At 39.6% G+C, this 288,358-nt stretch overlaps 1 protein-coding gene across 1 annotated transcript; it reads left to right on the top strand.

Annotated features, from left to right (window-relative positions):
* Positions 1 to 46,074: 46,074 nt before the first annotated feature.
* On the top strand, positions 46,075 to 286,004 carry tenm4 (teneurin transmembrane protein 4). The gene is made up of 31 exons (XM_036563237.1): positions 46,075 to 46,733; positions 105,859 to 106,141; positions 111,059 to 111,331; positions 139,539 to 139,760; positions 152,938 to 153,184; positions 157,980 to 158,054; positions 158,311 to 158,409; positions 159,892 to 160,127; positions 170,423 to 170,587; positions 174,539 to 174,753; positions 178,150 to 178,366; positions 189,049 to 189,150; positions 189,585 to 189,779; positions 193,309 to 193,509; positions 199,516 to 199,701; positions 210,336 to 210,482; positions 213,142 to 213,358; positions 221,438 to 221,557; positions 229,428 to 229,689; positions 233,440 to 233,707; positions 234,373 to 234,516; positions 236,553 to 236,802; positions 243,930 to 244,162; positions 246,979 to 247,133; positions 253,008 to 253,885; positions 258,846 to 259,018; positions 263,819 to 264,054; positions 271,887 to 272,183; positions 273,059 to 274,673; positions 276,344 to 276,486; positions 285,116 to 286,004. The coding sequence occupies exons 2-31, from the start codon at positions 105,919 to 105,921 to the stop codon at positions 285,872 to 285,874; spliced, it is 8,553 nt and encodes a 2,850-aa protein (XP_036419130.1). The 5' UTR covers positions 46,075 to 46,733; positions 105,859 to 105,918; the 3' UTR covers positions 285,875 to 286,004.
* The last annotated feature ends 2,354 nt before the right edge of the window (positions 286,005 to 288,358 follow it).

Below are 288,358 nucleotides of genomic sequence, written 5' to 3'. Positions count from 1 at the left end.
TATTAAGCTCTTTATTTCAAAACAGTGAATAATATTAGAATGATATCAGGTGGTTAGTTTGCGTCTCATTTAGGGTCTCGTTTGCATACTTGTAATGTAATGTAAGACACTGTCATGAATTGTCTGACAGTGTAAGACTGTTGAAAGTATGTGATTCGTTGGCTAGGATTTAGACCATGCAATTAGGCTAATTGCAGTAATGTGGCTATTTCCCTATTGAAATCCAATTGCAGTGAGAAGGAAAACTGGCAGGGGTCCCTTTTGTGTCCGTACAATATAATCTCATACACTGCCATAAATTAGTGTGACAGTTTGATGTGGACACTATGACGCTGCCTGTACATTTACATACATATGTTGTGGAGAATGCTTTATTTTTTTTCTTACTCTAAATGTATAAAGCTGACACTGCACAAAAGAGAGGTCATAAATGGATAATAGGATTCTCGTAGCTCTTTGTGGCATGAAAGACTCCACTTGAATAAGGCAGGGGACTTGAAATTCAGCGCACGTCATGCACAATGGCTCTACCTTAATACGAATGTCTGCATGTGAGTTGCACTGGGAGTGGAAGTGAAGAATGGTGAGGTGGAACCTGCTGCAGTAGCAGTGCCTAGTGGCAGGCAAGAAAGACCTATTTAGATAAGTCTTTATCAAGTGTCAGAATGATCGGTGCTTGTCTGCATGGTAAGATGCAAACTCATCTCAATTTCCATAAATGTGAAAATGCTTGCAGGAATGGAGGGGTAATAAAAACCAAAATGGAAGCCAGAGTGATGAAGTTACTGCAGGAAGACACTGTAAGTGGTGCATTGAGTTCTTTGGGGTCCTTGAGTACTTAAAATGGCAATCATCTATACAAAGATCTGTATGCTGCTCAAGATATTCTGTATTTTACATGCGTTCTGTATAGAGTAAGCATGACACGTTTGCCACATCAGTCTCTTAATCCCTTAACATTCCAGGCTTATTAGATACTAGAGCTTATTATTCATTAACTACAGGGATTTCAATGCAAACTAATGGAGCTGTTCTTAGAAGTAGAAGTCTAATAAAACTTAGGAGGTTAACTATAAAGGTGCCAAATGGGTCCTTTAGAGGAACTTTTGGTTCTCTAAAGAGCCTTTTGTGAGATAAGCATGTGTGAGGAAACTTTTTAACGTTTAATGCCTTAAACTGCAAGGACATAGTTATATAACCTTGGACATAGTGAGTCTTTGAAAAGCAAAACAACTGATGTTAATGGAAAACACATTCTCATTTTCTTCAATACAGGTGGTAATAATCATAACATAGCGTGGATATTTCTTGTATGTGCCCACTCCCAATAATGCATATTATGAAAAAAACATTTTCAAAAATGCTCTGTAGTGTGTTTTGCAACTAAACACTTCTGTTACTTCATAGTAATTTTACTTTAGTTGATTTCTAAAGTACTTCTAAAGTATTCAACTTTATTTAATTGTAGCTTTCTATAGCCATTGTAGAGTACAAAAAAAAAAAATCTCTGCTTTTCACGACTCAACTCACAGCCTGATGAAGCAAGCTAATCGTGGCTAAATAGATACTACGTATTTTTTAAACTATTGTCATTGCTTTTAGCACAGCGGCTCTTTATCAATCGTAAAGCTGTTGCTTATATGTTTTATTATGTTCTATTGTTTAACAGTGACCATTAGATACTAGTCAGTGTAAGTTAACGTTGAAGGTAAGCTAGAGGCAGCAAACGGTAGCAAACAAACCCAGTGGAATCTCAATCATTGTAACTTCATTCTGTAAGGTGAATATAAACTTAATGTTAACTTGTCTAAGTAAATTCTACCTACAGTAGCAAAATTCTTACTTGACTAGGAATTTTCAGTACTCTTTCCACCTCTGTGGGCTCACATACCAGCAGTTACTGAATAATAAGTCCTAAGATTAATAAATTCAGATGAATAGATTTCAGGGTTTAAGAATATCCAAATAATGTAAAAGCTCTACACCAATTAAAGATTTGGTCCCATTTTACATTAAGTGTCTCTAATAATAGTGTAATTACACATTAACAACATTACAATACACAAGCATTTCTTGATAGATGTAACAGCATGTTTTATCTTATGGGTAATAGGGTGAGGGTAATCACATTTTCCAATGCTCTTTTTCCAACGGTTTTTTCTGCTTATGGAAGGAAGTAAAAATACAATCAACCTACAGTTCTGAAGATGCCCTTGTGTAATTACATAATTCAAGACTGCAGTTTATACACATAAACTGTACCACTGTAATCCATCTGAAACAGCTAATGCATCACCAGTAATTACATTGTTGTAACATGTGTTGTCAATGTGTAACTACACAAATACACTTAATAAAAAGTAGGAAAAAGATATTTCAGATAACCATACATCCAAGCCAAAAACATTTAGGAAATTTTTACAAGTGTTACTTTCAGAGCATCTCTCAGTCATTCCTCTAAAACATTTTACTGTGCCTCAAGTGGGTGTCTAAATACAGCAATCAGTCTCCATTTCTGCTGTTCTCATAACTGCATATATGAAAGAAAAGACCTTTACAAGGCCTAGAAGAATGTCAACATCATTTCCATCTCTGTATTGGTTTTGGAGACTCTCCACCAGGTCCACTTTCAAGCCTTCTGGGAAGGCACTCCAAACACTCGCAACCTGACTCCAGAGATCTCTGGAATGGCAGAGAGAGAAAATAAACAAGGCTTCAAAGTATAAAAGTCATACATTGACAGGTTTGGCAAAATCAGTAGGTGGTCTCAAGGACCGTGCAACCTATCCCAAAGACAACTGGACCAATACAGGCTAATAGTTGTTTTCTTCTTACTGCATTGTGAGAGCACTGACATTTTTTTACTTGACTAAGCTAAACTCTCCCCCAAAAAAGCATTTGTAGGCTTCGTCTCTTGTGGTGTATGCATAGTAGCTCCCCACTGTCTGTGAATCTGATCGTGTGCTTTACACAAATATGAAGGAAGTTCTATCCTAGGGATTTCAAATATTCATATGCATGAATTTACAATGATTTCAGCACATGGCTGTTAATGATTGATGTATGTAAAGAATATGACTCACTCACAGCATTGCTGACATTCTAGGCATCATATGATGCCCATAGTTGTCTCTCATTCACATCCCTTATACATGTTTCATGTGGAGAAGTGTAGGCATCATAGATGAATAGTGTCTTCAGGCTCCTTTAGTCACAGTCAGAGGCAATTGTAGAATTTTTTTTTTAGGTGAGGCCATAATGGAACCATAATAGTTTCTATTTAGGAGACCAAATAAATGCCTACAAGTTTAAAGATCTCCATAATTATTTAATAATATCTCTAAATGCATTTCTAATAAAAAGAGCATTTCATTAAGGAACCACACAGTTATTAAGCAACCGTACTACCAATACAGCTAATTCCATATATTATTAAGTGTGTTTTACATTCACTATAGCAGCCAAGGTAAAAAGCCAATAATTTCAAAAATACTGTATTCAGATAAGCAAACCTGTGAACAGTGAAAAAGGTGACAAGTTTATAAACCAAACCCCTGTAAGGGGGATTAGAGGCTTGGTCCTAGAGGAGAAATTTTTAATGATTTTAACCTAAAATTAATCACTATGGTGCATTCTGGGAATAAAATACAGGGAAAGAAGTAATTTCTACAGAATGATTCAGTTCATTGAGTTTAGCAATAATGAAAATACAAGTCGTGTTATAAATTGTATTGCTTGGCCAGACATCTGCATTTGCCTTCTTCTCCATTTAAAAAACTCTGCCAATCATTTGTGTTCTATCTGCTAACAGGCCTGTACTGACTCTATAAAGCACATCACACTTGGATCCCAACAGATACTAACAGGTGAGCACAAGACACTATTTGGTGAGTGCCTGGGACTACTTGGTGAGCACCAGCTACTATCAGGTGAGCATCAGATACTGTTCGGTGAGCACCAGATACTCTTTGGAGTACACCAGGTATGTGCCTATTTTTTGGGTATGCACAGGTATTTTTGGTGTGTGCCAGGTACTAGTTGGTGTGCGACACGTACTATATGGTGAGCACCAAATACTATTTGGTGTGCACCCTTGGTGCTCCCTTGACAGTATCTGGTGCTCAACAAATAATGTCTGGTGCTCACCAAATAGTGTCTGGTGCTCACCTGATAGTATCTGGTGCTCACCTGATGGCATCTGGTGCTTACAAGATTTTTACCAAAAACACTTGAGGCACTGTAAAGAGGTTAAAAAAGCTAAAAAAGAAACCATGTATGTGAAAATTAAACCAAATTTGCCACTCTTGGAACTTTTTAACATGCATTGTGTCTAAACTACTATATCAGTATATAGATGACTATGATCTGCTGTTGGGGACGTGGAATTCCTCTTCAGGATTTCCTTTGTTGAAAGCAGGGACCAAATTTACAAACTCTTCCAATCAACACAAATCGCATGAATGGCATTAAAATGCTGAATTTTCAGAGTTTGCATATCAATCAATGAAGTGCTTATAGGTGGTGAGTGACAGGAAAGGGGCATATAAGGGGCCAGATTTTTACTGTGCCCATGTGGCCCCACCCCTAGATCCTCCCCTGGTCACGGTTATCACCAATGATAACAAAATCAAAAATGTAATTTGATTTTAATCATTGCTCAAAAAGCACAATCTAAAAATTCATCCTTTACATATTTTTGTCATCAAAAACTGGAATAAATCAGAAGTGCATGCTCAAAGTCAATACAGAATGTAAATCAAATGTAAATGTAATTCATTGCATAGTTCACAGTGTAATTAAACAGGTAATTACATAGTTACATTTTAATACTATAGCAAAATGAAAGTATAGCATTGAATTAGATATAATATTAGATCTTCTAAAGATTATAGCAGTTCTTTCCCTAACAATGCTAATATCACTGATCATGAATAAAGCCTAGTAAGGGCCTATTAGCATTGCTGAAGTGAATCATGTGAAATGGTCTGCACCCATATTCATTCATTCATTGCTCTGGTTTGACTTTGGGGTGCAATGCATTTAGATTCAAATCATTAGGATCGCTCATCAGACCTGCTAACTTTGGATTTTGGGGTGCATTTCATTTAGATTCAAATCATTAGGATCTCTCATTAGAACTGCTCACTTCACTGAACCTCATTTACACATTGTCTCTCATCCCACCCCCACTCCCCCCAACCAAATGCCAAAAAAAAGAGGGAAAAGCGAAAAAGCCGTTCTGTTTGCTTCCCTCCCAATTACACCTCAAATTGAACTCCGGGGGCAGCGCTGTCTTGTTTTCTCCGAGTCTGGATATGTGCTATTTTCCTTCCACAGATGTGCACATTGCCCCTCTTTCCCGAGCACAGACAGACCCCTATTATCCCAGCTGTTGTGTTGGGCAGTCCCGGACAAGCTGTCTCCAGGGTCATGTTTTTTCAGCTGCACTCCTCTCCTCCTTCTCCCCCACCTCCTCATCTCCCCAGCATCCATCTCTCCATCCCCCTAAAACAGATGATAGCCAGCAGGCTAGTCTGCTCCATCTGACCCCCGGTGCTGGCTCTCGCCTTCTGGGGCTCCTGTGTTTTTAGGAATCATGTTAAATGAGCCTAACGAGGGTTTTGCTTTTTATTTTTCTTGTCTTTTTTTCTCTCAGGTCTAACAGTCCTGTGTGTTAATAATGGCATTCAGATCTTGTTTGCTATGTTAAACAAGTTCCTCCACAATTGACCCACTTCAACTCTAAGCTTTGCCTTTGGCACAAAGGTTTTTTTTTCATGTAGTTCCAGTCTAAGCTGCTCAAGTAGCTGCTCTAGGACAGCTGAATTAGTCATGACGAGAAAAGTGATAATGTCTTCCCCAGCAGGCGATCGACACAGATCTTCTCATCATGACACTGTTTGCCAAACCTGCTATTAAGAAAATAAATGCCTGGTGTTGTCCTCTGCTTTGACAAGAAACTGCATCAATTAACCTGTTTCAAAACAAGTTATGGCAGCACCATCAGTTGGAGTTCATATTTGCTTGCATGCTTTTGCTAGACATAGAACAAACAAACTATTTTATAGCCATGAAATTCAGTTATCCAGAGAAATATGAAAATGCACCTTATAAGTGCAGTAGTTTATTTGCTCCATGATTAAATCTTACAGAACATGGTGCCTCATTCAGATATTACCCACAGCGCATTTGCAAATGATTCAATATTCTGCAGATTTTCACCTCAAGCACAGAAATAGCAAGAATAGAGTGCTTGCTGCTGGAAAAGTGTGAGAATGCTAGCAGACCTGACACTGAGAATAGGATGATTGTAAACACTTGCAGGCAATTATTCACACCGATTACAACCAGGGCTAAACTGACTACTGATGGCAGGGAATTGACCTTGCCCTGCTCTGCCCACAAATGCATTCTTTTGTGGTAACTGTTACAAGGTTAGGCAAGGTTTTGCAAAAATCCCATGATAAATAACATGAGAAATTATAGCACACAATAACATTTTGTTGAAGTTAGTTAAAGCAGTAGCAGGACACTGTAGTTGTTGATAACTTAATTGGGTTCATATAGTAATTCCAGGTAGTTGCTAGGTTGGTGCTTGGGGGTTGTTAGAAATACTTTTATTTCCAGATCATAAAAGCAGAGTATTTCAGTTGAATGGTGTCTTTGCTCATGTTCTGCACAGCCTATCCAACCTGGAATGCAATTTGTGGGTGGAAGAACACATTTGTTTTTCTGCTCTCAATTCCACGCTATTCTGTTCTCAAAACCCAGAGACTTGTTCTGACTCCTGGGCAAGACTTAATCTATGTACAGAAAATCTGCTTTTTGAAATATGAATCAGGATTCTGTAATTCCTTTTTGTTGTGTGACAACGTTATGGTACATTGCCTATTATTAAATTCCCATTCTGATCACTGAAAATTTGTCTTCAATTTTGTGTATGAACACTAGTGTTATTTTATGGTTCTACCATTCTAAAAAGTGCTCTGCGCCCATTTCAGCCACTCGGGAATAGCAGCTACATTCTTCAATAGCAAGCCATTTCACTGCCCACTGGCCCCCTGCCTTTGATTTCTCTTCTCCAAAGCAATGATAATACAAACTTCATCCCATTATCAAATCAAACTTGCCTTTTGTGAAACACACATACAAACTCATGCAACCTCACACATACATAGTAAAATAAACCCTCTATGAGACATAATAGAAAGGTAGAAACCCACAAACTCATAACCTTCATTATATCCATTTGAGCCAAGAAAAAAAATTTCAAAGACAGTATTTTCAGGTTTCAAGTGAGCATCAGATACTGTCAGCTGACAGTCTCAGGTTACCCAAGACACTAGGTTCAGGTTTCATCTTAACTAATTAGTTCCAAGGTATTACTACACAACAGATAGGCTTCAAATTATTGTACACTGACTGGGAAATGATTCTCAAATGCTACAAAAATCTGCTTCAGGCTTCTTCATACAGTCAACAGTGACTTAACATGTTAATTAGGGCTGTCAACAGTCAATTAATTATGTTAGTAATCAGCATTTAGGATGATATGGTACAAAGTAGTGTTATTTTTTATGTAACAAAGTAGCATAACAACTGTATTAATTACATATGATGCATTTATACTGCAAGTTTCCTTTATATAGATCATCCATACCTTGTTGTGCACTTGATTTGCATCTGCAAACTGCAACAGCTGATGGCACAACTTTGATTGCGAATGTTTCCAGAGAAGTCCAAGTTTGGGAAGCACATTGAACAAGCAATCTGTCAAAGCATCTAGTTATTTTATTATTTATTAAACTGATGGACAAAAAAAGTCAGAGCTTCGACCTCACCTAAACAAAGCAGACTGGATTTTCATTCAGAAATAGCTCTGTAAGCTAAAGATTGCATTTTCAGGCAGTTTTTGAACTGTTTCTACTGTCTAGTTTCTTAGTTTTCAAACAACACTGGCTGCTCATAATTTTAATCAAGCAAAGCTGGTTGTGTTATGTTCAAAGGCAGGGATGATAACATGCCTCTTAAATGAGATTCACTGTGATTGACTATGTCTTTCTAAATAAAGGACTCTTGACATCTTGTTTTAAATATTGTTTCTGTGATAACGTTAACATATATCCGCCTAGCAGTTTAGCCCTGCCCATTCATGTTGAAGGTATAATGAGCATTTTAGCTGGACTGCTTTTTGAATGAGGCAAAATACAGGTCTGCCAATCAGAGCAGAGCTTATTACATATATCAGACTTAAAGGCACAGTAACAAAAAACAACCTGTTTGATTCTACAGGATAAAGAGAGCAGGGAAAATAGTCATGACTGTTTTTGGTTCAATCTTTGCCTTTCAAAGATTTCAAAATACTTTACTACTAAAAAGATAAACTAAGAAGCATTTACCCTTTATAAATTGCATAAAAACACTTATGGATTAAGCCTGGCTTTGGACTAAACTGAAGTGTCAAAGATGATTAACCATTGGAAATTTTTCTTAGTCTAGACTTAAACTTAATCTAGGTCTGGGAATCTGGCCTCATGTGGCAAAAATTAATGTGAATGAGTGTGTCCATCAGACTTTGTTTCTTACAGTTAGATAGAGCAGTAGGAGAATTCAAAACATACATTATGAAGGCTCCCAAGTGGCACAACTATATAGGCTTCGGGGCTATCGCCAGGAGAGGAAGGAGAGTTCCTGGTGATGCCATATACATCTGTGGCTGGGAGTCCATGAGAGCATTGACCTCGCTGTGTCTGGATGGGGAAGTTATCCATCTCTCGCCCCCTCATTATCTGCACCAGATGCTAGCCAACGTTATTGCCTGTTAAGTCCTCTTCCAAGCTGAGCTGTCCAATGACAAGATGGAAGCTCATCCTAGCTTTCATGTTAACAGCTTCGTAGCATTGTATGATGTGAGAGATCTAATAGGAATTATGACACTTTGTGTTAATTTAGAGCCAAAGTTGCTGCAAGTTCTGGTTGCACACTCCCCACAAACCAGTTCAGTTTCTCAGCTATGTCTCAGCTTCCTCAAGTTAATTAAATATCCATCAATTAATAAACCCTTTAGAACACTGCTTCTGGCTAGAATCTTCATGAAGAAGACATGCAGTTTCAGTATGCATTGCTCAAAGAACACTCAAAGGGGATCTTATTTGTGTCTCAAGTTTAAATTTATACTTCATTGAAGACACACCAGACATATCGTATTGCTGTGTTATTTTGAGCTTGTTTATATGAGGAAAGAGCCGTAATATTTTGAGCTTGTCTCCTCGGATGATGCATTATGATGCAATATGTGTGATCTGGAGGGGGATGTGCAAGTGCTGTGGCAGCTAAAAGGGACTGTTGCTTCAGTCAGCATCCTCGTCAGGGTTTTGGGCGGCTGGCTGTTCACTCCGCTTTTTCCTCATCACTCTCCACTCACTGGAAGACCGATAGCGCACCATGACCTTGAGGGTCATTTGAAGGAATAGAGACATCAATCTAAGAATCAATCATTTAAGCACTGAGTCCTGTCTCTCTATCTCAATGCTAAATCACTTCATCCTTTTAGCCTCAGAATGGACAAAGAGGGTGTGTGTGTGTGTGTGTGTGTGTGTGTGTGTGTGTGAGTGGGTGTGGTTGGGTGTGGTTGGGTCTGTGTGAGAAATTGTGGGGAATGTACATAAAATTGATGTCAAGTAAACATTTTGAAGGATCAAGAACAGAAAAAACAGAGGTCAACATTTATTACACTGAAGATGATGAAACATGATGTAGAGGAATGTGTCATGCTATTCTCATTGACCTCTCTCTCTCTCTCTCTCTCTCTCTCTCTGTCAATATATAGATAGATAGATAGATAGATAGATAGATAGATAGATAGATAGATAGATAGATAGATAGATAGATAGATAGATAGATAATATGTATATGTATATCTTCTCCTCACTTTGTCTGTCAGTCTCTCTTTCCACATCCCTCTCTCTCTCTCCCTTTCTTCCTTTCTCTCCATCTTTAGCTATATTTTCTCCTTCTTTCTCCTTTCATCTCTCTATCTATCTATCTATCTATCTATCTATCTATCTATCTATCTATCTATTTAGAAGGAACAAGAAAGATTAACATTTAGAACAGAGTATAACTCGGAACTCTTCATTTCATTTGATAAAAAAATAATTATGACAAGAATCACATAGAAGAACAGTTAAAATAGCAGTTTGGAATTGAGGTGTAAAGAGAATTAAGAGGGAAAAAGAGATAAATAAATAAATAAATAAATAATAATAAAAGAAATTAAATTATTTTTTCTTTCTTTATCTCTCTTTTTCTCACTCCTTTCTCTATTTTCTTATCTCTCTCTACCCTCTTTCCCTTTATTTCTCTCTCTTACTTCTTCCTCTTTTTAAATATTTTTTCTCTAATTCCCTTTGTCTCTCTGTCTTTCACTCTCTCCTGCTTTAAACATTTCTTTCTCTTTGTCACTCTCTCCCGCTCTCTTTCTTTATCTCTCTCTCCATCTGCCATCTTCTCCCTTTTCTCTTTCCCTTTCTGTCCCTCAATCTCTCTTTTCCTCTCTCTCTTCCTTGCTCTCTCTCTCTCTCTCCCTCCCCTTCTTACTACCTCTCCATCTTTAGCCATATTACCTCTCTCCTTCTTTCTCTTCTTCCCTTTTCTCTCTACCTCTCTCTCCTTCTATCTATCTATCTGTCTACACATCTCTCTTTCTGTCTTTCTTCCCCTTTCTCCTTCTTTACCTTTTTTCTTGCTACTTCTTTCTCCATATTCTTGTCTCTTTTTCACTTCTTTCTCTTTCTATATTTTTATAACTCTCCTTATCTCTCTTCTTTGTTTCACTCTCTCTCTGCCTCTCTTTCTATCTTTCTCCCCATCTCCCATCTTCTCCCTTTCTCTCTCCCTTTCTCTGTCCCTTGATCTTTCTCTCTCTCTCTCTCTCTCTCTCTCTCTCTCTCTCTCTCTCTCTCTCTCTCTCCCCCCTCTCTCTTCACACACTCTGTCGTTCTTCACTTTCAGTCCACATAAAGGCCTGTGGTGAGCACACTGTATCTTTTGGAGTATGTCAGCCCACATGGCTGAGAAGATTTGCTGCAGATGCCACTCTCAGGTTGTTTTCTAGATGGAGGATTTTTTCTGATCTCACTGACAACAGCCACTGAAATGGAAGGGTTTGAGTTGCATCATGAGCCTTTCCTGTCTGCTGAAGAATACAGCAACCCGCAGGCCTCTATTCTAGAACTTCTTACTGCAGAAAATGACTCAGTGAGTCAAGGAGAGAGTAGCTGGATTAAAGATGGTGACAACGGTGGGTGAATCAATTTTATATTCTTATTAGTGCCACTGTACTTGTGCCCTTGTGTCAGTTACCGATGCTGAATAATGTAATAATGTAGATGTTTCAATCACTTTGTGTTTGTGCTTTCCGACTTTGGCATCTCTCTTCAGTGGCACTGATCAGGAATCTGTCTGCAGAAGTTGTTTCTCCTGAATGACAAAATCCAATGGCCATGAATTAAAAATGACTGTTTTTCCCCTCTGTCTGCCATCAGGAAGCGTGTGTCAGCAAAAACCAATTTCTCGAGTTGTGAACGCCCGCTGTATGCCTAATGTCTGCTTCACAACCTATAATGTGATCCTCTGACTGCAGAGGGTGGTTTGGGTAAATACATGTACGCTGTATTACAGTGTGCATGCTGTTAGTAATGATCTTGAGCTGTTAGATCTCCTTTAAATCGAAGACAGACAGCCAGGGATACTGACTGGTAGAGAGATAGACATACGGAGACAGACAGACAAATCTGCATTTATAAAACAAACACTCATTGTAAAACTCAGACACCACCATTCCTTTATTTAATTTCCAGTCAATATAGCCATCATGATATTTCTCATATCCTCTTTAGACATAAGACAATTCAATGGCATAAGAAAGGAGAAAGTCTAAGGAAAATAAGTTATCTTAAAAGATTATTAAAACAACCATACAAGGCCTGGTAGACCACCAAAACTGTCACTATCAGATGAACAGTGTTTAAAGCTTTCATCTTTGAGAGAGAGGAAAAAAACTAGCTCCACTCTCATTTCAGATCTGAAAAAATCCACAGGTGTTTTTCTCCATCCTTCCACTGTGATTAAACAATTGAAAGATGGTGGTGGTGCATTAGTGTGTGCTGCACTGGTATGAGTGGATCAGATGCAGCAGTGCTGCTGGAGTTTTTAAACACTGTGTTCACTCACTGTTCACTCTATTAGACACTCCTACCTCGTTGATCCACCTTGTAGATGTAAAGTCAGAGACAGTAGACAGTAGTAGAGACAGTGCTGCACAGTTTGTGTTGGTCATCCTCTAGTCCTTCATCAGTGGTTGCCCACAGGACACTGTTGACTGGATAATTTTGGTTAGTGTACAATTCTCGGTCCAGCAATGACACTGAGGTGTATAAAAATTCCAGCAGCACCGCTGTATCTGATCCACTCATACCAACGCAACTCACACTAACACAACACCACCACGTCAGTCACCTAAATAATACTTGCTCTGTGGTGGTCCTGAGGGGGTCCTGACCACAGAAAAAAGGGTGAAAGTGGACTAATAAAGTATGCAGAGAAACAGATGGACTACAGTCTGTAACTGTAGAACTAAGAAGTGCTCCTATATGATGAACAAAGCTGATTTAACGGACAAAGAGTGTAGAACAAGGAGGTGTTCGGTGTGTGTATATGTTACATGGCAACCATAGCTGTTAACAAACTACATTTCTTGGCAGAAGAATTGATCATTGTGATTAATAATAATACATTCATTTTACTATTATATTATTTGAATTATTTTCATTAAAATTTGTTGTTGTTTTATTCACTTTGCAACATCATGCAACACCCCTTAACCACAGTATAGTCATTATAATACATGCATGTAAGCATGTTTTGTGTCGTGACTCTACTTTTTTTTTATACATAAAATCAAGACAGCACAAAGCAACACTACAATAGATCTTGCTCTAAACCCACGTAAGGGCAGAACACACCCTTAACCTCATCACCTCATGCTCTTCACGCTATAGTTTTGACTCCATTTGCTTGCCAGGCACATAGCAGACAGCCCTAAACTCCTCTACGTAGCAGAGTAACAATGATGCTAAGTGATAGTGACTTATCTGAGAGCAGCTGTATGATGCACTCTCCATGTTTAAAGTCCTGCCTGGGTTATCCACTGCTCATAGGCAGAAGTGTGATTTACCCACTAAATGGCATAACACCGCTAGCAGCTTTTTCCAGGAATGTTTACACATAGATGTATTAGTGTGTGTGTGTATGTGTGTGTCTTTCTGTGTGTGTGTATGACAATGTGGTTTATGAGAAGACCATAAACAGATATGTGCTTGTCAGTATTGTTGTCCCACATCTTTATTCTCCAGCGAGGTCACTCCTGTGCCATCTCATATACATATGTACACACACACATATATGTACACACATACGTTAATATTATGTTATCGCCAAGATATTTTAAGCTTATAATAATCATTCTAAAAAATAACATCTTAATTTGTATGTTGCTGTTTTACTTCTTCAGTAAAGACCCCCCGGCATACAACAGCCAAGACCATTGTCGACAAAAACCCATTACTGCTCCTGTTCACAGTCAGTGATGTATGTAGGTCTTTTAGAAGGCCTGGAGTAATGATTTTCATGAAATTGGTCCCATCCACTGGAAATCAATACGTGATTGGTTGATAACACTCTCACTTCTCGAGTTTGTTGGTGGTTAGCCAGACATGTAAAGCCTTCTGGTCTAACCAACCTACTTACACCACAGGGAAAAAGCACTGATTGCATTGTTTTCTCTTTTTAGCATCTCAAGATGCTCGCACTTTTGTTTCCACCTAAAACTTAACAATGAAATATGACTGTTAGCACAATAGCTGCAGAAATTAAACACAAGTATGATGATTGTATGTAGGTTTTAGTTACCAGCTATTAGGCCCTATGTGTTATAGGACCAATACAGGACTGTGAGCTGAAGTCCAGTGCTGGTATATAAAATATTTGAAATAAGATAATAATACTAATATGCCAACTTAAGCACTCTAGAAGCTGCTTAAGCAGCAGCAGATGAAATATTTACTGTCCCCAAATTCCTATAGATAGCTTAGGTTGGCACATCATAGCCCAAATGTACATCAGTGTGCATCAGTGTTACATGACGGGTGCCAAACTTAGTGACAATAACACCACAGCACACAGCTGTGTCTAGCAAAATGCAAGTTTGCATAAGACTGCTATTGTTGAAAGAGCTCTGGGTTCAGTGAACTACAGAAGGTCATTCACTCCAGAATTATTGCTGTAAGACTTGTAAAACTACAGACATTGTAGGGTCTTACTAATTCAAATCACACTAATCCAGTTTGAATAGGGCCTTAACACTTAGTTTTGATTTATACACAGGGACCACAGGAAGCAGTTTGAAACAGAAAGATACAAGATAGAAGTTGTACATGTCATCGTATAATGGGTAGAATAATGTTAAATAAGAACATGCTGCATAGTCTGGCTACATTTGTCAAAACTTTTAAGTTATATTCATTCAGATTTCCACATGTTAGAGGTCTGTGTGGGCATTAAAATTGAAGCCTGAACCTGTCCCATACTCGTGATTTGGAGACCCAGCCCAACCAGGACAGACTGATACTGCCAAATTTGAAACTCACCCACATGCACAATGAGACTTTTGTCTTATTTTGTCCATGGTAAACAGTTAGCAAGGCCATTAGCTGGGCTTTGCTGAAGGAGAGAGAGCATTCAAGAGAGAAAATGCATGAAAATGTCCAAAATGCATGTAGGAACATTCCTACAAATAAATACAAATCTTCTACATAAAAAAATCACTCATTGGAAAACATACCCAAGCCCAACACAAGCCTGATGTCATATGGGAAAAATTGACCTAAATTCGGCCCAAAACATGATATTACTAAAATTTATAACTGTTTTTGTTACTATTGTTTTTGTTTAATAAAATATGGGTGAATGTTGTTTGGTGTATATTCAGTTGACACTAGGTGGAGATTAATAAATAAGTTTTAAAGAAGAAGGGACAGAGAATAAACACCATCATTTGCTTCCTAAAGTTGCAAAGTTGGTTTAAGACTATAATATAATAGTAATTAATAATATGTTTAGGCTGTATGTTATTTAATATTTTGTTTTGTGAATGATGATGTGAATGATCATGAATAAACAATTAATTACCAAAAAAAATCCCCCCCTTTCTTTTTAATTTATTATTTAAAAAACATCTGTGTGGTCTTGGTCTTGGTATCGACTCAGTGTGTCAGACTTGCCTGTAATGGTCTTGACTGTAACATTATTCTGCACAAGTTGAAAAGCACAATGTGTAGTTCAAACAGAATATTTCTTTTTCTGTTCCAAAAAAAAACATAACATATAAAATACAGTAGGCCTAGTTTCACTGTAGCATGCTTCTTGTACGATGTTCTTGTATTTCTGAGCTGTTCTGCCAAAGCTAATTAGCCATTTACAGCTGCCTTAACGTCACTTACATACAAATTCATGTCGGCACACACATATTTTGGTTGTCTGTAGTAATGGTCTGATGTAATAACGCTGGGTGGCAAGTCAAGATTTAATATAAATTGGTCTGTGGTCCTTTCTTGGGCTGTTATGTTAATAATGGCAGAAAAATCTAGAAGAGATGGAAGGTGGCATAGTCCAATTTGTGTGTGTAAATGAGTTGCCAGTCTAAATTAGCATGCTTGGCACGACGGCAGAAAACAGGGAGAATTTCCCGACTTATGAAGGCTAGCAGCAGCTCATATTGATTGCTCCTGGTAGATAACAAATTACATAAGGTTATCAGACTTAAGGATGCCGCAAGCATTTGGGTGTTCAAGGTCATCATTCTTCCTCAGCTTTTTACCTCTTATAAAGATGATCCTTATGTAATAATTGCATTTTTACAATGATCTGACTGTGATGCATTTAGAGTAGAATTAGGGTGAAAGCATGCAGCAGTGGCACAATATTGTCCTCATCAGGTGGGCAAAGGGCTTTTTTCATTAATTCACACTGTCTCTAACAGCCTATAATCTACACTATACATCCACAGGTATTCAGACACAGGTGTTTAATTGCACACACACAATTTGTATAATCACCACAGAAAGGCAATGCCAACAGGATGAGATGCTCCACATGTGTTTATCTGTTGCAACTTATATGTCATTTTCTGTAAATGTATTTTCTGGCACTGAAAAATGAAAAACCTGTACTTAAAGGCCATTTTGATTGGAAGTTAAATCGTCTCTGACTTTTGCACAGGGCTATACTAGTGAATCACTACTCTATGAAGTAGCTAGCTTGAATAATAAGTAAGCAAGTGTGTTCACCTTAAAAGCTGCTTCATTAAAAATCATTAGAATCTCTTTCTTTTTACTCAAAGCCTTTAGAGACTGATTCTATTGTTCAACTGGGACCTGAGCTTGATTCCCAGAGATGTCACTACCACCCACAGTTGAGATTTGGCTCTGCTCTCCATTGGAATGGATAGCATATTGCTATGTCCCTCTCAGTACAATATGCTAATCTGCCATGGGTATGTACTGTGTCAACAGACCTCGGCAGTTAGCGCTCTCCTCCAGCACACTGACTAACTCCATGACATTACATGGATAGCAGCTTGAAAGGGTCTATATAGGACATTTAGTAAAGTCATAATCTCTCCATGGCATGGCTCTACTTCTCATACTGTATGTAATTACAAGGTTCATTCTGCATGACAAACATTGATGTGTAGTGACATGATATCTGAGGTGAGACATCAGCCCAGTTAACTATCTCACTAGTGAGTAATCATACAGACATAAACACATAATGGATTACAAATGCATCTGTGCAAACAGGAATTAACTTCTATCTGACATGAAATCTGATGTGATTACAGTTGGCTATTCATCCTGAATTCACATCCTGAACTGTGAAATTTTTTGCACACAAAATGTGTGTATTTATTTATTTGTGACATGAAATTCTATTAAGAATAATTTAGAATTTTGCTCAGAAACATATGCTGACAAATGCAGGTGTGACTGGGCCTTAGAAGTGGTTTGAACAGCTAAGTTTTGAGGAATGATGAATGCTGACATTATAACAAGGGGATAAAATGTGACAGTTCTGTCATTATTCCAAAATTAGTACTGTCACAAATATTGTTACAATGTGTTTCATAACAAAAACTCTATCTCTGATTCTTAATTGTATTGTATACATAATAATACACAGAAATTGTGTTCTGAATGTACTTGATTCAAATGTGCAATCTTTGATGATGTAATGTAATTTATTCTTGTGCAACCACATCAAGTAAATGGAGTTATGAGGTTTTGAAATGACAGTAATGAAATAGTTATTCTTGTGATATTGTTTTTCTTACTAAACTAAATTATTGCATAGCAACATAGAAACATAAAAGACATAGGTGTCTGCAAACTTTTAATGGGCAGTCTATGTGTCTATGTCTTGTTTTCAGCTTAATGCCATGTTTGAGTAGTTCCTTATGTAAGGTGTGAACAACAGTGTGGAAGCAGAGGATTTGCTGCTCATCAACCCAGCTCGAGAAGTACTGTGGACTGATCTAACCTCTTTGCCACAAATGAAACACCTCCTGCTCCCCTCTGTCCTCTTGCAGCTGTGGAGTGCTGCATCTTTCACAATATTAACTTGATGAAAAGACAGAAGTTGGCCCCGAAGCAAGCTAATATGCTCATTAGAATTGTGGAGGGTGCCTGCCTGTAGTTCATGTGCATTAATGAAGTAAAGAGTGGAGCAAAACAGTCACAGTGAAGCTAGTGTTGGAATCCGCTGAGAGGCCTCCCTAATGACCTGCTACACTAAACCCAGGTTAAAATCAGTGGCTTCGCCCCAGAATGATACCACAGTACATCTGATGCATGTTGATACAAAATGTTCAAAAACCACATGGCAATAAAACTAGAATCCATTTACTGAATGTGACAATGAACCAAGGGCAATGAACCAAGGCCAAAAATGCTAATAATATAGAAAGAACTTTGTGTTTGACCTGTATTGATTTGAAAATGAAACACAATATTTGTTCTACCTTACGAACATCACTGTTTTTTGTAAATATATGCCCATTCCAAATTTGATGCCTTCCAAAGGAGTTGGGACAGCACCTGCATTCATGCTATTGTAGCACATGCAGATTGTGGCTTGGTGTTGTCTCTGAAAAAGACGGCATCTATAAGGCAGCGTTTGTTGCTCCAATATGTATTCAGTGTTAATGGTGCTTTCACAGATGGGCAAGTTACCCAGTAATACCCCACCAATCATGACAGACCCTGGCTTTTGAACTGTATGCTGGTAACAATCTGGATGGTCCTTTTCTTGTTTGGCCCAAAGAACACGACGTCTATTATTTCCAATCTGAAAGGTCCGCAATACATGTTTCCACTGTGTATTAGTCCATTTCAGATGAGCTGCAGCCCAGAGTAGTCAACAGTGCACTGTGCATAGTACAGTCTTAACTCGCATTTGAAGGTGCAGCGATCGTTGGTGTTTATCCACAACAGTTTGTCAATGTATTCTCATGCCCATGCAATGATATTCTTCACAGAAGCAGGTTAGTTCTTGATGCAGAGCCATATGAAGGGTCAAAGATCATGGATATTCATTTGTGTGTTTTTGGCCTTTTCTCTTAAGAATGAAACAGGAGAACAGGTGAATCACCTGTTTAAGATATTTTCTGACATGCCACAGTGTTCCTAGTCTCATTTAACCCCTGTCCCAGCTTTGTTGGAATATGTTGCAGGCGTAAATTTCAGAATGAACATGTATTTACAAAAAAACAATGAAGTTAATAAGACAAAATGGTAGCACTTCATATTATAGATTGGAAATAAGTGAGTAATACAGTAATTTTATGGAATCAAGCTGGTTTAACCTAAAAAATACATACCAAATCAATGTTTTAATCATTCACTTAAACAATAAGTATGTAATCATAGTAGTAACAATATGCTAATTGTTTAATTGTTAATAAACAATAGGTTATTGTGGTGGTGACTAGTTGGTCATAAAATGGTAAATTATTGTTAACAAATTATAACTAGCCATAAATAAAATGTTAATTTTCCAGTTGATACAAAATAGTTTATTTAATAGGTATAACAGTAAAAGTGAGTAACACCAAACAATTAGAGGATCATTGTCACTTTTTTGCATTTATATTAATAAGATATTGTCCAATATCTGCTTAAGCGACATACCAATCAAATTATTTGAAATTATTATAGGGTTTTGTAATATTAGGTTTATTACCATAAAAAACAAGACTGTAGTTTTCCTAAAATCACACTGTATCAGAGCTGTAAAATATTATTTCACTTGTTTCTACTTAGTTACAGACTGTATTTGCAGTAAAAACTAAATAGTATTGAGGTAAAACACAAACTCACTCCTTTCCATCTTGTTTCTGAGTTACTGTAGGTCACAACAGCTATAAAAATCAGTTCCTCAAAATAGTGTGGAAACTGCACTGATATTATAACTAAATTACTATATTATAATCATTCATGGTTGTTCTATTACTTTTATATATAGACCCACCTAGTCAAGTGTTGTTTCCCAGAAAAGGATGAGGTAAATTGCTGAGATTACACAGAATCAGGGCTGGAAAATACAAACCACATCTTCCTTTTGAGTTACTTGTAAACAAATTACTGTTAAAGCACAGATACAGCAAAAGGCTCTAAAATGAGTTCAGTGATTGAAAAGGTTCACATCACACCACATTTATCTTCACTCAACATGTTTATCTTTATCATTGTTATTATTATTTGTATTATAATTATTATTATTGACAACCAGAAAATGTCATTTTTAGGTTAGTACAACTAGATGTCATTATTTTTATCATTTTATTACCAACTTGTTCCCACTACAATTATTAGCTTATTATTTAGTAACAACTTGAAAATTAGCATGTAATTTTACAATTGTTACCATTTTATTTCCCATCTGCGAAGTGCTACTGATAAAACATCACATTTCTTGTTTGTGTTTTTTTCATTGAAATACAGGTGAAGACTTAATTCTCTGCTTTCTGTTTTTATTTGCATTTTGCCCACCAGAAAGAGAATCAAATTTCTCTACATAATCAGATACATCTCCCAAGAAACAAGTTTCATTTCATACTCGTGAAATGCTCCTCCTGCTGACTGAAATGACAGACTGAAGCAAACAGGTATTTTTTCTTCACTTTGTTTCCTCAAGTTTGTGTGTGTGTGTGTGTGTGTGTGAGTGTGTGTGTGTGTAAGCACCTGTGTAATAATTCTTTTTTTAAACCTAACCATAAACTTAACCTCAGCAACTAAAATGAATTGTTTTGGCTCAGTTTCAAAAATAAACCAAAGATTTGTTTTTTTTAAAAAAGCATGTTACACAGTGAGGACTATTTTATCTGTCCTGATATTGGTGATATTGTATGTTACCTCTGTATTTCTCTGGCTCCCCTACGTAGCATTTAACACTTGGAAAACAGGAGGGACTCTAAGCATGCAGGAACATCACAGCAACCAGAAAACTGTGCTGTTTTCCACATGCCCATATTGTACATGCTGATTCTTTCACTTACGCAAGCAGCGTGGCCAGATTTGCAGTTTTCCCTCCAAATTGGGCTAATTTCAAAGTATAGTCATGGGTAGAAATTATAAAGACATCGTCTTTTGAGCATATATTGATTCTTGTGTTGAATAGCTGGCAACCTGAAGACACACAAGTACGTACAGTAAGAGAAGAGGCAGAGAGTGTGTCATATTTGGTGGCACATTGCTGATACCCAGTGGCCATTCTAAACTTGAATGAGGACACCTGTGCGTGTAATGTCTCTGCAGATCAACACTGAAACGTTTAATTAAAAGACTGCTTTAACAAAGACAATAACAGTATGTATGAGTAATATCAGTTAAAATAAGGTTTGACAGATGTAGAGAGATTATTATAAAAGATATTTAGTGGGTGTTTTACATCATGTTTATTGTTTGGACACATGTATTGGGTTAGTTTCAGCTTCTAGTGGGTTTTAGGTTGTCTGTTTGGCAGTAGCCTGGCATGTTGCTCTTCTATGGTCTTTATTGCTTTTTATAATTAAAATTTTATTTAAATTTGATAATGACACCATCATTTATATCATCATATTATCTGCACACAGTCAAACCAGAACTGATGCATGGATATTCCTATTACATATAGGTACTTACATATGTGTAATTCATATAGAATATATTAGTATTACATACAGGTACACAGTAACTGAAGAGGAGAAGGCAAAAATGATCTTACATTTTAATGGAAGTTAATGTAAGGAGATTTTATTCTACAACATTTCTTGGTCCATTCACCATGACATTTTTGCACAATGTAAAGGAGAGCTGCTCCAATCACATAGAAAAAAAATTAAAAGATGATGTTTCAAACAGCAATGATATGTATACACATACTACATATGGAGCATATCATTATAAATATGTACTTAAATATCTGTATTGTATATAGGACATATATAATTCCACATCCTGAAATTGTATAAAAACATCTGTGTGTATATGAGCATAACAAGACTGAATGAAAGTCATCCAGGAGGAATACCACTATATGAAAAGCAAGGACAAGGCTAGCTGTTTCACACTGTTTCAAATTTACCCTGTTGTGTCAAAAACAAATGTGTTCTGCTTGGCTGTTTCTACTTATTTGGGCCTGATTGGATTTGCTTGAGGAGCAAGTGCTAATTGCATCAGTAAACAGATAGATCAGGGTGGGAGCTGGAAGACCGCACATGACCATACATACACAAACACACACACACACTGCAGTCCAGCTCTACGCTCTTTAGCTGATTACTGAAGCCCTCCCACTGGACCGCTGCTGTGGGAACCACTTGCTGTGTGTGCATGATGGAATGGCTCCTGCAGCACATGTGTGTAATGAAGAGAAGTGACCCACTCACAACTCCGCACTCACCCACACTGACATCTAAGGGACCAGCCGTGCTAAAATGTCACCCCACAGTCGGCCCCCATGTGCTCAGCCGCTGCTCTTCTTGTGCTGCAGCACCATGGCTATATGCTGGCGTGAGGGCTTTGATAATGCTGCCCTTTCCCTACCCTCCAGGGAGCACATACACAATGTAGAGGAGCACCGCCAAATGTCAATGGTCAATCACAACGAATAATCCACTCTGAATGGTAAGCGTAACAAACCCCAGGCATAAGGTGTTGATGAAGAGCTTCCATAGACTGCATTCATGCAAACACAAACACATACAGACATAAACATTTTTTATACCTTGTCACACATATATATAGTACATACATACAGATATGAACATGTGCCAGTTTATTAGGAATACCGTTCTAATACTTGGTAAGACCCCCTTTTCGCTCTCATAGACTGAATTCTTTGTGCTAGAAATATTCCTTGGAGATTCCGGTCCATGTTGCCCTGACTGCATCACATATTTCCTGCAGATTTGTCAGCTGCATGTTCCTCTACCATTCTAGCACATCCCTAAGGTGCTCCATTGGATTCAGATCTGATGATGGGCAATGCCACTGAAGTGCACTGAATTTATTGTCACATTAATGAAACCAGTTTGATATCACTTGTGCTTTGTGACAAGGTGCATTATCATGTTGGGCGTAGCCATTAGAAGTTGGGTAACTTTTAGCCATAAGGGATCCACATGGTCAGCAACCATGCTCAGATTGGCTGTGGTATTCAGAATTCTGTTCTTGGCTGACAGACCCCAATATGGCTTTCTGCTGTTGTAGCCCATTCACCTTGATGTTTTGTGCATTCAGGGCTGCTTAATCAGAGTGCTAGACTGGCCTGCCTGTAGTCCAGACCTGTCTCCCATCAGAAAATGTTTGATTGCTTATCCAAAATATGACAATAGTTGAAGACATGAAAAAGCATGAATGGCCAAAAATTGTGATCAAACTGGATCAGTTGGAGTCTTCAGTCCCCAATTACGTGTTCCAAACATAAAAAAAAACAGAACAATGAAGTTCCTAAAGTAAAACATCAAATATTGTGTTTTTCTACTGTTTTCAATTTAATACAAGTCAAACAGAATTTACCAGTTGCTGCTTTCTGTTTTCATTAGCATTTCACATGCTGTCCCAAGTTTTTGGAACTGAGGTTTATATACACACATTACAAAGTCAGTCCCATTTTGCTTTACATGACATTGTGGATTAGCCCTGTTTTTCTCTATTTTTCTTACAAGGTCAGAACATTTTTTGTTCTTGAAAATATATGAAAACAAACACACACACACACACATGTAAACTCAAAGGCAATAAATTCTAGGCTTAGTAACTTTGGACACTGCAGTCTTTAAAAGTTTAGGCATTTAAAGTTTGCCCTTGGTACAGGACTTTTTAATGGTACAACCAGTTCACAGAGATTCTGTAAAGAAGCAAGAGGCCTTAATCCATTCTGTAAAGCAAACTTCCCTTGTCATCTTTACATCACAAACCTGCAGGAATTAGAAATTAGAAAATGAAGTATATTGTTATATGTTGTTAGTGTAATTCAAAATATGAACAAAATATATTGTAATATATTTTCAATACATTACCTATTTTGTGAGGAATTCCAAATGTCATATAACACACATGATCCAGCTAATCAAGATCTTTAATAATAGCCAGCCAAGTGTGTTAAATTAGGTACAGTCTTAAAAGTGGGGAGTTCTTCCTAGATTCTTTAGCAAAGCTAATGGATATAGATGTATAACCATGACTAACCCGAATTCAAAGAAGCATTGAAAATATTTAAAAGGGTCTTTGTAAGGGTTAAATGGTTCTTCTTCATAATTGTGAGGACCTACCATTCTTGAAAAAACATTTTTGAAAATGGCATGATGGTATAAATATAGCACCAAAAAGGGTTCTGCTGTTGGCACAAGCCATATAACCCTTTTTCAGACCTTTTTCAAGAGTCATTTTTGCTAAGAGTGCAGATCTGCAGGAATATGGTTCACCACTCACTTTAAGTTGGAAGTTGGGACAAGGTAAATAAACAGGATGCTGGGTACACAGCAAATATCTTTTCCAGTGTACTAATTGAATGGCTCAGATGTTGTTTTTCTTTAACTTTGGTTTGACTTTTTTATCCCTTAAAACAAGCAGGAATCAATTAGTTTAGTTCGATGACTTCTGTTTGTCTGGAACAAGCCAGTCAGGCATGTATTCAATAGTAGACAGATGAAACAACCAACAGACAGAAACAACACTGGGTAACCAAGCAGAATATACAGGTGGAAGAAGCTGAAACTACTGCTGACCCCTATACTGAGCAGTAACTAAAGCAGGTAGGGGTCCTCGGCGAGATGAATTCACACTGCCAAGAGTGCCCACCATACTGACCTTAACAGGCTGCTCATCAATGCAGAGCCATTTATCAAAGAGCAAGAGGAAGAGAGCAAGAAGAAGGGGAGTAGGAAAGGGAAAGAGAGCAAAACCTGCCTGGAAAACCAAGGCTCTCATAGAAATCACATGATGCGCTGGGTCACTCTACTGAGGTTGTCATAGAGACTGAGCTGCAAGCATGGTTTGGAATGGTTCTAACATGAACTGTATTGATTGACACTGGCTCTGTTCATTCGGTCTATGTACAAAATCTGTTTTATTGTCAAGGTTGTAGTACTTTATTTTACAGTACAGTCAGTGCCTAGTATTCAATAGGTCACATGAATTTACAAGTTATGTTTGATATTTACTTTATATTTTGTATTTTTTAAAGTAAATAGGAATTTGTGTAAAAACTCTCAGGTATATACAGCAGTAATTAGTGCCACAATGCAATAATGACTCTGAGAATTTAATAAATAATTATGTGGTAATATTTGTAAGCATGATCAAATTGTAAATTGAATATGGAATTACATAGTAACTTATGTGAGAAATACCAGGTCATTCTGAGTAATTACTCTATTGTACCATGAGTACTGCTGTACATTCTTGGTAGTTTTCATACTCAAGTCAAGTAATATCAGACATTAAATATTTACTTATTAACCCCTTAACAATCCAGGTTCATTTCATACAAAGGCTTATTATTAATTTACTACAAGGACCTCAATGCAAACTAATGGATCTAATCTTGTTTCTTTGTTTTTGTTTGTTTTTTGTTTTGGTTTCAAGGCAATAGTGGCACGTTCAGTCCATGCCCCTTTCGTGTACTTACCTGCTGTTTTGCTTTGATATAGAAACAACTGAAAACAAATGAACTAAAGGAAACTACTTAGAATGATCTTTAAATGCGTGTTTGGATATTTACCAGGTCAGTGTGGTTTCACTTGGTATTCCTCACTTTAGGAACAATGTACTTACATGTTTAACTTACAAAGTATGCACCAGGTGTTGCTTGTAAGTACTCTATAATTATGGTTTAAGTTCTGAGTAATTATTGCATTTTAGCACCAAGCAGCTGCACATTATTCTTAGTTTTCACCTAAGCCTCTGCGGGCTTTCATATCCAGTATGTGAAGTTTATACCACTCTTTACTTGTAATTACTGTATATTTACATATTAAATACTATGTACTTTTTTGTCAGCACCAGCTTTACATAATGAGCAACATAAGGGGCTGCTTAGGGCCCTGCGGCCACCAGGGAGCCCCTAACAACTTCTGGGTTATTTCTGTACCATTATGTTGTCTAAGATGCTGGAGTGAGGGGAAAAGAACAACTGGTTAATAATCTGGAGCCAAAAAAGGGAAAAGAAAAAGAGAAGATGAGGAGACTTAAATATAAAGGTATCTTTCTTTGTTTGTCCCCTGTTTACAGGCTTTAACTTCTGTTAGGCACTGCTGCCATGGTAATGCTGATCAATAGCATACGTACGTATGGAAAAAAAGCACACGAATTCCAATCTGAGTGTTCTTATTAGGGTCTTGTGGCCACCAATTGGATACATATCCAATCTAGGACAACATTTGAAAGTGGCTCAGGATGGATTTGAAAAGGTCAGATTTTTGTGTCCACACAGCCCTGAAAACATCAAATTTGAGTCACATTAGGGCAAAAAATTGTATGCGACACTTCAACCTGCTAATGTCGGCGCTTCTGACTTTCAGCTTCACAAAACCTAATAAACACAGATGCTGTTAACTCGTTTTACAACAGCAGTTAACAACTTTCTCTGTCCATCCAGGTTTACATGCTCAGGCTGTGAGATTAAGAATGCTGAGAGAGTTATCTGTAATATAAACTGTAACTTACTAGAACTCCAAGCGAGCATCCAATCGACAGCAACGCACAAATAAGCCAGTAATGTATTTGTATAATTTAGATTTAACTTGCGGTAGACATTGTTATTAGTTAGCCTCTACATTCTTAAATAAGAAGGTTCTTTAAGGGTTCTTTAGTAAAGTAAATGGTTCTATACACAATTATAAACACTCAAAGAACCATTTGCATGATTGAATGGCTCTTTGTGAAGTAGTTCTTCATGTTGACTGAGAATGTGTTTTATGTGGTTCTATATAGAACCTTTTTGTAAAGGGTTCTATACAGCACCAAAAGGGTTCTTTGGCTGTTACAAGCTTGACATCATAACAATAGAACCATAGAACCATAGAACCATATACAACATACAGAGAGTCAATCTGAAGAACTATTTCATCATGTAAATGGTTTTTGAGTGTTCATGGTTCTATATAGAAGCACTGTCTTTGCTAAAAACCCTTGAAGAAACATCTTTTTAAAAGTGTAATTTTACAGTAAATCAGCTAGCAAGATGGAAGGTCCTCAAAAAAAAATCCTGTTTAGGCTCCACTAAAAGCTAGAGCCACCCCTACATACCGTACTGTGAAATAAATTACTGCCGTCAAGTCTATAGACTAGTTTGTAATTTTCCGCTGGTGTTATGGCAAGAGCGCTCTAATTACTACATGTAAATATGGACTAATTTGTCTGTCGTAAGTCTGTGCCATCTTATAACTAGATCTTATTTAATTTAGAACCACATTACTTTACTTCCACTGTATACAAGCTGGCACCTTGTGCCAATAAAACAAAACTCTAAATATGTATGTGTTCTATCAAATACAAAAAAAAAAAATTAAGCACTTAAGCCATGTATTCACACAGAGTGAAATGGTCAGATTGAAGAGTATGTCTTGTTACACATGGCATACGTGTATAAACAGGTTAATCTATATAATATTCCTAATGCTGTAGCAACATGTGTATTGTGTGACATCAGCACTTACTCTTTTCATTCTCTATGTAATTAACTGATTGATTGTTGCTATGTAATAAGCAATAAGACATTTTGCTACTCCACTGGAATCCCACAGGAGCATAAATGGATTATGTGTTGTAATTCAAGCTTTACACAATCATTTGTATGTGACCAAGATGTGGATTTAATATTTATGGGTGTGCTTGCCCTACTTGTTGCCCTTGTCAAAATCTTAAGCTCTCCAGCACATCAGTGACTCCTCTAGCCCTCAAGGGAGAGTCTCGTTTGGCATCATCTTTGGAGATTTTGACAAGTTTACATGTATTGCTGGCAGGCTCTTGTGGTCTTGTTACAGAAATCAGCTGCGCCCATGACTAAATACACTCTGACTAGCTTCTAATGCTTCAATCACTTGATGCAAATATTTTTTCTTGCTTTAATGCTAAATGAAGAGATAAAAAACCTGAAAATATTTTAAAAGAATTCAAAAATAGCAATGTATACTATTTTACCTTCAGCTGAGACATAGGTAGAAGCATAACATGTCAGAATATGTATGCTCTGCCAGACCCAGCTAGCCTACCCAACATGCAGTATGCATATTGTCAACCAGTTAGCTAAGGTGAGATGTTAGTTACATATTCCTACTGGAGGCTGAACATTGAGATTGTAAAAAAATGTTTTATTTTTTTCCTACTGGCCACCAAAAGCAGTACCTTCCTCTTCTTGTGGTGACAGAGACACAGGTGACAACAGCTTGGAATGCTCACATATAGTCCCACAACTAGGCATCTGGATCCTACCCTGTATTCTATGGGCTGTGATTACTTTGGCTGAGATCACTAGCTTAGGCTCAGGCACTGGTTTCTGCAGACTCTGCCCCTTTGCCAGAGCAGCTCCCCTCTAGCTCCAAATTAAACCATTTAGACATACTCACATTGGTGTTAAGTGATTACAGACAATTACATTCTACTGGGATCCCACCATAGGGCCCAGGCATTGCCATAGCACAGTGCAAACCAATGATCCACCGATCTAGCAGTACCTGCTACATCTACTCAGTTTCACAAAGCTTTGGCTAGTTCCCCCTAGTTCCTGTGCTCTTGATTGAAAGCTAACTCATATCTCTTTGTCCTAGAATTTGCTAAAACTGCTAGCTCCTCCTAGTGAAGTGAATTGTATCCAATACTGTTAGAGCCTTGTGGCAACCATGCCATATTATAGATCATCTGAAGCAAACATCTACTTAGCTTGAAAAATGTTACTGAAGTTCTAGAAGCAGGAACGTCTTGCTGTTCTAGACCCAAGCTCAGATATTAAACTTTCACACGTTTCCCAGTGCCACACAAGGCCTGCAAGGACCACAAATCTCTGCTACCACTTTGGTGCATAAGGTGGACAATTTTTCATGCTGCAACAACTGGGCTCTAACTCTTCTGGACCTAGAAGGGTCCACTAAGTTTACGTTAGCAGAACTCCCAACATAGGTTCTATCTACAGATGTGAGGAACTTGCTTTAGGTAAACATAGAAATGGCTCAATACATGCAGTCAGAGTTCTGCGATTTCCTCAACATGACATGGTTCTTGGAGTTATAGCTGTCCCATGCTATTCAGCTTCTGTACTCTAACTTGGAAGCTAACCATTTTCCTTTATCTAGTGCTAGCTATGACATCTAGACACATCTTGTTGAGCTATGACCAGTTATCTCCCATGTTCTACCTAGCTAATCACTACCACTGGTTGTAGCAGTATTTACAAAATCTAAATATATCTAGCAGAGCTCCCATGCCTGAACACAGAAACAGCTCCTCGGTGGGGTCATGACGCCTAACTACACCTCACAATGCAAATGATCATTTGATCCAGTAGCTTAGCACAGAAGCTAATAATTATCCTTCCAGCTCCCACATTGTTGCCTCTCCATTCTTGCATTGACTGCAAAACCTAACTATGGCTCACGGAGCTACTGCCCCTGATTGCCTTGGGTTTTTCCAGTGATTCCCTGGTGTTTATGCTCACTGGGTTCACTACACTATGTTTAATTCAGTTTATTACAGTTCTGTTTAACGGCCCTAGATTCCTCACAAACCTCAGTATGGATCATTTTAAGCAGGCCTTAAACAATATACTCTTGGATTGCGACCATGGTCAGTGTCTTGTCACTCTATATAGAGTATTTCTATCCTAGGCAATGCTGAAAGCTATTTCTTTTATGAAGGTCTACACAGCAGCTAGCCTGCTTGGTCATTGCTAGGCATTTTTCTTCAAGTTCCACAGAGTCAAAGGGGCCGATCCTGACACATTTATCTCTGCAGTGTTACCTGGTGCCTCAGCAAGGTGAATCCCATTCCTCATGACTTTCTTGGTTTTTGCCGTCCACAGTGCATTGCCATTCCAGTAGGATGCCTTCTGTTTGGGAGGGGTATTTGTATCACTGGCTGCATTCTACAACATAGCATATTATGACTTCGTTGATGTAAGGTCTTTGCTTGCGCACAGGCATACAAAGAGCACCCACTATGCATTACATGGCCACTGACAGTGATTTGGAACTTGAACTCTGAACTGCAGTTACATTCATAATTAGCTTTATTTACGTCATGTAAAGGTTTGTAGGCTTTAGCAAAATTCAACACAACCATAATTATCCAGCTTGCAAGTTAGATGTTGCATAAGATGTTGAACAAAAACATCTTTTATGTAACTGGGCCTAGAACTAGGGGTTCACTAGTATTTATTCCACTACTCAGCCAATTTAAACATGCGTTTAAAGTAAGTTAGGCTAATGGAGTTCAGCTATTAAAGCTACAAGCTGTTAAAATACTTACCAATTGTCTGGATCAAGTTTATAGCTAAGCAACAACAATGCAGAGAAGCAAGCAATATCAGAAACACATGAAATCTAACATTAAATAAAATATGGTTTGAACTTGATAAAGTAATGGTTTGGTATAATTTTATGTTTATCCCTAATGTAGTTAACCCCTTAAATGGCAAGGGCCCACCAGTAGGCCCAAAAGATTTATTACACACTTCTACAACCTAAGAATAGCACAACCAGTTTGCACTGGAACTATGAGGCCAGTGCAAGTCGTGGCCAAAAGAACAGGAACAAAACAACAAAATAAGAAAGACAAAAACCAACAATGATCTACAACAAGGAAATACGAAAACGCCAGGGCTAGAAATACAATGAATAAACAATAAGAGGCTAACATAAGAACAATAAAGAATAAGATGCAGTTAAAGCCAATAATTAAGGGGATGGGACAAGGGAGGAGACCAGGAGGAGTAGAGCCAGGACAGAGATTTCATGGCATTGCACTGCGTTATTAAGTACTTTCAAATAGACTAGATATTTGACGCTATATTACAGTATGTCAAGATAGTTATATGCATCCACTATGTCTAAGTTACTTCAGTTTCATAGTGCAAGACTGAAGACAGAAACTTCAGACAACAAACATGTCTAGACTGATTTGGGGACACAGTCACAGGCTACAGCTCATCTTTTATGCTGTCTGTTTATAGCATTTCTTGACTCACACCTCTTGATTTGGACATTTAATACTTTTTTATGCCTGCAGAGCACAGTTTAGCCCTGGTGAGTGGACGTCAACAGTTAAAAACTGTGGCTCTATACATTAGGATCCATAGTAGTGCTTTGTCTGAAGAAAAAGCAAGGGCTGCATTAAAACAGCCCCACTTCAGCAGAACTGACTGCTCTGTCAAGGGTGATTGTAATTTCATCGAACAAGTGTAAGGGCAGCAGTCAACATAAAAGAGCACAAGTACTGGAAAATGAAATTTAATATTGCATTTATGATGGATTATAAAACACCCAGTAGATTTGGCTATGACATAAAATAGCTGGGAAATGTACCTGGATTAATAAATATATTGCTTTGGTAATGACATGTAATTAGAAATGGATAAGAATACCTTTAAAATGCATTATGTGCTTATTATAAGAATCTACATGCAGTTTTAATTTTATTATTTTTTTCTTTTCATGTTACCATTATTTTAACAAGGAAAACACTTGAAATGTTTATACACATTGAAAAGCATACTTGTACAATTACAGCAATAACTGGCAGCAGTTTCACTACCATAGGCTGTTTATTTACTGCAATGATACCATGAGAATCACTGATCAATGATACCAATGATATCAATGACTCCGCCAGAATCATTCAGTACTACAGCCCATCTCTGTAATCCAAATATACAGGTTATTACTACATTCAGTTACTGTTAACTGTTCTACAGTAAGGTATTATTTATACAGCACTGTAGCACTGTACTGCAGTTCCTATTTTCCTAATAATACCGCAGTGATACAACACAGAATTCTACTGTTGATACCTCACTATCGACAAATACAGTTTCAAATATTACACATTGTTAAATTTCAGCTAATTATAGCTATTTAAAGCCAACAATGTGAAGATGTTATTAATTACATCACTTGACTTTTTAGGAAGCGCACTTCTACAATTACAGCATTTGCAGCATTTGCATGTATACACATGCATACATAAACATGCATACATATCTACATATATATGTGTGCGTTATAATATATAAAATTAAAGTGTTTTCCCTGCTAAACTGAAACAAAAAAAAAGACATAAAATAGCAAATAAGTTGAAATGCTTTTATAAAATATGTTGAGCTTATGCTCTCCATACTACTCTTCATACTCATTTTCAGTCTTTTCAGTTTATGAATTTAATTTAAGCAAGTCTTTGTTGTTCAGCCTTGCTTCAGTGGAATTCCGCACATTCTTCCAACATGAAACCATTAAGATCAAAGCTTGTAGTAACTACTGGCAATAATTAGATGTTATTCAGAAAGTGACAAAGCAGGGAGGGAAATCTTCAAATAATATGGGGCTCTCTTACTACAATTAACATGAAATTACAAAATTAATGACAGGAATGCTAATTATCAGTGACCCTTTCTTGCCCATTTCCCTTTCACGCACCCTCGCTCTCACATAAATGATAGAACACAATTTCAGGCTCTCAAACACACACACACACACACACATACATGGGTACATCGAGTTAAAGGAGAAGGCATGAGGGAACAGCACATGTCAAATACAGAAGTTCCTACAGCAGTGTGACAGTCAATGCCAACCCAATGAGCTTTTTGGCAATGTTATTCAAAGCCAGTGACATTTCAGCAATAGCTGGAGCTACTCTCTGCACCACACGAAACGTGTCTTGCTGGTGCTGCGGAGAGTAGATCCTCACCCTGGAGAGCTCTTGAGAGCCACTCAGTGATGCAGATTCATACTGGGCCCTAATGGCTGTACAGCAGCGCCTCGTCAAACACGTTCTTTTGATTTAGAAGGAGGTGGAGTGTCTGTGTCAAGAGCTTCAGTCATGCTAACTCACTGGGCTGGTCAGCATGATGCTAACCTCTGCTGGTCATAAACGGAGCTCTCTGCATCTCAAAAAATGAGTCCCGCTTTTTAAATACGGATTGATTTTAGAAAAATATCTCGCATGTTCAGAAATGATCTCCAAAAAAAAGTTAGTAAGACTAATCTTTACACACTGTGAACTACTGCGGTGTTGTGAGTTGCAATTATTTTCTATTATTGTTCAATATGTCTGAGAACAGCCCACTGTATTTTGTTATACTGTACATTTGTGCATATGTTTAACAAAATATTTGAATTAAATCAATTGAATTGAAAGACTAAGATAAGACTACATAGCTGCACACTGTATGCTAATGTCTTGAGGCATTTGTGTTTTTTAACTCCTCTTGAAAGGCTTATTATGGTAATATAGACTGACATTTGTATCAAATGTGCTACTGTACAGAGTTCATATTTTATCTTTGACTTTCTCAGTATATCTGACAAAGAAATATGTTGTGGCACTACGTAGCAGCTTAGCTTTGTACATCACAGATGAGCTTGAACCTTTCATGGTCCAGTGTACTAAAATATGCTAATGAGAGGCTGTGCCACCCACCAACGAAAGCTGTGAGAGGCAGTGCGTGAACCCCAAGCGACAACGAGAGCCGCGAAACAGCTGTACACACAACTACACAGGTTCATTCTGGCTCATTGAAGCCTCACTGATGCATGTTTAGAGAATAAAGACTCAAATCTGTGCAGATAAATCTGTGTTTTTGTGTGGGGAGCTACTTTGGATTCACATCCTGGTTAGCACTAGAGGCTAACCAGTAGCTGCTCACTGAGGCAAGCTCAAAGGAGAAAGACTCAAATCTGAGTGAGTGAAATTGAGTGACGGTGCCAGAATGCCACTCGGGAATCTTTCTGATAATTCAAGTCTTTTTATTTCTGTTTCATCTGTTCAAACAGAGACAGTGTGGGGTACTGGAGAAAGGGGCTGGGTCTAGAAATGGGGCAGTGAGGGGGCATTTACAATTTGCAAAATCGTGCATATTCATAGATCTTCTTAATTAGTGTTCAGGTTCAGGGACATTCCTAAGCCCTTTTCTGGTTGTTCTTTGGTCATAACAATAATATATTTAGCATTTAACCATTCATTATTCAGCTTATTGTGTTTTAATATATGACCTTAGGGGTAATTTTATCTACTTTATTGAATAGTTAGCCTTTAGTCTTGTTGCAGTTTGCCTATAATACAAATCAGCTAGTGCATTACAGTCACTGATACAGATCTTATCTCTATTTATTCAAGCTAATGCAAGCTCATAATTGAATTTCATACAGAATGAAACCATTGAAGTACAACACCATAACTCCTTTTCATACCCAGAACCAGCTGGGTTCCAGTGATCATCACCTGTGGTCTTTTTCTGACTCCCTTCAGGCCGGCACCTGTAAAGCAGAATTAACAATGAGCAGCTCATCTCATGCTTGACGGCTCTGCGATGCCTCAGACTCATTTACAAGACAGCCATCCTCTATTTCAGCCCATTAATGATCATCAGTCTGCCAGTAAAAATGATAGCACGGTATGGCTAACATGGCTAACAGTGAATGAAAACTAGCGAGGGCTAGTTAGCAAGATTAACATTTGCATGATTCTACCAGGCCATTACTTTCATCTACTACCAACGCTAACAATGCTAACATGTTAAGGGTGAAGTGTTCATGTAATGCTGCCGCATGTGGATGTATTAGCTAGAGCTTTACTGGAGTGGATTAGCACTCCAATCCGCTCCAGATTTTTCATTTAATGGTTAGTGTCAGAGTTTGGGTAGCGAACTTACTTTACCACATGTGCTAGCAGAAAGACATGTTGCTGGTGATCAGCTGTGCCTGGAGGCAGATAGTGAACAGGCTCTTGATTAAAGACTAATTTGGAGACTCGTCAGGCACAGAGCTGATCAAGTCCTCTTTAGCACTATGAGGTGAGAGATCCACTTCACTCCAGCTGGGGAAGCCTTAATCACTGTGAAGGGTCTCATTGTCTCTGTGTGTGCATGCCAGTGTATCAGTTCACTCAAAGTTGAAGAGATATTTATGAGAAAGAAGCTGCCTCACAGGGTTTTACCTTCATATTGTCATTCCTTTTGCATAAACCGAGGTAGTTAAACTGACAATTATAGGCATAAATAATTGAACATGGGTAACAATTCACCTATCCATGCTAAGCATTCTTTTGTCGCAACTCATTTTGTTTGCAAATCCCATTCAGCCTAATGAGAAACTCTTGCACAATGTGTTTAGAGTCGCTACACAATTTTAAACTGGAGCTTCTAGTTTAAAATGCTACATTACAAAGATGTCCTTGTAGCTAATCAAAGCTAGCCAGGTTGAAAAAAACAATGATTAATTTGCCACCAAGCCAACATTAGCTTGCTGATTTATCCTTAGGTCTCCTGTGGGAACTGTCCAACGTGGTCTACTGATGATGCTGAAGGTATTGCTTTAAATGTCTTAAACCTGCATTTGATCAAGAGTGCTGCAGTTGCACATTCTATCAAAGCAATATACAGCATAAAAGCAACTGAACTTCCTGCTAGCAGAGAATGTTCCCACAAATTTGGCTAATGTTACCTACTAGTTCTAATAATGTTTTACAGAAAAACATTTTATCTAACATTCAAAGAACATTTTAGGATGTTTATTTTATCAAAAAGTGTTCCTAGAAGGTTTAAATGTATATATCAGAGTTTTAATGGCGACATTCAGAGGATGTTTTAAGAGTGTTGTCAGGGCCACTGATTATGTTACATAATAACACAGGAGGAACATGCTCAATGGAAAATGTTTTATGGATGTTACTGAGGCCTGAGTCTGAATGTTTTTTTACAAAACATTGCTGTAATGTTATGTGTTTACAAAGGTATAATGTCTTGTCTGCAACATTGTGAGGATGTTTTGAGAATGTTGTAGAGGTAACATGTTATAGAATGTTCTTTTATAAAACTTTTTTAGCTCAATGTTACATGATAACAAAGGAAGAACATTTTTAATGCAACATTTGGAAAATGTTTTGAGGATGTTATTGAGGCCTGAGATGACAATAGCAACAGTAAAATTCAGAATGTTGAAATCACAGTGTAAACACTTGTAATGCCCTGGGAGTTATCTAAGCAACCATTAGTGCAGAATGTCATAGAGTTGGAATTATCTGTATAAATCAAGTCCAGATCAAATCAAGTGTAGTTTAAACTCCTCCCTTTTTCACAAGCCCCACCTCTTAATTTAGCTTTCCTCCATGTTTGTTACGTAAAATGACAGAGTGGGGTCAGCAGTGCTGAGGCGCATAGTGCGCAGAAGTCACCAACTTTCTGCAGAGTCAATCGCTACAGACCTCCAAACTTCATGTGGCCTTCAGATTAGCTCAAGAACAGCGTAGAGAGCTTCATGGAATGGGTTTCCATGGCCGAGCAGCTGCATCCAAGCCTTACATCACCAAGCGCAACGCAAAGCGTGGAATGCAGTGGTGTAAAGCTCCACCACTGGACTCTAGAACAGTGGAGATGTGTTCTCTGGAGTGATGAATCACACTTCTCCGTCTTACAATCCGATGGACGAGTCTGGCTTTAGCGGTTGCCAGGAGAATGGTACTTGTCTGACTGCATTGTGCCAAATGTAAAGTTTGGTGGAGGGAGATTATTGTGTGGGGTTGTTTTTCAGGAGTTGGGCTCGGCCCCTTAGTTCCAGTGAAAGGAACTCTTCAGCAGACCAAGAGATTTTGGACAATTTTGTGAGAACAGTTTGGGGATGTCCCCTTCCTGTTCCAACATGACTGAGCCCCAGTGCACAAAGCAAGGTCCATAAAGACATGGATGAGCGAGTTTGGTGTGGAAGAACTTGACTGGCCTGCACAGAGTCCTGACCTCAACCCGATGGAGACTGCGAGCCAGGCCTTCTCGTCCAACATCAGTGACTGACCTCACAAATGCGCTTCTGGAAGAATGGTCAAAAATTCCCATAAACACACTCCTAAACCTTGTGGAAAGCCTCCCCAGAAGAGTTGAAGCTGTTATAGCTGCAAAGGGTGGGCCGACATCATATTAAACCCTATGGATTAAGAATGGGATGTCACTCAAGTTCATATGCATGTGAAGGCAGACGAGCAAATACTTTTGGCAATATAGTGTATTAAAATATGTTGAAATTTATCCTGTGGCATCCTTCATAGCTGCCTTAATTTTTCCATGGCTGCATCTGCCATTTTCATTTTAATCCATTCACAAATGTAGGTAAATTATCAAGTTTGGGACTTTTACAAGTAGTTGCATATTGTTATTATTATAATTTTATTTAATATCTTTGTTAAGGAAAGGTAGCAGCAGTGTATGAATTGACAGATTGCAGTTTGGTTTGGGCTAAAACAAGGTATCTTATTTATATTTTCCACATATTTTGTTGCATTTTAAAATGTAAAAAACAAAATGTAAAATTATAACAATGTTATCACTAAACATTCTTTGTTTTTTTTTGTTTGTGGGCGGAGCATGGATTGAATTATAGTGCTCCTTTATAACCTTAAATATCTCAAATGTACGTACTTGGCGAACAATTCCGCAACCAAAATATCTCAAAGTCAGTTCATCCTGGACTCCAACTCCTGTATACAGCTGCCAACATCTCCACGCACTCTGTGAATCAGACAGTCATACTGGGCACACTTGCATGATTCTATTTACACAGCAGTGTGCGTGTGGTCATACGTTTGAGGTTAGCTTAGGCTCTCGCCCAGGGGGGCCACATAAAAATAAATGTCAGCGACGCTAAGCTGGTTTGAGAGCTGACTTAATGCAGTTCAGAAGCGATGCCTTGGCCGTGGGCTGGCGACACCAACAGTCATCTCGTGTTAAGAGGACGGGGTGTTGAGGCTTGTCACTTGATCATGACAGACAAGAGGTTGTTATCTCTGGCGCCTCCCAACAGTGAGCAGCGGCGCAGGTCAAGCACATGGAAATCAAGAAAGGGCAAAATGCTGTCAGTTTGCTGCTCCGCTACCTGCAGCCATGTTCTGAGAAGGTTCCTGGTGGGATATCTGTTTGTTCAACATCTGACAAACATAACAGACAAAATGGAGTGTTCTTGTTTTCATATCCTTAAAAATAAGGTGTCAAAAAGGTTATTTGGAACAATACTATTGAAGAACCACTTTTGATTCCACAAAGAACCTTAAATGATTCCAAATGAGCTTTTCAAGAACAATCAAATTTAAGTGTTCTTTAGGCAATCAAAAGTGATTCTTTTTTAATTACTTTTAAAAACATACACTTAAAATACACTTGAAATCATTTAAATAAATAATATTGCAAAAGTTCCTTTTATAATCCCTGATTTATTGGTCATGGACACTGTATTGGTCATACAATAAGTATTCTGTACTATCGCTTCTTTTGTGCTGAATCAGAAGTGCTTCACTGTCAGAAATAAGGTACTGTACAGGTACATTTTTCATTCCTCAAGTTACAACCACTGTAAATGTTCCCTCAAAGGTGCAACAGTGGTTTTAACCCCTTAAAATCTCAGGCTTATTACATACTAAGACTTATTATTCAGTAAAAACAGGGACTTCTGTGCAAACTTTGTGAGCTAGTGTTAAGTTATAGAAGTGTATAACAAACATTAAACAATTTTTCCCAGGGCAAAGGTATTTATTTGTAGCTTTCCAGGCTGTGTGGAGTCAATACAATTTAAATATATAACTGCATGTTCCCTAACTAAAGGTACTGAAGACATAGCCCACACTGGTAGTAATAAAGGTTCTGTGCAGGTACATTTTTCATTCATCAATGTACAAAAAATGTAAATGTGCCCTCAAAAGTTCAACAGTGGTTTTAAGGTCCAATAAGTTTTTCCCAAGTGAAAAGTATGTATTGTACTATTTGTGTTATTTTACATAAAATAATGTTTTAAAACAAAACAATGAAACAAAAAGCCTGGAGATGAGACAGTGTGTGTGGAATCAATACAACTTTAAAAAATATAATTTCAGTGGATTATGGTACAGTTATGATCCCTGACTAAAGGTACTGAGATGTACCCTTAAGGGTACCACCCCAGTGACAAGCAGGGTACTGCCCCAGTGCCAGTTTGGTACCTTTTTTTCTGAGTGTTCCATGTAAGAAATTATCATGGATCATGGCATGAAAGAAACAATATGTTCTTGTCATTATGCTTGAGATTTATGTTTAACTCATAATAATCAACAGGTAAAGGGATGAATTGAGTAAAGATTTATTACAGTATCTCAACACCTTCAGTGTAAAATCAAATCTCTTGATGAAATACTGGAAAAATATACCTTTAATCAATGTAGAAGTTCACATGATTCCATAACTCCATGGCATGCTTTAGACATGAGATGTGTGAAAACTCTGCGTGATGGTACAAGCCTGAAGAATGAGATTTCACTAAACTGAGAAAAAGAAAAAAAACTGCCTGGCCTTAATCAGTCTCACAGGTGTTCTATGGATAAGAGGATCGACAAGAACACAAATATTATTATTAGAAAATGACACTGGCTTTAAGCTGTATTTAAGAAAATGGACTTCTTCTTGCTCCCTGTTACGACACGTACACATACAAGGAATTTGTCTGGGCGAGCGCAATGAGTAAGACATTAAGTAAAACCTAGTAAGGAAAATACAAAGAGAAAAAAAAATAACTCTGATGATGACCACTCCTGCATCCATCCAGCAGGAACAGTTTAATGTTTCCTCCAGCGTTGCATCAGAGCTCATCCAAAGTGGAAACCACAGGACTAGCAAAGCGCTTTGATATGGAAGCTTGGTAGAGCACTAAAAGTGCATTCAGTCTCAACAATCCTTTTAATCTCTCATCAATCATGTGGAAGTGGTGCAGGGCCCCTGATCCTATTACCGTCCCAGAGAAAATTGCTATTCCTGTGAGGAGACAAGCCTACAATTGGCAGTGAAAGGTGGTCATGGTGCAGTAGTAGCAAATGACAAGCTTGAGTGAGCAATCAAAGAAACAAATCACTCGGCATCTGAAACACAAGCCCTCTAAGTAAACAAATGAGAAAATTATGCTCTCTGACTAATGACCACATGTGGTTGGGGATGGCTAATGAATGGGTGTGTGCATGTGCGACTTGAGATTTATGAGTTTTTTGCCATCTTAAGGCACATATGACTCACACATCCATATTGCTTTAAACATTGTGAACAGAGAATTTTGCTTCTACAGTCTTCTGAAAGGTATTTCGTTACCATTAAATGTACATAATGCATTCAATTTCTGTGATAGGTCTTAGCTACCACTGTCTGCTGTAGTATGAATGCGATATCAGGAATGCAGTCGGGGGATGATTTTCTTACCGAGCGAGCTAATAAGAAAAGCAGAGTGTTTAACCACCCAAAGCCCAATTGATAATAACACGCTTAGAGAAACGCAACCAAAGGTGGCATTTTCTTCCTTCACTCAAAGCTTTGCCTAGCAACAACGAATACAGCAGAGGCAGTAGATAAAGTATGCAAATTACGCCTGATTTAGATCAAAAGACAAACATTACGCCTGATTTAGATCAAAAGGCAAACATCATACCTCATATGCCCCAAAAAGGAGATCATTTTTGAGATTTTTTTTTTTTGGTGATAAGATTTTGCTTTGCAAATCCAGCAATGTTGGATCTGGATTAACTAAGCCACTGATTAGTGCATTGACTGGGCACTACAGTGAGCACTTTTACACATAATGAACATAGTAACATCAAACATAGTAAAATAAGTTGAACCAACATAAGGTAAATCACCTGCAGTAAATCAAGTTCAATGGCCTTTTATAAGTTTAGTTGGTTAATTGTGATAACAGATTAAATTAAGTCAATTTAAGTCAATTATGTTGGATCAAAAATTGCCTCATTTTGAAAGAAAACCATTTAATTGTGTGGAAGTATTTTCCATCATTCAATTCAGGTCAGGTAAAGAATGATTGTGTGAAATGATGAATGGACCGATAGCAATGCCCCAAAATCACCTGGAATAAAAAACAATTTTGCAGTTACATGGTTTTTGGATAGTGATGATATGTTGATTGTGCAATTTAAAATATAGTAGAATCCTCTCTGCACTTGTGAGGTTTGCAAAACTAAAATAAGATATGAGATATTAGATCTCTAAAAATTTTCCAGTGAAATCTATTTTGTGCTGTTGGAAAAATGTCTCTTCACTCTCCCCATGAGTTTTACAATGATTAGGTTTGATTATCTCATTAATGGAGAGAGAGGGAGAGTGAGAATACAGCCAAGCCAACACTAATTAAGGGTTTTATGGTGCATGTAATGCAGGTCTCTTAACGCACGCACCTTGTCTAAAAATAAGACACATCAGGCACTTTTTGGCAAATAGTCAATGGCCAAGCACCTCAAAAATGACTAAAAATGTGAACTTTGTGCTTTCTTTAGAACCAGAATCAGAATGAGGCTCATATCGACATGCATGTTACAATTCAAGCACTTGCAAAGAATGTGTCTTGGTGAATGTATATGTGTATGACATGTAAAATAACAGCAAGCCATATTATTACCCAAAAATAATACATATTAACTAAGGGAAACATAAACTATATGCATATGTTTCTAGATATCTTCTCATCCAATATTTTTTTCTGATATTAGGTGGAATTAATAGAGAGTTTGTCCTCCTTTGCTGCAGTAACAGCCTCTAACTATCTGGAAAGGCTTTGCACTAGATATTGGAACAATGCTGTGAGGATTTGATTGCATTCAGCCACAAGAGCATTAGTGAGGTCAGGTACTGATCTTTGACGATTAGTTTTGGATCACAAACTCCACTCCAACTCATCCCAAAGGTACTAAAAAGAGCTGCATCACTCCAGAAAATACAGATTCTCTGCTCCACAGCCCAGTGCTGGGGAGGGGGGGGATTAGACTCCTCTAGGTGACATTTGGTACTGAGCATGGTGATGTTAGGCTCATGTGTAGCTGTTCCAGAGTGTCCCAATGTAATTGCAATGCTTTTCTATGGAGATTTTACAAGCTGTGCATGCGCAATTGAACAGCTGTGTCAGCTATGAGTGCATCTTAAAGTAGCAGAATTCTCTAATTAGAAAGATACTTTTGGACATAGTGTATGTGCAGGGTCTTAGAAAGACTCTCTAAAAGAACTCTTGACATAATAGTATTGTTATGCAACATACAGCCACCCCATTCCAAAGTGCTTATACACAAGTGTTTTATAAACTCATTTATTCTGGACAAATTTAGACATTCTCAATGCTGGTAAGAATACAGAGCTTCAAAATAAATAATACATATAAATAAATAATAAAAAGAATAAATTAATAAATTATACATATTTTAAAAGTTATGTAATGTAACTGCACATGAAGGTGGCAAGAGTGTTTCCGTGGATTAGTAAGAGGACACATCACATAGCATTGCACACTCTTTCTATTTGTTAATTTAGAGAAATATCCCTGTAAGTAAGATCAGTTTAATAAGCTTTCATTATCTCAGGGGCCTCAGAGGTAGTGACTCAACATAAAGCCTGGTTTCTGGATATTCTCTCATGGTTTTGGGTGAAAATGCTTCCCTGTGACTCATTTGAACTGTACTTTCTTAATCTAGTTGTATAACTGAACAATTGGTTTCCATGGGGACACAACTTTCATGCGCTTAAATAGCCTGGTACAGTGAAAGTGTTTTCCCTTTACTTTACTGCAACTCTTCTCACTCACACGCAATCACACACATGCAGGCAGTAGCAGTAGAGCAGCACAGCATGCTGCCCTCAGTAGGGTGTCCAGCGCCTGCAGGCCAGGGCTTTGCACTGACCTGGCAACACTGCTGCCTTTGTGTCCTCCAGGACTTCATGCTTGGAAGGGGGCCAAAGCTCTGATACTGCTGCTGCGTTCAGACTCAGGCTGATCCAAGTGAGGGTAAGGCTTACTGACAGGTTCATGTGGAGTCTAGTGCAGCATTCCTGTTATGTACTGTCTTTTCACTTTGCACTTAGGCCTGTTTTGTCGCGCATGTCGGCACGAACCAGCTCAATATTTGCCTGGGATTAATCTCCTTCTGCAGGCCCCCTAGTGGCCATTCCGCTGGTGGGACTGAAATTGTCTTGGATATTTTTAATTAATATAATCAAGTAAAATATTTTCACTCTGTTATCAGATGAACCAGGACACAGTTTTCTCTCTGTGTGTGAAATGGTGTGACTCTGTGTTGAGCTGCTAGTGAGCAGTGAGGGGTAAAAGGGGAGGGGTGAGAACCACCTGCTGTGAAAACAGTTCACACCTCTCCACAAAGACAGCCATGCTGAGATAAAATGGACAGCACAACTGCAGCTGTCTTCATCATAAAAGGGTAAAAGTGAATGGGAGAGAAAGTTTCAATGTGGCTGCTAAATAATACACCATGGCTTCAAAAGGCAAAAGACATAAAATTTTGAAAATATCTTAAACTATAAAAATGCTTCTACTGCTTTCATAAATCCTCAAGGATTGCAAAATGAAGATTTATGTGAAACGCCTATTGGTATAGGTACTGTGTAAAAATACAAAAGCAGAAAAATTACACAAAAACCTCCAACACTAAGTGTAATATTAAATCTATCAATAATTTATTCACTCTTTACTTTTGTGCATGCAACTGCCATTTTAACACTTCCAACCTTTCAATCTTAAGTTACAGAGTTACAATCACCCAAACTCACCTTAGCTGCCTTGCAACTTTTTTTCTCATGTGCATCTAAAATAGCTAAAAGAGATACATATTTTTGCACTAAAGGAGATACGTAGAAAATAAGTGAAAAAAGGATATTCCAAAACTGGAGTTCACAAAAACGTTAAAAGATTAAGAGAAAATGAGACTCAGCCATGCAAAAGCTGTAGACAACCAAAACTGTCACTATCAGAAAATCAAGCTCCACTCTTGCTTCAGGTATGAAAAAAAACAAAGGTATTTTCTGTTAAATATATGTATTCTGCTGACACTGAGAAATGAATAACTTATACTTAATGGCTGTTTTGACTAGAAATTAAATAAAGGTGGTCTCTGACTTTTGCTCAGTACTGGATAAATGTCTGGGTTAGACACCAGAACAGTTTCTGTAATTTACCCAGTTTTGTTGATTCTTCTTGATATATTGCAATATAAACATGTTAAGTTATTCATTTCTCAGTATTGAATACTTTTTTGCACATTAAAATGTAGCTTCATCAGATTAAAACTTCTACAATAGCTGGTGAGTCACTTAAAAATACGTCTGTGATTTTAGTCACAGAGCTATTAAAAAATAGGTGCTCTGACGTGAGGAAACACTTTGTTCAGCTTTTTTCTGTTCAGTTAGTGGACCTGACAAGTTCAAATCTGACTTTATTTCTCTTACATCTGTTTTTCTCACATTTAATATGCAAAATAAGTAAAAACAAGAAAGAAACAACATGTATTTTTACCTGCCTGTTATTTCCTACAGCATATATATGGAAAAGGCTTGGATGATGCCATGTTCCACAAAGCTAATATAAAACTGTATTTTCATTTCAGACACTGGCCGTGTGAATCGTACATTACAGCGGCTAGGCCTAAGTAAATTTGGAGTGTATTTCTCTCCCATTTACTTTCACACTGCCTGGTTTTTATTAATCACAGATAGTCAAGCCTCCCAAGCTCGGCTGTGCACTAGGGTGTGTAGACTCACATATGGAAGTCGTGATAATGAGCCTGGGCTCGTCTTCCTGTTGCCTATGTCAACTGAGGGGTCTCCAAATCCCACGGTGACATGATCACAATCCCGGCTTGGCCGGCAGTTTTCCATTTGAAAGAATATTTAACTTTTCACTCATCTATTCACAGCCAGTGAGCAGTAAGAAGCCTAAGCCCAGCCCAGATTAGCTGGCTGAGGATAATGCAGTGAATTGAACCACACACATACCACCTCCTGGCCTCTGCCTTGTTCTCAGGGTAACCAAACATACTTGGTGGGATAGGGACCCTTGACCATTCTTTCTTCGCTCTGGAGAGAAGCAAGGAAGAGGAGAAAGGGCCTGGATTTTGAAGGCAGGGTTTACTTAAATGGCATGCCCCAACAAAGGAAATGTCAGGTAGGACAACGCAAAAGTTCTGTCTTTGGCTAACCTACAAAACTCTGGTGTCAGAGGTTTAAGCTGGGGTTGCAGAAAAAGCAACCAGAGCTTCCTTGCCAAACACACTCATGTGTCATTCCTAAATCGTAAGCTCAAGTACACTTTTCAAAACGATTATTTTTTTCATTCTGGTTCTTTATCTGTACTTAAAGCTATAAATTACCAAGCAAAATGTAGGCAAGAACCTTATTTCTGACTCTTATACATCAACCACTGATCTAATGAAATTTTGTCTGCTAATCTCACTATTAGTCTATTTATTCGCAGCTAAAAGGTCCCATTTCCAAAATGTCAGCACTGGGTAGGTACATGACAGAAAGCAAAGCCAATTCTGACTGCATAAACAACAAATCTGTATGTCATCGACTACTAGGCTACCCAAATGACCTCATGATGGAAAGCAAACCCAATTCTGACTGCATGAACAACAAATCAGCATGTCATCTACTACTAGGCTAACTAAATCTCCAAAAGGTTGTATTTGAAGGGGAGAGACCTCAACAATTTGTTTACAGTGATCTGTTCAGTCAGGCTATTTGTTTGAAACAATGCCCGCCAGAAGTACTGTCATTCCTACTAAAAATTAGCAAACTAGGCTGACACAGTGTTTTATGAGCTTGATCTTACATTGAAAATGTGCAGATGAGCTTTGGAACAGGCAAGGAAGTACTTTTGGTTTAAAGAACCTTGACATAATGCAAAGGTTCAATATCAAGGGTTTTCTTAAGCTGCTACATTCTGAACTTTTTTAAGGGTGTGGGAGAAACCCTTCAGTAAAATTATTTGAAGAAAAAAATATACAAATAACACTTCCCCCTAAAATGTGTTACAGTTATTTCATCCCCTTCCTTTGGCAAGATAAACACATTGGGCCTCATTTGCCAATATCTTCCCAAGTTTTTTTTTCTTTTTGTTCTTGAGGAAGTTCCTAAGAAAAAGTCTACAGAATTGTTCACACCTTTGTGCTCTTGAGTGTGTGTCGATTCTTTAATTACCTGAGAACAAATCCCAAATAAGAAAATACTGGTGAGTGTCTGAATCTTCATGAAAACTGCGTAGATGGGCTTTAAGAAGAATTTTCTTCTTAAGAACAGTTGGTGAACGAGGCCCATAAGTCTTTTATAATGCATGGTGAGGTGGGAGATCCCACAGATTGTAAGATTGTAAGATTAGATGCTGTTTTCCAAAAGAAATAAAATCCCACTGGAGTGATTGCAGTACTAGTGCTTATGTGCGCTGCACATGCTAGCAGGATTTTCTTTCTTTGCTTTTCTAAGCCGCTGCCTGCGCTATCCCGGGCAGGTCAGGCTCATTTTACCTCCATACAGGTGTTGTTGCGCGTTTTGTCTTTTGTGTGTTGTGTTATAGCTGAACGTATCCCCAACATTTAGTCTCGGTGTAAGAAGCGGTAAGCATTAGCGTGCCCCCCCTCCTCTCTCGCCCACATGGTACGCGCCGGTGCTGGGCTGTGGGGGCCCGCTTGTCATTCTCCAGCATTCACACTAAACCTCCTCCCTGCTCTTTCTCCCCCATTCACGGCGCTCAGTCATGTGTGGACGGATAGTGCCGTGAGTGCTGGAGCTTCTGAGGCTTTTCCTCTGCGGTCTAAGCTGAAAAGAAAACAACCTGACCACTCGTCTCTCGGTCTTCGCCGTTTTTTCTGAGATGTGGCTAACGCGCCCTGGACATTTTCACCTCACGTTCTGCTGATGTTTTTTTCCTCTAACGGGAGATGATAAGAAAGACGCCGTGAGAACAAACAACAACACACGGCACGTTGCTTACCTTTACTGCTCTGCTGCATCTTCCAACAGCGAGGCGTTTTGTTTCTCTGCTTTAGCCCAGCCGGACGGACAGGCTCGCATGTTTCTTCAGAATGGTAAGCCCCCGCTTCTCCCGTCCCTTTCTCTCTTTGAGCGGGTTATGCCTTTGGCTCGGGTGGTGGTGGTGGTCGCTTATAGGCCAGGCTGAGGGTGCAGTTATTTCCAGCCTGCTGTTTTTGATAGGACTAGTGAGCATCCCGTAAACTTGCTGTGGGAGTGGATCTCGGGGAGAAGCCTAACGGCACTCGCACGCGCTCGCGCTGCCTCACGCCTCTGGGTACTGGTTACGCTTTTGTGTTGATAATAATATTACAGGCTGCTGTTCACGGCGCGTCAGACCTGGTGAGTAAAAGTTGATGTTTTCAGCCGTTTTTGCGCCCCTCCTAATGGGCGCTGTGATGGGCCACGGCTTTCTCTGCTTCATGGCTGCGTGTTTCACTCCTCTGCGTTCCGCCTACACCACAGTTTAAGCAGGTTCAGCTTAAACGCGACCTCACTCCGCGTTAAGCTCGTCTACTTTAACCAGCACACGCTTCGCAAGCGGCTCTGGTTTCGGCTCAGAGCCCTTGTCTTATCGCTCGCCTTACTTACAGTTCAAACGCTGTGTTATTTTAGCTCGCTTTGTCATTTTATTGCTGCTTCTTTTGGTCTTACTGTGGGAAATCAGCTCTGCTCTGACCGGGAGAATGGATGGTTCAGGGTAATTCGCAGTCATCTGTACCGAGATTCATTGCTAATACAGTCTACAGGAAGATACTGTACTATACTATACTGGAATATACCACGTTGTGCAAAACTATAACGTTACTGTACAATAGCGTGCCATACGTACTATATTATGCCTCACTATACTTTACATACACATACACTACGCTATAACTGATGTGCTAAACCGTACCTGCAATACTATACTACACTATACTTTAAATACAACAGTCCTTTACAAACTATAGCCTACTATACTTCACTATATGACACTATACACACTGTATTATTCATACTATCTGTGTTTAAAACATTATGGTTTGTTGTTAGTGGGACAGAATTAATACTTGTTATTTTCCGATGATAATAATGATTAGACCCCTGTAATTAATTCTTATTGGTATAATCCAGACTTGAGAAAGTGCAGGAGAATAAGGTTGTAAAGACTGTGCGATGACTTATTATGTTTACACCTGCAGGCTTATGTTTTTGCTGCAGTTCATGTATTGTTCTTGTTTCCCATTCTTTAATATGGTTAGCTGAAGCTGAATGCATGTAGCCACCTAAACACTTAGTCAAGTAGCTCTACACAATAAGAAAACTTTCTTTGCCCACTATTCCCCAAATGGATGCTCTTGTAGAATGCTAAACACCCTCCAGTGTCCTGGCTATTGAGCATGGCGTGCTAAGGCTGTGCTCCTCTGCCCTACACACTAACAAGAAGCTCCCACCAGTTGTAGTGGGGCCTGTAACCCTGAATCGCTGGATTTAAATCACACGCTCTCTGGCGTGGTGTGAAGCGCTTGGTTAGTGGCGATAAATGAGTCTGAAGTTGGTGGGTGCCCATAGAGATTGACCTTTCGAGCACAGCTTTGTATTCTCCTGCTTGTCATGGTCCAAGTTGATGAGCACCCAGGGACAAGCAAGACACAAGCGCTTTGCATAAAAAGCGAAGAAGGAAAGCGGACACAACTCGCTCTTTGTTGTCTTTCAGGACAAAAAAAAATCTTCCCTATTGAGTTTTCCCCATACTTTCAAGGCCTATTTGTCTTCTCTGTTTTTTTGCAGGTAGTTTAGCTGTGATAATGAAGAGAGCAGAAGCGTAGGCCTATTTGTATAACAGCAGTGGAGGCACATTCATATGGTAGAAAAAGCAGCTTCAGACAAAAAGCAGAGGCATGTCGAATCCCTGTGACCAAACTGACCAAATTGCCTTCTTTTAAAGCATCTGAATATTGTTCTGATGTTTGACTTTGACATTTCATAAACCAGCGTCTTGTTTGAAGCCGTCTGAGACTTCCCAATGATGGAAGCAAACCAATGAATTGCCCGCGCTCTCTTGTGTGTCTTCCAGTGGAGATGCGCAGTCTCTCATGTAATAACTGCGGAGGAGACTTCACAGCTACTTAGAGAAGGAGGAGACTTCACTGCAAAGTAGACAGACAGGCTGTGGGGAAGTGTGGCTCATTGTCCTTTTGTTGCTTCTGACTCTTATTAAAGAGGTTGAGAATTGCACCCCTGCTAGGTCTTTTATCCCTGCAGTGCCACAACCATTTGATCGCTGTGTTTAGAAAGCAGTGGGTTTGTATGGGGGTTTTGCTGGTTGACCACTTGTCTAAAACATGGTCTGATGTACCCATGAGACCACTTTTTTCCTCCTTTTTTTTGCTTGATGGGCACATCCATTGCAGCTGGGTCCTTTCACACAGTTTGAAACCAGGAACCAATGTATATCATCCAGACTTATTTTAAAAAAGGATCTACACTTACTGCCCACTGATAGAACACTATTGGGTATTATGTAAAACTGGGAGAGCAACTATTCAAGAAAGTAGCTTACTGGAGACAAATGTTGCTTTACAGCACCATATGGCACAGAATGGTTTTACAGGAAAAGAACGCAGAGATTTTTCAGCAGTTTGTAAAGAAAAACACTTTTTTGTTGAACTTTATGGGGTTGATAGGGACTGAGTCTTTCCACAGCCAATGTGTATCACCCAAATTTGGAACTAAATTTCAAAATAAATTCAAAATAGTTGCTTGAGTTTTACAGGAAAAGAACACAGATCTTTGAGATTGTTATTAAAGAAAAACACTTTCTATTGAACTTGATAGGATATCCTTGGGGTCTTTAACACATTCTGAAATCAGAAACTAATGGGTATTACCCAATTTTGAGCTAAACTAATATATATTACCCAAATTTTGAGCTAATCTTCAAAACTTCACAAAAAAGGTTCTGCACCTACTACACACTGATGGAACATTTTGGGTATTATGTAAAACTAGGAGAATGACTGTTCAAGAAAGTAACTTACTAGAGACAAATGTTGCTTAGAGCACCATATGGCGTAGAAGGAGTTCTCAGAAAAAGAACATCTTTCAGCGATTTCTAAAGAAAAACACTTTTTGTTGAACTTTAGGGGGTTGATGTGGAATGGGTGTTTGTGCATTTTAAAATATGTCACCCAAATTTTGATCTAAAGTTTACAACTTTAAAACTAATTTTAAACTTCAAAATAGATTCAGAATAGTTGCTTGTGGACTGCCTACTAATAAAACACCATTGAGTATTATATTAAAAATTTGAGAACAACCATTTGAGAAAGTATCCTACTAGAGACACATGTTGGTTTAGAGCACTATTTGGCATGAAATTAACTCAAGCTTTTATTGAGTTTAACAAAAAGTTTTTTTCTACATAGGACAATATTCTATACAATATTGACAGGGCGTTCATGGGAACCATTTTGAAATCAGGAGCTGTTGTATATCACCCAAATTTTGGACTAAACTTCCAAATAGATTTGAAATTGCTGGTTGCACACTTACTTCTCGCTGATGGAACACCTTTGGCTCTAACGTAAAACTAGGGTAACATTTTTTAACAGAGTAAAGTATTGGAGACAAATGTTGCCTTAGAAGACCAAATGGCATGGAATGAATTTTCAGGAGAAGAACACTGATTTTTGAACTGTTAATGAGGAAAAAAGGTTTTTTTTACTGAACTCCAGCTTTTCTGTAATTGTATAGGATGTCTTTAAGGACGCTGTCTTTTATACATTGAAATGAAATCAAGAGCTAACATGTAGAACTGTGCAAAACTCTAACATGCTTTGTTTAATGCTATTTATCTTGTCTGTTGGTGTGTTTTCACTTGTAAAAACTCATAATACCTTTACAGTCAATGCAAACAATCATTAATGCAGGAAAGGTAACAGGAATTTCTTGTGTTCGTGACTTCTCCATTTATTGTATTAAGTGTATTTATCCTAATATTATTGTTTTTCTCAGCAAATGAATGCTTACTTCTTAGATAAGCAGCTTTAACGTGTATTTATCGCAGTGTTATTGTTTTACTCAGGGAATAAATGCTAACTGCCCAGATAAACAGCTTTTTAAATATTATTTTCTCATATGCCAATAAAACTTTTGCACAGTGCTCCACATGACCCAAATTTCAAATTAAACTTCCAAATAGATTAATAGTTGGTTGTGTGCTGCTTACTGATGGAACACTGTTGAGTATTATATAGACAAGGTAAGCCCACCATTCAAGGAAGTATCCTAACGGAGACACATGTTGCTTTAGAGGACCATATGGCATGGAATGAGTTTTCAGGAAAAGAACACTGAGATCTTTCAGCAGTTCATAGTGTAATCAGAACTCTCATCAGCGTCCTCATTTTGGTGAGCACAAATCCCTTTGACCTTCAGCACTGCTCAGTCTAGCCTGTGGTTCTGCAGGGGAAAAGTTGCTGGATAGTGGAGCAACGGCAAGTGATTTTATCGGTTTGTGGGGAGGTGGCCTGTGGTTATAAAAGAGTGTATACATGCAAAGCCAAATCAATGAAGTGCATTACAGCCATGACCTACTGTGTGCTTACTACCCCGTGTCAAATCAATGGGAAATTTGTGTGACCCGTATTTTCTGCTAAAGTAATTAAGCTTTTATTGTATCTTTGTTTATAATGCTGTAAATAACACCCCAACACATGTGATTACCGAGATGTGAAATATTGCACCTCTGCTCTATAAATTTCTAACTGTTCATATCAGACAGTTCCATGCAGCAGTGTGGAAAACGGACCACCATATAACCACTATCAAAAAAATAAGAACAAGAAATTTTTTACTTTTATTTTTCTATAAGATTTGAACACAGCAACTGTGTGAACACAGAAATGCTCCAAAATTGTTTTAAATATATCTCCTTTTTTATATTAACTTACATAAAAATAAGAACATTTTTTGCCTTTTCCTGTAAAGTTACTATTTTGGAGATGCATTAAATCTTTTGAACAGTAACAATATGCATGTTCTACCAAACTAAGTCAGATGATGCCATTAATGTTACTTATGTGGACAGTGGATAGAATTTTCTTTTCGGGTTGTATTAGTAATTATATATGACTTAACAGTAGCACGTGTGTAACGTTAGAAGCACTGAAGGTCATTGGTGGCCTTTGGGAAGGGAAATGTTTCTTCTGTTTAGAGGTCATGGAAACTATGCAGGTTAGGCTACTTCTTATTCTGACATTGTGCCCTCCAACCCCCATACAAAACAAAAACAAAGAAAGAATCAAAGACCTCAACCATTTTAGAGACCATTTAATTTTAATAAAATTACCAGGAAAAACACCCAACAGCTTGCATGAGATCTCACAATTAGCAACTGAAGAGCTGAGGAGGTCTTGCTAATTGCAGTCCTATGGTACTTCAGTCAAAACAACATGTCATTGTTGGCCTTCATTTCTTCACTCACTGTCCAGTATTAAAGAGCCTGTATTTTGGGAAAAAATCCTTGGGTGTGTTAAATAAGAGTTTGATGTATTAAGCAAACATCGGTAAAAAGTTTCAATACATACTGTTTACTCTCCGGTCCTTATATGGAAACTAAACTGTGGAAACAGCCAGCTTTGAATTTATAGTTTTTGTGATGTCACAAATACCAAAATTGACATATATCTGCCTATTTCAGCCTAGAGCAGGTTAGCCTGACCATTATTGAGCTAACTTGCTATTTCAGCCTGGACTGCTTTTCAAAGGAGGGCAGCCAATGAGATGAAAGATCACTTATAGTTGTATGCAAAAGTTTGGGCACCCCTGGTCTAATTATGCTTTGTTACTTTGTTGGCTGAACTGATGTGAATATAGTTGAAACTGTAAATAAGGCTTATTAGCTCATTTTCACTAACTCAGGCAACAAGCCTGTGTCTCAGACGTGATATACATTATTTTCACTGTTTGCCATGAATGCATGAAGCAAGCTTTGAAAAGCCAAACTACCCTTTCACCTTCTCTGCATGTAGTGTGGCGGGCGAGGGGAGAGGGGCTTGCGTTTGCTTGCCTGGAGCATTATGTTTAGTCGAAGTTGCAGTCTGTCACACCGTGATTTATCGCACACAGAACTAATGGCGTCCTGTCGAGATAACATTTTATTGTGCTCGAGAGCTAGGAGAGAAGAAAAAAAAGTAGCTGTCTTCATTTCCAGAACCACTGAACAGTGACTGGTCAACAGAGCACTGAAGTGTTGTGATTTGCTGAATGAAGGATTTTTTTTTTCCCTCTCTCGAGCGAAACTTGGTTAATCTCAGGAAAATTTTTCATTCAGGGAGACACATTCTTGGTGGAGCCATGCAGCTGTCAGAGCTTTGCAGCGTTTTCTTCTAAATGCGAAGTGTAACCTGGTTGCGGGATGAAATGCGATTCAGGCATTTGGTGAGGGCACCCGCTTTTTTTCACCTAGATGGTGGAAAGAAAAGCTTGTCCTTCACTTCAGTGGACTTAGACATTGTGTATTCTGAAAGTGGGGATCAGGAACAACAGCTGCCACATTTACATTCAAATGACTTTCAAGAGGTTCTGCTTCATACTCGGCCCACCTACTCCCATGCAATTCCAGCCAGGTATACCCTCGCCTCATCTAACATGCGGCGGGGCTCACTGTTGCCTACTCGCCAGACAAAGACACGTTTACGGGAATCCTGTGACTGAAAAGAATCATTTATCCTTGTGTTTTTTTTTTAAGTAGTGTAATAGTAAATAGGGAAGATACTCTCGGCTTGCTCTGCGTTAATATAGATTTCATTTTGTGGTTGAACAGAAGGTTTTGATGAATGCAGATGACAGAGGGTGTGAAATTGAAGTTGAAGTGGTTTGTTTAGTTTAGTTTAATCAATCAAGGATAGCGGGTGATGTGTAGAATGCAGAAAGGCTGTAGAAGAGTTATTGCTCACATTGCTTGACAGCTGAAAGCAATAGAACCTTTGAATGGAATAATTTATCAATTAATTGCTATTTGCTGTTAGCAGTGATAACGCTCCATGTCAAAGAGAGGTCAGTGCTGGTTCTCACTTTATCCTTGCCATGTATTGTCTGCTTTGTTTAAGCATGCTAATGCACCACATGGCCTGCAAATGACCTTATACCTCATTATCTCACCAAGCTGCCGGCAAAAAGATTTAAATGGCATTTGATTCAGACAGTTTTCTGTTCCACACAATGGAAAGATGATGAATGCTCGCCATGTTGTTGCACTTTAATAAGAGGTAGCACTTGGCTTTCGGGCCTCTGGCTCTTTTGTGGCGGACCCCACACGAGCCCAAAGCATCTGCCCCCTGGCCGATCCCTTGGGATTTCTTCCCTTCGCGCTCTCTCACTTTTGGAATTAGTGCGGAATTATGACACGTTTTGTTTTGGATGCTCAGCCTTGAGTTTAATGAGCGTCTTTGTATCATATTGATTTTCATTTTCTTTTTTTTTTGTCCTCTGGGCTGACATAGGCTATGAATGGGGCCTTTTTACTTGCTCCCGCACATTGGCAATATGAGGCAGAGTTAGTTACTGAAGTCGTTTCAGGAAGGGGAGAAGGGTGGGGGGTGGCCGACAATGCATACTTGAGCCACTTTCAAGGCAGCGTGAGGGCTCAGGTTACCTCTCCTGAGCGGTTAGCAACAGAATGTCCATTGTGTCCTCCATTTCATGCTACACATGTAGCAATTTCAGTGATGATTCACATAAACCACTAGAAGCTAATCGCAATCTCTGAACCGGACGGCTCAGATTTCGGCTTTTGTCGCCGTGGCTTAATTTACTGTCAAAAAAACTTTAACACGCCTCATATACATCCACTCCAGTTTATGAGTGTGGAATAACACTTTGCACCTATGCAGACAGCCTGTCTGCCTCGCTTATGTCCGTCATAGATCTACTAGGGTAATGTTTATTGCGGCGCATTACTGCATGGGCATGACAATTATTAATCTGTGCAACCTGGTCTAATGGAGGAAATGCACCAGCAGGTATAAAACTGCCGTGGGTGAACTGGCTTAAGGCTCGCTCCTACAGAGCACAGCCAAGCCCTTAAGAACCATAGGAGTACATTTATAGCATGCATTTAATGTTTAATATGAACTGCAGAAACTGCAAAAGACAACCTGATGTCTCTGTAAGCGTAATAATACAAACATAACTATCACAAAGCCATGGATGGAATAAAGGGCATGAAAGAACACATAATGGAATAAGAAGAGATGAAAAGATGCTTTATTTTTTGCTCACATAAAAGAAAAAATATTTTAAAGTGTTGCATTTGCACTCTTCTCCCCTTCCTGAATTATTAATATTGTCTTAAAAAAACAAAAACATTTAATTACTCCTTCAGATCAACTTAACCCCCTTAAATGGCCAGGGTCCGTCAGTGTGCCTAAAGTTTAATTGCACCCATCTACAACCTAAGAATAGTTCAGCCAGTTTGCACTGAAGTCCCTGTAGTTACTGAATAATAAGCCTGTAATAAGAGGTTTAATTATTGCAATCAAAATTAAAATTAAAATTAATAGTCAAATGAACAAATTAGATGTTAAAAAATGCACAAGTACAGATATGAGCAAGTGAAGGTGTAAGCAATAGTAGTAACAAATCAAACATGGACAGTAACCCTGAGAGAGAGAGAAAGGGAATCATTGGTAAGAATGACCTCAAGCACAGTGTATGCGTGTACCCTTTTTTTCATAGAAAATCAACTAAATATGTCGTTTTGGTGAGGGAGTGGAGTGGGCAATATGTCAATATTTTATCGTTATAGTGATAAATTATGTTACAAAACCCTTTTCTGAGCATAAGAACACTGACTAACTGCATGTTTCATCACAAATTCTGTTTCACTGAACAGATTTAGAAGAATACAGTAAAAATCCAAGTATAGGTTTATTATTATTATTATTATTATTATTATTATTATTATTATTATTGTTGTTGTATTTTTATATGTGGCATCATAGGTTCTACTTTGTCTGTTCCAACTTAGTAAATCTCAAAAAAACTAAATATTGTGATGCGCATTGTGTGTTGTGAAAATGTCTTGAGGTATCATGATTTTTTTTTTTGCTATGTCACACACCCAAGGGAGTGTTCAAAATTTGTATATGGCTGTAAATGTGTACATAATTTTTGTTCTTGTAATTGGTTTCTAAGGCAATATTCTATCCCTGCAGATGTGTACTGACGTTCTGAAGTAGAACGCTTTTTTCGACTGCACCTCAGGACTGAAAAGTTGAAGTTGCATCATGGAATGAAGAGGTGAATATTCTACTGCGGTTGTTATTTGGAGAAAATCATCTTATTGGCTGCCCCTGAGCTCCAGTGGCCATGCTGTAACCCCAGCTCAGAGAAAAGAAGAGAGAGAGGGAGAGAGAGAAGGGGAGTAAGCTTGAGCCGCTGATGAAACTCTTTCTGTCCTGTGACAGAGACAGGACTCTGGGGACAAAGGGAGAGAGAGAAAGAGGGAGAGAGAGTGACATAGAGAGGGAAGGAGAAGGAAGGAAAAGAAGGAGACGCATGGGAGGGAGGGAGAGAGGGAGAGAGAGCGAGGGAGAGAGACAGTGGAAGAGGAGGAAGGATAGAGAAAGAGAGACAAAGGAGAGAGAGAGAGAGAGAAACAAATTGAAGAAATTAGAGCCCTCCATAGGCAGTTTTTAGAGAACAGGGGACAGAGTGACACGTAAATAATCAGATGTCCTTATGGTGTTTGAAGGTTACATTAGCGGGGCACTTTTTCTGACAGCCATCAACCCTGTTACCACCATCAGACTAACAAAGTGGCGCCCACATTTTCTGCATGTATGGCTCGCTCCCCTCTGATAGGCTTCCCCTGTGACATTTCATCATGTGGCACGTAATCTTATGCAAGATGGTGAAATGGCAGATAATTTGCAGGTAATTAGACCCTAGTGATTTGCGGTTGAAAGGACACTGTAAGCGAGGTCTGTGTTTGAATGTCACCCAGGCAGTCGCACCGGTGAAGAAGGAAATGTTTTTGCGTGGATAATTGCGTAATCATATGGGTCGTATATGACCATGAATTTTGTAATGCAGTAGCACAGTGCAGTAGGAGTGGTGATTTACAGTAGTGTGGTTCATGTAGCTTACCTACTAGAAGATTGAAGTTTTTGCTACTTATTTGATGAGCATGTGCTGAATGTTTTAATGGGCTCATATCATGGAAAATCTCATTTTCTTAACTTTTTTTAAAATAAAATAATTTAATGCAGTATGTAAATTTGTATGTACCTTTGGTGGAAAGTCTTTGCTGGAAAGTCTGTCCACTACGCGGCCATCTTGGCAACACCGTCGGGCAGTTACTTCCAGTCATTGGAGTCATTCAGGGGCTGTATTACAAAAACTTGGTAACTCTGAAATCTTATCTTGTCTGTTTAGTTGCTATGACAACTTCACTTAGGACTGAATTTAAGACAAAAGCTATTACAGAATGACAGAATACTTAAGTTCCTAATATTATCCATGAACTCCAGTAAAGAAAACAGGATTACAGAAACATCCCAACTAGAATAAATTTCCTAAATACCGTCCTAACTTTAAAGACATCCCCAGAGGTGTCTTAACTTCTGTTTTAACCGTTTGTTTCTATTGTTTTATGTTGTGACAGACAGCATAGTTCGCTATAACTAGCCTAATGATGTGTCATTTAACCACACTGAAAACGGTGCTTTGACTTATGAGGTTTTTTCTAACAGTGTTTTAAAAACCTCAGATGCTGCACACAGGACCTCCACCATCCCTCTTACTACCTTTATGTGTTAATGTTGATGAAAACTCGTCAGATAAAATATTACAGTGATGGTGGTGTATATTGAGGAGACAGAGCTTGAACGTGTGTCTGTTTAAACAGGATGAAGCGCTGACACAACATTTTTAACTTTAAGGCCCAATCCCATTTCACCCCTTGCCCCTACCACTTAGCGCTTAGCCCTTAAGTTTATTGTGCTTTAGTTTTGTATCTAAGTAGCTAGCAGATTGATTATTTTGATTACGTGTTTACGTTTCAGCTGTGCATGTATGGTCAGTTGCTAGGTAATATACATGACATTTGATTCTTAACTTTGATTGAGTAAGTTGAGATTTCCTAACTTGAGATAAGATGCTGTAAGACAAGATAAAATTCCTAAATGAAGATAAGATTTGCTTCTGTAGTATGAATTTGTGACAAATCTTATCTTAACCTGTCAGATCTTAAGACAAAAAGATAGAACGTTTCTGTAATACGGCCCCAGGCTTCTTTTTCTTTTGAATGAGGAGAAGCCTAAAAATACGAAACTGAACGCCAAGTGACCATTTCAAAAACATCTTTAAAATCACTGGTGAAATATAACAAATATAGTTTGTAGAGTTTGGCTCAATAAAGCACAAAATTTACGTTTTTTGAAGTGCAGGACTTTCTTCATAAACAGGTGACACGTTGAGCACTATGAGCTTTTCCAATCATTTTACATCCAGTGACCTGTCTCATTACTTACGTCTCTAAAAATGCTCTGTTTAATTCTAAGGGAGGTTGGAAAATGGTCATGTAAAAATAAATTATGACTGTTGTTGGTACATTAATGCACACAAATGATAAAAGGGTTATAAGCTTCACGGGAAAAATTAAAGAAAAATGCAGGATATGGGCCCTTTAAATAAAGCTGCAGAGAAATCCCTTTTGATTTGGATTCTGTCTGCTACACATTCATATTACGTTCTGAAACCTTCCGTGGTTGGATTATTTTTCCTAAGTCTCAAAACGACCATGTTTCATCAGGACGCAAGCGCATCGCAGGAGTGATGAAACAGCCATTCCGTCTGCGTTGGGTTCAGTTTTTTAAATGCCAGGAAGCAGCGTCCTGGTTTAAAATGTGTTCTTCTTTGTTTTATTTTTGTACATACGGGTTGTCCAATCGATTGCTTTGTTTGCAGCACTTGCCTCACATCTTGTTCACCACACGACCTGAGGGGGAAGAGAGCCAAAGCTTTTAAAAGAGGAGTGAGGGAAGAGAGAGAGAGAGAGAGAAAGAGCCTTTGAATCGTGACGACATCCAGTCTCTTCCCACTGTACATCTACCTCCACAAACTAGTCTAGTCATACATGTGTATCAAAGGCAAGAGCTTTGAGAGGGAAACTGAGTCTGAAATGAAAGACACGCTAAGCCTTCTAATACAACAGCAATTAAGGGTGCACAATTAAAGTGCTTACTCTGGAATTTAGCCTCAGTGCTAGGGCACCGTCAAATAAAGAGCGTGCAGTCAGGCAGAAAGGCTGTGCAGACATTGCAAATAATTATGGGTGGTCCTTTCAGAAAATTGAATTAGCTTTAAGATTTGTGGAATGAAAATAAAACATGGGGATGTATAAGCCAGAATCGTTGGACTAAGTAAATAGACAATGTGCAATCAATCCAAAGTACATCATGAAAGGAACTAAGCATTAAGGAAGTAAATCTGGCTCCTAGCTGGCACAGATCTAGACATAATATGAAGATTCCATACAAGATCCATAGTAGAGAAGGTCTTAGTTTTTTAAGAAGTTCAAAATTATGGTTGTTTAAATAAACAGTTTCATTTGGTTCTTTGCATGTAGGAGCAAAACACATTTGTAACCATGCTTGGAAGATATTTGATACTATGTAGACCACTAATACAAGCCTGAGGCTGCATTAACATCCTAACTCTAATATCTGTATAGTTACCATGACAACTTCAGTTAGGATTTAACTTAGGACAGTGGATATTACAAAATAACACTTCCTAAGTTCTTCTTCTTAACTGCAGACTGAACAGAGTATTACAGAAGCATCATAACAAAATCTCTTAAATACTGGCCTATAGAGGTGGGCGATATATAATATTGCTTCAATATATGCTTCAAGAAATTTTCACAATACATGCTATGTCACAATATTACATTTTTCAGACATCTGATCAGTTGGAACAGATAAAGAACAAGCAGTGCTACGTTTTTTTAAAAAGACAATCAAAAATTGTGAACACAATGGTTTTTATTCAATATTTGGCAAACTGTGTTGCACTAAATTCAGTTAAACAAGAATAGGATTTTGATCTCTTCATAATGAAACATGCAGTTGCTCAGTGTTCTATAAGTACTGACGATATACACAATATGTTCAGAAAATCATATTGTATTGTTTTGTGACATAATTTGTCACGGTAACAGTATATGTTATCTCCTACTGTTCTAACTTTTGGATAACCCCAGATGTGTCCTAACTTCTTTTTAAGCTTGTGTTGCTGCTATTAGCTATTCTGTTCATAGTACTTGTTTACAGCATTAAGAAAGCCCCATCTGCATTTTGGTAAACAGGATATCCCTCTATTATCTGCTAACATGAATGTACGGTAACCCGGAAATACCTTGTCAGGTCATCGTTGCTGCAGCTACAACCCTGTAGGTGGATGAAGGCCAAGCAAAATTGGCACAATGAGCATGAAAAGATGAAAAGATATGCAGACACCAGAAAATACCATGAGGAGAATATTATCTTGATCTGTGGACTAGTGATATAATCTACATACCTCTCTAGTTTAGAAAATTCCAATGCATGAGATTTTACAAAAACTAATAAAAATAAATATATATATAAAGCTGAAGTCAGCTTCTTATTTGCAGTCTTTTTCTTTGAATTTTCTGTTCCACCTTAAATGGTGCTGCAGTTACATCCAGGTGCCTTATACATATCACAGAACAATTTGTAGGCATGCAGTGTACCATTTTAACGCCTCCTTAATCAGGAAACACCTCTAGCCATTTCAAATTAAGTGAATGCATGGCTAAACTTTTGCTTGAAAATTTTAATGTAGCAGACCAAAGCTATAACCAGCTGCTGGAGCTGTTAGATTGTTGAGCACATCTTTCTGGCTGATCGCAGCGGACAGTCTCAGCCATTTAGATTTCAACTTTCATTTATTGTTACTACAGCAACAAATCAAATAAAATCAAGGCATGTGTAGTGGTTAATACACTTAAATATGCAAAAAAATGTTTTAAACAAAAATCTGCTTTTGCTGGATCGATTATGGCTTTGTTATGCCTTAACAAATAGTCACTGCGCTGTCAAAGGAACTTGAAGTTGCCTACCAAAATGGCCGCGTCATTGCATGACGTTATTGGATCACTATGAATTGAAAATAGAATGATATTTAATGGTCACGGGCAGCATAGTAGTTTTACTAGCATTAACTAGCATGATGGTATTACATTTACTCAAGTTGCAAAACACGTAAATGTTGCAGTGATTGTGACTAATAAGGAGATCGAGTTGAACATGTAGCTGTTTATTAGGAGAAACAGTGCTGTGCACAGGGAAAGCAGGCTACTTGAGCTTGACCTTGGGAAATGGAAAGTAGGGAGCAGCGACCCCATTAAACAACACACGAAGCTGCAGCCACAATATTCTGAGCTTTTCTGGTTTTGCCAAAACTTCCACTTAATTTTACTTTGGTTTTGTTTTTCCTTTTATTTCAGTGGTAACTGTCTAACTAAATAAACCTACCTTTTTTGTTTAACCCATTTTAATTATGTGGTCGTCTCTCAGATTTGAGTGTGTGGTCACTTGCTTGGTAACAGACATAACAACTGATCACTTAAGATAGGTTTTTCTTCTGTAATAAGTTGTGAAACATTTTAAATATTAACTTGGGGACTAAAAATTAGATGTTTCTCTAATAAATCCCCTGGAGCTTAATTTGTAGAAATTAATCACATTTGAGTTGCAATATAGGTCAGAAAAATCATGAGAAATTACACATTTTCCTCAAATTTTTCAGCCCTAATCCAAGCAGGCATAAAAGCTTACTAGGTATTATGGAAAATCCATACAAGATCTGAGGTGTAGATTACCACCAAACACATTGTCCACCCATAATAAATATGGATGTGTAATGTTTTGCACTATATTCGTTTTTTGTTTATTTAGGCCAGTTGAGGACAAAGGTAATTGAGATGCAGGAGAAAGGTAGATTAGTCCAACATGAAGGTCATTCACTTCACTTATTCACTGAAAGAACTGCGAGGACTGTGTTTTGAGGCCTATTAAAAACTTTCTCAGCGTTGCTCAACGGTCAAATGTGGGGTTCTTTTTAAATTCATGAGACCACAAATGAAAAGTAATTAAAGTGTAGAAAAGTTAGCATTCCTTTGCATATTTCTAGCATTTCAATCTTACTGGCATAGATTTCTTTTGTTCAGTTCTGGGTTAATGCATGACCCAGAGGAAAGCACTGCACATTCATGAAGTAAGTATTAATATTTTAATCAAGGCTGTTGATATAAACGTTCAAATATTCAGTATGTTTTTATGCAGTTAGTTTGGGACTTTCAGAAGCACAGGTGTGAATATTAAAAAAGGGAAAGAGAATCTAACTTGTAAATCACAAGAGTATATTGCTTTAAATCATGTAGAATGGGGTTTTTATATCCTACACTGCAGTAAATTAAATCGACAGCATAGCATTTGTGTTAAAGTCATCATAGGACTGCTTTTCCTCTCTGAAATGTGGCTGTAGGGACAGATTACCATTTTATCTACTTGATATGCAATAGAGTTATGTGTATTCATCTGAGTTTCGTTCAGCAGAATCCATTTTTCCACATTATGTGAAGTTATTTGAAACATTCTTGTCTTATGAATTACAGTGCCTATAAAAGGGTATTATAATAATGGCTAATAACAGTTTATGACAGCAGCTGTGCAAATTGTCCACAAACTCTCCAGAGCGGGGCTTTATTTTAACTGTCATTTAGCCATGCATCTTGTCATCTCAGTTGAAGTACACTGCTAATGCAAGACATTCTCTCTCAGAGTTTGTAAGGTAGTGAACCAAGAATGACTGTGATAGTTTTTATGTACATATTTGTAGCATGGTCATGCTAAAGCTAATTAGCCCTAGTGAAAGAGCTCTTTGGTTTAGGGTGGACAGAGACAGACAGAAAACTTATCTAATTTGTTTTCAGCCATTAAAGCTGAATATGTGACCATGAATATGAATAATTGTAATTAACAATTGAATTGTCTTATTTATTAGTTGCATGCAACTATTAAAGTACAAGCTAAAATGGTGATTAGCTACAGTATTTTGCTTTCTAGCTGTTGTCACTTAGGCCGTGTTTCAATTCTTTTTTTAAGATGCCCTCTCCCACTTCGACTCTCTACTCGTATGTGTGTCACATCTATGTCACACAAGTGGCCACTCGCGGCATAAGGAGCGGACTATTTAAACAGAACACACCATGCCCTTGGCTAGGCTAGCCTTAATGAGCTAATCAGCTAGCCATGCAAATTTTGCAATGCAAAACCTTTTTATTTGAGAAATTTGAGCATAATGTACATGTGAACATTGATTTGTCTGGCTATAAACCTGGTATGGAACAGACAGAACTTGGTGTAGTGCCTTTCTTTTTGTTGTTGTTAGCTGTGTAGCATTTATCATGCTAACTAACAAGTTAGCAGAGGAAAGTGATGAAGTTGTATCAGCAGTTATGTATAAGAGATGGAGTGGTTTGCAAGCTAAAGCCCAGCAACTCAGATATTATAGTTTTGAAATGCAAAACATTTTAAAGTACTTTTTTCTATGGCTTAAAACAGCTTTGTCCACCTGTATTTCCATGTTTGAAAAGGGAAATGCACCAGGTCGCATTGATTTCTGGGCTTCTGTTCTGCTGCGGAAGTTGATATTTGTGTTCACTTGATCCCTCACCTCTCCAAGGGCTCATCTAACATCCTTCACTTATGCTAATAAACTAATGGGACTGCCTTTAAGATGGCGTCAGGTATTCCCCTGAGGGGAAAGGACGAGGCCAAATGGACGAGGGCTTATTAAAACAGGAGGTCTGTAGCTCTCAACTGGAGACAGAAACAGCTTGAGCTCAAATATACAAACACTACTTACTCATTACGCTCATCGCTTCCTGTTAGATGTGTTACAGCATCATTCAGATGTTGTTTTCGTAAGACTCACTGTATGTCTCAATATAGGAATTCTCTACTTTTTTTTAAATTTACATTTATTTGCCTCAACCCAACTGATGAAAATGCAAAGAGTTTGCATTGTGTTTACTGAGATGTAAATATGTAATTGGGAAAGCTAACAACTGTGGAAAATGGCTGTGGTCAACTTAAAAAACTGCAATCAAGCGATTATGTAAGACAGGCCTACGATATCACCTGTGATAACATTTAATTTGATACGAGTCACTTGTAGCTTATTGAAATAAACAAGGGAATTTTGTACAAAGTGCATATTTTCACTTTAAATCTATAGTACATGTTTGTAAGTAAAAGAGGAGATATTTTATTATTATTTGAATTTAATGAAAAGTTACAGTTCTCTTTAATGGGAAGAAAAAGCATATTTGTATCATTGCTTGACGTTGAAACAGAAAAAGCTTAAAGTACAAACTTGGAGCTGCTGATACAGAATGTAAATGTAACTCACTTTTGTAACTATGTAGTATGTAATACATTTGAAGTATGTAATACATTTGAACAGTGTAGCAAAACAGCAGTAATAACTCAATTTCTGATGGTTAAATCTATGGCTCCCCCCGAAACACACACACACACACACACACACACACACACACGTTCTCCTTGGTTGCCTTGCCAATACCAAGCTCTATTTGCTCACTACCAAAATGTAGGTCTGCCTTTCAAATGGGCCCCTTCTCGTGTAGTTTCTTCACATCTCTTCACACCTCTCTCTTTAACTGTAATGTCTCTAATAGTAGAACGCTCCACTCTCTCCTACTAAGGAGTTAACAGCCCCTCATTTTAGCCGGACCTCCGCTTGTTTGTTTGCTCAGCTAGTACTTATTGTCTGTCTCTCATTAAAGGGTTCACAAAGAGTTCTTTATGCATGTCTGTTCAATTCAGCTCTGGCCATTGCGGATTTGTGATCTGGAAGAGTTTATGTGCAATGCAGTAAGCATTTTAATTAGACACAATTGATTTATTTTATAGGAAATAGCCTACAGGTAGAAAACATCTTATGTTAAATGTCTTATTCCAGCCAAAGCTGGTTAGAGTTCCAAATTAGTAGTACATGTTAAAGGTGGGTGATGTGAGATTATGGGATAAAAACATAGCATCATGGTACATAAAGATATCATCATGATATGCATCACAATACTGAGTTTTTCTGACATCTGCTAAAATAGGCAGTGGCTATGAAAAATTATGAATATAATGATTTCTTAAAAAGGCAAGAAAAGCTGTAAAAACTAACACTAGGACAATCAAGCAATGGGTAAAAAAAATAATAAAATTAATAACATTAATAACAAAAAGATGCCATAATGGACTGACATCCCAGCCTTCGCTTATTACTATACAGTGCAGTTACTATACACTGGTTGTTGTTGTTGTTGTTGTTGTTGCTTATATGTATTTTTATGATATATTTGTTTGTTTAGTGTGCTAGAAGTGCTGACAGTACCTCATGATATACTCAGAAAAGTGTATTAATGCAACATGAACCATGCAGTTCAATGCCACAAATGGTTCGGTTCTCTGAGCAATGCCATAGAAAAAAACATTGTAGTTCCCTGAAAAACATGTTTGTAAAGAGATGTGTGAGTGTGAAGAACCTTTATGGTGATAAAAAGAAGTTTCACATAATGTTAAGAACCTTTACAATATAAGGAGGATATTTAACCTTTAAAAAAGTTCTTCATGCTCATGTGTATCATTGAATCCCAGTGAAAGGTTGTTTAGGGAATCAATATTGGTTCCTCTATGGCGTCATGCAAAGAACCCCTTTTTAGGACCGTAGACTGAATTGTACACATACATATATTGTCACTGTCAGGACAGAACCTTTTATCTTCCTTTTGGTCAATTTTGCGTTTTTACATAATTTGAAAATGCCAGCTTACACTGTGTGAATTTCATGATGAATTGACCCACAGAAATGGTCCAAAATTACTTGGAGGAAAATCTTTTTACATCGACTTCCATTAAAAGGTAAGAATGTTTTTTCCTTCCCCTGTAAAGTTATCATAAATGTACAGCGACGATACATTTATGTTTAAATGGACATTGATCCAAAATCAATTTAGGGTCTTTCAGTTTTCATGTGGCTTTCAAGCTGAGAGGGAAGTATAGCAGTAACCCTTTTTATTATAATGTAGGCATACTGAAACTGCGGTTGTGACATTTACAAATCCACTATTGATTGTTTACTCAAGTTCAGAAAGTAAGAACAAATGTCATTCCGATTTTTCTGTGCCTGGATGTTGAACCTAGCCAACAGTGAGTTGAAATGTTGGACTGCTGTGTGTGTCCCAGGGAAATAAAAGAAAAGTTTTATGCATTCAAACAAACCTGGTTTTGGCGTGTTCAAAGCAGGAGCCTCATTAGACCGTAAAGTAGAGGGAATTGGTAAATTGGCCAGGCTGCAGCGTAGACACACAGCTCTTTGTTTCTGCAGCGAAACTGGCACCTATTCAAACTGGGCCCAGCGCTTGCAAGGCTTCAAAGGCTTACGGGGGTTGCAGGGGCGAGTGCTGCGAGAGACTTGTCAATATATTTTGCGAGCATTAGGCAGCAAAGTGGAGTGATAGCTCTCAAGGGGACTGCCCTTAAGCTGTTCTTCTATAAATATTAATAAGGCCCACCAGCCTGCCTGGAAGGTAGCTCGGTGCGTTTGGCCCGTGTCACTGACTGTAGTTCAGAGTGTCAAGTGGTGAGGAAGGGAGAGAATGAGATGACATTTAGTGACATGTTTCATTTCCGATTTCTGATTTCATCACTCCCATCTGAAACAGCACCCCAAGCTGCTGACCTAAAAACAAAAAAAGAAAAACAGAAAAAAGAAGTGCTGGAATGTATAGCTCTTTTTCCACTAGAAAGAGATATCTTGCCAATGGCCCAAGTGTACGGTATGGTTTTTAAGGACTGTCACTGTCCATTATGTCTGTAATTGAGTAGTCTACTGCTTATTTTGATGATTAATTGGAGATATAAAGGCAATAAATATGAACATAACTGAACAATAACATGCATAGCCTTTTAAAGATTCCAACATATGATCATGGTCAGTTTCAGATCTCTGAACTGACAGATGATCTTTGTGAAAAACCTTTGAAACTGCACTTTGTGAAAAATCCATGACAAATGGATCTACAGAAATGATCCAAAATTACATCTTACGTTAACTTACATTAAAAGATAAAAGGTTTTTTTTTCTCTTGAAAAGTTACCATTTTGCAGATATGAGGTTTTGTTGGGTGATCACATATTCTTGGAAAAAAGATGAACTAGGTGGAAACTAGGTGCCTTCAATGCATGTAAATGGGTGTGTCCATCAGGCTCCAGTATGGGAATTCTGGGCCGATGCCAATGTCAGGTATTTTACATGTACATATCTGATAATTCCAATACCTGTGCTGAATCATTAACATTTATACAGTCATATGAAATACCTCCAGGCAAATGACAAGTTTTGTAGATTTTCTATGTGAAAATAAGATAAATATAAACATTTTTTCTGCATTTTTAGTGTACAATTTCTGTTTATTTGCTGTTTTTAACATATTCAAAAAAATAAAACATAAAAGTGCCATACCTTTGCACAGGCCACATTTTATGTTTTTTTCCCAGTATGTTAAATTCAGCAAACAAACAGTATCTGTGCATTTAAAAATGTTAAATATGCAGAGGTGTGTTGTCCGTAAAGGATGTGTTAAGTTTTTTCACTTATAAAATTAGCAAAACATGTCATTTGTCCAGGGATGCCAAACTTTGACATACAGTGGTAGAATATAGGTAAGTTGGGACATAATCTACTTGGCTTGGCATTACAGAGAAATGTAACACTTATTTGTAGAGGGCTGCAAATGCAGTAAAGATAATATGAGGATATTTTAGCACAGTAGCCCAGCATTTCCTAAACATTCTGCTTTTCTTGATAGAGACAATAAATACATAATCATCGGTTATATCGGTTTGAAATATCAGTCAAATCTAAACATCTGTCTAATGCCACACATTTTTAAAGCATGTATCTTTTGATACAGACATGATTCTGTGCATTCCTATGCAGTTGGGTAATTGACTTTAATTGAGTAATTGTGAGAAACGTACTGTGCATCCTTTAGATATTTTTAGGTGAGGCTTTGTGCACCATCTTAATTCTCTAGTAGTAGATTTGTTTATTGTTTTCAATACATTAGTATCTTTAGTATAGATTCATGTGTAGCAGGGAGCTTAACAAAAAATAATAGTGCTATTCAGTTAGTAAGAATCCCTTTGTCATGGTCAAATGAAACACTACAGTGGATAATCTAACAAAGACAGTCATCTGAGAAGTTTATCCACAGAGTTATTAAACAAGCATTCAGGCAGTGTGTTCAGATCTGTCTGCTTATTAGAAGCAGTGTTGATTAGCCTGAAACGATTTAGCTAATGAGCAGCAATGGGAAGTTCAGCTCAGCATCTTAAGTCCCTCTCTGTTAGAAGTGGTATTCATAAGTCTCATGCACAGATTTATTGAACAATATAATTATGTTTCTCTGGTGCAGACCGAACTATTAAAAGCTCATGCCATACATAATGCATCGGTGCTGTCAGAAGAGTTTATCTTCTCACTTTCTCCCAGAGCAGAGTGGCTGATCCCTGAGTGGAGCAATGACCTTTAAAAGAAGAGCGCTCTACTGTTTGGGTGTTCCATTTTTATTTGCAAAGTAATGTTGGGTCTTCTAAGTGGCTGAACTGACGGGGCAAACGCAGTGTGCGCATTGGACTCTGGGAGTAAGTACTCAGGCGTTAATGGCACATGGCCAGCCTGGGTGCTCAACTGTTTTAATTTATGCCCTTTTTGTTCCATTTTTCTGGTTTATTTTGCGACAGAATAAATCTAGGAAGTATTGGTCATGCTTGAGTGCGTTCATGTGTCATTCACTATAGTTAACAGTTTAACCATTAACATATGTCTACCCCACTGTTCTACAGCTTACAATCTTAAAAATAAATGGTTCTTGGCTTGAACGTATGGTTCTAGGAATTCTTCTTCTAGGCTATCAGTCCAATGAACCATTTTTACTCTTTTTATCAATGTAAGGGGGCTAAACATTCTGACAACCTTTAATAGCAGCTAATATAATTTTACATTTATGTTTTAGATTTTAATTGTATGCCAATAGTTTTAGTTAAACAGTGCTTAAAGGAGAATTCCACTGATTTCTCAAAATTTCTGCGTAATTCAGTCATTGAGATGTAAACAAAGTCATGTGGTTTGATATGGAATAATGCGTTGTTGAGAAACTTACTGGCTCAGATTTCTTCACGGTGGTGTTGACAGGAACCAGGGCTCACAATGTCTACAATGCAAATATAGACATTTTATTCACTATCCAAAATGACTAGCTTACCAGATGCATGTCTTCTGAGTATGTGTATGTAAAGTTGATAATGCTAAAAAAAAGTGGGAAGTTTTTTTTTTGGGGACAGTTTTGCCTAACAATGCCCAGTACCCTGAATATCTCTCTATCATGAATAGATAAAAAAATATTTTCTCAAAATTGGAGTAAAAACATCTCTGGCTTCAGGCTGCGTATTATTTACTATGTCGAATTATTACTTTGTGTATGAACTTTTAGAGGCCCTAAACGCTTCAGATGTCTCGTTCCTATGACCAAAGCTGTCAAAAATTCGGATTCAGAAGTCTCTCTAAAACTAATCATTTCACATTCAAACCACTCTGAATGATGTTCTTTACATCTTAATGATTTAATTCTAAAGACTTTTTTAAAAATACGAATTTTGAAAATTCGCCTTTAAATATAAATGTAACACTGAGGATGAGCTACCCTGAATTGTTTTGCTTTTTTTGTTTTCTGTTTATTACATCTTATTTTTCCTATTTTTTTTTAATTCTCTTCATATAACATATTATTGACATGCTGAATACTTTTTACATATGTGTAGTTATGTAATACTAACCATGGTGGTATTTAGCATTCAGATTCACCAGTTAAGTCTGTATTTGTGTCATATATTTAAATAGGGAGTGCCTCATGTTGGGCTCCATTTAACTCCTGCATACATTCTACATGTAGATTAAAAGCAGATCTAAAATGACAGTTTGTGTATCACTTATGGTAAACATTCACGTCATGGCTTTTGTGTTGGGTTATTCTGTTTACTTCTAATACATTAAAATGAAGCGGAAAAAACACGAAGCAGCATTAACATATTCTGTTATTACTAGCTGCTTGTGCCTCGTAACTTCTCATAAAGTGGTTTCCTTAGTTTGGTAGATTGTTTTATTTCTAGGTTAAAGGCTACAATTCTAAACCTTTTAAGACCATTTCCATGTCAGTATGTACTGAATTTATAACGTAAGCATAGACATTATAGACAGAGGAAAAATTACTCTTGATTATAAGTTTAAGCCAGAATCAAAGTGGATGTGATTTGCCTGTACTGGCTGTTCCTTCTTTATGGCTGCTCTTTGTTCTGGCTTCTTTTGATTTAATGACTCTTTGCAGGCAGTAGAAGCAGGATGACTCCTGTGCAGCAAGGTGTAAAATTGCACCTCTTTGATGTTAAGCAGTTTGCTCAAGATTCGAGATAAGGGTGTTAATTAGTTGACAAATGTTTTAGTTTGAAGGTTTTTTTGCCTTCCATAAGCCACAGATTTGCAACATTTGAGTTCAAAGAAGGGCTGCACTACTCAAATAGTAATTGAAATTGTGCTTTTTTGCACCTAGTAATTGAAATTGTGCTTTTTTGTACCCAGTTAGTTGATTGCTTGTTAGTATGCAGTTAATCCATTCATTTCATGGAATGCCCACCTTGTTCTATTGCAGAATACATTTTGTTAGAATGACTACAAACAAATAAGTACAGTAAGAATAGTGGTGTGTTGTAAATATATGATGTTCACCTTGAGGGTTTTGTGAGCATTATGGTAAATTCTTGATTAACTTTATCGACATGTAACTTGTTTCAGTTAATAATCACAGTCAGGCATTTTTATCTTAGTCGTGTTGCACTAATGGGCACCTATTGGCTTAATAATTTAATATGAATGAATGAAATAGTGACTGAGCTCAGAAGCTTCACATGTATGTGTCCATTGCCTCTCATATTTTGTGAAAATATAAGATAGATGAAAAGAGCAAACTGCCCTTGTGGTTAAATAGAAACCTGATGATCATCTCTGAGGTTGTGCAGGAGTGTTTTTCTTTTTCCTTTGTTCAGCATAAACTGAGAATGTCGACAACTGTGTCATCATGTAGCAACTAACTGTTATTGCATTCATTTTCTCTTACCTTGGATGATGTATGAAGGACAGATGTAACATAAATCTACTGTGGCTTTAGCTGCTGTTTTAGCAAGAACCACAAGTGAAGGTAAGCATTAGTCAGCCAAAAACAATGTGACTCAATCATGCCCATCTAACGCTCCCAAATCAGCTCAGAACGAATTCACCCCAAGACAAAACACAAAAAAACATTTCTAAAATGATAGGTTTCTAAATTGTTTTTGGCTTGGACCTACTGTTCTAAGAAACACCATAGACAGAGGCTTAAACCAATCATTTAAAGGTTCTTTTGGAAACCAAAAGTGGTTGTTGGGTACCTGGTGAAGATGAAACTATCAGTATTAAAATGCAGTGCGATCATCAAGACTCATCCTGTTTGCTAGGATGTAAAACAAAATGGCTTTCTCCGCTTCTCTGCTCTTTGAGAAGGTTAAGCAAGGTTAATTCTTCTGATTACTTATGCATAGCTTTAATTTCTGTCAATAGTATTGAATTTTGTTTAAACAGAACAAATAGAAAAGCTTGGGAAAGCGATCAGCGTTTATGGTGATTAATTCTACACCTGACATGAATAAAATGACATGCGTAACTTTGGACAAACTGAAATCGATTAATCAGTTCTGTTTATATTGAGGAGCAGTTGATTTAATGATACTTTTAATTAACCTTACGAGACTACACACGAAAAGCATCATTCACACATTCACACGTACTTTATCTACCAAGTTCTGGATGGAATGTAGAAGTATAAGCAAGATCTTTTCATAAGGTTTCCACAGAATACAGAGGTAGATCCATCAAACATTATATTACATTTCAAAGTGTGCATAGATTATTAGTTACACTTTTATATGTTTTGTAAACATAGAATATACAATTCTTATCTGATTTGGCAAAGAATAAATGTGACAAGATGATTCTGATCATAATGAGCTGAATCATAGCAGGTTGGTTTGAGCATCAAAAGGAGCTAATATGTGCTTTTAGCTACTTTTACGCCGCATAATATGATGATGAAGGTGTTGGAGAGTGATATCAAATGTATTACATCTCTCTCACCCATTTATCATTTCTGAGCTAATTTTTTTCTGATATGCAAAACCTGAGCAAAGTAAAAAAAAACAGAAAAACGACCAAATGGACCAGTGTCAGTAGATTTGTGTCAAAATCCATTTTCATGAAACTTTCTAAAATTGACTAATAAAAATGCCAGACACAAAATGAGGTTAGTAATGGGGTTATTAATATTCATTCAAATCCATTCCTTTATTTCAAGGCGCTAAAAATATATGCCATGAGAACATTCACATACTTCAGCAAGGAAAAAGTTCAGAGATGAGTAAATTGTGCACACTTGCATAATAAATCCTTATCAAAATTAGAACTATTTCAAGGTACATTATATTGTGTAGGCTGCAGTGGATAGGGAATTTGATGGGGTGTTGTTGATGGCTATACAACCAGTGATTAGGTCTTGCACAATGCACCAGACAAAGCTTCCGACTGCTTTCCCTTTGGCAAAGTGACATTCTTGACTGTTTATACGGCAGGGAATATTGTGCTATACTTTAAAAGCCTAACAAGCTGAATCTGGCCAGCACTAGCTGAACAAACTATCCTAGTCCTTGAGGTTCAGTTCCCTTATAAATAAAATGCATCTGCAATATTGTGTAAAAGGAGAAGCAGGCCTAGGAATCACTGGCTCACTTGCTTTCTCATTTTTTGTACCTCTATTTTATATACAAAAACTGTAATTTGACTTGATTGAACATATTGAACACTGATAGTTGTTGACTTTGCTCTATATTGGCACTGAGTGACCAGATTGAGCCTGCGAGTACTGCAAAATAGAAGATTTTCCTTAACACAGTACTTGCATACTGGAGAGACGCATTATCTGCAGCCCTGAAGCACACTCCCGCACACTAATTCACATTGTAAATTAAATATTAAACATCTTTAAATGTGGTCATCGAGGCAGTGAGATATATCACAGTCATATAGCTGACTGGACGACGTTAATGTTGCCTTGGTGTATTTGCTTTGGCCATAGAGTTGGCTTTCAAAACCTAACAAGTAAAAGTCTGAATTGATGTGAATCTAATAGCATTATGACTTGCACTTGAACCCTTGCACTATTAAAAATATAGGTGTTAAAAAGAGTTCTTTGGAGTGATGCTATAGAAGAATGTTTGGTTGATGGATCTTTATAGAACCATTTTTGTCAATGTGAGTGTATAAGAATGCTACTAGTTAAAGTCTCTGTTCAGTTTTGTACCCATAGATGCAAAATGTTCCTTAAAGGATCGAGTGTTTTGCAGTTGTTGTGTAATACATGGAAGAACATGGCCCTTGTTGAATAAGTAATAGAAGCACTCACTATGGAGCAGGAGAGAGACTGAGTAGAGGGAATTCTCATTTTTCTGAAGCCGTCTCCCAGTTTTAACCCTTTACCAACGCATTTCTGCCACTGCTTGATCTTGCAATTGTTATAAAACAGCTCTGTATTTAAATTTTCATAATTTATGCTTAAAAATAAAGATGCCAGAAAGGTGCCATAGAACCACTTTTGGTTTCTTCACCTGTTCACTGTCACCCAATTTTTGCCTGAAACGGCATACAAAAGGAAAAGGGAGCACTCTTCCCGCATAGTTTGGGCTAATGTCATGATCTTGGTCAAATTTGAAAGGTAACACCCTCAAGTTTTTTCCCTCAACTTGATAGTTGTTCTTAATAAAAATAGAATAGTTAGAAATAGAAATAGGATAGAATAGCTAGAATAGTTTGTTTCCACCTGACTCAGAGATCTCTAAACTGATCTCTGACTTTTCCCGTATTATCAAGACCACATGTTTTGGTTTATGATACCTCTGTGGATAGCGCCAAGGCTTTGAAGGTAACGACCTACATATTTGCTAGCATTTGCTTGTTCAGTTCTTATGCTGCAAATAAAATGATGCTGTGAATAATAAATAAAATGGTTTGTGGGAATTGAATCCTGAGATTTCATGTTTTCTAATGGTCGATTGCTTTACTGTATTGCTGGATGATTTGATACATAAAAATAATGTTTAAAAAACCTTAAGTGAACGTGTCAACTGTAGTGTGCTGGTACAGTGATCTAGATAAGGTTAAGGACCTTTCAGTGAATAATGCTTCTTAATTCTGTAAACGAGGTATGAGTGTGAGGAACAGTTTTACATTTTAGAGAACCTCCACATAATGTAAAGGTTCTGTACCAGTTGATGATGTTGAGGAATGTAATCCATTACAAATGACTTGCTACTTCTCTCAAACCATAATGGGATTATTTTACTGATTACTTTGTGGAAAGGTAATCTAAGTACATTACTTTACTTGCAGTGTGACTCCCTTAAACCCAAACAGATCTGTATGTACTTGAAAATGCTGTAATACAAGTAGTACAAAAACAATGGATTCAAAATATCAAGTCTGGCCTGTTGAGGTGATTTTGGGGCACTGTCTTTATCAGCACAGGGATATTTAGTCATGAGTTTCATATTAGCATGATTAGATGCATTGACAGATTGCTTGCTGAGGTTACAGCACTTGTGCTTTGTTGGTCATATTCATTATCAAAGTCACCCTTTATCTTTATTATGGCTTCAGTTTTTCAAAGAAATCTGCAGGGATATTTTTCCACACCTCCCAAGTTCAATTTTAGAAGTTTGTTGCATGTTCTGCTTCTCACTGTCCAACTATTCAACCTCAACATATTCAATTATGTTAAGGTCTGGACTCTGGAGTGGTCAGTCCATTGTTCTGAGAACACCAGTAGCTTCTTAGTCTGATTTGTACTTTTCTTAATAAGGGATTCTTGACAGCGACACATCCTTTCAGACTCATTGTTGAGTGGTCTTCTCACAGTGGAAGGATGGACAGAAACACCTGTGGATTTTTTCAAATCTGAAGCAACAGTGGAGATCTATCTGTTCAGAAAAATAAATAAAAAACATAACATACTTAATGGCTATTTTGACTCAAAATTAAATACATGAAATGTGGTCTGACTTTTACACAGTATTGTATAAACAAATAGTGAAAGTGCAGCATGATGTGCGAGAGAGAGAGAGTGTGTGTGTGTGTGTGTGTGTGTAAATGTCAGAAACTGGGGGATGGTGTCGCTTCTGACTACACACACCTCACTGAGCTGAGGCTGGTGTACACGCTGACATGCATGCAACAACCTGTTGTCCTTTTGACACAGCTCTGACTTCAGACTGTCAGTTTTTATCAAAGCTGCCATCATTTCTCAGACTCGTTATGCTTACATTAATTACGCTAATGACTTTAATGGCTGATTTGGATAGGTATGTGTATGACAGATAAGAAAAGGTCACTCTTCTTTCTAAATTCATAAATCAGATCAGAAAAGGTCAGGAGGAGGTGATAAAAAACAAGAGCAACACAGCCGAGTCTACTGTTAATCCTTTCTTCACCACTTTAGGGCCTCATGTCCATTAACCCATTAAACTGCCTTACTGAGACAGCCATAAATTTTGGCTTGATGTGATATGGATGAAAATTTCTCAGCAGTGTAAATAGAATAGCGTGCGAGGCAGTGTAGAGAGCCCTACTAGAGCAGATGTATACCCCCGCAAGGCGAGACTGGAATGAGTCCCCAGAGCGCTCCTCCTCTCCTGGAGCTCAGGCTGAAAAATCTCCATGCTGAAATGGATCATCTTCCTGCAGTCCTGATGAAAGAGAGCACGTCGCTTCTAATCCATGTCTCTGTCTCTGGCCTCTCCACCCACCTACTGTGCCAGGATTCAGACTCATGCACTAAGACAGTAATCCAGAGCAATATATGAGACAGAGTTCACTGAGCAATTAGGATTTGACATTGTAGATTATCACAAAGGGCAAAAATAACCAAAACCTGGTCATTAGAGTAAATTGACATTCAACAAAATCGTTTTAGGTTATTTTCCCCAGTTTTCGTCTTGACCTGAGAGCATTAATGGGCCCATATCATGGAAAACCAAATTTTTACTGTTTTTTTCAATACGATCCATTCACTTCCCATTTCTTGCAGTCCATACATGGAAATTAGGCTGCAAAAAGGGCCTTTTTTGGATAAATTGTTTTTGTTATGTCATGAAAACCAATGCATTTATATCTGTTCATTCAGCTTACGGAAGTTCAGCCCCACCCATTCAAGCTGAAGTTATAATAAGTGTTTCTGACCAGTTTACTTTTTTAAATGATGTACAATACAGGGCAGCCTTATTGTACATAAACAACAAAATGTCTTAAAGGCAGTCTATTTAATTCTAAAGGATAAAGAGAGGTTGGAAAATGGCCATGTAAAAATAAATGATGACTGTTTTTGGTACGTAAATGCACATAAACTTCTAGTGGACTGCAGGAAAAAAAAATAAAATACAACAAAAATGTAGGACATGGACGCTTTATAGCATAGTAATGTAATGGATAATTGATATTGGCAAAATACTGGCATAGCAGTTGAGATCTTTCTCAGTTTGTCATATCCACAATTGGAGGAAGGACTCTGCCACTGTGTGGGATCCTTGCCCAGATTTTGTTTTGGGAAAGAATGCGATTGTCTTTTCATTTTATTCATAATTAATATTCCAGCTGAGCTGAATAACTGAGTAACATTTATTCTGGTGCAGAAATAAGGGTAATTATTATTTTTTGGACAAGATTTACATACTGCCTAGTAGCACTTGCCAATGTTTTGAACAGAACTGTCATAAGATAAGGTCTTTTACTCACATTTCAATAAGAAAGAAATAATTTATTCTACATATGATCTTTTCCTTTAAAGAATAAGTAAAGGGGAAGTGGATCATGCTTCATGTGTAGATTCCACTAAAAGGCTGGTTTAGAAGTAGCCTGATGCCGACAAGCTAAACACAGTGCTCTGACGTATCGGTTAATGATCCTGTTTTTTCCATCCTCTGATCTGATCTTTAACTCTGATCCTAAAAACAAGTAAATGCGTTTGATGTTACATTCATCATGTTAAGACGGGTTTGGAATAGGTCATGCTTGTATGTGAAAAGTTTCAGGATTTTTTCAACATCTTGGCCGTTTAACCTGTGCATCAAAGGTAGGATGGCTCAGCCCTAGCATGACAAAACACTTAGCTAATACAAGAGGATTTAAGGCAGCTGTATCTTACAGGGCTTCCAAGTCTTTGAGACTAATCTTACCTTTAGCAATAGTATTTACTGAATGACCTGTTTTCATTCTAGAAGGGTGTAGACTAGACGGTACTGATGAAAGTAAGTTATTTGTGTAAAAAACTGGTAAAAGAGAAGGTTACTGCTGATTGCCAAGGCTGTTATTGAGGAAATGGGATCAGTATGTACATCCTGCAACTATGATTAGGGGTGAGGAAAATTGGCATATACTAAGGCTGCACTATTCGAACAAAATACTGCTGTTGCTGTAGTGAGATGTTGCTACATACTGTGACTGCAGTATATTAAATATATTGCAATGCGTTATTATATCACAATGCATTAATGTAAAATTTACACATTTTTCCACTTACCTCAGATGTAGATGATCAGCCAAGACTGATCTGATGCCCAAATTTTTATTCTTTAGTTTAGCGCTTAAGCCAAGAAGCCAATATAGCTAACAAACACTAGAGGTTAATAGACACCTAAATGTTTTCTGTAAATATGTCCCCAAAACGTCTCTCACCCTGCTCAACCTGCATCCGGGTCTTCATTAAGGTTGCTCAGACTTGTTGATGTGGTTTAGTATAAAGTATCTACTGTGTACTGTAAGTTTTTGTGAACAAAGCTTCACAAAGTAGCTAATCGCTGCAGTCAGCCATTTCAGGTATGCCTGTTGTGCCAGATTCTGACTTTCCAGAGAATCCCTTTCCCATTCACAGGGATGCTTGATTACATTTGTGATTTATGTTGTTTCTGTTAGAAAATTAAATCATTACTGGTAAAAAGAAGCAACAGAAATTGTGAATGTAATCTTTAGCGTCCATATGCTTGTGCAGTGTATGTCAGAATTCAGCACAACATCTGTTATCATGCTGCATTCATATACATGGTGAAGTTTTATTCATTTTTATAGTTTAAACCACACTGACAAGTCTACACAATCTTAATGAAGACCTGGTTGCTGTTTAAGTGAGTTGAAAGTTTTGGGGATATATTTACAAAAGAGATTTGGGTGACTGTCGCCTTCTAGTAGTGTTTTTTAGCAGCATTAGCCTTATAGCTCCAGTGCTACAAAGCAAAATATGAACACCAAACACGTCTTGACTGATCAGGTACTCCTGGGGTAGGTGGAAAATTGTGTGAATTAGATTTTTGTGCAGCCCTAGCATGCATGCTCATCTATAGGCATCTTGCAGCAGATGACTGTCTATATTGTAAATTCTATATTGCCCAAAGCGTCCATATGGGTCCACAGAAGTGGAATATCTCCCACCTGTTTTAGAGAAAAGAGCCTTGCCCATCTTTCAGTCTGTGGACACATCCAGATTATAAAAGTCACTGGTGCATATTACATGCTGCACATGTTGTAGAGTGCAGATTGAAGCCATGGTTGCATTCTCTGTAAAACACATTGAAACCTTATGTTGCTCTGTCTATGGAAGATGGGAGATACCACAGCACAGAAGCGCTTTCTGTCGTTTAACCCTAAAGGGCAGTGCTCGAAATCACGCAGACTTCAGCTTTGATAGCCATCACCTTTCCTCAAACGTCCTTGGTGCACGAAAAAACAAAAGCAAAGGTGCTATTGTTAACTGAGAGGATCATCTATTCTGGCCCTTTAAAATGCATGAGTAAAATGCATGAGCTATTAGAAACAAATGCTCTGTATAGACAGAGAGTACCATTTTCTGCATAGCTTGAGTCACTGAATCAAAATCTGAAGCAACATGATGTATTCACAGTGGTTTTCAGTATATATCAGCAAGACAAGCAGTCCCTCAAGGGCAGTCTACCAAGAAGTACATTATAGGTGTTTTCATGGGATACAGTGGAAAAAGTACTGTATGTACTGTATGGACTGTTAATTTGACAATGAGTTAACACATACTCTATAGAGACATGTCTATATGTCTACACATTTTAATGCAAATCTTTTGATCGAGGGTGTTCAAATCTTTGAATTTGACTGTATAGTGAGAAATATAAATGTAGATTCTGTGCAGTTCATGCCAATAATTTCATCTCTTTTAATTGAAAAAGTAAACTGTATTCCTAAATATTATTGAGTATAAAAACACCTCATACATTAAGGACACGTTTTAGCTTAACTCATGCATTTAGGTTTTTATAAACATTATCTTCTTAGAGCTCCATCAATCACAAGTCTTTACTAAAACATGAGCTATGACATGAGATGTTTGCAGGCCACGGTGGAGGTCAGAATATAGCAAAAGGAAAGCGTTTCAGATCACTGCGGAAACAGCTGACTTCTGTGCACAACTCAGTGGATGTGCGCTCTTTGATTTGTGTCTCAGCAAGGCTCCATCTTCTGTTCACTCAAGATTGTAATCAGAAGCCCAGGGAGCCAGGATGGATGTGCCAGTTCATGTATACAATAATTACTGGAGAGAGTAGTATGCTGATGTCTTAACAGCCTGTAAACATCTTTCTTGAACCTTTTAGAAGTTTTGCAGTTGCGAAAAGTAACATAGATTTCTGACTTAGCCCATTTGTGCCCAAATGTTTCCTTGTGATTTTATGCATATTGATGTACTGATCCATTTAAAGACCCTTACCATAGCTTTTTTTAAAATAAAAATGTAGTATGTAAATACTTAAATAACTAAAAAAAAACATTTACATTTATTATGTCACAAAAATCAAGTTTTTTTACATATGTCTACTTAATCAGCCTACAGTAGTTTGGCCCTGCCCTGATTTTTTAAAAATCTTTAAAGCACTTTCTTATTGTTGTATTAGTTGTACATCAGCTGTACATCATTTCTAGATTTGTGAAACTGTGGCAACTTTAGCTGCCAGTGGGTATAAATAATTCTCATTTCTCTGCATACTCTGCTACCCTTCCTTTTTAAACAGGCTGCTGCAAAACTGTTTATATTAAATCCTAATTCCTAACTCAGTCACACTGTAAACTAACGTCAGTACAAATGCAGCAAGCCGATGGATATGAATTAGTTTTATGTAGCTAAGCAGTTCGACTTATTTGTTTTCTTGTTCTGCGTGGTGGAATCATCCGACATCTCCATCAATATTCATATACTTCCACTCATTAAAATGAAAATTTGTTATTGGACATGTATGGCCTCTGGCCTGTGCAGTTTCCTGCATAAGAAGGCTGCATACACAGAGATGAAAGTAGGATGGCAGAGCCCATGCTTATTCAGCAGTCTGTTGTGGTTAAAGGAAAATGCTGACTTTTGGCATTCTTTGCTAAATTAACAATGCATTATCATTTGGATACCTGGAGAGATGGAATACTGACTGCAGTTTAGAGCTAGCAGTAGATCCCCCAACATCACAACAACTATTTTTGATTTACATTTATTGTGAAACATTGCTGAAGAAAATAGATTTGCTGCTGCAAATGTACATCTAGAGAAATAGGCGGACACACATACCTCTAAGTGATTGAAGAGTAATGGAGCTGAGTGTGCTGATGGTTTGAAATGCTATTTTAATTTACGCAGTGGAAATTTCTTTTTGAATGTAATGCAGAGGCAGTTCTCCTCTGAGAATAAGCATGTAAACAAATACATCTGTTCACTCGCACCAAGCCAGTAACTGCTGTCTGGCATTCTGGATCCAGTTCACACACAGTGATGTCACTTCAAAGCGTGAAGTCTAAAACCATCTTGAAGATATAGATAACAGCAAGGTGTAGGCCGATAGTTCGGCCACATAAAACAGATTTACTTAAAATGTACTTGATTAGTAAAGCACATTTGGTTCTTTAGATTTGCACTGGAGCTATGAGGCTAATATAGCTAAGTGACAGAACCTTATACCCCATCTATTAGCACTGGGCATGCCTAAATCATCACTTACTTATCTCGAACCATGTTGTGTGGTTAAGTAATCCCTATGGTGTGATATGTACTGCATCCAAAATCACATACTGCCATACTAAACACTATGTCAAAACTAGTATGCCACCATTAGAAGTCCATTCATTGGTATAGCATGTATGGCATAGTAATATGCGGTTTTGGCTGCAGCCATACTGTTATCTAGAAAAATGGACAAAATCCTGTTGTTTTCAGCTTTGTGATGTACTTCTGTCCATTTTTATATCACATAGCATCAGAAACCACATCAGCAAGTCTGTTTGAGATTGCTCAACCACACAATATGGTTTAAGGCAAGTGTGTGATGATTCAGGCATACGGTTTGAAGCTTCCACTCCTTGTTGGTTCCATTAGCTTTGAAAGCTCCAGTACAAAACTAAAGAAGCAAACCTTGAACACCAATTATATCTATGTCTAGAGATGAAGATACACTTTGTGGGCCAGTTTAAAGTCTTCTCGCTCATATTATTCATGAATTGACCCACAGACCCAGCTTGTAGAATGTCAATTAGGTGTTCTCTTTCCCGGCTACCATTTTGTGTGACTGAGAGTGATGACATCACTCACGTTGATGTGAGATACAGTAAAACTTCAGAATGGTTGTAACTGACAGTCTGTCTGGTGTCTGCCTTGCCCTGGTTTACAAACCTAGATTGAGCGCTTCAGCTTGGATTTGCTCCATTTGCAGAGTATCGCTTTCCTTGGAGCCTTCAGATGAGATGGGAAATATTGGAAACAATTACACTGAGATTTTCTCCAATAACACTGAAAGATTGTGTGTATTCTGGCATGAGTGGAATGTTTCATCCCCTGAAAGAGCGGAGAAAGGCACGACACTAAAACATAGAGTGGTAACGCTTTAGAAATCCATATATGGTGAGGAATCGTTCTCCGCCAAGTGCTGGGCCATGTTGGTAGAATTTGATATCATAATATTCTCTGAATATATCATGGTATCAAATAATGTTTAAGCTTGCATTTATGTACTTGGATGATTCAAGCCGTGCTTCCTGAGTACTGCTACCCTGCTAAAGGAATGTCTTGAAAGCCTGAGATTGTTTTAGCTTGTTTTAATTGAACTGTTTTTTTTTCTGCTTCTTATGAAATAGTGCCAATAAGAATCTTATATAGTATTGTAAATATTAGCCATACAGAAAATGGATTTGCAGGACTTAATATTTTTTTTAGTTTTTATATATTTTGAACTTTCCTTTCAAAATAATCTGAAGGATCCAGCAAACACATTGCAGTTAAGTACGTTTTTCTTAGGTATCATAAGGCTAAAGCTAAAAGTCAATACTGTTGTGCAACGCCAGAATACCAGTATAGGCGATATATCACCATGCACTCTCTATCATCTCTATCTATTTTATGTAAAAGGAAACCTGTTTGTTAGTCTGCTATTTGTGACTTTTGGTGGTGGGGTTGTAGCTCAGCTCTACACAAGCTAAGCAATTACTCAAGGCTAGGTTTTATTGTCCTATGTGATTATTGAATAACATATCAATGATCAAATAACGTCCTATCGGTTCTGTGTAATAGTATTATTTTCACTCTTATGTCTATCTGTCTGAGAGTTGTGTTTTACCTTCATTCTGGTACCGGTCTGAAGCTGTCATGACGAATTTGGACAAGGTGATACCTAAAGAACTATCATTGTATAAGATCACAACAGCTCTTTGCATGGCTTTGTGAAAGAGTGTGGTTGTTCTGCCCAATGACCAGGATGGAAGAATAAGCACTTTCCTCAATCATAAGAACAACTTCTCGCTTCTTTCTTCACTGAAATAGCACTGAAATGGACATGCCCTTGGACATTGTACTTATCTGGTGTTTTGCGAGTGGAAAGGTAACTGCTCAAAATTCACAGTAATCTCAGAAAACTGTTATGAAGATCTTCAAACTGAAGGTCATAAAGAGACAAGGGGAAATAGGAAAGGTGTTTGGGTTTGTTCTGGTAGTTTGGGTGCAAATTTTTTTTGTTGTTTTTTATTTCCACCTTTGTTTCATAAAGGGGAAGTGGCGATTGCATGCATGACTTGATTTCTAGCTCTGCATGTTTTGGAGCTTGTACTATTTTTTTATACATTTCCTTTCCCTCTTTATTAGGATATATAAGAATGGAGATTTTTAATGCACAGCAGGACTGTGAAGGACAGTGTGGAAGCACAGATTTAGATATTGGTCAGTTTTGAGAAGGTGACTTTGCTTCACTGAACTACATAATTGGGGAACATTCTGCTTCTGTGTGAGTCTATGGTACATTAAGCATCATCATTAGTAAAATTTCTGTTATGCGCTCTTGTGGAGTAGTTCCACTGAAATCTTAATAATAACTAAGTAGGGATTGGAATTATGGAGCAGTCAGTGAGTTGTAGAATATTGACACTAGGACATTTTTTTTTTCTGTAGTGATGTTATGCTAATGAAACTGTTTTTATACATTTCCAATTTTACAGCTTCTCCACTACACTAGTTCCACTACACCTTAGTACACGCAGTGAGGCATCTTAAGGCTAGTGCACTTCCTCTCCATCCAGTCTTTTTTGATTGCTCATGCTGTTTCTACCAATCTTGTCTTTTCCAATCTCTGTGTAAATGTATTCCTCTGAAGGTTGGGAACTATGCATGAAACACACATGAAACAGCTGTGTTATGCTTTATTGAAGCCCAATCGTAACAGTGTGGATCACTTGGGTATTGAGTATAAATGCCTTGGTGCACTGAATTATGCATTCCTTCGCATTCATTCAGGGTGCAGATTAGCATAGGGAGTATGTAACTGCTTATTGTAGCTTTATTTATCTATGGCTTTGGTGAGCACTGAATTATTTATGCCCATATCTTGTCTTGTTCGCACAGACAGGGTAGACATTAGAATTGATGTAAGATTGTTGGTTTAAAAGGTTCACAGGCAGCCAAAGCTTCTTGTTTCTCAATTTTTCTTCAGGATGGTACATTACAACCCAGACAAATTCGATCTGAATCGCTTGTCTCAAGTGTCCAGAACTTATAGCCATGTGGTCTGACCATTAGCTGGTGCGGTTGTTGTGATTGTTCACTTTTGTTTTATGGATCGGAAGTGGTGATAGAATGGATGGCTGCTTGCGAGCTCTGTGTGTTTTGGAATGTCTTTGTACTATTCTGAATACATTTTTTTCCTTTTTTTACAACATATAAGTATACCTGGTGAGGGCCATGTCTCAGTGAATAGTGGTGTCTTCCCTCTCATGCTTTGCATAGTATCTGTATTCTGATTAGGGATGCATGGTGATATTGCATGCATAAATCGTATCAGTATTGGCAGATAATTGCTTTAAAAAAAAAGCTTAAAAGAAAATCTGAGGCAAAAATCCTCTGCATCAGACAGATGCTTCGTTTGGCCTTAAGTGAGCACTGAGTTTTTAAGTAAGTATTTATTGTAATGTAATGTATTTTACTGCAGTTACTGAAATGTATTGCAGTGTGCTGTGTTTAATTCTGTTCCCTTTTCTCTAGGTATCAACGTGGGCTTTTGTTTGTAGCAGTATCTGAGCTCAGGACTGGCTTTCTCTAACCTATTTGTAACTAGCAAAGATACTTTCTCTAGGTAGACAAAGCACTTTTTGTAAGACGCTCTGGATAAGAGTGTCTGCTAAATGCTGTAAATGTAAATGCAAATGTAAACTTTAAACCAATATTTATGTTTATTGATTTTTGAAAGGTCACAATGTTTTTGCTACATTTGAAAAACATTATGTAAATGTTTATGTATCGGTGTCTGCAGATATGTACATGAAAAATCTTGTCATTCTCTCACAATTCCCATATCGGCACATTTTCAAATTTTTATGTTCAGGTAGGGCTGCCAGTGTTTATATTAGTAACTGAGCAACCTCCCCATTATTTTGATGATTAATCAAGCTAATCAATCAAGGCTGAACAATAAAATGCACTAAAAAATGCATAGGTTTTCAAAGATTCTTTTCAAAGGCGCGCCTGTGTAAAAACTTAATTGAACAAAAACATTATAAAACCTTTTTAATCAATGATTTTTTTAATCTAGTAGTTGAGTTTACTTGAGTAATTGTGACAGTCCAACATTCGAGCATCGAGTTGACTCATATTTCATTTACCATGGGGAAGATAAAATAGTGTTTTGGCCATGATATCAACAGATCGTAAAAATAATCTTCCCACTGCAGTTAAACTTTGAACTTTTAGCATTTTCAAGCTGGGACAGCAAACGTTATTAATATTGGCCTAGCCCCGTGTCCTGCTGCTGCTGGATCAAGCGATTGCACAGGTTGCTTCAATCTTAAGTGATTCAGCACTGAGCTAGTTGAGTTGCTCTAGGCTTGGTGTTGCATAACTTACATGTCACAACAGTATTCCTGTCTGTGTCAAAGTAGCCAGGCGTGACTTTTCTTTCCTGCCATATTTTCTTCCTGTGATGCAATGAGTGATTTCAGTATTTGAATACTGGAAGCTGGAACGCTTAACAGAGTACTCAATTATCCATGCATGTCTAACGCTTGGCCCTCTTTGTTCCCATAGCTCCAGAGAAAGCCACCATGTGTTAACCAGCAGCGAGCCTGTTAACATGCGTTACCGTTAGCTAACACCCGCCTGGTGGTAAGCTCGACACTCTGTCTTGCGGCGTGCTGCGGAAAAGAGCGAGTGAGCGGGATGGCAGTGTGGCAGCAGTGGTGGCCCTTAGTCCAGAACCGTGGCGGAGGAGCAGCGGGGAGCCTCCGGGGAGCGCTCAGGTTACCGCCGTCGCATCCTGCTGCATTAGCAGGGCACGGTGAAATAACAGCCTGCCATCTGGAACGGCCCGCTGGCCCCCGCATAGCCTTCCAATCACACTTTCCTCAATTAAGAGCTGTTTGTTCAGGCTAGACGTTTTCCTCCCTGCCTTTTTTCCCTCCGTTTCCTATACCTTAGGTCTTCCTCGTGCCTTTGAAGTCTCCGATGCGTCCCTCAGCTTGGATTTAGTCTCTCAGATAGCGGTGATCTTTTTTTCAACGTTTGGGGACTGCTATTTGATATTTTAAAAGCATGTGTGAAGCAGGTGTGCGAAAGGTGCGTGTGAAGTCTGCGGAGGATGAATCTGGGCTTTGTCCTGCTGAAATGTCCGCTTGCTACGCTGGGTGAAAGCACTTTGAGGGTGCAGGCTTGGCCTTCGTGCTCAACATGGCCCTCTCGTGACCCCACTTGGGCTGAGACAATGAACACCCTTGAAAAGCTTTTTTGTTCTTCACCACCACTCTCTCTTCTCTTTGTCCCTCAGTAAGAGGGTTTTTACCTTAGTGAGTCCCTCTTTGTGCCTCTAGCTGCGTACTCTTGTGGTTCGCTGGCACGACGATCTGAGCTGCATTTGCCTAAAACGTTATCTCTTGTTGTCTGGCTGTGTTTAGAATCATGTTACTCACGAACGCTGCTTTAAAAGACGTTAACACTCTAATCCCCTCAGGTCTGTGTCTCTTTCAGTCCTTAACACAAATTGCAACCTGCACGTTTAGCTTTAGCTTCTGTGTAATTGGTTGTTGTGAAAATTATGCTATTTTTTACGAGGCCTGGAATCTTAACGGACTCATGTACCATACGAAGCAATTTTTTAAACTGTAAATGTGTCTAAAGAGCTTGCTGGGGCCAGAGAGCCTTCAAGGGTTATAGCGAATGAGCTAATTAATGCAAAGTACAGCTGTGGGATTCAAGCTCATAACCGGCTTCTCCTGCACCAGCAGTAATCAGTAGGCTTTCACAGATGTACATAGAGAACAGACCCGCAGGAGCAGGAGTGTGGGCCCCCTCGCTTAATAATCCAGTGCATGCAGAAAAAAAATATACTGTATATAAATGAGCCTCTAAACCTGCACCTAGCACACTCATCGGTGGATTGAGTTGGAGCTCCACTGCTTGAATTAATTAATTCTGCTCAGCTAATTTAATTTCCCGACCATGTGCTCCTCCAGATTTCCAAATGTGTGGAAAAAATAATAATTAAAGAAATAAACATGGGTTTGGCATTAGCTTTCTAGGCAACATGATAAGCAACATGGTTTCCATGAGTTTCTTCCTCGTTTCTTGACATGCTGTTCTGCCGACTGATAGACAGGTGCTTTGTTTGGGGTATTTTTAGCTGTGACTCATCCCCTGGAGTGCCTTTTAGTGTGAGAGTGATTTGCACAGTCTCTCAGGTGTCATCAGGGTGGGTTTGATCCCACCTTGAAAGCCAAAGAGAGGGAAAAAACGGTCTAAAGAATAAACTGGCATTAATGTCACACCTTAGGTGCATGGCCGTGTACTGACTGTTGTGCACTTTAGCGTTACGAAAGGAAAGCACAGCCTTGTCTTCAAGGCTCTACGTCCAAGTAACATTTAAACATTTTTATCTCTTTTAATAATGAGATTTCTCCATGTTTTTACTGCAGTTATTTCGGTTTGTAAAGAACACAATCTAACAAAGCCAAATATTGGATTTTTATTTTGTTGCAAGCAGCCACTTTGAACCACCAAATATATTAATAACAATATATTTCATACACTGAATTCCATTCAATGCATATCACAGTGGATTCAACAATAAAGATAATATAAAACTTCTTTTATATGGTGATAGAAAACACAGTAGCACAAAGAAAGCTCTACTTACTGTTCCATTTTAGCATTCCCAGCATGGATTTGAACACATTGCAACTACTCTGGAGGGTTAGTTAAAGGGGACTTTAGTAGGGCTGGGTAATAGGATAATATTTATGGTAATTGTAATAAATTATATCACAATAAGCTTTTGTTGAGCGTGTTATGGATATTGTCAGTTCTCAGACAACATGTTGACAATGTTGATTACAATTCATTGTGTTCATAGTTTTGGATAGTAATTTTTATCAAATGTCAGAGAAAATAAATATTGTGATATATGGTAGATCATGACATATCGATATATCGTGAATCATGAAATATCGAGATATTAAACTTTTGCCATATCGCCCACATCTGGGCTTCAATAAAGTCTATGTAATGTAAAATAGAGTTAATTTCAGGCTTGATAGGTACAAGATCATGACAGGTACTAGTCTTGGTATGTCTATGGAGTTCTTCCCAAATACTGGCAGCTACGTTTTGGAGGCCTGACTATCTGTGGTCTTTATAGGCACAGCAGGGCAATGAAGCCCATAAGCTGTTCATGGCACTTTGTGCCATGCTGTCAGCTTATCAGAGCGTGCAGGGTGGGTGCCCGAGATGCCAGGGAGATACAAGTAGCAGTGGGAGTGACATTTGAACCTGCCGCTTAGCATCTTTTCTGCTATCAGTGACAACCATCGGTAAGTGAGAAGGGCTTTTGAGCACCACTGAGGCGAGCTTCTTAAAGTGCCGCAAGTAGCAGCGAATTCCCACCAGTCATTGCTTCACTGACCACTGTCATGTATAGAGTTGATGGGCTTAAAAAGAGACGCCTCCTGGAGGAGCTTGAGAAGATTTCACTGGGGAATGTGTGTTTTGCGGCCGATTTGGCAGCAGTCACCTGGACGCTGTATCTTGTCCCGAACGTGGGCTGCTTAATTAGAATTGGACTTTAATTATACGCCATTGCAGACAGATGAGTGTGTTTTGCCATTAAACACGCTCCCCATCACGGCCCCCCTCTCATCCCTTTAGGAGTTCTCCAATCATTTCATTTTCAATCACTTTGCCACTCCATTAAGTTTCAGCCACACACACGCATATACACACACACACACACGCAAAAAAAAACCCCAGCATAACAACAAAATGGCTGACTCAGCGCATCTCCAGCCATTGCAGGCCATCCCATCCAGCTTTCTCCAACAAGCTCCAAACTCTGAATCCCGCTTGTGTAACCATTTACCCCTGTCTCCATTTGGTTAATAGATCCATTAGGCAGGATGTGAAGGAGAGGGAAATTAGAGAGAGTAGAGAGCGAGTGTGCGTGTGGTGCAATCTGAGTGTGTGACACGTTAATTCAGGGTAATTTATGACAGGGAACGCTGCAGGGAGAAGCTTTCCTGGGCGAGTTTTATCTCGGAGGATCCCTCTCTTACATTTCTTTCTCCATCACTGCCATAACAGCACCCTCTCGCTAACATCAGCCTGACGCAAGTACAGAGCAAGTCACCCTGCTGGATGCAGACAATAGCCGAAGAAAGTCTTAGCATAGTGTGCTAGCAGGCTGCTTAGGTGGGGGGCTAAAAGCACACCTGCGGAGAGAGTGGAGGCTAATCGGATTTCCCTCGCACCGTTATGGCTGCTTGCTGCTTCTCATATGGTTTATATTTATGGACGGCTGTTGCCTTAGCCAGCCCCGCTTCCACCAAACCCCCACCCCCCTCCCCCTTCTGATTAGATCCTGGATGATGGCTATGGCCCGGAGCTGTGGTGATCAATCCTAATTTACTGGGGGAATCAGATTAACATATAAAAGATTCAGTGTGCTGACCTGACCAGTTGAAGCGATGTATCGTTGTCGTGCATCCATATCACTTAGAGCTGACCACACAAAGAAGCCATCGCTCTGTTGTTTTTGGGAGCGCTATTGAGCATGACTACCTCATGGACTGAATAACAATAAGAGACGTGTGCCTATTTTCCAGGAATCAGCCTGTGTAGTAGTTATTCCACTCAGAATATGCTGACCTGCCACTCACCCCAATGGGCCATCTGTTTGTTTTGGATCATGCTGATGTGTGGGATATTTGCATGGCTTCTGCTGACAGCTTCTCACTTTCTCACGTCGTAACTGTTAGATTTCTCGAAATATGAAACTTCACCATTGATTCATAATACCTGGCTGTAATAGTGTAAACAGTCATGCCAAACAATGCTGTACTGCTGTTGCTGTATTGCTTGTTGCAGAGACATTCATTTTCTTCTATATTAAGACAAGACAAAAAAATCATGTCATGTAGGATGTAGGATGTTCTCCTCTGACCAGTTCTTATGCTGTTTTCACACCTAGTTTGTTTGCTAAAGTCCAGAGTTTGGGTTTTTGTGTTGCATTGTTTTTTTTCTCATAATTCGGTTGGTTTCACACACCAACAGCTGTATTGCGCTTAATTATACACACAGGTGTTCTTTTTGTTCTTCGATTGGTCAGAAACTTGGCAGGGAGACAAGCACCCTGTTATGTTCATGTTTAGCTCCATTAAAGAAACCATATTTAATTTAACTTCCTCTAGTTTATCGTATAATCAAATTCAGACCTATTCTTCAAATATATTTTTGATAACGTGTATTGTCATACCATTATGTTGGGTGAAAATAAGGAAGCTTAACATCTACATATATCACAACTAGAGTAATAAAAACAAACCTTTCTTGATCTCTACTTCATTGTGATCGACTGGTTTAATTATGCGTCAGTTTGAATTCAGTCAGTCTGGTTGCTGGTGTCTGGCATGTCTACTGTTATCAGCAGCTTGTGCTGCAAGAATGATATATATGCATCAGTAAAGAGTGTTCTGAAGAAAACACGCTGTGGTGTTAAATTCACTCATTTGGTGTGGACCATGGTAAAAATGTGCTCAAACCAGCAGGGAACTGAAGAACAGTTTGCTTGGAAGAGTGCCAAGACCCTTGATTTTTGGCGGATCTCAGTTCATTTGTGTGAGTAGCCGAGTACGAGTAGAGTGTTCACACCTGTCAAAAGATAAAGTTCAGTTGTGAAACAAGGCAGGTGTGAAAGCAACCTTACAATAAAATCAGCATATCTAATAATAGAGTGTAGTAACCTATGTAACACTTACGTTGCTCTGCAGAGTAGACTACCTGTGATAAGTTATCAGTAGCCCTATTCACATTCTTACTTCATTTTTGTTTGTTTTATAATGTTAATAATTTTAGAGTACAGTTTTGAGATTTTGTAGTTGGTTAAATCACTGGTTTTCTTCAGTCTAGTCTGTTGTACTAGATGGCAGTACAGCTGAAGTGGAATTTCATTGTAGGAATAGTCTTTTTTAACATTTTTCTGTGAAATATTCAGTATTTTAGGGACATATCTGTGCTATTCCAGATCCCTGAATGAATATTTTATTGCTTTGAATCAACTAGCTGTCTATTGGGCTTCAGCGAAACAAAACATGCACTGATTGTTTTTATGATACATATGTTATTTTCTGTTGTATATACCAAACATTTGGATCACCGACCATCCCTGCTGCTCAGTACGTTTCTTAAAATCATAGATGGACCATTTCTCTTCATCCAGCTATATTGCATAATTGAATTTAGACTTATGCTCCTAAGCATGTTTACAGCAGCAGCACACAGCCTGCAAAACAGAGAGGGTGGTTTTGACTGGTGTGCCCCACCCAGTGCGATGAGAGAGATAGAAGGATGTGAGAGACGTGTGTTTGGCAGAGATGGGATGACTCACCCTAAGTTTCTGAAGAATTGTGTGTTTCTGCCTAAGCTTCTCCACAGCCCCTCTTTTCTACTATTTTATACTGAGCTTCTGCAAAAGAAGCTCTAAATGCAACACTCGGGCCGCTGTAGGGTTTCCATCTAGCAGGCTAAGCAAATATTCATGAATTGGGACTTTAATGCTGGAGATTTAGTGTCCCTATCAAAGGAGCATTTTACATTGTGCAGTAAATTCACACGCCATGGATTGTGCTGTTGACAGCAAACTGTATTAGAGTGCACTGTCACTGAGGCTGAAAACAGACGATAAACCAACTGTTGGTGCTCTTATGCTCTGTTTGCCATTAGGTTGTAGGTAAAATCATCTGTAATTCGACAGTTTCACTGAGGCCTTCTTACTTATAACCTTAAAACTCCCTACATGTTGCACTTGAAAGAAGCACAGCCAAACTGTCTGCTTGTCTCCATTAATTCACGTAATTAGTGCAACACAGCTTGATTCATTGGTGGACAACTGCATTAGTGACATGCTGTTTGATCACTTCATTGCTTATATACTATTAGTTACACTGATGAATCGTCCAGTCATTGCCTGCAGCTCTGGACTTATGCATGTTATAAGCCAAAATTCAAAAAAAGCCATTGCACTTCTGTTACGCCACTGCTCAGAAATGTGTAGGTTGAAGTATTATCCTCAAATGACTTTCATAGCAATTCATGTAATACTGTTTTGTTCAACTCTTCAACGCTTTGCACATTTTAGCATTATATTATTACACACTACTGTTTGAGCTGATCGCAACTATTTAAGATGACTGTTATTGTTAGATTATTAGATTTATTATTTCACAATCATATGTTTATGTCGCAACAAACAGAATTTGAATTGGGTTTGTCTTCATCCTTTGGGTTGAGGCAAAACATGTAAATAAAAGAAATCAGAAGACTTTTATGGAGAAATGAGTCTATCAGAAACAATGACAGGTTGAACTTCTCCTGGGTGCAATAACACCTTTAGATGGCAGTGGTGAGTAATGTTTGTTTATTTGGGAGCTACTAAGTATCGACACCTAGGAAGCAAGATAGCTAATCACCTAATTTTATCTCTTTGGGATTAAAAAACAGTCATTATTAATCACTCTTTATATGGCAGTTAATCATCAGCTGAAATGTAATGGTCATTTCAGGCCTAGTGCATTTCTTTGGGTACAGTTTGTAAAAGGACAAGCTGAAAATGAAAAGGAGATAAACATAGCCGGAGCTGACTTCATTCTGTACCTATTTTGATCTAGTTTGTTTGTATTTCATTAATGTGACTACTTAATTAATGCTAATGATACACATACTATCTCCAGTGACTATGTTTCTTCTTTGATTATTGTTATATTCAATATCAGGTCCTGCAGGTGGAGTTTGTAACTGGTAAGTAAAGTGATGTTCTCGTGTTTACAAATAGCGTGTTTGTAATGCAGCACTTAGCGTTCTTACCAATTTTTTTATTTGGCCACTGAGAGTAGCACTTCACGAAGAAGATTTAGCATAACAGGTGTAAGTTCAATTTTCAACCTGCCTTTTCTTTGCTTGTAGAAACACTATGCTGGCTAGTTTATCAGACTGTCGAGAAAAGGTATCTTTTTGCCTGTCTACTTTAGAACAGATGTAGCTGAAGAGAAATCTGGAGCAAAGCTTTTGGCCTCCATTTTATGGGCTTGATAAAAGAGAGAGTAGGCTGGAATTGATGGTGTACTGTTGTCCGGGACTGCTCCGAACGCGCATCATTGGAGGCAATAAGCGCCCCCGCTGTCACCTGAAAGCTGCTGGAACATGAACATCCCCGCCCAGTCCGACACACTTTCTGCTCAGCCAACTAGTGTAAGTTACTGTGGAGTTTTCTTAGCTCACTATCTTGGTGGAACTGTAATTGGTTCCCTGTTTGCTCTACAGGGACTAGTACTTTCTCCAGTGGGAGGTCTGGTTATTCCCACTAGAAGGCATCACTCTGAAGCAGTGTTCTGGCTTGCAGGTTACCCACTTTGTCCAGCATGTGCACTGTTAAAAGTGGCAAAAAGGGTTCTTTGGAGCCATAGAAGAACCACCTTTTGTTCCATAAAGAATCATTCTAAGGATGGTTTTTTTTGTAAAAGGTCACATAATGTAGGTGAGGTTCTAAGGTTCTGTACCGCTTCAGAAGTGTACATCCAAGCCAAGAACCTTTATTTTGATGTGTCTGTGGGAGCACTACGTTGCTGGCCGGGTCTCAAATTGTCTGGCTGAGCAGAGCCTGGGTTAGAGATTTGATGTTTGATCCCCTACCTCAAATCGGATAGAAGCTGTCTGAGGCCAATGTTTGCTCACGTGGTGCAGATTTTAGTTGCGTTCTATAATTCAGGCCACCAGCCTGGGATTTGGCTTTGTTTTATGCGTTTATATTGTACGCGGACAGTGTGTACTCAGTTTTAGACTTTTCACTTAGTGATCAAAGCACATGCATACACACAACTGTGAGCTTTAAAAGTGCTTAAAACCTTGACTTGCTTGTGTGCCATCTGCACTTGATGGAAGGTTGACAGCTCTGAGATCCAACAGCAGCCACTACAAAGAATTACTCAGCAAGGATTATCAAGAAAAAAAGACCAAACAAACTAGCGGCCCCATTTTTGTTACAGGGACTCTCTACAATAAGCCTATAAAAACAGACAGTGAGGATCATTGGTGATAAGCTGATTAAAGGGATTGAATTCAACTATTTATTATGTTCTATTTTTGTGCAGGTCAGGCTGTCATTATAGAAAAGGGCATCAAGCTCATTCTAGCCCTGTTGTTGCCTAAGTTTGAGTTGGGAAGTGAATAGACATGTCGCTGAAAGACTTCTGTGTGAACTTATCCTCATTGAAGCTGCCTGAAAACAGGGCGTATTTTGAAATATTTTGTACACAAATGGAAATATTTCAAGTTTTTTTTTAAACAGCAGGTTACTTTTTATCCTTTGGCCCACATTTCTCTCTTTCCTTATTCCTCCTATTTCCTTAACTCGTAGAAAATGAGGAAAAATTATTGTGGAATATGCTTTAGTTTAAGTCCCAGTCATTTAAATTGCATTTAGATCTCTGTAGATTACAACGGTTCAGACAAGCAATGAAGGATTAGGCCGGGATGGATGTCGTGAGGCTGTTAAGTGTGTTTTTGACTACAGTGCTATTTTTAGTAGGTTTTTTACACTTTGCCTGTGAAGAACTTGATTTAGATTGAGGATTATCCTGATGGTGTTAACTTGGTACAAGCATGTTATATATGATAAACACAAGTGCTAAAGAAGGCCTCATTTTAGATTTGAATGAGTGTCGTCACCGGTGAGTTTAGAAAAAATCCAAAGATTCAGACTTTAGGCCAGGATGTGTCAGCACTTTTCAGCGGAACTAATACTAGTTTCTGCCTATAGGGTGTATTTTGGGTCAATATGTAAAAGAAGAAACGCTTCATTCCAATTTCAGCTGATGCTTTCTTGTGTACTCCTTTAAATGAGCAAAAACGAATACTGTAAATAGGCAAAGTATTGTATTAATGTTGTTTGTAGTGGGAAACTGAATAAAAGAAGGACATGCATGTTCCAAATTTCCATATAAAAAGGGCTGCAACTAACATGTATATGATCATCTATTATATAATTCATCAAAACATTGTCTTTTGTGGGGTCTGCTTACTTCAAAGCACCACTGTGTTTACTGGGGCGGTCCCCAGTGCTGAGCTGATGAGCCCTGATATCGTCTGATCTACGTGATGTCTTTTAATCTATAGCTACTGCAGTGATTATCTCTTGGTGTAACCCCAGACCTTCTTAATAGAGTGGTATTAGCAACCTACCAAGCTAGCTAGCTATTTAGCTTTTTATGTTTAGCTAACATAATTATTAATTATACTAATTACTGTATACAGATATTGCTGTTTGTCTGTTTCGCTAACTTTCACCCCAACTATACCTTGCACAGATGATCCCTCCTTGAAATGAATTAGCCCTGTGGCTATCACTTTGTACAAAACTATGTTAGCTTATTAGCTAACTGCTATCTAGACTGTGCCTTGCCCAAGTAGTTCCTCCGTTCCTAGTTAATGCACAAGCTAACACTCAAGCTCTTTTGCCAGCAAAAAACACTTTCTTAGTAATGTGTAAAAATGTTTTTGATCTATTTCATCTGTGACTTTTGCCTAAGCAGTACTGGTAACCACATGGGTGATTTTAGGTCACCACACCACCACCATTCAAAATTCAGTGTGAGCAAGTGATTTCAACAGAAACATCGCCCCCTATGCTTCATGTAGTGTATTGCAATCTGTCGGAATTGTCATGTGTATCACACAAACACGAGAACCTAGAGCCCCTTTATTTTTGAGTTGATACATCCACACGTCAACGTTTTTCTCACATTTTACGTCGTTGGCGACTAATCGACTTTGCTGACTAATCGCTGCAGCCTTACATATTGCATAAGCCCCACATTAGACTAAATCTGCTCTTATCATGCGCTTCATAGCACTGACTGGTGTAACCTCTCCTTTGCTCTTGCTTCCATCTCACGCGCGAGGAAGACGCGCGGCAGCTGCATGAAAAACACATGATGCCATACTGCGGAAAAATAGCGCGCAACATGGGAATAGGCCGCTCCTCGGCGCTCTCGGCCTCGATGCACGCGCACACACACCCGCATGCTCACACACACACACGTGCGCACAGAGCCCGGGGACAAGAAGCTTTTTCAATGGCACCATCACTGCTAGCTCCATCCCCGCTTCATGGAAAAGGAGGTGTATTTTTAAACCAGCGCTAGTGTGGAGAGCAGAACACGCCGCGTGCACTCTGCCTCCCCTTCGGTGCAAAACGTTCCTTGCTGTCGCCCGAGATGTATGTGGAACTCACGGCGCTGATCGCTTTCTGTGAGTGTGAGGAAGAGAGAGAGAGCAGGACTGTGCCTTAGAGGAAGGGGAAAAGGAGATAGAGGAGGTTTGAGCATGGCTGCTGCTGTATGCTTCGGTAATCTCATTGAGAACGGTGTAGCTGGGGGAAGGGGCTGTGCCCTCTCAGTGCTGGCAAGCCAACATGTTTTTGTTTTTTTTTGGGTTTTTTTTTTGGAATTTGCTGGTCTTCCTGGGCTGGCCTCCAGTGCTGGAGGGATTACAGGCAGTTGATTATTGCTTAGCTGCTTTTAGGACTGTGTGCTTCAACCAGGGTTGTAAATCAGTGGCCAGCAAAAGAGGCATAATGAGCTGTAATTGTTCACCAATGAACCAGTGAGGCCCCAAACGCTCACCTGTCCTCTGGCCACCAGGCACCCGCTGCCTTTTTACAAGACACATGCCATGAGTGAGGGCCTCCAAATGCGCTCTCTGTCTCTCTCTCTCTCTCTCTCTCTCTCTCTCTCTCTCTCTCTCTCTGTCTCTCTCTCTCTCTCTCTCTCTCTCTCTCTCTCTTTTTCTTTTTCCCTTCGCTCATCTGACTTTTCTTTCTTTGTCTCTTTCTCTTACCTCTCTTGCCACTCTTGATCTATCTTTTCTTTTTCTCTATCTCCCCCATTATTCGTTCTTTCTCTTTTTCTCTCTCACCTGCTTCCTTCACTCTCTCTCTCTCTCTCTCTCTCTCTCTCACTCTTTTGTCTTTTTTCACTCTCTTCTCTCTGTCTTTCTCTTGCCCTCCTCTTCTTTTTTCTAACTCTTTTACCTCTCTCTGTCTTTCTCTCTCACTCACCCCATCTTCTTTCTCTCTCTTCCCTCTCTCTGTTTCATCTTTTTTCACTCTCTTCACTCTCCTGCATTTTTTCCCTCTTCCCACTCTTTTTGTCTCTCTCACTCATCCCTTTTTCCTTGCTCACCTTCTCGCACACACGCATCCTCTCTCTTCCTTCCCTCTCTCTCTCTTGCTGTCTCTTTCTCTTTCCTCTTTCTCTTCCTCTCTGTCTCAATCCCTCTCTCTCTCTACTCTCTCTCTCTCTCTCTCTCTCTCTCTCTCTCTCTCTCTCTCCTCTTGTTTATTTATTTCTCTTCTCATTCACTCCTCGCCTCATTTGCTGTCCAAGGATTAAGAGGGGCAGCTGCAGTCAAGATTATTTATTTCCTCCCGTTCCAGCCGCGATCCGTGATATTTGAGCATCCCGCGCACTAACGCACAGTCCCCTAGCCCCCTACACACATTATACACACACACACACACACATGCGCTCACACTCCGCCTGTAGCTCCCTACTGACATCTCCTCCCACCTGTGGTAGCGTAGCATAGCGTAGCACTCTCAGGAAGGCAATTTACGCCTCCTTTTTGCTGCCACATTGTTAATGGATAAGCACACGTCTTGGCCGATCACGTTAACGTTTCATACGGCCCGGCCAAGGTCAGGGGTGTCCATCAGTGTAGAAAGTGAATAAATGTACCCCCCCATACACCCCTAACACACACTCCCCTCGTTATTTACTGAGACGAATTGAAAGCTTTACTCTGGCTCTACTCTCTATCTCTCTCTCTATCTCTCTCTATCTCTCTCTGTCTCTCTCTCTCTCTCAGCCTTGGATCAGAGGGAAGTGATTAGTAGTAGGTAGAGTGCAGCAGCATGCTGGTCCCAGGCTACTTTTTGTTTACGTTAAGGCTTTTGCCCATTCTGTTTTTATGCACTGGCAGAGTTCCCTGTTTGATCGTGGAAGCAGAGAGTATTCTGAATAACACATCTCTTCTCCCACACACACTTCTGTGCCCCCTTCTCCCTTTCTCAGACCCCGCCCCCCCCGGTCATTCTTTTCTATTGAAAACACACCTTTCTGCTACTTTCTCAGAGCTGAGCAGACATCTGAAAGGCTCTCTGCAAAAGAAAGTAAGTGGTGCTTTTGGGCCTCTCTAAAACACAATCCTGGTTTAGGCTCCACAGCTATTGTCTGCGAGTAAGTGGATGTGCGTTGGTGTGTCCTAGACCATGCTGAGTTATTAAACAAGTTTGAGGAGTATCATGTTAGCTGAAGCTAGGGCTGAAAGATATCGAAATCACAGTTTGAAAGAATGCAATTTTCAAATCGCAGGTGCTGGCATTTTTATTATATCTTACATTATTCAATGTTATTTTAAGCTTTAAGTGGGGAAATTTAACCTAATAATGCAGAACGTATGAACAGGCAGTCTGGCACACTACATTCAGCGTTTAAGAACCAGGTCTAAAAAAAAAAAAATGGATGTGCTGGTCGACACGTGATATTTTGTTCAAATTGTTCATCCCTACAGCTTACTGTTGCTGGTAAATTCTTCTACAATTTCCATTTTACAGATATGAGGTTTTGTTACAAATGCGACATGTGGGTGGGAGTATAGACTTATAAGGGTGGGAACAAATTGAGTGTGAAATTTCGAAACCAATCCAACACCTTGTTTTTTAGAGGAGGCCTGCCCTTGTTTGCAGCACCAGCACCAGGTGTATATTCTCATCATTACACTATGTCTGACCCTGCAGACTAAATGTCTCCTAGCTGAAAATACCGTCCACTTTTTTAGAGCAGGAGAATGATGCTCTAAGTATCCATTACTGTGATAGTTAACATCATTTACATCATTCACATCTAACCTGCTTGAGTCAACATTTGAACATACAGATGACAATCACTGTAGAGAAGAGTAAAGTGACACTATGTCCTTTGCAGCAGGAAATAAAGCCTCTTTTAAATGTCCTTTGTTGTCCTGTTCTTTTCAGTTCAGAAAACACTAACTGCTCATAATGCAGGAAAAATTTGAGAGGAGATTGTTTAGGCATTAGAATTAATTCCAACATCTAGCATGTGACCAACACCGTATGTTTATTGACCTTCTGAAGGCAGCCGATTTCATATAAGCTTCTTAGGTTTTCAGCCAAACATGCTGCATCCATTTTCATTACTTTTGCCCGAGGTGAAATCTCTAACACTGTGCCGATGGGTCATGCATGGCAGTAAACAGGCCTGGTAAACTCAGCTTTCTGAGCACCGTTCTAAAAAGACATCTCCTTCACCCGTAGCTTACAAACAGCTACAGTAGTAGTCATTTAACTAGCCCTGTTCATCATTGTAATCCTCTCCAGACGTTCTTTATAATCTGAGCCATCACTACATCCACCACAAACGCTTGTCTTCCTGGGTTAAGGCAATGGAACGATATTAATTCTGTACACCAAACCACAGACATCCTAATGCAAGATAATCATGCTGGAGCTGTGGGTCAGCTTTGGGAGGCCAAATAGCTCCAATTACCCCAGGCAGCTTGCTGAATGAATAGATTTCATCCGTTTGCCTTTTTTCTCTGCACTACCAAAATCTTCTAATTACATTTTTGACAGTTTTCAGATTTATTTTCTTTAAGCTGACCCTTTTTATGATTCTGTGAGCTACAACATTTTGTAGCTTTGACCAAGTGAAAACATCTGAAAGTTTTTCTGCTCTAAGAACAAAAAGCAGAACAGTCTAAATGTGCTAGATATGCTGAACATGCTATACTAGATACCAAAAAAACATCTAAACAAGAAGCTTGTGATGATTGTGCCAAAATAAAAGTTCTGGACATACTGTCTTAGAATACTGACCTTATTTTATGATCAGTTTTAGACTTTCTTTGAGACATTCAGCCCTGTAGTAGGCCCCAACCGCTGTGAAAATGGTGTGGTCTATACTAATATCTATTTTAAAGCGCTGTTGTCAGCTGTTAATAGTAAAATATGATTGTCATTTCTCATTTTTCACATTTCTTAAAGAGCCCATGTTCTTCATTTTTGTGACATTTTTTTCACAGTGAGGCTCACTTATGACTTTCGTATAATTTTAAATAAACAGCATAAACTCACAAACTCATAAATAAAAATTAATCCGCTCTAATTGTTCATCTGCTCATATAAACTTGTTGTGTTTTGTGTTGTGTGGAGCTCATGCTTAAGGTTAGGTTTGTATGCATGTAACAATTTTGTGGTAGAACTGATTAAGGGCCGAATTATACTTCTCCATCTGTGTATATGCAAACATGCAAGTATGTTGGCAGACATATATGTGAACATCTGCACTCAGGTGTCTGCAAGCATACATTTCTGTGACTTGACCATGTCCAGTAGGTAGCAGTGTCCAAACCAGAATGTGCAGAAACGAAAAAGAAGACTCCAAGAATTAATGCTCACTTCACTGTTTTTGTAATATTTGGAAGATGAGCTGTATGAATGTTTTTATGGTCACACCTCTTCTGCCAGCTGAACCTTGAGCACGATCTCATCCCACCCCCAATGCTACCAGAGAGCCAATCAGTGTTTGCTTGATGCACATCTCTGCAGATTTGCATAAAACATAGTCAGAAGTGTGCATGCTGGGCCTCTATATGATATTAATTCCTCAGGTATGAAAGGCTTTTTCTTCAGGGCTGCCTCTTTGTTACAATAGAAAGCAAAATAGTATCAGATGAGTATCATTGTTTTATTTATCGGTTGATGTTATCTATCCTCTGATATATTGGTTCCTCCCAGGGTGTTTTGCAGTGGAACTCCTTCCCTCCCTCCTGCTTTGCCTGCTTTAATAAATCGTTGCAGAGGTTAATGGCATTCATATTGTTTGGTTTGGGGAGCAGAAAGTGATACAGTGCTCTGTTCGGAGCCATTTCTCCAAGGCCCTCTTCCCACCCCCAGCAGCTGCTGAGGCACAAGGTGTTTTTCTGCTTATGAAATTCAGCACCTGGGTGGGGAGAAGTAGCATGTCAAGCTAGCCCAGCCCATTTGCCTCATCACCTTATTAAAAAAGGTAAATACAAGTTGTTTTTGTTTGTGGCTCCACAGCAGCAGGTTGAGTTTGTGCAGGTGTTTATCGAATCAGGACTTCACCGATCAATGGCTCTGAATTTGTAAGAAAAGTAAAACCTGAGCGTTGGATCATTTTATAGATACACAGTTTGATGCTTCCTCAGAGTGCATTGCAGGTGCTCTCTACCAGCTACAGTGATTTTGGTTGTTTGCCCGTAAGGAATGTTTCACTACAAAATAGCCAGACAACTTTGCTTTCTAAAGTTTAAAGCTAAAGTCAGTCAGTGTGCTCGCTTGTTTCAGGGTAGCAAATAAGTGCAGTCTGATTTTTCTACAGGGACCACAATTAGAAAATGGGTTGCTGTTTGTTAATCATTTGCTTAGATGTTTCATTTCCATAAGTTGAAAAACTAGCACAGTAGCATGTACTAATAGTATGTGAGAATAGTAATGTGAATAATGTAAAAAAAAAAATTAAGATAAATGATATTTTATATCAGTGTTCTTAAAAAATGGTATGTTTACAAGTGAAAGCAAAACCTGTCATGTCAGTTAATGTAATCAGATTTTATTCCAGGTCATTTTGGATTGCTTTTGTCATAAGAGCAAATTTGTTGTTCATTACTTCAGTGCTACTGGAGTTTTTTATGTATCTGTAATCCCAATCTGAACATATTTTTGAGTTTTGGCTTTATCATTGAAAATAACCAATAAAGGAAAAACTAAAGCAAAATATATTACATAAGAAAAGGATGACAAGTATTGCATCCTGAGACTGATCACAGTATGCTTTGCTATTGCATATTTAGCCACTGTCTGTGTACTGTGTAAGGCACAAAGTTTGCGTTGAACTACAAGTATTTCATGACTAGATTATAGCTTCCCAGTTTATCTGCTTCTAACCATTTAGAATCCTAGAAAGGCTCGTCATTGTTTGTTACTGTTTAATTAATTCTGTTTTTATATGGCCTTTAAGAAAACAGATTACTTGAAAATAAGTAGATTACTCAATTAATAATATATTTTTTGGTTACAGCCCTAGTTCACTTTGAACGTTAGCTTACATTTGCCAAATTAGCCAACAGGCATGCAACAAAACATATACACAACAATTTTCAAGTTTAATAAATATCTATCAAACTTGTTATTCTCAGGTGGAAAGATAAGAAGAAAACAGTGAAAGGACATAGTACTTGTTTAGCCTGTTTAATCCTAAGATTAGTTAGCCAGTCAGATAAATGCTTGCATGCTTCCTCAGGGTTGAAGCTGAGTTGTAAAAAGCTGAGATCTCTACAGGTTTCAGAAACAGCCCAGAATAATGCTGCTTTCTTTAGTTCATTTGAAAATGAATGAAGATGACAAATTGGGTAAAATGTGTTCCTCACGTGTGCTAATAACATTATCCTCTTTCTTTCTCTACTAAGCATCTCTGAGCACATCAGGGCTGAACTGTAGCCTTTTTTTTAGAGCCTAGCGCAGCTTTGATTAATTTTCAGAACTGAATCTTATAAATCTAACCAGGCTTTTGTCTAATGGGTTCACAAGTTGAAACACTTGTTTTGACTCTGTAGTGATTATTAAAATTTAAAGTAGTGAAGTAAAAGTGCTTATTTTTAAAGCTTTATTTATTTATTAATTCATATCACGTAAAGGTAAAAGTGCTATTATTTAGATCTGCTCAAAAAAGTACCAGTAATATTATTGAACTGCATTATGACATTTTCAACCTGCCATTGCAGTGTGGTGACATACAGTTCAGTAGACATGCATTTGTCTAGAATTTTCCACAGCTATGTTAGGTTTCTGTACACATGTCAATCTTGAGTCAGTCACACTGTGTTCTCTTACATAGCGTGCACAACAGGGCAGAAATCCAGAGTTCCCAGCATCTTGTTGGCATCTTGTTTTTAGCCACGACTGAGCTCTAGGGATTAGATAAAAACAGACTAGACTGATTATTCATACTACCAAATGCACTATCAAAGATAAACACGGGGCATGAATGTTTTCTCTTGTTTTTCAGTTAACTTGAGCTTCAGTTCTTAGCAGTACTATATCAGTCAGTCACAGTTCACTCCTTTCAAATATATGCATTTGCGCTAGCTGTCTTAACGCATGTGATGCCTGTTGCTTTATTGAAAGAACGGATCGCTTTCCCATGGCCTCAAAGGTACAACCTTACACATACCAGCCGTTCAATAACAAGGAGGAAGGCATATGTGCAAGAGTGCTGTGGTTGTTCGTCTGAACACCGCTCTCTGGGAATTAAGACAATGCACGAAAACAAAACCCCCTTAAACTTCAAGATAAAGCCTCAAAATGATTAGCATAGGCTTGAGGACCTTGGGTAAAAGCTAAAAAATTAGTAACCCAGAAGCAAAAAGCTCAGAAATGCAGGGCCAGCAGCTGAAGGGCTCTTGCGGGGCTTTAAGAGAAAGGCTGTTTTTGTCGATGACGGAGGTCCCCGCACCGAGGTCTCTAAGTCATTAATCACAGCCATCTTTTCAGCTGTCAGTCCATACAAAAGGTGACCCCAGTGCCAAAATGGGCTCGGCAATAAAGAGGCCATTGAATGGGGGGTTTGATCTAGTTTACTGTGGACCACTGCCCTAACTCAACACATTTATGGTACACCAGCCTTAAAAAACTTTAGAAGCAGGTTGTGAGGAGCTGGGCCTTTTTTTAATTTAATTAAGTGTTTTGGTTGACGTTTCTATTTTTGAAGATTTACGACTCTTAATTTTGTGGAGCACTTAAACCTTATAGCACTGCCTTGAGTTATTAGATTGTTTCAGCGCTTCTGTTTGTAACACCAGTTGCAAAGCTGTGAACTTTTCAGGTAGTGGATCGGCTTAGCGGCCGTATGAAGCAGCCTCTTCCGCACACAGAATGAGCATGGCTCTCAGCTGGATCCATTTCAGATAATTCGCCCTGTGCTGCATGACACACTTGATTTGAAGCCCAGCGATTGTGGAGAGCTTGACTGAAACAAATTAAATGAATCAAGCGGGGAAATCTCTCTACTTTAAGTGAGCCTCTGAAGAAACAATGACCCAGCCTCTAATCAACTTTATAAATCCATATCGACATACCCTAAGCCTGTTCATGGGCACATGGTACCATGTGATAACCTGCTAAGACAGAACGTGGAGCCCTGTAAATTGCTGTTCAGACCCGTGTGCTTCATCATTTCTTTGCTAAAGCAGCTAATCTCAGAATCGCAATTTTGTTTTCACTTATAACTAACAGCTTCTATATGTTACTCACTCTTTAGGTACATTAGCATGCAAGCTTAGGCACTGTTGCATTGCAAGCTTCGATCACAGAGACCTGACGTCTGCTGAGTGCTGCTGTTTGCATAATTAGTTTTATCGATCAACAGATTTATCAATTTTTTTTAAACTTGCTTTATGACTTTTCCGGTTTTTGTTCATTTACAAAGGAAATTGGCTTGAACTAATGTCTTATTTTAAGACTGTCTATACAGTGTAGCTGGCAGAAGTACCAAAAAAATCTAAATATAAAAAAATGTAAATTATGAGATGGAATTAGTTTAGCAAGATGAAATTTGTTTTTGCATACGTTCTCAGTTAGGCGTAGTTTTTTAATCATTTCATTTTCACAATAGAGAATCAATTAAGTCAGTCTGCGAACTGATTAATTTTAGGGTATCAGTTTATTCACTTAGTGTATCAATTGATTTACAAAAGAGAACCAGTTAACTTAGCTGGTCTGTGAACTGATTCACTGATTAACAATAAAGAGTCAATTAATTCAATGAGTACGTGCATTGATTCACAATAGCAAATCACTTTACTCAGTAGGTCTTTGAATTCATTCACAGTAGACAAACAGTTAACTCAATTAATTCAGTCACTTTCTGAATTGATTCGCAATAGAGGATCAATTCATGGATTTTATGCTTGGGTCTTTGTTTAACCACCATTGCTGGTTGGATATTTCTGACAGAAATTGAGCTATGATTCATATCTTACAAACAGCATGGCACATGGAAGGACACCTGCCACTTAAAACACTGTTGGGAGTGCAGCGTTTCTCTCTGAGCCTTGTTTAAAAAAAGAGAGAAAAGAAGGTGAATATTTGTGGCAGGACTCAGATCGTAAAGTATACAGCCAGAAGAATTGTTGCGCCGTATTTTATCAGAATGAATCCTGCTGGCTGCCTGCACTGTGTGCCTCTGTGTTTTTATCAAAGCCACAAAAGTGCTGCAGTGCACCATAAAGGAAGTTTGGACTGGGAAAGGAAAGATAAAGCATTATCAAAGGACGGTCTTCAGCAGTCTGTTGTTCTTTGTTTGATTGGTTTTGCTTATTGTTGTCATGTACGGTCTTATCAACGACATAAAATAGTAAATTTATGATTTGATTGTGTCCAGGATTGTGTTGTGTGCACGATGCATCTACTAGGACAGTTCTTGTAGTTACTCTTACTTTTTCATGGTTGTCTTGTATTGTTGTGGGTGTAAAAGATAGAGTGTTATCTTTGCCTGAGAAACCAAAGTGATGAGATGTTGCATAATGTTGCAAAGAAATGCATATAAATATAATGACATACACGTGTAAAACTAAAGTACATTTATAGGATGCTGACACTGCCTCAGACCTAAAATGTGGATTGGCCAACAAGCAGTAAAGCATGTCTCAAACGAAATCATTTTCTCTTGTAGAATCAGAGGGACTGAACTGGCTCCTTCGCTTTTGATGTGGAGAACTAAGACGTGCTGATCATGGAAGTGAAGGAACGCAGACCGTATCGCTCTCTGACGGCGCGGCGGGACACAGAGCGTCGCTACACCAGCTCATCTGCCGACAGTGAGGACGGCAAACTCAACCCCAAATCTTACAGCTCCAGCGAGACCCTCAAGGCCTTTGACCAAGACCCCCGCATGACCTACAGTGGGCGTGCCAAAGAGGTAGTGCATCATGAAGTGGATGAGTTCGGCAGGCAAGGTAAGAAACACAGTCAAGGCTGAGTGCGGCTCCACTTTTAGACACCAGATAAGGTGCTTTAGGATAGTTGTACACCTCTTCTGTAAACTTTATATCAAAACAAAGAACTGTTTGTACAGTATTCAAACCTAACAGTCATTAAAATAATGGTTGGAACAATTTTCTGCTTACCCTCTTAATATATAATGGATCTACCAAGACATGTTTGCTGTCTGAAGTTTGCTTCTTTAGTTTTACTCTGGAGGTACAAGGCTAATGTAGCTATCAAGTAATGGAAACTTGAACACCACCAGTGTTCATCATGCATACTGCATGCCTAAATCATCACACTTGCCTCAAACCATGATGATTTGTTAAAAAGCCCATATCTTGCATTTTTCCCTTATTTTTTCCTCCTAAGGTCCACTGTGTGACATTTGTGTGTGTATACCAAAAACAGTCATAATTCATTTTTTACAGGATCCGTATTCAAAAAGCCGTCTGGGCTGAAACCTCAGTGTGAGTGGGTGGGGCTAAATGTATTTAACCCCAAAAGGTGGATATAAGTAAATGAGCAGGTTTTTGTGACTTCACAACAACAGTGAATTCAGAACAGGCTGTTAGTGTAACATCATTGACCTGAGTATATTTTTGAAAGTTTAACAGTGTTGACATACTACATCAGATTCTTTTATGAGGAAAATTTGGTTTTCCATGTCATGGACCCTTACAGCAATCTGAAAGGCTAATGTGGTTTGTGACACTGTATAAAAATGGACAAAAGTATTTTGTATAGCTAAAAACAGTAGCAGCATCTTTAAGTCTGAATTTTGCTCATTATTTTGTCCATTTTTGTAGATAACAGCGTATTGTATGGTGTCACAAACCACATAGACTAGCCTATTTAAGATTGCTTAACAGCATAACATGAGTTTAGGCAAGTGTACAATATGGTATGAAGTTTGTATGATACTAATTAGTGGCTATAAACTTTTATTACTTGTTAGCTACATTAGCTGTGTGCGAGAATTAACAAGCAAACTTCAGACACCAAACATGACTGACTATATTTGGGGTAAAAACTGTGTAAGTTCATTTTCTACCAAACTGTTCCTTTAACGTCTGGGCGTATGTGAATATCATTGGTATACATCTAGAAGGTCTGGTGTAATATGTGACATTTTGAAGGCTGTAACTAATTCACCGTTGCTAGATGTAGGTCTGCTCATTAGATCTTTGATCACTGGCAGCACAGAGCTACTTATCATTCATGCATGTTCTTTTGACAAAGTTATGAATAGCACAGTCACCTTGGTTTCAGGATCATTCTTCTCGTTCCTCTACCGCACGGCGAAGTAGATATCTGTTACATTTAGTTGTTGACATGAAAAGCACTATAATAAGTATCAGCGGGGGGGCTCGTCTTGCAGGCTGGAGATATGCACCCCGTCCCTTAGATACGCCTCGCAGAGTGATTCCATTCAAGCAATTAAGAGAGACTGTGGTGAAGATTTGATCTGCCTTTAATATATTCCTTTCCACTCGTAGAAAAAAAGGCAGCGCCTAAAAGTTGAGAGATAAAAGGAGTGTTGAATGCAGCGTTGTAGCCCTGCCATTAGCCCAGCAGGAGTTTAATGAGAGGGGGTGAGGTGAATGCCAATTCGCGGATGTCTTTTATGACCTTCTAATGTGTCCAGCTGATGATGACCTGAAAAAATACCCGCTTCCCTTCTGTGAATACTAAATGCATTGTAGCTTTCAGGGGCACTAACTGTTATTGCAGTCTATCCTGAACATAAATCTATATTATTTCTTTTTAAGCTTTTAGATGCTTAATCTGGGCTGCTTCCTGCCTCTTGATTTTAATGTAAATGGAATTCTGCACTGTTTACTCTAAGTGCACTTATGTTGTCAGTGTTACTAAGGATAGAAGACAAATGAAGAATCTGCTATTGTGTTATCTATTGCGTAATATCTCTGTAATACACCAGCACTCATTAAGGGAGAGCTTTGCCACTTAAGGGGTGAAGCAGTTAGGCATTTATCATGTTAAACAGTGGTAGCGAAAAACACCACCAGCTCACTTGTAAGTGGATTAGTGACCTAGCATGTAGCAACCTACATGTTTCTATTGAAGCCCGTCAGCATTCTTGAGGGATTACTCTGTATTTTTATTTAGGGATGCACAAAGGTGTCCGAATCGGATCCGTATCAGCTGATAATTACTTAAATTTAGATTTGACTCTTATTTCAAACTGATATTTAATGATTTGTTAAATTCTAAATTTTATTTATGTAACTGCATTTGTAAACCTACAAAAATACAACAGAGTTTGATAATTCAGCTTGGCTATGTTTATGATAAGCCTTCATAAATGCACCCCTGATCAAATGACATGTTTTGATTATTTTGTAAGTGAGCATAACTTCTAAGTGAAAATAACACATCCTCTACAGCGAAAAAACTTACATGTAACACAAAAGTAAAATTATAAAAATGTATAAAATACTAAAATGTGTTATCACTTTTGCACAGGCCACATTTTATGTTTGCTTAATTTTTCCAATATGTTAAATTCAGCAAATAAACAGCAATTGTGCATGAAAATGTGCAGAAGTGTGTTCTCTGTAGTGGGCGTATCAACTTATTTTCACTTAGAAAATCAACAAAACGTCATTTCACCAGGGGTGCCTAAACTTTTGCACACGACTGTACATGTCTGTAAATGACTGAAAATTTCCCTGTAATGCTAATCCACGTGGGTCTAGTCAGAGTTTCTACATTTTGTAAAGGCTTATGTATCATGACATCTGTATTGACAGATGTCTACATGAATAATACTGGGTCTCAGCATCAGCCCATATCACTGCATTCCTACTCCTCCTGTAAATTGCCTGTTCAGTCACAAGGTGTGTTGAGTGATTAAAAGATAAACCACTTTTGGTTCCCTAAAGAACAATGTTTGAAAAAGTGATCTGCGAGTGTGAAGCACCTTTTAAAGGTTTAAAGAACCTTCACATAATGTAAATGTTCCATACCAAACTGTTGGTTCTACCCAGAGTCCTTACATTGTGCGAAGGTCCTCATAATTCTCTTTTACAAAAGAACGATCCACTGAAAGGTTTTTTTAGGGATCCAAAAGTGTTTTTTTCTCTGGCATTGTGCAGAAAACCTTTTTGGCACCTATATTTTGAAGAATGTACGGTGTGGTCGTTTCTTATCAGAGTGCAGTGCAGGAGGTTTTAAGTAGTACACTCCTGAAAATGAAGGTTTCTAAGTGGTTCTTGTTTATGATGTCATTCTAGGAATCGATTTAAATTGGTGTATATATATTGGTATATAACCTTTACATTATGTGGCAGTTTTATAACTTTAAAAAGAATCTTCACACCCATCTCATTTACAAAAAGTTTTTCAAAGAACCATCCATTGAAAGGTCCTTTAGGATCTTTTAAAAGGTTTAAAGAACCTTTACAAAATGTAAAGATTCCATAACAATTTATGGGTTCTTCCTAGAACCTTTGTTATTTGATGGTTCCTCACACTCACATTTCTCTTTTGCTAAAGAACCATCCACTGAACGTTTTTTTAGCTAAATAAAAATGGCATCACTCAAAGAAGCCTTTTGGCACCAATATTTGAATGAGTCTAGGCTGTAATCAGTTCTTATTACAGTACAGTGCAGGATTGTCTAAGTACTACACTCTTAAATATAAAGGTTCTTACATGGTTCTTGTCTTGGTTGTGTAGTTCTTGGAAACATCTTCAATTGGCATACAGCCTTTACATTGCGTAGACACTCTTTAAACTTTAAAAAGGATCTTCAAACTCAATTGTCTCATTTACACAAATATTTTTTAGGATTGAAGCCCATTGAAAGGTTTTTTAAGGAATCTTGTATGGCAGTGTGCCCTTATTGACACCTTTATTTTTAAGAGTATAATGAAAGAATAATGGACAAAATCTTACCTGTAAGTTTAGATCTTCCTCAGTCATGTTTGAGTGTATAGTGTAAATCTGAAATTTTAGACTTTTTGTGTAGATATAAGTCACTGCCTGTTTCTCAGCACTTGGACACTAAATTTCATGTGCGGATATTCAGTGGAGTCCACTGAAAAGGTGTTGACAGTCTGGTGGAAAGTGAATGTTAATTAGACATCTTTTTCAAAGTCTTTTCTCTGAACCTTTGAAAGTTCAAGCACTCTTCCTCTCAGTGCACACGTGCTGTCTGTGCAAGCCGTGTGCGTTCAATTTTGCCAAATGTCAAAGCTACAGTAATTAACTTTCAGTTTTATATTTTCAGTGGGCCAGTTTTCTGACTTGTCCTCGTATATTTGTTTATTTTAGGTATTCTTGCTGAATTCATTAATGATAATATGACATATTTGCATATTTAGACCTTATGTGCTGTAGCGTTTTGTCAGAGTGTCTGTCTTTTAATGATTCTCTCTCTTCTCATGCAATTATTCTATTCTGGACCTTAAATCTGACATTTAAACTATTGATCAGAAGCTTGCAAACATTTGTCTTGTTAATCATCATCAATATTATGTAATAACTTATGCAATATGTAGAACATTTTAATATTATAAACTAGACATCAAAAGATGTTTTTAGTTGGTTTATTTATTGAAAAGGCATAAAATTATAATAATATACTGTATTTACCTATTTATAGTCATTTTTTGCAAAGTTATCTGCACTTTTCGAAAACAGTTTGGATATTACATTTATTACAATTTAATTTTTAATGCTTTACAGCCTTCTTACTCATTCCAGAACCATCTGCAGCTCCACTGATCAGTCTAGACTGACCTGAAATGTAGGGTGCTAGTGTTGTAGTAGAAGCATTTTATGTATATTTGCCACTTTGAAATCATTGCTATTTTTAATAAAATAGGATGATTTTACACTTTGGTAACGTGTTTTTGCTTTAGGAACTGATTTCTCTCTCCGTGATCTGGCCTTTGGAGACCCCGTGGCTCCTCATGTGGCAGCGTACCGTCCAGACTTGGGGATGCCCCACCGCGATTACTCGGTCAGCGTGGGCTCGGACGCAGACACAGAGACAGACGGAATAGTGTCCCCCGAACATGCGGTGCGGCTCTGGGGCCGCAGCAACACCAAGTCTGGCCGCAGCTCCTGCCTGTCCAGCAGAGCCAACTCCAACCTGACCCTGACGGACACCGAGCATGAAAACACAGAAAATGGTGAGTGTCTGGTCTGCTATCTCTGCCTGTCTGCTGGGTGGGGTGCAGTGGTGTGGGGGTTTTCTGTTAGGTGTGCCATGGTAATGAGGTTTTAGGAGGCTGATTTTGTTGTGCTATAATTTTCCCTTTAGAATTGGTGATGCTTTGAACCTGCAGCACTTCTTTGCTGCTTTATGGAAATGAAGAACAGAGTGTGATAATTCAGCTTGGCACTTGTTTGTGACAAGCCGTTGTAAATGCACCTTTTTTACGGTAGTTTGGGAGTGATCGTATTGTTTTTCCTGCTTTGCATTTTGATTGAAAAATGTCTTATAATAGGCATAAACAAAACCTTCAGAATGTGTCATAGAAGACTAATATGTCTGACCAAAGCATATTTGCACAATGTGTTTACTTCTGTGTTCTGTTTTAGCTTGAACCTCTTTAAAAGACACCATTAATATTTCTATGGAATGTTTGAATGGAGTTACATTGTTTCTGCGGTGGAGTTTGTGTATTTTTCTGCATACTGGCAGTGACCTTGAGGCACGTGGTGGTGGGTTTACCCAGTCCAGCCCCTCACGCACTGTGGCAACTGTGAAACAAATTGGACAACGGGATGAGTCATCCCCCCCGCTCTTGTAATTGTTTTTAGATATTTCAGCCCTAGCCCTCCGGACATGTGGAATGAGCCAGTACATCATTTTACATCACGGTTTTTCCTCATACATTAGCTTGACTGCGACATAGTTGAAAGAAAATGTAATTTTACCATCAAGACCTCCTTCTTACTCAGAGCCAAATGAATGTGAAAAGAAATTCAGCTGTCCGTTTAAGTCACAGTGCAGTTTTTTCGTTTTGGCAGTGTTTGTGAGTAAATATTGGCCTGTCTCTGCGATTGGCAGTAATGATTTCCTCACTATGTATGCCGGGATGCAGTAAAGCTAGCAGGTGGCAGGTGCCTCCTGATGACATCAGTGCCCCAAATAGACTGGGCAGCCATGACGGATCCATCTTCCTGAGGCCTGGTGGTTCTAAATTGCCCTCAAGGGCCCAATGAGTCTCTTTGCTTGCATGGAAGGTCACCGTGCTCTGAGAACGTGTCACCATGAAACATGTCAAGTGCGGAGCCTGATTAAGCTAGGTAGAGGACAGAGAAGCGTGGGGAGATGTGTGCAATTTTGGAGGAGAAGTTGCGTGCTGCAGTCAGTCAGAGGACCTAGACTTCCAGAGGGTTGTGTTCATTGCCAAGTGGATGATTAAGATATGTAATGCTGTGTCAGTGAAACTGGGGCTGGACAATATAGCAAAAGTATAGACACAATACTTGCAGGCATTGGCTATGCACAATACATACCCAGTAGGGGTATTCTAGTAAAGGACGATATGACAAAAATATCATATAATAATATATTTAAAGACATTTTCAGATTGCACAATACTTATCACAATATTTTGACATAATACACTAGTACCACATTTAAAGACATCAAAAACTCTGGGTACAGTGATTTTAATTCACCCTTTCACATAATGTACAGAGCTACATCCAATTAAACAGGTCTAATAATGCTCTCTGTGTAATGAAGCATACAGTGTTCAGTGTTCTTTTAAGTACTGACGATATCCATGATTTTGTACTGTTTTGTCATCATAACAAAATATATTGTGATAACGATAAAATATTGACACATTACCCACCTCTTTTTGCAGATTTGATGAGCTGAATTTTTGAAAAGGACACATTTTAAAAAAGGAAAAACATTAAAGATCTACACCACATGAGTGCCTCTTTTAAATCTCTTTAACCCACAGTATTCTCAGTTATCACTATCGATAACAAAAACAAAATGTTATTCAATATTCTCACTCAAACAAGCCAAGAAAGTGTATCAAAAGTGCTGATTGTAAACAGATTTTATTATGAATTAAATTTCATGAAAAGTTTTCATTAAATATGCAAGTATATACTGACATTTGAAAACAGCAAAATTAATAACTTTTGGCTTCCAAAGCTTAGGTCAGTGAAAGTGCTCAGAAAAGCTTATTGTGAGGAAATGTATCATGATAACCATAACATTTAGGCATATTGTCCACGCTTGATCCCTTAATCTCTTATGGTTTGGGAAAAAAAAAACAAATTTTACATGTATAGTTGAGAACTGTAGCTGCAAGGCTAATGTTGCTAACAAACAGAAGTCAACAGTCGCCCAGATTTTTTCTGTAAATACATCCCCACATACAACCATACAACTTTTTTTCAACCTACTCAAACCACATCCAGGTCTTCGTTAAAGTCATGCAGACTTGCTGATGTGATTTAGAACACAGAATGACTTCCTGTGAACTGTGAAAATGAACAAAATTTCACCCGGTAGCTGAACGCAAACATGCAAGTCATGCAGACATATGAACAGTGCACATTACTTTCATGATTTCTGTTTTTTTTTTCTATAAATAACTTAATCTTAAATTTCTAACTGAAGATCTATATTTAAAGGCTAAAACAACAGAAATGAATTTGCATGTATGCGAATAAAAGCCAGCTTCTGCTGCTAAAGTGGAAATCAGAACAACAGATGTTGTCTAAAAAGGCTACCCGCAGCGTTCAGCTACTCTCTTTTGTTCATTTTTATAGTTACAGTAAGTCATACTGTGCCCTAAACCACACTGACAAGTCTGTGCAGTCTTAATGAAGATCTTGATGCAGTTTGAGCCGGTTGGCAGAAGTTTTGGAGATGTATTTACGGAAAAGATCTGGGTGGCTCTTTACTTCTACCGCTTGTTAGCCTCCACAGTTAAAGTAAAGAAGCAACATTTGCACACCAAACATGTCTTTGCTGATCAACTACATCTTTAGCTGTAGCATCCTGGACCCAAATGATGTAGAAAACGACCTCAATGTACAAGCCAAACAGTTGCTCACACTCGAAGTGCAAGTGCTGATCTAGGATCAGCTGTTGCTTTGTATATCCTAATGAGTAGAATTATTTAGGCTGGAGAGATGTAATCCAAGATCATTCCTCTTGCTGTGAAACGCTGTATAAATGTGCACTTTCCCTCTATTTCCTTCATCTCAGTGTTAGAATCCCTCAATCTTATAAAGAGCTTATTATGATTAGAGCTGTGCTCAGAATATAAATAAGGCAGTGCATTGTAATAAAATTCTCAGCGCGCTGATACAGTGACACACCTGTATCAATATTTATATAACGTGTTTTTCTCTCGAAAAAGGGGTCTTTTTTTGCTTTTGTCTTTAGTCTGTTTTTTATTTCCCTTGGCTGGCGCAGTGCTGTTTATTTAATCGTACTTGGTGCAGAATAAAGACCCAGTGCAGTGCTCCAACATCTGTTTTCCTTTTACAAAAGCAAGAAAAAATAGAAATCAGTTTCTTATGAATATCATATGTGTTCTGACCTCAGTAGAGTGAGAAGTACCAACTATTACTACCTGAACTAACTGCAACATCTTAAATGTTTCTAGATGTCTACACAAAATGAAAAAAAAGGATTTTTCATGCACAGTGCTGACTTTTAGACTCAAAATGTGCCTTTATGATCGTGCTTCTCAATTGCGCAGAAGGCTGCAGCAAGGCTAATCCTTAATCATTCTCTCATTTAAATTGTAACTCATACGTTTTCTGTCTAATACAGTCTGAAAGAGCCTTTAGAAGCCACGCGTCAAAAGACCTGGCAGCAAAACGCTAATTGTTCATGGACTTTCTGAAAGCCCATGAGCAGATTTTCATGTATGTGTATGTGAGCAAAATCTTATCTGAAAACTATCGTGAAACGGCATCTCAGACACCAGGCAAAGTATCTGTGATATTCATATTAGAATCTTATTCGGATAGGCATGGGGTCCCTTTTGTGCTGGGTTACACTGTACAACTCACGTACAGTGCTTAGTGTAGAATATGGAATAGACTTTTTCCATAGAGAGCTGTATAGAAGAGACTTCAGTGAGTGTATTATGTGTTCTGATTGGATTTGTTGGCTCAAGATCATAGCCCAGAAGTAACACCTGGCTTCTTGTAGCTCACCGCTATTTGTCTACAGTAAAGCAGACCTTCTAAATAGATCTTTATTCCAGTCGTCCAAGCAGAAAGAGCACTTGCACTCACCATGTAATCAAGTAGCGCCTAATAACATGCATTTTCTATATGGCAAGTTAATTAAAATCCATTGAGCTGCTCAGCTTGCTTGCTAATCTCTTTACATCAACAAGTCGTTTACTTTGTTATTCCAACCACAGGGCTCGTTCTCTCTCTCCCCTCATGTAGCTTCTTCCACCTCAGGTGTAATACATGCAAATGAGAAAACGATTGTTCTGTCTTAAATATTCTGTACTGTAGGTTCCACTGTTCTTAGAGACCTTTTTTATTCTGCTTGCATCTAGTTTTGACTAGAAGTGCTGCTGTAGAAAGATGATATCAGTTTTTTTGTATTGTCATTATTTTAAAAGCCACAGTGTTCTTGTTTTGTATGTTTCATGGAAATGCGAGTTCTATACTAATCTTTTTAAAATTAGATTTATGCAATGCTGTTTAGCAATTAGCATCCAATTTCCACAGTACATACTGAACATGATGTTCTTTATCAAGCAAACAGGTCCTTTAAATGAGCCACGCAATCCATTAGTTATCTGCGTGTGTTTTTTCATACATTTTCAGGACAAATTTTTATTCTGACTTTGTTGGAAAACCAGAGAAAAACAGGGGTAACAAAATTGTTTTGACTTCAAAAAAAGTGCTTCAAAAATGACATTTTTCCTTACTCAGAAGGGCAAAAATATATTCTTGGTTAGTGAGGTAAAAGGGGGATATTACTATTTTTGTTTTAATTTCTGCATAGCTAAATTGTTAAGAAACAAAGCTGCTCAGAGTAGTTTGATGTGAATTGCACAAAATGGTTACAGACACTTTGCCTGGTGTCTGAGACATTGTTTTACAATAGTTTTGAGATAAGATTTTGGCCTGAAATGTATTTTCAATACATTTCCAAGCAAGTCCATGCAGTCCATCATAAGGAATAATAATCCCCAAAGAAAAATTACTTTTCAGATTTGTCAGTATTTTCCACTGATTAACAGTACATGTAAAACCCTGGAATATGTGTAGATTTATTGGTCGTATTGGATAGTAAATAAAATGAATATCTGCGTTGTAGATATTGCTCCCTGTTTTCTATGACCACTGCCAAAAAGAAATCTGAGTTTCTCTTCAGTGAATCATTTCACATCAAACCACTCTGAATAACTTTGTTTACATCTCAATGACTGAATTAAATATTTTTTTTTGACAAATGGGTGTAATTCCCCTTTATGGGTAAAAAGAGGCTCAGGGTTAGGCTTAAAAAACTTTTCTAACGTATAAGTAGTTACATATATAAAGCCATATGCAAAGGTTTGAACACCCCCAGTCAAGTTACATGTTGTTAATTTTGTAAGTGAACAGGGAATAATTGTAGTAAATTTTAGTGCACAATTTCTATTTATATGATTAACTTCACAGGGAAAAAAGTAAAACTAAGAAGTAAAACTAAAATTATTTACTTTTTTATCAATGTTAAATTCACGAAATAAATAATAAATGTATATTAAAATGTACAGAAGTGTGTTCTCTATAGAGGATGTGTTCACTTATTTTCAATTAGAAAATCATCAAAACATGTAATTGGCACAGGGGCACCCAAACTTTTGCATACGACTACAAATTAGACATGTGTGTGTGTGTCTATGTACACGTGCTGAACGTCTGCTGTCACCTCTGTCTTCTGGCCCTTATGTCTGAATAGTTTCCCTAAGGCAGTTACGACCAAGGCCCATTGCTGAGTCGCTCTGATCCTTCAGAGGCAGATTCTATAGCAGCGTGTCGTGTTCTAGAACTGAGGGCTGCTCTGGGCAATACACAGCCAGTCCCAGCCAACAGCATAGGAGTCTACAGCTTTCACTCTGACTTATCCCAAATCGCATGGCCTCCTTTTAGACTGCAGCTAAGTTCTCACAGTTACCTGTTTTATTGGCATTGCCAAGCTGGACCGTTTGCAGTGGAATCAGTGGAATCTTTTCAAAAACACAAAAACCACAAATTGAACTTTTTAAAATATTTTTTTCCCTTTTCTTTGTTTCTGTCTTTGGGCAGAGAGTCTGAGTGAGGCCTGTTTGAATTTAACCAACTTCCAACTGTAAACACTCTATAATCAATGTAATCTTTGCCTGAGCAGTGTTTCCATCTGACTTGGTCAACTGGGAAATCTGAGGTTGCATCGATCGGCAGGGTATTTTCAGCGAGGGCCACATCACAGAGTAACATCAGAAGTGATATACAAACGTTTGGCCATCGGGGATGAATCGAACACAAATTAAAAGGCTTTCACAAGAACAAAATAGTTCCAGAAGGTTGCAGTGCATTAAGGTTATGGGTAACGTGTGTTAGTATTGTAGCATCTGAAATGCTGTATCAAATGCAGTTATTTTTAAATACATTGCCATTTATCCAAAGGTGTCCTCATTAGTAAAGTCTGAATGTGCACGTTTTTTATTACAATGCCCTTAGTTTTTGCTGTTAGCACATTTATTATGACCTCCATTGTAGACCACCGCCTCTGTCCTTTAGAACTCCCATAGCCCTATTTCCTGTTATAGCCAAAGGTTTAACTGTAGAACATCATGCTATTGTTTTGTTAAAAAAGCCACTCTGTGAGAAAATGATTTGAGAGGACATAGAATTCAGTGTGAGATGAAAGGAAACAAAGCTGGGCTTTTCTTTTAAGGGTTGGATGCATTATTGCAGCGCGATTTCGTCCTGCTCCATCCATTAGCATGTTTTCCCTCACAGGCATATCGCTGCTAATGTGCTGATGTGATCATGCTTTAATGCCTGCTACAGGGGAGCAAGCATTGATGTGGAGCTATCAAAAAGCGAAAGCTGTTGATTAGCATCTCTGCCTTTGTCTATCGACACACGCCGTTCACGGTTGTCTGTGCAAATTGACAGTGTGCCTTGAACGTAGACACTCAGTGACAGCCTCTCTGCCTCTTTAGAAAAGCAATACAAGCTTGAAGGGCGAGAAGGCGTCGTAGATCAAGGAAATGTTTTTTGACTTGTGTACATCATGAGCATTACAAAAACACTTTCCTTTTTTTTTGTTTGAGCAAGCAAACTGAAATAGGTTAATTTGAGTGAATGTGCCTGTGTGCTGCTGCTTCGCAGAGGCCATGTCAGATGTCCCAGCTGGGGTTCAGAATTTACCAGAAACTTTGAGGTGCTGAAAGATTGAGGTTATGAAGAAAGGCTCAGGGGGAAGCGAGGAGTGTTTTGCTGCGATTGGGGGATGCTCAGAAAAACGCAGTTGTGCCTACACTAACCTCCTACTTAACCTACAGTAACTTCCCACTTAGCGCTAGCAGCTAAGTAGGGATTCTCTGTGATCTTTCAGATGTCCCATATTTGATTATCACCAGCATTTTGGGCATTTAATGACTTACTAGGACTCATTTGGGAAAATCTGTTTCAGAAGGCTGTTTGCTAATGGCCTGTGTGTCCCCCTGTTAGTGTGCCTGCCACAGATTGTCCATTACTTTGCCTTGTAAGTGTTAGCAAATGGCAGTTTCTCCATTTTTCCCCTGATCATCTTCGCGCGAGTGGTAGGGTTGCTTTTCACAAGATTTCATCCATTATTCACTGCTTGATAGCCACACCCATCTGAAGTGTTTGATACAAGGAGCCATGCTTTTGATGCTGGCTCCATATTTAGCACAGTGCATTCCCTCCCTAGTGCTCTCCTCGTCCTTTGAACTGGTTCCCCCGAGCCCTGCCACTATTAGGAGCCCGCAGAGTGAAGTTAAATCAGACTCCCAATTAGATGAGATTCATCCTGTTATAGGAGTGGATTCATTAGGGCGTGTTGTACAGCTGGGTGGCAGAGCGGCAGCAACAGAGGGATGGAGTTACAGGACCTGACCTTGAAGCCTTGGAGAGACGAGACGCATGGCCACCCAGACAGAAGAAGCGACAGTTTGGGCAGATGAAATTTCCCGCTCTGGCTGAAAAAGGGGCGCTATTGATTCTATTTGCAATCAAGTCATTTATCAATTATTTTGACAATTGAGTAATCAGAGCTTTTACAAAAAGGCCATGCAGTAAAAAAAAAATCTTAACAACTGCAAAGCTTTTCAGAGATTTCGAAATACATTATTGGAAAACAATTAAATAGGATGCCTTTAAAAGACTTCAAGAGAAGAAATATAATCTAATTTTGTAGCAAAAACACATATAAATATGTGTCTCCATCAGACTGTTTCATCAGAAGGTAGGCTTGTGAGATCATGTGCAATATACTGGTGTCCAATCGTGGCCTGTAGGCATTGATGTTAGTATCGATAGTATCTTGGGGGTGGAGAAGACACTTTCCAAAAACACGAAAAGAGCCTCTTTGATGCGTCACCAGCACATAGTGTGAGTGGGTTTTCAGAATAGAAACAGCAAATACTGACTGAGAGGCTGCTCATAACTTACAGACTGCAGACCCTCTTAATCAAACCTGCTTCTCTGTTCTCCAATAACCCGTTTCGGCACAGCGAGTTATGAAGTAACACAGCACAGAAGGCTACTTAAACCACAGAAAATACACATGATTGTATTTCTGCTTATAGGTTGGTTGGTTTTGACATGTTTTGTGTGGTTATAACCTATATGTAGCTTGTTAAAATAATAAAATGAATAAATCTTGATGTTAGCCTATGGGCCACTGTTACTATAGCATATTATTGTTGTTATACTTTTAATAACCATAATAAGCTTTTTTGTTTTTGTGTAACCAACCATGAGAGGGCATTTTGTGTGTAGGAAGCTGCAGCACGGCATTATCTGTTTAACAAGCATAACACAATTATGATGATTACTTTTGTCTCTTAAAGCAGTGGACAGCGCATTCTCTGAGATTGAAATCACTCAGCTTCAATTGCAATCACAATACTTGGAAACGATCAATGAATCTGATCGCCAGTCGGCTCAAGAACAGTAGGAGGTTTTAAAATATGCATTATAATCATTGAAATTACCAGCTAGTCATTGTTAGCTATAAAACTTTGTTTTTGCAGATTTGCTGGGGGACCAAGTCTACTGTTACCATGCCATTGAGTCCCAATGTGCATGAAGAGAGTCGCATGACCTTTTCCAGAAATGTGTGCAATGCAACACTGAGCTGCTCGTGTACCTCACTTAATAGTGAAACCAAAAATGCTGCTTCATCAGCCCCTCCTTTCTAGAACATCATGTACAGTAGGAGTAGTCTGCAGCTTTTTGCGTTGCCCCCAATTTCATACCGTGACAGAGTCATACCTTCTTTTTTCTCCTTCCACCAAAACACATTCTACTCCTAGATGTGTAATGTGATCGGAGACTAAATGAAGCCATGGCCAGGCCTTTGATTAGCAGATTAGGTTGTACTGTGGGTAACATGAAGCCTTTGATGTTTCCTCTCTCAGCATAGCTTGTTTTATTTTTGGAAATTAAGATGGAATTGTGTTGCGCTTTTAGCAGAACGTTATCTCCATCCAGTTCCCTACAGGCACATATTGCGTTTTGGTGTGCTAAGTAGTACCACATTTTAGCCATCACATCAAAGTGCAGTCACAAACACTGTCTTTTGTAGTAATGCTCATGCTTCGTTATAAAAATAGCTTTTTTGTATCTAGGCCCATTTCTTTAAATAGTTTACATCTTAAATAAATTCAATTCAGAACTCCTAAGTATGTTTCAGGCCTTTCAGCATTTCTTATGTGGTTCACGCAATGCTAGACGTTCATTGGTTTTGCTCATTAGCTCCACTGGGGATCATGCATGTCTTGGAAACCCCAAAGTTCAGCGTCTGAGCTGATTCCTGGGCTAACTGTCGAGGGCGGCGGAAAAGCCAGTCACGCTCACATTTGAGCCTGAGTATTACTTCAAAGCAGCCACCAGAGAACTGCTGACTTTGGTTCCGATTAATCACGCTTATGAGCATGTTCTGTCTGTTTTTTTCCCAAGCACGTTTTTATTTATTTGTTTACTTCTTTTTGGCTGAAGCTTCTCCTCAGATGGAGGATTAGCAGAGTTAGCGCTGGCTCATTTGAAAGCTCATTTTGAGAGTTTAAAGGCCCTGGTGGACAATGCAGGTCTGCTATCAGCTGCGCTCCATAACCGCTGCCGCAGTCTGCATGGCTGCTACGCACCAACAGCCTATAAGGACCCTCATGCTCTCCAGAGGGCGGAGACCACACCACAGCCATAAATGTTAGTTAGAAAGAATAACAGCTTACTGATCTATGAACCCAAACATCTCTCTCTCTATTAGCAGTCTGATGCAGCTCTGTTGCTAGGGTGCTGAGCGGTCTCGTCACTGCAGAGAAGTGCATATTTCTGCATGTATCTCTATGTGAAAGTGCTCATTAAACGTATGTCTCCTTAAACGCACTTGATGAAAGCAGATTGGTGTGCTTTGGCCTGAAATGAGATGTTTAACTAAGACCGTATGTATTAAGTGCATAAAATGTATGTGCTTATGCTTATATATATATATGAAATGTAAGTACATGTGATGGCTTCTGAATGAGTTCTTTTGGCTTTAAGATCAAAAACCCCTTCTGTCTTCTGGTTAATATTAGCTGGAAATCAAATCTTTATCTGTCTTCTGCCTAATGTGTTTCTGCATATCAAAATGACAGACATGCATTATGTATTATACATTTCAAAATTACTGTAATTAAACTTTATCTGACTGACATCAGAATCTGTGTCATCTAGCCATGTGCATGTGGCATTATGCATGAAAAATATAGCGCTCTTTCTCTTTGTAGATATGAAATATGAGTCAGGCTGTGAAATGAATATCAGAAATGGTGCAATACGTGGAACTCAAGATGAATTAAGAATTAGAGTGAAGGGAGCGTGCTTTTACAGCATGGCCCATTCTGAATTCCCCTGCACTTCTACTGTTATTAAATTGTCTTGGCCTAAAGCAACTACATGCCTTCAGCCACAGATAGTGGTTACACTTTCATTACAGCATAATTGAAAACACAGAGGAGGACTGGATAAATGTGTTTCCTAGTGTTCTTCTTCAATTCGGATGAAAGGTAATTACCCTGTGACTCAAAACTCGCCGTCTCCTGCACCTGTTTGCTTTCACATTTTGAGCCCCATAGCGAATCGAAGCCCATTCAGATTCCCATAGTTTTGATTGATGGATTTTATAAACGCAGCCTTGAAACGAGGATTACTTGCCTTTAGAGAAGCTAAAGACAAGTCATTTAACACAGTCACTCCCTACATGAATTAAACATCTAGAAGCCTCTAATAAAAGTCAGTTGTGCAGCAGTCATTTTCATAGTGTTAAAGATTACAAGGTTTCTTTAACTTTGATTATTTTAACTTTGAGAGGAAATTATGCAACCACATACTGACAAGGAAAAGTGAAAAATGGAATAAAACTGAGACAATCAAAAATCAATAAAAGAATGAGCTTTATTACTTCTCTCTCTTACTTTTCCATTTCCCAGGATGATTGTTAGTAGCTCTGCGCCAAAAGCAATAACGATAAGAAAAGCATTACCTTCACCTGCATAACTGTGTGAATGGAAACATGATTAGCATGCTACCTCAGCTCTGAAATAATCACTGAACGCTGATAGCATAGCCAACAAAAATGTCCAGTCTCTTTCAAACTGTTCTCTCAAATGAGTTCTAACGGTTTTCGTTAATAGGCTAATTTTGTAGAGCAGACTAGAGAGTGTCACTGAGAGGTTTACTGAACAAGGGCTTGTTCTAGTAGCCATTACTGACAGTGGAATGGGGAAGAAGTTACACTAGTAACGTTAGGTAACAGTAGCTTTTTAATTTTTACATACAGTATAGTGCAAAGTCAGTGACCATCCTTCGTTTCTTTAAGTTCTGGTCAAAATGGCTTTTCAGCTAATACGTTTTTCATTTTTCAACGTCTGGAAAAACAACATTTAAACATATGCTTATACATATATATACGTAGCAGAAAATTACACATAAGCATCAACAACTAAATATAATGTCAATTATCAAGTTTTTCCACATCTCCAAAGTTTAGTCTTAGAAGTCGGTTATATTTTCTGCTTCTCTCGATCCCAGTAATCTCAAGCACATTCAATGATGTTGAGGTGTGGACTCTAGGGTGGTCAGTTTGTTGTTCTGAAAACCAGTTGTTCTGAGTTCTCAGTAACGACTTCTTGACAGTTACATGTCCTTTCAGACTCATAGTGTTGAGTCGTTGTCTCACAGTGGAAGGATGGACAGAAACATCTGTGTATTTTTTCACATCTGAAGCAAAAGTGCAGCTTTTCTCCTTTCTCTCAATGATGAAAGCTTTAAATGCTGTTTATCTGATGGTGACAATGGATTATCTTAGATTTCATCTCCTCAGAAATCTCCTGCAATATGAATAGCTTTTACTTCATGGCTATTTTGACTGGAAATTCAATAAATGATGGGTGACTTTTGCACAGTACTGTAAATGTCGCTATACGAATACTTCATTAAGCTGATGTCAATTCCATATTGCATTATCAGTAAATATATAATTTCTGCATGGCTTACATGCAAATTTACATCTGTCAGTTTAGTTCTGAGTGGGTAAAGAGGAAAAGGAAATGGTTATTTTTAGCGCTGGTGCATTTTTTGTCCCTTACAGAGCAATTGTGTACTTTAGAATCATTATGGAGTGGGAAAAATTGTAGAGCGCTGTTCTTGGAATTGTTTTTTCTTTGGTAAGCTAAGCAAGTGAAACTCTCATTTGCTGCACGTCAGAGAAAATGGCCCCCGCGTTGGCTTAGGCTCTTCCGTTTTTTCCCCGTTTTTCATTTTCTTCTTTTTCTCCATTCTTCTCTAGAGGTCCTCACTGTCCCTGTTGTGGGCAGCAGCCTTATCTCAGCTGTATGGATTGCTCACTTTTTACAGGTCACACACGAGCTGTGTCCTATGCCCTGGTCTCGAATGGGGCCGCTTACACAGCGAGAGAGAGAGATGGAAGCAAAGCCTCACAGTAAAGCCTCTGCTCTGCTGTTTTCATTTGGAGACATGGCGGCTTTTTTGCTGACCGGAAAAGATGGCTTTGCCCCAGCCTCATCAACAAAGGCCTGATAAGAAATAAACAAACTGGCAGAACTATCTGTAATGAGCTAGCGCAATAGCTCTCATTAGCAGGACCAAGAGTGAAACTAACAGGAACGTTGTATAAATCAAAGGCAGGCCTTTTTAGACGTGAGTCAAAGGATGAGATTGTGAACTCTGTTTTTCCAGTGAACGTTATCATCTCTCTTCCCCTTTTTCACTGTGACATGACCTGTAAACTGAACACAATGTGTTGGTTCCCAAGCTGGACGGAGGCCGATTTCTGTGCTGGAGCTTTGCATCAATCAAAAGAGCTCTGCCACTCAAATGATAAGGCATATGTGTCACGGTTTGTATTGAATGAATTGATTAGCTTTTTGAAGACCTTGAGCGCAGACCTGCCCAGTGAGACAGCAACCGTGGCGGTTGGTCTTTCTCATCTGCTTGCATTTCATGCGTTAGTTTCACCAGTTAGTTTGTTTGATGGCTGATTTTTGTTAAGGCCAAAATGGTAGAGGAAATGCCTCATTACCTCCTTTCATTAATAGCAAATCAATCCATCAATCAATATCATCACTTGTTTACTCCATTAAACAGACCCTACTTTTCCCATTGAATAATGTTGGCAGTATGCCATCTGGTATAGATCGAAGCATTATCGTCCTAATTCGTTAACACGTAAAAGCAGCTTGAAAGAAATTTCACTTCTTTTTGTGACGCTTAGCACAAATCTAGGAGAAGCAGATCAATAGCTTCTTCCTGGACAGTCTTAAACCATGGCAACGGCTAGAACAGGCAGAGATCGGTCTTGTTATCAGATGTTTAGACACAAATGCAGGTGCTTTGAAAGCAAAGCATGCCGGCAATGCATGTGCAGCATTTAATTTTGCCCATACATGGGTATCCCTTCTCTTCTGCTGGTGAATACACAATGTGATTAAATGGTGTTTCGCTCAGTGAGAAAAGTTTCAAACTTTTTTCCTCCGCCTCTTTTCCATAAGTGGCGAGTTAGAGTCACTTTTATGCCTTTGATCGAAGTGTGCATCTGTCTGCAGGGTATACTTTAGCATTTTATTAGGCCAGGCCTGCGACGCACAGAGGCATCATGGGTACGGGGATGGTGCCATCCTCGTTCAGCACCGCCCCAGGCTAGCCAAATGTAGCCCTTAATGAGCCGCTTACATTCCCAGGCTCCGCTCGCTCTCGTACGCTTAAAGTAAACTTTCTGCTCGCCTTGTTTTCCCTGCTCTTAACTTGTCCCACAGAAAAAAGGCAAAGCCTTTATTTATTCATGCTTTTGTGTTGATTTTAGAGCAAAATCCATACACAGCTGAGGCGCAGCGGAAAGTGCGTCGGGGGGAAAAAAGTTGATAATTATCTGCTATTAGCATTGTTGTGAACTCTGGGGTTAGCATCTCTGCTCGGGTGGCAGCTGACAGCAGAAGAAGGAGGAACATGTGTTTTTAACTGATTAACACTGCCCCGCTCCCTTTGATGCGGGAGCCAGTCTGGAGAGTTGTGCAGAGTAGGCGTGAAGGTGATTAGAGGCTTGTTTTTAGGCCACTCGCTGGGCGAGAGGAGACACTCTCTTGGCGCGAGGGGGTGGGGGGAAGAACTCCCACACGGAACAGAGCCAGTGCTAGGGCTATGTAAACATTAAAAACTTTATTCACACAGTGGCCATTTGTTGCACTGGGTAGGTAATTAGTCAGTCAACAGCTGCTGGAATGTGGAGCAAAAAAAAAATTAAATAAATAGAAACAGAAGTAGATGAGATAAATATATAAGCTCATTTAACTGACAAACACAACAGCACCTAGCTATACTGGCTATATAGCTAAGTTAGCTTTCCCACATTTTGTTAAGCTGTCCTATTACTAAACCATCATTTCAGAGTAATACCAGCTGATTATGTTTCTTCTGATGGAATAGTTGATCTGGAACATTTAGCAAAGGATCTGATAACTTTAGTACTGTTACCACCATGAGCTGTCAATAACCTTAACGCTAGCTAACATAGCTAACTTAGTCAAACCACAGTGTTTTAAAGCAACACTGTGAAGAATTTGGGGATTTGAACACCTCTCTGGTGAAAATATGTAATTGCATGCAATATGTGTAATGAATCTAATGATTGCGAGTGTGTTGAAAGAGTACTAAAAGAGAACTCAGTCAACACTTGAAGAACGTTTCTGCCTAGGATGTAAGTGAATTATCTGCTATTATCATCATATCTCATCAGTATCACATTAGTATGTTGATTTTGAATTGGAGACCTAGTAAAGACCTAGTGAACGTAACGTTATGCATAAGCATGTATGACGTGGTTTGAAAAACTCCTGCCAATCTGCCCCGGTGCTGCTCGCTTTTAAATGATTATTTCAGGTTTTACAGGGTGACTCATGGTAGCGCAGTATACTTTATGCACTACCATATTTGATTATACTACCATATTTAATTACACTACCACATTTAAGTCTTACCTTTAATATTGTGGATGTAACCTTCAGTCCAGTTGCTGTATCTCTTTCTTTGTCTCCTTTGACGTGTCTTTGCAGGCCCATCTACTTTGAAAAGAATCATATTTTAGCTCAAGCTGCTCACTGAGTAGAGACTAGGGATGCATGCTGATACTGGAGTCATTTCGGTATCGGCAGATATTTGTTAAAAAAAAAAAAGATCAGCATCAGAGAGATGTGTAGATTTGGCCAGTATTTAAAACTGATATGTTTGTGTTCAGCATCTGCATCAGTGGATGTGTACATGAAAAATATTGGATATTGACATTGGCCCATAATTTCCATTTCAGAGTTCCCACCCACTGTGTGAGGTAATTAGCAAAATAGCCACCATGTGGACAGATCTTGCAGCACAGACCAGCATGCATTTAATACTGGTCTAAGCTGGTTTGTGCTGGTTTATGCTGGTCTGGTGCTGGCCTGGTGGTGGTTTAGCTGGTCACCCAGCATGGTCATGCTGGTTATCCAGCATACCAGTCCAAAACACAGCGTCTGCTGGTTTTGCTGGTGACCAGTCATGCTGGTCTATGCTATTTTTTCTGATATTTTTGCGCAGATCCTTTTTTGTCTTCATTAGTGTTTGTAAGTGACCCGTATCTACCATTAGTGTGACTTGAAAGGATCTGCTTGCACACATTTTGTCTTCATTAGGCGCTATCGTTCTCCTCCAGCATTCCAGTATCATTATGCTTCTGACACTGTTTACAGCAGTGATGTACGGAGTAAACACTTCTGATCTGACTGTTCTCATAAAGGTCCCGTGGCCTTATAGCCACATATCTGATTTAAATTTGATCTAGGACCAAATTTGAAAGTGGCTCAAGTCTGATTTTAAGGATTAGATTTTTATGTTCCCACAACACTGCAAAAAGTCAGTTCTGTGTCACGTGTAGGCAAAAAGTGGATTTGTGCCACTTCACCCCTCTGATGTGAACGTAGCACACTCGTGCCACACTTCAACAGAAAGAGAGAAAGATAGAGAGTTGAAGAGATGCAAGGCTGCCCCTCTTATCCTGGAACTAAGAGAACTCCGGGGAATGTTTGAATGGACTACCTCATGGGGGATTTTGACAGTGTCAGCCGTTATCCCTTGAGTGTAAACATTGATAGAGAGCATGAGGAAAGATCGGACAGACCCACATTTTTGGTTTTAGAGCTCGGCAGTGAAGAGTGAAGAAGCTCAAGCAGTGCAGAAAGCCCAGCTGAGGAGGAGCTCTCTGCAGGAGAGTTTTGTGCCCAGAATATCACAGAATAGTTGTCTGTGATAATATAGTTATTCTTATAAGTGGTGTCATTCTACACTTTTAAAAATGTAGGTTTCTAAATGGTGCTTGGCTTGGGTTCTAGTTCTCTTAAATACTTTTAATTGGCATGAGACCCTCACATCATAAAGTGGTTTATTAAACTTTATAAAGGTTCTCCATACGCACACATTTCAGTGATAAAAACGGTTCTTTATAGAACCATCAATTAAACGGTAGTTCTTGTATGCCATCACTCAGAACATTTCAGCTACTTTATTCTAATCAGTGTATGCTGAGTAGATCCCATCCCATAGATCCAATTCTTAGCCAAAACTGAAATTTGGGACACAGTCAAAAAATAAAATAGTTTTATTTATTTACAGTATGTTCCTGTGAACTCCAGCGTCCTTGACAGCAGAGAACGGTTGGTCATCCAAGGCATTTTTTAGTTATGCTGTGCACTTTTGCTGCTGTTTGTAAATCTTTTAGTCATTTCAAAAGCTGTGACTTCAGATGGTTCCAGTGTGCTAGCAGGAACTTTACTCTCTGTTGTTTTTCGGTAATCTGCTTTAATTGAGTGTGATGTATTTTCAAGTGTTATCAAACCTGTAGTGGAGGGAGTGGAGGAAGTTCTTAGGTTTTGTATCTCCTTTTGATACTTGGAATGAACAGTGATTACAAATTGCTTGTCTGGTTTTCTCTGAAAGTTTTTTTCACTGATCTGCTGCTGTTTGAATCCATCAGCGCAGGCAGTGTTTTATTTACTGTTTCTCATTTTCATAACCATGAAAAATGTTGTTTAATCTATAATAACCAGAAGTTTTGCGGCTGCTGTACTTCTTGATATTGCTGGATCTCCATGCTTCCTTCTTCTCTCAGTCTTGCTAGTTACTGACATACCATGTTACTTCTCAGATGTTTGGTTGAGGCCTCTTTGATTTAAGACCCTACTTTAGAAGCAGCTGTATGAAACCTACACAACAGTTGTCAGCTTTGTGCCCCGGAATGCATTAAAGAAGTAAAGAAAAAAATCCCAATTCGGTGCTCTTTTGATTCCAGTCTCCAGGCTTCAATCTGCTCACTGAAGCCTTGGGCCGCCACCGCACTACTGAGCAGATGGCGCCTTTCAGCACGGCGCGGGGCCACAGACCAGAATCCTGCCATCTCTTGAAAAAAAAAATTGGACTGAGTGAAGCAGGGATGAGGGAGAAGGTGAGGAAAGACTGAGAGGGAAAGCACCTGTTATCAGCCCGAGGAGAGCCTGCTGCGTCTGCATTTAGTCTGCTGAGGTTTTCGCCCATTTGGTTAAAGAGGTGATCTCTGTAGAGCAGCAGTCTGCTGAGCTTAGGGCCAATGGAAGCACATAAAGCTGGACTTCAGTGTCTGAGTGCTGTCCACTGCTTGCTGGAAGCTTCTGACCACTGCAGTTTGTTTATGAGTCAGTATCTCACCTCACTCAGGTTATATTGCTGAACTCTACTCAGTGTGGACTGTCCGTATTTACGATCTTATATTGTATATGGCCAGTCTTCTGGTGGATGATTTTTATAGGTTCAGCATGGCTGCTGCCCAGAGACAATTTCTTATATACTGTATGCCTCCTCCTTCTGCTTGGACATGAATACAGACACTCAGACAGCTGCATTATTTGGACAAATGTGATATCTGTGATCTTTTTCAACAATGCTTTGAACTTGATTATTAATTGCAATTAACAGTGATTTACTGAGAGTGTTAAAGGGCCCATACTGTGTAAAAGCAAATTTTAAAATTCCTCACTTTATTGAAATAAGAGTTTGATGTTGTTTGTTTACTTCTTAGTCAATACAGTCCATATATCTAAGCTAATTTTGGAAAAAACAGCCTGTTTTCCATTCTTTTATTCATAATCCCACAATAAACAGCTAATTTACAGATGTCCATTCAGCCTACAGCAGTTTAGCCCTCACAGATTTTTGCTGACGTTATAAGGGCTGTTTCAGCCTGGACTCCTTTTTGAATGAGGCACAATACAGCACAGCCAATCAGAACAGAACATATATCAGTCTTAAAGACACAGTAACAAAAATGGCCTGGTTTATTCTAGCTTTAATTGAAGCTACACTGTGTAAGTTTTGGGGATTTGGAAGCCTCTCTTGTGGAAGAAAATTTGTGAGGTTGATCCCGTCCTCCCTGAGTGGAAGAATCTGATCATTGTAAGCGCATTGAAAGAACATTCAAAGAGATCTCAGTCAAAACTTGGTGAAGGACATGTTTCTGAGGATGCAAGTGAATGAACTACTGTTGTTATCGAATGTTTATCAGTATTATGTTGATTTTGCAGACCTGAACATCAAGCCGAAACTTCTTTCTGAGCCCATGCATGTGACGTTGTAATGATTACTGTTTCAGGTTTTACAGGGTAATTTGAAGAACACACACCATATTTTTTTTTCTTCTGATTCAGTAATAAATCTTGCATAGTGCAGCTTTAAGATAGGTTGGAAATGATGATGTAAAATGATTTATGATTGTTCTTAGTATAAACCCTCACAAATGTCAAAAGTGGACCTCAAACAAAAATGCTTCTATGTTTTTGCAGCCTGCGTGAAATGAAATGTATTACTTAAAACCTTTAGTGATGAGCTTTGATGATCTGCGAAGGCAAAAAAATGCAGTTTCAACTACATAATTAATTCTGCAGTCAAGTAAAATATTGTATTTGAGCAATATTCACTTATTAATCTCTGCACTTTTCACAAGTTCTAATTGTATGAGACTGCGTTTATCGTAGCCTACTCAGAAATGCTTCTTCTTCCTAGTTCTCTGTGTACTTTTAATCACTTTATCTGGCGCAGTTAATATGTTTTTGTCAGACACTCTATAGAAGAGCATCTGCTAACTGATGTAATATAAGGTAAATGTTAGATAATGTTTATTCTTTGGGTTATGAAAACCAGGCTGTTGGAACAGAGCTGTTTTTATGATGGGGTGTCATTTAGTATCACACTACCCGTTGCTCCAGTCCCATTCAGAAGTAAATATATCTTTAATTTTTTCTTGGAGCTTTCTTAATCCTCACTCATACTCACAAGTGGCTTGCCACCCTGATCCAGAGTCTTTCAACAGTGCAGACTGAACTGCAGTTGGTCATTTAAATGAAACTTTTGATTTTGTGGTCGTTAAATGCTATTTTATTACACGGGGATATAATTTCCATTTTCTCCATATTGATGTCTATAAAAGAAAACATTTGAGTACCCACCATTTGTTCTCGACTTTCTCATACATTATACTGCCACTCAAATATTACAATATTGATTGTGTGCTGTTAGATGGCTTTGTCAGGGAAAATTTATGATTTTTCCAATGATGTTCCATTTGAAAAGCCATTTCCGAACTTCACTCCAGTAAGTGTGCGGTCGCTGGTCTTTTACCATAGAGGCTGCTTGGGTGTGCACGGAGATGCTTGAAGTACAAAACACTATGGGCTAATGTGCCTCATTGTTTAGAGTCTGATTGAGATACATGGAAAAGATTATCATTGAAATTTCACTCAGCAAAAACGACCAACTGCAACACTAAAGCTAATGCCAAAGTGGAAGTACTGAGAATATTGCAGTACAATTTGATTATTCATTAATTTGTTAATATTTATTACAGATTTAAAAACAATTAATTCATGTAATTAATACTTTTACCTGAAACCTTAAGATTAGCTTGTTTGTTCAGTGATTTCTTTTTATTACCTTGTAGTTCATAAGTGAAGTTAAATTCTAAAACCTAAATAAAATAATTTAATTGAATTTAATTGAAAATAAATGTTATTAGTTACAGCAAATTAACAAGTAAAAATACAATTTTACTTTTTTTAAAGTCAGTCATTAAAATGAAGCTTAAGCTTTTTTTCTCCTGTAGATAATTTGAGGTACTGTGAATTTATTCAGTAGTTTTAACATACTGTTTTTCTTACTGTGCCCTTACAACTGATATATGTAAATGATCTATTTTCTGATTGGCTGCCCTGTATTGTGCCTCTTTTCAAAAGCAATCCAGGCTTAAACACTCCTTATAACTTCAATGTGAATGGGTGAAGCTAAACTGCCGTATACTGTGTACTTTGGTGTAGGTTAATGTATGTTTTTGTGACATCACAAAAAACAATGAACTCAAAACAGGCTGTTTTCAGTATGTGGACTGAGGAGGGAGTGGTACATTAGGGAAGTGTTTATATACTACATTAAACTTTGGTATGCCATGATGTGGGCCCTATACATGGGAACTTTGGACAGAGCTAAAGCCACAACAACATAACAGTGAATCACACATTATGAGACGAGTACATTTTACCATAGTTTCCCCCTAAGAGCTAAGCACAGCTTTGCTACTGCTGTGCTATCAGGCACTGCTCTGGGAGACAGATACTGTTGTCACCGAGGACATTTTAGCACTTTCATGGCGCGACCCTGTGATGGTAAATCCAAGCCAAAGGCGGTGATGGAGAGGGGTGCGCCACATTTAATCTCACATAGCGCTGCTGCCACTGAGCAAGTATAGTGGGGAAAAGCCGGTTTGAGAGCTCCAGTTCCTGCAGTAGCTTTCATGGTCTGAGACGTCGGCGTGACTACCAAACACCCTCCAACACATGTCTGATTTGTGTACGGTGTATCGTATGATGATAGCAGCTTGTGAAGCTTTTAGGCCTTCATATGTTAGAACTGGAATTCTGTGACAGTGAGTTTAATTTTGGCCATTAGGACTGACCTCGAATATCTGACTATATAATTATTCATTCACAGCTCTACTACTGGAGTAGCTATTAGAAGTGTCCAAAAATTGTGATTAGTCATAGACATCCATAATTAGAATCGTGCTAATGTGTCGGTCATTAAGAACTCCAGAGTTCATCGCAGCCCTCTCTGGGCAGAAGAGGGTCAGGTGAGCACTTAGTTAATTAACATCGGTGCTTTCATTGCGGAAAATTGTTCCCTGGTTTGAATGATTTGACATTTCCCTCGTGCTGCACGTTTTTTAGCTGTCTTCGCATGAGTGTGTTGCTTGATATTATAATATTAAACAGCTTAAAAACTATGCCTACTGGAATAGTAATTTTGCCCTGTTGACTGTTTATTTTGCATTTGAGAGATGTTATGGCTGTACCGTAAAGGGCAGGTCTGGTGTAAAAGCCACTGCAGTATAAGGTTAACTACAGATTGAACTCCACATTTATGACTCACTACAGGAACACAAGTCTCAGTAGTTGTGTTAGGCCAGGCTCTGTAGATGTGAGCCGCACCGGGTCTCGGTTACGCAACTTATTTTGATGTTCCGAAGCCAATAGGAGGACTGAACTGAGGTGTTAACTCGCAGTCAGTATGATTCTACATGGCTGTTATTTATCTGAACCGCGTCTGCAGTTGTAAATGTAATGTCCTTGCCACCTCTGAGGTGAGTTGCCGAGATATTTGTTGTTTCTTCCCCCGCTTTCCCCCCATCTGCTGCAGCAAGCACCTTTTTTAGATCACACCTTGGGCTTCATCCTTGAGCAAACAGATAATGCTCCTCTTCAACAGGAAGTCATGCATCTACGGTAGCTCACCCAAGCGCTTGCTTTGTAAAGACGTGTACAGCCGTATTTTTCAGCCTGCTCCGAAATCTAAGATAAATACGCTGCCTTTTGTTTATACAGACGATAAGACAAGCACTCGAGCAGATCTGGGAGTTTTCATATGCAGAACTCAGCAGAGCTGCGAATAAAAGATGTATCAGCTAGCCTTTACTGCAGTGCAAAAGACATTCTGAAATTCTAGCTGCATTTTAGGCAGGCCTTAATTACTGAAATAATATGCACATCACAATGACTAATTTCAGTGCTCAGTGTTTTTTCGGTAAGAACAAATTCCCATGCTTGCCAACTGTGTGTTTGCTGTATTTTCTGTTGCTGGTGCAGTTTCAGTGCCCTCCAGGAGGAGAGGAGGCTTTTAGCTCTTAAGGACTGAACTCTGCTTTCATGCATATGCAACATACATTCCTCAGAAAGTCTGCTGAAGGCAGGGCATTCTTCACGCAATAAGTGGAGCACCCAGACTGCATGTCAGCCAGCGAATATACAGATGCTTGCCAGGTGACATTTTACACATAAGTACACAATATTCAGCGACTGTTGAATTAATTACGCCTTTCTTCCCTCGATAGCCCAAACACAGTGCAACAGTTTTGGTTTCTGTATAAAAGCCACAATTAAAGGGCCCGTATCCTACATTTTGTATTTTTTTCCCTGAGATCCATTGACATTTGTGTGGTGTTATGTACCACAGGCAAATATAATAATTTGTTTTTTAACCTCTTGTTGTCCCTCAGGATTCTTTTTTTTAGGATTAAACAGGCTGTTTTTTGTGTACTGTGCCTATAAAGCTCATAGATGTAAATTACCTCCTGTCCTGATTGGCTATTAAGTATCATTCCTCATTCAAAAAGCAATCCAGGCTGAAACACTCGTTACTACTTTAGTGTTAAAGGGTGCAGCTATAGCTGTGGGCAGCTATATGTAAATGTGCTTTTTTTGGTTGTGACATCACAAAAACAATGAATTCAGAATGGGCAGGTTTTTGCCACTTAGTACTGGTGGTGATAATGTAGTACATAAACAATGATTTAACATTGTTTATGTATTACATCACATTCTTTCTTTTAAAAAAAAAGTGATCTGGGCCCTTTAAATTGTTATTTGTTCAATTATAAGCATTTAGTGTGGAAATTTCTTACATATATTTCTGAGATCTACAAACTGCACCTTAGCAACAGTTGACATTCACATTCTTTTACCCTTTTATTCATCTTAGGGTAATTATATAAACCACTCTATATTATGCAGACCTATTGATTTCAATTACATCATTTACAGAGTACTCCGCGAGACTGGAAAGCACATGGGTGTGCATTACTGCTTGAAAGCATCATTGATTGAGATGCTGTTTATCATGTCTGCTGGAGCTTGTAGGATGCTGCACTTGACCATGAGGAGGCTATATGTTTGAAGAAGGCCCATATGCTTCTTTATAACATGACCACAAGGTCAGAAATAAAGAGAGAGAACGCTGGCCCATGCTATTTGTACCAATTGCCCTCGCATTTGACTTTGTGTGTTTGGCCAGGCCTCTCGGGAGAAGGTGGAATACAGTGGGGTTGCCGTGGTGACAGCAGCACCTCGGCCAACCTGCAAATCGGCAGCTCCTGTTGGTTCGATGTGTCACTTAATTAGGTGATTTCTGAGTAGGAGAGTCTTGCCTTATCATGGGTAGTCTACCGGTTTGAGGCCCTCAGTGAACTGCAGTCATGCTTAGGCTTAAAGGGCAGGCCCCAGGTGAGAGGCTGTCTGAAGAAGAAGAGTGAATGTGTGGTGAAGCTGTGCTCCAGAGCTGGAGCTCATAAAGTTGAAGTCATCAGGGCTTTTGCTGCAGTCCAGCTTTTGATTTTTTTAGTTTGTGGGTGGAATTTGTTTTATTGCCGTTGTGTACGTGGCTAGTCATCTTGCATTTTCCATATCTGCTCCCAGTCATTGAGAGCTGACAACCCTAGAGCAGATCATGGACTATGGAAAACAAAAATAATGTCTTGGCTAGTGAAATTATCTTAAAATTAATCAATATGTCTAATATTTCTCATTATGAGATTGTTGTAGCAATATTTTGTGATTATGGAATTTATTTATGGGCATTTTTACTTTTTTCACTCATATTCTTCTTGAGAAATTGTCCTATTTAATTGGTAGATATTACATTTTTGTTGAATAGATTTCACTTGTCAGGATATAATTAAGACCAGGCATCAGTGCTACCACCATCCCACCCATCTGTCAATAGGTTTAATGGCTTGTGTGTCAGATAGTGTTGAGTGATGTATCAAAAGTTAAATGCTTTTTCAATACTATAACATGGTGAGCAATTTAATACTCTTCCTGACACTACACTGACATTGTATTCTGCCTGTAGGCAACTCAGATTGTGCACGCTAATTTGAATCAGATGGGCAGAGATGCACATGGACATGTGTGCCACTTGTGAAGCGCCAGTGCTAAGTGTTACCAAGCATGGCTAGCAAAGTCCTTTCATGCCCGCAACTTGTGGAAAACATGGGATCAAGGAATGAGATCTGGGCATGTTTTGCCTGCCTTACTAATGAAGATGGTCAGCCAACAGACACAACAAGACCAGAATGTGAAAGTTGTTTTAAGTTTCTCCAAAGCAAGTAGAACGAACTGGCCAAGCATTTGGCTGAAAAAAATGTCCTGAATTTTTTGCTTCACAAAGAGATGATAAGTTAGTAGATTGCCATAGTATTGTTTTGATATTTTTCATTTTGATATTATACTTTCACAGGATATAGTGATACATTGTCACTATTTGCAGAGAGCAGCCTGATTAGGTATGTTTAAATAAGTGCAGAATTAAAGGAATGCAGCAAAAAATCTAATTTACACAATGTAGTTGATCAGCAAAGAAATGTTTGATGTACAAATTTTGCTTCTTTAGTTTATACTAGAGCTACAAGGCTAACATGGATAACACCAGAACTAAAGTCACCCAAATTATTTATGTAAATACATCCCCAAAACTGCTAAACCTTAATGAAGACCTTGATGAAGTTCTAGTGGGTTGAGAGATGTTTTGGGATGCATTTACAAAAAAAAAAATGGATTACTGTTGACTTCTAGTGTTTGTTAGCAACATTAGCCTCTTGCCTCCAGTGCTAAACTAAAACTTGCAAAATTTGGACTCCAATCATGCCTTGGCTGATTGACTATATCTGGGTGTGTGGAAAATTGTGTAAATTTGTTTTTTAGCCAAACCATTCCTCCAAGTCAATCACAAGGAAGTAGAGATCAAGTAAAGTTTATTTCTACTGCACTGACTGATACAGGTAGACCCAGTAGGCCTATTATGTTTAGCATCTTTATTTGCATGCAGCAGAATAGGTGAAGTAAAAAAAAATACACATCAGGAAAATGTTTGTAGCATCTTTTCTACAGTGATAGGACAGTGAAAGTTCTTTGACTCCTGATAAAAAAAGCAGATGGGGCTAGAGCCCAGGAGCCCCCCCACGTCCCCTAGGGAAAGTTTTCTACTTACCTGAACTTTTGCTCTTGCGCAGCCTTTGCTCCTGGTTCCTCAGTAAGTGGCTGCAATGAGAATGAATTACTCCAGGCTGACGTAATTAAACACAGTCAGCCACAGCCCAGCCTTTGACCATGAGACAAACGCTCTCTCTTTGCATAGCTGTGTGCAGGTATGTAAATGCGGAATGTTCTCCGCTGCCTCTGACTTTCAGGACTTTCTTAGAGGACTTTAATCTGCAGTGCTGGAGAAAAATGCATTCACAGGAAGTTAAAACGTTTTGGCACAGGTGAAAGTGAGGTGAAACAAGTTAGAATAATGACTCTGAATAATGGGAAAAATTCATTTCCAGAGAAAGGTCGGCCTAATTGCCTTTTTGTTGAAAGCATTTTTGGCAAGAATTTGGTGCTGTTTATTCGGATTATTCATCATCTTTCCTTTTTTTTTATTCGGTTAGGCTTGGTTTTGCATCAGCATTGCACTTAAGATTTACTCCTAGGGCTTTGTGAAATGAAAAGAGATGAGTAGAGGGCGTGTAGCGTCTGAGCGATGACAGCTAGATTGGTTAGTCGGACACTTTCTTCACATTTAATGTTAATTTCATTAATTGTTTCTTAATCGTCTTCGAGTCAGTGAGCTGTACATCAACACACTGCTGTGATAATTACACACTTTCGATCCACAGATAGCAAAGCATCTTTTTTTCCCCTTCAAATTCTGATGATCTCCACTTTTGAGCAGAGATTTTAATATGGCTGGGCGAGAGATGAGAGAATGGGGTCTAGACTGATGGCTGAGCTTGTTGCAGTGATGTTACTTAAGCACTCGTTTTTCAGCATGTGGGAGAACGACGTTGAATGTTAATCACGCTTTATTAGAGCCGCTGCCGGGATTCAACTCCCCATGACAAGATGAAGTGTGAAGACAATGAGCTTTAAATGGGGAAACTGAAAGGCAGGGGACGAAGGCTGTTCTGACCCGATCAAAAGCCCTACACAGGGAAGCCAGATTAGGATGCCCCCTCCCTCCTTCCCTTTAATGTAATTTTAGTAGTGTGATGGTTGTGCTCTTGTTTTGGAGTTCATCCTACTATAAATTACTCTCCATTTTTGTCTCTCTGTTGTGTTGCATGAGAGTGCTGTGCTGTTAATCTCTTTGCGATCATGTTACATCTTGTAAAGGAGCTACGTGTAAGATTAACAAGGTAGACTAATGGGCCTTTTGCTTCTAGAGTCTGCCACTGTTGTTAGTGAGCTCCCTAAGTTTGGGACTGAATGCTTGAGCCTGGATGCATAATGTTGTTGTCCTAGAAATAGTATTTATCTACAAAATAGTACCTTTACTGGGGAAGGCAAAAATGTTCTTAACTTTTAATGTAAGTTAACGTAAAGAGACAAGCGATTTTGGAGCATTTCTCTCCATGTATGCAACACTGTTAAACATAGCAGATGTATTAAAATGATGTAATGGATTTTTTTTTGGGACAGCAATGGTAACTTTTCTTATTTAGGCTGTGATAATTTGGAGAATAAAAAGAAAAATAAATAGTGAAATTTGATGATAATTTAATGTTTGCAACTGAACATCTCAGTCATTACATAAAGTTCACCTAATATATAAATTGAATAAATAAATAAAATCTTCCATGTAGCTCCTTTGACTCATCTTTTAAAACATGTAAAAATGTCCAAGAAATGTATAAAGTACAAGAAATAAAACTAGAATGAAAAAAGTTTTCAAATTTTTGCTTTTGTGCACTTTTAGAAGTAGCATACAGAAAACAAAAGAAAAACTGATTTTTCTTTCTTTTTCTGTCTGTTTTCTTGCACTCTTGAGAAAATTGACAAAGTCATTCAATTTGACATTTTTTGCTTTTACTTTTTTTTCCTCCTTAGGTAAGATTTTGTAAAGGTAGCTTTTTTTCCTGCAACTGATTTTAAAGTTTGCATTGTCAACAAAGTCTATCTGTCTTTCGAAGAAACTGATCCCTCCTCAATTGCAGTTTCTTTTCAAAACAACTCGATGCATTTCCAGCTGTGAATCACCACAGTTGTTCAGATCCTCCCTCTCGGAAGAGGGCTTTTGGAGGGGGAAGACAGATAGGTTTTATTCATGCCATTTCTCTTGTGTTTACTTTGGCTGATCAGAGCCTTTGCATGCTTTTGTCTCTCTTTTTTTGGGGTGTTGTGCTGTTGTTTGGAAGTGTGTTGTTTTATGTTCTCTCGATGTGTTGTCTCTGTTTGTGGTCCACAGGTCCTCCTCTACATTGCTCATCTGCCTCCTCCTCCTCCCCTGTCGAGTCCCCATACCCTCCCCCTTCCCATGCAGCCAATGAGAGCCAGGGAAGGTTGCTAGGTAACAGTGGGGCTCAGCCTGGCCAGGATTCTGAGTCAGAAGATGAGTTTGGCCCCAGTTCATTCTTAGTTAAAACTGGCTCAGGGAACGTCTATGCTCCTGCCACTGCAACTGCTGACGGTGAGTGCTTCAAAAACTATTGCTACTCGCTAGAGAGGCCCTGGCAGCCCCTGCTGGTCACGCTTTGTATCTTGTGGAGTTAGCCACGGGCGAAACTCTGTGTCTTTTTTAAAGGAGTAGCTTGAGATGGAAGCAAAATGTTAGCTGGAGTTTTTGTTTTTTCTTTTGTTTTTTTTTTGCCTGGGGTTTTTTCTAAGGCCAACAGGGGACTATAGTCCATATTCAAAGAGTTGACAGACCTTTGCTGGAGGAGATGCGCACCATGAAGTCATGCTAAAGATGCTTCTAAGCATAGAGAAGAGAGAAATATCTTTGGTGTTGCTCAACAAAGAAAGTTATATAAGTTTTGTGTCTCAGCATCTCATATGACTCAACATATTACTATACATTCTGTATTTATGTTGTAGATTTTTTGTAAGTGCCTTGGACAGAGTTCCCTTTTATGATCCTCAACTATAGGCAAGCTACGGTTTGAATTTCCATTACAATGGACTGCCATTATCATAAAATGTAGGAGAGGACGTACTGCTCCCATCGCTACACAAATTACAGTAATTCATTGTATTTTGACATCCATGGGGTTACTTTTGCTCCTTCCACTGTGGCATATTAAATCTCTTTTTGAGAACTTGATTAACTGGAGATGTCTTCCAAAATTTCATTCAGCAAACGGCTTATTCCTCCGATTGTTCCTGACATGCCAAAAATTGCACGCTTCCTCTCTCCCATTGTTGGCCTTCTCCTGTTTAGTGTAGACCTTGGCAAGTCTCCCCTCATTGCCCCTGTCATGGCAGATTTCACCCCGTGTCATGACTGTTGAAGTGGTCCACATCTGCTTCACAGTCGAAGTCTAGCAAGCTAGCTTCACGGTTGAAATCTAGCAATTCGTCTCCAAGTTTAGACATCTTTAGCAGAATTTTGCTGGGGTTTAGTGGGATAGTTTGAGAATGCAGTGGTGATTTGGCACAATGGGCAAAATGTTGCTACAGCTGGAGAATTAACCCAATAAAACTGGGAGCCCTATCACCTGTTCTCATTCTTGTATACCTGATTCCTGTATTTTTCATGCTAATTGGTAACAGCTTTCTTTCATTGTTAGCACTGTTTGCATTGTCACTTTAAAATCTGTGAGGTCTCTTTTAGGCTTCTTAATTTAGAAACTTTAATAAAAGTGCTTCCAAACATTCTGTGTTGAGGTGTGAGATTTCAGCTAACAGTTTGTCAAAAATACTTCACCAGAACTTTTCTTCACTTACCAATGAATAAAAAGAAGTAACAGTTAGCATAATATCATGCACAATAGATAATTAAAATACACAAATGCTTATTAATTAGTGGTAATGTTTGCATTTAGTGATGTAATACTTCAAAACAAAGTTCCCAAGTGACCTAACCATGAAGAGAACAACTCGTTGTGCCACAGCGCTCACTGGGTGTAGCTACAATAAATCAATGTGGCATGTCACTAATGCACTAAATGAGCTGTTTATCAAAAGCACAATACAGGATGAGGAATAGGGTGTTTATTAGTGTCCTGGTGGTACTGACACAGCACAGGAAGCCTTTTATTCATGTTAGAAGTCCTCACATTTAGTATTAGTGGCATGGTCAATGATTGGAATGTAATCTAAAAAAAAAATCCCCACACAATTGAAATAATTTTTCTTTGTTCCACTCAGTCTTTCTGTATGAACATTAGGTCTTTGCAGAAGCAGCACTTTCCTTTCTTTTTCATTGAAGTTGGCACTGGCTTATCACGAAAGAAATAATGAAATGATTAATTGAAAGGCCTTGCAGCTGAGAAATTTCACATCGTAGAAAAGTGATTTGAGATACTCAACTATGGCTAAAGCGCTAGCTTTGCTTTGATAATAAGAGCGGTGACATGTTCGGAGAAGTCGACGCAGGAGCGTGAATGCCTGTCATCACTAGGAGAGCTTGGTTTCTCCCAAAGGCCCCTTGACACAGCAAAACAAAAAAATGCTCTCAATAATAGATCAGCCTTTACAAGTTAACCAAAAGCTGGCACTCGCATGAATCTTTCCAGTGTGCTAGCCATCTGCCACCACACTAGCTTGCTATAGTCTTTTCTGCAACTTTAGAAAAGCATGTACTTTCTCCTTGAACAGCCACTGGTCACCTAGCAGTGGTTTGCCAGTGCTGGAACAGGGATTTATCTCTTCGACAAAAGGCTGCGATTTGCATCAGTTATATAGGTTACCCTCAGGCTGACGGTAAGGGGTAGCGCTCACACCAAAGGAATCGGCCTCTTTGCCTCCGAGCTATGTGAGGCACCATAAGGCTCTGTTTGACTGAGACAAAAGTGCATAACACAGTAGCATGCAATAGCAGCTTTTTGAGCTGAAGGAGGTAAGTGTAAAGTAACCGAGGGGATCCTGACAGACATTCTACTGCAATGCCCAACTGTTGATTCTGTAGCAGGCCTAGCACAAATTTCGCTTTTTTGTTTTGACATTTATATCATTCAGTAACCCTTCATCTAAACACCAGGCAGCTCCCAAATAACTGTTCTGTTCCGCTTTAAGAACCTCTCACCTTGCTTTGTAATTGTGAGGTGTAAATAAGTGGTAAATTATGCAAATAGCTCTTTTGGAAAGCTCCCTACTTTGTCATTTTTCATTGTTTGGCCACTATATTTGCCAAGCCTTTGACAGAACAAGAACCCAATTACAATAAGAAAGGGGAGATGCTTCTATTTATTCACTTACAGCACCTAATGAGCCGTTGAAGTCAATTTTAGCCATATTACCTGCATCTTGCAGCTCAGAGCTGGGTAAAAATACAGCTTATTACTTTACCTCGAACATATTTGTTGGTGGATCTTTGCATGGCTTTTAAATAAGTGTAAGGCGGTGAGTGATGAGAGACTATGGCAAGACCTGCTATGTCCTTTCTTTAAAACCTGTCCTTCATTTTAATGAATAGATGTCTTTAAATTCCTGCTGAATTAGCATGATTAGCATAAATCATAGCTGAAGATAACATGCTGTGAGTTAATTAGCCCGATTAACACCGAAGGTCTACTATTTGTGGCCATATTTCTTATCACTTGTGCTGCATTTGCTGCTATTAGTTAAGATTAAGTGGATTTGCAGAAAGGTATATGATAGATTTGTTCAAAGATGTGCATTATATCTCCAGATCTTTTTGAAGGCCTGTATGTAGCCTGAAATTATGTGGCTTTCTAGCCCACTGTCCCATTTCCTCTCCTGTTCTCCCCATGTCAGGAAATTAACTGAGTACATTAGAGCACATCTGACTATGTTGTAACAGAGTTTCTTCTCTGTAGCTAAATCTTTAACATTTCTGAAGTGATAGAAAATGAGAGAGAGGGTGGATGGAAAGCTACGCAAGCCCAGATTCTCACATCTCATGTAAAATGATAAGAGGGGTTGGAGCCAGATCTGAGTTGCTGGCATTAATATGATTTTGTGTGTGTCGTTAGAAATCTGCACTATTATGTAGTTACAGAAATGCGATCTGGTGCTGAGATGTAGGCTAAAAAGGCTTAGCTCAGGGTTTGGGGCTGTGCCTCTGAATACTGAGCGTGTTTTCAGAGGAATTTGGTATGCTTCTCAGGCGACTGAGAGAGAATTACACATGAGGACATGGCAAAGATAATCCAAAAGTCTGGATATTATCGAAGGCTGGAGTTTAGAAGCTAACTGATGTTGAAAAAGAGCATCAAAATCTCAGTCTCACATTGTTTCTAGACACCATATCCAGTGTTGGATAGTAATGAGCTACATGTAATCTGGGTTATGTGATCTGATTACAATTCTCGAATACTAGAATAGGCATGCTCAGATTACAGTTAATTTGTTGACTACTGTTTTTAAAGGTTACATGTTTGATCGGGTAACGTCAATAAATCAGGTGATTTAGTCTTAAAGGGCCCATATCATGGAAAACTGAACTTTCTTCACTTTTTTAAGTTAAGATTGATATAATTTGTAAACACTATGATTTTTTTTTCTAGCATACAGTTCACTGTCCAGTACAATGCTGCAAAAAACAGCACATTTTGAATATATTTTATGATGTCACAAAAACCAACTAATGTGCACATATGCACATATTCATTAGTTTACAGCCGTTTAGCCCCGTCCACTCATGCTGAAGTTCTAAGAAGTGTTTCATCCGAGACTGCTTTTTGAATAAGACACAATACAGGGTTACAGTCTAGAAGTAACAGTCCAGATGTAATCCCAAAGTGATCAGATTAGATTACATTTTCTAAGTAATCTAAAGATTACTGATTACATTTTTGGCGTGCCATAAGTTCTTGAGTATCTAACACTGAGCATGTGAACAGTTCAGGCTGATTGTGGAACCTTAGAAACAAAGGACTCTCACCACAGCTGCCTGCGTTCACTGGCACCTTCTTACATTCATCAGGCTGACTGAGGTGATTTAACTTTCTGCCAGTGTGAAGCTGCAGCGGCTGGGGAAAAAAAAAGAAAAAACAGCATTTGTTGCATTTTTCTAGAACAAAATGCTCGCGGCTTCATTTTGCGTTTCGCCCATCCACAGCAAGTCTTTCTCTGAGATGTCCTAAGCGCACGCCTTTGGCTCTGTAGGCCCGGTGTTAGAAAACAGAGAGAAAGAAAAAGAGAAAAAAAGGCTTTCTCTCAGTGCCCGCTAACCTCCATTAGGGCAATGAGGCACGCTCACTGAAGCTTGAGCTCTTTTATTGAGCATGTGTTGCACCATGGCCCCTAGCTTTCTCTCAGGGGCCTCTTCCTGGAGAGACGGCTATTGGGGTCCAGAGACACCCTGCTGGGCTCCTGTTCTCGAGCACAGAACACCCCCGCAACTCCCGTCTTAGCATCTTTTACCACTGAGTAGCATGGGGCTTGGCCACAGTGGGCTGCTAATTGAGTATGGTTCTCCTCTGTAAAAGGCTAGAAAACATGCCTTTGCAGCTGACTGGGTAGGAATAGGCGGATAGAAATGAAGCCGCCGGGTCGTCTTGCGCGTCTGCATTTAGATGAGGTGAGCATCGCTGGAACTTGCTTAATCATAGGCCCCCCTCCCACCTGCCAGCGTGAAGGGAGCAAATGGGGTTTAAAGAGGTCACTCTGGAATGGGTTTCCACAGGAGAATGCTTGGAGATTAAAATATGGAAGGAGAAATAGTAAGTTAATGAGCAGCACATGGCATTGCTGAGGAGGAATCTAAGGTCCTTGTGGATTTGGGAAAAAGGGTTATTCCTCGCCGCCATTCCGTTGGCAGCGAACTTTATCTAATATTGTTCTCTCTCGTGAGACAGTAGCTGTTCAACAGTGCAACAGTGCAGCTGAGCAACATGTGCAGAAGCACCAGAGCAGCAGTCTGTAATTCTGATTGCATTCTGACAGCTGTTACTCTAATGCATTGTCACCTTTGGTGAATGTACTGCGGGTGCCTATGCATCTCTGCTTTATTTAGACAATCCTTTCTGAGGTTACCATGGAGATAACAAAAGAGCTAATCAAAGCCATCTGTGCATTTCAGCATCAAATATATCTTCAGGACCTTTGAGGATACATGAACTATGGCTTGCATATTAATAGAGAGAGGATTATTTTTTAGGCCGCCATATATTGAATAAAACATAATGCTATAAAATAAATGAATTTGGAAAAAATAGACATACAGCAAATAGCAAATTCTGTATCAGTTCTGAGCAAACTCTTAATTTATTCTCAAAGGCCCACATTCCACATATAGACATCTGTCTTTCACTGTTTCTTCTAATATGACAGTGAGGTCCTTTCCTTGTTCTCATGTGTTGGTGTTGTAGCAAATTGCTGGGAGTGCCACAGATCCTCTGTTGCCTGGGTATGTTAGCCTTCAAATGAGCCTTGTGAAGACAACATGTATTCCCTTACGTCCCTCCTTCTCTCTTCCCCTAATGGTGAGGAACAATACCTTTACTAGTGAACAGAGCTGAGAGTCCTGGTGTTGAAGCCAGAATTCCCCAGGCAGTGAATCAGGCTTAAGGGTAGCAGTTTTGGTTTGTGTTTCCTTTTTTATGTGTTTCTCGAAGGCTAGCATCCAGCATACAAATCCCGACAAATCCTGTTTGCCCCCTTTTTATTATACATAATTTATAGTTTTGAATAATTTATAATTTTAGACTGATTAACAAGATCAGTGACAAGGTTTGGTATGTACATATGTCATGTAACAAAAATCTTGTGTCTCTAAAAAGGAAATATATACAATTAAGATTGTATAAACAATTGTGGGAGTATATATATATATATGTATGTGTATATATATATATATATATATATTATATATATATACACACACATTTATATTCAAAAGCTTGTATCTCTGAAATATATACAAATTAGTGGTGTTAAATTTATTGCATTAATAGATACAACAATTTTTTTCATGGCATTACTGCGTTGTCCTAGTTTGACCCTTTGAATCACCTTTAGTTCCAGCCTGAAGCTCAGCTGCATGTGTGCTGTTGCAATGGCTCTGTCACTGTAGTCCTCTCGTTCACATACATTCACATGCTTTTAAATGGCGATTTTCAGTGATGGATCTCCTGATAAAAGTTATTTCAAGCTACGTTCATACTGTGGATTTGTTTATCACCGAAGTACAATTTACAATCAAATCCCAGTGTTGATGCCGGCAATATCAGTAATAATTGTAATGTTAGCACTAGAGGATGCCTTCAGCAGTCTACACTGGACAGTGCTTGCAGGAGAACTATCAACAACCCACAGAAGTAACAGCAAAGAAACAAACTATAATGAAGTGTTATGAGAATGAGAAGCTATAACTGTAGAGAACTTGGGACCACTGTTCTCACTGGACGTCGGTGATGAAAATTGGAAACTGCATTAATTTTGTTATCAGCTTCACCCTGCGTTCATATGATTGTGTTCAAGTCGAATTATTGAAAGTAATAAATACTTCTGATGATGCTTATTTTCTTCACATGTATGCAGTCATATGCAAAAGTTTGAACACCCCCAGGTCAAATGACATTTTGTTGATTTTCTAAGTGAAAATAAGCTAACACATCTTCTATAGAAAACACACTTAAATATGACATTTTCTGCAAATTTTGCTGCACAATTTCTATTCATTTGCTAAGTCTAATGTGCTAGAAGAAAAAATAAGCCTTATTAGGTAAAATATGCCTTAACATTTGCACAGGCCACATTTTATGTTTTATTATTTTTTTCCAGTATATATATTCAACAAAAACAATAATGATGCATTAAAATGTGTAGAAGTGTGTTGTCTGTGGAGGATATGTTACCTTTTTTTTCACTAAGAAAATCAGCAGAAGGTCATTTTCCCAGGAGTGCCCAAACTTTTGCATATCACTTATAACAAAAAGCATCTTAGAGATGATGATGATGATGATGATGATGTAGCTATAACAAAATGCACTATTTTTAAAATGGAAACAAATATTTCTTTAAGGTCAAATTAGAGCATATTGAGAATTGAGAATAATCTCAATTAACTACACAAAGTACTGTAATCAATCATGATTAATTGTTTTAATCATTTTGCAGCCCTAATGTTATACATCTTAAATGAATGTTAAAGTGCCACCTCCATCAACAATGTGTTGGGGTAGACAAACACTGTTGAGTTGGATGTTGTTGCTGCTGTTCTTAGCTGTGGGGGCTGCAGCAGTGGATGGACTTTAATGATCTGTCTGGCTGGTGATGGTCTTTTGATTAATTCTGTATCAATCTCTCCCAGCTCAGCAGTTCGATCTGCTGGCCGGGGCATGTCATGTCACTTTTTCTTGTCAGGTGTGACCATCATTGGTGTAGGTTGTTATCTTTGAGCTTTGAGTCGATACACAGTGTTTGTAGCAAAGCAGAGTTCATGTTTATTGTTCCACTTTTAACATTTAACATTATCCATGACAAAAAAGTGTGATATGTCTGAGATATACCAGAAAGATGGTGCAGAATTTGAAATTTGTTGATGCTCTTCTCTACCATCAAAGTACTATCAGCATGGATAATCAAAGAAGATACGTTTGAAGGCTTGACCTCCCAGCTCATCAATTTTTCATATCCACAAATCAATTCTGCACCAGTTTTGATGGATTGGTATCAGTCATTGGTTAACTAACACTGTCTACTGAAGCAACCTGATTTTCCTTGGAGATTGACTTCAGACAACTTTATTGGGTCTTTGACGCCTGCAAATATTGAGCAGGAAGAGGAGTCTCTCAGATTTTTTTTCCTGCAGCATGACCAATCAGTGATTGAGAAGAGAATCAGGAATGTACCCAGAGCCCAGAGCGAACTTCAGCTTAACTAAGTATAATGGTTTCTCATTATTTCTTTTGGTCTTTTAAAGCTATTTTCAAACAAGTTTTGAAACTATAATTAACTGTTGTACTTTTTAATTTTTTTTCCTATGGGCCACCTGTCTCTTTCTAAAATAGTTGTTTGACACATTTGCCATCCCATAATTGTGAAACAATTTCATGTCTTGCAAAATGTCAACTTGGATAATTAGGTGGAAATTACATTACATCTCCAGAGAAAATTTTTTTCCACCTCTATTCCTAATGGGAAGGGATTTTTTAGCAAACAGGAGCGGCTGGAGGAAATATGGTGAAGCTTTTTTTTCTGGAAGCTATTTTGAAGTTCAGAATGTAAGACTATTCCCTTCATTGCCAAAGTACTATTCTCTACAGCCTCCTAGATGTTGTGCAAAGTAGATTGATTGGGGCCTTTTCCACATTTTTAGATGCTTTTGGGCTGAGGGTGATTCATTGCTGCTGAATCATTGCTTCTGTTGTTGTGATGCTCATTGTCTCAAGGACTCCAGTGTACCTTACCTTTCTGTGCTTTTCAATAAAAATAAAGCTCCTGTCCTTGGACGCTGCATCAGCTGTTCTCATTTGCTGTCTGCTGTTTTAAGGAACGTTGAGTCTGTTGCAAGGGCAAACGTGGTCTGAGAGCATGACCAGGAATGATGGCAGAATGATTTGATTTTAATTGTATCATTTGTATTTCACATTGCATACACAGCCACATTAAAAGGGCCTTATGCTACATTTTTCTTATATTTTATTTTTCCCCAAAGTCTACTTATGACCTGTATGTGAGTTTATGTACCCAAAACAAGCATAAATAATTTTCACATGCCCATTTTCCAGCCTCTCTGTACGCCTTAAAATTAAACCAGCTCTTTGTTAATATGCCTTCAAGACTGATTCATGTAAATGGCCTCTGTTTTGATGTGATGCCCTGTGTTGTGATTCATTTAACAAGAACACACAGTGTCACTAATGCAAAGCACCACTCTTATGGAGCACCAAAAACAACTTGTGTGCTCATAGCACCCCCTTTTGGAGATTCTTTAGATTGCTAAACACGAGTTAGTGAGTGAGTGAGTCAGTCAATCAGTGACGTGTGTCACAACTAAAAAGCCCCTCCAGTTATGGATCTTAAAACTGTAATCGGTGCCTCCTCGATTCCTCTTTCTTCCGCTCACCAGTCCATGACCCAGAAATCAGTCCAAATCCGCCATTAGTTCTTTAAATGTGCATGAAAGAATCACCAAGGGAAGAGGTTTCCAGAGCAAAAAGCATCCAAGATTACAAGCTAGACATTGTCTGATAGAAGAATCCTTTTTGTTGCTATATAGAATCCTTTTTGAAAAGGTTCCATGTAGAACCGTCTACAGCACATTCTTCATCAGTCTGAAGAACCATTTCATGGTGCAAAGAATCCTTAATCATGCAAAGGGTATTTTGAGTGTTCATGGTTCTATAAAGAACCATTTTCAATACAAAAGAACCCTTTAAGAGCCATCTTTTTTAAGAGTGTATGTAAGAATTCAAAACATGCTGTTTTTTTAACAAAATTTACATACTACCTAAACTCTTTTTTCCATTTTATTATTACCTTTATTTATTTGTTATTCTGTTCCTGAAAAATGAGGAAAATATGTTTTTATTTACACAGGCTCTTTAACATATAGGTATTGTTATAGAAAATATGGAAAATATTTCCTCTGAAAGCCAAAGGTGCAGAAATCTTGACTTAAGACGTTTAAGTGACAAAAATGTACATATTTATAGAGAAATCACTCTTCTTGCAGTAACATAGCATATGTGTTGATTTAATCAGTAACAAAATGACAAAATGCCAAATTCACAGACTTTGCGACATATCAGTGGAGATCCTCATTTCCTAGACTTGTGGCTGTGTCAGTTGCACCTTAAAAGCAAGGGAAACGGTCCTGCCTTCTGGTGCAGCACAGAGATTTCGTTCTGTTTTGATCCGGGTTTCATCAGGGTCGTCGTCGGCTTGGCTTGGAGAGGTATCAGGCTCTGAGTAATCGGCAGCGTAGGATTGTGGGAACGTGACTGTGTCTGGATCCATCTGTCACTGCTCCCTGACAAACAATCCAGGCCCGCGCCTGAAATGAAAAGGAATAAAAAAGTAACTGGTTTCCTATCGGTGGCACATCCCATAACGACTCTTGACAAAAAATGTGCTCGGCACACAGCAAAAAGCGCAGATTTGCTCATATCTGAAAGGAGAGAATTAATATTCTCTCTCTTTTCCCAGCATAGCGCCAGGAGAAAACGTACTCTATTCATGAAATCGCCTCTGACGTGTGCAGTGTTTATTGCTTTGTGCTGTTCAAACTGGGAGGACTGAATGATGTTTGGCATTCCATCCAGTGTCAGTGCTGATTGTAACATTGGTGGTGTGTACAGTGGGTTTTAAACTTTGGAAAAAGGTTTATCTTTGAGTCTCAGCTGAGAATCCGCTGAGCCAACGAGGAATGCTAGTTATATCTCCAAGACTTTGCTTCTGCGATGCACCATTTAGCAGAAAAATGCCCAGCGACAACACAGCCTTTATAATCGTTCATGATTCACGACGTTCACACTCATTTGTCACAACTCGAAAAGCTTTTTTCACATTCCGGTACGAAGTCCGTTCTGTAGGCCTACATCTCAAAGTACTTACGATAGACGGGTTCTCGTTTTTAAACACTAGAATGCACATATGACAGGTCAAAATAACCCACATAACTATGTTTTTTTGCAACTAAATCCTGGAATTTCATAATAAAAAATCTTTATCACGATTTTTACATTTAAAAGGATCTGCCTGCATGTTTTATTTATCATCAGAGTAATTCGTAGATCACTTGACTGCTAATATTGTCAGTAGTGATGGCCTTAGTAACTAGGTTTCACTCTTGAAAAGAGAAGCTGGCCGGTGCTGTGCTGTAGATGTAGGAACTCATTGATTAATGGCCTAGCAGATATGGAAATGAATGGCTGTGGATAGCACAAGGACACATGCTTTTTTATCTCCGCTTGGGCTTAGAGTATCAGATGCAACAGAGAACGGCCGGCTTCAGTCTGATGTACGCTATCTAATGTCTGATAGCCCTCAAATATCGTGACATGAAGTGACAGCAGGAAGCAAAAGCAAATGTTGCAGGCTCTGAGGAACCACCCGCTGGCACACACCAACCTGAACAGCACTTCATAATGGAAACGAATTTCAAACAGGTTGACACTGGTAATTCAGCCTACTTGATAATGATAGATTGTCAGCAGTGCGGGTAGCTAAAGCTGTATGCCAGGTTCCAGCTGCCAGAAATGATGTGTGTGTGTGTGTGTGTGTGTGTGTATACTGCAATAGCAAGCATTGAGCTTGTGACAAAGAACAGCAGCTTTCTTTTGTGCAGAATGGTAGCTTTTCTTTTGTAACTTTTACAAAAAACAAATAGTAAAATTACAGAACAGCTATTGAAACCCAAAAGTGAAAGCTCTAACGTTTATTTGGAAACATATGGAAACATTATTTGGAATATATAGGGAGAAATCACCCCAGATCACAGAATTACATGTAACATGTGCATGTTGCTTTTGAATCTGAATCTTGTCATGCTTATCTGAACCTTATGACTAAGGCAGCCTAAACCTGCCCCGATATGACCCCAGTATTATTTGACGTATCACATAGGCTAACTATGGCAGTAACAAGTCTTACGAAGTCAGTTCATTATGGGCAAATGTTGTGTGTGTGTGTCTGTGTGTTTTTTTTTTTAAGTATTTTGTGGTATTAGACAAGATGCAGTACTTCTGCTTATGACAACAAAGCAGACTAAGACATTGTTCATATTGCCTGCCCAAATCTGATTTTTGGCGTATCCAGATTGTATGCGAATTGATTTTTGATGGTCTGGATGGCAAAAACACACATGAAATCCCATTTTTGCATATCCTAGTTTGAAATTGAAATTCCAGTTGGATTTTTAAAGATGCATCTCAGTCTGGATGCTCAAATCAGTTTTCAAAGTATCTTCTGCATCACTTGCAATGTGACAAAGGCATCATATCCAGACAGACGGAAGTGCTGGAGTTCAAAAAGAGCGCCAGAGATTCATGTTTGTGCCAGAGAATTTTGAAGAGTTTGGAGGGCGAGATGATGCATCTCCATCTCTCCTACATCCGCACTAGCATAGCTACATAGTTACTGACACCTGTTTTGTTACAGCAGCAACCTGTGTAGATAGGTTGGTGATGTCTGGACACACAAATCCGATCTAAGCAATTGCACATACGTGTGGACAGTCGTTTCAAAAAATCTGATTTGAGAAAAAAATCTGATTTCCCTGCAGTCTGAACATGGCCTAAATTCTCTAAGCACTGAGAACTAGGGCTGGATATAAAAATTTAATGCACCTGAAGGTGGTGATTAATTAATTGATTATAATCAATTATAATAATATTTAAAAAAAAGTGTTCACTCATTTTGTGGTGGAAGTAATATTCCTGGGCCATGTTCAATTGTAAAATTCTTCAAAAAGTTTATGTATATATATATATATATATATATATATTATATATATATATATTATTATATATAAGGATTTATATATTGTCTATATTCCAGCATTGTGTAAACAGTCACATTTTTGTATCCAGTTATTTAAAAAAAAACAATCTGAATAGTGCCAAAGTAATCAAATTGAATAAATTGTTGCACCGCTTGATGCATCATTTTCTCAATAACTAATCAAATTTAGAATTGCTAAAATAAAAAATTTTGCTTGCTGGTCAGGTTAGCTCTTAATGTTCCTCTTTTTCTCCCTCTCTCCCTCTCTTCCTCTGTCTTTTGTTCATTCGTAGACGGTTCCTTCCAGAACCATTCAAGGCTGCGGACTCCTCCACTCCCCCTATCCCACTCGCACTCCCCCAGTCAGCACCATGCAGCCTCTGTGGGCTCTCTAAGCCGAAGTAACTACACCCCGCGCAGCAACGCCAGCCCTGCGCCCACCGACAGCACGGCCGCTCCAGAGGGACCGTCTAGCGCACAGGACTCTGCCAGTGTGCAAGACAACTGGCTCCTCAACAGTAATATCCCCCTGGAGACCAGGTAGGACTAAGACTTTTTATCCATTTAGGATAACTAACGATAAGCTACAGTGATGTCATAGGTGAGCTTAATGATAGATAATAAGGCTGAATGAGGCAATTTGTGCCATACCGTGAACTATACAGTAGACCTAGGTCTCAGAGTACAATGATCGTCCTGCATTGTTTTTCATCTTTTATATCAAAATGGACATGAAGACACTACATTCAAAAGATCGGAATCACTTGTCATATTAATGTTTTTGCACATATTTTAAGTACAACATCTAAATTGTAGATTTAAACATTATAAACAAGACACCGAAAGATCATTTAAATATTTTATACAACGTTTTAGTTATTCCAGGAAAAGCAAGCAGTTGTGATAAATGACAATAAATGATGATAAATGATAAATACTATATTTTAGTTTTCTATGTAGGTTAAAAGGTCATTCCATTCTAAAACTTTAATAATATGTATATTTAAAAATGGTCTCATAATATATTATTTGTTGTGTTATGTAGTATTTTGTACCAAAGCATCAAATCCCTCAGACACGAGTTTGACATGAATTTATGATTTTAGATTTCTTTCAACTTTTCATTCAGCAGTATTCTCTCACTGCAGTACCCAGCATGCACTGCACAGAAACATAAAGCAGTCAGAATCTCTGCACTGAGTTAACCACTGTTAAATGCTAGCCTATCCTCTGATTTATAGCTGAGCTGAGCTATGACTGATAAGTACAGCCGTGCTAGCAGCTTGGTTGTCAGACTAACCTGTTAAGAAAACTGAAATTCTGTCTTTATTCAGTACAAAATTGACAAGTTTTCTCCTTTCAGCCAGAGGAAAGGGGCCAAACTGTGGCGCGTTATCTAGATAACCAGCTACCCTGCTAACTTCAGCTTTTAACTTGTTTCTTTCATTTCTATCATTTGAGTAATCCATTCTCTCTAGCATATTGATTATTTGAAGAAGAGTTAGCACAGTTAATCTGCTGCAATTAGATACACCTAGTAGTATAACTAGCTTCCTTTTGGCTTCCTTCTGCATGCGCCTAGTGGATAAAAAAAATATTTTGAACAGCCCATCCCCAAAAATCCACCCTAAAGTAGTTGTAGTTCCAAAAGTTCCTCCCACCTGCAAGAGACACCATCAGCAGGGGTCTATAAATCTAGAATCTCCTAAAGCACCTCTGTAGAAGGTGAGTAGACATGTTTCAAACAAATGTAGCAGTAGTTTTTGTCCCTTCAACTACTTTGAGGTTTGATCCACACTTTTGAAATATGAGGCTTTTTCATTCTTGATGCCATACAGTTTTCTCATTTTAGAACCATCTCAAGCTGTAAAAATATTTCAGATTTTTTCCAACCAATTATTTGAAACCTGTGAAGTTGCAAAGGGCCAGCATATTTGAAACATATGCATATTTGAAGTACCCTGCACCTGCAACCAAATTAGTTTTATATTAGTGAAAATATTGATTCCAAACTTCTGACTGGTGATTCCCCACTTTTGAACGGTAGTGAATATAGAGTGAGGAACTGACGCTTGATTAGTGCTCTTATTCTGAGGCATTTGTTCAATAATGTTGAGTAGGTCTGTATAGCCTGATATGATGCATAATGTTTTGCTTGTTACAGTGATCAGAATCAACACAGTGCAACATAGGGGTGTATCAATGAGTATTGATGTATGGATTCACAAGGCAACAGCGAGATTGTTGTATTGTCAAGTCAAACAGGACATTTTGTGCCTTATATGATCGGTTAATCTGCTGTGATGAGTCGATAATAATTATTCAGATATTTAATATGTACAGATTATAATGTTTAGGTGCTTCATATAAACAGTATGTTTGTTGATACTGGGTTTATAGGTGGCATTGTAGCCTGTATATTTTGTATAATATCTTGGAAGAAAGACTTAGAGATATTCAGCTTTGTTTCCTTATGCATCCATACTGCATCTTCTAATGCAAAAAACAAGTACACCCCTAGTGCTACTGCACTGACTGTTGTTACTGCAGAATGACTTTCAGTAGACATCTGCTCAAAGGGCTGTCTAAGGACCATCATGCTTTCAAACCATTTCTTTGAAACAAGAGAAAAGCATTGTTTTCTTTCCCTTTCCTCCAAACAACTTAAGAAAGTGATCTTATATAGCATATGATCATAATATATAGATAATTGCATCTGGGCACCTGTAGGGCAGCTTTATTTCTTTACGATTGCAGCCTGGGGTCCTTATTTATCTCCCATCAGCCTGCGCTCAAGTATGCCTCTTTGGGAGGCTTTTATATGAAGGAGATCAGTCAAGCGCCTTGTGAGCGGATGTCTATTTGCGTTGTTCTGGCCGCTCCTCATGCATGGTGGAAGGGAGATCAGGGCTGTCACGCCAGGCTTGAAGGGAACTGATACATACTGATGTTCAGATTACCCTTGCTCGCTCGCGCTAGTGAACCCATCGCTTCCCAGAAGCCCCGTCTACTATTCATTTTAACTCCATGTAGAAAAAGAACTCTGGAAAACGAAACTTGCTTAGAGGAAGACTGTAGTCAGAAAGTGCCAGTGCTGCTAATAATGAATAGACGTTACTGGAGGCCAGTTCTCATTATGCAAATGAAATCATGCTAACTGGCTTCTGCTAGCTTTCTTTAATTGTAAGACATGTCTGCATGTTTGATTGGGGTGTTCACCTAAGTCATATTTTTGTGAAAGCAAGATGTAACCTTTATATTTTTATGAAGCCAGGGATCGCCTTTAGGGCCTGAACAACATATCTAAGACTAATATTGAGACCCCACTGATGTTTCCACTGATGAAGCTCAGATAATTAGTTCCTCCTTGGATCTTCTAATGAGCGTCTCACATTACAAAAATCATGTTAAACAAAAACCTTAACAGAACTTAACATTTTCTTCTTCACATGCCAGTCACTGACAGCAATGCAAGCTGATTCAATAAGTGTAAATACAAACCACCATCATGATTAAAATAACAAATACATGTAAAGTGAATCCAAAACTAGCATTAACCTTTTTCTACCAACAGAACCAATGAAAAATAAAAAGTAATTAGCAGAAAACCAAGACCACAGGAAATTTTGGAAAGATTCTGGGAGACTCATCCCATGCTATGTTATGTATAGTATTTAGGTCTTTTATTATTATTTAGCTAATTTATTTATCCAGTTTTCCCCATAATTTAGTCATGACTAAGTCAACTTACTACCTATGTCTCCCCTGTCACACGATGCTACCAAGTTCCATCCACCCAGTGCAATGCTAACCAATACATAACAGATACTCTGGCATAGCAGAATTGGCAGTTAGTGTTCTCCTCCAAGTGTGTTGAGCCATTGATGTCACGTTACTGGCAGTTCCAAAAGATGTGATGGCTGGCTTCGGAGGAAGCACATGCTAGCTTTCACTCTCCCTTCGTCCAGAGAGTGGCCCAGCTAGAGTTTTGGACTCCAGGCCACAGATGGCTGTGGCATCACTGGGGATCGAACTCCTGACCTCCCAACAAAAGGACCAACACTCAACAGCCCCTAAAATCGGTATTGGTCACAAGATGTGACTGCTTTTAGGCTAATCATTATTAGATGTTCTGTCTCCTTTAGTGTATCTGTTCGGATGTGAGGAATCACATTGACTAGCACATACACTGAGGGTTTATTTGGCTGCCGACCGCTTTTTGTGTAGATTTTCACTCTTCTCCATTTTCAACATGATCGCTGCTGCATGGCGGTCCACTCAACAGGAAAATGACTGTTAATTTCAGTTTGTGGAGGGACACTTAGCGACATAATGACTGATTAAGCGCCACGGATTTTCCCAAAGTTTAATCTGGACCAGGTATTCCCAGAGGAGAGGCGAACAGATGGTCATGCCAGCCAGCATGCGGGAGAAGAGGAAGTGTCGGAAAGCGAATAAATCGGCAATATCAACCCCTCCTTTCTCCCTTCTATCCGAGAAAGAGCTATCAATTATCTGAGGTCCTCTGACAAAAATTGGAACCATTAGGAAAAGTCCACAAGGGCTTGGAAAACGTGGCCTGTTGTTGGGGCTTTAGTTAATGGCCTTATAATGGTCCCCTCTGCTGGCTTTAGTTGAATGAGCTTGAAAGGGACACACACACTTTCAGGATGCTGGGGCTTAGCCTGGTCCCCTTTTTGCTTTCTTTTCCTTTCTTCCTTCCCTCCTTCACCCGTTTGTGCTGAACCTCTTCCTGGCCTGCCTCCTCTTCATTAAAAGTTTAATTCGTCTCCTGCTGCCCAAACAAATGACCGAATGAGCGTGAGCCAGGGGAGAGACAATGAGAAGAGAGCTAGTAGCCTGGAACGGAGGGCGAAAGGGAGGAAAACAAGTCTTTTCTCTTGTCGAATGAAAGGTGCGGAGCCTGTCCTTTTGCATGCCGATGGTTCATTTCTCCATTGCATTATCTCAGCCTTCCCTTATGGAACAGCAGTCTCATGGGGCGCAGAGCTCGGGCAGATAGAATGCATGTGCCTCAGCCAGAGAGAGAGTGCACACTGGTTGTCTAGAGAGAGAGTTTTTCTCCTGAATGTTAATAACCCTGCGCTTTATGAGACTATTTATTATTTCAAAAACACAATCTCAAAATAGGACAACGTTTTGCCTATTGGGGATTTTGTCAGCATAATGTGTGATTTATTTATTTATTTATTTTATTATTTTTAATGAAAAATGTACTGTGTTAACCATAGCAAGTGGAAAAACACTTGGAACAACTGTGTAAGGGTTGGATGGTAATGTGAAGCCTTGTTTTCTTCTAACCATGACCACAAAGGAGCCAGAATACTCTAATGTTTATCAGAGGGGAGCAGGACTCTTGCAGAGAAGGGCAAGGGTCGTACAATACAAGGTACATGCTGGGGTCGGGGGGAGACACTTTTTTTTTGGTCCAGAAAGAAAGGGGAGGCTTTCACTGGGACGCCGAAACTCCTTCAGCAAATAGTTTAGTTCCATAGGGAGCTTGATTTTCGTTCTTCTGTGTCTGTCAGTTTCTCCACTCGGTTTCGTCCGCCTGTAAAGTCGCTGGGTGATCACGTCTGTGTTTCCTTCTTGCACGCGTGTCTCTCACTCTCGCTCCATCTATCCATCTCTCCACCTGTGTGTAGAAACATAGCAAAGCAGACATTCCTAGAGACTTTACAGGACAACCTTATAGAGATGGACATACTGGCCACAGCTCGCCGCGACGATGCTTACACTGACGGGTATGTTGCATGCTCTGACTGCAGCCGCCATGACTAGTAGGATCTGCTTTGCCATGATGCATAGTGGTACCTTTTGTGCATTGATGTGGTTTTTCCATTCCATTAGCTTACATGGAAATGTGAAACTAAAGTTAACACCTTCAGTTTCTGTGTAAATATGTGTTGCATGTGTTTGTTGAATTGACCTGTCCAGGCTCTGCCCACAGATGTGCTATTGTAGCAACCATTGCTAGGCTGGACAAGCAACAGAGAAGAAATCCCTTATGTACTTAGAGTGCACATTCTGATTTTTTTGTTCAAAATACTTGTATTTAGAGTGCGTTATTAATTTTTATTCATATTTATTTTGCACGCGTGTGTCTTGAGATAGATTAGGTGTATTTTCATGTCATTGAACTAATATTACCATGGTAGCAAATTCATCATTAGCATTTCCAGTCTGACTAATTTCCATCAGCTACAACATAGTCTAGCTCTGTAGCACAGCAATTTGAACAGGCTTATTCTTCCTAAGGCGCATTATTCAACAACTGCATGGATTACAATGCAAACTAGGTGAATTGTTATTAGTTATAATAGAAGTTTGATCCCGCTGGCAAATCCTGGAGTTTAAGAAGTTACACTGGAAACTGGGTATTGCGTAGTGAATCTAAATTTGTTAAGATGAATAGCAAAAATGCCACATTAGCAACATTGGTAAGATTTCTTTCAGTGTTCTGAAAAACCTGTCCAGAATCGTAACATTTGTTATGAAAGAACACGTTTGTGGGCGGAGCTTGGATAGGTCAAATGAATCACATTTTTCACAACCCTCCATCAGAACTAACCATGATCGATCTTAGCAAGTGAAATTATAATTGATTTTTAGCACATTAGGCTGGCCTTTTCTGTACATGATAACATCAGGTTGCATACACTTACATACACATTTACATACAGCTCATCCCTGAGCATCCTCTATACGGTCAGTAAAGCAGTCTCTACAGGACCTAGAGGTACCTGCTGCAGCTTACACATCCTTAAAGAGAGCAAGCCTTGTTCTTCAAGGGCAAATAGGCTGCCCTTTCCATGCTCATCCTACTATATATATCCAGCAGCCTCTTGGCACTCCTGACACACACCCTCCCGAGGTGAATTAGAAGTCACGGCGCAGGTCCGTATTAACAAGGATCCGCTGTGGTCATTCGTGCTGTAAATTAAATTCCATATCGATTCACAATTTCAATAGAACAAACCCTGGTGGCAGGAATGTTTTTACCTCCCCTTCATGCCCCCCATCACTAGGGGCTCAGAGGTGGCTATGGCAACGGCTGCTGAAACTGCTTAGCGACAGCTTTGCTGACCGGGTGCAAGGGGCCTGAGCCCTTCTCGTTCTACAAGCACTGTTTAACGCAGAGGGGAAAACACTTAATCTCAACACAGTGCACTTTCTGGCTGTTGTCGTTGTGCTTTGTGCAATTTGGTTTCATTGCGCTTTCGCAGACATTTTCTGTTCAAGCCTGGAGGGACGTCGCCACTGTACTGCACAACGTCACCCGGTTACCCTCTGACCTCCAGCACGGTGTACTCGCCCCCACCACGGCCGCTGCCCCGTACCACCTTCTCCCGGCCCGCCTTCAGCCTAAAGAAGCCCTACAAGCACTTCAACTGGAAATGTGCTGCCCTCAGTGCCATCCTCATCTCAGTCACCCTGGTGTTTCTGCTGGCATACTTCATCGGTGAGTTGATACCTCATCATAATAGTACTGCCAGGACTTAAAAATGCATTGAACTTTGGAAACCAGTGATAACAAAAACATGTTGTAGTTTTATCAGTGGGGAACCCTCAAGGCCTTGAGAGGAGGCCAAATTATTTCTGTGAATCAATTACATGTCTGTGATTTTAAGTTCATTTTTATTTAAAATAATTATCATACTCCTTGTATTTTTAACTTTGCAAGTATTGTAGTAATACTCTCATTTCATTGTTAAGTTTTGGCTGAAAACAAAATGGTTAAAGACTTGAAATGGCTAATGGAAAATTATCCAGTCAAGATTTTTACTCTTTTTTTTTCCTCTATGGTATAAGCAGATACAGCTAAGCGAGCTCTCCCATTGGTTAGCACTTCAGATGCTGAACTGTCCTGACATGTCAGATGAACAGCAATATAATTAGAAACTGATAGTGGAATCAACTAATCATGTTTTGAATTCCAATGTGTGAGAAAACTGACTGTATAGGCTATATCAATCGGTATCTAACCAGGTTTCAGAATGGAAAACAGTAACTCTTTACTGAATGCTGCACACAAGGTAAAATATCACTGTTAGCCAAGTCCTAAAACACTACTAGAATCCCATAGGGGTGCTGGCGGAATTTAATTTCTTAATTGTAGGTCAACAAGTGAATATGCTCTTTTATAAGTGATTCTGATCTTTGAATCCATACTGCATTGGTGTTCGTACATACAACAGAAGATATTTTGACATGAAACAGAGAAACAAAAAAAAAACAAGCGTCTAAGGATTAATGCCTGCTGCTCCAACATGAGAAGCACCCTCCATTAAATGTTTGTCAATACAATACACTTGCACACGAATTAACTTTATTGTGAATGCATATTGTCTTATTAAAGCAGTGTTTGTCTTCTGTTAAGGTCTCACAGTTGTCTCGCAAGCATTTTACTTGCTCAATGTTTTAAATACATACCCTTAAGGTATTTTGTCTTTAATTGATAGTGGCTTTCCAAAGAACTAATAAGCAGTCAATGATCCTGTTTGGATAGGTAATGCTTGTGATCTTACCTAAGCCTTCTCTTGTCATAGTCAGACTCCCTCTGTGTGTGATTGTAAACCTGTTATTCAGTGTGACATGTTTTTCACACCCTCCCCTTTGTGATCTTTTAAAGGGAGAAAAAAGTGTCAGATGAAAAGCTGAGTATCTGTTCCTTCATTCCAAACACACTGCAAATGTGGATTTTTGGTGCACGCCATACATTCTGATAAACTTCATCGTATGGTTTGCATTAACATGTGTACCTATTTAGCATATAAATGATCACGCAGTTATGTTGAAAAGGGAATCGGAAATGAAATAAGATTTTGTGAAGCTGAAAAAATGGGAAAAACAAGTGCGAAGAACATGAGGAGACAGCCACATATCTTCTGCAACAGTTTTCCATCAGCAGAGAGATAAATAGCTTCTGCTGTTCCGTCACTGAGAATAAATATGCATCATAGTGGAATGATGATAAAAAAACATAATTTCTATTCCCCCCTCTGGCTAAATGATGCCAAAGTAGTATTATTCATTTCTTTTTGGCTGCAAAAATTGTCTAAATGATTTTTTTTTGGCAGTTTGTCACTGTGGTTTGGAACCCAAAATCCACATTAAAATCTGCTGTTATCTGCTAACACTGAAGATGACAGGCAGATTACACAGTGGAAAAGATTAGATGAGCAGTGCAAGGCTGGAACTGTGCTTAAAGTTGAGTGTCTGCGGCTGACTTCCGTTTTGACCTCGCTAGGAGCTCGCAGAAGCCCACCAGGCTGATGGGGCTTAATTACTGCATGTAATTACTCAACCCAAAAAATCAAGACCATCTCCCCACGCACCCGCGAGTAAACATGTAGGAAACCTTAGCTCACCCTGAGAATCAAGAAATTCCAATCAAGAACAAGGGGCCACGTTTAATTAAAAGCTGATGAGAAAATATAGTTAATTTCAAGTGCAATTAATTATGGAGGCCTGTAATTGGAAACTCTAGCTGTGTTGTCTAATGAACCCAATTAAACCTCCTGACAGATGTTTTGACTCACAAGTGTGCGTATGCGTGTGTGTGTTTTTCTCGTCTTTTTTTGGGGTGTAGTTCACATGAAACGGTTCGTTTAAGAAGGAGGGAGGGAGGTGGTTTAGGAAGTTGGGGGGTGGGTGCCATTTTCTCCGTGGTGGCATTCTCATTAAGAAGGTCATTATGTCCTCCGCATCTGAAGGTCATCAGCTTCCCTCTGTGTTCATTTCTGCTCACGCTGGGCCCTCATCTTACTGCCCAACCCGAAACCTCCTTCAGATTGAACTCCCACACGCTCAAATTCTCATTCAGCTGTTGCCTCGTTTTTTTGTTTTTTTTTGTCTCCAGTTTTCCATCAACCTGTTTCAGCTTCTGATGCTATTTTTTCATGATCAGAGAAGTTTTTTTTAAACATGTTTCATGTGTTTAAGTTAACAAAACATGTACACAAAAAAGCTCTATACTTCATCCACAGCTGATTAATCAATATCAAACACCAAGCAATATCAAGGATGCCTAGTTTCAAACATTTGGTGTTTTGCAACATTTAACACAAAAATTACCACAGTCTAATCATGAAAGAGTTTTCATTTGTAAATATATATGCCAGTTTGGAAACATTTAGCAATTGTCTTTTAAACTGTCTCACATAGCTGCTTCATGTTTACCTACTTGTCAATTAAATGCGTTAAACTGTCCCCTAACAAGTGCATGCAGCACGTCTTGCGTTTATAAAGGAGTCCTCCGAACATTCCCTTGTTCCTTTGTAAAAACTGTTGCAAGGTTTACAGAGCATTGGCACAAAATCCCATTCAATCTAAAGAGAAACTGTCACAGTCTTGGTTTGGAGTTGCAATGTAACGTTGAGTTTCCAGTTAAAAGTGCTACGCTAATAGACTGTGTTATAGAGAAGTTTAGAAGGTAGGCAAGTTGGAAACAACAGCAAAGAATATGCCACCATACCACCATAATGTTAGCCCGATTACATGACGAAAGAAAACTACATCCTATTAATCCTGGCAGGGTGACCTTTCACACGCATTCAAAATAAACATCCCTTAAAATCAATAACGTACTCAAAATTTTTCTCTGATTAGATTAAATGGGAGTTTTGCTGTAAAGCCTGTTATAACAATTCTTACGGAAAAACATCTGCAAATGAAGTATCGATAGGTCAGTGATATTTGGTAGCATAAGCTTGGTCAACGGGATGTTTTGGGATATTAGGCGACTTCAGTCAGCTTCCTTGTTGCGGACTAAATTTTAGAATTTGTGATTGAAAAGCCTTTACATTATCTGCTAAGGCTTAAAATTGTGTCCATAAAATGGGTTGGTTGCACAGGATTGGATTAGGCAGCGGTAGCCTGCAGAAACATGGGCGTTTAATCAAAGAATAGAGTGAGATTGCACTTCAGTGGTCAGCCACACACATACGCACACACTTTTTCACAAGACGAGAAGGAAGACAGTCTGGAGAAATGATTCACTCTTGACAGATTCCTCTCAGCTTCAGTCGGAAAGTGAAAGATTACTCAAGACTTTTTGATATAGTGATCGGTATACTTGCTGAGGATATGCTTTTTTACTGTTTTTAATTTACAGACTAAGAATTGATCAAGGACTCAGTGAACTGTAGAAAAGAACTGAACTAGGAAAAGTGTCTTCATGAGATCTGAAAAGTTAAGAGCCTCACCTTCAGTCACAGAGCCAACGGACAACCAAGGAGCTGGTCACGTCTCTCACTAGCCTCTTTTGTGTGTGTAGGTGTGAATGCAAGTGTGTGAGTGTCACATGAACACCCAATAAATCTCATTATCATTAGCAATCAATGAATTAATGAGAGGGGAAAATCTTTTCAAAAGCCACTCAGCAGATTTAATTACCCACTAAGCGCTACCTCACCACCGGCTATCTTTGAAAGTGCGACCATCCCTTGACCATGCTATCTTCTTCTTGTTTTCAATCAGCTTGTGGTACAAACAAATGGCTTCCGGTCTCTGCCCATTTCCTTACCTCTTTTCTCTCTCATATCAGCTGCCATTGTGCCGATGGCAGTCTGGTCCGATATGAAAAGGCTCCATAGAAGCATGGCCCAGGCTTCGCACAGTGACCTCTCCCCCTGTGAGAGAGGTGTCAGAGTAATTAGACAGCTAATGAGAGGACAGAGAACTGCCTGCATTCAGCACATCATCCATTCAAGTGTCTAAAAGGAATTAATTAGCCATATGCTTGCTAACGTGCATGCTGTCCATTCTCTGATGGATGGCCGATGACTGGTGCTTCCTCACGCCAGGTCTGTTCCTGCCCTAATGGCACCTCTTATCTTTCTTAATATTTATAATATTTTAGGGGTTGCATGTTCTAGTTGACTAGCCTTCTGTAATCTGTCTATGCTATGATGTCACTAAAGTTTCAGGATAGAAGGGCTGTTTTAGGATGTGCAGTTTTTAGCCTTGGGCCGCTTAGCCTGTTGAAGGCAGTAATTCCCCAAGATGTTACAACAGCTGTGGGCCATTGGTTCCAATACTTGCCGTGTTCATGCCAGTATTTAATTTATTTGATTGCTCTTTCAGGTAACAGTCATAGTTTATGGTTAGCTACACACTGTGTGCTCTGCTATCTTAGTCCTGAAATTGCTGTCAGAGAACAACTAGCCCAAAATCGTGGTGATTTATAGCAGTGCAACACTGCAAGTGGATGCATTTTAACCAGTCAAGCCGTTTATCCACTAGTCGGCAGTTGTTAACTATTTGTGAACAGTGCTGGGGTTTCAAAATGAAATATGGCTGTAGAAGAAGCAATAGTGAGCGGTTTTGTGCAAAATAAGCAGAAGACAAATATGCTTTGTTAATATGGAAATGCTTTAATTTCACTGTCAGCTGCAAGTTATGTAGGACTGCCATGAAATACAACCAAAATACTTCTGCACCCAATAGTAGATGTTAGTAGCAAGCGGCTAATAAAATGTTTTCTTGGATGTCCAGTTAAAAAGTAAAGAGTGCTATGCTATGCTGTAAGTTTTTTTGTTATTTGAATATTCTTTCAGGTTTGGGTTAAGATTATAGGCTTATGCTGCATTTACATGATGGCAGTAGACGTCAACGTCAAACTGATGGCGTTTTGTTATTTTCAATGGAGTAGTGAAGGAAAATTCTGCCACTGCCTGCAGTGACGGTAGCGTACCACAGCGGTCAATGAAACATCCTGCCAAGAGTTACATTTTCGCCACAGACAGCAGCAGTGGAATAAACCAGGTGTTGATTTCTTTGGGAGCCGTGGACGCTGAACTCACTGTTGAAGTCCAGGTGCACCCAGTATTATACAGCTAAAAATAAGAGAATACAGATCATCCTCCTGCCTTTGTCGTTAAATAAACAATTGACGCTTCTAAACACTTCTCTGATAATCATCCAATTTCGCAGGTGACGCTGTCACCATGGCTGCTTAGAACATGGAAATGTTCCTTTTCGACACCAACATGTAAACTCAGCACGAGTTATCTACTCTCTACGCCTTCCATAATTTGTACAGTGTGCACTTCTGTCCTAAAACCTTTGGCTTAAAACAACAGGCCTAAAACTGTGGTGACATGGCCGTACCACACACCACATTAATGGATCTTGGCTGGTCAAGTAATTTATTCACTAATCAGCACTAGTAAAATTTAGTTGAATGGTGAAGTTAATGAAATAAGCATACAATCCATCTCCCATATGGAGCATGTTTTTTCTGAGGAATCTGGAGGAGCCAGAGGAACGATGGGGTGTTTTGATGCTGGACGTTCCTGTTTGGAGAGTACAAAGAGCTGGAGTACAGGCGTGCTGGCACAAACAGTGTGATAATGGCTCTCGCTCCCTATCTGGACTACAGGGGCAGTTTGCTCTGGTGTTCCGCTCGCTAATTGGTGCGTGCCGCTCTGCTGCCCTCATTGCCAAGACAGGGAGCAGAAAGCAGAATGTCTTGGTCCAAACTGCAGCTTAAAAATGGACACCATGTCGCTTCAGCGGGTCACCATATTTCTCCACAACACTGGTGTGGCTATTCCATGCCAGGAGGAGCCTCATTAAAATCCACCTAGCTTAGCTAGCTTAGTTTTCGCTCACCTGGCCTTGCTTTGAAGCCCATTCAGAGAGCCTGAGAATGCCAGCGGAGGGAAAGCCAACAGTCTGGATGGTGGTGAAGTTCAGGCAAGCGGGGGCAACACGTTTCATAAGCCATTTTTCTGGACTCTCCCCAAGCATTCTGCATAGCACAGATACCAAGGGTTGGCCTGGAGGAAATGATAATGTGGATGGGTCATGGTGAGAAGGGGTGGGGTGAGGGTGGGTTGGTGAGTCATTTTCCATTAACGGAGAGTAGGGGAGAGATGAGAGGCCGGCTGAGGGACCCTATAGAGTAGCGATTACTCTGACGTTTGGAATGAGACGCGGTCCCCCGTCGCCGTTTGATGTGACTGTCCTACCCAGTGCTCATGCTTCTTACTATGTGCTCAACTTTTGCCTGTTGACAGAGAGCCACAAATCAATGAGATAGAGAATGAGAAATAGAGAGAAAGAGAAGGAAGGAGAGCAAGTGAAATAGACAGAGAGAGAGAGAGAGAGATGGAGACTTGCACTAGCCGAGCTTGACAAATTCTGCCATCAGTGTTCTGCCGTAGCTCCAGTTGTGTGGAGCGACCCGATCGTTTGCATTTATATTGTCTCGCAAGACGGTCTTGACTTTTTCTCTCCTCCCCGTGTTTACTTTTGCACAGAAAAGGTAGCAGCAGATTTGGTCGGGAATGCCGAAATCTGCTGGAATGCAATCAGCAAAATGCACCGAGCAATTTCCCAAATAGCTATTGATTCAGTAAGCCAGAGCAGAGCACTTCCAGCCTCTATGGCAGCCTCTATCAAAGGCTTCATCATTTTTTGGGCCAGATTTTCTAGCAGCTTGTGAATGGGGAGAATTAAAGCAGGGTGTAGCTATCTAATATGACTGTAATTAATGGACGAGTGTGCACTGGGGAGCAAAGCTGTGCTTTTCCATTTATCACCACTAGTTTGATCTGCAGTCTGTCAGCTCAGTGTTAGGCCCATTTAAACTGCCAATTTGAGGCTAATGCTGACGCCAAGGCAAGCACATCTCTGCACAGTCTTAGGGATCATTGATTTTACAGCATCTAAAGAAGGGCGAGTGGATATCATAGCAAGGGCTTGATGAGGCGAATTACGCAAATTTTTTGTTTTTCTTCGGAAGTGAAAGGGAACTGTGGGAAGGTTCCCCTTCAGTAAACAACGCTGCCAACCAATCAGTCTCAGCTCAGTGAAGCGTCTTTCATTTGCATTCGTTATTAATGACACCATGTTACTACCAGCCTCTGCCTGCTTTCTGCACGTTAATGGAGGACTAAAGATTCCCTGAGAGATTCTCCGATGTGTACAGCTCTAGCTGGATTCTACTTTGCATTTACAGGCATTATTAACATGGTGTTTCAGCTTTATGTTGTGAAGAGTAATGCACTGGGTTGATTATACACTGTAGTCTACAGTTTAGAAGAGTGGCTTATCTACAATAGGTCCATATCTGTCTGTATGAATTCATTACAGTTCACTTTCATATTACGTTTGTCATTACCAGTAGTTTGAAAAAATGTTTACAGGTGTTGAATGTAGAATTTACTATAAATGTTGTTTAAACAGGTTTCTACATTATGAGCATTGTATCTTGAAACTGAACACTTCAAACAAATTGTTTCCATGAAGCCCTTAGCCGGAGGCATGTACTCTTTCTGCTGCCTTTTTGTTCCTTGTGCTCTTTCATCTAAAAAACGCAGAACATAATCATTTGAGTGCCCTGTCACATGCAAATCAAGATTGATTTGAGTATTTCAGAATTATAGCAGCTCTACCGCTTCTTTTCCTCAAATGCTGTGACACTAGAATAAATCATTCGTTTAGACCCTCTTTCACCTTTGTCAAGACAAGATATTTGCTGCGGAGCAAAACAAATACATTCTCTCTTTGCTCTGATATTGAGTGGAGCGGAAAACTAATTTTGCCTCAGAATTGTCGCTACAGGTTGTCAAGAAGGTGCAGTAGAGGAAGGTGCTCTGGTAACTTGAAGCCAATTGTGTACTGATGAATGAAAATCAGAATGATGAAATGAGAGGGGTATAAAAGTACGCACAAGGACACGTGTTGACTCATTCCGACCCTAGCCATAAGCTCATACCCTTAGCTGTTCTTCTAAATCTGCTTCTAATTTCACACTTTATAATGGTCTTGCTGGGTTATTTATACCAAGAGCTTAGACACGCCAATAGGACCCAATAAGGAAGACCGTAATGCCTTTTCTTGGCTTGTTTTTGTTGCTGACCAAAGGGTTCTGGGATGGGCTTTTGCCGGGCTAAGCTGGTTGCGTCTATTCTCTTTCTGGTGATCCATCATGGTGGGCCCCTCCTCCTCAGTCTCCGGCTCCATTGCTGTTCGTCCCAAAGGTTGCTCCTTTTGTTGACCTTGTGAAATATCGGCGTGGCTTCTGGTTGCGCGCACACATTCATCCATGCCTGTGTTCTGTTCCTGCTGACTTGATCGTTTCCTTGTCTCTGCTGCTTCAGGGAGGGTGCGAGGGGGGGTTATTAGTAAGGTAATTGGGATGAGAAGAATAGAGCTACCCCAGGGGCTTTAGCTCTTCTGTCTGCTGGTAGTTACAACACTTTTTTTTTTTTCACCCCAGAGGGTTGGGGTTGTGGGGGTTTACAGCTCTTTTGGCTTCTTGCCAGTGCTCTGTCAGCATGTAAACTCTATTAAGCATTAAACTTCTTTTGTATGTTCCTCCTGAAGTTTGTAAAATTCACCCATTTGTTTCTCTTATTGTTCAAAGAATCCTTTACTAGCAAAAAGTATTTTTCTCTTACAAGCCGTAATTGCTTACAAAGGCTGATAAACACACTGTGAAAGATATTCAGTCATGAAGAAAGTGGAACTGGATGTCCACTCTTGTATCATATTATATCATATTATAACAAGTCAGAACTTATATAGTCAGGCAGACAGACAGATGGTCTCTGAGAGTTTGCATGCAAACAAACAGTAACATTGTTTGCACAATATAAGTAGGTGCATAATTAGATGTGTCTATTCATATGTATCTAACTGCAGGCGTTTCTGTCACTCCTTCCACTGTGAGAACGATGTGGGTCTAAAAGAATATGTAGCTGTTAGGAAGCCATTACTGAGAAAAGAAAATAGACAAAAAAGAGAACATTTTCAAATCAAACAAAACAGCTGCTGGTGTTTATACAATGGACTGACCACCCGAGAGTCCAGACCTCAACATAACTGAATGAATTTAGGATAACTTGGATTATGAGAAACAGACAATGCAACCAACTTCAAGACTGAACTTTAAAGATGTAGAGAAACATCCCTGTTGATTTCTTTGAATGGAAGAGTGGGCACACTAAATATTGAAAAAATAGTTAAGGCTTCTGTGTAATTTTCTGTTAAATATATTTTTTCTGCTTCTTTTCTGACGCTGAAAGATGAATAACTTGTACTTAACGGTCATTTAGACTGAATATTAAATTGATGAAGGATGGTCTCTGACTTGTGCATGGATATTGCATAGATATTCTCGCTGTTAAATCAAATCAACTTTCCTTTACATTCTGTTAAATTTTCATGATAAATATATCAATAGAAAGGGCCCAAAATTAGTTAAAGTAAAATCTAGCTACTTATTTACTACTAGCTACTTATTCTAGTTATATATAAGAACATTTATACCTTCTCTTGACAATGTTTGTTCAGCAGCAGCAATGAACTATTCATATGTGCACATACACAGTGCAAAGACATCATTGCAAAAACATGACATGAATATTCAGAAGACAGTAACATTATAACATCATTATGGTCAGTGTGGGTCATGTAGTATTCAAGCACTTTTCAAGTTTTTGCACAATATCATTAGTGTGTACCATAAATCTGCAATGATACTCATTTTCAATCCTGTGTGTAGCGGAACTGAATGAGTTCATGGTCTTTGCACAGGATTCACACTTAAGCAGATGCTTAAACAAAGAATTGACTGTGCTAACACAATGAAAGAATGAAAGATAATTATGCTCATTATGATGTTACGCTAAGGGGCAGCACTAGCTATCAATCATTGTTAGTCACTATTTAGTGACTATTTTAACTATCTCTTTAAAAAACTACACTTGATGCTAACCACATAGATGTGTTTATGTCTTACAGCCATGCACCTGTTTGGGTTGAACTGGCACTTGCAGCCCATGCAGAGGCAGATGTACCAGCTCGCAGAAGACAACACCAGTGGCCTGTCCTTACCTACAGACCTGGGCCTGCCCCCTCTGGGCAACACTGGTCTGGAGCTTCCAGACCGAAGGGGCAAAGACGATGGTATGTGCAAATATTGTGATTGGGTCCAAAAATTAAATAGACAATCTGAACAAATGTTGAGTGTCATGTTGGCAGAAACTTGTGACTTACCTATCATTGCGCCAGTGGTAATATAAGTAACATAAATCTTTAACTTTATAAGTGCTCATTTTGGCTGTGGTTCTGTGGCTTATTTTTAATTTATTCAGTCAATATCGCTGCCAAGTGCCTTCCAGGGTTATTAGAGCTCAGGATGTTTTTAAGCTTAGCTAGTTGTATATGATTAGAATTTATATTGCATTTGGCTGACTGGCAAAAAGTGTCATACTTGAGAAATCACAAAACAAAATTTCATTAAACAGTGACAACAAACAACATTCCATTCTATTCCAATCAATTTCTTAAGACTCCCATTCTCTTAAAAACTTACAAAAACACTAATTATCAAGAACAAAGAAAACCTGTTTGTGATTAACATGTGACTCATTACTATCACACAAATTTTAAATGCTGAGCTGCTTTACTGCTTTTCTAGCTGAATCCAGTGTCTGTTTGCACAAATGCAGGTGTAATGTTGCTGTTTTCTGTTGCTCTCTGATTATATTTGTAATATCTTTCATTAAGCTCATATTAGGTTGTACGTGTGGAAACCTGTGGGCACAAGTTAACTGTGTAAGCATTTAAACAATGACATTTGCTAAGGGTGCAAATGTATTTTGACCAGTTCTGATTTCTTTTCAGCCAAATTGGCCAATTCTTATTAGCCTTTTCTTTTAACTCTAAGCTCACACTGTGTGGGCTAAATAAACACACTAGCCTATTTCCAGTTCTTTCTGTTAGCTGAAATTGCACTATAAATAACATTATCTACTTTTTAAAGGACCCATCCAGCATTCTTCTTCTATTTTATTTTATAGCAATTCAGTTTTACTTGACCATTTCCAGCTTCTCTTTAGCCCTTAGAATTAAACAGGCTGTTTTCATTGCTGGGCCTTTAAGACTGGTATATGTAAATTATCTCTGTTCTGATGACAATTGTTTTGAATCCTTAAGAATGTTTTGTAGTACATCAAACTCTTTTCTTTCAAAAAAGCAAGAAAAATGTGGTTCTTTTGTGATATGCACACTTTAGTGGTCTAGACTGGCATTTTAAATTATTAAATGAAAAATCAGTCTATTTAAACAACATAAAGTGCTACATTGAATGTAAGAGACAGCTGGCTGTTTAGCACACTGAGTCACATATCATTGTACTATGTCATAAGACATAACATTTTAACACAAATTGACCTAAATGAAAATATGAATAGATTAACCACCTGTTTGATTCTAATCTTGGCAGATTCTGATCAAGCATCCCTAACATTTGCCTTTTATTATTTGGCAGATTCTCTTATTTAAGAGTTATTTAGAAATATACAAACAGTAGAAGGCAAAGTGATGAAAGTTTGTAGGACTTACAACCTAAACAACAAGAGTCTTAAGCTAGTTTTAAGTAAAACTTCCACAGAAACAATTTAAAGTGAAATTAGGGGCAATTCTTTGGAAATAGGATTTTTGATAAATTAGTAATATTTTACAGCTAAGAATTTCCAAATGAATTTTGAAATATGCCCTTTTAATAAATAAGCCGTAGTTGTTTTCATTCTTATACAAATAACTGACAAAAGTTGTTTTTTCTTTATGTAGGGTCATTTATTGCTTAACCTACTTAAATGTCATAAATCAGTGATCTTTCTGGAAAAAAATCATCTGAAACAGTTTGTATTCAAAGCCTTGCAAAGACTGTAAAGTTTGATGAAATGCTTTCATTTGCCAAACCATACTTAACCTCCTACCCAAAACTTTCTTCACAGCCCTTTGAACTGTCCTTTATGGGCCCAAATCCGGTCACACGTTCCAAAACGAAGCTTTTTTATTTTTTCCAGATTCCCACTGACACGGCTCATCACTAGCCAACGTTATAACGTCTTAGTTTTGATTTTTCAAAGACTTAACCAGATCCAGGATTAGTTGTCATCCAGCTCCATGCTGTGACCAGTCTTGGCGGCTTGCTGGGAGATCTGCATTGTAATCCAATGAAAGTTGCTGGGGAAGTGGAAGGGCATTATTTGTTCCTGGAGGAAGGGATGGTACAGCTTTAGGGAGTGGGTATCCAGGGGCTCGAGGAGGATTAGAACTTGTGTTCCATCCAAAGAAGACATGCCTTCCTTTCATCTCCCAAACTAGTCTGGAGTTTTCTTGGCAGCGTATGTTATCCCCCCATGGTAGTGCCGATGAGCTGCGCAGTAGGGAAAGTTTGCTCTACTCAGCTCTAGAAACAAAACTGAGTTCAGATTTAGCTATTTGGTTTGCCATCTGCCTTTGAAGAAAGGTGGAAGATCACATCTATTACCATATAGATGAGTCACAGAGTCATCCTTTTTCATTTAGCAGACAGCGGAGAGAGAGCCACACAGACCCGACCACTGCTAGCCTGTCTCTGTCTGAGTGACAGCTGTTGCTGAAGGGAAATCAATAGACTGGGCTTTTTAATTCTGCCTTACAGAGCACAGTTGTCACTAGAAACACAGCCAATAGGTCCAGTGTCACCCCAGCGCTATGCATACTTACTTATTTTCTGAAGAAGTGCTCATCCGATTCAGTATCAGTGTCACCGAAATGTTAGAACGAGGTGTAAATGTTTACTGCATCCAAATGCCTGTTATTCAAATAATGTGATGTTTTGCAGAAAGACAGAAAAAGTCACCGTATGGAAATATCACATAGGCAATGTGATGAAGGCAACTGAGAATGTGCCGTTTTTTCGCTACTGTACTTTTGAGACCGCCTAGCTTAAAATGAGTGTTGAGCCGCCCAGCAAAATATCATTCGATGTGTAATTGGGGCTGATGTGTTGACGCGTTATCCAAGGCGGTAAATTGGAAGGCAGGAGAGCATGCCTTGTCTCTCCAGATCTAACACATTGCAAATGATGGACTTTTTTGAGGGACTGCCATCTGCCGTGGCGTGCGGAGCAGCCCGTGGTGCTGACTGCCTAAAAGTCCTCGGGGCTCTGTTTGCAGGGATGTCTGTTTTCGTCGCCATCACCGCAGAAATTGGCCCGTGTACACGGGCGAGCAGATGTTGCCATTTCCGTGGGGTCCGATGAAGAAGGGTGTGTTATGGCGCAAGCAGGCTTTCTACCCATACAGAAAGAACCTGTTCATAGTGAATGAAAGCAGCCTCCCACTTTAATAGCTCGAGTGCAGCTTTGTGTTTTGTGGGATAATATTTCCTGCAGGTGACCAGCATGATTGAATGTCCAGCGGGAGGTGGTCGCTCCACTGCTCCACCTCAGGGCTGAACAGTATGGACAATATATCATATTGTGATTCTATTACTACATATTAGAATTGACCTGTTCATGTTCTGACCAAACATGCATCTTTCACAGCAGCTGGTCCAAGGTTGGACAAGCTTTACAGAACATTGGTAAAAAAACATTTTAATAAGAAATTTGATTACATTTTGTGTTTATGGGAAAGTTCAAGATTGTAGGTGTGGGAGAAAAAAATCGATACTATCACAATATTGTGGTGTTATATATAAGATTGATGTGTGGAGGCCCAAGTATTGCTATTTTATTATTTAATATTGTATTCTGGGGCCTTCAGCAATTCTCACTAGTGATGGGCATTACGCTTCTTTTCCTTGAATCAGATAAATAGGCTCAGCTAATAATAATCACAAATAAGAGCTGACTCTTTTGGCTCCCAAACATCATTCAGTACCATTGTCAGTTTTTGTTATTAGTGATATATTTGTGAACTTAATGATCTGTCATTTCATTTTTGATAAAATTTTTCTACCTTCTAATTAACTAAGCAACAAAAATTGCATCATGTTGGTTATTAAACCAGATGTTGGTCAGTAGTTTGACTGGAGGAAGCCTGAAGCCTACTCATAGATTTTACTTTCTTTGTAACGCAGGCAAACTGGACAGCTTTTTCCCGGATGACAGCTTCATAGACATGGGTGAGATAGACGTGGGTCGCAAGGTCTCGCAGCAGATACCGCCTGGAATCTTCTGGAGGTCGCAGGTCTTCATCGACCACCCGATGTACCTCAAGTTCAATGTGTCCCTTAGTAAAGATGCCTTGGTGGGAATCTATGGAAGAAGAGGACTTCCACCCTCACACACACAGGTGGGTTGTTCAATCATAGAGATTGTTTGCTCTATTCCCTGTCAGTTCTTTAAATCCTCAATAACTTTTCTAATACACTACTCAAGCTGGATTCATTTTTAAAAAGGGGCTTCAGTGGGGTCATTTGTAAAGGATTTGACTGGTCGTTTTGGAGCATATTTCCTCAGATTAGCACAGTTAGCTTGATTGAGTCATCACAGGCTGAATGTACACATTAGCATTACATGACAGGAGTAATACAACATCAATCAATCAACCAATCAATCAATCATGTAACGTTTATTTAAACTCAGGGTACATTGAGAGTAACCCTCATTTGCAATGTGGTTGAGCTACAGAACAGAGAACAAGGATTGAAAAGAGTAAAAATATTGAAATAAATGAAAACAATAAAATAAAAAAAATTAAATAAAATAATAAAATGAAAGAAAATAAAAGAACATGCCAAACCAGTAAAAAACACAAAATAAATTCTAAACTAGTGAGCATTACCAAATTTAAAGTAGATAAAAACAAAAATAATTAATATGAAGTACTTAAAAATTTACAATTAAAAAAATTTGTATAAAACATGCCAGCTCAAAGCAGATTTTCCCAGTTCGGTAAAACCTCTTGGCACCTGAAGGGTAATCCAGTCATTGGAGCAAGTTTGATCATTTCTGATATTTTCATGGGCATAGATGTGATATATGATAGCATATGACCAATAAGCACTCTATAAATAAATAAATAGTGTGTTGCCCAGTGTACAGGCAGAGAGAACCAGCCAACCTTTTATAGAGTAAGCAATGACTGTTTTTGGGGCTTGCCAGTGATCTCAGAGCTGGGTGAAAAACTGAATATAAAGGGTATAGCAGATGCACATCTGTAAATCACATTACCATAATGAAGAATAGATAATAATGTTGCTTCAACAATCCTTTTTCCTAGCGTGCATTGGAAAACACATTTTGTGCGGATATAGTCTCAATTTGCCTGTGAGGTTATTGATTTGGCATCTAAAAGTATATTTGTAGTCTAGCCATATGCCAAGATACTCATATTTACTTACTCTTTCAATGTTGGATCCCTTCAAGGTAATGCTAAAATGAATGTTAGAAGCTCTGAAAAACAGTAGAAATTTTTTTTTCTGCATTTAAAACTAGTTTATGGTTGTTCAAGGCAGTTTGTAAGGCTTTGTAAGTTTAAAAAGACCACTGCAATTTTTCCATTTTCTGCATAGAGATGCACATTGTAGTCCACAATGAAGGTTGCGGCATCATTAGTATAGTTATTAAATGAAACTGTCCACGGATTGAGCCCTGAGGGATACCTTTAGTTACTGGTAACAGGTGTAATTTATTTTGCCCCAGGGCAAATCTGTCTGTCAGACATTAATCTGAACCCATCTTGTAGCATTGTGTATTAATCTAATCTTTTGTAGACTTTTTACCCTACAAAATATAGTGAATAATATAGTGAAGTAGTTAGTGGTCAACTGCATCATGACTTTGGAAAGATTAAATTAAATTGGCTGCACAGTGTTTCTTTCTGTCTATGGCAGTAAGAATGTCATTTAAAACAAGTGTGGTAGCAGATATGGTGCGATGTTTTTCTCTGAAACCAAATTGATAGGTGCACAAGTTCACACTCGAGTTGATCATTCACTAAATATTCTAACATTTTGGCTAGGCATAACAACTTCCTCAATAATGAGATTATCAAGATTTGATGCCTCACCACCTTTGTGGAGTTACATGTGCTGTCTTCCAGATCCTAGGAATTCTGCTTGATTAAATAGAAAGATTAAACATGTATGTAAAATGTTCTCAAATGACTTGGGTTACAAGCTGCAGAAAAAAGGATCAAGTCTGTCTTCACCTGTACTTTTTCTTGGGTTTATAGTATTGCGAGCATTAGCTAGTATGTGAGGAGAGAAGGGGTGAAAAGTGAAGTGACTATGGCTTACCGTAGAGGATATGTCTGTTACATTAAGGGGAGGTCCTGTATCAGTACTATCAAATAAATGTCCAGCACATGAGAAGTGTGCATTAAAGGCTTGGCAGAGCTCCTTTGGATCAGAGATTTGATGGTCATGAGGTGAGATGCGGGTTGGAAGGCATACTGAGTTTGTACTGAATGAGTTGACTGCCTTCCAGAACTTGACGGAATTAACTAAAAGATTTGCAAATAAATGAAGATAATAGTTTGATTGATAGACGCACAGCTGTCTATTTGCATGTTTTGTTATTACATAACTACTTTATTACATAAAGACAGGACTGGGTCAGCTCCAAGTTTAGCCTGTTACAGGAGGCAGTTCACTCTAATATTATTACTGTTAGAGTCTGAGCACTACAGATTCATACTAGATTAAAATTGTGGATTTCATTGGTAACCATTTAGAATACAGTAAAGCTAGGGTTTAAGATCCATTTCACATGCTGAATTTGTCAAGGCCAAAGCTATTGATCACTGAAATGTTTGAGATGCTTGCCTTTTTATAGCCATGCAAATCAATGTCTGTTTATTTTCCAACTTTACATTTTTAATATGGGCAAATAAGCTGCTGAAAGGTTATACCTGTAGTGTAAGCTGGTGTTCTCTGAATTCCATTGTATTTTGTGGTGTAGACTATTATCATCACACAAAGACTCAGCGTAAAGATTCTGATACAAACAGACACCTAATTTTGGTATTGAACGCTGAGCTTCTCAACCTCGCCTTATTGATTTGTATCATAGAAGCAATGTTATTATGTTACTGGAAATTACACCAAGGTCTAGATCAATATATATAGATACAACTGAGAAAGGATATTATGTTTTGACGATTATTACATTATAGACATTTAACATTGTGCATTTACTAATTAATAAGTTAATTTTCTTGTAAGTAAAACACCAGAATTTCATGATAGGCAAAAGCATGTATTGTGTCAGTTATTGTCTGACCATGAACAAGTTGTGCTTCTTTGATGATTTGGTACAGTTTGACAAGTTTGTTGAATAAAAACCAGTAAAGAATAGCTCTCTGTTGAAACTGCTTTTCTTATAGCACCGTCTATATGAGTGATAGGCAGTCAAAGCAATAATTATCTGATTTTTTTTTAGAGATTTCCCTTGAAGTGCTTTTTTTCTCCTCCAAGGTTGATAAAAATGCTATCAGCCCTGAAGCCAGTCATTTTCCCACATATTAACACCTTCAGAGTGAGGAGTAGACAGCACACCCTCCACTGACCGCTCCTTTCTCAAAGGGAAGTGTCAGTACAGCAGCATCCTTTCTGTGACAGGCCTCTGGTGGCTTCACTGTGTGTGTGGGGGTGTATGTAAGGAAAGGGGGGCTTATCAGCTCATTTGGCTCGCATGTCATCCTAATGCCTGTCTGCGGTCTCCCCTGTCTCTGCCCCGTCTCCAGTTTGACTTTGTGGAGTTGCTGGATGGCCGGCGGCTTCTGGCTCAGGGGGTTCAGGGTCTAGAGGGACCGCCAGCTCTGACCCAGCCACGGAGCCTCATGCCCCTCAACAGCCATGACACAGGCTTCATCCAGTACATGGACTCAGGCATCTGGCACCTGGCAGTGTACAATGATGGGAAGGAGACGGAGCAAGTGTCCTTCCTAACAACGGCTATAGGTGAGTACCACTGACCATAGTCACACAGAAACACTGAAGCTTTGAAGAAGATTGTGGAAGACTGCCATTTCTTTTTGTGTACATATTGACAACAAGTCTATAGACCAAATCAGAATGTTTGTAAATATAAAGGTTTGCTGTACTTTTGGGGTGGATAACTAAATATGCGGTAACTCTCTAATATCATTTGTATCCACATACTTAATGGATTAGGTGTAAGTTTATCCTGTTCGTAAAGCTCGGTGCCACCTGATTTGTGTGTATGTTTATTAGCTTGCACACTCTGAGTTGTTCTCAGAAATAAATGTAACAGATAGCATGTTAGCAGCCAGCAAGCAGTAAGAACAATTTTTAGACAGCACCTGGAGTTAAAACCAGTTGTTACCTAAAATGAATAGTTAAGAGTAGAGTCCCGACAGCTGCTATTCTCCAAAGAGTCTGATGTGCAGCGTTGGCAGCTGCATGCTACTGGTGATAAAGTAACCTTTAGCCTGATAAACAAACATTTGTTTCCTGCTCGAAGTGTGTGGTTTCATGAAAGTGTCAGTCATTCAAATAGCTTTACTGTTTTTAAATATTATTTCAAAATTATGAAATTTATTGAATATTATTACATAATTGTTGATGTCTTACTCTCAGATAACACTCTAGATTAATACAAAAATCTAAATCAAAGTTGAGATGTGTTCAGGGTGTGCCACCATATGCACATATTAAAAATAAAAAAAAAACTGTTTCTACCAAAGCCTACCTAGACTAAATTACCATTCATAGCCCTCTGTGACAGTTTTCAAAAAAAATAAAAATGACAAATTTGGGGATCGAGTTGAAAAAAACTTTTTTAAACACCATTTGAAAATGCCACCATGAATAAAGTGATGGTATGTACTTGATTCAAATATGTACGTCCTTTCTATGTGAATTAAATATATTACATCAAACATAAATAAATATATTATTGCCAGAAGTAATCAAAGTGAGCAATAAAATATGTTGATGTAAAATATTTTATTTATGTGTAAGTTATGTAAACATTTGAATCAATTAGTGGTGAGAGATCTGTATGAGAGATCTGATTCTAGATCAGCACTTCCACTTAGTTTGAGAATCATAGAGTGAAAGAGGTTGCTAATTTTTATCTTATTGTGGTTCTATGCCATGTAAAGTTTAAAAAAAAAAACTTCAACTAATATCCTATGCAGATCTCATCTGCATTCCTTGTTAGCTCCTTTTAACTGAACCATTCTTTAATGAGTAGCTAGTTGGACTGCAGAGTTAATCATGTAGCATCACAGAAATTATGGTATTTAGCTCTGCAAGTACTTAATCATAGAAGTCTACAATTAATGGTCTATGCCCAAGATCAGTGGTACTTTTCAGTGTGTGTGTGAGTATATTGAGCAGGGATAGATTTTCTTAGATAACATGTCCTGAGTGTTTTGACCAGTCACAGATGTTCCTGCATATGTTTGTACAGAATGCCCTGTGGCTGTATACTGGAATGCTTATAATTATTAATTGCAGTTAATAACTGCAGCCGTACTAGCACACAAAATAATCATTTCATTTTGGCCTCGTCTTGTGCTTTTCAAGGCTAGCCATCTAAATTGAATAGTCCATCTTGACAGGAGGTTCATTGACAGCAAGTTACAATTCAAGGCTCTTGAATTTGATACAGATGGGAGTCATTGTCTCAGACACTTGTCCGATGTCCATGAAAACATCTCACTCCATTTCTTTACTCATTGAAAGCAAAAAACTGTTTTCAACAGTCATAGTCTTCAAATAGTAGGCTTAATTTGTCCCCCCAGCCAAAAATCGGAGAAAATTTGAAGGAGCACCCTGCTACTTATCAACCCGTGCCACTCATGACCTGCTGCTCTTCAGCCCTGATCAGTATGGTCTCAAGCTGCCTAGGCCACTACACAGCAATCAGGATGGATTTGAATAAGAAAGATGGAGGGAGCGAGTAATGCTCTACAACGTCCTGGTATTCCTCCACTGATGGCTGCTAATGCTCCCCTTATTATTCGAGGGTCTTCGCTGAGGCCTGTTTTCCATTTTTGGGGCAGGCCATTTGCATACAACACTGGCTGGCCGGATTCAAAGCGTTCTGATTGCGCAGCCCCCTCTCCTGCCCCCCTGCGTGGGCCATTATTGGTCATTATTACAACCAGTTTGCATTTACTTCTCACTGATGAAAGAAAAACCTCTTTTTTTATACTCTGCCCCTTTCAGCACTGGCACATGCTGCTGTGATTCCGCAGCCCAGCTGCCGACATCTGGCCTCCCCCCGACTGAGAACGTTTGTTCGTTTTGTCCTCTCTCTTATGTTTGCTAAAAGCGCCTTTGATTAGCACGAGTGCGTCGGGCAGGCGGGGAGGAAGAGGACGGTTGGAGGTGGGGGGCGTGAGTCGGCCCTAGGTGTCGGCTTTCACGGAGGTGGCAGCTGGGAGCTGTTCTCACATGCTCTTTAATTAAAAGCTCCTGGGCCATGGTCCATCTGTGACAGACAGGCTGAGAAGGACGGGCTGGGGGAGGGGCGCTGAAGCCCATGGATCGATGGCAGCGATCCTCAGTACAACTGGTGCAGCAGCCGTGACCCATCAGGAGACAGACAGACGCTGGTACACTGGGCCTCCCTCGCCACAGGGAGAGTCAAATACTTCGTACTATAGAAGTGTAATAACTAAGGAAAATGTCTGTTCAGTTTGCCTTTCAGTTTTAACTCTGATACACAAAACATTGTATGCAACTCCTTTCTAGATTAAATGGGATTTCTGTTCATATTCTGTAAACCCTGTACAACCTTGTACCAGTTGCCACCTTCTCCAGTAGTCACTTAAATGAAATGAAAATGATCAAGCAAGCCAAACATTTGTACATTTTTGTGATAAATTAGCATTTTGTGCAAGTAAATTAATATAAAAGAGTATCCTTCAGCCTTCAGTCACCTGTTATTGTTTCTCTGATCAAACAAATGTTTCCGACATCTAAAGTAGACTGTTAATGATTTGAGTTCTGATCTAAGTGAAGGCTTGTCCTGCATCTAACAATAACTTCAGTGGAGGTTGTGGCAGTATTATATCTGCTTCCTTTTCACATATTTTAATGGTGTACTTCATTTTACATAACAGTAAATAGACTGGGTTTGAAATGAACTTTAAAGGGCCTATACCAAACCAACTTTCCCTCATTTTTTCTTGAAGTAATTTAAACAGTGTTAAAGTTTCAAAGTGTACTGTTCACTCCCCAGTCCATGCAGTCCATGTATTTCAACTAAGCAAAAACACGCTGTTTTTTATTGAATTTTCTGTCACAAGAACCAACTCATTTCCATATATACACCTATTCATCCTATAGCAGTTTAGCCCCGCCCATTCATACTGAAGTTCTAAAGAGTGTTTGAGCTCTGAATCATATATCAGTCTTAAAACCACAGAAACCAAAACACCTTGTTTAATCCTAAGGGATAAATTGAGATTTGAGAAAAGGTCATATAAAAATGTACATTGTCAATTTTTTGTACATAAAAGCACACAAATGTTCGGAGTGGAACATGAGGGAAAAATAAAAAACAGAAAAGAATTTGGAGGATGTGGGTCCTTTTATAGACTTTGCATACTTGTAGATTTGCATTGATACTAATACTGCAGTTGTTACAACATTCTGTACAAAAGTGTAATTTGCTGGATAATTTAAAGATTTATGGTCTGTGGTTTTATATATGCCTGTTATTAGGTAGACTATACCTGGCCAGGCATTGGGGTGGTTTCGTCTGGATCAATGAGACATCACACAGATAGCACTGATAATAATAACAGGAAAGGCGACATATCCTATAGCTTAACCCTAGAAAAAGGCAATCAATCCAAATCTCTCACATGTATTGTAGAAAATACTGGACAGTGTGTTTTCCACAGAAATCCTACTGGAAAGCCAATTGTACAACTATTTTGAATATTTGTTTTTGTTTGGTTTTTTTTTGTTATTGCTGACACTGGAACTACATTATTTTGTTTGAGGTAGTAAATCACTTTTACATCTCTGTCGTACTACATGAGAGTTCACGTTGGAGGGAGATGTGAGAGAAAGGTGAAAAGTGTCCTCTTTAGTTCAGTATTTGTTGCTTCTAGGTATGCTGGGCATCTGCAGGTATGGTCCCGGGTGTCTGGCGGCCCACCTGCAGTCTGCAGCTAGATGTAGAAGCGCTGGGATAGGGGTATAGCAGGCAGCATATGTGGCAGAGAGTTTATTTGAAGGGAGAGTTCATCATGATTCTCTCTGTCAGATGGAGAGGAACAGAGAGATGTTGTGATAACGTAAGGAGCCAGTGAGAGAGTGAGAGATAGAGGAGGAAAGGGAAGGTGTGATAAAGTGGAGGAAAGCAAGAGAGGAAGAGAGAAAAGTAATAAAGTGGGTCAGCTGAACGATGTCCTTCAGAAGGAATCAAGCTGTGCCAGTTTCTAGAATACAGGCGTTAGATGATCCTCGAGCACTCAGGGATTAAAGCGTTTTACACTGACTTTTATTCATTTAGCAGATGCTGCTATCCAGAGTGATTTAGAAGTCAGGGAGGCAGTAGTCAGTGTAGTGATACTGTTGTAGTACATCACAGGCCTGCACTCATAACCTAAATACAGCAGCTTTACCAAGATTATTCAAGGTCAAGTGTAACCTACAGACCAGATGACTGAGCTTATTACCTTGTTTGAGATTCATGTGGTATTATACTTTACCGTGAAGTAGTTCATATGAGTTGGTATGGTGTATATTTTCAGGATGTATTCATCACACTGGCACAGATATAAATAAACAAATGAACTTCATTGACATTACTGAAAAGCTCACACTTTATACTTATATTCGTATTACGTGTCATATTGTTCAATATGAACCTCACAATTCATTACAAGCAAGTATTAAACAATACGTACAACAGACTGGAGCGAATAAAGCACTCCATTTAATATTGCTTGTATTGCATGAAGTATAACAAAAATTAAACCAAATTAATCAAAATCAAAAAGCTTACACCTCAAAAGTGCATATTAGCTTGGATCAAACTTATTAGCTTGTGGTCAGTTTTCCATTCTTTTTTTTACCCCTACCCCTTATTTTCGAGTGTCACCCTAACCCCTTTAAACTGAGTTACAAGGGGTAGTGGTTGAAATCTTGCCCTACGAAATGGGACAACCCTCAAATTAACAGGCTACTAGCGGTGGTCTGTAGGCGACCCAGCCCGTCTTCAGTGATAGAAGAGAAGGGCAAAGTTCAGCAACCTTGCTGCTGGATTTTAGTTACATTTAGGGTATCAAATGCCTTCAAAGAGGGGGTTTAAGACAATTATTTGTTATCGCCTATCGCTAATTCTTTGGTGATACGAAGCTGAAGTCAGCTATTCACCAGCTTCTTGTTTGAATTTTCCCGTTCCACCTTAAATGGTGCAGCAGTTACATACTGGCACTTCAGGCATCAACACTGCTAGACTATTTAAGGTGGAACGGGAAGTCAGCTAGATAGCTACCGAAACATTAGCATGCAATTAGCGATTCTTTTATGCTTGTTATAAAGAAAACGATCATAATACATTGAAACGACATTAAACTAAGATAATACGATAGTTATTGTAATTTTTTAATTAAGAAAATCATTCGCGCAGCTATCTTGCCGGTTTTTCTTTTTTTCTGATAACACTCCGTTTGGAGTGCATCTCTGAAAAACCTCCTTTTGGAGGACCATGTAGCCCTAACACTTCGCCTTGGGACACCCTAACCCTAGCTGTGAACGCGCAAAACAGAGGGATATGGGCTAAGTAGTAGGGGCAAGGGATGAAATGGGATTGGGCCTTAGTGTGTTAATGAATTTCAAATGATATTTATTTTATGCACATGAATATGTGTCTGTATGTGAAATGCACAGTGTTAGGATAAATGGGAATAGTTTTTTTACTAAATTTTCAGTTTTTAATTTTTTTATGCATCATCGAGCTCGTGCTAGCTTGATGGAGCATTGTTCAGCACAACAACATAGTCCAGCAGTACAACATTTTAAACTGGAAACGCAACATAATACAGCAGCTGTAAACAAAGTTCACTGCAGAGAGCACTACAGTTTCTCATTAGGTTAAATAGGATGTTTGTCAATGTTCTCTAAAGCTTGTCCAACTTGGCAACAGTTTCTATGGGAAAACACATTTGTGGGCGGAGCATAGAAAGGTCAGTTCCTCTCTTCCTCTCTATAATCCTGATTTCTCTTGAAAGGATGAGGTGCTCCATCCTCCCCACTCTTCAGTGGAGCACAGTCTCATTTGTCCTTGCCGAGCGTTGTCTCACACCCCCACTCTGAATTCTGTGTGTGTGTGGGAATAAAACCTGTGAGGGAAAGGCCATGGCCATAATCTGTCCCCTGACCCAGGCTGTCCAAATCCATTGCGCTGATCAGTAACAAAACAAGTTCATGACTAGAAAAATCTGTGTTAAGGCCAGATGTTATATGTTTTTCACGGGTTTGTGACCCAGTGCCTATTTGACGGCTCATTCCTCTTCTTGTCACTGGGGAGAGCAAGAAGCCAGCAGAAATATAGACTGTACTTCATTTTTTCTGGGGTAAAACATGGAAAAAGGCTGTTCCTTCCCATCGTCACCCACCATCAGTCGTCAGAGATTATATCAGACATGAGGGTTTGGGGGAGAAGTTCAGGGCTGGGAAGTGTGTGCTGGAGTTAGCTGGGTGGGTATGTGGAGTGTACATCACTCTTGATGACAGACAGACAGGCGTGTGGTTGGGAGCGTGTGTGCGCTGTAGGGAAGGACTGCAGGGTGTTGGCAGATTGTAGAGCTAGAACGAGTTGTTGGAATGCCATGTGCATGTCCACCAAGATCACCAAGTTGTCTCTGCTCGAATACAGAAAGAGAAAAGAGTCTGTAGCTTTATACATGTAAATTACTCTTTATTGGATATTTCTACCTTTTAATGTGTTGTTCATTATTTATAACAAGATCACTCAATGACAGTGTTATCTTTATTTTGATATGCAAAGAACCTGAGCGGAGAAAGATGAAATAGGAATCTGAATATGAATATACTTCATATTTTGTTTGTCTATGACGTATATTCTGAAAAAACAAATGAATAATATTGTAATACTGGGCAGTTTTTACTGTGTGCTGTGAGCATCTAGAGTTTCTGTGGGTGTTTGGTTAATCACAGTAAATAATCAAACAAACATTGTTTGGTTAATCACAGTAAATAATCAAACAAACATTTGGTCAAAATAATGCAGGCCAGTCTTTAACCATGTCACATTTATTGATGCATCAAAATAAAATGTCTTGGCCAAAAACCAAACCCATAAATTTGGTTGTTCTTAACAACAGAGAATGGCTAGTCATCCAAGGCAGTGATTTCCATTATTATTTAGGTATTTTTGCACTTTGGCACTGTTTTTTCAGATTTTTTTCATCATTTCAAAATAGATGGCTACAGTTCGCTTGCTAGCAGAGAACGTACTTTTTGCTTCTGCTGTTTTGCTGTGTTCTGTGCATTGAGCAGGATGAGGTATCAAACCTGTAGTGAAGCATTGTACCCCCTCTTGATACATGAACAGTGAATCGCTTGTTTAAAAAAACAGAAACAAACACCATTTTTATCTCTAATGCTGTTTTTCCATTATCGTTAAAATACTGATAAAGTCTGGCATGTCAGTACAGGCCTGTTTGATCTTTGTGGGTTTTTTGTCCTTCAGCCAAAATTTCAACCTTTTTTCTCTTTCAGCCAAAACTGAAAAGGCCGTTTTTGATCATTTTTGGCCAAATACACATCCCCAGTCACATTATTAGCTAACAAATACATTTTGTTATATTGCAAGGCATATCACACCTGCAGTATAAGTATAGAAAGTCACAATACAAGATTTTGACCAAATTGAGAAGGCCTATAACACACAATTCCCAGACGTCCAAGATTTTATAAAAGGAGTTGGGCCTTGTAGTTAGAACCAGTGGTTGGAGGCTATCAAACACACCACCAAAATATAGATGGGCCTTGCACACACCAGGGAGAGTTTCTAACCCTGTAACCTCTTCTTCTCGCATTACTAAGCGAAAACTCAAGAATGTAGAAAACACACACTTTCAGCTCGCTTTGAAATTCCCTTCTTTCTCTGTGCCTCTCCACCCCATCTCTCTCTTTCTCTCTCTCCCTCTCTCTCTCTCTCTCTTTCATTGTATTGCATCCTTTGCGGTAATTTACTCTCATGAGGAAGGACAGGACTGTGAGTAGGTTCACATTTCTAGCTCTTTTTCTTCCACACAAAAGCAGCTTTGTCGGGGCCGGTCCTGGCCCTATAGGAGCTCCAGAAGCCCTGGGGCAGCCAGAGAGGGGGAATATTTTTCAGCGGCATTTCTTGTTTAATTCACTGCCTCGTCCGATTTTGAATTCTGACCGGCTTGAATGGCTGCCGAAATGACCCCTTTTGCGCAGTTGTGTACTCCACCATCTGAACGTTAACACTGTGCAGAGCAGGCCTGGAATAACCTCCTGATCACAGGGGATGAGTAGTGACAGGAGGTATTGGATGCATGAAAGGGTTTGAGCAAGCGTGTATGTGTGTGCAGTGCAGACTGTAGGGTTTATCTGCATTATAGCTGGTTCATGTTGAACTGAAAAAAAAATTGGTGCTTTTTGCCTAGCATGCTGCATCTCCATCTCAGTCATTTGATCTAATCATGATCAGTTATGATCAGTTGTATCTAAACGTGTATCTGTTACTGGACTTTTCTGAGTAGTTATGGACCTAATATTGTTAATACCTTTAACAGTTTGCATGTCAGGTACAAAGATCAGTTTTCTCAACATTCGTTATGGCCTACATTGCTTTAATGAGCTAATAGCGCTTAATTCCAGCAGATACTGAAGAATAGAACAGCATCTTTAGTGCCACATGACCAAGGCCTGTGGAAGTTGTGCACTGTAACAAAATCCAGCTTAACAAATGTTTGAATGCCTATTTTTATTAGAAGTCAAAGCAATGATACATTTTAAGTTTCTTGAACCTAAATAAAGATTTCTTTCTTAAAATAAAGAAAAAAAAGATATATATATATATATATGTATATATAACAGTAGCTATCTATGTCTTTGATGATCATCTATTTATTCCAGATTCCTCTGCTAGCGTCAACTGTATGAATTTTTGGTAATAACATTATATTATTAGGTTAGATTAGATATGATATTTGAATCTATCATATATGAAATTTTTATTGAATTTATGAACTTTTTTGAAAACCAACAAGAAATGGCAAGAGGCAGAATCAGGCTAGGAATAAAACACATTAAAACTTTTAACTTTTTGAAAAAATATGAAGGAAATCTGAAGACCTTGCACCATGTGAAGTTCAAAACTCCATAATGTACCAGTATTAAGAGTGACATGGCCTGTCTTTATTACCTCAACCATGCGGCAGATTGAGGTTTGATTCCCTGCCTAGACAAACCTCCATAATATAATTAAAAGTGTAAGTTGCCCCTGGATAAGCATTTAAAATATTTCCTAAATTTCTTTAAGTGCTGACAACAGAATGTCATTCACTATAACTGATTATTTACAAGAAGTTTAGTAATCAAGAAAAACTAGCAGAAATTAGTAGTAAGATCTTTTTGTTGTCTTTATGCAAGCCCAATGTTTTCTTAATGTTGAAGTTGGTATGACTTTATGCCTTTGATATTATAACAATAAGGTACAAGTAATGCAAGTAAAAGTAATACATAATACTCAACATAATAGCACAAGACCTGCAGGTTGTACATAATACATAATACTTCTATTTAAAATAAACATAACGTACACCTCACCTGCTAAACCACAAATCACGTAACAGTCGTATGGAAAAGCTTGGGCAACCCTGGTCAAATTACATATTTTGCTGATTTGCTGAGTGAAAGTAAGTTAAGACATCCTCTGCAGAGAACACACATCTGCACAATTTAATGAATTTAACATGTTGGGAAAAAATCAGATAAAATATGGCCTGTGCAAAAGTTAAGGCACATTTTATATTTTATGTTTTGTTTTTATTTTTTTCCAAACTGTTAAACTCAGTGACAGGTGATCTGTCCAGGATGTTTCCTGCCTTCTGCCCAATGATTTCTGGGATAGGCTCCAGCAACCCCCGTGACCCAGAAGGATAAGTGGCTTAGAAAATGTGTGTGTGTGTGTGTGTGTGTGTGTGTGTGTGTGTGTGTGTGTGTGTGTGTGTGTGTTTGTTAAACTCAGCAAATAAACAGAAATTGTGCACTAAAATTTGAAGAAAATGCAGTATTTTGCATTTGTTCCATGTAGAGGATGTGTTAACTTTAAATCTACAAAACATGTAATTTGGCCAGGGATTGAGTTGAACGTGTTCAGCATACACAACTTCATGCTTTTCTTTGAAAAAAAAGAATGTCGTCTTACTTTCTGCTGAACTTTAAAGAAGAGTTTGAGTTTCACAGGCATTTTCGTCAGGACAATGAGAACTAACATCAGCAGTCTCCATTTTCAGGTAGAGAAGGAAGACTGGACATTGCAGCAGAACAAGAAAAGCAGACAAAATATATATATAAAAAACCATTGATGGATGTTGTGAGCTCCCCTGACAGACACTGTTGCTTTTTTTTTCCTGTTTATTTTATTTTAGACTCGATTGATGACTGTCCCAGTAACTGTTTCGGTAATGGAGACTGCATAGCTGGAACCTGCCATTGTTTCCTGGGATTTAGAGGACCAGACTGCGGCAGAGGTGAGAGTGCCATCTCTCTCGCTCTTTTTTTTTCAAATTTGCTTTCTAACTTTTCTGACTCTTGCTTTATTACCTGTTTAGCTATTCTTTTCTTTATTTTCTGGTATGTCACTCTGACTTTTTAAAAAAGTAATCCAAGGCACAATCAGGAATTTTCTGAGCACTGAAAGAGTTGGCATGATACCTTCTGCGCTCAGAAATAGAGCTTTGAGTAAATGCTCAAAGCTTCGGTAATCAGTGAGATATGCCATAAATCTCATTTGAAATAAAATAGCTATACAAATCTCTGATTGACCCTTTAACACAATATGCTTGTAATATTAAATCATGAAACAATAAATATTCAGTTAGAAATGCCAGAATCCTTAGACAATCATTGTACTTCACATACCTGATTCATATGAATGTGTGTCTATGTCTTTGCCCACCCACAGCTTCCTGTCCAGTGCTTTGCAGCGGCAATGGTCAGTATCTAAAAGGCCGCTGCATGTGCCACAGTGGTTGGAAAGGGTCTGAATGCGATGTTCCTACCAACCAGTGTATCGACGTGACCTGTAGTGGACACGGGACGTGCATAGTGGGAACCTGCATATGCAACCCTGGCTACAAGGGAGAAAACTGTGAGGAAGGTAATGCCACTCTGAAGATAATGAGTTTGGCGTGCTTTTGAAGAAAGGCAGGACACAAACAGCTTTTTGGACTTTTCGACACTTGCATGCCTGGTCACTCAAGTTTACCTTTCCTCAAAAAAGACCATAGTCAAAGGCTCAAGTTCAGGTGAAAAGGGATTTGAGTGGAGAACAGCTATCAAAAGTGCCACAGAGTCCAAGGCTACTGAAAAGCAGCCCTAAAATATATAAACAAACATTTGCGAGGACTGTCAGCAGAAATCTTCCCAATCATTCTCCTGTCATTCGCCTGCCAGCTTTCAGCCGAATCTCCCCCCCCACTGCACACACAGCATGGGGTCTGCGTGATTGCAGCAGCCTGCCTAGCAATACACTGTGGTTAGGCAAAGTGTTCATGTTTTTGGTTTTCCACTACACAGAAGTCCAAAATCTGTGTGGTGCCAAACTTGTGAGATGAGCCATAATTTAGCTACATTAGAAAGACAACACCATTTCATCCCCTGCGCTTATGGGGCTTTTTCAGGACCAGTACACACCCTGTTCCTGAATATTTCAGACTCTACAGTTTTTGGAGTCGAGCCCAGAAGCTTCTGATCTTTCTCTGTTAAGCTGGTGAAGCTTTCTCTTGTCTCAGTACATTATGGATGTTTTGGAGGCGTTCATAGCAGTTCATTAAGACACAGAGCAATCCCTTTTATTGTCTGAAACTCAGTAAACAGTTTTGCACAAACGGAAAGTGTGACTGTCCTCCAGAGTTTAGTACCAACCAGGAGTTTAGTACCAACCAGGAATGGGCAAAATGAGCTCAAACTTATATCACAGTGTTTTAAATCTCTGGGCAATGACAATGTATCATGATATATAAGAACATCTAATAATAATAATAGGAAAAAGAAGAAGAACAACAACAACAACATAATATTTTAAAACAAGAATGAAAAGTAAGCATATTCTTTATCACGAAGTTACAGTCTATGCCAACACTGTCAACAGTTTGCCTAATTTTTGCTGAGTTCATTTGAATCACTGAGGCTGTTCAAGTGCATACCTAATTAGTAGTGGGGCTAATTTTGTTTTATCATTTTTGAACTTATCATGGTATCGACTATATGATAAATAATTCACATCGTGGGACAAAAGCATACCAACATTTATACCAATATGCCTCCTTCCCCAAGTACATGTGCTCCACCTAATCATAGCAGGTGAATATTAAAGGAAGATTTGTTGGAAATAAACTCTTTTGGAAGGTAGATCTCTGGCAGCAGGATCGGGCAGCCCTGCTTTAATCTGTTAATGGCGTCTCAGAGGACCCGACAGAGGGCCCAGGGCCAAGGCGCCAAGAGATAAGCTTGAACTCACCATTGTGTTTGGCAGCTCTTGAAGGCACTCATTTCAAGATGAAAAATAGAGCAGCTGATTTTGATAAATGGGAGTTCTGACACCTCTGATCCCCCCCCAATATTCTATTTTGGGTCACACCGCAGACAGGCGGAGGGAGAGAATGGGGCCACTGGCCCTTTAAGGCTTCTACCTTTCTTCCCTGCGACCTTCAGGCAGTGATGATTAATTGCCAGGAGAGCAGCTCTTGTCAGTTAGCCTATGATCTCCGAGCCTTGTGCCCAAGCCATCTGCTAAGAGGCCACAGCTCCTGTTTGTCTATAGGCGAGGCCTTTATATGCATTTATGTCATGGTAAAGGGAGGTTGCCGTGCCCCCCTGCGTCTCCATGTCCCCTCCACCCAGATGCACATTCTCCATCTGTGAGATCCGATTTCTTCTTGTTGTTGTTATTATTTTCTAATTGAGGACCTTTTTTTTTCTCACGGCACTTGTCCTCTCGTTATCCGAGGCAACATTCGCCAGCTTTCTCCAAGTCTCTGTTTTCATTAAACAACCATTAACTGTCATTAGCGTTAGCATGGGACTGAACAGACTTTCTGCTTTTTTTTTTTCTTTTTTTTCCTTCTCAGAGGTTGAGTGATGGAAGGATCAGCAGTCATAAGTCAGGCTAAGTTCTAGGGGGGGATACGGTCGAATAAAGAGTAGCAGCGAGTGTGTGTGGAGAGAGGGAGGCTGTGTTTTTTACCCGCCAGGCCTGAGTGTGTGGCAGCAGCCTCGTTTGCATTCTGTCCAGCTCTCTGGGTTTCTGGGTTCGGCGGCGAGCGAGCGGGGGAGCACGTCCAGCGCCGCTTTTCAATTTAGCCCAGCATGCGCTGGCTGCGCCGTCCCTCCCTGGCGCTGGGAGGAAATCTCATTACCAGCAGAGAGAGAGGGAGTTAGAGAGAGAAAGAGGGAGAGAGAGCTATCCTCCACCTGGCTGCATGTTGCACGGCCGTAGGGTTGGCTGTTTAATTTGCCTGTTTGTAAATCCCTTTCTTGCCCAGCTTTAGGAAGTATTGGCTGGAAATGTGGAGAGCGCTTGTTTACAAGAGAGTCCCAGACCCCGCCATTTTGGAAACCATCACTTTATCATGACTATATTGAGTACAATATTTTCAAATGATTACTTAGTTTTAAATAGCCATTGTGCAAATTCTGTGCATATCACATTATTAATGCCTTGTTATGGCTGATATTGATACCAGTAATTGCTCATTTTACTTGTTTGCATTTTACAACAAGTTCACACTAAATTCAGTCCATAAATTAAGTGCACTGAGCTTCAGAACTCTAAGGATACTAACTGCTAATGCTAATACTAGCTGTTGTTTTCCTTTAATCATTTGCTGAACTTGAGTTTGAACTGAGATATAGGGAGATAGGGAGGGACAGTGCTGAACTGGGAACAGAATATTTGTTGCCAGCTGCGGTTCTGTTGTCTTCTGCCGAATCTGTGAAAGAATTCCAAACTGCTGACATTTGTATTCTGTACCTTCGCAGTATGACTGTAGATGCAAATGCATTGGTTGTTATTGGTTGTAATTATCAACTGCAATTCGAATATCAGACACATAATCATAATTAAATGTTCCCATTTATCTTGAACACTGTACAGTTGTATGCTAAAGTTTGGGTACCACCTGTCAAATTAGATGTTTTGTCAATTTTCTAAGTGAATAGAAATAAACACATTCTCTATAGAGAACACACATTTAAACACACAATTACTGTTTATTTGTTGAATTTAACATATTTAGGAAAAAAACATAAACAGTGGCCCATGCCAAAGGTATGGGATTTTTTAGATTTCATTTTTTCCAATAGCTTAAATAAACAGAAATTGTGCATTTTCATGAGATTTTCAGAAAAAATGCTATGTTTAAGTGTCTTCCCTGTAGAGGATGTGTTAATTTCCTTTCACTTCCTTTCAATCAGTAAAACATGTCATTTGACTAGGGATATTCATACAAGTCTATCGCCTGCCAATGTATGATATAGCCCCTCAGGTTAACGACTCAGAATCAGGAATAACAAACAAAACAGCTAGCCTCTCTCTCTTGCTCTCAGTCTTTGTATCTCATATATGTTCAGTGGTGTTTATTTTGCCTTGGATAGGACGTCCTAACAGTGTTTCTTTATTTCTTCAGTGGACTGTCTGGACCCCACTTGCTCCGGGCGAGGTGTCTGTGTTCGGGGTGAGTGCCACTGTTTCGTGGGCTGGGGGGGTCCTGGGTGTGAGAGCCCCCGCGCTTCCTGCATGGACCAATGCTCAGGCCATGGGGCCTTCCTGGCTGACACAGGAACCTGCAGCTGTGACCCCAACTGGACCGGCCATGACTGCTCCACAGGTCAGCACTGTCATTCTGCCAAGATGAGTTAACGGCTCAGCTGCCTACTTTATACATATAAAGGCTTCCAGAGACAATTAATGAGAGAATGTTCTCTTTTACAGGAACAATTTGGTGGAAAAAAAATCAAATGTGCACAGTTGTTCCCATTACCTCCAAAGTTCGGTGGCTGAAGTTTGCTTCTTAATTTTTGGACTGCAGCTACAAACCTAATGTAGCTAGCAAAAAAAGGATACTTATATCACATGACTTAGCACTGTGCATGCCTAATTTGTCGTACACTTGCCTCGAACCACATTGAGTTGTTAAGTAATCTCAAATAGGCTTACTTATGTTGTTTTTGACACTTTATCAATTAAAAATGGACAAAAGTATGCCACATCACTATCTTGAATTTTGCCCATACATTTTCCAGATCTGACTTGTAGTAGTAACTGCATTTGATGTAAAGGGGAAAATTGTGTAAATTGTTTAAATTGCTGAACTATTCCGTTAAGTCTTAATCTGCAGTATGATGTCTCTGATGCCCCTTTAAAATGATTTTTAGTGATACTAGTTTCATGCTTGTCAATAAATGTACCCTGATGCTTTGTTTCTGCTCTTAATAAGCATTTCATCAGGTATGGGTGTTTATGTATGCTTATGTCAAGGTACAACTCTGCTTAATGAAAGAAGAAGAAATAGTCCTCTGCTAATCTCACCCTATTACCTGTTGCCATGGCAGCAGTCACTTCCTCCTTTTCTCGGGGTGTCAGAGTATAATTGCACACTAGAGGTAATTTGTCTTGCAGTTCACTATTTGCGTCACTGCGAAAAATCTCAAAAGCTGCTTTTAGGTTTTAGCGTAGTCCCTTTTTTTAGAATCCACAAATGCTTGGTTATGTGTTCTCTGAGCAAGAAAGCTTTGGTTAAGACCTCCAGATGTCGAGAGGGTTAGTATATGGATTTGTTAAATAAGCTTGTTTCACAGAAATACTAATTTTAATGTTTTATTTAATTGTATTTTTGTTGTTTGTGTTTTCTGCTCTCTCTATGCTGGAAGTGGACTTCTGCTGTTTTTATCATGCTGTGACTGATGAACATGTCTGATCATTGAACTTTTTCCACATTTAAAGTTCCAGTTAGTAGGGGAGGACACAGCACTCTCTGATACAGTATAACTGGCTTATTGCCTCACCAGTGTAGAGTAGATACTGGATTGTGGAGTCAGGTTCTATGCACTTGCCTCCTGGGGTTGTGGAACTGTAACTGTTACACTAACACTACCTCTGTACAAGTGATTACTGACTGCCAGCAAGACTGACTGCAGGTCATGCTGAGGCCTGTTCATTTCGCTTGGGTAATATAAAGTCCATACATGTACCTGCTGATAGCAAAGCATGATGCTGCCAGGCTTTTGGTGCTCTTAACTTACTTACTTCTTTCTTGCATTTGCACCAACATTTTTTACTCATTTATTTTACCCTGACATGTTTTAATTACATGAGCATATAAATGCAGAGTTAATCAGAATTTCTAATGTCAATTAATAAGATTCTATTCAAAGCAGCCATGACCTGGACCCTATTGATCTCCCCAAATGTTTTTTCGCTTTATTTGGACACTTTGCTTCTAGCAATTGCCGCTGCTTTGCCACTGGCCTTAAAGAAGATCATCCAAGTAAAAATCATTTTTCTTTCCTGAAGTTTAAAACACAGCTATCTGTGACTGTGAATTTCTCCATTAATGCCAAGCAGACAGGCTGACCTATTAGGTAATCCGAGGGATTTGCTGGGAAATAGGCATTTTAAAGCCTGGCTTCTCAAGCGGACAAGTCTGCGCTGTAAATTATGATGATCTTGCACTTTCTCCCTCCTGGCCCTGCTTGCTTTCTGAGCTCGCGACGCACACCAGCATTAAAATGAAGGAGTGTCTGCTCTGGGAGAAAGGCTACCACAGGCCACAGAGTTCAGGCGCTGATCCGAAAGAACGTGCAGCACCAAAGTGCGCAATGTTCTACGTTTTCCACGCTTACTTTCTCTGCAGATTTCTGCCTCACTAGTGTGGAGAATAAGGGATTAATTAATAATTATTTGATGCTGTTTATTTTTATTATGCCATTTATCATTTCAGGCTAAACTTTCAACATGTTTTGGTGTCTTTGGACTGCACTATAACCTTGTCTTTCACCAATCAGGATTATTTTTGGGGGTGGTAATTTTCTTGATTGACAGTAATGTTGTGCCTTTCACATGTTTGATGAATCTCCAGTACCATTTTCTCTTGAAGGCCACTATTTTTGCTATTATATTTAATCTCCCGGCTAGGGATTCACCCTCAACTGACTTGCAACATGACTTGAGATTTACAGCTTGTGAAATTTCACTGATTAAACTGATTAAAAACTGCCAACCTTAATGTGTGATGTCAGGTTCAATACGGCTTCAAACAACAAACCTTTAATCATAGAAAAATCTGAAAGATGAAATGAAGCACTACACACAGTAAATACAGTGTTTCCTTTAAAACTTGCTAAAGCTGGATTGGCTATTAGCTATATATGCTTGCTGTACAAACTACAGACTAAGTAACTGATTCAAGTCATTTTGCCTTTTTCCTTTAAACACTGTCTTAGCTGCTTGTAGAGGTTCAGTTTTGTCCTTCAGACTGAAGATTTTTCTAGAATTGAAGCCTCATTATTTGAAGCCATTTTGAACGTTTTTAGCAGGGGTTTATGTTTGTACAATGCAACGCTTTCAGCTAAGAACAAAACTAAAATTCTCTTTTAAAGACCCAGACTCAACTTGCGCTCACACTTCAGAGACTTGAGACTTTGTTCACACTTACACCCCAGAGACTCAAGGCTTGATTCGGGAAATTTAAGGTCAAGAATAGATATATAGTTGAATGTAAGTTAAATGCAAGGTAAGCATCTGTAGTGGGCTACCAAATTAAGGTGTTACTGCCCCATCTGGGAATAAGTCATCTGGGTGAATGTTTGGCCCCATCGATAGTTAGTTTTTTGAAATATCACACTATTTATTCCAAATAATGTGATATTTCTCAAAAACTGTGTAGTCCTACCCCTGACAGACTGAATGCGGTTTTTGTGTGCAGTATCTGCTGTGGAAACGCCATCTTGACTCGTAGGTCTGCCCACACCAGTTTGTTAAACGTGTGCAGTGTTGTGTGTGGCGCTGCATGGCAGGGCTTGTCACGGTGATAAACAGGCTGTGGAACACTGCAAAAAGCCTCATGAAATGACCCCAAGTTCTCTACATGAGCAAAGCCTAGGGCCCTGCTGATGTGGCGGCTAATTGCATCTGCTGTTCAGAGAGAAGGGCTCTCCAAGTTAAAAAAATAAGAAAAAAAAAGCTTTGATTCTCTCTTTTTTCCCTCCTCATGTTCTGCTGCTCACTGCCAGTAACTGGATGAGAAAGCTTTCAGCTTAAGCATGTGTCCACTTCATGTCATGTTCAGAAATGAGCTTCTGTGAACAATTGCGATCCGCATCAATTAGACCTTCCCCTCTTTTACAGTGGCCGAGCAGGGGTCATTAGATTATTGTTCCATGATTTATAAATAATGTCCTGCAATTTTGCTCTGTCTTCTCGAGCAAAGCACTGGAGAGATGCTTAGTCTTCTCTAAAATGGTATTTAATGTGTAGATATTTCAAAATTTAATAAGAAACCTCTCTGCAGTAATAACGACTTAGTGACATCTTTCTGTGCATTTGTATGTGTGTGGGAGAGAGATTAGGACAAATAAGACAAAAGGAGAGGAAGACAGTGAGACAGTGCCACACTCTGTGTGCATGTGTGTGGTAGTGGGTGATGGTTGTGTCTCCTAGACAGCTCAAAGCTGCTAATGATGAAATGCTGCTAGGACGCCTCTAATTGAAAAGCCGCATGTGAAATTAAGGACATTTACATAATTTAACAAAAGCCCAGTTCTGTAATTAGTGAGAAGGAGGGATTTTTTTTTCCTTTAAAGATTTTAAAGCATCTAATGCTGTGTTATGGTGTGTGGCTGTAAAGCCTAACTTGACTCCATTTAATTTCTAACAATGGCCAAAATGAAGAGCTACACGGGACATAATTGACTTATTAATGGCCTTTACTTTTTCTCTGGTCCCCCTGGGAAATAGGTGAATGTTTTCAGCTAATCGGACGGCAGTACATGGTTATGGTAAGCCTGTACATGCCAAGTTGCAAGGCTTTGACTGACTTTGATTGAACATAGTCCATGTCAACTAATTCACATCATGGCCTCGTTTTCAGCCAGCGCCGTGCTCTTGAGCAATTTTCCAGCTTTTGTTTCTGAAACCTAGTTGGCTGTGAATGAGCCCTAGGCTACAACCAAAGTGGTTGGCAAACAGAGTTTGGAAAAAGTTTACAAACTCGGCGGCGGTGCTATGAAGTGTTGCACTTCAGTATTGGCTTGTCTCTCTTGTTTCGCCCCACCTGGATAGCTCCGTGTCCCCCGAGCCCCAGAAAGCAGGAGAGGGCATTCAATCTGTAAACACTCAGATGGCGCATTCTGAGCTGTGGCCTCTGTTAGGGCTTGTTGAACATCCCCCATCTGGCCCTGCTCTCCTCCACTGACTTACCACTAAGGTTTTTTTTTCTTCTCCATCATCTCAGCAGCCATGTAATCAGCCTTGTCTTCCTCATTACCAGCAAGGCAAACATTGAGCCTACATGAATTCCTTCAATTGCCACTTGAATTCTTTCAAAACTACATAATATACATAAAGTAGTAAATAATTTGTAGTGGTTACTGAATAATCCTATAAAAGCCAGTATCCTACATTTTTGTTGATTATATTTTTTCCTATGTAGCCCACTTGTTTTTTTGTTTTTCTGCTTTTATGTACCAAAAAGTCATACTTACTTTTTGTATGACTATTTTCCAACCTTTCTTTATCCCTTAGAATTAAATAAGATGTTTTCAGTCGTATGCGGAAAATTTGTTGATTTTCTAAGTGAAGACAAGTGAGCAAATCATCTACAGAGAACACACTAATATATGGCATTTTTCTGCACCCTTTAGTGCCAATGTCTATTTATTTGCATAAACTATATAAAATGACCATAACTTTTACACAGGCCACATTTTATGTTTTATTTTCCAATGTGTTACATTCAGCAAATAATAAGTAATTATAGATTGAAGTGTACATAAGTGTGTTCTCTGTAGAGGATCTGTTAACTATCAACAAGACATGTCATTTGTACTTTGACCAGGGATGCCCAAACTTTTGCATATGACTGTGTTTAGTTGTACCTTTTAAAATGAGCTAATCTGCCTCTGTTTTGATTGGCTGCCCTGTGTTGTGCCTCATCATAAAAGTAGTCTTGTCTGCAGCACTTCATAGGACTTCGATGTGAAGGGGCCATAGGCTGAATAGGTGGAAATTAGTCAATGTGTTGATATTTATGACATCACAAATACAATGAATTTAAAATAAGCTGTTTTAGCAGGTTCATTTTCATATTTAGATCATATGAATTGAGGAGCAAACAATACCTTTTGAAACTCTAACATTATAACAGTGTTTAAAGACTACATCACATTCTTTTATTGAAAAACAGGCAAGGATGAAGGATTTGCCATGATATGTGCCCTTTAAGATTAATAAGTGAATAATAAGCCTGCAGTTTAAGCGGTTAATGAGGGCTGACATGTGTTGCTGCTTCTATTGAAAGTTAAAATTGGACTTTTTCCTTTTTTGCCACCTTCTCACGGCACAAAAGGGGTGCGGATTCACAAAGGAGGACGAGGGGCACTGTGGAGAATCTGCCACCATACATGCCCCCCTCTTTGCTTTGTGATGGGCTTATTAGATCTGCATTGTCCAAAGGGTATTGTACCCCCCTTTTCTTATGAGGGGTGAGAATTTCTTTTGAGCAGCCGTTGGACGAGCTAGCAGAGCGTGGCCGGTCCATCTCCGACAATAACTTGTGGATTTGTCTTGTCTTTACCCCCTGTGGTCCTCCGTCCCCCTCCCTGCGTTTCTCCCACAGAGCTTTGTGCGGCGGACTGTGGCGGTCATGGCGTCTGCGTGGCGGGCGGCTGCCGCTGTGAGGAGGGCTGGACAGGCGCCGGTTGTGACCAGAGGGCGTGTCACCCGCGCTGCAGCGAACATGGCACCTGCAAGGACGGCAAGTGCGAGTGCAGCCCAGGCTGGAACGGAGAACACTGCACCATCGGTAGGGTGGAGTGAGTGAGTGAGCGAGCGAGTGAGTGACTGAGTGAGCAAGCGAGCAAGCAAGTGAGTGAGTGAGTGAAAATGAGTGAATGACTGAGGGGTGGTTCGTTAAATGGGGGGAGGTTTTGGGGGGTTTTGGGCGAGAAAGGGAGAAGCATGCGTAATTGAATTTGTGCAACTCGGCATAGCATGAAGAGGTTTGCTGAAGGATCTAAGGCTTGCCTTCATGCATTTTAATGTGAGAATGTGCTAAGGTGTCTTTTCATTTCCGCTCATCCTTTTCCACATCCCGCTTTTTCCCTATCCTCCCGCGTCGTCGCCTTCCTTTTGATTTGTTGATGTGAAATACAAACATTTGCATCGTCTCGAGCAGCTCAGCCACTGGAAAGACATTCTTTTTAGCAGGGCACTTGACCGCAAAGAAAAGAGAAAAAATAAAAAGACTTTTATTTACTTAGAAAGTCTCAGTATTGAAAATTAGACTTTTTTTTCCAAACTTTCCTTTAACTCTACTTAGAATTTGAGTAAAAGTGCCAGAGACTCAATCGGCAGAGGAGCTATGCAACTGACATGATTCTTTCCTTCGCCTTCATGTTTTGATTGCTTTTTTTGATTGCCTCAAAGTTGACTCACAGAGAAAATGGTCAAAAACAAACATCAGTCAAGGCAGAAACTGTGCCTTTATGCTTGGCTTCCCTTAACTTGATGCCACCGCAAGTTTCCCTATCACTTCTAGGTTGGCAATAAAATTCGTGATGGCAGATTTCACTGTCCGTATCTCCGCATGCTGATGCACATCCCAGCTTTATGGGACACCATAGAGCTGTCAAGAAGCTGAGCTCAGTTTAAAGAAATAGTCCAACCAAGTGATGCTAGCGCTGCTAACAGTGAATGAAAGGTCACATTGCCAGTTAGCATGACATTACGCTCACTGCCATTACTGACTTTCATTCATTATTAGTCACTATCAGCACTGATTGATCAAACTATCTTAAACTAGTCTTGAACAGCTGATAACGTAAAGCTAAGTAGAGATCTGTTAGCAGGGCACCACCAAGCCTGCTACAGGTTTCAGGCTGGCAGACTGAAACGTCTAACCTCATGTGAATTGAATAAGTAATTAAGTGAATCTAATTTGTGTGCAGCTCTGCTCATGAAAGACAGCGTAATGTGAAGATAATGCTGGGTCTGGGTGCAGTGGCCTCTCGGATGCTCAGAGCAGGGATGCTAACATTGACAGCGCAGTCAGCTTTTATGTTAAGCTGCAGCTGTTAAACACGAGGCATAGGCTAAGAATAAAATGAGGCACTGAAAGGTGTTAAAATATCTTTGATGAAAATCATAATCTAAAAACTGGCCTTATACCTCATACTTGTATTTATAGGACACCAGTGTACAGCCATTGTAATCATCATTTATAATTTAAGCTAGCCTGCAAATAAAGTGCTTAGTAGGATTCAGTAAGATTCAGTAGAGGATATGACCGCTTAACGATTAAACGTCAGTTTTGTAGGTTTACCTAGACTATTAAAAGTACTGCAGTTTAATCTATTTAACTGAGTGAAATATACAACTTCATTACTGTGAAATGGCACATTCCTCACTGTATCTTAATGCTGCATCAATTTGAAAGTCACCTTCATATCTGTACACCTGTGTTAGTTTTCCTTTTAATCTCATGAATGATTTATGATGAAAATTAATAGTCCCTAAATTATGGAACCCAGTTAATTGTTGTAGCTATAGCCTATGGCTTAGGCCTGCAATGAATCTAGGTTGCGATCAGGTTGGCTAATTAGCAGGCTGAATTGGATTACACAAACTAGCAAAATTATCATTTGTGATGTAATTTGTGGCTAATTACTCATGTTGCACTATTTTGTTTATTTAACATGAATTTTCTAAGTGGATGATTTATTATCACAATGTCTTTTTTAAATATTAATAATAAATTCAGGAGTCTGGCCTCTTCACATCATACAGAGAATGCTTGCATGTTAAGAAAATACGAGACCTATATACCTCAGAATCATTTTGATGGAATGACTTTCAACTCTTTCAGTGGATGTATCACCCAAAGAAAGTGTTGAAAGGAAATTTGGTAGCGTTCAGCGATTTGGTTGATAAACATCCTTGGGGGACGCTTAATCCCACTGTGCCCTGTATGTATTACTAGATGGTGCCACAAGAAATAAATGTGCACTGATGGCATTTATTTCATGATAAGTTTTTTTTTTTTCTTTTCGTTTCTTTTCTTTCCCTTCGGTCCTGCCTGGGGTCAGTTCACTTTGTGTTAGCTGTGAGGATTCACATTCTTTCAGCTGACCTTAAAGAGCCTGAATGGGCCAGTGGACTGACCCGTTCTAGGAGACTGCCTTTTCCAGTATGTCTGTCTCAACACCATTGTGTCTGTCTCCCTGTCTCTTCTGTTTACACTCTCTCTCTCTCTCTCTCTCTCTCTCTCTCTCTCTCTCTCTCTCTCTCTCTCTCTCTCTGTTTCTCTCTCTTCTTCTGAGAAACGTCCCTGCCACCTCTGCTCAGTAGAAATGGGTGACATAGTTCTTTGCTGTTGTCAGTGCCATTTCCAGTGCTTGATTTTCGTCTGTATATCCGTCAATGGCCCCAGAAAAGAAATGGGCTGTAGACAGTGCATACCAACCTGCGCAGTTCAGAAAGAAGAAAAAATAAGCAGAGGAATATTTTGACTATATTTAGATTTTAGCATCCTGCAGTTGTTCGAAGTGTGATGGCATCTCAGGCTGTGTGCGCAGAGAGCTGCAGGGTTTTCACCAGGCTTCTAGTGCAAGCTAAGTCATTCAATGTTTAATATTATGTGAATGCAATATTAACATGCCTTTTATATGTGCTGTGGTGAGATGTCCCCAAACACAGAGAATCATACTATTACATAAGGAGCTCAGTGTTCATAGAGGCATTCAGGCCAGATTTACCAGGTTATTTGCAGTGAATTTGGCTGCTGTTTAGCCTGCTATACATTACAATACATACCCTGCTGTATAGCTATATATAGCCTGCTATACATACCATAGTCTACATTGAGGCTGCACAATACGAACATTAAATATGTTTTTTGATAAAGCTATTGAATATCACGATGACAACCTGAGAGGCCTTAAATTAGTGTTGAAATAGTTTTCCTGTAACTGGATGTGCCACAGACTTTTTTTGCTGTGTAAACAGAAACATAACCTCTCCTTATTTGCAAATAGCAAAAACATTACAAAAGCAGCATTTATAGCATTTCTTATTGAGCAAAATGTAAATAATGAAATAGGTATAACTACTTACATCAGAACGGCAATCACATTTTTGTGCACTGTAATGCTAAACAAGGACAAACAGGTACACTGTGAAGCCCTGCTCTTATGAAGCATCAACAGCCTTTTGGTTGTTTGTAGCCTGTAAAATGTGAGTTCCATGAGGTGCTTCAATCTAAAAACAGTCAGGAGTCCCTGAACAGCTTTTTCTATTCATATTTGCAATCAGGCTGTAAACACAAATAAATATGTATATTTTTTATTTTCATTATAGGCTTACAAAAACAAATAAATATTGTTGTAACAGTAGCTATCACTGCTACCATAGTCTATGCATTTTACACACAACACTGAGCACGAGAAGAGTCGTCATGTTTTAAGCCTTTTTAACAGGCTTGTGGTTCATGACAGAGTAGTTTCTGAGCTTTGCACTTATGTGTTTTATAACCAGTTGTTTAGCTGAATAGTTAAGTTACGTGAGTGAGTGCATGGTTCAAGTCTAACACAGAGAGCACTTGTCGGGATTCTAACACTGCATTCCACCCATATAATTACATCTACTTCAGTGTGGCATTAGAGGTTACTTGATTTGTTCTGTCACTGCAGCCCTTAACAAAGTGTAAATTGCAAAAATTCATCACAATAACAATAAAGCTATGATTTATCATGCAGCTCTAGTCTACATTATAAACATTTTGATAGGGTCAGACCCATAAATCAGTTGGCTCATAATATCAGCAGTAATATCAGTATAATATCTGCAGTCCCACAGATTAATTGGTAACAGCAAAAATTATCATTAGTTAGTGGCTGGCTTTATATAAAAATGAACAGATGCCTCTGATGCAAGAGAACGTTAAGCTGATGGTCACTACCTGTTCATTGCTGTTACAGTAACACAGGTGAACTTGTACAATTGAACACAAAACAAGAATGTGGTAAAACGTCACAGAAGCTCCTCCCTAAAATTATATTATTTAATGCTATGTGAGTTTTAGCTGTTTGAGCTGAAAACTGACAGTCATATTTGTTCATTCACAGCTGAAAACTGACACTCATTTCAGTTAGTAAAGCACTGTTTGGCTAAAATGATTGACTTCGTTTTCTGGCCATCGATTGTACTACGCTTTTTAGCCCTCTAGCTCTTCTCTCTTTCTCTGTCTCTCTCTCTCTGTCTCTCTCTCTCTGTCTCTCTCTCTCTCTCTCTCTCTCTCTCTCTCTCTCTCTCTCTCTCTGTCTCTCTAATCGTATGTCGCAGCCTATGCTGTGTATGTGTTCTGGCCTGTGATGTGTGTTTGTGCTGCATGCTGTGGTTTCCTCTCAGTAAAGGCATGCCTGCTGTTGCTCTGGCTGTCCACGTCTCTCTCTGAAAGCTGCACTGTTCAAATCCTCCCCTTACATGTCCTTGTCTTTTATCTCCCAAGCTCACTATCTGGATAAGGTAGTGAAAGGTATGGCATTCCTTCCTTCCTTCCTTCTTTCCTGCCTTCCTCCTTCTTTCCTTCCTTCCTTCTTTCCTTCCTTCCTTCATTTCTTTCTTTGTTTCTTTCTTTCTTCCATTCTTTCCTTTTATTTCTTCTTCCTTCATCTGATTTCTTTTTTCTTCCATCCATTTCGTCCCCATACCTTCTCCTCTCGCTGTCCCTCAGCCTAACCTTCCATCCAGCAAACCCACAGTCCATGGTCCATTCTGGCATCCAGACCAGCCTACTTTCTCCTTCTTCTGCCCCTCTTTGTGCCCTCCTCTCCCTCTGTCCTTTCTGTACGTTCCCAGTGAAACCATTTCTACTTAGCACGTTCACACCACGGGAGTGAGTGGGGGTCTTTGGTGGGAACTCCTAGCTTAATATGATTGTAATTGTAGGTGGCTGCTGGACAACTCTTTAACCACTGTGCTACACAGCTAATGTATGGCTTTGAGGAAGGGAGGGTGGGTCACTCTAAGGTGCTAAAGCTCCATTACAGCCACTAATTAAAGCAATAATTTAGCCAAAAATCAAATTTAATAAATTTCCACTTGTCCTAAATATAGTTTGATTTTTTTTTAGTTTTGGAAGTACGGGGCTACTGTCTCTAGCAAATATTGAAAGCTTTATACTTTATCAGTTAGCACTGTCCAACCTGCAATCCTAAATCATCACACATGTACCTCAGACTGTGTCAGCTGAGTTTAGTCTGTACTTTCGTCCCTTTTTATGTGGAGGGACAGTGCGGACATACCCCATCTGCTTGTTGTGTTCAAAACATTTAGAATCAAAACTCTTTATATATCTATCTATCTATCTATATATATATATATATATATATATATTAGGGGTGGGAATCTCTAGGCACCCCACGATTCGATTCGATTACGATTCAGAGGGCTGTGATGCGATTATAAAACGATTATCGATGCATCTTTTTTATATACCTGATTTCTATTTTCTTACTGTCTGAGGACTTAGTAGTTTTAAAGCAAAGTATTTGTAATGATCCATAATGCATTTACGTCCAATATCTTTTATTAATAAAACAAATGGAAGTGATGTGTCAAGTGAACTCGAAGGCTCTCATTCACTGCTCTTGTTTGGAGACGCTGCTGCCACTGATCTGTGATAAAATGCGCTGTTACTGTGAAATAAGATCCAGTGGTGATGGATGTCCACGCAGCACGTTACAGCTATTCTACCCATTTTCTTTAGTGATTTTATAACTTTGGCTTTGATCTCGTGATAAGGAGGGGGTGCGCGAAAGCCCTGTTTTGCAACGACTGAGAACTCGCTTGCAGACTGCAGGTCACATAGCAACGAGGTTTCGCAGAGCGAGTAGTGAACGAAAAAGGAAAAGAGAAAGACAGACGAACATTTGGAGACGAATGGACTTATTCGCATTTATAAGCAGTGCAGTTGGTTTCCTGGTACGTTAAATCTGCAACGAGAGACTGTCAAACACTAAAATGTTGCGAAGATGAAGCTTCTCTTGCTAATTTTCCCGTTCCACCTTAAATGGTGCTGCATATACATTCGGTGCCTCAGTCAGAATTCAAGGTGGAACGGGAAAGTTCAGCAAGAAGCTGGCAAGTGAGAAGCAACTTCAGCCTCGTAAAACAGTCGAACGCTGAGAGACATTTTACAGGAAACTGCTCTAGTTTTGAGGAAAAGTTTTCTGGCGGAGATGGAAGAAAAGCGGCTAAAGCTGAGCTAAAGCTTAAAGCAGAGCAGAGTAAATCTGCGTTTTCGTTTATATTGTTTAGCCTAAACTAGGACATTATCACATACTGGACATTAAATGTTGCGGCTCCCAAGGCGGTTTCATTTTTGTTGAAAGGACAAAATGGCTCTTCTTATCATTTGTGTTGTGACTCCTGACCTGACCTGGCTTTTAATGCAGAGGGAGCCGGTCGGATTTCTCACTCATCCAGTTGTGTTTGTTATGTGCGTGCCATCATATGTATATATGCAAATGTAAGTAACATGCTGACCAGCTGCTTACTTGACTATCTTGTGGAGTAATTGAATGTGTTGCGTGCAGCTGTGAAACACTTGTAAAAACTGTATTTCAGTCTTTTACTATAATTGTTAACATGTAACTGAGTATAGGGGTGACATGGCACATTACCCTTTACAAACTGTAATGTGCAGCACCTCCAACTGAATGTTAACCCATGTTTTGGATGCAAACAACATGGGGTGATTGGAGAACTTTCCTTTCCTACAGATAACAGTATTTAAACCACAAAGAAAGCCTATTTGAGATTACATAGCAACTCAACACACATTACAGCAACTGTGTGTTGGTTTTGGCATACAATTTCAATGCTAATTATATGCTACATTAGCTTCATAGTTGCCGCGCACAACTGTGAAAATTAGATTTTTCACTGAACTATTCCTTTAAAGACCACTCAGAGTTGAGTAGCAGGTCTCCCTCCCACATTCACATAGTCTTCCTTGCTCACCCACACTTGTATTGAACTAGGTCCTCAGTATTCTTTCTCTCTTTTCTATTCTTTTCTCATCCTTGCCATTCTTGCCATCTCTCTGTCCCTTTCTCTCTCTCTCTCTCTCTCTCACTCTCTCTCTCTCTTAGTCTCTCCGGACCACCTGTGTCGCAAACGTGAGCGGCAGGGGTTGGGCGAGGCATTTTGCAAGCCCGCTCAGCTCTGGGGCCGCTTCAGTCTGACTGGCTGCGGCTCCGTGGGGGCCTCTCTCTGAAAGGGCTGCCAATTAAACTGAACCGGTGCCAGCGGAGAGCCCATCTTTATTTATTTATCCTTGTAATAAGCATTCAGAAGCAACTAATCAACTGCCTCCTCTGAGCGAAGCTACATAGAGCTGCTTCTCTGCTGGGATGAGAGGAAAGGTAGCCGGTGGCACTCTCACAGAGATGAATCTTCAGAAGATACATTGCAGTGACTAGGAGTAAAAATGCATTTGAAGGTGGTGTTTCATTTGCATCTTTGTATTTTTGTTGATTCCAAAGTGGATTTTGAAATGTTGCAATTCAGTGTAATCAAGTATTCAGTTAAGTCAGAATTGCTAACATTGCTAACATATGCTCTTTTGGCAAAAATAATACTCTCAGGCTATTTTCAGATAATCTAGAACAGTGGGACCCTAACCTGGTCCTCAGAGCCCCCAAAGGATCAACACTTTTCTTCATCCCAATGTGTTGTAAGTTGGTTTGGAGCAAAAATATGGACCATTTTTGGGGGGTCCTGAGGACTAAGTTAGAAACCACTGCTTTAATTTGGCATGAAATTTTGTTCCAAGCCTGAATATAGCCCGAGAACGTTCAGTCCGAGCCCAGACCAAACCACATCATCATGTTTTATAGATGATATTACATAAAACATATTGAACATATAACGTAAAAATATTTTTGCTCAAACATCCTTTTTGCTGTACTAAACTACTTCCCTGAATCGATTCACTGTTTATTTCCTGTTTTTCTCACAAGCGCGAGGCATCAACAACATAAGTGGTTGAGTCCAGCATGACAGTATTAAGACTATTTTAAGGTAATGAAAGTAGGAAGGTAGAGTAAAGTAAGGAGATAAACTACAGCAGGAGGAAATGAAGAGTAAAATCCAAAACTAAGAAGTAGAAGCTCAGGTGTGTGAACCTGGACGTGAATATGGGAAATGACATGTAAACCTGACCACACCACACGTGAGCAGTTGGGTCCTGGACAGATATTTCAGGCACTACTTGTGATATTTTTATTGTCCCTAAGTAAATAACTGTGTTCAGTTGAATCATAGTGAAACTTGACATTTAACGATGCACTGAATCGATTCCTCGTGCCTCATAATTGAATCAACTTGTTGTAAGGTCACGACTTACCCTCCCCAGTGAGGATATTACAAAAATATAACACAGCACTTTGGCGCATCTTCACGTCTGACAAAGCAGCTCATATTTTGGTGAACTGCTTTCAGACATGAGATGCCTGTATGCATTCAAGACCAGATGGAAAGCAAAGCTTCTAATCGTGTTTCTCAAGCTTTGAGTCTTTGCTTCTTGCTTCAGTTGTGCTAAACATATTACGTATTATAGTGTGTGAACCATAGAGGCCCCCATACACATATAGCACTGCCTTATCACAAGAGCGGCTGCACAAAGCTCAGATCAACACATTCGATGCTTCTCCACATGCAGCCATTTTCTCTTACATCATGGCTGCCAGGAAGCATCTCAAATCTCCTTCTTATCAGGCAACCTCCACCTTCCTTCTGCTATACAAAACACCCACCAACCACCATGCTCTTTCTCTCTCTTTCTCTCTCTCTTCCTTATTCCCTGTCATGTGGCACCAGTAACTGACGCCAGTAAAGCAGGTCATGGTTGGGGATGTTGGCGAGCTCTGCTTGCCTAAAGCATGTCAGAATTCTGTATTTGATAGCATCAGGCTTTACAGCCTTTCTGCTCTGTTTGTTTCTAGGGGTTATGCAGAATGACTAAGGGTATAAAAATGTATCAGTGCATCATGATTCATCAAACTAAAGATGGTGATTCATCTGCATTGATTTTAGCGTGTTAGAATCAATTACAATCACTAATGACAGTGTTCTGTAAAACATGCGCTCATTTTTTAGCCATTATGAAATTCTTGTGCTATATTCAGATGTTCACATTTTGCTGTATTGTTATAAAGTATATATTTCTGCTACTTTGTGAATAGTCCAGTCACATTTGTGTATTATGTAGTGGATTTTGTATTCCATGACTTAAAGATCTAGGCTTTCGGTTCTGGCCATAAACATCAAAGCACAAATGAGAATCAAAGAACAAAAAACAAAAATGGTCAAAAAAAAAGTCAATTTTTTCCCTCATAAAATTGGTCCTATCTATTGGAAATCATAACATGACTGGTGGATTGTTTGTTACTTAATTTGATGTGTCAAGCCTTCGATCCAGCTCCTGAAGTCCTAACCTATTAGAAAGCTCTACCTACATACCATATGCAATAAGAAAATCACTACAATACATCCACTGTTTAAAAACATCAGGCATGTAGGAATATCATTACAGCAGAAGGAGAAGTAAAATTCCTATCAGCAGACCTTCTCTTCCACCCTTCATTTCTCTCTTCTTCTCTTCTTTCCAAAGCTCTTCTCTTCTCTTCTCTTCTCTTCTCTTCTCTTCTCTTCTCTTCTCTTCTCTTCTTTTTCACCCTTCATTTCTCTCTTCCTGTCTTCTTTCCAAAGCTCTTCTCTTCTCTTCTCTTCTCTTCTCTTCTCTTCTACCTTTATACTGCCACTCTTGTCCACATATACCTGTAATAGAGTCATCCATTGTTGGTTGTTTCTATCTCCTGCTTAATCCTGCCCATCCCCGGCCCAAAGCACCTGATTTTAGTGGTTGGTGAAACATCACAACAGACTTTGAAATAGTAAAAATTATATCACAGTGGACTATTCTTACATTAAGGATTTAAGTTAATCTACTGCTGCATCCCTGGTTATTCCTCATTGCTTACTCTCTGTCTCTGTCTCTCTTTCTCTCTCTCTTTCACTGTCCACCTAAGAGCTGGATCCATTCTGCAGCACTAATGAGAGTCTATTGATTTAGAGAAACTCTGCAATGGGTGCCTGCTTCAAAGGGATATGAGGAGCTTAACAAAAGGTGTATCAAATTAATCACCCAGAGTCAGAGGCCATTATTTCCAACGCATTTTTCGTCCCGTTACCCCAAAGCCATTTCTGCTGCATTTAACGCAAGATAAAATTTTATGTAGACTAATGGCTCTAAATACCCACTTCCTTCTTATCTCTCTTTCTTCACCTATTTTTTTTTAATCGTCAAGGTGTTGAAGTTTGTTGGGATCTGCATTCTCTTCCACTGACATCACTCTTCTGCTTGTGTGTGCACAGAGGGTTGCCCTGGTCTGTGTAACGGCAATGGCAGGTGCACGCTGGGTAATAATGGCTGGTACTGCGTGTGCCAGCTGGGCTGGAGAGGAACAGGCTGTGACACCTCCATGGAGACGGCATGCAGCGACGCCAAGGACAACGACGGAGGTAAACGCGCAAACATCCACAAATCACCGCATCAGGCACAGAGGAGACTGAGGAGTTACTAATGGGCTCTCAAACAGAGAGGAAGCTTAATTTAAATATTGCATTGCTCCTTTCCTCCTCTCTTTTCTTTTCATCTGTTCTCTTATTTTCTCGTCTCCTCCTTTTTCTCATTTGCTTTTTTCCTCTTCTCTTTAGTTTTCTTTTCTCCATACTTCAGTTCTGTTTTTCTCTTTGTTCCAAAAGTCCTTCTTTCTTTTCTCTCTTTTACTCTTTTACTTTTTTCTATTCTGCTTTTTTCTATTTAGTTCTCTTTCCTTTTCCTCTCTTCTCTTCTACTTTTTCTTCTGCTTTGTCTGTTCTCTTCAGTTCTTTATCTTCTCTCCTTCTCTTCTCTTCAGTGTTTTTTATATTCTCTTCAGTTTCTTTCCACCTCCTCACTTCTCTTGTCTTCTCTTTTCCTCTCTTCTCCTTTCATCTCTTCTCATCAGTTGTCTTCTTTCAGTTGTCTTTCCTCCTCTTCTCTTCTCCTTTCCTTTGTTCTTTTCTCATCGGTCCTCTTCTCTTCTCTTCTCTTCTCTTCTCTTCTCTTCTCTTCTCTTGTTCCTTATATTACCTTTATTTTTCACATGTACCTGAAATAGAGCCACTCTGTGTTTGTTGGTTTTATCTCTTGCTTAAGCCTGCCCAGCGCTGGTCCTGAGCACCTGCTCCAAAAAAAAGTAATCAGGTAGCTCTTTAAATAACAGTGGATGTGTATGAACCTGCCTGCAGATGCTGGGCATTGGCTGTAGGAGAGTGAGACCACTCCAAGTGAGAATTAGAGCCTCTGAGCTCTCTGTAATCCGAGAAGGGAGGCATACAAACCCCGCAGAGCCGTGCCTCCAAATCCCAGCATGCACCAGCTTCAGGGATGGCCTCCCACTAAGCCCCGAAATAAGCCTCAGCCTGTGCCTGTCACAGAGACCTGCAAGAGTCCAGAACACATAGGCTCCAGAGGACACACTCCCTCTGGAGAGCCCTCTCCAGCCGTGACGAGCAAATACACTGCCTCACCATTCACTGACTGCTGTATTTTATGCAGTTGCATACTTCCATTTATTCAAAAGCTGTTTGTCTATCTGGCAAGGTCTTGGCCAATCAGATTTGATGCTTGGACATGTGTTGGAGGATGAGCTGTGCTGGAACAGCAGGAAATCTGAGCTAATGTGGAAATTACACTCCTTCTCATTTACTGTCTGCAATATGGAGCCAACCCCCTTGGTGCATTAAGGCATTCAGATTTACATAAGTATCTAGTCAGCACTGAAAAAAGCAATCTTAGATCTGTGGTAGTAAGAAGTTATGAAACAGTCACCCACAACAAGCTCAAGAAAAGACAAAAACAGACCATTAACAAAATCCATCTGTGACAGGTTACAGTGTCAACATCCTTCTGTAGGCCTTCAGTAAAAAAAAAATCAAGTGAATATTTTTAATTAACATCAAATAAAATATGTATGCCAATGTTATCAGATTATTTAGGACACTGTTGGCTTTCTGTGAGTGTGAAATGTGACTCTGTGTTGAGCTGCTAGTGAGCAATGAGTGGTGAAAATTGGGATTAGAACCTTTACTGTGGAAAAACAATTCACACTTCTCCACAAACAGCACAACTGCAACTTTCTTGATATAATACAATCATGTGCAACTGCTGCAGTAAAAAAATTAAACGCTATAAGAACACTTTTAGAAATGTTGACTTGCTTGCTACAATTACAAAATCCAGTTTTTTATGGTTTTGTAAATCACACAATTCCATAATGAAAAAATAATGCTAATAGCGTGACAAATTCATTGTTATTTTCATTGTTCCTAGTTTGTAATGGCTACCTTAACATAGTCCAGCTTGGTGGCATGACATTTTAAACTATAAAATCAATATTATGTAGCAGATCTAAAAAAAAATATTGTAGTGGTCCAATTTTGATACTGGTGTTTTGACAATAACTAAGTTATACATTATAGTTTTGCCTTAGCTTCAGTGGGGTTTTTGTCAAAGACCTTGCAAGAACACGTTTGTGGGCGGACCCTGGGTAGGTCAATTGGCTGCCTTGTGATGGGAGAGACAGGCCTTGTAGAGGCAGCGGCGTGACGTTTGCCAGGAGACATGTTATTTTTGTCTTCCTGCCTATCTGTCCAGAGAGGTTCCTGAGATCCAAGAAAAAGAGAGAGTGGAAGAGAGAGAGGGAAAGAGAGAGACAGAAAGGCAGAGAGAGAGAGAGAGAGAGAGAGAGGGATGACCCACTTCAGTGCTCTAAAGTGCCCCTCTCCTGGCCGGGAGTCTTGAATTATTTGAGCTGAATTACAGGAAGGAGGAGGTGAGGAAAAGACTTGGTGGCAGGAAAGCCTACAAAAATGAAAAAGGGGTGTAGAGAAAACTGCTCTGTCTAAGACTTTGCAGTTATAGAGTGGGATAAGACAACCAATTATTTCTGACCATGCATGGTGGACCAGTAGTCTATATTACTCACGAAACTTCCTGAATTGGGGAATCTGATGTGGTAAATGCTTTTGCCATTTTACACGTACTGTTCTGTGAAATTTGTCTGGAAACTCTGCAAGTGCTACATTGTAAATCTTGTTTGTTGACTGTCCTAATGACCGTCTCTAATGTTGTCAGATGGCCTGCTGGACTGCATGGACCCAGACTGCTGCTTGCAGGCCTCGTGCCACACCACCTCTCTCTGTGTGGGCTCTCCGGACCCTCTGGACATCATCCAAGAGACGCAGATCTCCTCCAGCCCGAGCAACCTGCAGTCCTTCTACCAGCGTGTGCGTTTCCTGGTGGGCCGAGATAGCACCCACGTCATCCCCGGGGCCAACCCCTTCGAGGGAAGGTGAGTGATGGCTTTATGGTGGTCTACTAAGTGGCACGGAAGTCTTTCTAGGGCTAAGTCTGTCTATTCAGTGGCCATCTTGGCAGTGCCCCCGGGCATATCTCTTTGAAGGGGAAGGGACTATACAATAAATCCAAAACTAGGCCATCACATAGGTTATAGTGTTTGGCTCAGATAACTCACAAAAATGTGTTTTTTCAGCATGTTCTGGCTACTGCGCTTCTGCATATCTGCACAACGAGGGACAGCTTCTCCTGCTTACAGCTTTACCAGCAAGCCAGTTGGCTCGTTTTATTGAAGAGTGGGACTTTCTCTGTAAATAGGCGCCATGTTAAGTGTTACAGCTTTCCTATTCATTTTCTAACCAGTGACCTGTCTCTTCCTTTATAACGTCTCTGGTGACACTTACGTGCACACCAGTAGATGAAGCCTAACTGAAGAAATCAACATATCAGCAGTGTGGGATTATTTCACATTTGAGACAAGCAGTAGTAAAACTGCTTGTTTGCAAAAAATGCAAAAACGCTCATTGCAAAATCTGTGATGCCAGTATTTCAGAGGGAGGCATGATCAGCAACTACTTCATCAAATTGAATTAAGCTTTTAAAGCTTTTAAACCATGCCAGAGAGCACAGTGACGTTGTAGCTCTATAATCAATTAGTTTTGAAATAACGTGAGAAAGACCACACCCAAAACTTCTCCTTCTCTTCATCATCAGCCTTATAAATCCTCTTTCCTCCGTTCAGTTTTCCGTGACAAAATTTTGCACCCCTCCACCACCTCATCTCCTCATCTCCTCACCTCTTCCCTCACTCAGTTGCTGGGGGACAGGGGGTCCAGCTTCCCGTGCTCAGTAGAAGGCCCTAGAACTCCAGCCCGAGCTTCTCAAAGTTCCCCTTTTTTGCCTCGAGCTGAATTTGGGGAGTGATCTACATGCACAAATGGGAAGTCATCCAACCAGTAATTTTTATTATTTTTTTTTTTTACCAAAATAAAGTATTTAAAATGTGGAATGGTATAAATAGCAGGATTTATGGGCACTTATTGAGTAGTCAGATTAGACAGAGTTAGGATTGGTATCAGCGCTCAGTATTGGCAGATACTTGAGGATCAGGTATCGTTACCAGAAGGGAAAAAGTGGTATCACTGCATCCCTGCTAAACTTCACGAAGCAAAGATGTCTTGGTTAATCAGCTGCATTTGGATTAAGGAGGAAATTGCATAAATTGGGAGTTTCACCAAACTTTCAGTTAAAATACAATACAGCACAGTGATGCACTAGTTATACTGTATGTGCAGGTGATTCTTTAGAGCTGCTGTGTCGTATCTCCCGAGGCATGTTGTATTTTTCTTCTGCCAAGATGTCAGCATTCTTTTATTTTTAGTCCATTTAGATCAGCTAAGGAATTGTGCTTGAGATCACGGGAGCAGAGCAACAACACAAGGTTCCCATATCCATGAATACAGTGAGTAGTGGCATGTCACAATGCCTTTGAGTCGAACTCCCATAGGCACCTGGGGCACAGGGTCCCGGCCACGCTCTTTCATATCGGAGAGACACAATCGCTATCGTTGCGTCCCGTGTGGTTTCTTCGAGTCTCTGTGCCATTGTCTCGTTCCCTTTTCATCTTTTAAACTCTAGTGAGATCCTTTGGCACTTGCTTGTGAGTCTCCCTTACCCTCTTCTCTCTCTCTCTCGTGCTTTTCCTAAGCTCATTTAAGAGTAGCACAATAGGCAGAAACACAAATAAGAAAAGAAATGCAGCTTCTTTTTGAAATCTCATGGACACACAAACACACATGCGTACGCATACTCCAACCCTCCTTGTTCTCTTTTATCAAAGCGCAGAAGAAACGCCAGAGCTGGAAATGCGGAGGAAAAAAAGGGGAAGCATCAAAAGAACATCTATCCGGTTCACATGGAGGATGCTTCTAATGGCCTGACATTTTGATTCCTGTCTCCTTAAGGCTGAGGCGTAATGTGCCGGAGAGGCCTCAGATTCAGAGCATCATATTTTTAGGCTTTTGCACTTTGGTCCTGATGCAGAAATGTGATGTTTCGAGAGGCTTTGGATCATAGCAGGATCATACCACCCCCCGCCTTGTGCTGTAATTTGTGGGAGCATCTTCGGAGTGCGCGTTTGTTGCGCTGGGCAGAGTCTTAAAGCCGAGAGGCTTCTGCTTTGTGCCTCAGTGCCTCCGCTATTCCAATCTCCCTCTTTTCTGATCCACGCCATCCCTAATGACGCTTTGATCACTTCAAAGCCTGAGCCACTGGTCTCCTTCCACAGCTCCCGCTCCAACTTCTGCGGCCTTTCAGGCTAAGCCTTCCTCCCTCTCGCACCGTGTGAAGAACTTTAACAAGCCATTGCGTCCTCGGCCCGCTAATGTCAAGATGTCTGATGCATATAACCTTCTGAATAAGAAAAGCAAGAAGACGGAGGAGAAGAAGAAGAAGACAGGGTCTGATAGTGCCTTTTGTGGACGTGTCAGTGGACACTCATGGACTGCACTCCAAATACGAAGTGACATTTTCCAGAGGTGACATTTTTGTGACATTCAATAGAAACTCTTCAGTGTTTCACAATCCCCACTTCATTATTCTGAGAAGGGGGTGCTACCGATCCTCCATCTTTTTCCTGTGGAAAAAAAAAGGCATAAATAAATAAAACTTGAGCCACCAGCTACGAGCCGCAAGAGCCCAAGCCCACAGCTTACCTAAAAATATCAGCCATAATATATTATTCATCAACGCTATTCGTTCTTCCAGCCACTGACAGATATGAGAGGGCTTGGCAGGGGCTCTCAGACCCAGATGGGGCACTCAGGGCGCAGGGACGTGCCAGTGGGACACAGCCCCCCGGCCGTCACCTGATCAGGCCCTCTCTATTGATCCTGTACCCATTTGTCTATGTCAGAGTGCTCTTTCCTAACGTGTCCCACCACTAAAAAGCGTCTGAGGTGTTGCGTGTTAAAGCCACCGCGCTTTTAATGGGACACCCAATACACCAGGCTACATCATAGCCCTGCGTTGGGCTGGATGAGGGATAGTGCCACACGTTATTTTGTTCCTGTATTTTAGGCCACTTGTTTTATGTTGTATGTGCTCACATACATATAAACATGGTGATGTGCGCTACCTTAGCCCTGCATTGTGCTGGATGGTAATGGCAAAAAACATCAGCATTACAGTATTTTTTTTAAACACGTCACAGCATTTGATGATATTTAAGTTTACTTTAATAAAGTTCATGAAGCCATGCTCAGCACTGTTTTGTTTTCGTTGGGCTGTTCTATTCAGTTTGTTCTTAAATGTACACCAGAAAGAACCTTACACAGTATAGTAATTGTTAACCTGACGGAAAGCACATTTGCATAAAGAATTACTGTATGTTTAGTTTTTATGCATTTTGAACTGTTCTTACAAAACAATCTGGAACATCTTGCAAAGTGCGTCCAAAGATCTGACACAACCCTTTATTGAGTCATTTGTTTTTTCAGCGACACAAAGAAAACATACATAACAGTAAATTACACAGAAGTCTCAACAACTAAATACAATATGATTTTTCAGTGTTTTGTTTGTCCACCCCTTACCATTATTACAACTTCCATTCTTTTTAGGAGACTTGCTTTAAGGAAGTCTCCTTTCTGCAGGAATATTTTTCCACATTTTCAAAGTTCGGTTTGAGAAGTTGGTTGTGTTTTGGCTTGACAACATTCAAGTAGTCTAAAACACATTCAGTGGTTTTTCGCCTGTTTTTCTTTTATTTTTCTCTCCCTTATTCAAGCGGATTATTTTATCCAGTTGCATAATATGTAATACATACTAATTGCTTAATATGTAATACTTACATGTAATCTCTTCAGACATATTATGTACGTAATGGCTGTTTTAACTGGAAATTGAATAAATGGTGGGATAATAAAAGAGTGGTCTCTGATTTTGGCACAGTACTGTACAAATCTTTTCATCGATGCCACTAACTCTGAATATCAATATTGTTGGTTGAGTAATGCTGGAATATCGATACAGATGATCTTTCTCCCTTTCTCCTACTTTTCTAAATGTCCTCTCTGATAGTTCTTAAATTTGTGATTGTTTGCTACATCCATGTGCTCTTGGCACCATTTGCCATCATTTGGGAATAGAAGAGGAGGAAGATAGTGATGACTATTTCATTTCTCTTCATTGAGCTGATTTAGAAGGCTGGCATGTGTTCTTGGAAAAAGGGAAAGCTCTGTTGCACAGTAATGCAGTTCTAATGAGGAACTGAGTGTGCTGTATTTGTTCTTTTTCATGTGCTTTGAAAATAAATGGCTGATGTAATGATGATGCCAATGCTGATTAGGGAAGATTCCTAGTTTTGTAAAAGCAAATCTGTGCTTCTGATATGATTTGATAAGACATTTTTCTTTTATCTCAGATGCTGAGGTGTTTTGGGAACACTTATCTAGTGTACTATCTATTTCCTGGTGCTATAAAAATGGCTGAAAGCTTTATGGTGTTACATCTTTAACATCCATATTTCAGCTTTGTTCAGTTTTGAGCAAATGTGGGCCAAAATTGGCGCTGTTGTTAAACACTCCCTAACTAGCGTTTCAAATATGAAGTCACAAGTTTAACAATGTAAGAAAGAAGTGGTAATCCCACTTTAGTCAAAGTCAAGTCTGAGATCAAGGCTGATCTCGGAGGCAGTTTATTCTCTTTGAAATAACAAGGCTGTCAGCATGTTCCCCCACGCATTGTTTCAGTGCGCTTTAACTGCTGTTGAAATGTGTCATTATTTTACTCATTAGCACCAGTGGAAAGCTCAGCATCTCTCAATTTTCCTGTAAAACACAAAGTGGAGATGTATACACAGTCTCCTTTTGCACTGGTAAACTTCTACATAAGTGAACCCTTCAGGTTCCTGCAGGTCTAGAAGTGTTCTACTACTCTCTCCTTCTTTCTGTTTCTCACTATTACTGTTCTGTTTAATGGCAATGTTTAAGCAGTTTCTTTAAGGCAGTAATCAGTCAGATCTGCTCACGTTCCACTTTTGTCCCAAAAAGAGAGGAGAGAAAAATGGGGCGGTTACACTCTAATAGCAGTTCACTAAAACAAACAGCCAGCATCAGTGATCAGCCACAGGCTAACGGAGTCACATCTTGTTCCTTTCTTTTTACTCGTTATTGCACCACTAGCCCTTGGTGGGCAGGTTGGAGGGTTGTTTGGAGCACTGCCTCTGCTAACTTTGTTTACGGAGAGGCGAAGCTAAGCCAAGGACAGCTGAAGGAGAGAGGCAGCCTAAATTAGCATAAAGCAGGGCTCCATGGGAGCAGGATATTGTTGGGTGAATGATCTTGCCTGCAGTAAGGACAGGATGAGGGCAGCCTCTTACACACCAGTGTTAATTGTTTCCGCTATGTGGCAAATGTTTAAGACCTAACGCATAGGAACGGGTCCACTGTCTAATCGTTCTTCAGCAAGAGCACTTAATTAAAAAAAAGCTTGCTACACACTTTCTTTTTACTTTTTATGTTTGATTGTTAACTTGTGGGATGTTATTATCATATTAGCAAATTGGCCACTGTATTAGAAATACTTACCTAGTTAGAGACTAGGGCTGTCAAAATGTAGAAATGTAGAAAACATCCAGTGGAATGTTTAAAGCCTCTGCTGTGGCTCCTAGTATCTTCCAGGCCAATTACTAACATGATCACAAACAATAACTACCAAATGGAAGGAAGAACATGCTTTTGCTGACCTTAAATTATATATTATTTTGCTTTAATTAGAATTTTATGGGGTTTTACATACCATGGGGTCATTTGCAGCTCAGTCATTCTGATAAAGGTGATGTGTTAACACTAATGAGCAAAAATGTTCTCATATGAAGTAACCAATGATTTGGGTCAGGTGGCTTCTCAGACTTTGCTGGCAAGCCAACGTTCTGAATATGGACATTTTGTAGCATAATAAATTAATAATTACTTTATATTTATGGCATTGAAGCTGTGTAGCTAAGCTACAACACAGCTACTGCAGCCACCCACACCACTTACAGATTCACTACAGTCGGTGTCCTCATGTTTTCAGCTCAGCCTTTCTTTAGCTTATAATAACAGTGGGACATCACTGGTGAGAGGATTTTATGCAAAAGTCCTTTTCGAAGACACAGGGAAATCGGCCTATGTGCCTTTTTTAAACCGCCTTACAAATTGCGTGCTTTTGGGTCGCTTGATAATTTATGCTGATTGCCCTCTGGTGGATTTAGGAGACATAACATTGACTTGGAAATCTGGCGTTAACATCAGTTAGCCATGATGTGGCAGTATAACTGATGTGTGTAACACACGCCAACATGTCTCTGTCATGGCAGAGTCACTGATGTGTTCAGAATGATCCACCACCAAAACAGTATCCAGTCAACAGTTGCCCTGTGGTCAGAAACTGACCAACAGTGGGGTAGAGGTGGCCAATAAATGTTGCATGATGTGTACAGTGATGCATTGTACACCTATATAGTGGACCTATAAGGGAGTTGGAGCTCATAAAGTGACGAGGGAGTACACAGTAGACTTTCTAAAAAAGTCGATGCTCAGTGTGATTCACTGCTGTGGATGTAGCACAAGCTGTACAGTACCAGTCAAAAGTTTGGATGCAACTTATTGACTGTATATTGTATAATGTATAATGAATATATTGCATGATTTTATAGATATTTTGATGTAAAAGCTCATGATTCAATGCTTGGAATCTGTTTCTAAAGCAAATTAAAATAGTGAATGTGATGCTTATGTATGAATTTCATTCTAATACAAATTTTTAAAATACAGTCAGAGACCACCCTTTATCTCCAGTGGCCATTAAGTAAAAGCTATTCATTTTTCACGAGATATTTCTGAGGATATTATATAAGACTATGTGTTTACATAATAAGGGGAAAAGTATAATAAGTGAAAACAGGAGTTTCTGTAGATGGAGTTCAAGAAGTGATTAACTGATACAGAGAAAATGGTACTCCTACGAGCCATGCACGGTGGTAGAATACCAAAACTGTTACCCTCAGATGAACAGTACTTAAAACTTTCATCTTTGAGAGGGAGGAGAAAATCAAGCTCTACCCTTGCTTCAGATCTGAAAACATCCACAAGTGCACCACTTATACTTAACGGCCTCTTTTACTGGTAATTAAAAAAATGAAGGGTGGTCACTGTACTTTTATACAGTACTGTACATTGTTTTGAAAACACATAGTTTTCAGCAGTCAGCTAGTACTCAACATATGTGGAGCTACTACAAGTCTGTTGGAAAAAAAATCCCAGATGGCTCCTCATGAAACTGCTGAGAGAATGCCATAAGTGTACAAAACTGTCCTCAAGGCTGCTTAAAAAATTCTAGACAATAGTTTGAATTATTTAACACTTTGTGGTCACTGTGTTATTCTGTATGTCTTATTTACATAGATTTAATGTCTTTAATATTCTAAAATGTGGAATATACAAGGTAAAAACATAGTAATGTACAAACAAGGCTTATAGGACCTCTTTGTGTGCTGCATGTTTACTTCCTAAATGTCTTATGAAGTCTCCTGTAAGCTCTACTTCGTGTGACATTGGACTTCATAAGTCTTGTATCATGCTGTTAATCCTCTTGGTGTGAGTTCAGGACTGTTTGAAATTGTGTTTGATTGATTCTCTAATATTGATTTGTAAGTGTCTGCTCTGCCAAAGTAACTGATAGCATCTTCAAAGTGTGAGATCATTTCCAACTCTACTGGAGTGGCTGAACACACCACCGCAGCACCTCACGGTTGTTCTCCCTCCTCCAAGCAGTTCCCTGTTTTAATTAGGATGAAAGTGTAAAGAATTCTCTGTGAAGTCCTTTTTTTCTTCTCATTATCTTTCTTTCTTTTAAGGCAGGGAACCCCACTGCGGCCTCCTCAGAGCTGTCGGTCGGGTTTAATTCATTATTTAAGTAATTGGAAATTGGGTCACGTGAGGTGAATTCCGCCACTGTGTGATGTGTGTGGTATTACATGGCAGAAATGAGGGCTGACACGTCAGCTTTGTTATGTCGTCTCTCTCTCTAGTCACGCCTGCGTCATCCGAGGACAAGTGGTGACCTCTGACGGGACGCCGCTGGTTGGAGTGAACATCAGCTTCATCAACAACCCAGCTTATGGATACACCATCACCAGACAGGACGGCAGGTATGCTGCTCTACACGCACACACAAACACACACACACACGCACATGAGGAGTCAGGACAAAGTATTGTGTTAAGTATGTAGCGTTCTCTTTGCTCTTTCAGCCACTCTAGCTTAACCCATTTTCATCTCAGCCATGAAATGCTGCTGCTGCTTGTTCTGAGGGAGGTTTCAGTTGTACTATACAATATTTTTTTCTTCACCAACATTTAGAGAATATATTTTGATGTAAATCTATATGATTTACAAGACTGTCTTATTTTTGAAGTTGAGCAAGCAAGTCAACAGTCATAAATGTTTTTATTGTGTTCAAATGTTGTTCTTTTTATTTTGGCATTGTGAATTTTTTTGGCGTGAAGAAAACTACAGCTGTGCTGTCCGTTTTATCTCGGTATGGCCGTTTTTGTGGAGAGGTGTGAATTGTTTTTACGGCTGCAGGTTCTCACATCTCCCCTTTCAGCCCTCATTGCTCATCAGCAGCTCAACACAGAGTCACAAAATTTCACACACAGAGAGAAAACTGCGTCACATTTAATCTGACAACAGAGTAATGGGGAAATATATTTTGATTAAGTATAATGAATAAAAATAGCCAAATTGAGTTCCAGTCTGCCTGCTGGGGGCTCCTGCAGGAAGTGGCTACAATGTAGACCCCACAGTGAAAGTATCCTTTTTACTCTTAGAAATAATTTGTCACAACAAAAACATGCTGTAATGCCTTTGTTGTTAGCATTGTTGTTTCTTCTGTAAAGTGACTTTGGATATGAGAAAGATGAAACTTGCCATTTCCATTTAATAATAATAACAATAACAACAATAATAATAATAATAATAATAATAATAATATTTTACTCAAAGCTCATTCAAACAAGCATGGAAATTCTGTTATTTTTCAGTCCTGACTTTGTGTCAGAGTAGGAGATATTTAATGATTTAGGTTGGTGAAAAGTCATTGTTGCCTGTCCAGTCTGTAAAAATCATTCTTTTCCCACTCTGGCACATTTTACCATTGTTTAACATCAAAGCAAACAGGAAAAAAGCCCAAAGTGCTGACTTAAATCTGACAGTACAGACTTTAAATAAAATGTAAATGTAATGAATTGCATAACCGTGTAACAGACTTTGTAATTACATAATTGCAGTGTAATCGTATAGTATTAAATAGCAATAACTAGGGTTGATTGCAGCATTCCTCCCTCCTTTCGAACATGTTTTTCTTATTCAACACTGATCCACCTCTCTGATCTCATTCATCTTTCTTTTCTCCCTCTCTTTCTGGCTCTTTTTTGCTCCGAGTTTAGATGTTATCCTTCTGCTCGCTCTCTCAATGCTCCACTCTTTCTCTCTCACTGCCCTGAGCTGATCATTCCTCCCTGCTGCTCTCCCATCCCACACATTTACTGTCCTCCCTCCCTGCACCTTTCTCTCTCTCTACTGTGTTCCCTCTTCTTTTCTTCCTTTGTGACTGTAAACACTCGTCTTTCCCTCCCTCACCCTCCCCAACTCACTCACTCTCTTTCTGCTCTTTTTTCTTCTCCATCACTCTGTCTGTAAACACTCCTTTATCTCTCTCTGCCTCTCTCTCTCACTCTATGCCTCTCTCTCTCTGTGTTCCCCCCTCTCTATGCCTCTCTCTCTACCTTCCTCTCTTTGTCTCTCTCTCTCTCTCTCTCTCTCTCTCTCTCTCTCTGACTCTCTCTCTCTTTGTGTCTCTCTCTCTTTCGTGTAAACATGCTCTCTCTCACTCTGCTCTGTACTGAACCCTGGCAAAACATGCTCAGCGCGGCGTGAAATCACAAACGCACCTGTTCAGCCACTTAGAAACAGGGGAAGGCTGTCTCCACTCGTTTTTATGATGTGTTCTTTATTGTCCCAGCACCTCTGTTTTGCCCATGTCCCCCCACTCCACCACTCCAGAAAGGCTTCTTCTGCCTCCCGACCATCAACTAAGACTCATACTGACCATTTATGAAGAAACAGTTAGTTTAACATAAGCCTGGGGAAGGATAACAATAATATATTAGTTAAACTTAACATTTATAGCCTTTTGCTTAGCCACTGCAAATTCCACTTAACCTCTAGAAGTTGCATCAGCATTAGCAAAAGCATACTGTAAATTTGTACTAGTTACTTCTAACTCACTGCTCTTTGGAACAAGCGGAGAAATTCTGTCGAAAGTGTGAATTCTCCATTTTTAGTCGATACTACATTTGTGTTTATAAGGAGACAAGAATTATGAGTATTGTTATCAAAAATGCAGCATGGTATGAATTAGTGTACGGTCTTGTTTTTTTTGGAAAGTAAAACATTATTTACAGTTCTGGAGTTTGCTATTCTTTGTTTAACAGTTTATTCCAAATTATTTGGCAATGCAGATTTGAACATGTCCATATTAATGGGAATGTAATTAATTTCCAAACTAACAGTGTCATAAATTCCGTACATAATTCTGTATATAGGAAAATAATACTGTTAGTTTTAGTATGGAAGTTTAACTTTGCAGTTTCAGGTATGTTTCAAGGTAAATATAATTCGTTACATAACTCACTATATAATTACTTATGTAATTATGTAATTACATGCAAAAAAACAAGTAATAACTCTTTGAAGGGTTAATGCCTCTTTTGTAGCTGCAGGCATGTCCTGCAGGGTTGTAGAATGCCTTTGATTTGTGAAATATGTGAGTCATGTGTACATCCCCAATTCCCTGATGGGGACATGAAAGTAATGAGTCACCCACTGCGTCAGTAATCACACTGCAGGCGCTGTGGCTGGTCCAAGCCGCGCCGATCGTTCATGTACTGACCTAATCCACAGATCCAGTTAACCCCTTTGCGTTAGCCCTGCTGTCCCTGTGAAATCCTGAGCAGAAGGCTTGGTGCTGTGGAGAATTATAGTGTGTGTCACCAGAACCTGAGGTGCTTCTCCTGATTGATAACGGCCTTATCGATTGGCCTCAGCCTGTAGGTGTGCAATTTGTGTGTGCATGTGGCTGACTGGCCTTTGTGTGAGTGGCCGACACCAACTGGTGAGCGGTGCAGGATTTGGGGCAGCATGAAAGCACAGAGTTTGCCACTAGTGCTGCACAATATGGACAAAATTGTAAATTGCAGTTATATTGCTGTATATTGTTATTACATTTTGACTTGCAGTATATTAAGCCTGTCACCAGCAACAACAAAAGCATAGTGTAATTTAGAACTATTTCACACAAGGGGGAGGGGGCTGTGACAATATTTTATCATTATTGTGATAAATCACGTCACAATATACTTTTCTCAGTGAATTGATTGATTGTCATTAGTACTTAAAGAACACAGGCCAGTTTCTTGCACCTTTACCTGTTTTATTGGATTTCATGCAGTATATGAAATGCTAATTAAAATCATTGTACAGTATTTTTAACTGTAGCACTAAAATGCTGCATTTATGCTGGTGCATTTTGTCTGTTCCAGCTTATCAAGTACAACATTTTGTGATATGTATTGTATATTGTGAAAATATGTTGTGGTATGTTATATTTTGGCTATTTTGCCCACCCCCTACTTTCAATTGATACCACATTTGTGGTCATAAGTAGAACACGAAATCTTGTACGATCACATACAGACTTGTTTTGCAGAAAAAAAAAATCCATCCTTTATATTTTTGCCACTTTTTCATTGCTTGAAACAAACTGAAAAGATGTAGTAGAAGTGAAAAAGAAGTGTTGAACCAATCAAGACAGAACTTTATATGTAATAAATATGTAATTACATTTGAATAGATTTACAAAATGTAAGTAGTAAGAGTTAAAAGCATCATTAAACCTTAGTTGTGACATGATTAAAACTTATCTGGTATTTCACGATGATCTGGATGAGCTCAGCACACAAAAAGGATGTTTTAGAGAGGTAATTTGTTTATTTGCGCTTTCTGCGTTATCAGAATTGTGAAGGGCAGAGAGTGATGACTACAAAATATTTTGCAGTGACTAGTGCCCCCCCACTTACGCACACACTCTCACTCAGTCCTGTTTTAGCAAGGGTACCACAGCAAGGGCAGAGCAGACCTTTGTTTACAGACTTGGCCAATGAGTGCTATGCATTAGAGTAGGTCTGCAGGGATATGCAGTTGAATTAATGTCCAGGCAGCATGAGGGCTGGCTGCAGACTCACTGTGTAACTCCTGCAGCCTGCATGGACACACTGTCCCAATACATTCCCCGAGGGCCCTAACATCACCTACTGCTAATGGCTTGTTAAGAAAAGCAGTTGCAGGTGTTCGGGATGTGTAGCTGGATTAGTGTGTGCTTGTTTCTGCCTGAGTGTGCGCATTCATTTCTATCTGTTGAGAGAATTCACACTGTGCTATTGTCCCTGTATACTCTATTCTCCAAAGAGTTCCCACTCCCAAACACTGGCATCTGTGTTTTTTAGACAAACACTGCCAAAAGCTGCAGTCAAATTGAACACAGAAAAAAAATGAAAAAGCTATTCACTTGAATGAGAACGGATGTGGTACTGTGCAAATGGTATCCCATTCCAGTTGAGGTTAATTTAGCCTTGCCGTTTATCTAACTCTACTAATTGGCAAATCCTGGAAGCATGTGCTGGTAGAAAACAAGTGGGCAGGCTGTGGTTTCTTTTTTGTAAAATGGGCATCACAATTCCCTTATATGAAAATGCGAGCCTGAATTGGGTACACAAGCTTATCAGCTATCTTGCTTTATAGCTATTCGGTGCTTAGTAGCTCCCAACTGATGACCGACACAGCTCAAGCTCAGATGAACAAACATTACCCAGCACTGCCCTCTAAAGGTGTTAAAGCACCAGTCAGAAGTTGTGTTGTTTTCATAAGAACCATGATGCGCCTTAATAAACGCATTTCATGCTTTCTTTTATTTCCATAAATTGATCCTTAAAGGATGAAAATGCACCCAATTAAATTCTGCTTGTTGTGATATCAACATAGAATTGCAAAGCTAACAACTGTGGAAAATAATTGCAGTCAGCTTAAGTAATGGCAATCAGGTGAATGTCACAGGCCTGTTTTTTAAAAAAAAAACTGCTCATTATTACAGTTGTAGGACTTTCCATTCATTCAAAAGAAACTAAGTAGTTTAGCTGTACACTGAACCCAGAACATGCTGGTATTGCCCATAATCTCCTGATTTTTGCTCAATTTCTGTACAGCAAGTGGTCAGTTGGAGCTGGTTGTGGGACTGTAGAACTTTGAAAGTTCTGTTAGAGCTCATGTGTCAAACACAAGGCCCACAGGCCAGATCAGGCCTGTGACACAATCCAATCCGGCCCTCAAAGTTATTGTGATTTTCTATCGGTATTAGTCCATTTCACAGTGAGCTGCACTACAATCCCCAGCATGCACTGCAACGTAATGTGTACTGAACCCCACCCCCACCCCCACAACACTCTATGGGGCAGCAGATTTCTACCCAAATGCACACATCATATCACTGCTAGCTGCGTTTCAGGTGCAGTTCAACCAACAAAAACGTTATGAACACTATAAACACTCAGCAGCTCAGAAGCTGAGTTAATGAATTTGCAGCAAAGAAAAGATGTCAGGTGTGTAGATCAAGCACACAGGTAGGTTTAAAAAACCTACATCCTGAGGACAATTAAAGAGATTTAAGTTGTCTGTAGCTAATGTAGCCCTTGTATCAAGTAATCACGTGTAACATTTGAAGATTTTTAACAAGTGGCTGTATTTTGCTGTTGATGTTTTGACGTATTCGAATGCAAAGTCTCTCTGGCCCACGGATTTAATACGATTTTTTTAATATGGCCCTTTTAGTGGTTGAGTCTGACACCTCTGTGTTAGAGTGCACAGCCCTTCTGTCTCTGATCAGCAGTGCTACAGAAGGAATAGACTCTGAGTGGGAATATGTTATCTGAAGTAACATCACAGCTGTGATTTGGTTACATGCAAAACTCAAAAAAACATTTGGAAGTGAGCGCTTAAAGTTGCACAACATGACCAGTGCTGCCTGGCTGTCAACATTTTGGCAACACTGGGGCAAAGTGTGACATCATTAGCAGGTTAAAGTTTGTACTGAGGGCTGCAAAGTGCGAGGACCTACGCTAGCCGTCAAAAGTTTGAGGACGCTGCCTTTTTTCTTGCTTACAGTTCTCAATTAAGTGTGAAAATGTACCTGCAATAAATTTACATAAACAGTTATTTACTAATGCTTTCGGTATACTTTTCAGCATTCAGCTTCATGTTCGTTAAATTGTCATCCTTGATATGAAGAGTGTTTGCGTCTAAACTATTGTTAAAAGCACATATTGATGATGTTTTGGCCTCAAGGTGCTTTGTACAGCTAAATGGTTTGAGTGCTGTGACACTGACACACAACAAGGGAATAAAATGGGTGGGCTTTGGCATAATTCATAAGGTAGAATTCTCACTAATATATGCCGCACATATTTTCATGTGTAGTGTTTGTTTTCCTCAAAATAAATCTGGTTGGTCAATAATATGCAAACCAACAGCTTTTTGACCGCAAACTTTTGATGGGCAGTGTGCATTGTACGGCATAACTGTGCACTGTAAGAGGTCATCTGAGGGGTCATGCAGATTGGGGGTAAATCAATTTGCTGTAAGAGCCTCATATTTTTTTTTATACGCAGCAAAATCCCAATTTCTGCATTAACACCTACAAGTCCAGCTGGACACAAATGTGTGTACTGTGTACGTTTTCTCTGCTGATTTGTAGACTACACTTCTTTAATCTCCTGTCTTTTTTGTTGGCATGTTCTTAGAGAGGCTTTTAGATATGCTGATTGACAGTTTAATTCTCTCAGCTCTCCTTATAAACACAAATGGAGTCTGCATCCTCGTTCCACAAATCCAGTTGCGGAGGACCACAGAGGCAATTTAGTGTTTTCTCAGCTTCAGAACACCTGCTTCAAGATCATCCAGGATTAAAGCCCCAATCTAGAATCAGGTTTATGCATCTTTATGCTAATTTGTCACAGGAGGCGAAATGCAAAACTGATTCAGAAACAGAACACAGATGCTTAATGGCTTCACAGCACAACACAGTCACCATTATATGTCTGATTCTGGCACTAGAAGTAAGGTGCCCATTTTATGTCCCGTTGAGAATAACGGCTTTCAGCACCACCCATTCAAACGATTTCATTAATTTAGGCTCAAAAGCTCAATCTATCAAACAGAGCCAGAAGTCTATTGTATTTGTAGCATATTGTGCAGCCAGCAGATAAAAACCTCCCTCCCTAATAAGCTGAAGCGGGGTTCTCTTCAGTCAGAGTCTGTCATTTAGGATTTCATAATTAATTACAGCCACAATTAAATCCTGTTAGGGTGTATAAGGAAGGGTTAGAGCATATATGATGCTTAGTCATAAAATGTATAGCACTGCTGATTAAAAAATTAGTCAGTGCATTGTAATGCAACTGCGTGTTGAATCATTCCATTAGCAGAGATGTAACATGTGGTGTGAACTCTTTAATTAATGAGGTGCAAGCTGAATATCAAATATTTTTAATTATACTGTATATGGCTTAAAGTATAGAAAATGGGTGCTTGTTGGGCTGAGGAGGGATAAAGAATGACAAAGTGTGGGTTGCAGTATGAAAAGAACTGATAAAAAGACAGCAGTATGTTTTGACAAATTAAAGCAGAAGTCATTTCAGAGGCCTAATGTCTTTTTGCTTGTCTAACAAAAAGAGAATGACGCATGATTTTACTCAAGTCTATAATGCTGCACAACAACATTGCAGATATTGAGATTATCCTAAATTGGGTAATTTTAATAGTTAGTGGTGGTACTGAATGTTGCTCGGTTGTTTGATAATTAACATTTCACCAAAGCAGCTTCTCTGAACATTTCATTTTCTGTTACAGCTTTGACCTGGTCTCTAATGGGGGTGTGGCCATCGCTCTGCGCTTTGAGCGTGCTCCGTTCATCACGCAGGAGCACACGCTGTGGCTGCCATGGTCACGCTTCTTTGTTATGGACACCATCGTCATGCGGCATGAGGTCAACGATATCCCCAGCTGTGACCTCAGCAGCTTCACCCGGCCCAGTCCAGTCGTTCTGCCTGCTCCCCTGACCGCCTTTGCCGGGAACTGCCCTGAGAGGGGTGGCATCATCCCTGAGATTCAGGTAAGGGACATCCTGGGTGAAGTTGCCTGTGAACACAAAGCGAAGAGCAGATTTATGCACCAGGTGGCTTGTTGATTGTAGGTTTATGAGCGAAACTGCCCTGTAACCTCAGCCATGCCCCCAAGTTTAACAGAGGGCTGTGAGTGGACTGTGATTACATTTCAGAGTTGCAGGACATGTGATGGAGATGCAGTAGACACTATAGGATCATATGAGGAAATGATATATGTAGTGATATACGTAGCATTTGGTTTGCTATGCTAAAAGCACCGCTCACTGGAATGAAATGTAGCTGTGTGGATTGTTTATCAGCGTTTACTTCTGACACTAATTTAGCATTTAATTCTGAAAAGGAGATTCCGCGTTAAAGAGGTCAAGCGACGTCGGAGCAGTGTAATGAAGGTTTTGCTTGTCACGTTGCCATGATTTTTGCACATCATTAATGAAAAGCAATGTTATTTATGTATTATTTGCTTTTTTTGTTCACTGTTAAATTTAAGTTTTTTTTCACTGTTTCCAAAATGTGGGGACCTTGATCAAATTACATGTGAAGAGTTCCTTTCTAAAATGCTGTATATCGGTTTGTAACAATAATGGATATAGCATATTTTTAAAAAGAATAACAGCTAATGGAAAACATATTCTTTTTTCTATTAAACGTGGTACAGTGGTACAGAGTCGGTTACAAATTTTACATATCCACACTGTTAAATGCACAGGGTATTTACAACAATATAGATCCTAAGTGTTATGACTGTAACAGACACAAATGCACAAATAATCTATTAAAATAGATAAACAGATGCTTTTTTTTCTGTTATGAATCTTGTTAGCTGCTTCATTCTAGAACCGACAGAGCTTCTCTTTGTCTGCCATTATGCTCTGCCTTTGCTATATATTACCCCCTATAAAAAATGCATTCTGTACTAGCCCACCTGCTGACATGCTCATATTCATTATAGCTCTGTGTACACATCTGAAAGTGTATTTCTATTTGAGTGCTTTGTGATTAGGTGAGCAGTTGCTGTTAACTTCTAAATGACCTACTACAGCTCTTAACAGATGAAAAAAAGGGCTTCTGAATTGCTTTCTGTAAATGGGCCGCATCCCTTCATCGGGTCGTGCCTGTGATTCATACCGCAGAGGCTTGTGTCAGTGATGGACAGCCCTGTGCTCTCACACACACAACGACCGGACTGGAAAAAGCGAACACCAAGTTCGAATGGAGGAGTGACTCTTGCTAGTGACAACACTGTCATTTTATCAGCCCTGCGTAATTGGTTGGAGATACACAGTCCAATTTAGTGTGCCAGCTTTTTGCAGAGTGATGATAATTACGTTAAACAGGAAAACGGACGCTTGTCGAATTTCCATGTCCGGAAGAGTTTGTAGTCGCTGGTGAAAAAGCCTGTAGCGTCTTTCTTTTCTCCAAGTTAGTTATTTTTTGGAGGAGGGTGGCGAGGGCTGTGGTGCAAGTACTTCTAGCATTTGTGTAGATGGGTTTGTGCATGAGATGATGTGTGCATGTTTGTGTTTATGTATGCAGATTCATCCGTATGCTTACCAATGCATTTGTGAATCTGTATGCCAATGGCTATTTGTTATTAATTTGTGTTTGGATGCCTGTCCCTGCGCTTCTGTAGCTCTACCTGCGCCTGTGTGTTCCTTTCTAATTACTTTGTCTCCCACTTTGCTTTACAAGATTAATCGCTCAGTGCTACACACAGTGCTGTCTGGCCTATTAATATCAAACCATATCTGTCCTGTCCCTGAACACGCTAGTCTGTGCCACAGACGCAGGTTTGTTTTGGGACAGTGTCAGGACATAGGCTCATACATACATTTGTATGCACAAATTGGGCGACCCCTGTTCAAATTAAAATAAGTTAACACATCCTCTATAGAGAACACACTTCTACACGTTTTAATACACAGTTACTGTTTATTTGCTGGATTTAACATATTGGAAAAAAACAAAGCAATGGATGTCTCATGTGCGAAAGAAATAGCACTGTACCTCAGCAAATAAACAGTAGAAAAACAGCAGCAGCACATATTTTACATGTAATTTCATAGAAGCCTCAGCACCTAAATATAATCTCATATTTTTCAGCTTTTAGTGCATCTACCCATTGCCTTACAGCTACCATCCCTTTTGGAGATTTTCTTTCAGTTTTTCAAGGAATCTGCAGGGATATTTTTCAGTAGCTCCAAAGTTCAGTCTTAGAAGTTGGTTTCATTTAGTGCTTCTCCCAATCCACACTCCTTCTCACAGCTATCTTTGTATGATTTGCAAGTTTCTTCTTTTTTTGTCTAATTTATTTTCTCACTAACAGCTTCTTGACAGCTACACATAGCGTTGTGTTTCTTCTCACAGCTGAAGATTGAAGAGAAGCACTTTTTGTGAAGCAAAAGTTCAGTTTGATTTTCTCTTCTCTCTCAAAGATGAAAGCTTAAGCACTGTTTATCTGACAGTGACAGTTTTTGTAGTCTATCAGGTCTTACATTGTTGTTAGAAGTCCTATTTTCTCTATATCTTTTCATAATTTTTTGACCTCCAGTTTTGGAAACTCGATTATTTTCCCTTTCTTACGTAGGTGCAGTAAATGACTAACTTGTACATAATGGACATTTTGACTGGAAATATATAAGTGAAATACCTGTATTTAAGAAGCCTAAACCTAACCCTAATCTTATCCACAGCAACTAAAAAGAAACATTTCTTTTTATTTTGATCTCTTACCAACTTTATATTTACTCATTTACAATTAGTCTTTTCTGCTGTTGATTTATGAGGATTTACAGACAAGCATAAATCCTCCAGCATCCTTCATCATCTTTGTTATACTGTTTATCTGTGCATTTGTAAAGCAGCCAGTGGCTAATTGCTCTGCTCTCATCTGGGAAGGGAAAGGGATATATGTGTTGACTTAATGAGAGCACCACAGTGTGTGTCTAAGGGACGATAGGGAGAGAAAACCTCTGAACCAATCACCTTTCTGCAGTAGGCTCAGCATTACACTTCCATTAGCTGTGTTTCTTATGCAGATGTGCCACTGTAATTTCATTTCATAGTGAAGTACTTTTGTTATGGCGACGCAGCAAATAAAATGATTTAATTGATGTTGTGTTATGGGATCTTGACACATTTTCATATCTGCATTCCAAACATGCACATCTGCGCTCATTAGTACAGTGATTTAAATAACATGTGCAGTGCCAGATGAACTACAGAACATCACATACTTGAAGGTTGTTCTTTTCCAATACTTTTTGTTATAGTTTTAGGACCACTGTTATTGAAAACAGAATTTTGTGTATGTAAACATTAATTCCTTCATCCAACCTGTTAATATATGGAAATGAATAGTCTATTTTGAATTTACTGTATTTGTAATGTCACAGACACCCTTTTAAATATATCTGTTTTTTCAGCCTACTGCAGTTAAGCCCACCCATTTACAGTGAAGTTATAAGTAATGTTTCAGCTTGGACTGCTTTTCAAAAGAGGCACATCACAGAGCAGCCAGTCAAAATAGAGATCATTTACATATGTCAGTCTTAGAGGACAATAGGAAAAACAGCCTGCTTAATTCTAAGGGATATAGTAAGGTTAAAAAATCAGGAAAGTAATTAGAGCGGTACATAAAACTGCACACACGTGGACCTCACTTTACAATACAAGAAAAATGTGTAATATGGACCCCTACTATTTTGAGTAATTGAAGCTGTCTCCTCTCTTTACCACAGGCTCTACAGGAGGAAGTGCGTATCCCAGGCACAGAGCTCCGCCTAGGCTATCTGAGCAGCCGCACGGCCGGCTACAAATCCCTGTTGAGGGTCACTTTGACGCACGCAGTCATCCCATTTAACCTGATGAAGGTGCACTTGATGGTGGCGGTAGAGGGCCGTCTTTTCAGGAAGTGGTTCTCAGCTGCTCCCAACCTCTCATATGATTTCGTCTGGGACAAGACTGACGTCTACAGTCAGAAGGTGTACGGCCTGTCGGAGGCTTTCGGTGAGTGGACACATTATGTGGTTAGAAGACATGAAATCAGTTTGTGCTTTAGCCACTATTCAGAATAATCAGTATTTTGATTTATAGTAGTTTGCAAAGGTTTGAATAACCCTGGTAAAATTACATGTTTTTTTGATTTTCTTAGTGAAAAGAGGTTCACACACCCTCTACAGAGAACAAGCTTAAATATTTTGGTACATAATTAAGATTTTTTGCTGAATTTAACATTTTGGAAAAATTGCCCTAAATGTTATTTATCGACAAATATTATGGGGTCTAAAGATAGCTTCTTTAGTTTTGCAGTGGAGCTATGAGGCTAACATAACTAACAAATAATGAAAAACTATTCCCTCGAATGCTCAGTTAACTATATGACATATTCTAGTTTTTAGGGATTCAGCTATACTTTTGTCCATTTTTGGAGATTGCAGTGTGCCACAGCTCCAGTGTAATACTAAAGAACCACTCTTCCGACACTGAAAATGTCTTGCTTAACTCGCTGCGTTTGCTGTAAGGGAAATTGTGTAAATTTGAAATTTTGAACAAATTATCACTTTGTAAATGTATATTTTGTTATTATTAAAACCAATGACAAACCTTCTGCTTTGATTTGGTGGTAGTGCATAAAGGCTGAAAGCTCATTGTTATTTTCTCTGTTTGTCCAGTGTCTGTGGGCTTTGAGTACGAGTCATGTCCTGACCTGATCTTGTGGGAGAAGAGGACAGCCATTCTGCAGGGTTACGAGACCGCTGCATCCAATCTGGGGGGCTGGAGCATAGACCAACACCATGCACTCAACATACAAAGCGGTGAGCTCAGCCTACACCAGTTTAGCCCCAGCCTTTCATGTTGAAGTTATAAGGGGTGTTTCAGTGGACTGTTTATAAATGAGGCACAATACAAGCATCCAACAAAACGGAGGCCATAAACATATATCCTTGATGTACTGATAATCTGACTGATCATTTCTGAGATCTACACAGGCTCACCACACTTTGCCATGTAACGACTATTAAAGTTCTCTAGCGCTATACAATTATTACAGTTCTCTAGCGGGTGCAGACAGTCATTTCAGCACTGTAGACTTCGCTCTACCGTGACATTCTGACTCTTGGAGGATGTGTCATGTCCACCGTGTTCTCTTTTCTTTCTTTCTTTCTTTCTGCTGTGGGAGGTCAATTTTGGTCCTGCCGCTTGAGTTGGTTGTGAAGGAAGCGAACTGAAGGCACACAAAGGCTTCTCTCTCGCCACTTTGTGTCAGGAGCACGATCTCCTGCCAGTGCCCATACACAGTCATAACGGGAAATGAGGCGTACTTACAGCAGGAGTGTGTGGAGCGCAGGTGGCACTTCGATCTGTCACTGTAAGCAGTCCAGTCGTCAGGAGGACAGGCTGCTTGGACAGAGGACTTCCGCTGAAGTTGATTCTGTTTGTCTGCCTGTCTAGTGTCTCGCTCGTTCATCGTCTCTTTCATCGTCTCTTTCATCCCTCTCTCCCTGTAGGCCCATATCCCATTTGCGCTTTAGCTTTTTTCAAATCTATCTCATTTAATTGCCTTTCCCTCCCCCTTCAGTGCTCTGAGAGAGTTGCCTAGCTGATGGGGCTCTTATTCAGGATTTCACACAAACACAACCACAGTCAGCAGGTGTTCTGTGAGCAACAATGCAGGAGTAGCCAGACATTGAGTTTTACATTTTGCTCCACTTACAGCCACTTGAGTGAAAGTTCTACAAGAGCATCTGTGCTCTGCATTGTACAAAATGCAAATGGTCCAAGATTGATTTCCAGTATTTGTTAGATGTGGATCCATTGAGTTTGGCAGGGTAGAGATGAGAGAAATGAGCCAGCAATCAGATCGTTGCCGGTTCAAATCCCAGCACTGACCGAATACTCTTGGGTGTGCCCTTATGCCAAAGCATCTAACCCACTACCCCTCCATGTGGCACTGTTCTTCTGGTGATGCTATGCTGGTGTCAGACTGGGTATGGCTAGGTAACAAAATTATCAAGTGCAAAATGGGTCAAGTTTAACTTTCTGAACAATCTGAAGTGTGCTTTTGCTTTTCTTCATTTTAATAAGTACAGATACGCAATAAATATGGAACAATAGAGAATAATAAGAGAGAGAAAAAACAGATCTAACAGCCCTTATTAGCAATGACTATTTGTAGATATATTATTTATCAATTCTAACTTGAAACCTAGTTAGCAGCCAACAACATTGTCAAAAGTGCAGACAGTGCGTACAGTTAAAGTGCTTATTACCACAAGAAATACAATGTAGGTGGAATAACAAAATATTTTTTGTTTTGTGGTATAGGCAGTCATAGAATGGATGTGGACAGTGAACACAGTAGACATTAGTTTAGGTAATCGCTGCACAGGCAGATCAGCTTTGGGAATGAAAAGGCTCAGGCCAATAAAAGTGAGCTTGCCTAGATGTGGTTCAGTTCACTTCTCCTCAGTTCTTTTTGGTAATAATATGAAATCCCTTTTCATAGAGCAGCAGGCATGCTGTTGCCCCATGACAGGGGGAAGGCATTTTAAATAAAGCTGAACTGAATTGAATCAGCATTAAAACCCCAAGATTCGCTCACTCTCAACCTATTTTGCTTCACTACAGAAAAAGCTGGAATAAAAACAGAGAATTAGTAGGATTGCTTAAATATACTCACAGCTTGTTTAATTCACAACTGAAATACGCTGTGAGTATTTTTAGCAACATGAAGGAAAAGGAAAATAATAATAAATCTCACATTGCAGATTGTTTTATTCTGTTGTAAGAACACTGTACATGCAGAGGTTTACACCATTAGTAACATAGCACATCTTGTCTTTTTTCATAGGCATCCTTCACAAGGGCAATGGCGAGAACGTCTTCATTTCCCAGCAGCCCCCAGTCATCGGGAGTATCATGGGCAATGGGCGGCGGCGCAGTATCTCCTGTCCAAGCTGTAATGGCCTGGCTGATGGAAATAAGCTTTTAGCTCCAGTAGCTTTGGCCTGTGGCTCTGATGGAAGCTTATTTGTGGGTGACTTCAACTATATCCGTCGAATCTTCACCACTGGGAATGTCACCAGCGTTCTGGAGCTCAGGTAAGCCGTGCCTGCTTATATACACACACCCTCCCAACACACACACAGACACATGATTTTGCCACTGAGTATTGCGAGGTAAGCTCCTCACAGATCAAGTGGGTATCAACAGTGCCTATAAACTGGAGGGTTTTACTCTCCTTATAATAAATGTCATGAATCTCTGCACTCAGGGCCAGATGTACAGTACTGTGCAAAAGTCTTAGGCAACTAAGCATATTGTTTAGAACCATTTATCTGAGCAGTGATTGTTTTTTTTGTACCTGTAATAACATCATGTATTATTAAATTAGGTGCAAATAAACAGAAATACTGTAAAAAGTAAAAAGAATGTCTCATTTTGAAAAAAGTGGTTGATATCTTGTGAGTTGGGTAGAAGAAAGTATGGTTCCATTTATCTTATCGATGGCTCCAGTGATAACATAAATTTATTATATTCCTCGTCAAATCACCAACATGCTTGATTTAACATAATGAAGCATTGATTAGCCAAAACAGGTGTGGACGATAATGACAATACTGAGCTTCCTCAAGGACAGGTTTGGAAAGGGTGCATATAGCGCATATATGTAAAATCACAATCAATTCTGTTGTATTCATATTATTTGTCATATTATTTTAAATGTTAGGTCTGATTTTGAAAGGCTTAGTAAAATGAACTATAGTAAACCGAGCTGAATATGCATTCAGCTGCACATTATATCTCCACCCACTTTCTTCCAGTCCTCCCACATTTGGCGCTGCCCTCCTTCAGCATACGGTTGAGGAAGAGAATTGCGTTTTGCATTTGACCACATATACGGCCCATAAACTGCGCATTGAGCCTCGTGTGCCAGTTTCATACATCTGAATTGTGCCTGAAACTGATGGAAAAGGCTTACTACATCAGGCTCTTAGAGTATTTTCTGCAGTTCAATACAGTGAAGATAAATATGAAACTTCTGTGAAGATCTAGACGTTTTTTTTAGTATGAATGCTGATTTGCCAAAGCAGTAAAATCCATCAGGCTAATCTAGTCCATTTCAAAGAACACATGGAGGATAAAATAGTGCTAGCAATAATGCTGATGTTTCCTGTTTACATGTGTTCTTACACCTACATCTTTCTCTCTCCACCTGTCCTTTCTATTAGATATTAAATATATGTAATATGCTAGCACGTTTGACTGCTTTTGAAATGGGAAATGCGGCATATATTTGTTCGCTGTTGTCATTCTGTGTTTTTTTCTGATCATTACTTACCAAATGCTAACTCGCTAATTAATACTAACCCCTGCTAACCCCTTTTGTTCTCTTCCTTCTTTTTTCTGCTGTCCCTATCAAACGGTACAGAAATAAAGATTTCAGACACAGGTAAGAGATGGCTGAAAGGATTGTTTCTTTTTTCAAACATCATCCGCATCATCACAGTGCCATATGTCTTGATGCTACAAGGCTTTATGGCATCACACTAAAATGTGGCAGGGATCTGTGGAGTTAGACTGTGTGTTGTGCGATCATCCTGACAAAGCCTAGCACTCTGCGCATCAAAAAGCATGCCTTTCCTGCAGTGATGAAAAGGGCAGTGTTACCATGGTGCATTTCAAACGCTGATGAAGATGGACAGAAGGTAGTTTGATGCGTGTTGCCGCCCTCCTTCTCGGGTTATGGTCACACTCTAAGGCAAACATTTGCGGAATAAGCGGCGCTGGTGTATAGAAGAGAGCGCGAGTGCCAGGCCCATTATTTGAAATGTCAGACAGGTAGACGGAACAGCAGTCATGGTCTTAACATAAGCTCCGTTTCAGCGCTTTAAATATTTCTGACCCTCAGGGGACGCGGCTCCCCTAAAGACCGTAATCACCTTCTCCTCCCCTGGAGTTGGGGGGAAAAAGCTGACTGCCTCACGTACAGCGCAGCTTGACATTTCAGTCAGAGACAAATTACACACTCATGTGCTTTTAGCAGCTTCTGAACATTTAGTTCATTAACAGCATTTGATGTCATGAGTTGCAGTTTGTCATCAGAAATGCTCAGAACGGCAAATCAAAAGCCTAAGCTTAACCCTATCAACATCTTGCCAGCGATGCATTCAGAGACTCTGCTTATGGCTTTTACATGGGCCTGGTAAAATGTACTCTACCATTCAAAAGTATGGAATCACTGCTTTCATTAATATACAACCAGTTTTATTACTGGAATATGTGTAAATGATTCTATTATGATGCTACTGCTCCACAACTATAGGTTTTTAATTTGTAGGAAAAAAATAAGAAATTTTAGATATATCCATGATGAACAATGAACAAAGCTGTAGATGATTCCATAATGACTAAGAAAGCTGTAGATAATTAAAGAATACTATTCATCATTTAATAACTTATGCCCACAAACCTTGAAATTTCTCTAAATGCCTTCTGGTGATTGGCTTAAAGTATAGTATATAATGTCATAAAGTATCACAATTTACTAAGTTTTGTATAAATTGAATAAAACAGCAGTTATTAATATGACTGTTGAGTGAAAGTGCATTCAGCTTCAACATGTGGAACTGGAGCTTTCTGTGTGTTACAGTGTTTTCTATCACTGTGTAAAATAAACGTGAGCACATTCAGAATAGAACTGCTGAGTGCTTGTGTTTCATCAGAGTAATGATAAAAGTTAACTAAAGTGGGAAGTATATTCATTTTCATGTGTTTGCTTAGAAAGGTAGTCTGGACAAAATGACAATTGTTTCTTTGTTAGTTAACAAAATGTTTGTTTACATATCAAAATAAATCCCACATCATGTTATTAATTGAGAAGATAGATTCAAAGGATGAAATAGATGCTCTTTGCATGGATTAAAGGGTTAAAAATTAAAAACATTGCAGGGGTGTGGGTTCTGGAATGTTACTTCTAGTGGTGGAGTGCATGTCATGGTGTTCTGCTATCTGGCTTGGCAGTCAGCAGAGTGGCACTGGGCTTTGACTGACGGGACACGACTGGGCAGGGTAGGCTGGGAAATACCAGCTGCTTGCAGTCTTCACACAAAGCCTGTCTACCATGAAGAGATATTCAATGGTCTCTGCATTGGTGGGTCACAGTAAACGTTTCAGTTATAAACGGGACACAGAGAAGTGTGACACATTTCATCTTGTCTTAATGTGGTCATCGCAGCAGTACTGCAGTATAAGGCTAAACATTGCTGTAGATGTGTGCACACAGTGGCATATGTTAACCCTGGTCTAAAGTAAGGCAGGCAGAAGCTTTTAGAAAGAATGGTCAGTGGGCACAGTCCCACTGCTGTTGTATGAGATATACATATACATATATGTAAGCTGTATGTGAATTGGGGCCTGGCTGATGTATTGTTCAGCCATTAAAATCGGCTCCATAGCATCAGCCAATGAAGCAATCTCTGTAAATTTTGTACAAGAAAAGCCACAGCAGGGTTAGTTGGCACAGTTTTCACTGTGTACCATATATCCCTGGCATACCAGGCAATATTTCATGGAATTAGTGAAGTCATGGTTTAATTCATGTTGTGTACTTGTGCTAACCAGCCCCAACACAGGATTGGCTGGTACATGTTACGAGGTTGTTTGGCACAGATTTTAAAAGTTGTTGTTTTTTTAATTGTAAAGAATGAGGGACCAAACAGTAATAATTAAAACTTTTAATTTAAACCAAACCAGTTGTAAACGTTAAATGGCCAACAAATAACAGGTTTGAATAAAATGTTAGGAATGTTACATTCATGTTCATTTAAATGTTGAATGAAATAAGAAAGAACAGCTTGTTCCAAATTGAATGTAAATTTAATATAAAACCTGTTGTCCCTAAATGTTTGTTTAGAGTAAAACATTGTGAAAGCTTGTGTTATTTTTCTGTTGTAAGGTTTAGAAGAGGCTTGTACTGTGTTTTTAAGTTAAGACTCTTTTAGTTTCTGTATTTTAAGTAGAGAACTACTATAGAGAGTTCATATTTGACGCTTAACAGTCTTATCAGTCAGTGTAGTGCATTGTTCAAGTGAAGCTGTTAGTCTTTCTGAAACTACATTGGCCGATATTAGCTGTATTGGTATTGTGACAAAAATTGTTTGTATTGGTTGGACTGTAGTGTGAAAGTGTACGTGAATTGGAGTGTGTGTATGAGATCCCATTGCCATGTGCACTGACCCCCACTAAAGCAGCCCCCCAACCCCTGTCCCCCCGTCCAAGCCGCACCCTCCCTCGTCACAATGACCCACTGCGAAATCCAATTATCTCCCCCGAACCGTCTATAGTGAAAGAATATAGACACAGTCCATGAAGGTCAGGATGTACTCCTCACACCAGAGAGTATGATGGGAAACCAGCACGGCACCACGCACAGCGCTTTACTGATGATGTACCGCTGGAGCGTGCAGGGAGACAACAGAAAGAAAGTAGCTCGTGTCCTGCCACGCCACGCTTCCCCCATAGTCCCAAGCCAGGGAACAAAAACGTTTGGAGACAAATCCCGCTTTGCCTTCGCTTCGCACGCCGGTCATCAGTCAACGGGTCAGTGGCCTGCCGAGGCGACGTTCTGCCCCCAGGATGGCCGCCGCAGCCTGTTTCCAAGCATTCAGCAGAAGGTCAGTTGTCATCCTGCATAACGGATCGGAGCTGGCAGCAGCAAAAACGGGTTCTCCAGTTTTCCCCTGAACTTCCATGAGGGCCTGTGCTTTGGCACGGCTGTTCTCGCCCTTTCAGGGCCTTTCAGGGTGAGGTGTGAGGCATGTTAGAAACGGGTTTGGAGATGGCCCGGGCGTTAATGATGATGGACTGTGGCAGGAGAAGCCCTGAACTGAAGCCCTGTGACTTGAAGCCGTCTTTAGGGTGCTGCCCTCTGCTTTATCAGGACAGAGTAGGCTTCATGCTTATTCGCAACCTTTTTTTGGCCTCTATCTCTAAGCATCTCTCTCACCCTGACCCTGACCCTGACCCTGACTGCTAGCTGTGTAAAAATGTGAGCTGAGTGAGTTAGTGGCTTTGTGTGAGGTCCCACTGTGTTTGGATAATCCTCTATATTTGATCTACAAGTCAGTTGACGCGCATAGGTTTATGTTCTGTGTTATGTAATACAAGGTGATAATTAATAAACATTTACACTACTGTTTCAAAAATGTGGAAATCAATGTTTTCAATAATATAAAAAACTAATTTGGTGTCAGTAAAGTGCATAAAATGATTAGAATCAGATACAGATGAATGCACCCATCAAAAATGATCATCAAATCTAAAAGCAGATAACGTGACAAAAAAAAAAAATGTTATCACAGTATAATTATACTTATAATTATATTAATATATATTATGTATGTATATATTACAAAAAATGTAAATGTTTTCGATGTTTTCAGCAAAGTAAGATTGTATGCACAACAATAACTTTGCAAATTCTGATCATAATAGATTTGGGATCCATTGAAAGTTCCTGCAGAATCTCTTTGCTTTTTGAAATAAACGAGAAATAATTTATAGAAAATTACTTTTGTTATCACTAGTGAGAACTGCAGCTTCTAAGGGTAAAGGGTCTTTACAGTGCTGCCTTCTGCTTCACTGGACACTGGAAAAGAGCAATTTTTTACTCTTCATGCTGATTCGTGACCTTTTTTGCTTCTATCTCTCTCTCCAAGCATCTCTCTTACCCTGACCTTTCTCACTCTGCTCACATAAAGATAAGCGCCAATGAGAAGACCCACCACAGGAGGATGGAGAGGATTTTTCACACATACACGCATTTCCTAAAGTGTGCTTTCTCTTTCACTACTGGAAGAGATTAAGATTCAGACATCATCATGTACCTCATTTCTCAGTTATTATTGCTTGTGCTTGGACAGAGCTAATGCAGGTTTTAAGATAAACAAAACCACAAACTCTCCTGCCTCTGCCCTTGTTGGAGAACTAAAAAAAGTGGTTTTTTTTTGTTGTTTTAAGTTGAACCAACTTTCTTAAAAAACAATTAAAGAAAAAAGGGACGGAATCAGTCTGAGCTTAGGAGTAGGCGTGTGGGCCAACAGTAACAAGTAACAAAGTCCGTGTCTATTGAAGTGCCCGGCAGCACGTCGCAATTATCCAACTTGTGATTTCCAGAAACTTTAAATTGCAGTGCAGGTGCCTCGCCTGCTTTATTTGATTAGCTTGCAGAGGGGAAGAACAGCAAGCAGGCTCTAGATTGGAGCTTGTGTTGCAGCAGGTAGCTGGCTCTCTCACTCCAGCTTTGATTGGAGCTATTTTGTCAGGCCTTGATGTTGCCGTGCCCCCCGTGTGGATGTGAGGGATGACTGTGTCAGCCTGACTCGGCTGTATAATGGGCTATTTGCTAAGCGGTATGCCGTTTCTTCTTGAGAATGCATAATGTTTTGAGATACCATCCTCAGACTACATATATCTCTATCTCCCCGGGGACATCGGCAGAACACCTACCTGAACCCACACTGACAGCACATTAGACGCCTGGGGTTTTGCCCACTGCAGGACCTGTGTGCGTCTGATAGTTTGGCAGAGGTGCACGTGTTGAATTCTGGATTACGCACATGTGTGCGGCAGCTGGGACAGTGGTTTTAGATGTTGGTGTCGACAAGTATGGTGTGTTTTGTGAGTGACAACATTGGTTTTATGCATACTGTGAACATGCACCCATCTGCCAGTTGTGAATGTGCCTGCAGCAGAGATCACTCTGTAAGATGACATTAGGCAGATTTTCATAACTGCTACAAATGTCATGGATTTTCTCAAACCCGCCTGTTTTGCATCACACAAATCCAAACATGTATACTAAGATTTAGACATTTCCTTATCAAATTTATAAACTAAGTAATATAATATTGAATATCTGCTGATACCAAGTCCGGATATTTATGTTTTCGTGTCTAATACAGCCGTGTTAGGCAATTTTTTTGAACGGGAGAATCATAAAGAGAGGTCCAAAAACACAGTCCAGGGTTAAATACGGAAAGGCAAAACAACAATGACAGAGCAAAAGGGCAAAGGCAAAAATACAGGTCAGGAAAAGGCAAAGGCAAAAATGCAGGTCAGGAACAGGCAAAAACAGGTCATACACAAATAATAAGCAATACAAAGAATGCTCGGTGTGCAACTGGAGATGTTTCACCTTTACTAAGATTATTTTTCTGTTTTGTAGTAACAGTCCTGCCCACAAGTACTACCTGGCCACTAGTCCAGTGTCTGGCGCTCTGTACCTGTCAGACACCAGCAGCAGGAAAGTGTTCAAGGTGAAGTCCCTGAACACAGTGAAGGATGTGGCGAAGAACCTGGAGCTGGTAGCTGGGACAGGAGACCAGTGTCTGCCCTACGACGAGACCCGCTGTGGGGACGGAGGAAAGGCGGTGGAGGCCACTCTCACCAATCCTAGAGGTAAGACCTTGAACAGCTTAGATCTGAAATATATAAAGAGGTAAATGAGCAATGGTAATGTGGCTAATGACAAATTGAAAAATAGCCAGTTTGAAGATGCTCACTTTTTGTTAGCCACATTAGATGAACGCATTTAGAATAAATGATTACAATTTCTTTAGCAACAGAGTACTCTAGCTACTATGGGCTACAACTATGAGCAGTGGTCTAAAATTGCCTGGAGAGCTTGCAAAGAATTTTATGTTTGTAATGTAAGGTAATGTTGCTCACAGCACTTTTGTAGATGGCCTGTGTGGGTGCTATAACTTTTGCGGCTTTCTTTCTCTCAGCTGCGAGGCTTTTTCTAGATAGGAGAAGTTCTGAGACAGGTTTAACAGCAAAATTGCCTTTTCTTTTTGTGCTCATTCTGCATTTTAATGGTCTACAAGTTGTGGATAAGGAGGATAGCCTTTATGTATCATTCTCAGAATGAGATGGGAAGTGTATGGGAGACTAGGGGTCATCTTGATTCCCCCACAGTTTAGTTCCAGCCCTAATGTAATAGACCTGGTCCAGTTAATACAGTTCTTCAGGAGCAATGAATACTGAAGTAAGGTGAATCAGAATGGGGTTGTAGCCTGTTGAATACAAAGCTCGTGCCTAGAAAGGTTCAAACCATTACAGGAAGTCAGTGCATTTCATGTATTTTGAATCATCAGTGTTACCTCAATGCACTTTCTTACTGCCTCTAGTGTCTAAATTTTCATGTGGTCAGAGTAAAGATTCAGGTTCATGGAAGTGAAATACCTTAATAATGTGAAATTCTGTAAATTGGCTTTAAAAATGTTGTGAATTTCAATCTCAAATTCAGTTTTTATAAATCTCAGAAAGTCTTATATCCTGATAACTCTCAAAATGGTTCAGCTTTTAAGTGCTTTGTTATTAATCTCATATTTAGTTGTAACTGTCATATTAATATTATATTATTTCATATTCTATTGTAAAAATTCACTTCAAGCTAAAATTGAGTTAAAAGGTATCTTTTTTGTCTTCAACCTGTAATGAATATGAGTGCTATTGAAGCTGACATCTGTAATATGCCGCAAAACAATATTATTTTCATATCATGCAGTCTGTATTCAAAGACCACTTCTTCTGCTGCAGACTAAATAAAAATATTTAAACTTTTATGAATAATTTATAATAGTTATGTAGTAGTGTATGCATATTGTTTGAAATCTATTGCATATTATTTACGACCCAAAACTGTTTGACATGCTGTATGACACTGTGTTTACCTCAGATGCTCTCAGATTTGTGATTTCATAGTTGCACATCAGATTAGATGCAGCTCAGCCATCACGACTACACGAAATCATCTTTTCAGCTTTCAGCTTGAAATTGATAGTAAAAAGCTGCAGCATGAAGCCAAATTATACAGCTCTCATCCATCGTGGCCGGGAGGTTGGAGGTGGAGGCTAGCCCTCAGCTGAAAGGAAGATATTTAGTGCTTTGAGTCCTTCACTGGAGTTTGAGGAGTGCATTGGGACGGATTGGGGAGGAGGGGGGGTACTGCAGGCTTGGTGAAAGAGCCTGAGCTTTGCAGGCCAGATCAATGCTTGCCTCCATTTCCAGAAATACAGGCATAATGGTATTTTCTCTCCACAGCTTTCAGATGGATGGTGCTCGAGCAGTGTGTTGTTCAGTGCTCATAAAGGAAAAGAACATTCACAACAAAAGCCATTGATTACAGACTCAGCGTGTTGTAGCTGGGCCAAGCCTTTTTCTGACTGTTATATGACACATTACTCACCCGATCACATGCTTTCTTATAGCTCTGCAGCCATACCTCATTGCTCTCTCTCTCTCCCTCTCTCTCGCTTGCTCGCTCACTCTGCATGCTCTCTATTGTTCAAAGGACATAAATAATGAATTCACATGGATATTTTATTTGTCTTGGGGGTTGCTACTGAGCATGTCAACACTACGCGATATGCGTTCATTTCCTCCACCTATGTCAGTTACTAAAGCTCGCTGCTTAATATGTACAGTGAATCAATGTAACGTTTATTGGATTTGCAAGCTCAAGTTGAAGTTGTTGTTCTTTGTGTTGCTGCCTCTTCATTTAATTATCGATCGCACAGGATTGATTTAAAATTGCATCCAAACAGCATAATTAGCTTTTAATTGCAAAGCAGTTTTGCCCTTCTCTGAACTTTTTCCTTAGTGCTAATGCTGTAGTACTATAGTCTTTGTTTTTGTAGCTTCTGTGAAGTTACTTTTTTGGAGATAGAAGGGGTTTTGATCCGACAGTGACATTACCATTGCTTCACTGAACAATAAATCCAATGAGAAATTGTAGCACACTGCTCAGATTTGACAAAACCCTGAACTTAGCAGTGCATTATTAATTTCAAATTATATATTACATTTTGTATCATTTTCAGATAGATCAGGCGTTCTTCTCATGTAATTAAGCTAATGTTAATATGCTGGCCAGTCCATTATTGTTTCCAGTCTATCTAGTTTCAGTTAGCAACAAAAGCATAGTACAGCTTTGTGGCTTGAAGGTTAACATTTTGCAGTGATTGTGAATTCCAGCCTAAATTTTAAGATTTTTACCTGTTTTAAAAAGCTTGTCCAACAGTGTCTGCAAAAAAATGCATTTGTGGGCAGAGCATTTCTAGGTCAGTTGTATGTGGTCAAATGTGTGTATATTCAGTATTTTACAGCAGCTTCGAACGTGGCTCAGCCAGTCAGGTTTTAGAACTGAAACTGTCATTTTGTAAACAGTGTTTGAGGCTTGTTTTTTCCTTTCATTTTGTTTTTCACTGCAGGCATCACAGTGGACAAGTATGGCATGATCTTCTTTGTAGACGGCACCATGATCCGCCGCATCGATCAGAACGGAATTATCTCGACATTGCTGGGATTCAACGACTTGACCTCGGCACGACCCCTGAGCTGTGACTCGGTGATGGACATCTCGCAGGTGCGTTCTTCTGCTTCTCTCTGTCTCTCTCACCCATCATCTTGGCCTGTGAAAGGCCAAAGTAGCCTCAGTCTCTCTCTCCTGTCTGAGCACCAGCCATCATGTCAGAGCCTGAGGAATGATGTCCACTGTGGTGCAGCTGGCCTACAGCCGCAGGCCTGAGAGAGCTGGAATCTTACACAGACAGACACACAGACTCACAGAGACATACATTCATATACACGCCTTAAAAACCACACATATGCCCCATGACCACCCAGTGGACCGTCGCCCAGATCAAATGCTAACAGTCACCCCAGGCAAGGACACACCACTGACTAGAGGCACTGAGGCTTCCATTAAGGAGATGATGGACCACAGGGTCTGGCATAAGAGGAAAAAAACAGAAATCTTTCTTTAATGGTATCTCAGACCACCCAAAATTTCCATGAATTTATTCCACTTTTAAGAAGCCATCATGTCTGAGCTCCTGCTGCGCTGATGGCACTCGCTGTGATGTGTGGATTTAAGGAATATGCTTCTAGTCATACCTTCAGTTGATTAAGCATTAATGTCATTTTGTTCCTCATGTTATTCAGCGTTCTGTTGTTTGCTTCAACCTCTTCTGTTCATCTACACAAGTCTCTGGGTAGTCATTTTAATCTGCTGAATCTGACTGCAGCAATCTGTATAATGCCTACAGAACTGTTAGTATGACATAGTAGACAAGTGATCAGAATATATACTAATCTGATGAGTAAACAGTGTAGTTCGTTATCTGCAGCTCTCTTTTGAATGTTTGTTTTATACATTTTCAGGGCATAATGACATTGTATAGTCCTTTTTGACAAAAGCTGCCTGTTTCATTTAAAATGTAAAGAGCTAAGGCTACTTTTGGTTAACTAAGGTTAAGCTTAGGGGTAGGTTTAGGGCTCTAGTGTAGTGTTGCGTATATGCAGGTATGCAGCATATACCCACCTCAGATGAGACAGAGCTTATCCAGAGATACGTCTGTGTTTGGGTATTTTTTGTTTTACCGAAGAGAGTAGAGATACATTCATGCAGTCTGTATAACCTGTGCGCGCCTTTATGTTTTCTGCTGTCATTCTTTTTCCTTACGTCATTCTCTACTGTTACTAATAAAACAGTAACAACTTTCACTTTTTTAAAGAAATCTGCAGGGATATTTTTCCACACCTGCAAAGTTCAGTCATAAAAGTTGGTTGCATTTCCTGCTTCTTACCACCAAGTAATCCCAGTTACAAATTTAGACTCGTGAGTCCATAAAACCTTGAAGCAGTCTAACAGTAAAGGCTTCTTGACACGCATCCTTTCATAGTCATAGTGTTGAGTTTCTCACAGCGGAAGGAGCATGGACAGAAACACGTGGACAAGTGGAGCTTCATTTTCTCCATCTTGCAAAGATGATTTAAGTAGTGTTTTTCAGACAGGCTGTTAGTGTCATTTTGGAAACTTTTTAAACTTTTTTACTTTGACTTTTTTCCTGCCTTATTCAAGTAAATTATCTTATGTCTAACCTACTCAGAAACATCTCCTGAAAAATGAATCAGTTTTACTTAATGGCTGTTTTGAATGGATAGTAAAAATATGAAGCTTGGTCTCTGACTTACAGTACTGTATCATTATTACATAGAGGTACTGACATATGTCTAGTACATGTGGCACATATATATGAGCCCACATCCTGACAAGATATAAAAACAAAACTGTGTGTGTGTGTGTGTGTGCGTGCAGTTTTCCTCGGTGTAGCCTCAGCTGCCAGACTAAGAGAGGCTTTATTTTAGAGAAAGGATGCAGAGCACAGGGTAGACGACCTGCAGCTGCCTACCACTGTCCCACAGAGACCCCCGATAAACACACACACACACACACACACATACACACGTTGACAAATATACACAGATATGTGCACACACAGTGTCTTTCTCTCTCTCTCTCTCAACACACAGTTGCGCACACACACCAAACACACTAGCACTCACACAAACACATATACACACCCATACACTGGCAGTAAGGCTGCATACAGCCCCTGAAATGATGACAAATCACACTCATTCCTGCCAAAGACACTCAGACAGTAAAAAGCATCCATTAAAAATTCATGGGCAGCACACCGCTCTGCTACTTCAAACACCCCCCCTCCCCACCCCCCCACCCCCTCCACTTAAGCCTGCTGCCACACTTTTCCGGACTCTTCTAAAGCCTCTCCTTTCCTTTTCATCTTCCCCTCTTACCTGGTTTCATTAAAAAAAATATGTATTTTATTTTTTTATTTTTTTGCCTTCTGATTTCTGCAGGCTGGATGAAATCATTAATAGGCCATATTTTTGCATTTCTGTGGTTTGTCTGGATTAGCTGAGTTCCTCACATGTGATCTCTGCCCTCCACCTGCCGGTTTGTATTCCTCATTTCAGGCGTCCCCCGCAAGAACTAAGAGTTTCGAGCCTCAGCAAGATTGCTTATTTATGTTCTTTTCATCACTGCTGAAGTGCCTTCACCATGATTAAGTCTGTTTTTGAGCGAGAACCTTCTCCTCAACGACCCCCCTCCTCTCTGCTGCATGCCAAATGATGGAAAAAGCGTGCTTTAGTGGGAGAGAGAGGCTACTTAGGATGCATTTTCATTGAAGGGCTAAAGAGAGAACAAGCTTAGTCAGGGTGGGGGACACTGACAGCAGCATTTGCTCTGACACCCAGCAAGTCTTCAAAAAGTAAAGCGTGATTATTTTTTTTACCCTTATGTTCAATGTCAGATTGGTAGGATGAGGTTTTTATTGAAAAGATATGCCTATTTAAAGATGCAAGCAAGTGAGCTTACATACATAAATATAGATCTGTGGTTTTGGACAAGGTCAAAGTCGTGTTTTCTCCTTGCAGTGTGTGTATGTGTGCTTGGGGGTGTAGAAGTGCTATCCTGTGTTCACTGCACTTCTTTGATTTATGTGTGACAGAATGACTGATTTAATTTTTATGGACAGCACCTAATTTTTACAGCCAAACTGTCCAATGGCCGATTTTATTAGCTTTTTTTTCTCTCAAATACCCAAAGTTCACACTGTGTGGGCTAAAAGAATACATAAACACACATTAGTACCAGCTCATGACATATCTGAACATTTGACCCCACCAGAGGACAGTGTAGAAACCTAGAAAACATTTTTGAGTAGAGACATAGACTACTGCAGGTGGCTAACGGCCCACACACACCAAACCAGAAGCATGGTGCTGCACAGATAGGCTCAAGCCTAAGCCAGATTTTACACACCACTCACAAATTTCATGGAATAAAAAACATTCTTCATGAATTAGAGAAATTATCAGGTTGTGTATCAGCACAAGTTCGCTGTTGAGCAAGAAAGGGTACAAAGTGAAATAAGCTAACGACATAGCTGAGGTAACAAACGATTAGCATTAGTGTGTTTATCATAAAAATTCAGATTGACATTTTTCTGTGTGTAAATTCCAAGCCATGACATGTACTATGGATGTGTGGTCTGTGTTTATTATAATACAGGATGGTATTGTTTGAATATTTTTAATGTGCTTTACAAATTTGAATGTCAAATTGGACAAGGAAAAAAAACTTACTTTACTTTAAATGTAAAACAATGGAACCAGACTTTTTTCAGTCATTCTGGGCTTTTTTGGTCGATTTACCATGAAATTTACATAAAATGTAAAGAACAACAGGCATTTTCAAATTATATCAAAAAATGAAAAATGGCGAAAATGGAGTTTTGTTGGACACAGCAGCGATACATGTGTGTGTGGATGAAGTCTATATATGCATCTGTGTATGTGTGAGGGCGGGGAGTACCTTACATCAACATGCAAACCATATGCACATTTTTGCACTGAATTCTCCACACACGCATGCTGTCTACCACACACACACTTATTCTCATGAAATATTCAGCTGAGTCTGTTGACAAGAAATAGGTTTTAAGAAAGGTCCCCCTCCTCATTCCTGAGTAAATGTGGTTGCTCACAGAGAGTGAAGGCATTTCCCTGCTAGCTGTAGAAGTGGACAGAAGCACTGGGACTAGATTTATTACAAAAAGCCCACTGCTTTGTTAACAGATACACCAACACATAGGGGTGGCCTGAAGTTACAGTACATGGGAGTGTTGCTTGTGTTACTATGTTTGTTCGTGTTCGTAGCTCATACTGGGAGAACTTTACTGTTCACACACACCAGGACCCAGAGCAGTTTTGCAAAACAGGAGGTGATTCTTTAGGAAATGATTCAGTGCAGCATGAAATCTTAGATTTCACAACAATTCGATTTGCTTATTTTGATACAATTTAGAATAAAAATACTATGAATGCACAAATGTGGGTAATTACATATTAGTGAAATACATATAATAAAAGCCATACACCAAGCCTTTTGATCAGTGTTTACATTTATGTTTAACAATTAACGCTTTAACCCCTTACACAGCCAGGGCCTGCCAGTGGGCAAAAAGATTTATTACACACTGGTATAACCCAAGAAAAGCTCTCTAAGTCACACACCAATAGCATTATGTTGTTATTTTATCATTTCATCATTACTCATAAGTAATAAACAGATCAGTAATAAGCGCTTACCAATCCGAACTGTGCTCTGTATCAGCATGCATTCTCACAAATCATAGGGCATCCAATAATAAAGGCAACCATGTGCATCTTTGATATAATGATAGAAAACATAGTAGCACACAGACAGCCTCAGTTCTATATGTTGATCTATTTTACTGTGGACTACGTAGATGTACATGTGATTCCACTGGTGGCAGAATTAAACCTCTTAAAGGGTCCATAGATGTTTGCCAGCTTCTGTGATACAAAGTGATTTTTATTCAGGTCATCCTGTGAACAATTGTATTATGGTTTCTTTAATATGCCCTGGGTCAGTTTAGTTTGTGAAAACCATTTTGGAGATTAGCTAGACTTTGCTGATAGTGTGGTACAGTGCCACCTTTCCATTTTGTTTCACAAGTCTGTGAAAAATGGATGTGTCCCATTTGATGTAAGCAAATCAATTGGCTGCTTTCAAGGTCTTCTTTTAATAGACTACACAGCATGGCAGCTTGTTTTGCTTTTTTTTCTCCCACTACATTAAAAGCATCTTTTAATCAAGCAGCCTTGTTACTGTGCCAGGACGACTACTGAAATAAGACCTTTCATAATCTATTCCCTAAGAGAGTACTCAGGGTTCACCCCAACCAAAGGGGCTGTGTGCACATTAGCTATATTGGGTAATTTCTATTTGTTGAAAGTCTTTTACATTGTTTGCTGAACAACAAGTCATAATTCGCTAGGCTGGGAGGTGAGTAATGTTTTTCTGTTGTGCACTGGTTCTTGCTCTTGAGGACCTTGCCTCTAGTCTCTTTTTTTATTTTATAATGAATAACACAGTGCAGGGAAAAGACATCCACAGGTTGAGTTGACGGATGTGCTGCAGTCCTGTTTGGGTGTCCAGAGTCCACATGATCAATGCTTCCCTGCTGCTTGGGTTTAATCTGATCATTTGATTTGGTTCCACTCCTCCGTTCCTATTCATCCTCCGCAGCTTCTTATCGCTGTGGATCTGAAAAATCGTCAGGTGTTTTTTATGTCCTTACTCTTAGCTTCAGCATAACTAGTGATTTCCTCTCCTCACTATCAGATAATCAGCACCCGAGTCCACAAAGGCAGGGTAGAAAAATAGTCTGGGCTTAATTCAATTACTTTTTCTAGGCATATCTGACCTGCAAACAGTTTTCAGCTATTGCTGTGTAATTTAGCTCCCTCCATAGAAATTTTTCCCTGAATGGAAAAATTAGGAACAGTTTGTTTACTTTTGAGTCACAAAGTAATGATGGTCGCTTTTCTTGTTTCTTTACAGGTGCGTCTGGAATGGCCCACTGACCTAGCTGTGAGTCCAATGGACAATTCCCTGTATGTGCTGGACAACAACGTGGTACTGCAGATATCGGAGAACCATCAAGTGAGGATAGTTGCCGGTCGGCCCATGCACTGCCAGGTGCCTGGCCTAGACCACTTTTTGGTCAGCAAGGTTGCAATCCACGCCACGCTGGAATCCGCCACCGCCTTGGCCGTGTCCCACAACGGCATCCTCTACATTGCCGAATCTGACGACAAGAAGATCAACCGTGTGCGTCAGGTTTCGACCAATGGTGAAATCTCATTGGTCGCAGGCGCCCCTAGTGGCTGCGACTGCAAGAATGATGCAAACTGTGACTGCTACTCAGGTGACGATGGCTACGCCAAAGACGCAAAACTCAACTCTCCCTCCTCTCTGGCGGTCTCACCTAACGGTGAGCTCTTCATTGCTGACCTTGGCAACATTCGCATCCGTTATGTACGCCGAAACAAGCCTTATCTTAACCCGCTCAACATGTATGAGGTGTCATCACCTATTGATGATGAACTCTACCTGTTTGATGCCAATGGAAGCCACATCTACACCCAGAGTCTGACCACTGGTGACTACCTGTACAACCTGACCTATTCTGGAGAGGGTGACCTGAGCACTGTCACAGACAAGAACAAGAACAAAGTGACCATTCGCAGGGACACTACAGGGCTGCCCCTCTGGATCATGGCCCCTGATGGCCAGACCTTCTGGTTTACTATCGGCACTAATAATGCACTCAAGAGTGTTGCTGCCCAAGGTCAAGAACTAGCAATGATGACCTACCATGGAAGCTCAGGACTGCTGGCAACAAAGAGCAATGAAGATGGATGGACCACTTTCTATGAGTAAGTAATGGTCTTTCACATCACATCTAAATGTTTTATTACCATTAACATTTTTAACTTAAATAGAAACTGACTATTGGTAAATTAGAGCGCTTCGGTAATTACACTGTGTAGACAGCGGGATTCTGCAGCTAGACCATGCTTTACACAGAGATTTGTCCATGGCTCAAGTTGCCATGGCTACAGTAATGGATCATAAAGGTCCACGAGTGAAACTGGGACATGGTTAAACAAGTATGGTCAGTTAATTCTAGTTGTAAGCAGGGGAAGTGTTGTGGGTTACTAATTTACCTCAGACAAGGACAGGTAGTTCCAGAACGCTTTGTATTCAGGGATTCTGATGTATTTCTGCCCTTCACTTTTTTCATCCACACCAACGTGTGAGAATTTTCAAGTGCTTACTCATGGTTACCTTTTATACTGAGGGAACAGGGAGAACATTCAGGAGCTGTTTCTAAGAAAGTCATTTTCTATCCGTCTTTAGCCGATTGAGAAAGCAGAAATGCAGAGTTCGAATTTTGCATTCGTCTTCATTGTAATGTACTGGAGTGCTTGCAGGTATCAGGCTCAGGATATGCAAAGTACTGCCACAGCACTATTTTGAAATTCCCTATTGCAGGCAAAACTCTTCACAATATTTTTTCATTTGCACTGTCAAGAATGAGCAACTTCAGTGAAGCACCATCGTGGCTTCTGTTCAAGATTTTTAATTAGCGTTTTGCTGTATGTTAGCTTCAAATAATGAGCTATAATTTAATTTGAACGTCTTAAGGAACATTGAATATATAATATAAGCTGTAATCTGCAATTTCACATTTGGCCATGTTGTGTATAAGCTGAGTTTCCCTCCTCTTTAGCTGTATGATCACCATCAGATACTTACAGATGATACAGCTCAGATGAATGCATCTAAGCCATCGTGTACAAGACACGACGCCATGCATTATTTTCCATCAAACTGGATTGTGCAAAACAGTATTTTTTCAATATGCCCACGGAAACAGTAGATCTCTATAGAGCCTTTGCATCTCGCAAACCTAACAGCAGCCCCTTCCATTATGAGAGCCAGAACATCTCGTCCTTTCCTTCAAGGTCTGCTTGAAAGTGGATGTCTGTCACTTGTGTTGTTCCCTTTCTTTGCTAGCCTGGCATGAGGTTTTTGGAACAAAACAGCCTCGACTGTTGTCTGTCCTCATTCCCCTCAATGGTGTACTCAGGCATGTCTTTTTAGCGCACGTGGCAAAAACATATTTGGTAAGGAGCGGAAAATGACCCTTTATAACTAGAAGTGAATACGCCTCCAGTCTGTATTTTTCTCCTCTTGTTCAAATAAATTGAAAATAGTCTAAAAGCAATTACACCTTTTTGTCTCCCCCCCACTACGTCTTATCAGAACTCATGCTGTCATATCATTTGTTTAATCCCCTTTCACCAAATGAACAACTGGCATAAGAAGTGCTTTAGCTCAATAATTGCTATTAGAGGTAAAAAAAAAACAATAATTAACATTAGAAATGGTTCACTCCCCGAGCTTTTCTAAGCAGTTAGATTCAACTCAGGCTTTCTCTCCCTTCAAGCGCCACAGAGTGGTCTTTGTAATAAAGAAAGCTAGCTTTTTAGTTTTTAGTTTTTTAATGATTAATTTATTATTATTTTTTATAATTAGCTTTGAAGGTTATATTGCCACCCGAGGGGTCAAAGTCATAATATGCCAACAGAACAGACCTCACTATTTATCTACGCACTCCAACCTGCGTACAGTACAGGCCCTGGTGGTTTATCATAGCCACCACCTGAATTCATTAAGTCCCTCTGAGGCGCGCTAGCCTGAGGACGCACACTAGTTACGTCAGCTAGGATTTGTGGTGAGCCTGTATGCAAAGCAGCAGAGGCAAACATAACAAAGACATCTGCTGAGCTGTCCCCTCCATTACGCTTTATTGGAATCTTGCTGTACTGTGGGGATTGCAGATGTGTTTTTGTCACCGTAATGGAGTTCTGAAGTCTTTGTTGAGTTCTTGCTGCGAAAGTGAATGGCTAATGTTTAGCTTTATTAACAGTTCAAATGAAAATGTGGTCAGCATGTCTGGTACGCAGGGGATGGGCAGGCAGGCAGGCAGTCCAGCAGCAAAACAGAGAGAGAAGAGTCAGAGGTCATTCTTGTGACTGTTCTGTGAAAGGGTTCAAGTGGAAATATGGGTTTTCTAAAAGAACCACAGGTGCTTTCTCTCTTTTTCTTTTTTTTGTGCCTCTATCTCATCCCCCTTTGTGTTCCCCTCAGTCTGCTTTGAAGACACTAACAGGTGTCTCAGTATGAGCAGGTTGAAGTTATCAGGGCTGTGTTTTGTGTGTTTGCACACACCCTGATGTCAGTCTCTTTTTTTCAGGAGACTCTGGGGGTCAGTAATCACAGCACAGTGTGGTTTGCTGCTTTAAAAAGATACTTTGATTGTACTTTTCTCCCAGCACAAAGTTACTCTGTCACTGTACTGACTGCTAATGTATTCATGCTGACATGGAAATAGTCTTCAGCAGAAAGTGCGTCTTTCCCATTCCATTACCATTTAAAGTAAAACCTCACTTCTCAACTATTTATATCTTGCCTGTCAGTTTTGCCACAGTCATGCACAGCCATTGCTGCAATTCCGGCCAACTTGGATGCTTATAAATTGTCTTGTGAACATCTATATATATTCAATAAATAATATATCTATTCAATGTATATTATATTGGTAAAATGCAAATACAAATGAACCTGATGTTTTGTTTTGTTATGTGGTATATTAAAGACTAACTACATTTATTTTGAGGAAAACAATTGTGTTTAAATAACAAACAGAATTTTGACAGTGAATTCTTGGGCCTAATGCAAAACACCACATAAGTTATCTCTTTGTTGTGATGTCAGCACTCATCAACACTCAAATCTTTCTGGTGTTTAGACCACCTTTGGGCTAAAAGAGTAACAAGCTGTGCTTTTAACAATAGTTTAAAAAAAGAAACTGTCAAATCATTATTTTGGCAAAACCTGTTCTTCATATCAAGGAAAACATTTTGATGAACATAAATATTCCCAGAAACGTATATTTTGATGCTATAAGACTACAACTTTAAGATGATAACTTAATGACTGAGAAAACTTTATTACTTATATTTTGCAAAGTGGTGATCTTAAGATGGATAATTACAGTATATTATTAATTGTGTAATAAGTTCCTGCTGTTCCCAGAAAACCTGAAGTATGAATTTCTCAGAAGTTCTGGTGTCTAGCTTATAGTATTTCAGTCTAAACTGCATATAGAGTTTGTACTATTGAACAGTGGTGTTTTTTTCTTCTTCCTTGATTCAAGAATAAGAGTTAGAAATTTTCAAAAGTAAACCAAACCAAACTTTTGACAGGCAGTGTTTTAACTGGTAGGGGGGCTTAGCTTTCTAAAGTTTCAGCTCATTTGTTAGGTTGGGTTTTTGGCTTATGGTACTGTAGCTTGCTTATTTGTCTTATCCTTGTAGGGAATTGGGCCAAAATGTAGGCCTAACACATTTCCGTAACGTTAATATCCTCAGGACAGGCAGCTCCAGAGTTATCCTTACTCTCATCTGCTGACTTCCCTCAGAGCTAGTATATATTTAAATGTGAAAAACTGGTGAACCTTTCTTTTACACTGAGTGGATTGGAGACACCTAGGAGTCTTCTTCCTTATCTCATCTTCAGCGTTTCTTTTCAATCAAGTTAGATAAGCAAAAGTCATGCTGTGGCCCAGTCTTTTATCGCTGATTACCTCCGCTCGTGGAAATAAAAGAGGGCAGCCTCATTCTGAGCTTTAATACCACACTGTGTGTTTTCTCCCGAGAACTCTCCACATATCTCTGAAGTCTTTACCCCTAAATCAGATCAGATTTCTCTCAGTATCAGCTCGGCCGCTCCTGTCTTTCATTTCTGCCAGGCAGAGGCAGGAGGGGAGGGGCCGGCGCTGTGGACCAGCTGCAGCTATCACTTGTGTTTTGAATGTTATTAGAGAGACGAGGCACGTTGGTGAGAGCTCTACAGGCTTCAATCACGCTGCTGATAAAAGTCTTCCAGTAGATGCGCTCACTCATGATGTTGGGGGACTGGCAGGGCTGAAAGAGTGCTCGCTCTGTTGTGGTTTGCCTGGAGACGACAAAAGGCATTTGATCAGCTGTGTTACTGTTTATTGTGCTGCAGTTGGTTGGCAGCTCAGTAAGGAGGACTGTGGTAAACCAAGCTCACCCCTAGAATTCTCATGTAGTCTGTGTCCAAGGCTACAGTGTCTCATTTTGGAAATGAAAATTGTTTAGTCTTACTCATCTTGTTCAGCCTTGTTTTACCAGAAAAAAAAGTATAAAATCAGTATAAACTATCTAATGTACTGCACTAGGTAGGATCAGGGTTACATTTAGGATTAGGTTTAGGTTTTGATTTAAGAAAATTAAAGTGAGTATTTTGCTGCACCTATTCATAATTACATATTTAATTATGTGAGCAATTTAATTGCTCAGTCGATCACTCAATAATTTTCATTTCCATTCTGTATTAACTTTTTTCATCTTTTTTGATGTTGATAAATTCCAAAAACTTGACAAAGGATAGTTTATCTTTCGACAAAACAAGATGATATGTTCAACCACAAACGTATACCAAATTCAAATCATAATTAATAGTCTTATTTACAGAAATACAGTATGGATTATCAGATAGAAAGATAATCCGTATCAAATTACAACATGCTTTTTAATTGTTGGTGATAGCTAGGTTAATAGCATCTACAGTGGATCAGTAAAAAGTGTTAAAACCAAACCAATCAGAAGTTTAAAGCCGTTTTGTTTAGAATGAGAGAGGGATTGGAAGGTACACCTCTACTGCTGCTCTGATATTGCCAATGCCTTATATTTCTCTTCCTAAAGCAATACTGTGACCTCTAACCCTCCTACCTCTCTGCAGGTATGACAGTTACGGGCGACTGACGAACGTGACCTACCCCACAGGCAGGGTGAGCAGTTACCGCACAGATGCTGACAATGCAGTGCGTGTGCAGGCTGAAGGCTCCAACAAAGAAGACATCATCGTCACAACCAACCTCTCGGCCTCCGGAACCTTCTACACGCTCATGCAAGGTAGGTGTCTCAGCTGCATGTAGGAACATGCATATTTATGCTGTGGTAGAATGCACACAAACACACACACATTTAAGCCGCTTATTCTCCTGGGTCGCTAGAACCTATCCCAGCAATCATTGGGCAGAAGGCAGGAAACACCCTGGACAGGTCACCAGTCCATCACAGGACAGACACATATATTTCACATCTAGGGGCATTTATCATCTCTAATTGGCTTGACTGCACCCAGAGGAAACCCACACAAACACGGGAAGAACATGCAAACTCCACACAAAAGGACCCTGGTCTCCCGGCCAGGGAATTGAACCCTTGCTGTGAGGTGACAGCACTACACACTGCACCACCGCGCCACCTGCTATGCTACAATAGTTTATTTTAATTAGTAGTTTATTTATTCTCAGAAAAAATTGTCAGCATACCACTCTCATATGCTGCACTGACACCATTGACATGGTTACAATTCATTGTCTTGGTCGTTTCACCAGGTGACTACTTTAATTGCTAGTTAGCCTTGTGTGAGTCTGAGAATCATTCACATAGCTGTTGGATCTCATTAATATCCTACAGCACCTACAGCAGTACCAGAATAGCATTTTTCTAATTGAAGTTCAGTATTTTCCAACAGTTTCTGAACATTGTCTTTCAGACGACTGGAGATGTAAAATTCCTTATAGTATAAAAATAATGGCAATGATATCTAGATTGCATTACACAGGGATTTTGAGCAGTGAATGAAATTTGTTCTGACAATATGAGGGCAGACTAAAGACTCTGGGAACAGTGGTGGTCTTCAATTTTGTGCTTATCCCACCTTCAATTTTGTGCTTATTCCACCACAGGAATTTTGAATAGTGAAATGAGCTCAGACAAAAGACTGAAAGAACTGTTTTGTCTGAGAACCACAGAGACCAAACAGTTCAGTTTTGTGCTATTAAGTTCTATGTGCATGGGGTAAGTGGTTTGTGTTATGCAGTGGTTTTACACCATTTGATAGCTCCAGCTGCTGTTCATGATGTGTGAACATCTCATGATTAGTGGATTAATGAGAACTGTTCAAAATGTCTTGGAATAGAATCTCATTGTATTAATATACATTAAAGTTAAGAACAGTTTTTTCCCATACAGTTACTATTTATACAAATTGGACAGTATGCAACTGGAGGCAACAGCCTTGGTTAGAAACATGCCTTAGATCAGTGAAATGAACACAAACAGATGCCCGCTGGTCTTTGCTTTGTTGGTAATTCAGAGAACACATGTCACTCATAAAGATAAAAGTAGCTATTGATTTCCTGTCCCTGGCTTTTGTGTATGAGACTGGGCCGGGTGCTCCTGTCTGCTGTAGGAAATCCAATCTTAATCAGTCTGGCCTGAGGACAGAGGGGCGTGTCCGAGGTCATGGGCCTCGAGCCCAGGCCTGTGATTTTTCTTGCATACTTTGGCATTTTGATGTCCTGTTTTGCGGCTGACCAGCAGCTCCATCGATTCCCTATATTCAGCTTTGAACTCCCCCTGCCCCCTCAGCATACTCAGAAGCTGTAATGATTTCTCTGTGCTCTCGTGAGCGCTTGATTTGAAATGCTGCCCCTCCCCCGTATTTCGATTGGTCCCTCTGACAGATAGCTGCACCTGAGAGACCGTGCGTGGGTGTATGTTTTAGTATTGTTAGCACTGGGTGGAACTAACAGTCAGTTCAAAATGATGACCTTGTGGTGGACATCTGCTGTAGAGAGAGAGAGGAAGTGACAGTGGGAAAGGGGGCGCAGAGCCATGCTTTGTCGCTAATTAATTCACTCTTGTCTGCTTTGTAAATGGGCGCTGAAAACTTGGATATACATTTCTCAAAAACGCTGACCTTGTGGTATATATTGCCAAGTCAAGCGAGTGTGTGGGTGAGACGGTGGGTGTGGGAGTGTGAGCTGGACGGGTGTGTGTATGCTGTGTAGGTGGCTATGCTATTATTCACAAGTTATGAATAACTGTTATTATATTTTTTTTTTGTTATTTTATATTACTGTGCAAAAGTCATAGACCACCCTAAAGCAAGTTTGTTTTTCAGGAGATATTCCTGAGGAGATTAGATATAAAATAATCCCTTTGCATAAGGAAGGGGAAAGTCAAGGGGCATTAAATAAAAAACAACAGGATATTCCAAAATTGGATTTCAAAAACAATTATTAAAAATTTTAAAGAAACTCCTAACACCCATGGGGCTCTGGTAGACCTGGTAGACCACCAAAACTGTCACTATCAGATAAACAGTACTTACAGCTGACCACCCTAGCAAGCAAAAAATACATCCAGGCTGAACTTTGGAGGTGTGGAAAAATATCCCTGCAGATTTCTGTTGAATAGAACAGAAGCTGTAATAAGTGCAGAGAGTGGACACACTTAATATGAAAAAAATATTTAGTTGTTGAGGCCTGTTGTTGAGGTAATTTTCTCTAAAATAAATGTTTCTGCTTTTTCCTGTTTCCCTAGAAAGTAAATAAGGCTATAAAAACAGGTTCTCCCAATTCTGAAAGAAGAGAGAAACTTATGCAGAGTTTTAAAGATGTTTACTACATAACTGCAGCTCGACCTGCCTTCAGGTTCAGCCTCCCTCCTCACCCTGTCTGCTTCAGACTCAGAGTTCATACAGGTTCCTCTTACTAATGCAGGGATAGACTTATGTAACGTGCAGTATTACCACAGAAACAGACCTTCATCGTTACTTCAGCCATTCTTACATTAATGTGAGTGGACAACTCATGAAGTGGCCCTTCTTTTTTCCCTCTTATTTTTAGCATTATCATAGAATAAAATAAAGAGCTTGTCGCTCTTAGTTTACATAAGATTCACAAACGCATGTGTTTTCAGAAGGGAAGGAAAGCTAGCTGCAGAGTCCTGTGTGTTTTAGATTGAGCGCTGATGCATAATTAGCGCGGCTCTCGACAAGTCATTAATTCACAGCGGCCGGTAATGAGAGTTTTATTCATGGTGGGCCTTGTTAAAGTGCTGACTGACGCTTACTTGTGTACTGCAGTGGTGGCATTGCTGCGCTGCCCTTCGCCATTTTTACTTGCCTTGTTTCTTTTATTTTTTCTGTCTTATATGTGCTATTAAATGCTCTTCTCCTGTCATTCTTTTCAGAACTCTCTCTCTCTCTCTCTCTCTCTCTCTCTCTCTCTCTCGCTCTCTCTCTTTCTTTCTTTCTCTCCCCAACTCTCTGCCTCTGAAATTTGCCAGCAGACCATCAGGGAACAGAGCTGTAGATTCATCAGTGGCCTTCCATGGCCATAGATGTATACTCTCGACCCTGATAGTCTCTTTCTCTCTCTCTCTCTCTCTCTCTCTCTCTCTCTCTCTCTCTCTCTCTCTCTATCGCTCTGTGTGTCCTTGGACTGCCAAAGCACTGAGGCTTTGCTTCTGCAGGGCTTTCTAGAGTTACTCACTTTCTTGGACTGTCTCAGTATCAAGGCTTTGTTCAGCAAAACAACTCATTAACCGTTTAAGGTCTATGCAAAATACCGCTATTTCATTTAATCTTCGTTTCTCCTTGAAAAGAACATGATTTCTCAGTGCTTTTAGCTGAAATGTAAAGAACATCATCTAACAAGGCTGAAAATCTGTAGATTTTTGTGTCCCAGATTACTCTTTGGAGCAAGAAAACACATGAATTGAAATATATTTCACAATTTAACCCCTTAAAAGTGAATAATAAGCCTTATATATACTAAGGGCTTATAATGGCTTATTACATACTAAGCCTTATTATTCACGAACTGCAGAGATGCAAACGCTCTGAGCTATTCTTAGGTTACAGAATTGTGTAATAAAACTTTGGGCATGCCGGTGCGCCCTGGCCTTTTAAGGGGTTAATGGCCTTTTATAGTAAGCCTGATAAAATAAACCAATAATAAGCTTCTACCCGAAGTACCACAGTTTGATGAAATTTACAGCGCCCAACATCAACATGCTTTGTGCCCCTGTTCTTTGCTTACAGTATCAAATCATGTAACCTCCACACAACCTCCAGAGAACTCTACCTACGTTCACAGGTGTCATCGTGTGATGGGAAACTAGCACAGATGCTCAGCCAGTGTGCAGATAGTTCAGGATTTGTATTACTAAATATACCATGCCGTGTCACATCATTCAATAATTTATACAGTATTGTGCAAAAGTCAGAGACCATCCTTCATTCAGTTTCCAATCAAAACTACCATGAAGTACAAGTTATTTATTTTTCAGCATCAGGAAAAAAAAACAGAAAACATATTTAACAGAAAATTGCACAGAAGCCTGAAAGACGAAACATAAAAATGTTCAGTATTTAGCATACCACACTTTACCTTTATTACAGCTTCCATTCTTTTCTGGAGACTTACTTTCAGTTTTTCAAAGAAATCCGCATTTCTTCATGATCTAGCAAATCTGAAAATGTGTAGATTTTTGTGTCACACTTTACCTTTTTGAGCTGGAAAACATATGAAAGGGAATATATTCTACAGTTTAGTGGCCTTTTATTTTAACTTAAAAACAAATCAATAACCACAATTATTATAATCAACTACCACAGATTTTGCTGTGCCCACTGTGGACATGCATACAGCCTGTGGACATGCACATAGCAGATGTTGATGAGTTAAAGAGGACAAATCCAGCATGTCTGAATGTATTATGTAAGGTTATGTATGTATGTGTTAGGTCTGAGAGGGTTAAGTTCTTATGATTTTTTTCTAGTCTGAGAAACAGGTTTGTGTAAAAGTAGTGCAAATGTTATTGACTGATCTTCATCCTCTTTACCCATCACAGAACAAGTAAAGAACAGTTACTACATTGGGCTGGATGGCTCTCTGCGGTTGGTTCTGGCTAATGGCATGGAGGTGTCCCTGCATACAGAACCCCATCTACTCTCAGGCACGGTCAACCCAACAGTCAGCAAGAGGAACGTCACGCTGCCCATAGACAATGGCCTCAACTTGGTGGAGTGGAGGCAGCGGAAAGAGCAAGCCAGGGGACAAGTGACTGTATACGGACGCAGACTGAGGGTGAGTTTCACACTCTAACATACACACATTTATTTTTATATCTTGTAAAGATGTGAGGTCATATAGAGGCGCTTTTCCACCAGACGGTGCAGTACAGTTACAGATCTGTGATGATGCATTTTGTCACTAATTCCATTGCCAAGTGAGCCATACTGTACTTGAGTACCCATGCTGAATTTGTTGCTTTTTCTTATAGACTATTGTGAAAATTTCCAGTCAAAACGTCCATTAAATACAAGTTATTTATTTTTCAGTGTCAGGAAAAAGCAGGTAGCGTAGTTAATGGAAAGTTGATTTTTTTTTTTTTTCAATATTTAGTGTGTCCAGTCATTACCTTTATTACAACTTCCATTCTTTTGGGAGACTTGCTTTCAGTTTAGATAGGAAATTTATCTATCAAGAAAGTCAGTCAAAGATTGAGTTTTGGGCTCTGAAGTTGCCAGTCCATTGTTCTGTAAAAAACCAGCAACACCAGTTTTTTTCTATTTTCTTTTTCTCAGTAAGAGCTTCTTGACAGCTACACGACCATTCTGACCCATAGCGATAAGTTGTCTTCTCAAAGTAGTAGGATGGAAAAACCTGTGACTTTTCTCAGAGCTGAAGCAGAAGTAGAGCCTGATTTTCTCCTTTCTCTTAAAAAGGAAAGCTTTAAGAATCGTCTGTCTGATGGTCACATTTCTGAAAACTCCTGTATTTTATCCCCTTTCCCCATTATATCTAATCTTCTCAGAAATATCTCCTGAAAAATGAATAACTTGTACTTAAATACACGAAATTGTGGTCTGTGCCTTTTGCGCAGTACTCTATGCCCTGTATTTGTTGAATTATGAATGCATTGAGTTAAAAAGGCAGGTTAGTCTTTGGCTTTCCTACAGGACATTGTTTCCAAAAAATATGGACGTTTTGACTGGAAATGTTTCACAATAGTCTATAAGAATAAATAACTAAATTCACAAAAATTATACAGGAGCAGAGACACAAACATAAATGCATGTTACAGCTGATGCACCTATTCTGAATATGTGTACTCATATATATATATCAAACATATGTGAATGTGTGAACGTTCATCGTATGCATTTGCAAGGAAGAAAACATATCCATGGGCACAAGCTTTCTTCCTCTGGGAGACAGTGACAGACACATACACGTTACACAAGCACTTGTTTAGATTTACTCTTCTCTGCCCACACAATCAAAAGGGATACAATCCCTGTTTATGTCCACACACATCATCATAAATCCCTGAGGCATGGTACATGCCCACACCCCCTTCACACATAAAGACAGTGCCCAGTGTGGCCTGGCAAACACAGAAACATAAACACACACCCCTCAAACCCAGTCTGGCAGTCAAGCTCTAACAGAGAACAGTAATTGCATGGCCGTGCTGTCTCGGCGTTGGCTGGGTTAACTTCACACAGCTCCGACTCCATTTCTTGGAGAGGCAGTGACTCATCTAAGTCCCTGTTCTGGGTGTAATTGCCTCTTGATTATAATCTCTCTAGCCTAGTCTCCGCACTCATGGACATTATTGAAGAGGCCCATGCAGTGCACCTGTCTTTTAGAATGATAACCATTTTAATGGCTGCACTGTGGTGCTCTGACCCAGCCCCAGCAGTCTCAGAGCCGTCTGCCAAGGTCAGGTTGTGTGTAATGCGTGTGTGTGCGGCTCAGCGGTCAATCCGTCATGCTATGGCATCTTGCTTTGTGACCCTGAGGGCTAGGTCAATGCCTGGGGCAGTGATGACTCCCCTGATGAATGAAACCCAGAGGCTTTCCTCACTGTACCACTCTGACATCTCCATCCGTCTACTGACTGTAGCACAGCTCCGATTGTGTAGAATTCACCGCAGGAGTGCGAATACCACTACAAGCCGTGTTTTAGCCACTGGCCTTATTGAGCGCAAGTGGAAGGGGCACTGAGTTGTGTCACTTCAGCTCCATTGAAACTGATATTGGCAGAATATGCACTGTAACATGGGTCGTTTCATTTTAAATGTTCACATGTAATTAATGTTCAGGTGGGAAACAACATATTTGCTTCTCATTTCATCAGTGTCATATCAAAACCTTGTAACTCCATTGGTCTCTGACAAATGGACCAACAGAAATAGTCCAACTAGTCTAAAATTACTTTGATTAAAAACATTTTTTCCCTCTGCTGTCAATTTAGGATTTGAGGGTTGTGAGGTTTTGTTATGGCACCAACGATATGCTGTATTTTACCACTTCTGTGGGTGAAAAATTCCCACACTTTGGACATTCTGGGCCTTGCCTTCTTTTATTCTTCTCCCTTTGCTGATGTCATCATTCAAAACATGCAATTTCTTCTTTTTTTTCACCCAATTTAGTCATGTCCGTTTCTTCCCACCAGCTAGATTTCCTCTATCTGACAATTTTTGACAGCTGTGGCAGATGTGGCATCGCTGAGATCACGCTCATAATTTTCTAATGATAGATCCAACTTTAGCAGGTTGCTCCATTTCTTCTGTTATAGTGCAAAAAACCTAGAAGCTTTAGAAGCCAAATCTTTTTCAACACTTCTTATATTGAAATCTGTCAGTATGTCCACATGTATTATATGTATATTATTAACCATCATAGAGTTTTCTTGTTAAAAGTATAAATTTGTGTCAGTTTTTTCAGAATCAGTGTCATTGAATTCATCAAATAATTACTACAACCCCAGTAGTAACAGAACCAATCATCTGCCCTGTTGCCACGCAGCTTGGCTCATGCGGTAATAACAGCAAGGTGATGGGAAAACCACATCGGCTGCCTCCCATCACTGCTTCCATCGAAAGATGACCCATTTGTGATCTGAACCATGGCACAGTGACAATCTAGATTTATTCAGCATAAATTGCTTTCCAATGTATCCAGCCTGTGTGTTTCTGTTTCCTCTAGCTCTGGTGTTTATGTAAACGAGGTTGATCCAGGGTTAAGGCTGCAGGAAAGTTTTGTAAATCCAGCCAGAGTGGTGGACAGTCAGTCGCAAGGATCCCTGTCTCCTGTTTGGAAGGGCGAAAGACAATGTGTGGAATAGGTGGAGGGCCTCAGGGTGTGTGCATTTAGAAATGAGAGCAGTCTAATGGTGAGAACAGAGAGATGGACCTCGCTGGAATCATTAAGTAACCTTGAGTGCCATGTCAAATGACATTGTGTCAAATTACATGGGTGACTGGGTGGGTGACGATGTATGAGTGTGAGTGTGGGTGTGAGGGTGGGGCAGTGTGCGCCTGAGTGTCTGTTAGGGCGAGATGAGGACTAGACAGTCAGTGGAGGGTAAGATACAGAAAGAGATCTCTGATTCGGACTGCCTGTGTAAGCAGCACGATTCCGAATACACACACACACACACACATACACATCTATCCATGTGCTCACTTTCCCATGTCCTCAACACCAAGAAGCCTAGAGTTACTGTCACTTTATTTCCATTCAGTTTACATAAAAAACTATTCATATGTGATGATTAATTAATTAAAGCATTACAAAAAAAATGTTATTAATAATTTATTGCATTAACATCCCTCACAAGTTTGTGCTTCTGACGTTTTTCCACTTCAGCATTAAAATGAAACAAAAACAGGGCAAGAATATTAACATAGTTAATTATACAGTTATTACATACTTATGCAACTAATTACATTTGGTTTATATTGACAGGTTTGCATCTGCACTTCTTTTTCAGTTTGTTGTCAAACAAGGACTATATGTGCCAGTAATGTAAAGGGTTGTGTTTAATTCAGCAAAGCAAAACTGTACATACAGTAGCTTTTCATCAAATTTAAATTCATAATAAAAGATCTGTCCTTCTACTCATGGACGCAGTATCGATTGAAAGTCCACACTTTTGACAGAATTTCACTGCACTTTAAGGAGAATTTCTCTGCTTGTTTTGAAGTGTTACGACTGAGAAATCAGTACATGAAATGTAAGAAGAGCTGTTTCAAGGCGTATATGCTATGGGGATCTAGAATCGGGTCAGTGGCAGCTCCGGACTTGTGTATAATGTGTGTGTGTGTGTGTGTGTGTATGCCTGTGCTACTGTGCCACGTGCCTGTCGCCGTGGCGACTCAGTACTCCTAGCAGAGCTCATGACTTATGCTGCCAGGGCACGGTGGTTGTGCCGCTCTCCATGGCAACCGGGCCACCTCTCGGCCCCGGGGCTTTGTGAGAGTAATGGGGGAAATTCTCCCTCTGCTGCGCACTGCGTGAAGCTCCTAAAACGCTCGCATCCGGAAAGCCGCCCTCAAAGCTTTGCACACAAAGCCCGTATTGACAGTCCTTTGGATATTCTGGTGTGCGTTTACTAGAACGGTGTCCTATACCGCCTCCAAACAGACATGATAAACACACCAGCATGCGTGTTTGCTCGAGGAAGCGAAAAATCACACTGAGCAAATAAGATTACAGTTCTTATCGGAGAGACGGCAGGGACACGTTCAGAATGGAAGGCAGAGGCACAAGCAAATATTGGACTTGCAAAACAAAACTGGAATTTGCCTTTAACGAGAATACAGATGACAGACAATTGCAGATTTCACGTAATTTTGAATGGTGAGAGGGACAGTTACGTTAACGACATTGATTGGCAATAAATGTTTCATTGTTTGCATTGTTTTTTAATTGTAGGACGTGGGTTAGTGATTGTTTTAATATTCATTCATAGAGTTGAGAAAGCTTAGGTCTCTTGTTCGTAATTATGGGAAATAGTTGTTAAACAAAAAGAATTGCATCGTCGTACAAGTGTCGCATTTTGATCAGTTACCCTCTTCTGTTGTGTTCCTGATCTCTTTAGCTCATTTTAAAGTAGTCTTTGCTTGTGTTTCACAACCCAAATCCTTCTCATATCCCTTTTGCTTTGCCTAAGCCAAGCCTGTTTTAAGGAATGTCCAATTTAAAGCATTCCCCTTGAGTGGGTTTCCATTCTCTAGAGGCCTGAGATCTCTCTGCCAAAAGAGCTTTTTTTCCAGCCTGTTGGGCCTCTGCTCAACCAGAGCCTGGCACGGGCAGTCAGCCTTCTCCATCTCTCTCTCCCTCCTTTTTCTCCCTCTCTATTACATCAAAACAAATCCAGCGTTCTATTTAGAAGGCCCTTGGAAAAGAAGACCTTCTGAAAGCAGACCTCACTCAACATCAACCTTCTCCACCGAAAGTCTTACTCTCACTGCCATATGATAGTCTGTCAATAGTGGCAGGTATGTTTTTGGGCAGATCACATGATGCAAAGATTGCCTGTGAGTATTTCCAAGGCACATTCTGATCTGGGTCTTTGATCATTTGCATGGGTCTCCGTCTTTGTTGTAGGATAAGCAGCTTACTAAAGGGAGAGTAAGAGAACTGCAGGGCATTGGCTTGCTCACATCAGGAGTAGGGGGAAGAGATGTTAGAAAGCATATCTCGTCTTCTGCCGCCCCTGCCGGGAATTCTCCTATTCACAAGCTCCTTGCTTTTAATGTAAAATAATCCTCTCAATTAGGTATTAGTGACATTAATTGGCCCTGGTATAATTGTCCCTTCACAGACGAGGGTTCCCAGCATGCGAGGAGCAAAAGCACTTTCGAGCCATTCCTCCCAGCATCCTCCAGTGTCACTGGACGGCGGCCAACAACAGCCCACAAAGCTGCTTTAAGACTTTGGCTAAGTCGTGCCAAGCTGGGTGCTGGTGTACCTGGAGTGATCAGCCTGCTTTAATCAGAGAGACACGGCTTTGAAGAGAGAGGGTCTGAGGAAAATGATGCTTTCATTACGCAGCTCTTTAGGAAAAAATTCCCAGATGGTCATTTAGACCACCTTCTTCAGACAACAGCTCAGAATTGGCGTGCAAGAACTGCTTATTTAAAAGTAGAATAATTTGAAAAGTGCCGTTATCATCACTATGTGGTTATGTATATAATCGCCATCATATCAAAACCATGTATAACTTGTTTTTCTACATTATTTCAGCACAGCAGCTGAACTTTACATTATGTGAACATTTTATGATGAGTGGTGGTGGTATGATAGGCCCCAGGGGGCCTAGGCCCCCCACTTTTGCCACTGGCCCACCCACAATGACTGCTTAAATGTACTTTCAATAAATCTTATTATTAAATAAATGAATAAATTAATTTATTTCAAGAAACAAATCATAATGGTCCAATAAGCTTAACTATACGGTGTTTGCTAAGCATTTCGACCTCAAAAAAAGAACAAAAGCTAAGAGAAAGAAAACAAATCTAAAATCTTCTGAAACCATCACTGCCATATATGAAAGGTGCTTATTAAATCTGAAGGCATAAGTGCCTGAATAATAGAAAGAAATCATGAATGTGTTTATTATGTCAGACATTATTGCTTCTCTGTGCAAAGCGAATTTAGTTATTGTTGTTATATGAATTCTGAGTTTTGTGCATCTCATTTTTTTTTTTTTACTCTCTCTCTCTCGAGGATTTTCTTTGAGGATACCAGATGCATGATACTTTGTTGTAACCCCCATCCTGTGAGAGTGAAATTTAAGGTTCGGCACACCTGCAAATTTGTTGTTCCCATCCATAACAGCAGTCTTATTGCCATTACCAAAAAGGTCCAAAATTACTTGAAATAAAATATATTTACATGAACTTACAGTTTAATGACATTTTTGCATTCCTGTAAAGTTACCAGTTTGGAGATGTATGGTTTTGTTAGGACAGTGAGAATATGACTTCATGAGACATTTACAAGTGAATTGTTTGAAAGAATTGTACTGCTGTCGTAACATTTTGGTCAGCCTCCTGAAACACAAAGAAAAATGTGCTTAACTTTATGTACATTAATGTGAACGTTACCATATGAAAAGTTAAGTAAGTTAATATAAAGATGCACTCACACAGTGTAAAAGGGCATTTCAGAACATAGACAGTTTCAGAACAAAATCATGAAATTTTGATGTGGCAGCTATGATGTGACATAGAATGTATTCTCCCAATAAAAAAGTCATCACAGAAAAAGCAACTGGAGCAAGTCAGATCCTTGAAAACTACTCAACAAAACTTGCGCAGTAAAAGAAAAATATGAGATAGATTAAGTATGACAAACTTGAATTCACCCTCTGCAGGATTATAGGTTAAATGTGTTTGGAGTGAGCTCCCTAAGCCCCCATTGTGTAGCTGCTGCTCCACTGGCTTTCTATGCTAGTGTAATGTGACGCTGGAGCACACCTCACTAGATGGATGGCGCTAGTAGACAAAGACTGACTGTGAGTAATTTTGCCCCTCTCTCTTTCCTTCTGCACTGACCCGGATGTGCCCTGTGGATTACGAGTGCCTCTCTTCTCTGATCTCAGCATGTGCCGGGATTAAAAGGCCCTTACCTATTAGAGATGAGCCGAAACTCAGTGTGGTGTGTCATTTGAGTCCTGTAGTGAGTCTTTGACTCATCTTCCTCTCAGGAGTGCCGCTGACTTTCTCCCAAGTCTTGACTGGAGGAAATGACAAAGTAAAATGAAAAGTCCTCTACTTCCTGCTAATTATTTTCTTAAATGCAAGATGAGTGATAATAATGATCAATAAACCTCTCTTATTCTCTTCACTCTGACAGATGGACTCCTACCAACTCTCTGTTCTCTGAATCATGCAACACAAAAAATATGGAAAGAAATCTAAATAGCACCACTTCAGTAGCTTCTGCCTTCAGAGATAGGACCACACTGTTATAATTGAAAAACACAATGGCAAATTTAAAGTAATCCTGAGTTCCTTGATGATTAACTGGCTCCAGCCTCTGAATTAGGAGATTTATTCTGCTATTTGCCACCTTCAGAAAATTTGGAATTAAATCTGTGTTCCATTTCTTTTCGACAGGTTCATAACAGAAACCTACTGTCCATGGACTTTGACCGCATCACCCGAACAGAGAAAGTATATGACGACCACAGGAAGTTTACTCTGAGGATTCATTATGACCTTGCAGGCAGACCCACCCTATGGGCTCCAAGTAGCCGACTGAATGGGGTCAACGTCACATACTCCCCTGGTGGGCATGTGGCTGGCATCCAAAGGGGCACCATGTCCGTCCGAATGGAATACGATCAGAACGGAAGAATCACTTCTCAGATATTTGCAGATGGCAAGTCATGGAGCTACACTTACCTTGAGAAGGTAAACAGCTTTGGACCCTTTATAGTCATGCATAAAGATAATAATTATCCTGCTTTATAAAGTACAATTACTCAGGACCCTTTTAACCCATCAGTGTTCTGAGCCTTTGTGTTGTATTATGGAGTATTAACTTAGCCTGCCACAGTTAAAGCTGTCTGATTCACTCTGTTCACATTATGCAATGTTATTGCTGACAGCTTGACAGCATAGTTCTACCCAAAATAGCACCCTGTTAGAAGAAATAAAATGTCACTTTCCTGCTCAGAGTGAAGATCTTTAGGAAGGAATGCAAACCTGCGGTTTTACATTTGATTCGAAAATGGCAACTACTCACCCTGTTAACAGTCTTGAAATGCTGACAGTACCAATCCAGTAGCCTTCAGGGGGTTTTGAAAGTATCACTCATAAGCGTTTTGGGTGAAATTTGCCTTTCACAGAGGTTGGAGTGAAAAAAAGAAGAAAATGCGTCCTATTAAATTATGCACTCCAGGACATTCTACCCTTGACCTCCATGTTAACTAATATTATTTGTACTATTATTGGGGCAGGAGGCGTGGGGGGTGATGGTTTCATCACCAGTTAATGAGAATTTGCCCTGCAACATTTCTCAGCCAGTGTTGCAGCACGCCATGAAGCTATTTGTAATTTTTAGACCCCCTGAAGTGAATCTGTGACACCCCACAGTTTGTTGTGCAGTTAGTTGCATAGCGTAATGTGACTCCTGGGCTTGCATTGACCTTCACTTCTGCTGGGCAGAGAATTTAACATTTAACGGTTTAACATTTTCAGGCAGTTTTATGAAATGTGCTACAAATTACCATGCTTCATTGACTCAAGCATACTGAGTGTCACTTTGTCATTTTTCTCCTCGGCAGTCCATGGTGCTGTTGCTGTACAGCCAGCGACAGTACATCTTTGAGTTTGACAAGAACGACCGTCTCTCGTCTGTCACTATGCCCAACGTGGCCCGTCAGACCCTAGAGACTACCCGCTCGATTGGTTACTATAGAAACACATACAGGCCTCCTGAGGGCAATGCCACTGTGCTGCAGGATTACACTGAAGATGGCCTGCTTCTGCAGACGATTCACCAAGGCACGGGACGTAGGATCATCTATAAGTACGGCAAGCTCTCCCGTCTGCTTGAGATTCTGTACGACACCACACGTGTCGCTTTCTCGTATGATGAGGCCGCAGGCATGCTGAAGACAGTCAGTCTACAGAGTGAGGGTTTCACCTGCACCATCCGGTACCGGCAGATCGGCCCACTCATTGACCGACAGATCTTCCGTTTCAGTGAGGAAGGCATGGTCAATGCCCGATTTGACTACAACTATGACAACAGTTTCCGAGTCACCAGCATGCAGGCTGTCATTAATGAGACACCATTGCCCATTGATCTGTACCGCTATGATGACGTGTCCGGTAAAACAGAGCAGTTTGGCAAGTTTGGAGTCATCTACTACGACATCAACCAGATCATTACAACAGCTGTCATGACCCACACCAAACACTTTGATGCCTACGGGCGAGTGAAAGAGGTACAGTACGAGATTTTCCGCTCGTTGATGTACTGGATGATGGTGCAGTATGACAACATGGGCCGAGTGGTAGCCAAGGAGCTAAAGGTAGGGCCTTATGCCAACACCACACGGTACACGTATGAGTACGATGCTGATGGCCAGCTCCAAGTGGTGTCCATCAATGACAAGCCCTTGTGGCGCTACAGCTATGACCTGAATGGTAACCTGCACCTCCTGAGTCCAGGCAACAGTGCCCGCCTCACTCCGCTACGTTATGACATACGGGACCGCATCACACGACTTGGAGATGTCCAGTACAGGTTAGATGAAGATGGGTTCCTCAGGCAAAGAGGCAATGACTTTTTTGAGTACAACTCAGCTGGCCTGCTGGTCAGAGCCTACAGTAAGGTTGGCGGATGGAGCATAAAGTACCGTTACGATGGTCTGGGCCGCAGAGTATCCAGCAGGAGCAGCCAAGGTCACCATCTACAGTTCTTTTATGCGGACCTGTCCAGCCCTACAAGAGTCACCCACATGTACAACCATTCTAGCTCAGAGATCACCTCACTCTACTATGACCTTCAGGGCCACCTCTTCGCCATGGAACTAAGCAGCGGGGATGAATACTATGTGGCCTGTGATAACATTGGCACGCCACTAGCTGTATTCAGTGGTTCAGGTCTCATGATCAAGCAGATCCTTCACACGGCCTTTGGAGAGGTCTACCTGGACTCAAACCCAAGCTTTCAACTGGTGGTGGGCTACCAGGGTGGCCTCTATGAACCCCTCACAAAGCTGGTGCACATGGGCCGCAGGGACTACGACGTCTTGGCCGGCCGCTGGACCACACCCGACCATGACGTCTGGAAGCAGCTGAACAACAACAACATTGTGCCCTTTAACCTCTACATGTTCAAGAACAATAACCCTCTGAGCAACACACAAGAGACCAAGTGCTACATGACAGGTGACTATATGACCATTTAAATGAGATCTTTGAGTGGCTGTTGAGGTCTTTTGGCCTACTCCAACTGTGCTCTCCATACTAAATGGAACCTATTTAATGGTCAGCATGTAAGCGTGACTAACAACTTGAAACATAAACAATGAAACACCATGTATGAGCTTCACTGCCTTTTAAGAGAGTCCTCCCTGCAGTGAAGTGGTCATTTTTTAGGCTGTGCTCCAGACCTCAGCCTGGGGCGTTTTTCAGGCTTTGCATTCGAAAGGCTCCCCAGGAATCATGATGGTGCAAAAGCTTCCTCTGTCTGTTCAGCATTCAGGTTTTCCCCCAAAATGTCGCATCAGTCTTTGTTGCCTCAGTACATGGGGGAGGTAATAGCAGTGAATGCTCTCCAGTGGAAGCAGAGAACACAATGGGGGTCATACAAATCAGAGCCAGGGGCTGTTGTATCAGATTCTCTCTGCTTGGAAGCTAAACAACAGTTTTATTGGACGAGGACAAAATATTATAGGCGTGTTTGTAGTCTATGCCAGTGCCTTTAAACAGGCTTTTTCTGACTGAAATCAAAGCTTTAGTCGCCCTTACAGCCAATGGGAAATGAATGATGAAGAATGGCGATTATTAGATGTATTGTTTATTTTGAAGCACAGGCATAGTGTTCTAGTTACTCAGTGTATGTAATTAAATTGAACTATAATGTGCATGTATGGAAGAATATTAAAAACAGCACATGTATCTCAGGATAGGCCTCCTACTGCAGTCTCTTTGTATGCTAACAATGTTGCCTGCTAGCTATACTTAACAGTCAACTAAACAGCTACCCACTAAGCTTTAAACTATATCATTAAAGCTAGCTCCTGAGGAATGCTAAAGTGACTCTTGGATATTTAGATATACAAGAGTAAGTTCTAATCTTCAACATGATTGATTGTGTTGGCATTTCCATTGCACTTTGGAATTACATGGGGTCTTTTTATTGTCCTTTAGCGCTTTCTTATTTAAGAGAACCCTATTTGATAAAACTGAGAGAAATAAAGGAGCAGATGCCAAAATGCATTCCATTGTTGTAGCAATGATTCTACTGTCCATGACAAATGTATTAGACGCAGTAGAGAAAAATCACTCAGAAGTCGATTTGATTCTGGTCAAGGTTCATTCTCTTTCTATCTACCAATTTGAAAGCATTTGCAACCTTCGTAAACAAATCTAAATACACAATTTTCTGATTATAGGAAGGGATGAGACATTTGGCTCAGGAGAAAGCATGAAATGTGGATTACAATCAAGTGCAGACTGTGAACCAAACCTGCAATGTTACTTGACTTCGTGCAATGCTTGATGAAAGTTTTATCAGTGCAGTGTGTCTGAATGAAGTGGTGGGAATTATCATCTTTTTTTTGGTAGAGATGCTGCAACCTCTGGAGTATTAATCACATTTGGCCTGCTGTCACAAACTAATCAGGCATTTTGTTGTAATGAGTGCAGGGGAGCTCATTTCATGGAGAAAATCACTTGACCTAGGTCCTCGTTCTTAATGAATCATATTTTGCAGTTTAGTCAGACCACTGCAATGTCAGAGAGGTGAAGAGCAGCTGTGGAAGGTGGACTGGTGAGTCAGTGCAGGTGCTTGCATCCTTCTAAATAGGTTTGTCATCACTGTTCTGTCATTGCAGATGTGAATAGCTGGTTGGTGACATTTGGCTTTCAGCTGTATAATGTCATCCCTGGATATCGCAAACCAGTCACAGATGCCATGGAGCCATCATATGAGCTTATTCACACCCAGGTGAAGACACAAGAGTGGGACAGCACCAAGGTAAGCCTACTGCAAATTCTAGCATACATACTATGATTATACTGTAACTTACTGTAACCCACGTGTTGGACCCCAGTCCTGGAGGGCCACAGTTCTTTGGAGTTTCGTGTTCTACCACATTAAGTATTTAGATGGCAACGGCCTTCATTCATTTTTGTGTGATTTCATAGAAGAACTACTTTTGGTTGCCTAAAGAGCATTTCAGTGGATGGTTGTGTAGATAACTATTTTTGTAAATGAGATGTGCAAGAGTGAGAAATGTAAAGTTGAACTTAAGTTCTTTAGAAAACCAAAAATGGTTCTTCTATGGTAATATCTGATGCTCTTTTTGTCCTCCAGGAGAGCACAAAGTTTATGCTAAACTCTATGCTAAAGTTTAGCACAGAGTTTTTGTGCTAAAATATCTGCATGTTGCTCATTTTACTGCCCTTCTAACCCTCTACAAATATTTTTTTAATATTTCTCAATATTGCTGATCTGATCAATTCTAGTCTCAATTTCTACATTTTATAAAATGTTTATTTATCAGCATCAAAATCAACAGATATATGTTCTTGAACATTATCAGCATCAATTTCTATATGGGTGCATCTCTAGTACAGTAAACAGACAAAACAAATTATAATTATGGAGGTTTTGATCTGACAAAGATGAAATGAACTTACATACTTGTCCTTCAAATCCAACTGCAAACTTCATTCTCAGTAACCTGAACCTTCAGTTTTGCAATCTCTCAGTGGTGCCCACAGCAATCAGCCCAAATCACAGGCGAGCGCACCCCACCCTCTGCTCCGGCTCCTCAAGCTGAGGGAATGGGGTCAAAATAAAGAGCTCTTGTAATAGTCCTGCCATTAGGGAAATTCACTCCACATTTCCTCCACCACTGGCCATCGATTTCAGCTCAGCCTTACACACCTTCTCCCTCACTCCCTTGCTTTTCCTCCCACTTTCACTTTCCTAACATCTTGGCTGTCTTCTCTTTCTCTCTGTGTCTCTCTTTCTCTGTCACAGGCCACAGAAATACTTGGGCTCTAGGGCTTATCAACCTTTTGTGTCTCCTTTAAGTCACCTGAATTATTGAGAAGCTGCTTGTTGTCTTCAAGGGTCAGGTTACTCCCTGAGAGTGGCATGGATTAGGCAAGCATTGATGTCTGTGTTGTTTCTTAACACCCAGAGACACCCTGTTTTATTGCAGATCTCTTGCCATAATAACAAAAGGACCATTCTAATGTATCTTCTATCCTTGTTGAATATGATGTGAAAGTGTAGGGGACAGGAGCTCTCTCAGTCTGAATATCAGATTGTCATGGCAATTTTTCATCATGTAAAGCCTTTATTGCACATGGATGCACTGTAATAGACAGGTGTTTAAAGGTGTGAAGTGTGCACAGTTTCAGGCTTCTGAGATATGAGGTTTTAAATGTGCCACAGTGGAACCATTGGAAGCAGTCAATGTGTCATGGTTCAACTTGGTTCACACATTCAGTCAAGGAGAATAGGGAAGCAAGCAAAATACCCAAAAAGAGATTCTAAAGCTTCCGATAGCCCAGATTCTTCTATCTCCAGAGATATTGTACTACATTCTGTATAGCATTCGGCAGAATTCTCTTTTGCAGTTATGTGGGCTTACAGGATCTATTGAAGGGAGTGCAGCCTGTAGAAGCTGTTCTTCCTCTCACAGTTGAAGGGTTTTAAATGAGACATTTGCCTTAATGATATTCCTTTTGCAAACGGGTCATTATAATTTAATCATAAATGTGAAGACTTTTCCCAGAATTCACCCAGACTTTGCACGATATAGCACTTTTACCACTAAACTGGTATTGGTGTCACACAGCTTTTTTTTTTCTAGTGCTATTAATACATAACAAAAAAATAAAACATTAATTGTAATATATATCATTTGCTCTGTGCTTCAAACTGTCTTGAGAACACAGTTCAGAATATTAAAACTAAATAGTAAGTTTTCTTTCTTTAGATTTGGCTTCTGCCAATACTGAAAAACTAACAAACCAGTCCATTCAAAACAAGGTATCTAAGGCTATGTTCGTACTGCAGATAAAAGTGGCCCATCTTTTTCTTCATATGACAAGTGTGTGTGTGTGTGGCAAGGTGAACAGCAAAAAAAAACAGTGAATCTGACATTTTCAGTTCTAATTTAAGCTACTTTCATGTGTGGTACTGAAATCTGATGCGTATGTGATACTCAGCAATGCCACCTCTGTCTAAAGAGCAAGATTGGAATTCATGAGACTTTTACATCAGTCCAACATAATCTTCATCATAATTTCATATACATGGGAACGGACACCTTACTGTCATCAAAAGTCCTGTTACTGTGGTTATGCATCTCTTCTTTCATTGTGGAGTATGAGCAATACAGCACAGGCCGTGTAAAACAATAAGCACTGTGCTTTCTGATGAGAAAAATCAAGGACAACCGCTATTTCCAGTCAGGTTTATTTCAAGAAAAATTTGAAAAAAGAGAGAGAAGCAAAAGAGTTAAATGAGTCTCTTTATCAGGTACATATCGTTGAATTTGCATCCATTGACCAGCATTCACATTAACAACAGGTAAACAAAAGAAATTAAGCTTCTTTTCTCTGTCTGATCAGCATTCACAATTAAAACAAGTTCAGAAATTCACCATTTTCTACTGTTGTCCATTAACTTTGTTCAACCTGCTCGTTTTAGTGTCTGCTGTTTGTCCTCAAAATTTAAAGTAGTGGTTCGCTGCAGATATTTGTTGGAAGAGCATTTTGTGTGGATTATTGTTCTTTTGCAGATGTGTGTCAGTTAAGGCGTGTGATCTGATCTGTCCATACTGATGTCAGACACTGGCTAGATGAAACAGAAAATGTGAACAACCAAACAAAAAATGCATTTTGGGCAGTAAATTGGATTTGGGCCACTCTTTCCTACAGTCTGAATATGGCTTTAGAGTATCAGTACTTAAGAAGCATGAGTTCATTTTCAATTTTATTAATGCAAAATTAAAAATCATCTGATATCATGAACTGTTATATATTTGGGAAATATTGTGATATTGAATTGTATCTATACCACACAGCACTACCTGGATATATGCAGGTGATTTAATTTGTCAGACTTTTGTCAGTGTGTTGGGTTTGTTCTGAAAGTATTTACAGACAGAGGAAGTTATAGTGGTCATAAAACCCAACTGGCTAATTTCAAAAGGGCTAGAAAAGGGGGTCTAAGCATGACTAACTTGACCACGTTATGCCTTGTTAAAAGTTAAAGCAGTGGCATCAAGACCTGCCAGAGCTATTGGTTTTGTTCCTCTGTGCGCAGCATGAGCTGAGTCTGAGTCACCTGGGATACGTGGCTACGATGCGTTTGCAGTCTCCACCGGGCCAAATCTCAGCCCCCAGGGAGCCGCTCTACACCCTTCAAACTTCAACCTACAGACTTCCTCTCCAGAGGGTGTCTTACAACTCCTCTCCTGTGCCTCTTTCAAGGCTCCTCTGAAAAGAAGAACAAGCCTAATTCAATTCTGAGACAACTCTTTTGTATTTCCTCATTTCACCCGGCATTTTATATGCTTTGCCAGAAGTTTTAAAAAAGTCACTGGAATCACTGTTTTCTTTCTGTGCTTCTCCGAGTGCATCAGTTTTATTCTGGAACTGAGAAGCAGAAAGAACGGCCTTAGCCCTCGAATTTTCAGTGTAGGAATAGCTACTTTGTTACCCATAAATCATCACTACTGCACTGACAACCATTATTTCCCTTTTTTATTGGGAGGAAGTAAATGATTCTAATTGCTGGCCAAATTGCTTTTTGGCCATATAATTATGGGGTCATTTATGGGCTTTTAAAGCAGCTGCATTTAAAAATCCACTAATGGCCCCTGCAACAGTAGCACTGCTCTTATGAGAGGCTGGAGTAGGTTGTTTGCTCCATAATGCCCATGTTTCATTCAAAGCATCCACTGAGATGAAGAGGGAGGAGGAAAGGGCCACTCCTTCACATTTGTGGCAATAGCTCCTCCATTCGCTTCAGGTGGATGCTTTTTATATACTTTTACAGTAGTCTCAAAATGCTCTAACCATTGTAAAAGAAAGCATGAAACAAGGATATTTATCAGATATCTCGGAGTAAAACCTGGCTACGTCGTGCTTAAAAATTTCGAGTGGTACAAAAGTGGCCCCATTATTTCACATATGAAAATGCATTTTATCAAGATTCCTAGAAGCACTCAAAACTTCACCAAAATGAAAGACATCTCTGGAGTGGTTCTGTCCCCATTATGGCAGATATATGTAGTACATATACAATTAAGATTTGTTTGGACTTGGTAATGTAAATGTTTTCTCTGTCTACTTTATTACATGGCTAGAATGCCATTACTATTATTCCTGGTACTAAAGCTCCTTTAGAAGATTAAAGCTTTTTGAAAGAGTCTGATTGCTTCTCTGAAAAAGCCTCAGGACAGAGATGCTTATATTTTCTTTACCGTGTTTACACCAGGGAGCATTCACATGTAGTCGAAAATAGTTTCAGAGAAAAAGACCATGAGGATTAGATGGTTTCTGATTCAAGGTGGAGTGATTTACTCCTGGAACCTCAAATCAACTTATGTAGTATTTTTGTGTCTGATTAGGGGAGTTGACCCTATACAGGGGAAAATGTTTTGCATTTCACCACCTGTATAAATGTATGTTGATCAGATAATTACTTACAACATTCATTCATACAAAGATCATTCTCTTTAGCAAAAGATAGAGAATGCATGCTAATCAACTCGTGACTCATGTCCCACTTTAAGTGCCATGCTTATTTTACCGTGCTGCTTTAAAGCGTCACTTTTCACACTGTGAGCTTGCAAACCATGAACACTGACCGACTGACTGCTTTTTCTGTGGCTCCTTTCTCCAATAACCCCTTTCAGCTCAGCAGGTTATGTGGCAGCACTACACAGAAGCCTGCTTAGATCAGAGAAAATAAATGCTAACTTGGCCAACATTGTTCTTGCTTATGGTTTGGTAGTTGTTGAAGGGATTTGGTAGTTTTTGCTATAGGTTTAATACCTTGCTAGTTTACAGCCTATAAATCACTTCTTGTTAAAATATTAAAGCTTACCATGAAGTCAGCCTATAGCCTCTGTTGTTATAGAATGTTCTAATGTCACACAGCATATATAGACTGATATGGACCAGGACTACTCATTAAAAGAAAACACACTAAAAGAAAACAAAAGTTGTGTGACAAATATAATTGCTTTAGTGCATCTTAAGCTGCAGACGCTGCCTTTTCTGACATTTAAATCATCCATCTTGATCTGCAGTCATGATGGTTGAAATCTATCGGCGATTCACAATGCTACCATCAGTTGACTCGTGCCTACTTAACATGCGTCCTGTAGCTAATTCTTTAGTAGTTGACGAATATTGGTACGAGTCTCAGGAGTGCAGCAAAGTCCCACCAAGCACATTCACACCCCACCAATTCTCAGCTGTAGCTCCAGCAGACTGCAGAAACAGTGCTCAGGGCTGTGTTATTACTATATTGGTCTTTCCTCCAAATAGCTGACCTCTTGTAATTAAATTGACGGCTCTTTGAAGCATGGGTTCGGCGTACTCTTAAACTGAACGTGATGGATGTCACACGCCGTAAATTTCCAGAAACGGCAGGGAAGCAAGCATTCACTTTTAATCTCTCTCCCCCACCGTGCCATTTTAGGCTCAACAGGCCTTGGCACCTAGAAGAGCTGCTAGTTTGAAAAATGAGCAGGGCATGTGGACTTGCGGTCCTGGTGGTGTCCACTGTTAGCTCCTGACTTTGATCACTGGCCTGGATTGAGTGCCCTGCGTGCGGCCAGACCACCCCATGCTACTTTGATTGATGCCTTTTATCAGCTGGGATGTCACAGGGACAGACCACAGGACAGATATTACCATCCCGATACACCGGTTCTGAACAAACATGCATTCTGTAGCTGTAACTGGGGGGTTTCGTTACACCCTGCTACCTTGAGTATTGCCATGGTTCACAGTCTCAGCCCTGGTCTGCAGATTTTGGGGTAGTCAGAGTGAATGGCTGGTACAGAAAACAGAGAAACACATACTCTATTTTTTGCTTCTCAGTCTAGTTTCAGGCCAGTCATAGTATTTTAACTTTTCAACTGGAATCTGGGTGTGATGTAGAAGTGCATGCTAGTCAATAACTAGTGATATGCTGTTACCCATAAAAATGGACGGACATATTTACCTATGCAAGGTAAATGTTAGGTTAAAGTCTTTTGGCAAACCTCTCTTACTCAGCTTTCCTTCTGCAGAGAGAGGGATAGGCACAGCCAGGCAGAGGTCAATGGGGACCCAACAGAGAGGGAGAGAAAGACGTAGTAGGACAGAGAGAGAGTAGAATAGGCATGTGCATCAGCTGTTGGCAGTAGTCTGGGCTGCAGTGCTTTAATGCTAGCAGGGCTTTCAGCGTCTCTCCTCTCTGCCAGCGGCTTTTTGGTGTGGGCCTCTCAGCAGGAGCTACTCATGACCAGCGTCTGGCAACTATCCCCCCTCCCCTATCCCATACATCTCTCCATGTTGTTCAAATCTGTGTTCTCTGGGGCAAGGATCTCTTGTCAAGTGATATTAGACGATAGGGTCACTTTTCAAGCCCTGAGGAGGCACTTCCCACATAACATCTATGTTAGCCTCAGGAGTGGACACCATTTTCAACCCCCTGCCTCTTTTATTTCATTATTTCTCTTTGGTGAAACCACTGTTGAAGACTGGTCATGGCTATTACTGGCAAGAAAATAAAAAATTAAAATGTGATCTAGATCATACTAGAACCTGTTAAGGTCTGCTGAGAAAACTATACATAGCTAACTGTCAGGAAAAGAACATTGAGTGCAGTGGTGGTCACCACTAAGATCAAATAAACTAGACTTCTGTTAGACAAAACAAAACGAAGAATTAAACTAGCTGTGTTTCAAACCCCAGTCACCAAAGAAAGCCGTAAAAAATAAATAAATAAATAAATAAAACATTGGCAGCACTTAATCCACATGCATTCGCACACCTTAACGTGAAATAGAACAGCTTATATGGCATAGTCATAGCAGGGAAATGAAAGATGTTTTGAAGTGGTAATGAAGCAGCCTGATTTTGGACTGTGAGGGAGAGAGAAAGAGAGAATGTGGGGGAGAACGGGGCTGCTTCCCGCTGAGATCACCCATCCTGCACCAGCCATCAGAAGACGTTACTTACTCTCGGGAAATAGCGGTAGCGGAGGCGGGAGGTGCAATCAAGCCTTCTGCTGCAGGGCCTGGCAGAAAGGGTGTGAAAACCAAATGCGGATATTTTAGTGTTCGTGCCGTACGCTTCCAGTCTGGGTTCAGCCATAGCATGATGTTTCAAATTTCAGCCAGAACCCCTAGAGACGTGGTCATGGCAGAAGTAGTAGCAACGAGGCTTTCTTGTGTTGGAGCCAATTCTGCACAGTAAATGTGCCCAGTACAAAATAAGTCTTACATGATATTGAAAACAGAGATATTAGGTTATGCTATGAAGCTGCTTCAAGCTGAATAATGGATTGTCATAAATTCAGGCAGACAGTTCAGTACTTATTAAAACCAGCTTCATAGTATACACTTACTGTAGCCGCACTGACTGTATTTTTTTAAATTGATCTGGAGTTGATCAGCCTGATTTCCAACAGTTCAGAATTCTGTAGCTCTATACAGGGGTGAGAGTGTGAGCCAGCATTGTTAAATGTGTTTAACCGATTAATATAAAAAACTACACTAGAATGACTAGCTAGCCAATGTAGGCACCATCCCTATGTTCCCAGGGCCCTTTATTTCCAGCTTCCTATGTTCTCTGGGGCTGTTATGGGTCATAATATAATTTGAACTTCTCAATATTAACAAGATTGCCTTACCAAAGTAATGCGCATCCTCAGTGACAACATCTACCCTTCATTTCAGTGCTGTTCTTAACATGTGTTTGTCAGCTTACCCCTCACCATTTCACCTTAGGAATTCTTGACACTGTTTTAAGTGTACTCTGCTAACTTGCAGAGTGCCTAGCCCAGACAGATTTGTAAAGTTAAGGTATGATATGCTCTAACTTCTCAAAAAACAGTTTGCTTAGCCAGCTAATTAGCTGAGTGAGGCTAGTTTAGCCAAAGGTAAGTGAGTTCCCACCGGAAAAATCTGCTCTGCATTGTTCCCTGTTAGCTTTGGTGACCACATGATCCTAAACAAGGACTAGTAATTCTTTAATAGGTTACCTTAATATATCATCTTGAGTTATGATGAATCATATAAAGATCTGTGCCGTGACAACATGGGTACGCTCCCGCTAGCATATGTACCTAGCTAACTTGTTAGTCTACCATTAGAAAGAGGAGCTTTGCTGTCAACTGAAAGAAACTGAAATGAGTTATGACCACCAAGCTCTGCTGATTGTGAATATTTGACAATGAATAAACACAATGAATAATATGTGTATATTTTAGTCTGTTTTGAATCCTGACACATCTGCTCTTCCACATTGTGATGTTAGAGACAGTCAGAAACATTTATGAAAATGCAGCTTAGCTAATGTGAATTAGCTACTTTGAATGTCATTGTCAGTCACCTGATTTTGTTTGTGTTTGTGTGCAGTCTGTACTCGGCGTCCAGTGCGAGGTCCAGAGACAGCTCAAGTCCTTCGTCCGGCTGGAGCGCTTTGACCAGATCTACAGAGCAAGTGGTGCCGGCTGCCAGCAGTTACCTGGCCACACATCCTTTGCTTCTGGAAGTTCCATGTTTGGGAAAGGAGTGAAACTGGCCATCCGGGAGGGTCGCGTGAGCGCTGACATAATCAGCCTGGCCAACGAGGATGACCGGCGGCTGGCCGCCGTTTTAGACCAGGCCATTTACCTGCAGGACCTTCACTTCACCATTGCTGGCATTGACACACACTACTTTGTTAAACTAGGGCCAGTAGAGGGCGACCTGGCACTTTTAGGCATGACGGTGGGCCGCCGGACACTGGAGACGGGTGTGAATGTGTCAGTCTCGCAGGTCAACGCTGTGCTGGGCGGCCGGACACGGCGCATCACAGATGTGCGGCTGCAGCACGGCACACTGAGCCTGAATGTGCGCTACGGCAGCAGCATGGAGGAGGAAAAGGTCCGGGTGCTGGAGCTGGCCAGGCAGAGGGTGGTGGACGCGGCCTGGACCCGAGAGCGGCTCAGGCTTCGGCAGGGTGAGGATGGCACCCGCACATGGACAGACGGAGAGAGGCAGCAGCTTCTGGCCTCAGGCCGAGTACAGGGCTACGAGGGTTACTACATCGTTTCCGTGGACCAGTTCCCTGAGCTGGCTGACAGCGTTAGCAACGTCCACTTTCTGCGACAGAGCGAAATGGGCCGCAGGTGACATGACGGTGCCACTTGGACTCAGCATCCGGGACTTCTCGCCAAAGACAAGTTGCTTACGTGACCACTTTGTTTAATTTTAGGTTATTTCATTTGTTTATTTCCTTAAAATGTGTCTTGACTTTTTTTCAGAAAAGAAAGAACTTTATGGTTGCAAAGCAGTTGCACTGCATAAACATTCGAGTGCTCTTTTTTTTTGGAAATCCTCAACAGTCTTTGCCCTTTGAGTTGTGGCTGCTAGAGGAATGGCATATGGCGACGTCAGTTACTCTGTTCTGCCTCCCTGTCTACAGATCTGCTCAAAGGAAAGCCTGGAAGACTGGCTGCTAGTGCATTATGGTCATTTGCTGGTTCTGCTGCCAGGTGGAGCAGATTGGCACTCAGCTTCACCTCCATCCTGCCTTTGCCCCCCCCCACACCACAGCCAAGGAGAGACATTCTTTTTTTTTCTTTATTCGCTTCTTTTTATACTTGAAAGCCTGACCATGCCACACTCAAAGAAGGACGACGGTGTCTGCTGTTCAGGCTCCTAATTACCCCCTCCCTCCCACCCATTCATCCTCGACTCCTGTCACGGTGTCGCGTGCCGTTTCCAGACTGGTTGACTGCCTAGTATTTTTTTAATCTCCGAATTTGACCAAATGGATAAAAAAGAATTGACTTTGTCCAAAAAGACTTTGTCCAAATGAGTGACGAAACAGAAAATAGTTCCCCATGGTCTTATGAAAATGAAAATGGCACTGTTTGAAAATGTAGTAGGAGGTTTCTGTATTAAAATGAATATTTTACTAAAATAGTTCAAAAATCACTCCAAATTTTATTTCATAGCTGCATATATGGAAGTACAGTATAACTAATGTGAATACATTACAAAAAATGTGAACTGTTGTCCCTTTTCTGCTAACTGTTGTATTTGAACGATGCCTAGTGTTCTGACACATGGAATAAAGTATATATATGTTTGGGAATGTCAATCGGTTAAATTAATTTGTTTGCTTTTAATTGTTAAAGAAAAGAAAGATTTTAATATGCTAAACCGTTCCTTTTAAGGATAACAGTATTTATTTTAGTAATGTGCTTTTTAAAGCAATATTCCTCCTCTTATGTTCCCTATGTGCAAGAGATGTGAATGCTTAAAACAAAAGAAGAAAAAAAAGAGACAGCACATTGCTTAGCCATTCCCTTTCTCGAGGCGTGGAGTGCTAGCCTTGAACACTGGGCTAAGGACAGATTTAAAGCCCTGTGGGATGCCTGAGGGTCAGAATCTTAAGTGCCCTGGATGTGAAAGACAAGACCCCACTGAGTCCCACAGCTGCCTGAGATGCATTAAGCGTCTGCAGATGTGTAGGTTGCTGTCTACAAGCTGAGGGGTTTACATGCATGCCAATCTGGCAACCCGCCACCTGGATATAACTTGCTGCTTCTTATATGTGTCCTATAGCTCATCTATGCGCTGAACTTAAAAGGGCGTCCAGTGTAGCCTTGCTCTGGCTTTAAATGTCCGAGGTGGAACAAAATGGTGTTAATGTGTTGGACATGGTGTCGTGCCGGCACCCCTCATGGAAGCGGTCAGAATCTGTCTCTGACTGAAGCTGTTGCCACTCTTTATGTGACTGGGGAAGGTTTGAGGAGAGGAGTAGTTCAGTGATCAAGTGTCTGTAAAATACTGTCAAGCATATTTTTGTTGTCAATTGGATGTTGGATACAGTGACACTACGTTGGACAATATTGCTGTAAAAAAAAAAAAGTGGCTGAAGGAAAAAATGTGCATCGTGGTGACTGCACTGACAACTGCGTTGTGAGGCTGTAATTTTTTTCTAAGGATTTGGACTCATTTGGATTTTTTTTCATTTGTTTGTTCTCAACACTGTGTTTCTAACGCTTCTCTTTGAACCTGTAAATAAGAGGGCAAGAAATGGGCTGTAAATAAAATGCAAATGTAGATACCTTTTAGAGCTACAGCAGTGAATCTGTGTAGTCTTTAGGTAAAGAGGAAAAAATAAAGAATATTTTGTGTTTACATTATTTAATGTCACTGTTATTTTAATCAGAATACCATATTTGATTTACACTGGAAATATGCAGTAGGTCACAAACAATAACCACAGTTTAAAAAAAATCCATAATATGCACTCAATTTTCACTTTTTCACCAACACATACTTTGCATTTCCACTCTCTAGCTGCTTACATATGCTACCATTTGAAATGTATTTGAAATACATAAATTTAAATTCAAAATCTGAAAAATAGTGTATATACACACTAACAATGCCACCACGTCAGTGTTGCTGCATTGCTGAGAATGATCCACCACCCAAATAGTACCTGCTCTGTGAGGGTCCAGAACAGGGTAAAAGGGGGCTAACAAAGTATGTAGAGAAACAGATGGACTACAGTCTGTAATTGTAGAACTACAAAGTGCACCTATGTAGTAAGTGGAGCTGATAAAATAGACAATGAGCATAGAAACAAGGAGGTGGTCA

Source organism: Colossoma macropomum, unplaced genomic scaffold, assembly GCF_904425465.1.
Source record: "Colossoma macropomum unplaced genomic scaffold, Colossoma_macropomum, whole genome shotgun sequence".
In the NCBI taxonomy this organism is placed as follows: domain Eukaryota; kingdom Metazoa; phylum Chordata; class Actinopteri; order Characiformes; family Serrasalmidae; genus Colossoma; species Colossoma macropomum.
The sequence above is the reverse complement of the archived record's forward strand: the minus strand, read 5'-3'. Positions and strand labels throughout refer to the sequence as shown.

What these genes read in the sequence shown, in the direction of transcription:
- tenm4 (XM_036563237.1), top strand. Translation starts at nt 105,919, where the DNA reads ATGGAAGTGAAGGAACGCAGACCGTATCGCTCTCTGACGGCGCGGCGG. An exon ending in GCATGAAAACACAGAAAATG is followed by an intron (nt 111,332 to 139,538) that starts GTGAGTGTCTGG and finishes TGTGGTCCACAG; the next exon opens with GTCCTCCTCTACATTGCTCA. An exon ending in AGGACCAGACTGCGGCAGAG is followed by an intron (nt 189,151 to 189,584) that starts GTGAGAGTGCCA and finishes GCCCACCCACAG; the next exon opens with CTTCCTGTCCAGTGCTTTGC.